Raw genomic sequence first — 280,319 nt, forward strand, 5'->3', positions numbered from 1 at the left:
CTTAATGGGGATTAAGACTGTGAGCCCATGTGGGCCAGGGACTGTGTCCAACCTGATTACCTTGTATCTACCTCGGTGCTTAGAAGGTTGCTTGGCAAAGAGCAAGTGCTTAACAAATACCATAACTATTATTACAAAAGTAGCAAGACCAAAGATCACATCCTGTCAGCTTCCCTCTCCTCTCAGGGTCCAATCGAGGATGACCCGAGATACCGACAGCCAGTTACCTGGCCATCATCAGGGAGCACGAGCTGGAGCTAGTCTGGGTGGGATAGCCGAGGTGAAGCATTCCCAAAGTCTCCCTCTTAGCCGGGACGGTCCCAATCAGGGATGGCTGGAATGGACCACGTCTGCAGTCCTGGATCTCCTGGGAGGTTCCGGGGGTTGGAAAGTGGCTGGTTCGACTTGAGAGATTTCTTCAGGTTTCAGATTCTGAGGATATCCTTTGGTGGAGCTCACCTGGCCTAGGTAGCAGTAAGCAGAGCTGCTGGGGCAGGTTGGCACAGGGCAGTCAGTACAGGGGGTGGGGGAAGGACTGGGATTGAAGCAGCCTTGCCGGGTCTCAGAAACCTAGCCGTGGTGGGGCAGGAGTGCCTCTACCCTGCACGGTTCCCTGCGGGCAACCATAAAGCACCTGCCTAGTGAAATCCCAGTTTTAGTCTGGGGCAGATCTAAGGCCCTTTCCTGCTCCCACACAGGACTAGGCCCTAGAATCCACCCCAACTTCCCCTTGCGGAATCCCCCTGCAATTTCACAGCCACACGTGAAGCCACACATGAAGCCACACTCGAGAAGCCCTATGGCTAAATGGAACGAGCACAGGAATGAAGGTCCAGAGTCCTGGGTTCTAGTCCCTGCTGGGTGACCTTGGGCAAGTCATTTCACTTCTCTGGGCCTCAGTTTCCTCTCTGCACAATGAGGATTAAATGCCTGTCTCCCTCCCTCTTAGACTATGGGAACAGGGACCGTGTTTGATGTGACTGTCTTGTATCAAGCCCAGTGGTTAGGACAGAGCTTGGCACACAAGCCCTTAAACACCAGTGCTTAGTACAGCGCCTGACACATAGTAAATACTCAACAAATATCATAATTATTATTATTATTATACAACTCCACCTCCATCCCCAGTCCTGATTTACTAACCAGACTCTGAAACGGAATGTCAAGTTTCCAGTTGGCTTAGTGGCCTGTTTCCATTTCATTTTTATTTTCAAACCAGGTAAGTACCTAGGTAACAAGGTCCAGTTGTAGTACAAGCACCTTTACCAACCTCCAACCCAGGTTCCTCTATAAAATACACTTTCCTGCAACTCCCCAGGGCCATAGGCTGGCAGGTTTGCAACACTTCTGTTGAATTGCTACTCCTCGCAACAGTCTAAAGAAGTGGGAGGTAGGCTCTCCTGCTATTGCCTTGACAGGCCAACTAAGTACAGAGGGACACCTCCCCCCACCCCACCCCCCCGACCAAGCTGCCACTCACCAAGCTCTCCATTATTTGTCCCAATTTTTAAAAAATAAATAAATAAAAATAAGAGCAGGTGAAAAGTCTGGAAACTGAAACACCCCCACCCAGGCCTGACCCCCACCTCTCTGCTTTTCATGGGTGGAAGAGTATCTTGAAAAATGTTGCTCTCTTCTCCGTGCCCAGCTGAAACAGGCACCGGGCCGGCCTCGCTTGTCTCCGCCAGCCCTGGGAAGTCCCGGGGCCGTGGTCAGGAGAATAAGGAAATCCTCATTTCGCCATCGGGCCCGAATCCTAGTCGCCACTCCAGCTTTTGGTCCTGGGAGCCCAGCCGGTGCCAGCCAGAAAACCGGGTCCGGAAGGAGAACTGCTCAGACTCCTGGGTCCCAACTTCTTCGGGTTCCAGCCAGCACCTCATGGGGAAATAGCGCTCGAGTAGAGCCGTCTGGAGGGAGGCCTCCTCCTCCAGCGCCGACGGCCGTACAGAGACGATGAGGCTGAAGCCCGAGGTGACCGCACCCTCCGAGTGGCCGGGCCCCAGCTTCTCCGAGAAGTAGGTGGCCGTGTCGACGAGCAGGGCTGTGAGATGGGTGGCCAGCGGTTGTTCGTTGCACTCAGTCAAGTATTCGTCCAGCCCATCCAAGAGGAGGAGGGAGGGGATGTGGCTGGGGGTTTCATGCATGGAGCTGACGAGCTGCAGCAGCTCCTGGGAGGAGTGGGGATACAGGAAGCGGATTTTCTGGAGGAAGGAGAGAAGTTGGGGGTAGGGGAGGGCGGGTGTCAGCAAGAAAGACAGTCTCAGTCTCCAAAGAGACAATTCAGGAAGCTCAAAGAGACAGCAGGATTCACAACTCTCTTGGGGCTGAAACTGGAATACTGGCTTCTGCTCAACCTAGTCCTGCAGGCCCTACCTGGTTTTGTTTTGTTTTTAAAATCATATTAAGCGCTTACAATGTGACAGGCACTATACTAAGCACTGGATACAAACTAATCAGGTTGGGGACCGTCCCTGTTCCACATGGGGCTCACAGTCTTCACCCCCATTTTACAGATGAGGCACAGAGAAGTGAATTGACTTGCTTAAGGTCACGCAACAGACAGACAAGCGGCAGAGCCGGGATTAGAACCCAGACCCTCTGACTCCCAAGCCCGTGCTCTAGGCCATGATGTTTTTCTTCTAGAGAAGCTGCGTGGCTCAGTGGAAAGAGCACGGGCTTTGGAGTCAGAGGTCATGGGTTCGAATCCCAGCTCCACCACTTGTCAGCTCTGTGACAGTGGGCAAGTCACTTAACTTCTCTGTGCCTCAGTTACCTCATCTGGAAAATAGGGATTAAGACTGTGAGCCCCACGTGGGACAACCTGATTCCCCTGTGTCTACCCCAGCACTTAGAATAGTGCTCAGCACATAGTAAGCGCTTAACAAATACCAACATTATTATTATTATTATTCTAGTTCTACTTCTCTACTTCTCTGGTTGCCCTCTCCTTCCTGCCGGTGGCCATGGCCTTGGAGAACAATTATCCATCTCCTGCCTTGTCACTGCACTCAATCAAGAGTATTTATTCTTGAGAGCAGGGATCAGGTCAACCAACTCTGTTACATTGTACTTTCCCAAGTGCTTAGTACAGAGTTCTGCTCGCTGTAAGTGCTCAATAAATACCACTGATTGATTGACTCAGCGCCTAAGTGCAGGGCACTGTAGTAAGTGCTTGGGAGAGTACCACAGAGTAGGTAGACACATTTCCCCCCCAACCTCCAGAAGCTTATAGGCTAGTAGTGGAGATGGACAGTGAAATAAATTACAGATAGGGAAGGAGGAAGAAAACATTAATATATACATGAGTAAAGGGTTCAAGTCAATATGCACAGAAGTGAACTGGGGAAAGCTTCCTGGAATGGGTGCGATATCAGCAGGGCTTGGAAGAGGAAGAGAGCTGAGGTCTGGCAGACTAGAAGAGGGAAGGAGTTCCAGACAGGAGGAAGGTTGTGTGTGAGGAGCTGGAGGTGGGAGAGGTGAAATCAAGGCACAATGAATAGGTTGGGTTGAAAGGAGTGAAATGAGAGAGCTGGGGAGTAGTGAGAAGAGAGAGTGGGTAAGTAGGAGGGAGAGAGCCTCAGTTTCCTCATCTGTAAAAGGGAGATTCAATATCTGTTCTCCCTCCTACTTCGATTGTGAGCCCCATGGGGGACAGGGACTGTCAGACCTGATTAACCTGCATCAACTTCAGTGCTTAATTCAGTGCTTGACTCATAGTAAGTGCTTAACAAATACTACCATTACTATTATTATTAGGAGGACACCGGTGACTTGGAGAGAATGGTCTCGCTGGAGTAAAGGGGAAAGAAATCAGACCGTAGAGAGTTAAAATGGGAGTTGGAAGAGTTGGCTCCCCCATGAGAGTGTAAGCACGTTGTGGACAGGGAATGTGGCATTATTTTGTACTTCCCAAGCACCTAGTACAGTATATCAAGCCAAGCAGGCGCTCAATAAAAGCTACGGCTAAGCGAGGAAGTAGAGCCGATGGATGTAGGCGTAGAACACATTCAAGGAGTTTGGCCGGGAACGGCAGTAGGGATGGTTAGAGGGGACACTGTGATCCAGAGAAAGTTCTTTTAGGATAAGCGAGACGTGAGCGTGTTTGAAGTCAATGGGGAAGTTGCCATCAGAGAGCGAGCAGTTGAAGACGGCAGTCAAGGAGGGAAGAAGAGGGGGCATAAGTGTCTTCAGGGGGTGACAAGGAATAGGATCAGAAGGAGACCAAGAAACGGCTGGGAAGGATGACAGAGTGGATGGAAGGGTGGGAGCGCCTTGGAGAAGAGGGGGAGAACTTTGGGAAGTTCATTCATTCAATCGTATTTATGGAGCGCTTACACTGTACTAAGCGCTTGGAAAGTACAATTCAGCAGCAAATAGAGACAATCCCTGCCCACAACGGGCTCACAGTCTAGAAGCGGGGAGAGAGACGACAAAACAAGTAAACAGGCATCAATAGCTGAGGATATCGATTTTGTCAGTAAAGTAGCTGTCAAGGTCATCATTTGTATCGTATTTTCCCAAGTACAGTGCTCTGCACATAGTAAGTCCTCAGTAAATACCACTGACTGATTGGAAAAGAGAAGGGAAGGGAGCTTCAGGTGGTAGTTAATGTGGTCTTCGGTAGCTGGCAAAAACCATGCTGTCTCCCCTAAATAGTGATAATTATGGTACGTAAGCGCTTACTGTGTGCCAAGCAGTGTTCTAAGCGCTGGGGTAGATAGAGACAAGCTAATCAGGTTGGACACAGTCCCTGTCCCACATGGGGCTCGCACTCTTAATCCCCACTTTCCAGATGAGGCCCAGAGAAGTTAAGTGATTTGCCTAAGGTCACAGAGCAGACATGTGGTGGGGCTGCCATTAGAACCCAGGTCCTTCTGACTTCCCAGTCTGTGCTCTATCCACTAAGCCATTTGTGACTTGCTGCCTGGGGCATATCCACTAACACCACTACAGACACACTGATGCATCTGAGATCTGCTTCTCCGAAAGGGGATGGGGGGGGGGGAGGAAGCTGAGAAGAAACAAGAACAGTCAAAACGTCAACTTCACTGACAGCCATGGACACCAGTTGGTTTCTGGGGAATCAGGGGTCCTCTGAACTCAAAACTGGGGGAGGCGGGAGGCAGGGAACAGGAGTAGGAAATAGGTGGACTTTGATCCCATCACTAGCACATAACGAAGGAGGGAGTGGGCAAAATCCTTAAAGACGGCCTCGAGGGCTGGGTCACAGGATTTGTGTTTGTGTGTGGGTGGGGGGGGGTCTCCCCTCCCTCCCCTCGACGACCCTGGCTGGGCGGAATGGCTCCCCACACCTTTCTCGACCGGTCCCTGGCCACTAGGCTTCCAAATGGAAAAGGGGGCAGAGCTCGTTCGAATGGGGGTGGGTGGGGAAGTGGAATGAGTTAGCTCGCTGTGGGCAGTGAACATGCCTAGCAGCTCCCAGGCGCTTACTACAGTGTTCCACGCACGGTAAACTCTCAATAAAATCCGATTGAGGGAATGGGGTAGGGGATAGAACACGGGCTCGAGAGTCAGAAGGTCATGGGTTCTAATCCCGGGCCTGCCCCTTGTCTGCTGTGTGGCTTTGGGCAAGTCACTTCACTCCTCTGGGCCTCAGTTACCTCATCTGTCAAATGGGGATTAAGACTGTGAGCCCCATGGGGGACGGGGACTGTGTTCGACCTGATTGGCTCGTACCCACCCTCAGTCCAGTGCCCGGCACACAGTAAGTCTTTAACAAACACCATCATCACTGTTGTCGTTATTATTATTAAAATGAGCGCCCTGCTCTCAAGGCCTTTTTTCCCCGCCTGGCAACTCCCGCCCCGCCCCTTCCTATCCCCAGGCTCTCCGCCCTCTAGCCGTAAACCGGTTGTGGGCCGGTGACCTGCCTCCGAACTCCGTCCTCTTCCAAGCGCTCAGCTCAGTGCTCCGCACGCAGCAGGCGCTCGATGATCGAGTGGTTTTACCTGCAGCCGGAGCGGGTCCCGGACGGCCCACCCTGGTACCCTCGGCAGGCTCTGCAGGGGGCTACGGGCCACAAAGACCACGGGCCCCCGCCCCTCCCCGGCCGCCTCCAGGGCCGCCGCAAAGAGCAGCGCCGTCTTCCCGGAGCCCGGCTCCCCGACTACGAGGAGGCTCGGGCCGGCGCCGCGCAACACCCCCACCGAGGCCTCCCCCATGGCCGCCGGGCCCCGCTTCCGGGCCCGGCCTTGCCCCGCCCCGCTGCCGCTCTTTGGCGGGAAGGCGGGGAGGGCCTGGACAAACTCCCCGTCGAGGGGCGGGCCTTCACTCTGCGCTCTCTTCACACTGCGCTCCCCTTCCCTGTGCGCTCTCCTTCCCTCTGCGCTCTCTTCACACTGCGCTCCCCTTCCCTCTGCGCTCCCTTCCCTTTGCGCTCTCCTTCCCTCTGCGCTCCCTTCCCTCTGCGCTCCCCTTCCCTCTGCGCTCCTCGCCGCTCGGGCCCGGCCAGGCAGAGTGGGCGGAGAGTCCGGCCCCGCGCAGCCTGGCTGTCGCCGCTCCGGCTTCTACCTTCTTTATTTTCTTTAATTATCATTTTTTTGGTGGCGTTGGTTATGCTCCTCAAGAGCCCTTCCCCAATTAAACCCTCTTTCCCCCCGCCCCCTCTCCTTCTGCGTCGTCTGTGCACCTTTGGACATTGGATATTCTCCCCAACCCCACAGCATTTTGGTGCACATCTTTAATTTATATATGAGAAGCAGTGTGGCTCAGTGGAAAGAGCACGGGCTTTGGAGTCATGAGTTCGAATCCCGGCTCCGCCACTTGTCAGCTGTGTGACTGTGGGCAAGTCACTTAACTTCTCTGTGCCTCAGTTACCTCATCTGTAAAATGGGGATTAAGACTGTGAGCCCCACGTGGGACAACCTGATTACCTTGTGTCTACCCCAGCGCTTAGAACAGTGCTCGGCACATAGTAAGCGCTTAATAAATATCAACATTATTATAAATTACTTATTTATTCAGATTGATGGCTGTCTCCCCCCCCCCCCAGATTATAAACTTGTTATGGGTAGGGAGCGTGGCAGCTAATTCTGTTCTAGTGCCCTGGCTTAGTAAACTCTCAGTAAATACCATTGAGTGATTGATTGATTGATTGTGCTCTTACTAAGGCACTGTACTAAGCGCTGGGGGAGAAACAAACCATTCAGGTTGGGCACAGTCCATATCCCACGTAGGGTCACAGATGTAATCCCCATTTTACGGATGAGGGAACTGAAGCACAGAAAAGTGAAGTGACTTGCCCAAGGTCCAACCACACACAAGTGGCAGAGCTGGGATTAGAACCAGGTCCTTCTGGCCCCCAGGCCTGTGCTCACTAGGCCACGCTGCTGCTCCTACCTCAGTGCGTATTGCCCTCCTGCCATACGTTGAACGCACAGCTTCTGCCGGATAGCCACTCGTACAGCCTAAAGACGCTTACACACACAGTTAGATACACAGGCCTAGAGATGATGTATCCAAAGGGAAACACCAACACAACCCATTATGGCACAGACAGAGAGGGAGACACACACGTGGACCCAGAAGCATGGACAGACATGCAGACCCACATCTGGAGAATGTAGTGGCATCAAACCTGATGAGGAAAAACCAAGACCCTACGTTTTACAGAGGAATGGACTCGAAGCATAGGTTCGGGTCCGTGGGACGTAGCCTCGGACACACACAACCCCGTGGGTCACAGGTGAGAAGGGGAAGAGACCGCGTGACTGAGATATTAGGTGAAGAAGTGGATTGATCTGTTTAGGGGAGAATTTGACTTTTGGGGAGGGTGGGGTGGGAGTGAGAGGTCATTCTCGCTCCCAGTTGCTGTCATATTCCCTCTGCTGCCACTCCCGGGACACTTCGGTTTAGTCCATCTGGGACTGAGAAGGCCCAAAGCAAGTTGGAAACGTTTGGGCATCTTCATGCCCCATAGGATCCCTCCCAACCTGTCCAGTTCTCTGACGGAGGTTCTGCCTCAACCTCTCCTGGACTGAGCCTCATGAGGACCCAGGATCTGTTCAAACTGTGTACCTGTCTATATAATGTGTGTGTAAGTGGATAAGTGTGAATCTGTGATTATAGGTATATGTTTCTGTATGGGCTTGTTCATGTACGTGGGTTTGTGTGTGGGAAATTGAATAACTGAATGCTTTATGTAAAAGCCTACAAATCAGAACTTAGTTCAGTCCCTTGTTCTAAAGGATAACTGCCATCTCCTCACAGACAGCACTTGTCAGTCAGTGGTATTTATTGAGCTCTTACTGTGAGCAGAGCACTATACTAAGCGCTTGGGAGAGTACAAAACAGCAGAGTGGGTAGACACGATCCCTGCCCACTTATGAACTTATTTACACGCTCTTTAGCACTTATGTATATATGTCTGCCTTATTTATTTATTTTTGACCTCTCTAGTTGTAAATATGTTTATGTTTGTGTCCCCCCCCCACCATTAGAGTGAAAGCTCCTTGTGGGCAGGGAATGTGTCACTTAGTTATCCTGTACTTCCCAAGCATCTAATATAGTGCACTGCACCAAGTAGACACTCAATAATTATTAAAACTGTTCCTGCTCCTGCTGCTGCTACTACTGCTATTACTGCTACTAGAGTCCCCTCCTCTCTCTGTGCCTTGGATTCCCCTTTTTGCCCTTAGTATAAGAGGGGCTGCTTTGGTCTCTTTATCCCTTGGAGATATTTCTCAGGGCAGAATGGAGAGAGGGAGAGAGAGAGAGAGAGTTGTGGGGTGAGGGGCAGAAGAGAGGACTTCCCCTAGGCCTGCTGCTCTCTGACCCCCAGGGTTAAGGCTGAACTGGGATCGTCGGTGGTAACTGTTCATTTTAAATGTAGAGACAAAAGAGGGCAGGGTTTTTAATGGAGGTGGGAAGCAAGTGAGTTGGGGGCTTTGGTGGGGCGGGCAGGTTTTGAAAAGCTAATGACTCCGAAAGACCCAGTGGGGGGGGGGGGGGGTGTCTTTTCATCTTGTTCAGGAACTCTCAGGTTTTTTTGGAGACCTAGGGTGAGCAAGGCCATGGATCCTGCCCAAACAGCTGTGCGGGCCAAAACAATGGCTTCACTCTTCAGCTGGATGCCAGCTCGGGTAGCAAGTTTAGCAAGATTATCAGGTCATTATCAGAAAGGGTAGGAGAGAGATGATCCATCTTCAACAAGCAAAAGAGACCAAAGCACAGACACAAAGATTGAGAGAGAGAAAAAACCAAAGATGGAGACATCAATTGGAACTGGAAAATAGAACCACCAGGGTGACGTCTGTTTCTGTTGGAGCTGCCCGTCACTTCACACATTCCATGGCAACTGTGTTGCCTGGCAACTGGGAATTTTGGTTACCAGATTTCTAGGCTAGGAGAGCTGTTGGGTTTGGATAGAGCTGGGGCTTTCTGTTTTTATTTTTCCTGTGGTCCCAGAACATCCTCCTCCACACTCACACTCGGCCCCCCCGCCTCCCAAGTACACGTGCACAGACCTACCTGCACAGCCAGAGATGCAGGTATGCCCACCCTAACTCACAGCCCCAGCCCCCAACCAAGATGCGCACACCTTCACACCATCACACAATCATACCCAAGGCCACACACTGAAACACCCCCAAACACAAGACTACATACTCAAACACATACCCGTAGACACAACCACAGTACACATAGGCACTAACTTCTCACAGTGTTTTGGGGGCACCATGGGGGGAGATGTTGTGAGGGGAGAAGCTCCAAACCCAGACGATGTTCCAGGGTACAGCTGTGGGGGTGAAAAACGTGGACCAGAGTTGGGGTTAAACTAGAGAAACTCTGAGAAGACTATTTGGACAGCAGGGGAGAGCAAGGAGGTGAAGGTAATCGTTTTGAGGCACTGTTTTGCGTGTAGGTGATGGGAAGGGGAGGGGAGGAGAGGGAGGGCAGGTATTTGTTATGGTATTTGTTTTATGGTATTTGTTAAGTACTTACCATGTGCCAGGCTCTGTACTAAGTGCTTGGGTAGATACAAGTCAACCATGTTGGGCACGGTCCGTGCCCCACGTGGGGCTCGCAGTCTTAATCCCCATTTTACAGATGAGGTGACTGAGGCACAGAGAAGTGAAGTGACTTGCCCCAGGTCACGCAGCAGAGAAGTGGCAGAGCAGGGATTAGGACCTTCTGACTCCCAGGCCCCTGCTCTATCTACTAGACCACACCGCTTTTCTTTACCAGGGGAAGGGGAGCCTGTGGGATAGGACTCGGGTGTGGCAGGCAGACTGAAGAAGGAATGAGTCTTTCCAGCCTCATTTGGAAACTCTTCCTTCTTCACAGCCTGCTTGGGAGTTCTCAGGCCTTGTCGGAGGCGTGGGATGAGGGGAGGCTGGAAGTCCAGGCCCACAACTCTGGAGGGTAAAAACACTGGCTTTGCCTGCACAGCTGGGAACCCGGTAGGACAACTGCTCCCCTTGCCCCCATGGTTTCGGCACCACTGCCTCCGTCCTCATCTCTTCCCAGGCTCTCCACTTCTTCCCAGTGGTTCAGGTCCAGCCCCTTCAACTCGCAGGCCCCAGTCCCTCAGATGTCCCTACCATCCCTTCCGAGACCTGCACCCGGCAAGCCTCCTATCCCAACTCCCCAAGCTGGGCCGTGTAACCCAGGCTCCCTGCCTCCCTTCCTTTGATCACGTTTCAACATGGACTCGAGGAGCCAGGAAAGCTCAGGCACATTCCAAGGCAGGGAAGGAGCGGGGAGCTGGTGAGGGACGGGGTGGGAAATGGCAGGTGGCAGGATTCTGGGCTCATGTTCCCTCTTTCTGTCCCGCTTCTGCAGGTTATTTGGGAATTCCAAAGCCCAACGCTTCTACTGTCCCAGCCTCTCCCTGATCTCTCTGGTTCGGGATTCGGGATTCAAGGAGAGAAGATCGAGCTCCAGGCCCCTGAGTGGGGAAACATCCCCCCCCCACCAACCGTCCCCTCCAACCCCCCGTCCCCATCCTATGGCCTCCGTAATTTTTCTCCCTCCCGTTCCCAGGCACTGGATAAGGGAAGGAAGAGAACCAAGTCTGGAGGTGGGAACAGTAGAACGGGGTGGGGAGGCAGAGTCGGAAGGAGAGAAGGAAGGGAGAGGATCTCTGGAGCGGTCGGGTGGCGGGGGGGAGGGGGCAGGACTCTGGGGCCCCGGGAGTGCCAGAAAAACCCAGGGGACCAGACGTCGGTGCCTCTCCCTCGACTACGCGTATTCTCAAGCAATAACAGCGCCATCCGTATTATGTACCCAAGAATACCCGTCATCGAAAGGGGCTGGGGGCTGCAGGGAGTGGATAGGGTGTCTTCGGGTCCCCCCCCCGGCCCGGGAGGGTTTGGCGGCTCCAGAACTCTGCCCAGCCTGTAGAAACAAAGCAAAGCGATTGGGGGACCCTAACTCAGCTCTCCCCGGCCCGCGCCGGGCTCGAGAGACCCCCCCCCAATTCTCTCTCTTCGGGTCCTCCGGGGGGGGGGGGGGGGCTCAGCCTAACCGGCCACCGGGGTTCCCGAGTTGCCGGTCACCGTGATGAGGCCGAATAAACCCTTTCTCCGTCCCACGCGGGGGGACGGGGTGCCAAGAGGAAGAGAAGACCTCCCCGGCCGTCCCACACCCCAGTCGGGGGCTCCTTGGGGGAGGGGCCTGAGGCGGAGCCGTGAGAGGAGGGCGGGTCCTTCCCATCCCCCTCAACCCTCCGCTTCCCTCTCCGACCGCTTCTCCCCTCCCTCTCTTGCCCACCCCCGCCCTAGCCCCCTCGCAGCCTAGTCCTCGCCCGGTCCCAGCCCAGCCCGGCCGCCGCCGCCGCCGCTCCGCGCTCAGCACCAGGGACAGCTCCGGGCCTCTGCCCTCCGGGGAGCCGGTTGGGCGCCGTCCGTCCCCCCGCCCCCGAAGGAGTAGCTCGCCCGCCGGGCCAGGGCCGGGGCCACCCGGTGGTCGCCCCTGTGCCCTGCCCGGGGCCGGAGGGGGCTTCTTTCTGTCCGGCCGGGCCCCGGAGGTCGGGGGTCCGGCCGGGGAACAGCGGCCCCTGGAGGTCCCGGGGGGGAAAACCCAAAAAGGTAGAGAGGGGCGGGGGGACAGCAAGGGAGGAGAACGAGAGGCGGCCGGGGAGAGAGAGGCGGCCGGGGGAGCCGAGCCGCCTCTCAGGCCGGGCGAGGTACGAGCGAGGAAAAGGGAGCTGGGAGCCGGAGCGGGGCGGGATCACCGGGCCGTGGAGCCAGCCAGCGGGGCGTGGGGCACGGCGGGGAAGCGGGGTTCGGAGAGGGGATTTTTATTCCCTTCTCCGGCGGAACGTGGGGTTGGCCGGACTCACCCTTTGTCTGTGGCTCCTCGGAGAATCCCGCACTGTTCCCGTTCTGGCCCCGGCCCCTGCTTCCCTCCCACCTCCAACCCGCCCCCGCCCCCGTCGCCCCCACCCTCCTCTATCCGGAAATCTCCAGGTTTCTGGAAAATCCGCCCCCCCTCACACACACACGGACACACACACACACACACACACACACCCCGTGCCCCCCGCCGTCAGGGGAGAGGAGCTGGGAAACTGGGGAGCAGGGCCGAGCCCCTGGCCGGCAGTTCCCGCCCCACCCCCATCCCCTCGCGGGGGTTTCCGCTCAATCCTCAATCCGATCCCTCCATGGCCCCGCTCGGCTCCCGGCGGGAGGCAAGACGAAGGGTCGTGGGGCGGAGAGGGGGGCGCGGCGCACCCCGACCCTGGAGCCGGCTGCAGGAACCCTCAGGCGCCGCCCGAAGCCCGTGGGAGGCTGCCCCCGCCCCGCCCCGCCCCGCCCGGCCTCCACCCTCCGCCCCCGTCCAATTCCCAGCCCCACCCCTCCGGCCCGGCCCTCCTGCCTGCCCCTCGCCCTCCCCTCGCCCTCCCCTCTACCACGCTTCCACTCCCATCCCACCGGCCCGCCTGGGCTCCGCTTCACCTCTGCCCTCTCTCTGCCGCTGCCCTTATCCCGTTCTCTGACTGCCCTCTGCTCGGCTCGGGTCACTTTCTCTATCAACACCCCCCCCCCACCCCCCCCGCCATCCCCAGCTCCAGCTGCCCTCCCCATTCCCTGTCCTCTGCCTCCCCCATTCCGGGCTCGCTGAGTCTGGCTTGGCCCTTTCCCCCTCTTTTCGCGACCCACCCACTCAACTCCTTTTCTGCCCTTCCGTTAGCTCTTACCCCTGCCTCCTGGGGGGGGGGGGGGGGGAGACTGATTTCTTACTCCAGCCATCAACCAGCTCTACCCCCAAGTGAAAACTCAAAAGAGTTGGGCAATGTTCATCAATCAGTCATTCGATTAATGGTACAGTCCTCTGGACTGTAAGCTCGTTGTGGGCAGGGAATGTGTCTGTGTCCTGTGGTATCGTACTCTCCCAAGCGCTTAGTACAGTGCTCTGCACACGGTAAGCGCTCAATGAATACAACGGAATAAATGAATTTATTGAGCACTTATTACGTGCAGAGCACCATACTAAGCACTTAGGAGAGGACACTACAATCGAGTTGGTAGACGTGACCCCTAAGCTTCCTGTTTTCTGGGCAGCAGGATCAGTTGTGTCTCTTGGACCCTATCCACGTCATCTCTCTGGCACCAGAGTCCTAGGAGCTCAGGCGTTTTGTTTCACTTAGATGTAAATTTGGTAGCTAGACTATCAGCTCCTTGAGGACAAAGATCATGTCTACCAACGCTGCTGTAGTGTACTCTCCCAAGTGTTCAGTACAGTGTTCTGCACCCAGTCAGCGCTCAATAAATACCATTGATTGATGGACTGATAAGCTGCAGAGGGAGCAGTGAGAAGATCTTGGGTAGGTGCAGATGGGAAGCAAGGGCACGTCTGGGAGTTAGGCAAGGGGCAGTGCTGACTGTCCTGGGCTGGAAGTGGGCAGACCGCTGCTGGCAGACCGTTTGAGACGGAGCTGAAAGTGGAATTTTTTTGGCTGGTACACCCAGGCATTTAAAATGGCCACCACGCCCACCACCGCCACCATCTATCCCTGGGCAGCACGGCCAGAGAGGGGATGTGCTTCCTTGCCCAATGCACAGCCCTCGCTCTGCCAGCAGTGACGCATGCGGGGCCTGGCATGAATGCTGCTACTGCTGCTCACCCCAGAGCCCATGGGGGTGATCGATCAATCAGTGGTATTTATTGAGTGCTGACTGTGTGCAGAGCACCGTACTAAGCACTCGGGAGAGGACGATACAACAGAGGTGGTAGGCCCGTTCCCTGCCCTCTAGGAGCTTGCAGTGATCTGACCTCTTCTACAGTGGCGAGCTTCTACATGGGAGCAGTGGCTACCTCTGCCCTCCGGCAATCCACCTGCCGGATGCTAGGAGCAGATGACGCTCAGACCCGGTGCCACCCCTGCCTGTGCCCAGCCCTGTGGGCCCCACCCTGCATCGGGCAGTGGGGAAATCGCACCAGCACCGCAGAGGTTTCTGTACCTGCACCTGCTCCAGAGCCTGCGTTCCCCTTCCGGGTCAGCGGGAAGCCTGGCGCAGCAGCCATGCAACCCGGCAGCAGGAGTTGCAGTTGAACGGCTCCGCGCTTCCAAGTAATTCATCCTGGAACAGCGTCCACACTCTTATTCTTTTGTCAGAACCACTTCCTGGACCATTCTGGCTTGTCCACATCTCTGTCTTGAGGTCAGCTCTTCATGGTTTTCAAGGTAACTGAAGTATCCCCCAGCATTGTTCCAGGGCAGAGATTGCTGGGCCAGAGAAGTCAAGCAGGGCAAAGCGAAGCAGGCAGAGGCAGCGAGGCAATAATTAAGTGACCTCCTCGGAGGTGGGTGCGGGAGCCACAAGAGGCTGAAGGTCTGTCTTGGTTGTGGCGGTGGGGTCGGGGGGCGGAATGGGCTCTATCTCCATCCACGGGAAGGAGGCAGCTTTAGGAGACATGACCGGGCCCTATGTGTCCTTTTCTCTCCCTCCTCTCCCACTTCCTGCACAGTTATCTTTGAGAACAGAAAGCAGAGGGAGGATGGTAGGGTTGAAATCCGGGGCTTTTTCCTCTTCCTTCCCACCCTCAAAGCTCACCCTCCACCTCCCCTCAGGCCAGATCCTCAATCTGGATCCAGAAGCTATAAAGCAATTTGCTTGCAAGGGACCAATGCCTATGTATGAAACAGGATCTGGAGACTTCTCCGGGGAAGAGAAGGGAGAGAAACGGTTCAGGGAAGTGGGTAAGGAACATGGGGGCCCGGGGGTGAGAAGCAGCGTGGCCGAGTGGAGAGAGCACGGGCCTGGGGGTCGGAAGACCTGGGTTCTAATCCCACATCTGCCACTTGTCTGCTGTGTGACCTTGGGCAAGTCACATCAGTTCTCCGGCTCTCAGTTCCCTCATTTGCACAATGGGGATTCAATACCTGTTTGACTTAGCCTGGGAGCCCCATGTGGGGCCCGATGAGCTTGTATCTACCCCAGTGCTTAGTACAGTTCTTGGCACACAGTAAGCACTTAACAAACAAATGCCACAATTATTATTATCTTTGGTTAGTCAGCTGGGGCTCTACACAACACCGTACCCAGTGGGTGTGTATATGGCAGTACACCCATGGCTTCAACCCAGCACATCTGGGAGGGAATGGATGACTGAGCGTGAGTGAGCATCCGTGCCTTGGAGTCTGAAAATCCAGGGATTGAGACTGGGTGAATGGAAATGTGGGACAAGCCCCCCGGGGGGTGGCTGAATGCCTAGGTGACCGTGAGGGTGACCAACTCTGGGTGAGCCATGAGGAAGTCCATTGGTGGGAGTGTCAGATCGTCACTCACAATCAATCATTCAGACTCGCAGTTGCCTATGTGATCGTGCAACTTTTTTTTTCATCATGGCATTTGTTAAGGGCTTACTATGTGTCAAACACTGTTCTAAGCCCTGGGGCGGGTACAAGTTAATCAGGTTGGACACAGTCCCTGTCCCACATGGGGCTCACAGTCTAAGTAGGAGGGAGGAGGATTTAATCCCTATTTTACAGTTGAAGAAACTGAGGCACAGAGAAGTGAAGTGAGTTGCCCAAGGTCACACAGCAAGCAATTGGCAGAGCCAGAATTAGAACCCAGGTCCTCTGACTCCAAGGCCATAGTCTTTCCACTAGGCCATGCTGCTTCAATAACTTCACAAACCACGACCGTATGACTCATGGCATTTGAGAAATGGTGGGGGAGTTTGGACAAGTAACTGTGATTCTGTGAGTGCGAGCAACTGGGTGTGACTATGAATATGAGGTCACTGGGCCTCAGTTTTCTTTGAGAGCAGCAGTAGGGCAGGGTCCCCACCACAACTTTCTCCCCCACCCCGGAAATCTGGGCAGCTCCAAGTCTTCCTTCCTCATTCCCAAATCTCCCTCCAGTTGGGGGGGAGGTATCCTTGTTATCTAATTTCAGAAGCGGGAAGCTGAGTCCCAGAAAGAGGCAGAAATTTGGCTCTGGCAATCGAGGGAGCTTGAAACGGAACCAGACAACCTGATTCCCAGACCTGTGCTATGTCAACTCAGACTTCTCACCACAACAGTTCCTCTGTCTCACTCAACTTTCCCAAATCTAATGCCTCACTCAGTTCAGGGGCCTCGGAAGTGCCAAAGCTAGCAGAATTTTCTTCTGCAACCTAAAAATGCAGCCGTTTCCCGAGTGGGTCGGAGCAGGGCTGCTGGGTAACAGGCCTCCTGGCCTGGAAGACAAATAGTAGTAATGTTTTTTCTTATTCTTATTATTATCATTGTATTTATTAAACACTTAGGTGCAAAGCACTGTACTAAGCACTAGGGTAGATAGAAGTTAAACAGACTGTCACAATCCCTGCCCCTCAAGGGGCTCACATTTTAAGAGGGAGAACCAACATTTTAGCCCCATTTTACAGATGAGCAAAATGAGGCCCAGAGAAGTGAAGTGAATTGCCCAGAGTCACACAGCAGGCCAGTGGCAGAACTGGGATTAGAACACAGGCTATTAAGCGCTATCTGTGTGCAGAGCCCTGTGCTAAATGTTGGGGAGAAATACACAGGTGAAAATCAGACACTGTCCCTGGCCCTCAAGGGGCTCTCAACCTGAGAATAAGGAACCAGGAGGTTGGGCCAGTTAGTAGGATCTCAGTCATCCCAGTTCAGCACTCCCAGTTATCGCTATTGTTCATCTAGTCAAAGCCCAGAGAATGGTTGCCTCTCACTTCCCCAGATCTGCTGCAGAAAGGGAGAAGTTTTGGGTTGTGGGGACAGAGAAGGAAAAGGCTAGAGCTTGGCCAACTGTAGAGTTGGGTGACTAAGAAGCCTGGAAAAGTGGCTGTTGATCTTTGACCATCCTCCCTGAGGTGTGTAAAGGACCTGCTGGATATGATTTTTTTTACTGTCCACTCATCCCCACTCCCACTTCGGCTACATGCAGACCCACAGGCATAAAGATTGCCCCACTGTCTGTCTCTGTCTCTATCACACACACACACACACACACACACACACACACACACACACACACACACACGAAGAGACTGAAAGACCAGCAGACTCTGTTCCAAATAGTTATTTATTAAAGGCCTTGAGAAATCGTAGGGAGAATCTGGGAGAGGATCTCCTTTGCCCCCTTCACCCCAACTCCACACCCCTTGCATTCTCCTTGCTTTGCCCAGCCCCCTCAATGTCCTGCACAGTCACGTCAGGAAGCAGACTGTGTGCCATCCTCTGCCCCATAAACGTGCAGGTTACATGATGCCTCTCGCACCCCTACTATCTTGCCCTGGCTTTGACCAAGAGGATGGCAAGGGAGAGTAGCAAGGCCGCCATCCTCACAGCTTCAGCCTCTCCTTCTTCTCCACCAGGATGGGACTGAATAGAACTCGATGATTCTGCTTAGGAAGAATCTGGTGGCTTTTCCTTCCCAGTGCCCCAGATACCCCAAATCCCCTCTCCCTGACACGACCCCCACCCCCAGCCTCAGCCCCTGCACCTGGGCCAGGGGAGGGAGGCGGAAGGATGGAAATGGAGTCTCATGGTGGCTCTGCCCAGCTCAAGATGGGGCCAGAGATGTGGTTTGGCCAGATTTTCACACCACCTACTTCCTCCTGTCCCAGTTCTGGAAAGGAGAGACTGGTTGGGACCAGCTCACTACACCCCTCTCCACCCCAACCTCACATGCGCACACACTTTACATCAACCCTAAGGGCTGCTGGCCATATCCGGGGCATTACCCTCCATAGCTCTCGGCCACCCCAAATGCCCTTTGGTGTGTGTGCTACAATATGGCTGGGGCAGATTCTCTGCCCAGGGACCCACAGCTCATGCCTCTTGATAGCTTGGGCTGGCCTCAGGGCACAGGACCGGGGAACAAGAAAAAAGTCCCTGCCCCATCCCATCTCTCCAGGTCTGCCATTCCCCGTTGGTGAGATGCCCTTAGGAATGTTGACAAGTGGCTGTAGAATGTGAGGGAGCACTCTAGACTCTGAGTCTCTAGGTGATGTCCCCTCTACCGCCAGGAGCAAAGGGCCAGGAAAAAGTAGGTTCGGCAAGCCTCTGGTTGAGTAGGAGAAGAGGGGACCCTGGAAAGGTGGGCTCGTGGCTTATAGGGGTGGTAGCACACGGGGGTCCTGAAATACTCCACCTTCAGACAGACATCCCATAGATGGTTTTCTCCAACCTCCCTTCCTGCTCCCTATCCCCAGGGTTGGGGGGGCTTAGGGAATGTCCCCAGATCACTGGGGGCTCCCATTGGCTGGAATCACCCCCTGAATACTTGGAAATTAGGGACCTCCATTGATTGGAAGAGCACCCCCACAGAACACTTGGGAATCAGGGCCCCCCTGCCCTTGGCTGGAGCCCCTCCCTCTACACGCCCCCCCACCCCGGGGTCCCCTTACTGCCCACGTCTTCTAGAGCAGGTAGGGAGATGGCCCAAGGCCAAGCTTTCTGCCTAGCCTCGTGATTGACTTCCGTCTGAAAGGAAAACGCCGTCGCCGGTCGCTCCTCTCGATCGGCTCTCCTCTCCTCGCCACCCCTTTCCTCCAATCTCCATGGCTGGTTCTCTTCCCAGCGTTTGGTTTCACGCACCTTACCCCTGAATTTAGGACTCATTTCCCTCCTAGTTACCCCCATCTCCCCGGGTCTGAAGGAGAGGTCACCCCATTCTTCCCTTGGCTGTTGGACAAGACAATTTGCTCCCCCTCCCCCCCGCCTCAATCCGGCCCTTGTGTGCTGAGAGACCTCCAGAGAAGGTGACACCTCCCCACCCCACCATGGGTCTCTGTTCCCATGTCTCTCACCCCTCCCTGTTGAGAAATTATCTCTCGGTGTAACTGTGCCCCTCCACACGCTTCTCCTCATGGTCTAATCTTAGTCCCAAGACCTCGCCAGCAGGCCCGGGGACCTTGGGAACGTTTTTTTGGAATCCCCCCCGCCCCCCTCCCCACCCCCACCCCGACCTCCAGTCTCCCCGCCCCTCCCGCCCCCGCCATCCCTTCCCTTGTGGGCCCAGCTGGGATACACACCGACACACACGCACACACGCACACACAGGCACACACAGGCACACAGACGCGCACGCACTCGTGGCCTAGAAACACAAAGAGGTCAGGGGATGTGTACTGGCAGGGAGCCAAGGAGGGAGCTGGGGCGCAGCCTCAGGCAGCGGAGGGGGAGGGTAGATCCCAGGCTGGGTCTCTTCCCCTCCTTCCCCCCAGCCCCCCAACCTGCCACCCAGCACCAGCCCCCCCCACCCCACCCCCACCCCGCACCCAGCCCAGGTCCCTACATGCTCACAGGAGGTGGTCACGGCTGGCAAACAGGTAGGGACTAAAGCTGTCCCGGTGGAAGGGGGAAGGGTAGAGTCCACTGAGGGTGTAAAAATCCCTCAGCAGAGGGGTGGGCAGCAGCATCTTGCGGCCACGCCCGCCCCCCCCAGCCCCCCCATGCCCTGGGGAGAGCAGCTGGGGCTGGGGCTGGGGCTGGGGCTGGGGCTGGGGCTGGGGCTGGGGTTGGGGCTGGGAGGACGACTGCGACGGTGGCGGCGGCTGCGACTGCGACGGCTCAGACTTCGCTCGTGAGCGAGCGCGAGGGGACGAGCACATCGGGGGGCCCCGGGAGGACACACAGCTGGGGATCAAGTGACCACTGCGGACACAGCTCTGAGATTCTGCGGGAGACAGAGAGCCAGACGGTGGGGGGGGGGGGGGGGGGGGACAGAGGGGAGCCGGGAGCCAAGTGACCCAGCCCAATCGATTCCCCTGCCCCCGTCACCCCCGCCCCCCAGTTGGACCCAGGGGGCACCGAGGGGAAGGGGAGTAGGGGCCGGGGCACCAGGGTAGAGGAGGAGGGGCTAAGGACCCTATGGAGAGAGGAGCAGGGGCTGACAGGAAACGTCTGAACGTTTTAACGTTAAAAAGAGATGCCAAAAACGTGGCCCGTTGAGATGCCAATAACGCCTCCCCTCCCTCCCCGCCCCCCGGCCCCCACCTCCCATGCTCTTCCTCGGTTGCCATTAGCTGAGGGGAGAGTCACTACTTGCAGCAATCTGTGCCTAGCGGGGTACCTTTCGGCGCCGCCCATCCTCCTCCTCGCCCCCTCACGCCCCCTCCCCCCAAACTCCCCCAATCCGCCCCTCTGCCCTCAGCTGGCACTCACTGGGAGGGGTGTGGCACACGGGCTGCAGCAGAGGCGTTGGCGAGCTGGGGTCCTGAGACAGACAGGCAGAGGGAGCGGGCTAGCCCCACATCCAGCCCCAGCCCCACGGGCATGGCCATGTCCATGTCCTGCTCCCCGGGTGGGGGCTCCTGGACCCGCTAACGGGTGGTCCCCCCCAGTCACGGCACCAGGGCAAGTGGGCAGCCCAGGTCGGGAGGAAGGGGGCAGGGCACATGGAAGAGAGATAGAGAGTTTCCAGCATTAAACTTCCCCTCCCCCCAGCCTCCCCAGCCCCAGCTCCAGGGGCTGCTGTCGTGGGGGACTCTCCCCCTCTTTCCGCCCTGACCTAGAGCAGGGGGCAAAGATTCCAAACGCCTGCCTGTGAAAGTGTGTGTTGGGGGTGGGGGTGGGGGGTGGGGGGGGTCGGGCCGACACAAACAGCCCTAGCAAGGTACTCTCTCCCAGGTATGGGAAGGTCCGGGGAACCCTCACTATCATCCACCCTCCCCTCATGGCCTCTTCTTCTCTGCCTTGTACCATCCCTCTCTCCCCCACCTCCCCCACCTTGCCAATCTGCCTGGTGCTTTGGAGAGGGGGATCACTAGACCAGTTGGTGGCGGGAGGAGCACCTCTCCAGCTCTACTCTCCCCGGTGATCCCCAGAGCCCCCCAAATACACGATGTTGTAGCCCAGCGGGAGCCACCATCTTGGTTCAGCTGGGATCTACCGGGTGAGGGGGGCGGGGGAGGCCAAAACCGGACCCTCCCCCAACCCTTGAAGAAATGCACCCTGGAATCACTGCTTCCCCATAAGGCACTCTGAGCCCAAGCCCCTCTGGTTACTTGTCTTACCAGGGAGAAAGCTGGGATGGCTGCCCTGTGGGGCGCCCAAAGTTCTGGCTCACCGGCTGGGTGAGCGAGTTGGGGAACGGGGGTTGGGAGTCAGGAGGCTGGCGGTGCCTGGGGAGCTGGGCAGCTGCCCCTTACCTGTGCCACACTTAACTTTTCAAGGGGGCTGTCGACGCATGGCAGGGCCATAGTGGGCTTGGTGCCCAGGCTCTCCGGCAGTGCCCCCCTCCTGCCCGCTGGCCTCTGGCTCTGGAACTTGTTCACTACGCAGGTGACCTGACAGAGTGGGGGGGGGGGGATGAGGGAGTGTGGTGAGGGGGGGTGACGCGGCGGGTGCCTGCGCCAACGGGCCCCCGCTTTCTTCATCCCCTCCCCGCCCCCTGAGGCAGAGAGAGCCAGAGAGAGGACACTGGCCCTCTTCACTGCATCAGGGACTGGACATAGAACTAGACCCTCCGTCTGGAGCAGAGCAGACCGGGGCCCACGGGGGCAGGGGAGTTGGAGAGGGGGGGATGGGATCAACTGGGCCCGTAAGGGGAGCCTGCTCGGAGAAGCTGCAGCCCCGGTACAAACAGCATCAGAGCTCCTGACTCCAAATGGGACGGAGTCAGTCAGCATCTCATCTGCATGTTGTCCATTCAATGTCCATTCAAATGCCCCTAATTCCCGCTCCTCTCCCCACAGGGCCTCTGGTGCCCACTCGTGGCCTTGCTCACTGCCCCTTCAGCTCCCGACACCCCCCAGTCTCTGCCCCTTTCTCTCCCTCCGGAGCTCTGGGCTCCTGCCCTTAGCCCAGGTGGGCTAGCCCTTCCCGGAACAACTTCTGGCTGGGCTCCTGCCTGTCTCGGTGAGCCCAGCCCCAGGGGGCCTCTCTGACTCACCAGGAAGGTGGCGATGGCCCCCCCAGTCAGGAAGCCGGCCAGCACATCTGACCAGTGGTTCCGGTACTCTGCCACGCGCACCACACCCACCAGGAATGCCGGGCACAGAAGTGCCAAGCACACCGAAGGCTTGGCCAGCCGGGAGCCCTTCAGTTTGAATACGAGGGTCACATACATCTGGGTGAGGGTGGGGGGGGAGGGGGAGGGAGAAAAGACAGTGGAGCAAGTGTCAGGACCTGCCTCCCTGGGCTCAGTAGCAGAAGAGGAAGTGAAGACAGGGCTTGGGAGCAGAACGGGTGGTACCGCTTCTCTCTGAACCCTCCTCCATGGCTCCCAAGCCCCAGGCTCCGGGCATCTTGGCCTCCCAGCCCCCGCTTCTAAGCCCTGGCGGGGCAGGGCCTCACCACGGTGTAGACGACGGCATAAGCGCAGAGGGCAGCGTCCTTGGAGGGAAAGGCCTTTCGGGCGGCGGTCACCAGCAGGGGGTTGCCGGCACAGGCCCCTAAGTCTGTGACGTAATGGGTGGTCGGTGGCTGACAGCCCAGGGCTGTGTAGTTGGGGCGGCAGACTGACAGGAAGTGGGGGGTGGGGTTGCCTGTCACCACCTGCCCCGCGTTGGCAAAGATGGTAGTGGTGAAGAGGCCGAAGGAGTAAACACCTGGGGGATGGAGGGAGACACAGGCCAAGGTGAGTGCCCCCATCCCTACCACTCCCCACTCTGGGATGGAACCCTGTCGAGGGCAAAGCCGGAGGATGGAGGGGTGGGGTCGGGGGGGGGGGCGCGGGTGGACAGAACCAGGGTGGTTCTGGGCCACAGAGAGGAGCAGGGTCGGGGCAGCTCTCGGTTCGGATAGCGGGGGTGGCCAGACAGCCTCTCTCACCCAGAAATCGGACAAGTCGGCGCAGTGCGGGGCTGAAGTAGCAGCAGTCTCCTGAGATGATGGTTTTCTCCTCTCGCCGGCCCGAGGGGAAGAAGGCAAAGGCCATTTCCCCCAGCAGGATCTGGGTGGTGGTGGGGGTGGGGGGGTGGGCGGGGGAGGGTGGGTTGGACGTGGACAGGAGGAAACACAGGTTCAGGCTGGGGGGGAGTCAAATGGGGAGCCATAGTAGGGAACCCCTGATTTGCGGGTATACCCCCCACAAGCTCCCTCCCCGTCAAGTGTCCTGGGATCTCGTGTCAGCTGGGGGACCCAGCGTGGGCTCTCCTATAGGTGCACGCCAGGGTGCGTGTCTGTGGCATATGTGGGGGAGCCCGTGTGCCTAGATGTCAAAAAACATGCATGGGCAAGAGAACTCAGGTACACCTACCTACCTACTCGTGTGCTTCCCCCGAGGCCTGGGCTGACTGAGCAGGGCTCTCCATGGCCTGCAGCTTGGAGGAGTCCTACTAGACTTCCCCACCCCCAAGTCCCCAGTAACCCCAACTCCCCCAGGCCAGAGGCAGCTGTTACCGTGAGTGTGGGCCCAGCAGTGACCAGCGAGTAGACGAGGACGGGGGGTGCCCGACTGGCCTCCTCGGGGCCGGGGTAGGGCTTGGCGTAGGTGCTGTCATAGCAGAAGAAGCCCTGCACATGCACAGGGAAGGTGTCCGTGTACTCCAGCTGATAGGCCAGCAGTACCACAGCCGCCAGGATCACCAACTGCGGGAAGAACACGGTCGGAGCTGTTTGGGGTAGGAAACAGAGACAGCCCCTCCTTCTTTCCCAGCCTCCTGCTCGGGTCCCCCCAGCTACTCCAACCGCCCCTTCTCCACCTGATTTGGGGGAGACCAGGGGAGAATGAAGCCGGGGTGGGAAGCCTGGGAGCCCACACCCTGATGTCCTTACCTCCACAAACACAAAACAGGGGATGATGGAGAAGCTTCTCTTCAGCTCAGGCTTCCTGCCTGCCATAGTGAGCACTCCAAACCCCGCGGGGTACCTGAGGGAGGGAGAGAGCCTAAAGGTGAGCGAATAAAGTGCTAGAACTCCTAGTACCTGCACATGGCTTGCATGGGCCTCGTTGTTGTAGAAAATTGTAGGGGATTGGCTGGTGGTGAGGAAAGGGAAGGAGAAGTGGGCTTGGTGGGAGGGGGCCTTGATTCCCCAGGACAATCCCCTCCTCCCTGCCACTGACGGCGACTATGAATATGAGATATTGTGTGTGTGCCTGAGTTTCTTTCGGGATGGCAGTGAGTATGCGTATCGATCGTGTAAATCTATCAGTGTCTATGAGTGGCAGTGTGTGCATGTTCCCCAGCCTTCCCTTTCTTCCAGATGTCTCTCCTTTCAGTCCAACTCTTCCTTCCTCCCCAACAGACCTGCCTTCCATCTCTCAGCTCTTCACCCTCTCAGCTAGGGCCCGAGTCACATTCCAGTCCCCCATCTGACACGAGGGTATACAGGGTCAGGGGTGGTGGTCCTGGTGTAGACCAAGCCCTCCAAAGGTCCATCCAACTCCCTCCCCTCATCACCACCTCTCTTGCCTCCATCCCACTCTCGTCCTTAGCCTCAGCAGAAAGTAGTCTTTCTACTGGGATTTCCTTTTTGTCTCCCCATTCCCTGACTCCCCCACCCCCAAGACCCAGGAATGATGTGGGAGTGTGGGGCGGGGGGTGGCAAGGGGACTAGAACTGAGAGGGGAAAGTCCAGGATCCCTAAGAGGACTCAAGTCCAACCCTCCCAGCTGAGAAGAAGGGAGCGAGACTGCCCACCCTCTGTTCTTCTGTGACCTCCTCCCCCAGCTCTCCATCCCAGCTCCTTTCCAGGAAATGCAGCTGCTGATGCCATGCTGGCAACTTTACAGGATACACTTGCTGCTTTTCGGGCTCCGGCTTCCACCTCTTCACCTCACCCCTAGTTCCCTAACACCTTACGCCAACCAAGTCAGGTGGTCTCCTAGACTGGATGAATATAAGGGGAACAGAGACACAGCAGCCAGAGCTGGACCTGCAGCTACCCTGTCTAAGGTGCCTCTCCCACCTCCTCCCACCCCCACAATTACCCCCACTCCTTCCACCCTCAACTGTTTTCTCTAAAGACTGCAACATTGACCCCCACCCCAACACCCAGTCTTCTCCCCACAGAGCTCTGTGTCTCAGTACTCAGACCTCCCCTTTCACCAGCTCTCTCAGACTTAGCCAAGGGAATTTCTACCTCTCCTAGTCTGTTCCTCCCGACTCCTTTCTCCTCAGCTCCGTCCCTCTCTCCATCCAGCCATCCCCTCTCCCACCCTAAAGCCATTCTAAAAGTGGGGAGGGGACTGGGATCTGGCCAAGGGATGGCGGGTGACTTATGGGCAGGTGGGAGGGGGAGAGAAGGGCCCTGGGCAAGCTCCTTGCTTTCCTCATCTTCAGCTGTAAATCAGAGCAGCAGCTCTTGCATTCCCACCAGCCTAGGTTAGAGATGTGTGTGTGTGTGTGTGTGTGTGTGAGCGCGCGCGCGCACGCGTGTATGTAGACACAGACCACAGTATGGACATAGACCACATACACACACATACACTGGTGGCTCTGATAGCAGTTTGGTCCAAAAGGCACCTGAGGGTCAACAGAGGAAACACACACACACACACACACACACACACATATGCACATGCACTCATGCATGCATGCATACCATCTCTTCTTGACTGCAGTCTCTGCAACCCTCCCCTCCATCCCCCAGCCCCAGGGCCTGCAGCTTGGCCCTTGAGAGGAAAGGGTCCAGAATGGGTCGGAACCAGCTGTCTCTCCTGTTCCTGGCACCCTTCCCCTTCCCCGAACTACCCCCCTCCCACAGCTTTGTTCTCCAGAGTGAAGGGTGGGGGATTAGGTCGTTGGGGGCAGGGTGGGCTCCTCTAGCTGCCTCCTCTGCCCGCACCAGGCCCTTTAACCCCTCAGTCCTGGGAACGGTAGAAAGACAGGGAGAGCAGCCTCAGCCCCAGCCTGAGCAGACAGTGCCAGCCCACTGCCCCCTTCCATTCCCCAAGCGGCAGCTGGGCAGGTGACCCGATTGAGCTCCTGCCTCCCCCACCCCCCCCAACCCCCTGCCACCCCCATACCCCCCTTCCTATTCCCTCAAGAGCCTCACCTGACTCACGGCAGCAACATGGCCTGGAAACCGAGAGGGAGAGGAGGGCAAGCGCAAAGAGGCAGAGACAGAGGAAGGGAAAAGGAGAGAGAAGGAGAGAGGCGGGGCGGAAGGGAGGAAGGGAGAGGGAGAGAGAGAGGGAGAGGAGGGAGAGAAGAGGAGGCAGAGTGGGCTTCTCAGGTTCCTTTGTTCTCTTGTCCCTGGTCCTATCTTGGGCTGCGGGGGGCTATGGCTCAGCGTGGCTGTGGCTCCGGCTTTGACCAGGCTCGGTGCCCCACCGAAGAGAGGCAGGCTGGCGTGCCAGTCGATTCTCCTCCTCTCTCAGCTGCTGTTCTCCCCTCCCCCACCCCCATCACCAGGCTCTCTGCTCTCTGCTCCAACACTGCTCCAGCACTGCTCCAAACCTGTCCTTCCCCCGGCTGGAGCCTCTGGGAAATGGGGAGAGGAAGAGGATGGGGCGGAGGGAAGGGAAGAGAGGGGAGGGCAGGGAGGGCTCCTCATCTTTGGCTCATTAGCATGCTGTAGTTGAAATCTCCCTTCACCGCTCCCTGAGGGGGGTGGAAGGGAGCAGAGCGCTTCCTGGGGGGTGGCATTTGTGCTTCCCCCTCCTCCTGGCTCAGCATTCAAGAGCTGCCTCCTCTGCCTATGTTGTACACGTGGGGCCCCCACTGTCTGTCCCTTCCTCCCCCCTTAAACTAACAAAATCCCTATGGGGCCTGAGGGCAGAGGGCTTCCTCCTCGCTCTTCCTACCAGTGCTCCCTGAAAGGGACAGAAACTCATCTCTCTTCCCCTGGAATTCTGCCCTTCTCAGAGGGGAAACTGAGACACCCTGCAGAAGGGCTGGGGCAGCAGGGTCCTGAGGAAAGGAGACCATGGGCAGTCCTCAGAATAGCATTCCTTTGCATGTTGGATATCAGGGGGTTCTCAGGATGAGCAGGGAGAGAACACATGCCTGTTTGGAGCTGGGAGGGTTTCTGTGTGAGAGTCTGCTGCGTGGGAGTGTGTGTGTGTGTGTGTGTGTGCGTGCGCACGTCTTTATCTCGGTGGGAATAGGGAGGAAGGGGGAGTGTAGGCGGGTATATGGGCAGGCCATATTAAAGCTTTGAGGGATGCAGGGCACATCAAAATGGTGGGGACCGGTCCTTGTGGGAAGAAGAGGAGAGCATGAATAGGGCAAAGGGGAAAAGGGGGACTGAGGAGAAGGAGAAAGAGAGACAGAAGGAAACTGGAAAGAGGGAGAAAGGGGAAGAAAGGCGGGAGGGGGTAAGAGAAGAAGGGAGAGGATAGGGAGAGGGCGCTCCCTCACTGCTGCTGCATCTCTGCGTTGCCACCTACACTGCTGCCACCAGCCCAGTACCAACATCTCTGGCCTCCACCCCAGGCCAGGCCAGCTCTAGCATCAGTGGAAGAGGCTAGAAGCCCTGGGTCTGGTGAGGTGTGTGGGCTGTAGCTCCCGATAGCTCCAGAGCCCAGACACCCTCTTCAGCCCTGGACTAAGTGATAGGCAGTCTGAGTGGGCTGGAAGTGAGCCAGCCCACCAGTTTGTTCCCATTGAACACCGAGGTCAGAGGCAAGAGGAGCCTTTGACAACCTGGCAGGGATGACAGAAACAACAGCCATGCCCGGGTAATAGGAATACCCAGTCCCCTTCTGGCTCCAAGGATCGGGACTGCTCCCTGAAGGTGCTCTGTGGGCAGGGCAGGAGGCCGGAGCTGACTCTCACTGAATCTCATATAGTGTGTGTGTGTGTGGGGGGTGCCCACGGCCTCACCTGTTTTCAACAGAGGCAGTGTCTTGGGTCCTCGAACTCTGCTGGCCACCCCCTCCCCCTGCCCCCGATTTCTTCAGGAGGTTGGAGCCTTGAGGAGAGGAAGTGGGGAGTCCCCAGAGCAAGTGTGAGCCAGTGTAAGGGAGACTGTGCTCACTCCAGGGAGGTGATTCTCCCCACAGTTTTCTGAGCTGGACACTCAGACTTGATCATTTCAGATCTCTGACAAGAGCTGAGAGTTGTCAATCAGGGAAATGATGGTTGTTTTGGCCTATTAGCTCTGGGATATCTGTCCCCTCTCCCTAAAATCCTTTCCCCCTTATCGCCCCCACACTCGCAATGAGAAGTTGGCAGTGATGCCACCCCCCCCAGTGTCCTTGAACCAGTCAGGAACCCCCCATGTGGAAGAGCCCAGGGGACCCACAGCAGATAGAGCTGGTTTGGGGGGCACAGGCAGACATTAGTTTATTCTTTTTGTCCAGCCTCTGGTGGAGCAGCTGAGACCTCGAAGGACTGTCCCTCCTCCTTTCCCTCTCCCCTTCAGTCCTGTTCCTTCCTGCCGGAGGCCACTTAGAAGAACAGGGACTAGAGTAGGTTAGGAGGCTCAGAGTAGAGGGGCAGTGTGGGAAGAAAAGGGGAGGTCCCAAAGTGAGAGGTCCAAAGTAGAGTGGGGACCCTCGGGTTGAAGGTCCGGAGTCAGAGAAGAGAGCAGAGGGACCACGGAGGGGATCCTGAGCTGAGAATCCCAGTGGGGTCCAGGTGGTGGTTACAGCTTTCTGAGCTGATCTCACCTTAGTTTGGGAGGAGTACATGATGCCTGACTCGGAGGCCCAAGCAGATGGAGGTGGGGAGAGGTCTCCTGGCATAAATCCATAGCTTCAAACTCTCCCTCTCTTCTAAACTCAACTCCTTTGCCCCACTATACCTGGGGCAGTCTGGCACTACCAACCCCCAGCAGTCCAGGCTCAGCTCCACAACACACTTCTTCTGCTCCTGCACTCATGGCACAGGGCAGCAATCTAGGCAATGGGTCAACTGCGGCCACTTCAAATTCATCCTTACTTGCCATAACTCTGCCCTCACCGTCACTCAACGATGGGAATAGTAATCATAATAACAGTGATGAAAAGGAGAATGCTATTTTTTAAGTGCTTACTATGTACCAAGTACTGGGCTAAGCTCTAGGGTAAGTATGGGATAATCAGATCACTCAATATCCATGTCCCATACAGGGCTCATTGATCCCCATGGCCACTGCTCCCACCAATTATTTCAGACTTTTATCTCCCTCCTGAAACCTCCAATGCTCCCCTTATCTCACCAGTGATGGCTTTGCCACCTACTTTGTTGACAAAATTGAAACCTTCAGGTGTGAGCTCCCTAAAATCTCCCTCTCACCTCTCCAAGTCCTTCCCACCCCACAGTCCACTCTCTCATCCTTCTCAACCTGTCTTTTAAAAGGAGATCTCCTGGCTGCTTTCAAAAATCATCCCCCTCCACCTGCACCTCCTACCCCATCCCTTCTCATCTTCTGAAAACACTTGTGCCCACTCTTCTTCCCTCCCTGGCTGCCATCTTCAACTCATTCTCTGATGGCTCCTTCCCTTCTGCCTTCAAACATGCCTAAGCCTCCCTATCTAAAAAACAAAACCCTTATCTGGATATCACAGATCCTCCAGCTACTACCCCATCTCCCTCCTCCCTCTCCTGTCCAAACTTCTCGAAGGGGTTGTTTACACCCACTGCTTCCACTTCCTCTCCTCCAACTCCCTTCTCGATCCTCTATGATCTGGTTTCTGCCCTCTTTACTCCACTGAGATGGTATCCTCCAATGTCACCAAATCTTGCCAAATCTAATGGACTCTATTTTATCATAATTCTCCTCACCATGTCAACTGTCTTCAGCACTGTGGACCACTCCCTTCTGGAAACACTATCTAACCTTGGGTTTTTTGACACAGTTTTCTCCTTGTCTTTTGCTTACCTTTCTGGCCTCTCCTTCTCTGTCTCTTTCACTGACTCTTCCCCAGCCTCCCACTTCCTAACTGAGGGTGTCCCTCAAGACTTTGGCGTGGAAGCACATGATCCATATTATATCCCCCAGATAGGGGCCTGTATGGGACATGCCTGTGGGGATGATGCATCATCCTCATCTTCACCCTCACCCTCAGTATTTATTGAGTGCCAACTGCCCACAGAGCACAGTGCTAGCCCTTGGTAATATACAGTAGATGTAAAAGACACAACCCCTGCCCTCGAGGAACTTACAATCTAATGGAGCAGACAGGCAGACATATTGTTTACATGCAGTGGGAAGACGAGTAAGAACACAGACAAATGACGAAAACCAAAGTAGGACATGAAATTAATACATACCTGAAAAAAATTGACCAATTCAGTGTACACATGAGAGCCAAGTGTGGCTAACTGGATGACACAATCTTATACATCAGGATTAGTTGGGGAACTGATTGATTGATTGATTGATTGATTGGAATACTTCCTGGAAGTGGTGGCTTCCCCAACAGTGTTTTAAGAAAATGATGTGGGCAGCTACTGAAGAAGGGAGAGGCTGGGGATAGGGAGACCGGCGAGGAGGCTGATGCAGCAATCCAGCCAGGAGATGGCAAAGGCTTGGACCTAGATGGTGGCCATAGGGTGAGGAGGAAAAGGTGGATTCAGGAAATATTGTGGAGGAAAATCTGACAGGATCTGGAGACAGATTGAATGTGGAAAGGGAAAGGCAGAAAGAAGTCAAAGAAGACTCCAAGGCTGTGAACTCTTGGGTCAAGAAAGATGGTGGCATTGTCAACGACGATAGGAAAGGGAGGAGGCTTTAGGAGGAAAGATGAGAAGTTCAGCTTTAACCATTTTAATTTAAGGTCCCATGGGTCATCTACACGGAGGCAGGAGGAAATGCAAGCTCATAAAGAACAAGATGTCAGGGCTAAAGATGTAGATTTGGGAATCATTGCCTAAAGGTGGTAGTTAACTGCCTCTATTGATGGATGAGCATCTCAAGAGAGCCACTTAGTGTAAAACACAAAGAGTGGAGGACTCAGAACAGAATCTTGTGGAATTCCCACAGTTAAAGGCTAAGGGAAGGACAAAGAGCCAGCAAAAGAGACTGAAAAAGAGCAGTCTATGAAACCAAGGCTGGGGAGAAAGTCTCAAAGAAGGGAATGGTCAACAGGGTCAAAGGTGGCTGAGAGGTCAAGGAGGATTAGGAGAGAGTAGAGCTCATTCAAATTGGCCATAGAATATCACTGGAAACCTTGGGAGAGTGCAGTTGCAGTAAAGGGGGTGAAAACCAGACTGCAGAGGGTTGAGAAGAGAGTTGGTGGAGAGGAAATGGAAGCAGCAGGTGAATACTACTTGTTCAAGGAGTTTGGACAGGAATGGGACCAGGGAGATGGGGTGATAGCTGGAGGATTCTGTGGAGTCAAGGAATAGCTTTTTTAGTATGGGGGAGACCTGGGCACGCTTGACGGAAGAGAGGGAAGAAACCGGAGGAGTGTGAGAAGGTGAAAATAGGAATAAGGAGAGGAGGAGGGTCCACAACACAGGTAGAAAAGTTTGATTTTAAGAGTTGGCGGGAGATCTTTTGGGAGACACCTGGAAAGGAGGAGAATGAGGAAGTGGGAATAGGAGAGTGTTGAGGAAGCAAGAGTGGCCCCTGGGGGAAATGATGGCCTCTATCTTCAACCAAGTAGCTAATGAGGTCAACAGGAGCAAGAGGGAAGAGGTGGGGCACCGAGACTTCAGGTGGGAGATAAAGGTGACTTCCCAGGTACCTGTCCCGAGGGGCACTAAGACACCCTGGGTCTCCAGTACACTCCTGGTGACTTTGAATCTGGTTCTCCTGCATTTTCTTGATGTTGGTGAGCTCCTGGGTGGTCTCTCCCTTTTGGGTGACTAGGATGAGGGAAGTTCAGGGAGCAAAGCAGAAGTTGCTGAGGAGGAGGCTGGCCCCAGAGCAGGATGGAGAGTCCCTCAGAAGGGTTCCCACTGCCCAGTCAGGCAATCATATTTATTGAGTACTTACTGGGTGCAGAGTACTGTACTAAGAGTTTGGGAGAGTACAATATTACAATATAGCAGACACATTCCCTGACCACAGTGATCTTACAGTCTAGAGGAGGAGATGGACATTAATATAAATAAAATTAATATAAATAAATAAAATTAAATTACAGATCTGCACATAAGTGCTGTAGGTTGGGAAGGAGGATGAATAAAGGGAGCAAGTCAGGGTGATGCAGAAGGGAGTGGGAGAAGAGGAAAGGAGGAGTTAGTCAGGGAAGGCCTCTCAGAGGGGATGTGACTTCAATAAGACTTTGAAGGATGGGAGGGTAATTGTCTGTTGGATATGAAGAGGGAGGATGTTCCAGGAGAGAGGCAGGATGTGAGAGAGAGGCAAGATGTGAGCTAGAGGTCAGTGGAGAGATGAGATGGAGGTACAGTGAGAAGGTTAGCATTAGAGATGTGAAGTGTGCAGCCTGGGTTGTAGTAGGACAGTAGTGAGGTGAGATGGGCGGGGGCAAGGTGATTGAGTGCTTTGAAGCTGATAGAAAGGAGTTTCTGTTTGATGCAGAGGTGGTTACTGGAGGTTCTTGAGGAGTGGGGAAACATGGCCTGAACGTTTTTGTTGTAAATGATCTGGGCAGCAGAGTGAAGTATAGACTGGAGTCAGGAGAGACAGGAGGCAAGGAGGTCAGCAAGGAGGCTGATTCAGTAATCCAAGTGGGATAGAATAAGTGCTTGGATTAACGTGCTAGCAGTTTGGATGGAGAAGAAAGGGTGGATTTTAGTGACATTGTGAAGGTAGGTCATTAAGGGGTTATTGTGAGCTGAGTTGCAGGACTAATAACTGACCCCCACACACACCTCCCAGTCCACCACCGGCCAGCAACTTACTCCATGGTGGACAGAAGGGAAGGGGATGGGATGGAGATTGAAGAGGGAGGGATTGGAGAGAGGCGAGATGTGACTGGGGAGGTCTGAGAGAGGGGAGAATGGAGTTCTGGGGGATGGCAAAGGAGAGTGAGGGGATGATAATAATTATTGTGGTATTTGTTAAGCGCTTACTATGTGCTATGCACTGTACTAAGAGCTGGGGTGAATACAAGCAAATTAGGTTAGATACAGTCTTTGTCCCATGTGGAGCTCACAGTGTCAATCCCCATTTTACAGATGAGGTAACTAAGACCCAGAGAAATTAAGTGACTTGCCCAAGGTCACACAGCAGACAAGTGACAGAGCCAGGATTAGAACCCATGACCTTCTGACTCCCAGGCCCGTGCTCTATCCGCTACACCATGCTGCTTCCTTTTGAGAAGGAGAACATACTGAGTTTCTTGGGGATCTGAGCCTCTTTGTCCATAACAGTTTCGAGCTCTTCCCAAAGGAATTCATTCATTCATTCAATAGTATTTATTGAGCGCTTACTATGTGCAGAGCACTGTACTAAGCGCTTGGGATGAACAAGTCGGCAACAGATAGAGACAGTCCCTGCCGTTTGACGGGCTTACAGTCTAATCGGGCGAGACGGACAGACAAGAACAATGGCAATAAATAGAGTCAAGAGGAAGAACATCTCGTAAAAACAATGGCAACTAAATAGAATCGAGGCGATGTACAATTCATTAACAAAATAAATAGGGTAATGAAAATATATACAGTTGAGTGGATGAGTACAGTGCTGTGGGGATGGGAAGGGAGAGGTGGAAGAGCAGAGGGAAAAGGGGAAAATGAGGGTTTAGCTGCGGAGAGGTAAAGGGGGGATGGCAGAGGGAGTAGAGGGAGAAGAGGAGCTCAGTCTGGGAACGCCTCTTGGAGGAGGTGAGTTTTAAGTAGGGTTTTGAAGAGGGAAAGAGAATCAGTTTGGCGGAGGTGAGGAGGGAGGGCGTTCCAGGACCGCGGGAGGACGTGACCCAGGGGTCGACGGCGGGATAGGCAAGACCGAGGGACGGTGAGGAGGTGGGTGGCAGAGGAGCGGAGCGTGCGGGGTGGGCGGTAGAAAGAGAGAAGGGAGGAGAGGTAGGAAGGGGCAAAGTGATGGAGAGCCTTGAAGCCTAGAGTGAGGAGTTTTTGTTTGGAGCGGAGGTTGATAGGCAACCACTGGAGTTGTTTAAGAAGGGGAGTGACATGCCCAGATCGTTTCTGTAGGAAGATGAGCCGGGCAGCGGAGTGAAGATGAGCCGGGAGCGGACCGGAGCGGGGCGAGAGAGGAGGAAGGGAGGTCAGAGAGAAGGCTGACACAGTAGTCTAGTCGGGATATAACGAGAGCCCGTAACAGTAAGGTAGCCGTTTGGGTGGAGAGGAAAGGGCGGATCTTGGCGATATTGTAGAGGTGAAACCGGCAGGTCTTGGTAACGGATAGGATGTGTGGGGTGAACGAGAGAGACGAGTCAAGGATGACACCAAGATTGCGGGCCCGAGAGACGGGAAGGATGGTCGTGCCATCCACGGTGATAGAGAAGTCTGGGAGAGGACCGGGTTTGGGAGGGAAGATGAGGAGCTCAGTCTTGCTCATGTTGAGTTTTAGGTGGCGGGGCCGACATCCAGGTGGAGACGTCCTGGAGGCAGGAGGAGATGCGAGCCTGAAGGGAGGGGGAGAGGATAGGGGCGGAGATGTAGATCTGCGTGTCATCTGCGTAGAGATGATAGTCAAAGCCATGAGAGCGAATGAGTTCACCGAGGGAGTGAGTGTAAATGGAGAACAGAAGAGGGCCAAGAACTGACCCTTGAGGAACTCCAACAGTTAAAGGATGGGAGGGGGAGGAGGCTCCAGCGAAGGAGACCGAGAATGACCGGCCAGAGAGGTAAGAGGAGAACCAGGAGAGGACAGAGTCCGTGAAGCCAAGGTGAGATAAGGTATGGAGGAGGAGGGGATGGTCGACAGTGTCAAAGGCAGCAGAGAGGTCAAGGAGGATTAGAATGGAGTAGGAGCCATTGGAACATCTTACTGCAGAGAAAAGGTGGGAACTGCAAGGAGCTTTAGGCTTCACAGTCCTATGAAGATGGGTGAGGAACTGTGATGGACTGCAGGGAGCTGGGAGCAGTTGCCAACCCCTCCTCACCAACTGGCCACATATATTCCTGCCAGGATCCTGATTCTCCCACCTCTGCCCCCTACCCTTCCAGATTCCCATTCCTCCCATCCCTCAAGCTCCCATTTCCCTATCCCCATCCCTCCCATATTCTCTCCTGCATTCTCAGATCTCCTGCCTCCATTCTGTCAGAGGTGTCTCGGGGGAGATTCCCATAAAGCTCCTGCAGCCTCTGCCCTAGTGCTCCCCTCCGGCTACCCACCCCCCCAGCACTGCTAACACCTCCTGTAGCCCCTGTTCCGGCCCTCACTCCAGGAACCTCCTGAGCTAAGCAGGACACCTGGCTCAAGGCATCTAGGGCAGGGAACCAAGACCAAGAGTGGAAGAAGAGAAACATGTCCAATCTGACTACCCCCCAGTGCGTGGAACATAGAAAATGTTTAATAAACACCATAGTTTTATTACTATTATTGTTGTCATTATCATCATTATTATTATGAGGAGGAGAAGGATCTGTGACACTGTGGGACTTGCCCAAGGTCACACAGCCGACAAGCGGCGGAGTTGGGATTAGAACCCATGACCTCTGACTCCCAAGCCCGGGCTCTTTCCACTGAGACACGAGTTGCAAACCCTGCCCATAAGGAGCTTATGGTCTACAGGGGAGGACAGATATTAAAATAAATTATAGATAGGGAAAATAGGAGAATATAAGAGTATGTACATAAGTGCTGTGGGACTGAAGGTGGAGCAACTATCAGATGCTTAAAGGATAGAGATCACAAGTGCAAAGGTGACGCAGAAGGGAGAGGGAATAGGGGAAACGAGGGCTTAGTCTGGGTAGGCATCTTGGAGGAGATGTAATTTTAGGAGGGTTTTGAAGGTGGGGAGAATGGTGGTCTGTTGCATTCATTCATTCATTCAATAGTATTTATTAAGCGCTTACTATGTGCAGAGCACTCTACTAAGCGTTTGGAATGTACACTTCGGCAACATATAGAGACAATCCCTGCCCAATAACGGGCTCACAGTCTAAACGTTATGGAGAGGGAGGGAGTTCCTGGCCAGAGGGAAGATGGGGGTAAGGGGTCAGTGGCAGGATAGAAGAGATCGAGATACCGAGAGCAGGTTGGCATCATCTAGCCCTGGAATCCCTTTTGGAACCTCCATAACATTTCCTTTCATTCATTCATTCAATGGTGTTTATTGAGCCTTTACTATGTGCAGAGCACTGTACTAAGCGCTTGGAATGTACAATTTGGCAACAGATAGAGACAATCCCTGCCCAATGATGGGTTTACAGTCTAATCATGGTGGGGGGGGCACATTTGTCTTAATCCCCATTTTACAGATGGGGTAACTGAGGTCCAGAGAAGTGAAATGACTTCCCCACAGTCACCCAGCTGACAAGTGGCAGAGCTGGAATTCGAACCCATGACCTCTGACTCCCAAGCCCGCGCTCTTGCCACTGAGCCACGCTGCTCTCCATAAGGATCCCAACTTGATTTGAGGGAGAACCAAAAATGGGGACAGAGGGAAAGGTGGAGGGGGGGTCTTTGGGGAGGGGCCGTGGTCAACAACTTCTCCCCGCCCCTTTGTGGCGTTCCGAAGGGCTGTTGGTTGCCCTCCGCGTCCGTATTCTTGGCACTCGTTGAGAAATTGGGCGGGACGAGAGTCTAACCCGCAACATCATTGGCCAGAAACCGAAGGAGGCGGGGAAATACCGGCCCGCGGTGGGGCGTGATTGGTGCAGAGCGCAGCAAGAAGGCGGGGTGACAGATGTAGTCAGGCGGGGCCTGGAAGGGGGCGGGAGTGGCTAATTGTTGGGGTCCCGGGAGGTGGGGGCAAGGTAGAGAAGAGCCGGCGATCCGGAGAGACGCAGGTACGAGGGCCAGTGTCGGGCTCCTCCTAGGCGTCCAGCCTCTTCGGGCCCATCCCCTTAGCCATGTCCCCCCCTCCGGCTGGCGGTCAGGCTCACCTCGTCTCCCTCCACCCCAGGGTGGCTCCTCCCCACGTTGCTTCCTGGTGGGAGGAGCCCTGAGACGCAGTTGGCCATCGGGCGGGGGTGTGGGGGGGGTGACTCAGCACCTCCACTTTAGGGGGTTGGGCTCCGCGGGAGGAGAAGCTTCTGGACCCCTGCCGGGGCAAATTCGGCCTGCGGGGCTCGGACGAGGAGGGTCTCGGGGTGGAGAGGGGGCCGGGGCGGAGGCCCTGGGGCTCTGGTCCTGAGAAGGGAGCCGCTAGACGTTTTCTCAGACTTTCCCCGATCTGACCCTGGTAATCGAGGAGCTGTTGGCTGGGTGGGGGTCACCCAGGGGGTCAGGGCGCTGCCTCGAGGGGATCTGAGCCCGCCGATGTACCCTAGAAACATCTGTGGTACGGCTTTGGAGGGGTGGTTCCCCACCTTCTGCAGAAAAGATCCCCTCGCCCTCCGCCTAGAATGGATGGAATGGATTCTGATGCCTCCCCGGATGGGGGTGTCTGATCATAAAACAGCAGAACCTTTGGGAAACACCAATCCCCGGTGTCACTGGGTCCAGCTAGAGCAACCCTCGATGCTGCCCTACCGTCAGGGTCTTCTGCACAGGCACGCCCTGCACCCCCACACGGATTCCAATCTTTAGCTCCAAAACACTCCTCCCACATCTGAGATCCGGCAAAATGGGCTGGATCAGAATAGAGAAATCCGTTCCACTAATGCTAACCTTTTCACTGTGTTTCTATCTCGCCTATCTCCTGCTTCTGTCCCGCCCATGTCCTGCCTCTGGCCTGGAACGCCACCCCTCCTCCAAACCGGCAGTTACTCTCCCCCCCACCCCCCCGCAAAGCCTTATTGAGGGCACACCTCCTCCGAGAGACCTTCCGAAACCCCTCCTTTCCTCTTCTCCCACTCCCTTCTGCGTCACCCTTTGTTCTCCCCCACCCCCAGCCCCACAGCACTAATGTACATGTCCAATTTATTTGTGTTGTCTCGTCTCCCCCATCTCCCCCCCCCCAGAATGTAAACTCATTGTGGGCAGGGAACCTGTCTGTTTATTGTTGTATTGTACTCTCCCAAGCGCTTAGTACAGTATTCTGTCCACAGTAAGCACTCAATAAATATGAATGAATGTCTGTAAGCCAAATGTTGGAGGTGGGTAGACCTGAGCACTTGATGATGACCAGGCTTATCAGATGTCAGCCTGTCTCTCCTCTGCCTGTGTTGCCAGCTTACCGGGGTTTCCTCTTTTAGGGCATCTCCTTGGGTCACCTGCCTTAGTTCACCTGACTGGGGAAGTAAACTCTCTCCTACAGGTAAGAGTAGAGCTTTCCTCCCATCCTGTCCCTGGGGCAGAGCTGCTGCTGTTCCCCCTGCAGCCCTTTGCTCTCTGCAGCCCCCCTGCCACCCTGCCCATTGTGGTAGAACCTATTTCACTCAGACAGGGAAGAGATCACTTCCCCAGTAGACTGGCCCAGGACCCCAGGTTGGTCTGGGAAGCCCAAACTGCCCTCCTGAAGTCCGGGCTCGGTGGGGGCCGAAAGAGCATCTGCCGCTGTATTGAGCCCTAGCAGCCTCCCAGGACTCTTGAATTGAGCAGCAGTGACCTGGCTCTGTTTCTATTTCTGCCAACACACTTGCTTGATGGGCTCACCCCATCAGGGAGTTGAGGAGGAAGGAAATGGGGTCGGTGCATGCCTTGGAGCCAGGAATGTCCCTCAGGGGATGTCAGCCCCACTGGACTGATTGCAGGCAGCCTGGGGTCCCACCCCCCTCAGTGAGCGGAACACTGTATAGTCGCTGCTGCAGGGGCATCAAAAGGGGCATGGTTGGCCAGGGAGCTGGTGACTTGGCTTCCTGACTACTCTGCTGCCCCATATGGTGGCAGAGGTCTGGAATCCCAATCGCTAGGGGTTTGGGGAGAACCCCTAAGCGACAGGTCTTGGGGCAAATGGCCCAACCCTAAGGATGGACCTGCTCAGTTCTGAAGCCAAGTCCCCCGCTCTCTCTTCAGCTCTCAGGTCAGCGCTCACTGCGGGACACTGATGGAAGGGGAGCCTGGGAGCATGGCCAAGGTGGCCCAGGTGCTGATCCTGTCTCTGACCTGGGGCACGCAGATCTGGGTCACTTTCATCTCAGGTAGGCTGGGAGGTGTGTGGGGGGGTGGGGGGCACCAGGTAGGGTGGAGGGAGGGCTCTGCTCCCCAGATCCTAAGATTCAACTGTCTACCACTGTGTCCACCAATTCTATTGTACTCTTGCAAATGCGTGGTACGGTGCTGTGCAGCACAGTAAGGGCTCAGTAAATACCATTGATTGATTGATGTCCAGATCCGGCTCACTGTCGCGTGACCACGTTCTTCATTCTGTGGAGTTCGGAGGTAGTATGGGTGAGAACCTTGGAGTTGTGGCTCCTGGCCTCCTTCTGTGAGGGTAGTACCCCCTGGGCTGGCAATCCTAGCTGGGTGAGTTGTGGTGGAATGGGCACACTGATTTTTTTTTTTCCCACCCCCTAACCCTTGCTTCCCCTCCAGGTTTTGTGCTGTACAGAGGTGTGGCCCGGCACACCTTTGGCCTGGTGCAGAGCAAACTCTTCCCCTTCTACTTCTACGTAACGCTGGCGTGTGCTTTCCTCAACCTCAGCATCTTTGTCATGTACCACCCACGAGAACAGCTTACCCAGGGGGAGGCCGGCCAGGTACCCAGGAGAGAAGGGGTTGTGGGACTGGGAAATGGGGAGGGCCTAAAATGACCAGCTTCTTTCTGCTTAGATTTTTGTGTGGAGGTCCAGCCGGCTGTTGCCCAAGAACAGCTGTCCCTTTAAAAGTCACAACCAAATGTAGCCAGTGCTTGGGCTCATGGCTGTGTGCCAGGAAGGGCTTGGCGTTCTAGACAACATAGTTCAGGCTGATTTCTGACTTTTTTCCCCCCTCCCCTATTCACTGCATATTGTCACCAAATCCCCATGAGTAGGGAGTTCCTGGTTGAAGAACCTGCCTAGCTGGGGATTTGGGTGCCCTGAGAAGAGCTCAGTCACTCTCCCCTGGGAGAGCAGAAGTCCCAGCCAAATACATTCTCTGTGCTCAGCAGGGTTGGACCTGTGTTGTGCATTGTCGTATATTCCCTTCAGCCCTTTGAATTTAATGCACTGGACTCTCTACAGTACTGCTTCTACTTACCCAGTACTACTGCCCCTGGGTGGTGGGAGGGATGTCTCCATAGTGCTTTTTTCCCCAGGTGAAAGAAATAACTAGGGATGGGTGACCCAGGATTTTGTGACACCAGGTTTGCTGGCAGACCAAGCAATCTCTCAGCCAGCTTTCATATTCAGTTTTTATTATTTTTCCCTATTTGCTTCTTGGATCTATGCCTGTTCGGACCTACTGTCACTGCCCTAGAGTCAACAGCAGAAATGTAGGCAGAAGGAAGGAGATGATGACAGTAATAATAATAATAATGGTGATAATATTTGTTAAGTGCTTACTATGTGCCTAGTACTGTTTTAAGCTCTGGGGTAGATGCAAGATAATTAGGCTGGACACACGTGGAGCTCACAGTCTAAGGGAGAGAGAGAACAGGTATTCCCTCATTTGACAGATGAGGAAACAGGCCCAGTGAAGAGATTTGCCCAAGGTCATACAGCAGGGAAGCGGCAGAGCTGGGATTAGAACCCAGGTCCTCTGATTCCGCAGCCTGGGCTCTTTCCACTGGGCCACCCTGCTCCTGGATACAGAGCCAGTAGTACATGGCCATGGAAGATGGTAGAGGGTCTGCAGAAACCCACTCCAGGTCACCGATTGGCTGAAAGCCAGGTTCCTCTGTCTTTAAAAGTGGCATAATTTGTTTGAAATCCTGAACGTATTTCTTTCCCCTCTCTCCTGCCTTCCCAGTTACCACTACTGGTTCCCCTGTGGTTTGTAGGTTGTGTTGAAACTGAGAGCTTCCCCTCTCAGTACCCTGGTATGGAAGCGTGTGGGTCTTGGCTGCCTTTTGAATTGTGACTGACCTTGAGTAACTGGGCGTGTCTCTCTCTGTCTCTCTTTCTCTCTCCTCAGCTCTCCCTCTTCTTTGTTTGCCTGGTGCTGTCAGCTCTGAATGCCCAGTGGCTCTCAGGCTCCACCACGGAGGCCATGTGGAAGATGCAGGCAGTGGAGAAGGAGCACGGGCTGGGGCAGGAAGTGGGCCTGAGCAGCAATCAGGGGGCCTACAAACAGCTGCGGGAGAAGGACCCCAAGTACCGGGCTCTGCGGCAGAAGTTCTTCCGCTACCATGGCCTCTCCTCCCTCTGCAATCTTGTCTGCCTGATCTGCAATGGGGTCTGCCTGGCCTGCCTGGCCCTGCGACTTGACAGCCTGTAGGCCGGAGGCTGGAGCTGGCAGGCAGCCTTTCACATAAGGCCACGTGAGCCCCAGCTCCTCTGTCCTTACTACGTACCCTGCTGCCCTCCTTGATGGGCAGAGAATGAATGAAACCAGAATCTTTATCCCTCAGCCTCAGTCCTGCCCGTCTATAGGACTGAGGTGTCTGAGACCCAACCTCTTCTTTCCAGGGCCGGACTTCGGCTTCTCTTCCTGACTTACTGGTGGTCGGGAAGGGTGGATGCCGGGGGTGCCACAGAATCGTGATTCTGGGCCCAGGGATGCTGCCTTCTCTTTCAGTTGGGGCCAATCTTCTGTCTTTTTGTAGGCACACCCTATTAAGCTCCCCCGCATTTCAGGCCTAATCTCCTGAACTGACTTTCCCTGCCCTATCTTGTTCATCTCCTTTGCATGGCTTTTAGACCACTGTGGGGTGGGAAGGAAGTGTCTACTTCCTGATCCTGCTGTGGGTAGGCTTTTAAAACAAGACCCTTTTTTGTACAGTCTGCCACTGCTCCCCCGAAATGATTAAAGTGATTTCTTAAGAGTGCCATCTGTGGTGGGGTTGCTGTGAATACTGTTTCTCGTCTCACCCCATAACCCTGTTTAGGTGTGGCCTTTAGAACCCCTGCTTCTTGTACAAACTCCCCTTAATCCTTGATCTGTATCTGCCCCGCTCACTCCTCGTGGCCATCACCAAGACCTGGCTCTTGCTTGATGATGCTGACTCTTCCCCCCATCCCAAAACAAACACACACACACACGCCCCTCCCACCCACTCTCTGGGAAGGGTTGGCATGGGGAAGAGTTGGCCTCCGCACCGTCGCATCCCCTTTGTTCCTCATCTTCTCTTTCTTCGAAGCCCATGTCCTCCACCTCTACCACCCACTACAACCATTAGTTACAACCTTTATTAAGAGTGCTGGGATAGATTCAAGATTATTAGATTGGACATAATTCACAGTGAGCCACATTCTATGGTCTCCCCATTTTACAAAGGAGGAAACAGGCTCAGAGAGGTAAAGATCACAAGATCACACAGCAGGTCAGTAGCACGGCTAGGACTAGATTGTGGAAATCCTGTGCCCGTCCCACTAGGTCCGCATCCCTTCCTGAAAACCTTTTTGAGTGTCCCCATTTCAAATTGGCTGCGGAACCCAGGGAAGGTGGAAGAGGAGAGGTGGACTGAGGTTTCACCTCCACTTTTCTGAGCAACTTCTCTCCTACACTATTTGTTGGGGACTTGACTAGCCACAAGGATGTTCCTGATGACCTGACATCTCCTCCACCCCCCAGCTGCCTACTTCCTCTCTTAAACTCTGGGACACTTGCTCCATTCCAGCTCATCCACCCACCAACCTGGACACCTAGGATCTCACCATCACTAGTCATTGTACTATTTCCAACCTCAGTAACTCTGAAATCTCACTCTGATCACAACCTTATAACCTGCCATCTCACCACCCCCCCACCACTCACTGCATACACACACAAAACTGTTCTCTCTCCCCTCAGATCTTTAGACCACCTGTAATTCCCAAGACATCATGACCCCCTTAGACTCCTTATCCAACCTCTGCTCTTATCACACAAATTCACTCTCTCAACTCTGCCCTCTCTACCAACCTCATCTCCCTTGCCCATCTACCTCTCAGCTGAGTTTACATCACCGACACAGTAAGCTTCCCGCTGAAGAGCTCTGTTGGTAAAAATCTAGGCATCAGAGTGACTGCTGTCACTTCAAATTCATCCTTGCTTGCTACACCTCTGCTCTCTTTTGCTCAGTAATATTACTTCTTCCTCATCAACTCCTATGACCACTCCAATTACTCTAGACCTTTACCTCCCAGTGCCCCAACCTCTCCCTTCACCCCTAATGTCTTTGACAACTACTGTGCTGACAAAATTGGAAATAATCAGAGGTGAGCTCCTCAAAGTCTCCGCCTCCCCAGTGCTTTCCCACCCCTACATCCACTCTTATCTTCCCAGCCATCTCTCAAGAGGAGAGCTCCCACTTGCTTTCAAAACCTAACCCATTCTAAAAATACTTCCTCCCACTCTTTGGCCTCCCTGACCACCACCTTCCTTCCCTTACTCTCTAGTTCCCTTTGCCTTTCAAACAAGCACAAGTACTAAAACAGTCTCTGGATTCTACTGAACCTTCCAGCTATCGCCCTATCTCCTCGCTCCCATTCCTGTTTAAACTATTCAAATGGATTTTCAATACTTGGTGTCTCCACTTCCTCCCCTCCAACTACCTTCCTGACCCACCACAACCAGGTTTCTTACCCCTTCATTCCCAGAGAAACCACTTGCCCCAAGGTCACCAATAACCTTCTTCTTGCCAAATGTAATCTACCTTGACCTCTTGGCTGGCTTTGACATTGGGGATCACTCCCTTCTCTTGGAAACGTTATCTAACCTCATGGGTTCTAATCCTGACTTTGCCACGTGTCTGCTGCGTGATCTTGGGCAAGTCACTTCACTTCTCTGGGCCTCAGCTCATCTGTAAAATGGGGATTTGAGACTGTGAACCCCACAGGAGACAGGGACTATGCACAACCTGATTTGCTTGTATACAGCCCAGTGCCTAGTACAGTGCCCGGCACATAGTAAAAGCTTAACAAAAACCATTATTATTATTAATCTTGGTTTTACTGCTAGTTCTTTTCTGGTTTTCCAACTACTTCCCGGGCCAATGCTCAGTTTAGTGGATAAAGCATGGGCCTGGGAGTCAGAGGATTTGGGTTCTAATCCCAGCTCTGCCAGTTGCTTACTGTGTGTCCTTGAGAAAGTCATTTAACTTCTCAGTGCCTCAGTTTCCTCATCTGAAAAATGGGGATTTACTACCTATTCTCCCTCCTACTTAGACTGTGAGCTCTGTGTGTGACGGGGACTCTGTTCAGCCTGATTCAGTTGTATCTATCCCAGCGCTTAGTACAGTAAAGTAACAGCATGGCAAAACGGATAGAGCATGGGCCTGGGAGGTAAGGAGGTCATGGGTTCTAATCCCAGCTCCGCCACTTGTCTGCTGTGTGACCTTGGGCAAGTCACTTCACTTCTCTGTGCCTCAGTTACCTCATCTGTAAAATGGGGATTGAGACTGGGAGCCCACATGGAACAGGGATTGTGTCCCACCCTATTTGTTTGTATCCACCCCAGTGCTTAGTACAGTCCCTGGCACATAGTAAGTGCTTAACAAAAACCATTACACCCCAGCTCACTTTCTTTGTTCCTCCCATCCTAACCTACCCACTGTTCTTTAATCTCATCTCCCCTGCTACTGACCTCTTGCTCGGGCCCTTCCCCTTGCCTAAAACTCCCTCCCCTTTCAAAACCACCAGTCCCCAGTGCTCCTGTCTTCACAAACTTTCTGCCATCCCACCTCCTCCAGAAGACCTTTCCTAATTCATTTTTATCCTTCCCAGATCATAGCCTCCCACTCTTGTACACTCAACTACCCGTAACACTTCTGTACATATCTTACTCTGAGAATTTATTCATCTGCATATTCATCTCTCTACCATATTTTCCATTTATTTTGTGTCTGCCTTCCCACTCCCCTTAGATTATAAGATCCTTGAGGGTAGGGATGGTCTTTTAATTACTGTACTCTTCCAAGAATTTAGCATAGTCCCCTGCGTACAGTAGGCGCTCAGTAAACATGATTGTGTTTCCTGTATGTGTGAGGCCTTTTGGGGGGCTGCTTCCCTCACATTCAAAATATGGCTGTTCTTTGAGGTGGGGAGTGGGGGAAGTTTGGGGGTGAAGGCTGTGCTATTGCTTAGTGGGATAGGAGAAAGTCGACTATCTTGGCAACGTCTAGGGCATGTGACCAGCAGATGGGGCCCATAGACACTCAGAGTAGTTTTCTCTTTCCTTTCTTCTCCAGCTGTTAGCAAGCCCAAGTAGCCCCAGGGTGGAATGTGGGAAGGAGGGAATAATAGAAGCAGATGGCAGAGGAAGGGTATCCTAGGGAAGTGGAGTCTCTGGTCTGAACCAGCTGGCTGTGGGCCTATCTTGGATTGCCAATTTGTACATTCCAAGCGCTTAGTACAGTGCTCTGCACATAGTAAGCGCTCAATAAATACTATTGAATGAATGAATTTAGGGGTCCTGAGACAGCCCAAGTGCAGAAGTGCTGTTAGGATAGTCTTAACTGTCTCTACCTCTGGAACAGGGGTTTAGAGCAGCTGCTGGCATACAGCTTGAACCCTGGACCAACATGGGTGAAACTACCCATCACTGGGGCAGTTTATCATGATCAATACTATTTATTGAGCACCTACCATATGCAGAGCACTGTACTAAGCCCTTGGTAAAGTGCACCAGAAGCAAAGTGCAGGATTCCTGTCCTCCAGAGGGTTTTACACTAATGGGGAGACAGGCAGACTTAAATATTTATGAACAATGGAATCAGGAGGAAGAACAAGGGTATAACAATAACATGAGTGCTAGGATGAGTTGAATAAATAATTGAATAATGCTGGGGATAGGAATAAGTGCTAAGCGTAGCTGTTGGAGTGTTGGGTGACCAACACCGGTTTCTCCAAGACCGTGAGCTTGGGAGAAACTTGAGGTGTTGGGAATTAATTTTAGGAAAGCTTCAATCAATCATATTTACTGACACCTACTGTTCTCAGAGCACTGCAGGAGAATAATTTGCGAGGGTTAGAAGACACAGACCATATCCTCAAGGAGTTTACGGTGTAGCAGGAGAGACAGACACCAAATAAATGGCAAATAAAATGAGAAAGTGCTTAAAAAGTAGACTGGGTAAGTCGATATGTAGAGAAGTGCTACAGGTGGTTGTGAGAGCAAAAATGCTGAGGTGATAGTTGAGAGGATCTGACCAGAGAAGAAACATTAATCAGGGGAATTCTGAAGGAAGTGGGATTTGAAGATAGACAGGGCTGTGGGTCCGGTGGATTTGAGGGGGACAGGAGTTCCAGATAGGTGGAATAGCATGACCAAGGGGGTCAAAGGTGAGAGGGTCTGAGTAAAGTACAGTTAGACCGTGAGCTTGGGAGAAACAGACAAAGAGAGCTGATAGGCAAGGTCGGGAGAGTCCGTCGAGAGCCTTGAAGTCAATGGTTAGGAGTTTCTGCTTGGCGTGAAAGGTAATGGAAGACTTGGTGTCCAGAACAGCATTTCAGATGGCAACGTGTAGTATAGCCTTAAGGGGGAGAGGTTGGAGGCTAGGAGTCTAGCGAAGAGGCCACTACAATATTCCCAGGGTAATCCAAGAACGTGAAAGCTGAAAAGCTGGAGTCAAGGATAACACCATGACTGCAGGCCTCTGAGCCAAGGGAGGAAAATGGTGGTAGAAAATGGACCATGGTGTTGTTCCTGGGAGCCTTAGGAGGGAGGGAAAGGTCTCTCAGGCTAGTACAGTGCTTTGCACACAGTAAGTACTCAATAAATATGCCTGAACAGGGTGTGTCCAAGTGGGCAGGAAGAATCTAAAATAACAACGTTAAATCAAATGAAACCTCCTCCCCAGGGTTCCTGCGTGTTTCCTAGTCGGTCCCGTGCTGGCCTCCATCTTCTGGGCCAGAAGGAGTGCGCTGGACTGGGAGTCAGGAGACCTGGGCTCTAATCCCATCTCTGCCATTTGGCTGCTGTGTGACCTCGGGCAAAACCCTTGACTTCTCTGTGCCTCCTCATCTGTAAAAGGGGGATCAAGTACCTGTTCTCCCTCCCCCGCAGGCTGTGAGCCCCGGGTGGAGCAGGGACTGGCCCGGGTGGGAAGCAGCGTGGCTCAGTGGAAAGAGCATGGGCTTTGGAGTCCGAGGTCAGGGGTTCAAATCCCAGCTCTGCCAATTGTCAGCTGTGTGACTGTGGGCAAGTCACTTAACTTCTCTGTGCCTCAGTTCCCTCATCTGTAAAATGGGGATTAAGACTGTGAGCCCCACGTGGGACAACGTGATTCCCCCGTGTCTACCCCAGCGCTTAGAACAGAGCTCTGCACATAGTAAGCGCTTAACAAATACCAACATTATTATTAACATTAGGGACTGTGCCAGCCCTTGGCACCTAATAAGCGGCGAACAAAGACCATAATCATTATTGTCGGAGCGGTGAAGTCCCTGGGGCACTTTTCCCCCGCCCCCCAACTTCTTCTTCCTTCAAAGGTGGAGAAAACGAGGTCCGATAGGGGCTGGCGGATCCTCTCCGTTGGGGGGAAGGGGGAAAGAGCGTTGCGTGCGGTTCAGTCGCCCGGTTCCGCCGTCCCTCCCAGCTGAGGTTGGGGGGCGGAGAACCTTGGGGGTGGGCGGACACTCCCTTCTTAGCCCTCCTTCCTCCTCCTCCTCCTCCTCTTTCCCTCCTCCTCCTCCTCCCAGGCTTGGGCGGAGCTGATGTGCACAGACCCCGGATCCCGGAGGTGAGCGTCGGAGCCGGAGCCGGACCGGGCAGCGAGTCCCGCGAACCCCGCCAGGACAGACGACCCCGGACAGCCCCGTAGCCCCTCTTGCGAGGTAAAGCGCCGCTTTCAGTGAAGGATCGCCAGCCTCGCTCAACTTTCCCGTCCCCTTTTGGAGGGAGCTGGTGCCGGCTGGGAAGCCTGGGTGCCGGGGAGGGGACAGGAGAAGTGCGGGAGAGGGAGCTTCTGGCTCGGGACGGGGGCATTCGCGGGTGGCGGGGGGGAAAGCTCCTAGACTCAGATACCCACTCCAGCCAGACGAAGATGTGCCTATCCGACCGCGTTGGCTGGCCAACCGGGGAGGGAGCGGGGCAGGAAGGAACGGCTGCTCCTTATTGAGTTTAAGGGCTCAAAACCCTGGGGGGAGGCCTGGGGGAGGGAGTGGGAGGCACTGGAACGAAGAAAGGGGCGAGGAGGGGGTCGGACAGACGGGTGTATGGGGGGAAGTCACTGGGTTCAAACCGTGCTGAGGTGGAGGGGTGGCCGAGAGACAGGAAGTTCTAACATATGGGAGGTGGCGTGGTGGATAGGGAGCGACTCTGCCCGATCTGCAGGGACCCCCCCCCCCCCCCCATCCCTCCAGCCGACCCGAAACCTACTTCCCCAACCCTGGTTCCCGAACCTGGAAGACCTGGCTGCCCTCTGGGCCAGAAGCAAGGTGGCGAAAAGCTGGCAGGGTGGATTTGGGTGGGGGCCGAGGGAGGTAGGAGCAGCAGTGAGCCCCCTCCCTCCATTCCCGTGGAGGGATGGACGTCCTTGGGGAACGGGGATGGGAGGGTTCTTGGGAATTCTCCCCTATTTCTACCCCAGTCGTCGTCCCTGGGTTTCCAGGTCCCCCTCCTTGGGACTAATTCCTCCTCTCCACCATATCCACCAGCGCCCTAATGGGGATGCCTAGGTTAGGCTAGGCCCAGGGCAGAGCTGACCCAGAATGGGAGGTGGAAGTGAAGGGGGATCGGAACTGTGGAACCCTCCTGGCCCCTGAAACGCTAGTGGTTCTAGGTAATAGCCAAGCTGCTTTTTGGGGGTAGTCCCTCCCCGTACTCTCTCTTCCCTTACCTCCCCCTCAGCTCCCTCCTTAGCTCCTTTAACTGCTGACTGTGGCCACAATCAGATCAGAAACTCAGCCAGAACCCGCAGCAGGGGAGGGTGAGGGGAAGCAGGGACGGAGACAAAAGGACATCTCCTTTGCTGGCCTGGGATCCCGGTGGTCTTTACCACCTGGCAAACACCCACAGCTCCTCACCACTTCACCACCCCAGACCTAAGGCGATCAAGGCTGGAGCCAGAAGCTTCCAGGGGGAAACTCAAGCCACTCTCTGCTTGGGCTGATGAACCTGCGTCAGGTTGGTCTACCCTGAGTGAGTAGGGCAACTTCAGATCCAGTGCCCTGGGTTGCTGAATGAGGAGCTGCCAAAGTCCCCGGTTTGTGGCAAGTGAGTCCAGGTCTTCTCTGACATGGCCAGTCTGCATTCCTGACAGGGTTACAGATCCCTCCAGCTCCTCATCCCACAAAGTATACTGCAGGGGACAAGACAAATAGATTGGAAACGTTCTAGTCTTCCCTTCCCCCCGAAAAAACTCGTTCTGCCGGATTGGAGCTGGGGCCAGAGAGCCAGGAGTTGTGAGGGTGGCAGGGCTCAGGATTGGTGTGAAAGAGGGCAGGGCAGCAGGCAGGAGGAACGGAAATGCCTGTCCCTTCCTTGAATTTAAAAAGAGAAAGTTTCCAAGAACGATTCCCAAATATTTTCACGGAGAGTGGAAGAGAGGAAGTGCCAGGGTTACCGTGACAGTCATGTGTGTAGGGAGGTGGGGTAATGGGGTGGGGGTGGGGGTAAAACTCCACTAATGGCTCAATTCAGTCTGTGGGTTTCAGTTTTTTTACTGGGGGGGAGGGGGGAATATCTGAAGTTTGGCTGCCTCCCAACCTTCCTTCCCTCAAGGTCTATTCCCTTCCCTTTCAAGCGAGGACAGCAGAAGGTTGAGGAAGCCAGCTTCTCATAAGCCTCACCAGCTTCCTTTGAGAGTCAGGAAAATGGGACCAATACAGTTTTTAAAGCCAATGGAGAAACTAAGGCACTGAGAGACAGAGGGGACAGCATATAACTTTTCATAGAGCCGAGGTAGAACTGAAAAGAGAGCCTGTGAGCCCTGACTCCTAAACTCCCCCATTCCTTCGCTTCTGAGAACAACATAGCTCATTCTCCTATTCTGTTCCCAGAATGGCAAGGTCACTGGGGGGAAACCTTAGAAACAAAATTGGAAGAAGCCTGGAAGTTAAATGTTTCCTCCTGCCCCAGCAAGGTTTTTCTGGAGTGAAGCACAGAAGCAGAATGTTGTTGTTCTTCCCTCTTCTGCCCACCCTCCCAACCAGCTCTCTTCAGTATGGACCCCTCCCCATCCGCAGGGCTACACCAAACTGATAATGGTGGAGACTCCTGGAGTCTCCCATCAAGGATGACGGATGAGCCTGGGCAGAGGAGTTGATTCTAGTCCTAGTGGCCTGTGCGGCTCCAACCGCACTATCCCATCCCTGCCAGTCCCGTTCCCACTGGGGCATGGAGTGTGATGAGAGAGTAGATGGGCAGGAGTGCAACACATAGTGAAGTGCATGTGCGCTCTCTGCCTAAGCGGAACTGGACTAGGATATCAGATCTGGTTTCCAGAGCATTGTTCTCTTTCCACTGAGCCAACAGCAGGGCTGCACCTCCCTTCTAGACTGTGAGCTCATCGTGGGCAGGGAATGTCAGGGAATGTACCCATTAGGATACCTGCAATATGAGAGGGTGGTCTTTCAAAATATGGCCCCTAGATCTTCTGCTCTAATCTATCCCAGGACTTTCCCGTTTTTTTTTTTTTTCTCCTCCCCTCTTTATCTATTTGTCCAGGATGAGCTTTCTGACCTTGTTGCCCAAGGGTGGAGAAGTAGGGGGCCAGCTAAGTGTTTGTCTCTTGACCCAAGGGGAGGGAGACAGGAAGAGGGGAGAGAGAGAAGTCCCTCTAATCAGGACACAGCCCTTTTAGCAAACAGAGGTGTCTACCCTTGAAGCCCTAGTCCTGGGGGGAGGGGCCTCTCTGGGTTTCCAGCAATTTATTCGGGAAGAGTTTTGGCTCCATCCTCTGCTCTTCTGCTGATGTCAGTGATCTGGAAGCCTCAGGTGGCTCAGGAGACCCAAATCCTGTGAACTGGCTTCCCACTGTCTTTTGTTTCAAGGTGGCCAAGCGTGGGGATTCCTCTCCCCTCATGGGGATCTCATTATGTTGCCTCTTCCTCTCCATTGCTCGCCTCCTTCCTCCTTCCCTTGACTTCAGTGGGACCAGCTGGGAAGTTGGGTTAAGAGCGGAGCAGGGATTCAGCATTGATTATTCCAGTGTGATATTGGCTTCTACTAGGAGCTGGGGAGATGGGTGGAGCAGCTGGATGCTTTCTTTTGAAGGTGTCCACCTCTTTCATCACCTGGGAGGTATGGCAGGCAGGTGGGCTTCCACCCAGGCTTGACTTTAGGGCTCCGGGGCCACCTTGACACCCCTCTTGATTTAACTGGCATTCTAGGGGGTTATTTGCCCTCATCCACTTCTCCAAACGGAAAGTCCATCAGATGTTTCCTGCTGTCTGTAGGAGCAGTTCAGCTGGAAGGCATTAGCAGATTCCCAGCTTTCCTTCAGTCACTTTCTCCCAATCAAAAACCACTGGTGGGCCTTTCCCGCAAAGCCACGGGAGCCCCTTTCTTGGAAGACTTTTGGGGTCAGTCACCCATTTCCCTCTTTTGGATCAGGGGAGAATGTTACAAGTCTGGGATGGTTTTAGTGTCATCCTGCTGGTAGGCAGGACTGGATGAAAGCGAACAAGCCCTGGGTTGAGAATTTCAGGATATTAGGCAGGGGTTTTGCTTGTTGTCCCCAGTGTCCCGGGGAGAGGATGGGGAGGGGGAAGAGGGAGTTAAATCTTGGAAGCATTTTCTTCTTTGGGAGGTTGCAGGAATCAGAGAATGGAGAGGGAAAAGGACTGGGAAGGCGCCCAGCCTGCAATGCAGCTGTGGGCAAGCACAAGCTGCCAAAGTCAATACCACAGGGTCCGGTGGCAAGCGCTGCCACTTTCCCACTTTCCTGTATGGCCTGGGCTGGCTGGAGGCAGAGATGACTCAGAGCAGCAGATGATGGTCCCTGCCATCCCTGACTCTCTTCCACCAAACCCTGCCTCCTCAGGCCTCCCCCTAGTCCCTGGATCTCTGGCTAATCCTTGACTGAGCTGCAGGCCCACCCCCACCCTCAGGGCCAGAGTTCTGCTTGCAGCACTTCCTAGCAGTTCTCCGAGAAAGACATTGGGGTGGGTTGGTCAGAGCAGAAGACGCTAGCAGAGGCGACCGGGGTTGCCAGGAGTCCTGCTAGGATGCAGTTACCATCCCACCCATGGAAAGCACTCTCCAAGATAGGCTTGGGAGTTGCGGCATGGGCCTGGAACATCCGCCCTTTCCTCTCCACCCATACTGCTACCATATTAATACAATCACTCATAATAATTTAATAATTTTGGTATTTTTTAAGTGCTTACTATGTGCCAAGCACTGTTCTAAGTGCTTGGAAGATACAAGGTAATCAGGTTGTCCCACGTGGGGCTCACAGTCTTAATCCCCATTTTCCAGATGAGGTAACTGAGGCACAGAGAAGTTAAGGGACTTGCCCAAGGTCACACAGCTGACAAGTGGCGGAGCCGGAATTAGAACTCACGACCTCTGACTCCCAAGCCCGGGCTCTTTCCACTGAGCCACGCTGCTACACATCCTATCTCTCCTGGATTACTGCATTAGCCTCCTTGTTGACCTCCCAGCCTCCTGTCTCTCCCCACTCCAGTCCATACTTCACTCTGCTGCCTGCATCATTTTTCTACAAAAACGTTCTGAACACGTCACCCCGCTCCTCAAAAACCTCCCGTGGTTGTCCGTCCACCTCCGTATCAAACAAAAACTCCTCTCTATTGACTTTAAAGCACAACATCACTTTGCCCCCTCCTACCTCACCTCGCTTCTCTCCTACAACCTAGCCTGCACACTTTGCCCCTCTAGAGCTAACCTTCTCACTGTGCCTCGATCTCGCCTATCTCGCCACCCAACCCCTAGCCCACGTCCTGCTTCTGGCCTGGAACATCCTCCCTCCTCTAATCAGACCGACAATTACTCTCCCCCTACCCCCACCCCCGCCTTCAAAGACTTACTGAAGGCACATCTCCTCCAAGAGGCCTTCCCAGACTAAGCCCCACTTTTCCTCATCTCCTACTCCCTTCTGCATCACCCTGACTTGTTCCCTTTGCTCTTCCCCCCCTCCCGCCCCCAAAGCACTCTTCTACATATCTGTAATTTTATTTATTTGTACCAATGTCTGTTTTCCCCCCTCTAGACTGTGAGCTCGTTGTGGGCAGGGAATGGTACTGTTTATTGTTGTACTGTACTTTCTCCAGTGCTTAGTACAGTGCTCTGTACATAGTAAGCTCAATAAATTCATTCATTCATTCAATCGTATTTATTGAGCACTTACTGTGCAATAAATACAATTGAATGAATGAATAAATAAATGGAGCAGGGGATCTTAGTACACAGTGAGTGCTCAATAAATACCCTTGATTGCTTGGGGCTGTGAGAGAAAGTGTATGCGGGTGTGTGCACGCCCATGTGCTCTCTGTAGTCTCAGTCCCTTAATGGACTGAAGAACCCCTGCCCCTTCCTCACCACAGATGGCCTCTGCCAACGATGCCCACCACCCCCAGAAAGATGCCGCGGATCAAAACTTTGACTACATGTTCAAGCTGCTCATCATTGGCAACAGCAGTGTGGGGAAGACGTCCTTCCTTTTCCGCTACGCAGATGACTCCTTCACCTCAGCCTTTGTCAGCACGGTGGGCATCGACTTCAAGGTCAAAACTGTCTACCGGAATGAGAAGCGGGTCAAGTTGCAGATCTGGGTGAGTTTGAGAGGTCCTCCAGCGGATAACCAAGGGGAGTAGTAAGGATATTGCTGTCTCCCCTCCACCTTTCCCTTCCTCCCCTGTCACACCAAGGCCAATCTCTGGGATTTGAGCACCATATCTGTGTGCATGTGTGTCTGTGTGTGTGTGTGTGAGAGAGAGAGATGTATGTTATCACATATATGGGTACAGGGGCAGCAGATCCTTAGAACATTCACCCCCAATTCCAGGCATGTTACATGTGGGAAGGATAGAAAATGCCAGCTTCGAAGCCGTGTTCCTTCTGGGGAATGAGGTTGCCATGGGAGGGCTGGAGAAGAAGAGGCTTTCCGATGATTTGAGCGCTGGGCTCATTGGAAGGGAGGAGCTGTTGAAATTCATCGGGGGATGTTAGTGTGACTAGCCAAAGCGACCTCTAGACTGCAAAACAGTCTCGTCCATCTGGGTTAGCATAGGTTGGATGAGAGGAGATTTGAAGAATTCTGGGGCCTGTACATCTTAGTTGGGATGAGCTTTTCACTCGAGCTGTAAAACAAGCTCTAGAATTGGCTTGCCATGGAGAAGCTTCAAGTGACACTTTTGGGTTTCAGTTCTGAAGAAATGGCCTCATTTGGACCTAATTGGTCATCTGGAGCTGAGTCAAGGTGGCAACTGTTGGGGGGAAGTAGAGCCCTAGGACAGGTGGGGACTTTAGAGAGATGGTGCTGTTGGAGGCTGGAGAGCTCAGGATGGGGGAGCCAGGCCGAGGCATCGGGGATGGGAAGGGAGCAGTGAGAGGAGGCTCAAAAGGAGAGCAAATGCTGGAATTATCCAGAAATTCTGCCAAGGGAGGCCTGTGCCTGCTGTAGTCTGGGGAATCCCCTCTGCCCAGGCGACTTTGTGGACCCTTTACCTCCTCCCGCTTCACTTCAGCTGACCTTGGTGGGGTTTGGTGACAGGGATTTTGCTTTGGCATGGTGCACCAAGAGCTCTGACCCCACTCAATCAATCAACAGCATTTGTTGAGCATCTACCGTGTGCCGAGAACTGTACTAGGTGCTTGGGGTAGAATGGAGTTGGTAGGCATGATCCCTACGAAGAGCTGACAGTCTATAGGGGGAGATATTGCCAACGATCTCACCTCACAGGCTGGCAGCTTCTCCCAAATGCCCCGTTCTGATGTGAGGTGGAATTACCCAGGGAGTCCATACCGGAGATTGGATCAGACCATTTCTGCCTCGGGTTGGTCCACAGCTCTGGGATTTGGGATCTAAGCCTGAGTCCGATCCACAGTTCATCCAGCCCAGAATACTGACTCTGATAGCATTCCTGGATGCTGGGGAAGAACAGTGTCAGAGTTATAGATGGACTACCTATCACGCCTCACCTTCCCTTCTACATCCCTAACTTTCCCTTTAGGAGCCCAGAATGGATTGCTTGCCCATGAACATTTCCACCCCCTTCTCAAACCTGTCCATCTTGTCTGCTTTCACAACTTCCTGTGGAAACAATTTCCATCTGCCGGGTGAAGAAGTAGGTCCTTCTGTTTGGTTTTAATGTTACTCTGTCAAGTTTCAGTCAGTGCTGTGGTGGGATTTGGGGAAAAAGAATAATGCCTAATCCATCTCTTTCAGGAGAAGCAGCATGGTCTAGTGGAAAGAGCACTGGCTTAGAGGTCAGAGGATTTGGGCTCTAATCCTGGCTCTGGTACTTGTCAGCTGTGTGACTTTGGGCAGGTCACTTAACTTCTCTGTGTCTGTTACCTCATCTGTAAAATGGGGATTAAGACTGTGAGCCCCACGTGAGCCAACTAATTACTTTGTATCTACCCCAGTGCTTAGAACAGTGCTTGGCACATAGTAAGCATTTAACAAGTACCATCATTATTATTATTATTATTGTATGCTGGGTGACCTTGGGTAAGTCTCTTAACTTCTCTAGGCCTCAATTGTATCATCTGTAAAATGGGCAATAAAAACCTGTGTCTGATCTGATTATTTTATATAAATAATGGTATTTGTTAAGTGCTTATTATGTGTCAAGCACTGTTCTAAGCGCTGGGGTGGATACAGTCTAATCAGGTTGGACACAGTCCCTAACCCCATTTTACAGATGAGGTAATTGAGGCCCAAGAAGTGAAGTGACTTGCCCTAGGTCACACAGCAGACAAGTGGCAGAGCCAAGATTAGAACTCAGGTCCCCATGGGTTCTCCCCCAGCACTTAGTACAGTGCGTGACACATAGTAAGTGCTTAAACACCACAATTATGCTGATGATGGTTTCGCAAACCTCAATCTTGTCTCCTTCATCCTGTGTCTTTCCAGAGTGAAATCTTGACCCTTTTGTTCTCTTCTCATCTGGAAGCTTCACCCTCTGATCATCTTGCTCTTTTCTGTACCTGGATTTGGAGTTGCCTACTGCAAGGGTGCTAAAGTCAGTCAGTGGTATTTGAGTGCTTCCAATGTGCACAGCACTGTACTAAGCACTGGGGAGAGTACTTAAGGCGGAAGGAACTCCCCTTTGCTAAACCCCTCAGAGCAATTCCCCAGGGGCAGGGGTGGGAGTGGGTGTTGTGAGGTTCTGATGATCTGTGATCTGTTGCAGCTGAGGCCAGGCTCTCCTTGGGGCTCAGCAAACAAGGCAATCAGGGTTCCTGGCCACCACAGCTGCTTCTTGGTGACAGCTGGCGTGGTCATTCAAGGTTTCCAGGTTCCATTCACCTCCTTAGAGCTCTGGGTCACCATGGTAACCAGATGGCTGAGCCAAGTGGTTCTGCTCAATGGCTCTTCCAGGGACACGGGAGGCCGGCTGTTGACGTCCGGGTGACTCACCAATCAGAAAATGTTTCGACACTGTTTCCACAGCTGGGAAGGCGGCCGGTGGGGCTCACAACCTCCCCCTCCTCCCCCCATAAAAATACTTTTTTTTTTTTCTTTCAGTGAGACCCTAGTTGCAAGCTGGGTGCCTGGCTTTCATCCCTACCCCTTTCCTCCACTGCTCTCTCTCCCTTTTCTCCCTTCCCCCTCCCAACCCACATTAGTCAAGCGAGTTGAACCTATCCTTGATTTTAATGGATAAATCAAGGAAGGCAAAAGACAAGGCCAGAACCTCTCTCCATCACCTGAATTTCATTCCTATTAGGACTTCACCCAGGGTCAAGTCTGTTACGATTTCAGAGATCTTTGTCCTAGTTAGGATCTCCGGGGCTAAGCTACTTTATAAACGTCCAGCTCTATGCCGACTGGATCTGACCCCACTGGTTTGGGCCTGCAGGCTATTACCCAGCCCATACAGGACTCTACTGCCCTTAACTACTTTCTCGCTGAGTCTATATGTGGTGGGGTTACTGAGTTATCTAGGGGCTTTTCGGTGGCAAGAGAGGGAGCATATTTGTAAGGCGAGGGGGCAAGGGCTTGGGAACAGGACAGGGAGCATGCTGGGTAGCGTAACTTGGTGGGGCAGAGGCAGGGAGCACCAATGATGCCATTAGCATTCGTTTGCCCACTTCCCCCCGGCCACCCGGCTCTGACCCCCCTCGTCCCCACAGCCCAAATTAGAAATCGGTGCCCATGGCACCTGCCCCCACTTCCAGGATCATTTTCTTAACTCCTAAGAAGACCCCTAGATGGCTTTCCTGGTTTTCACACATTCTGGAAGAGTCAGAGACCAAGTAATAGAGCCCTGTAAGGGCCAAGAATCTGGGGCTTAGGCAAGGCCTGGCCAAGCCTGTTCTGGCCTCACTTGTTCTGGTTGGGGGGTGGTGGCGTCACATGCCTGGTTTACTTTGAGTTCCTGGGTCTTCTGCCTATATTGGCGTGGCAGTATCAGAGCCATCATGCTTTCTGGGGGGCAGTTGGGGGACAGAGGGAAGGATGCAGGCCATAGGTGCTAGCTCCGTGGTGGAGCAAAGGCTTGGAAGCAAGAGGGTGAAGCTTTTTGGGCTCAGTGGGCAGTTATAGCTAGCCCCCTCCATCCCCACCTCACCCCTTGAAGCGGGAGGGGAACCAGTGGGGAAGCCAAGATGGCGACGCCACATCTGCCCCCTAGTGGCCAGGAGAAGGAAGAGAACGATGTCCCCACTTCTCAGGTCCTCACCCAGGGCTGGGCCCGGATGGCTTCCTCCGCCCCTGCCCCGGGGCCTCACGAGGAGGGGCCATCCGCCCACCGCACCTCTGTCCAAGCAGTTGGAGGGTTATAGTGGGGTTGCATCCCTTGGAGCCCCAGCAGGCCCACATGGGTACCTCCACCACCCCGGGCCAGGGTTTGTAGCAGCGACAGCTGGCCCACTCGGCCAGAAGGCTGCATGGCAAGGCAGCACGCATGCCACCCCCTGGGGAGCCTGCACTGCAACTGCCCCCGAGCACCGTCCCCACCTCGGACCAGGCAGAGGCCCGAGCAGCCTGGGAGGGCCAGGAGGACCAGGCGGGGGCAGGGGGAGCCACCCGCACCCGGCCCGGCGAAGAACCCCAAAGCAGCAGTGGAGGAGGAAGAGGAGGAGAAGCACCAGTGAGTACCTTTTCCTTCCTCTTCCTCCCCCTCCCTCCCTCCCCTTTCCTCCCTCCCCTTCTTTTTCCCTCCCCTGCTCTCTGACTCCTTTCCCACCCTCTTGGTCCCCAGAAGCGCTGCCCCAAGGGCACGCCACCCCTGGGCTCCAAATGGAAAGTTGGCAGGCTTGGTGGTTCATCCCCTTCTGCCTTTCCACAGCCGGAGAAGGGCTCTACTCTCTGGCGATGTTTTCTGCTTTTTCCATCATGCTCATGATCAAGTAGGCCATCTTGGGCGATATTCAAAGAAGTGAACGCAGGTGTTACCCTGTTATTCTGCCACCTTTCTTGACCTAGACCCGTTCCCAGCCTTTCTCCCCAAGCCCAGCAGAATGGGGGCTGGAATGGAGGTCTTGGTAGACTCTTGCCAATTTAATTCCTGAGACGGATCATTTTATGCTCTTTCCCACCCTTCTCTGAGATCTGGAATAATACATAATTTACTTATATCAATGCCTGTCTCCCCTTAAGACTGTAAGTTCATTGTGGGCAGGGAGGGGGTCCACCAACTCCATTATATTGTACTCTCCCAAGTGCTTAGTACAGTGCTCTGCACACAGGAAGCGCTCAATAAATTCCACTGATTGGTTAATTGATCTGGGGCTACTTCTCCTATTCTTACTGGAGAACATAAAGCCAAATTGGTCCTTAGTAATGTTTATGCAGTTACTATGTGCCAAGCACTGTTACTAGTGAGGTAGATGCGATGCAGTCAGATTAGACACAGTTCCCTATCCTCCATGGGGCTCCCAGTCTAAGGGGAAGTGAGAACGGGTCTTTAATTCCCATTTTACAGATGCACAGAGAAGTTAAATGTCTTGCCCAGGGTCACACAGCAGACAAGTGGTGGTGCTGGGATTAGAACCCAGGGCCTCTGACTCCCGGGCCTGTGCTTTTTCCACAAGACCATGCTGCTTCTCTAGCAGAGAATTCCTACTGGCCTCTCTCCAATGTCTCCTCTATGTGACTGAAAACCTAGGCCGGGCCCTTTATACAACGAGGGTGCCCTGTTCACCATGTCTAGTCTTGGTCGGGGCAAATTCTGGCCCAACAATGTGGTAGTTCAGGTCATGCCACGCCTCCATCTCCCTGCCCCTTCCTACACCTCACCATCCCATCTCCCTTGGATCACCTTGCACCTCTTGGAGGGGGCAGCAGGGGAGATCACTGTTGGAGCGGGGGAGATCACTGTTCGAGGGGGGGAGATCACTGTTTATCAAGGAAGGGGAGATGAGCCTGTGCACCTCTTCCCCACATCTTCCCTCCCTGTTTTCTGATTGGTGACAGTGTATTCCCATCGGCATCATCCATGCCATAACTAACTGCCGAACCTGGGAACGAAGCTCAAGTGAGTCAACAACTGCTGCTGGTTTCAGGCGTGTTCAGCTGGGATTCTCCAGTCCTGTCTTGCTGAGTTCAGCTGCAGAACCTGCCTGTGGGCCCAGAGCAGCCCTTCCCTAGGGTCACTCGGTGACCAAATGAACGATTTCAGGGTATATACCCTATTAAAATGACCTGTCACCAAAGAAGAAAGATGGAATTTTAGAATTGGGTTTGGTGACACATTCCCAGCATGCCTAACACAGCTGCCACCGAACCAGAAGAAACCCTTGTTAACAGCAGGTGGAAGGCAAGTGGAATTTGTCCCCACTAGAGGTTGGTAAACCTGCCTGCAGGTGAAGAGTGGCTCCCTCCCAAGATTGGCACCAGCTCCCTTGGGGGACGGAGGGGTCCTTGGCTCACTGGAGACAAAGCCGTTGGCTTCTCCATCCCAGGAGCTAAAAGTCATAATAATAACTGTAGTATTTCTTAAGCACTTACTATGTGTCAAGCACTGTTCTAAGCACTGGTGTGGATACAAGATCATCAGATCCCACATAATAATAATAATGTTGGTATTTGTTAAGCACTTACTATGTGCAGAGCACTGTTCTAAGCGCTGGGGTAGATACAGGGTAATCAGCTTGTCCCACATGTGGCTCACAGTTAATCCCCATTTTACAGATGAGGTAACTGAGGCACAGAGAAGTTAAGTGACTTGCCCACAGTCACACAGCTGATAAGTGGCAGAGCCGGGAGTCGAACTCGTGACCTCTGACTCCAAAGCCCAGGCTCTTTCCACTGAGCCACGCTGCTAAGTAGGAGGGAGAACAGATGTTGACTCCCCATTTTACAGATGAGGAAACTGAGACACAGAGAGGTGAAGTGACTTGCTCGAGGTTACACAGCAAGCAAGTGCCAGAGCTGGGATTAGAATCCAACTCCTCTGACTCCCAAGCCTGTGCTCTTTCCACTAGCCATGCTGTTTTGTTTTTTTTAATGGTATTTGTTAAGCACTTCAAACTAACTGCTGGCATAAATGCAAATTAATTAGATTGGACACGGTCCCTGTCCCATGTGGGGCTCACAGTCTCAGTAGGAGGGAGAACAGGTATTTAATCCCCATTTTACAGTTGAGGGAACTGAGGCACAGAGAAGTGAAGTGACTTGCCCAGGGTCACCCAAGCAAGCAATTGGCAGAGGCAGGATTGGAATCCAGTTCCTCTGACTCCCAGGCCTGTGCTCTTTCCACTAGATCACCCTGCTTCTCAACCTCTGGAAAGGGGCCACTGGAAAGTGGAGACTAGCTTTTGTGGGTAGATGCCACCTCTTAGGCAGGACACCATCATTGCCTCTTTTTTCCCCCTCCCTACACTTCCTGAGGGCCAGAGGCTCTTACCCCTGGGCCCCAGTGAGGGTGAGCCACCCACCCACCTCATCCTTGGTCCTCCCAGGCAACTGGGGGATCCTCCGAGGACGCTGTGGAGGTCAGAGCTCCAGCCGTGGAGCCCATGAGGCCTCAACTCCAGCGGCTTCCGGCTCCTTGCTGCTGGCCCGTGGCCCCCGCCGTTCAAGTAGCAGAAGGCTCCGGCTCTGGCTCCGATGTTGCTCACACGGTGGCAGCGGCGGGCCCTGGCCTTTAAACCAGAGCCACAGCCCCAGAGCTCTGCCCCCCGCCTCGTCCCCTAGGTCATTCAGTCGGTCGTATTTATTGAGCACTTACTGTGTGCAGAGCACTGTATTAAGCACTTGGGAGAGTACAATATAACAATAAACGAACACAGTCCCTATCCACAGTGAGCTTACAGTCTAGAGGGAGAGACAGGCTCTGGCTCTGGAGCCCCGTGAGTGGGGGAAAAAATTGGAACAGCAGCAGTGAGTCCCTTGTCCCCATCCATTCTCCCTTTTCTCCCTCCCACTCTAACTCCCTTTCTCTTTTTTTCTCCTTCTCTCCCTAATCAATCAACGGTATTTATTGAGCACTTACAGGGTGCAGAGCACTGTCCTAAACACTTGGAAGAGAACAATGCAATAGAGTTGATAGACATGTTCCCCGGCTTCGAGGAGTTTATACAATCTACTCGGGGAGGAGGGGAACTGATACTCTTTTCCTCCTTCGTCTTTCGATGCTCTGTATTCTTCTCGCCTCTCCCCACCCCGCCGTCCCCAGTTGCTGCTCTTTTCCAAGTTGGCATCCCTGTTCCCCATTGCCACTTGTTGGCAACTACAACCAATTTGGGGATGTTTACACTGTTGAATGACTTGTAATTGGAGAAGAGAGAGTGGCATCGCCCCTGCTCAGGGGTGCTCTGGATAAGAACTTGTCATATTCTCTGGCTGGCAGCTCCTCCCTTAAGCATGGCCAGGGAACAGGCCAGCGAGGGTCAGGAGCCACACGAGCTCAGCTAGAAGTCACAAGTGGGTTGCTACCCTGCCCTTGTCTTTCTCTTATGCCGTCTCCAGGCCTGCTAAGTGTAGACCAGAGATGGAGTGTGGAGCAGTTACCACGGCAACACAGAGCGCATCCAAGGCTTTTGACATAAGTCTGCTTTAATAGCAGGGCTGTGGGCGTCAAGCTGTTAAGAGGTTGCCTGATTTCTCTGGCTTCAGGAGTGAGAGAGAGAGAGAGAGAGAGTGTGTGTGTGTGTGTGTGTGTGTTTAAGCGTTTAAGTGCAGAAGAGGCCTTATTTCCCTGTAATAAAATTTTAAAACCCAGGAGTGGTAGACACACTAATGGCCCTTTGGAAATTTTCCCCTTCATTTTGTGACTGGAAAGCCATCCCATTGCTAGTGCCTGGCTCTCCTGAGGCAACCTTTCTGGACAGCTATTCCAACGTATCGACTGCACTTTCTGGTCCGGTTCCCCACCGCCTCAAATAAAAATCCGAGAAAGGAAAGCGGTGCTCCTCTGTCCACCTGGCCCAGTCCCTTTCTCCTTGGAAAAGCAAACTACAGAACTGAAATCCCATGAGGTCTGAAATGCCTCCCTGGTCGGTCTGGCAGAGGCTGGTTTCAGCCTGCTTAGTGCTCCCAAATTGGAAACCTCTAGGAATAGGCTGCTTGCCCTCGATGGCAAATGGGACACCTTATGGGCTGATTCTGGGGTGGATCATTTGGCCAGTCTGAAGCCTGGTAGACTGGTGGAGGGTTTCCCCTTAAGGTGGCATAGGACTAGATACCCATCTGGCTCATCTAACTTTTGGTGTCTGTGTTTCGAAGGATACCGCAGGACAGGAGCGTTACCGGACTATCACCACGGCGTACTACCGAGGGGCCATGGGCTTCTTGCTGATGTATGACATTTCCAACCAGGAATCTTTCAGTGCCGTCCAGGACTGGTGAGACTACTTTCCCACCATCTGTAGAATTGACTCCTGTCAGCTCAGCTCTACTTCCTGGGCCTGGTTATCCTGAGCCATGTCAGGTTCTCCAAACCCACTGGGGTCATCCTCCAGAATGGGGTAGGAAGATAAATAGGGGGAAGGGGCAGCTCGGATAAGGGGAGCTGAAGGGAGAGAGACGTGAGGTAATTCAGTTCTAGGCCTTCCTCGGGATCCCACGAGGCCAGTGACTTTATTTAGCGAGAGGCTGGGGCTCGATTCCCCTCACTGCAGGTCTTCTGCTCTCCGGCTTGAGAGTTCAGTGGTAATAGTGATGGTATTTATTGGGCAACCCCTGGGTGTGATGCACTATACTGAGTGCTTGGGAAAATGTACAGCAGAAAGAACTGACATGTACCCCTCTGACAGGGAGCTTACACTTTAATGAGGAAACAGACACAAAAACAATGTCAGAGTCATCAGAATAAATACATTGCATATTCAGTTGAATAACCATATGGACATACAAGTGCTGTGGATGAATATAAATAAATACATAAGTGCTAGCTGTGGTATTGGGTTACGTGACTCAGGGTGTCGGGAATTAACTGGGGAGGCTTGGAGGAGGTGAGATTTTAGGAGGGCTTAAAGTATAATAATAATTGTAATAATTGTGCTATTTGTTGAGCGCTTACTATGTGCCAAGCACTATACTAAGTGCTGAGGTAGATACAAAATCATCAGGTCCCACATGGGGCTCCCAGTCTAAGTAGGAGGGAGAACAGGAATTGAATCCTCATTTGCAGATGAGGGAGCTGAGGCACAGAGAAGTTAAGTGTCTTGCCCAAGGTAATACAGGAGGTATGTGGCAGAGCTGGTATTAGAACCCCGGTCCTCTGACTTCCAGGCCCAGGCTCTGTCCACTTGGGCATGCTGCAAATATGGGGATTCGGGGAATCTTTCAGAATTGGGGGAAGAGGTAGAGAGAATTCCAGGCTTGGGGAACAGCCTGGGCGAGGGATCAGAGGTGGAAGAGGCAAGAGTGAGGTCCAGTTAGAAGGTTGGCTTGGGAGGAGTGAAGGGGGCAAGCTGGAGAGTAGTGGGCAAAGAGAGCAGGTGGGTAAGATGAGGAGAGCCTTGAAGTTCAAGACCATAACTGTTGCTAATTTGAAGGGATCATCACAGTTCTAACTTTAAAACGTGCAAACCATTTTCTGTACATCCAGGGTGAAAAACTGGTCAGGATGGGTCCTGCCAGGGCACCGTGCCTTACCCAACCTGCCCCCTGGTGGCATAAGAGTATGCCCATTGCCCTCTTCAGTTCCTCCAGGCATTTAACTCCCTCCTCAAACCCCCAGTTCCCCCACCTCCCCCATCCCTGGCCCCTAATGACTTGGCCACCTACTTTATTGAGAAAATTGACACTATCGGGCATGATCTCCCTAAAATCTCCCCTGCCTCTCCCCAGTCCCTCCCCCAACCCCTTCAACAATCCCCTCTTTCCCAGCAGTATCTCTAGAGGAGATATCCTGCCTTTTCTCAAAATCCACCCCCTCCACCTGCACAACCGACCCCATTCCTTTGGGCTTTATCAAAACGCTTGCCTCCTCCCTTCTTCCCTCCCTAACTGCCCTGCCATCTTCACTGTTCACTCTCCAGTGGTTTCTTCCCCACTGCTTTCAAACATGCTCATGTCTTCGCTATCCTAAAAAAACCCTCCCTCGATCCCCCAGCTCCCTCCAGTTATCGCCCCATCTCTCTCCTACCATTCGTCTCCAAACTCTTCAAGCGAGTTGTTTACACCCACTGTTTCTATTTCCTCTCCTCCAATTCTCTTCTTGACCCCCTCCAATCTGGCTTCTGTCCCCTTCACTCCACAGAAACTGTCCTCTCAAAGGTCACCAATGATCTCCTGCTTGACAGATCCAACGGCCACTACTCCATCCTAATCCTCCCCGACCCCTCAGCTGCCCTCAATGCTGTCAGGCACCCCCTTTCCTGGAAACATTATCCAACCTCGGCTTCACTGACACTGTCCTCTCCTGGTTCTCCTCCTATCTCTCTGGCTGCTCATTCTCAGGCTCTTTCACAGGCTTCTCCTCTGCCTTCCATCCCCTAACTGTGGGTTTCTCTCAAGGTTCAGTTCTGGGTCTCCTTCTATTCTCCATCTCCACCCCTCCCTTGGAGAACTCATTCGCTCCTGTGGCTTCAACTACCACCTCTATGTGGGTGATATCCAAATCTACATCTCCAGCTATGATCTCTTTCCCCCTCTGCAGTCTCGCATTTCCTCTGGCCTTCAAGACATCTCTATTCGGATGTCCTCCCCTCACCTCAAACTTAATATGTCTAAAACAGAACTCCTTATCTTCCCATCCAAACCTTGTCCTCCCCCTGACTTTCCCATCACTGTAGTCAGCATCACAATCCTGCTGGTCTCACAAGTCCATAACCTCGGTGTTATCCTTGACTGCTCTCTTTCATTCAACGCACATATTAAACCCATCACTAAATCCTGTCAGTTCAACCTTCACAAAGTTACTAAATCCACCCTTTCCTCTCCATCCAAACCGCTACCATGTTAATCCAATCACTTATCCTATCCCGCCTTGATTAGTGTATCAGCCTCTTTGCTGACCTCCCTACCTCCTGTCTCTTCCCCACTCCAGTCCATACTACACTCTGCTGCCCTGATCATTTTTCTACAGAAATGTTCAGGCCATGTTTTCCCACTCTTCAGAAAACTCCAGTCATTGCCCATCCACCTCCTCAGCAAACAGAAACTCCTCACCATTAGCTTTAAAGCACTCAATCACCTTGCCTCCTCCTATCTCACCTCGCTACTCTCCTGTTACTAACCAGCCCACACACTTCACTCTTCTAATTCTAACCTCACTGTCTCCTGATCTCGTCTATCTCACCACTGACCTCTCGCCCACGTCCCGCCTCTGGCCTCAAACGTCCTTCCTCCTCATATCCATCAGACAATTACCCTCTCCCCCTCGAAAGCCTTACTGAAGGCACATCTCCTCCGTGAGGCCTTCCCTGACTAAGCCCTCCTTTCCTCGTCTCCTACTTCCTTCTACATCACCCTGACTTGCTCCCTTTATTCATCCCCCTTCCCAGCCCCGCAGCACTTAAGTACATATCTGTAATTTATTTATATTAATGTCTGTCTTCCCCTTTAGACTATAAGCTCATTATGGGCAGGGAATGTATCTGTTATATTGTTATATTGTAGCCTCCCAAGCACTTAATACAGTAAGTGCTCAATAAATACTATTGACGGATAGACTGATAAGAGTAAAACGGCAATAACTATGCACTGATTTCTGTGTTCTCTCCCTTAGGGCAACACAGATAAAGACTTACTCCTGGGATAACGCCCAGGTGATTCTCATTGGGAATAAGTGTGACCTGGAAGATGAGCGGGTGGTCCCCACTGAGGATGGAAAGCGACTTGCTGATGATCTGGGTGAGGGCTGTTCGGGTCCCCCAGTTACAGAAGTGATTGGGAGCAGTGCTCTTCCAGTCTTTGAATGACTTTCTCATTTGGGAATTTCACAGCTAAATACTGTCTTGGTTGCCTAAGCCAGATGGGTCACAGGCAACAGTGGAAATAATGTGGGTGGGGAGGATACAGAACACGTAACTCAGTCTTGACAAGAGTCAGCCCTCTCCATTCCCACCACTGGCTCTAGGATGGATAGTGCCTTACTATCCCATCCCAAGACGGGTGAAAATAGCAGGACCAGCCCATTGTGTATTTGAAGGTTTCTTCATTGGAGATCGCCACTTACTTACTTGCTGTGTGACCTTGGAAAGTCAATTCACTTCTCTGTACCTCTGTTTCTTCATCTGTAAAATAATTATGGTATTTAATAACTATGATATTAAGCACTTACTGTGGGCCAAGCGTTTTACTAAATACCGAGGTAGATGCAAGATAACCAGGTTGGACACGGTCCCTGTCCCATATGGGGCTCACTATCTAAGTAGGAGGGAGTAGGATTTAATCCTCATTTAACAAATGAAGAAACTGAGGCACAGAGAAGTGAAGCGACTTGCCCAAGGTCACAAGGCAGATAAGTGACTGAACGGGGATTAAATGGGAGTTAAAGACCTGTCTTTCCCACTTATATCCCTAAAACCAAATCTATGGACTAACTTTTCCTTTCTCTATCCCAGGTTTTGAATTTTTTGAAGCCAGTGCCAAGGATAATATCAATGTGAAGCAGGTTTTTGAGCGCCTGGTGGACATTATATGCGAGAAGATGAATGAGAGCCTGGATGCCAACTCCACGATCGTCAGCAACAACAAAAGCCCCTCCCTCAGCGAGACCCCACCTCCCCAGGCAAGCAGCTGTGCCTGCTAGATAACAACTTGAACTTTCAACCTCACCGCTTCACCCGTCGTGCTTTCTTGTCATACAGCAGGAACAGTGAAGGCCTAAAGAAAAAAAAAAATCTATCTTTTAGCCAGTAAAGATGTCTTGAATCCAAAATTCTCTTCCTGCCACTCTCTCCTCTTTGGGTGGGGTCAGGAAGGGTGATCCTCCATTTAGTTGCTTATGACAGTAGCACTGGATTTCCCTGCAGGCAACTCCTTGTGAAGTATTAGAACTAAGCACGAGGTCTCAGAGTTTCAGCATTCCTCAACAGCGTTTATCTTTTTCACTCCCTCTGGCATGATTCATTTTCACTTGTGGTCTTGCAACTGAGGTTTGGCAACTAGCTTGTTTAAAAACGGAGGCAATGGGAGAAGGGAAGAAACAGAGAGGCAGACAGAGACACATCTTGCAGTTACTTTAGTGTAATGAGATTCGCCTCCAACAAAGCATCTGCCCATGGAGGCTCCTCCTATTTCTGTTGTTAGGAAAGGGGCTTGGGACCCCTGGGAGAATTCAGGGCAATGCTCCCAAGCTGCACCCCCGGCCTATTTTCTCCCCCTCTGCCCCCCATCCCCACCACCTCTGGGGTCCCCTAAGCCACAGAGGCAAAAGTCCTAGTTGTTTCCCACCCAAGTATGAGTTTAGCCCCCAGATGAGATAGGAGGGAAGCTAGCACTGGAGGTCTCTGTTTCTGCCTTGGCGAGAGAGCGTTCCATTGACCATGGACTCTCTGTCCTTTAAATTGCAGCTAAAATATCACCCTCGTGGGCAGGGGCAGCCCAGATTTCTTATACTGTTATGCTAATCTACTGGATGAAAAAATTACATAGTTTTCTTGGAAGGGGAAGCTTATGGCAAGAGCAGAGCCATGCATCTGGCTTCAAACCAGGAAATCAATCTAGTTTATCTACAAACACTGGGAATTCAATCCTTCCACAAACAACAGGAGTTCAACCCTTCTCCATTTCCTGCTTCCACTCTTGTCAAAAGCCTTCCCTGATTCACTGACGTGAGTGTTCAGCAAACTTAGAATGAGTCCAGCCTGCTGAAATGGGATGTTTATTTCCTTCCACCTTTTTCCACTGTTGTAGAGCTATGAGTTCAGTGTGATCCTTTTGACTCTTCCTCCATCTTCAATGCTTGCCACTGCCCAAGAACGTTGCAATAAACCTTTTTCTAGAGCACATTTCGGGATTACTCTTCCTCCTGAATAGAAATGTGTATAAGATGCAGGCATCTGTGGTAAAATTGGCATTTTTATAGGGAAAAATGATTTCCCCAACTTGACCCCCAAAGTGCCTTTTAAGTGATCAGAAGGGCCGCCTGTTTGTTTTCTTGTCATATTACAGTTCTGTGCCTTTGCAAAGGAAAACAAAATGATGTCTTTTTACTTCATTTTTGTTCAACCCTTGTCTGTCAGCATTTCACGTGATTGGGGGAAAAGTTAAATGTTTTCTTTATTGATGTGATCTATTTTATTTTGGAATTTTGGAGCGGGGAGGAAGGGGAAAATACAAGACACTGTGTACCATATATAATTATTGAATTCTCTGTTTAACTTTTTGTTTAAAGCAAAATGGATCTTATTTAACTTGAAATGCGGAAAGTAATATTTTCAAATGCATTGTCTGTTTCTGTATACTGCTTTAAAAATCTCCTTGAGGACTTTTGGACAACAGACAGGTTGTTTTGGTCACCTTTGCATCCTCAAAAAGGAACTGTTCTGATAATGTGCCTTGCTCATTATGTATTTGCAATTCCAAGGGAATTTTTAAGTTAATGAAATTAGGTCTGATTAGAGAAAATTTCATTAATGATAGGCATGGTCCTGATCAATGTGAGGAACTTTGATTTATTTTGAAATTAAAATTTAAATACCTGCCCTGCCCTATATTTAGCTGGCATTTGGGAAAAGAGGGTCAGGAAGTTGGCAAAGGTTACAACCAAGAGATGGAGTTGGAGGGGGAAAATTAATCCTAAGGAAACTTTAGAAGTGGTTGACAAATGATGTAGAAGATGTTTTGTCATCTAGGGAGAAGGCAGACTGTTTTGGGTCCTGTCAGTTACTTTAGAATTCAGAAAGGAGCATTTTATTTATTTATTCATTTTCTAGGTGAGGCATACATACCTATATTGCAAAGTTCTGAAACATCAGGTACATTTGCATAGACCAAGGGAATGGAAACCTAGATAATATTACAAGAGACCTTGCACGGTGATTTCACCAAAACACTGGGCTGTTACATATGCCTTCTTTAGATGCCCCATCTGTTTGCAGAGACCCCCTCAGCTACATTTTGACAACCACTATTATGGCATATTTTAAACCCTGATAAATCGTTTCACCTTACACTTAACCAAGAATGAGAGATGTTTTTCACCAGTTTATGGAGTAAATCACCAGGCTTGCTGTTCTGCTGTTGGAATTGAATGGCATAATGCTAATATGGGCTGAGCTGTTGGGGGAGAGGAACAGTTAAGGTTTTCTAAGGTAAGGTTTAGCAGACCTTAATGACAAATTTTCAATTGTCAGGAATTGGTAGTGGTTTCCCTCTTTATACTGTGGTCTGTATTTTGACCTATTAAATCAGTAGAGCAATTGTCCCTCAGGGAAAGACATAATCTAACTGCAGAACAGAGATGCTTTTTCTGGAGGGATTTTTGAGCTAGTCTTATTTGTCATTGTGTTCATGTAGAAAACCGGGCTTTAAATGTCCCCCAGATCCACTATGCTGTTTGCAACAGTTTACCCATTTTGAGAAAAGTTTGAAGTTGTAGGAGAATTGTCTGATCATCAGATATCAGAACTCAACTGATTAGTTTTAAGTAGAAAAATAGATTAAAAAAAATATGATTTCCAAATAAAGAAATGCTTTCAAGCTCTGAACCAGATACCTCCCATAATACCACAAAAGAACTGGGCTCATCCATTTTACTTCTGAAAAATTCACATGAAATAGACTTGTAGGTGTTTGTATTTTTGGGGATTTTGAAAGATTGAAAGTACATGCAACTCAAGAGATTTTGCTGTGGTATGTGATACAGTCCTGGTGAACCTGTATTTGTCTTTGCCTTATTACTGTGGGCTGCCTGGATGCCCATAAATGCCTTTGGTAGGGATTTCTGACATTACTGAGGTTGTCCATTCTGCTGTTTTTTCCTGCCATTTCAACTCATTTCAGAGTTGCCATATCTGTGCTGTTCTAAAAATCAAATGTTGGCTAAATCACGCTTCTGAATGTTTATACTCCCAAGCGCTTAGTACAGGCACTCAATAAATACTATTGATTGATTGATCTGATAATTTTGCGAACCTCAAAGACACTACTGGATGCTACTTTGTCATGTAATTTATATTGTTATATGTAGTTCTTAAATGTAAAGAATACTGAGAGGAAAATTCCTTTGAAAATGTTAAAGTCAATATGCAGAAAAACCTTTGCTTTTGTCTTTTATTTCCATGACAAAAAATATACAGTAAAGTGGAATTGAATGTGAGTTTCCAAGGTCAAGCTCCAATTGAAGAACCATAAGTCTGAAAGGAAATGAAGGTGCCTCTGACTCCGGGGGCTGAGGGAAGTTGGGGCGAGGGGGCAGGAGGGAGGGAGGTTCTAGTGGTTAAAACACTAGCAGAAAGTCCAAACTCCTAGATTGTATTCTTAGCCTTGATACCAATGAGGTGTGTGCAAACTACAATGAATCACTCCCCCTTTTCTGCTATATGAAAAGTAAATTTGATCATCTGACCAGAGCAGATATCTGACCCTGAGCAGATATAGTTACAAAAATAGTCCAATGGCTGGGAGGAAAAAAATAATAGCAAAATATAATAACAGCCTTATTTAATACCAAATTACTCAATAGCTTAGAGATCTTTTTGGTGACAAAAGCGCTCCCCATCTTCAAAGCCCTTCTAAAAATCTCATCTCCTCTGGAATGCTTTCCTAGATTCATTTCTCATCTCCCTTGTTCAAATTCCCCAGCTGCCTCTTCTGCTCTGACTAAATCTCTCCTTAGTATTTCATCATCAACAATATGTATTGAGCACTTACTGTGTTCAGAGCACTGTACACTAAACACTTATGGGTAAGGAACATGTCTGCCAAGTTTGTTGCAGTCTCCTGAGCACTTAGTACAGTGCTCTGCATCTAGTAAATGCTTAATAAATACCACTGATATGTTCCATACCCTATCACTTAATCACTCATTCATATACATAGCCCCTTTATCTTTCTTCTACCTAATTTATTTTACCATCAGGCTCCCCAACTTGACTCTAAGCTCCTTGAGGGCATTGATCTTCTCTACTTTATGGTGCGCTACCAGGCAATTAGTACAGTGCTTTATACCCAGGAGACACTCTGTAAATATTATTGATTGATTGATTCTGCTTCTTTGAAATCCCAGGAGGTAGGGAGACTAATAATGGCCAGGGTGTGCCAGCATTAGGTTTTTCTATTTTCATTAGAAAAATTATATTTAAATGTGAATAAAAACATGAAATCTCCTAATGTTTTATTTTTGAATTTTTAAATACTGACCCTAAAAATGCACTCATTTTGAAATAAAGTTAGGAATTTGTGTGATTTCAGCTCTGCTCTAAGAGTGCAGCATCATAAGCAATACCAAATACAGCATTAGTAAATCATATCACAATGTTCAGACCTCTCTATGTGAGTGTTAATCTCAACAACTTCATTATTCAAATTTAGCCAACGGGAATAAGATGATAAACACTGCAGCTAGTGGCAAAGAAGGTACAACTTATTAACTGAATTACAGCATAAATAATTTCCATAAGTGACATAATGTGATAAATTAAAAAGTTATTTCTGCCTCCAGGAACATTTCTTTTTTTAAGTTGTTTGTCTGGGAAGTTTATTTGTCATTTGCAACTTCAATACTGAATTTTCCATATTACTTGTCATTTCTGCTCATCCAATGTGATAGTCCATTTTATTGACTTTGCACATGGGGACATTACTGGGTTCCGAGAGAATGGAGCTCTGCTCCTTTGTAATTGTGGGAAATCAATGGTGCTTTCAACTCCACGCCAGACAGTCAATAATGTTTATTGAGTGCTTACTGCGTGCAGAGCACTGTACTAAGAGCTTGGGAGAGAACAATATAACAGACACATTCCCTGCCCTCAACGAGCTTACGGTCAAAAGGGGGAGACAGACATTAATGTAAATAAATAAATTACAGATATATACATAAGTGCTATGAGATTGGGACTGGGATGAATAAAAGGTGCAAGTCAGGGCGATGTAGAAGGGAGTTGAAGAAAAGGAAAAGAGGGCTCAGGGAAGGCCTCTTGGAGGAGGTGTGCCTTCTATAACATTTTGAAGTGGGGGAGAGTAATTGTCCGTCAGATATGAGGAGGGAGAGCGTTCTAGGCCAGAGGCAGGATGGGGCGAGATACATGAGACTGAGGTACAGTGAGAAGGTTACCATTAGAGGAGTGAAGTGTGCGGGCTAGCTTGTAGTAGGAGAGGAGCAGGGTAAGGTAGGAGGGGGCAAGGTGATTGAGTGCTTTAAAGACAACGGTGAGGAGTTTCTGTTTCATGTGGAAGTCGATGGGCAACCACTGGAGGTTCCTGAGGAGGGGGAAAACAGGGCCTGTATGTTGCTGAAGAAAAATGATCCAGGCAGCAGAGTGAAGTATGGACTGAAATGGAGAGAGTCAGGAGGCTGGGAGATCAGTAAGGAGACTGGTACACTAATCAAGGTGGGATAGGATAAATGATTGGATTAAATTGTGATACAGTTTGGATGGGAGGAAAGGGCGGATTTTAGTGATGTTGTGAAGGTCGAACCGACAGGATTTAGTAATGGATTGAATATGTGAATTGAATGAGAGAGAGGAGTCAAGGAAAATGTCATGGTTACGGGGTGTATGAGACAGAAAGGATGGTGGTGCCATCTACAGTGATGGGAAAGGCAGGGGGAGGACAGGGTTTGGGTGGGAAGATAAAGACATGTTTTAGACATGTTGAGTTTGAAATGATGGGAGGACATCCAAATAGAGATGTCTTAAAGTCAGGAGGAAATGTGAGGCTGAAAAGAGGGAGAGAGATTAGGGCTGGAGGTTCAGATTTGGGTGTCTTCTGGTATCATTTGGGTGTCATTAGCATTCAGTAAATACCACTGGTTGATTGATTACCCCAGTCAACCAATCAATGATTTATTGAGTGCTTACTGTGTGCAGAGCACTGTACTAAGCATTTGTACCAAGGCAGCCACCTGAAGCTGGTACTGGTCCCACCCCAAGAATCATGACTTCAGGCTATCCACTCAATGAAAGATAACATTTTTCCAGTCTCCAACCCTGCCTTCCCACCTGCTGTCATCCCAGGGAAGATCTCAAGAAAGATCTTCCCAGTGCAAAGGGAGTAGGGGGTAGCTAGCCAGTGACGGACACCTGAGCTAAATGGGAGGGACAAAGGGGAATGCAAACACATGGTCATAGATTTATATCTGCTGGGACAGGTGAAAAAGTTTGACTTAATGAAGACAGCATAGGCCTGGGAGTCAGACAACCTGGTTTCTGATACTGGCTCCATTCCTTACCTGCTGTGTGAACTTGGGTAAGTCACTTCACTTCTTTATGCCTCAGGTTCCTCCCCCCTGTAGATTAATACCACAATTATTACTAATTTAGAGCCAATCCTATGCTAGGGTTGTTTCCTATTCTCCTTCTGGTTTGGTTGAAGAGAGAGCAGAATATTGAGCTGTTAACAAATGTGTGAGTTTGAGAAATAAACAATTAGCTCAGGAGCTCGATTTTCACTAGATCCTGCCATTTAGTCATGACCCTCCATGTGGCAAGCATCCACCTTGAAATTCAATCTATCATATTTATTGAGCATTTACTGTGTGCAGAGCAGTGTACTAAGTGCTTGGGAGAGTACAGTGTAATAGAGTTGGTAGACACGTTCCCTGCCCAGACTGAGTTTGTAGTCTAGACAGGGAGACAGACATTAATATAAATAAATTATGAATAAGTACATAAGTTCTGCTGGGCTGAGGGAGGGGTGAATAAAAGGTGCAAATCTAAGGGCGATGCAGGAGGGAGTGGGAGAAGAGGAAATGAGGGCTTAGTCAGGGAAGGCCTCTTGGAGGAAGAGATGTGCTTTTAATAAGGTTTGGAAGGTGAAAGAGTGATCATCTGTCAGTTATAAAGAGGGAGGGCGTTCCAGGTTAGAGGCAGGAAGTGGGGGAGAGGTCAGCGGTGAGATAGATGAGATTGAGCTACAATGAGTAGATTGGCATTAGAGAAGCAATATGCGTGGGCTGGGTTATAATAGGAAAGTAGTGAGGTAAGGTATGAGAGGGCAAGGTGATTGAGTGCTTTAAAGCTTATGGTAAGGCATTTCTGTTGGATGCAGAGGTGGATGGACAACCACCGGAGGTTTTTGGGGAGTAGGAAAACATGGATTGAATGGTTTTGTAGAAAAAGGATCTGGGCAGCAGAGTGAAGTATGGACTGGAGTGGGAAGACAGGAGGCAGGGAGACCAGCAAGGAGGCTGATGCAGTAATCAAGGCGGGATAGGATATGTACTTGGATTAACATGGCAGTAGTTTAGATGGAGTGGAAAGGATGGATTTCAGTGATGTTGTGAAGGTTGAACTGACAGGATTTGGTGACCGACTGAATATGTGAGTTGAATGAGAGAGATGAGTTGAAGATAATGCCAAGGTTATGGGCTTGTGAGACAGGGAGGATGGTGGTGCTGTCTACAGTGATGGGAAAATCAGGAGGAGAACCGATTGCTATCAGTCGGAGGTGCGGAGGAGCCTCTGCTCAACCGGCCAGTACATCACTCTGGGAGTCACTTCCTGGAGAGATTTGTTTCCAAGCTAAAATTTGTTTGGGTGGCAAGATAAGGAGTTCTGTTTTGGATGTGTTAAGTTTGAAGTGTTAGGGGGCATCCAAGTAGAGATTTCCTGAAGGCAGGAGGAAATGTGACACTCCAGAGGAGAGAGAGCAGGACTGGAGATGTAGATTTGAGAATCATCATGGTAGTTAAAACCATGGAAGTGAATGAGTTCTCCAAGGGAATTGGTGTAGATGGAGAATAGAAGAATATAATATAATTATTAATATTAATAATAATGACATTTGTTGCCTCTCCTAGCCCCACAGCAGTAATGTACCTACCTCTAATTTTATTTATTTGAATTGATGTCTGTCTGCCCAGCCCCTTCCCTGGACTGTAAGCTCATTGTGGGCAGAGAATGTCACTATTGCTGTATTGTACTTCCTGAAGCGCTTAGTACAGTGCTCTGCACACACTAAGCACTCAATAAATACGATTGAATGAATTTGTTAGTAATAGTAATGATGGTGATGATGATAACGATAATAATAATAGTCTCTTCTAGTTTGGCACTGCAGTGGATCTTTGCCCAAACAGGTGTTGCTGGAGACAATTTGAGCCTGGTCCAAGCCAACTGATAGAAAACAATCTGGGTTTCTCCACCCAGTCCTCCCCATCTCCTCCACTGCCACTTTGGGTGATCGTAGCTATCAATCATAAGGACGCCTGGGCCAATTAGGAGACACTCAGAAGGAAACACTCCCACAGTGTGAGTGCATCCTACTGTTTGCCAAGAGAACTGTACTGAACCGAAACTAAATGGGACGAAATAACACCAATCATTAGATTGACATGAGATTGCTAATATTTGCACTGCTAAGAAACAGATGGGACCTGTTTACTTTCTTTTTATTATTTGAAATTGCTGGGCAGTTTAATCCACGTAGACATGCTTAGTAAGTAACTATGTACCAGATAATGAAAAGTCACTGAATCCAATTACTGAGCTCCAACTCAGGGAATTAGATTGATTCTGATCATTATAATAATCTCCAATTTGCAAGGGTTTTGGTGAGATGCAGAGTGGTCTAGTGAAACGAGCAGGAGCTTGGGAGTCAGGGAAACTGGGTTCTCATCCCAGCTCTGCCATGTGCCTGCTAAGTGACCTTGGTCAAGTTATTTTCTATACCTGAGAAGCAGCGTGGCGCAGTGGAAAGAGCACGGGCTTTGGAGTCAGGGCTCATGAGTTTGAATCCCAGCTCTGCCACTTGTCAGCTGTGTGACTGTGGGCAAGTCACTTCACTTCTCCGGGCCTCAGTTCCCTCATCTGTAAAATGGGGATTAAGACTGTGAGCCCCACGTGGGACAACCTGATTCCCCTGTGTTTACCCCAGGGCTTAGAACAGTGCTCGGCACATAGTAAGCGCTTAACAAATACCAACATTATTATTATTATTACCTCAGTTTCCTCACCTGTAAAATGGGAATCAAATATCTGTTCTCCCTCCACTTTAGATAGTGAGGCCCATGTGAGACAGGGCCTGTATCCAATCTAGTGATAATAGCTTTTATTAAGCACTTACTGTGTACAGAACACTGAATTAAGTTCTGGAAGAGAATACACAGGTGGGAATTAGACTGGTGTCTGTCCCTTGCGGGCTCACAATCTGAGAGGTTAAATGGGGGAAAAGAGTTTGGAGACAGGCACACCAGGAGTGATGAAACATCAAAGCACAATAGAAATACACATCATTTCTACCCCAGTGCTTGGCAATATAGTAAAGTCTTAACAAATACCACAATAATTATTACTACATAAAATGTGGCTCAGTCATGTAACTGCCTCAAAAATATTTTCTCATAATAATTGTGGCTTCGTGAAGTGCTTACTACGTGTCAAGCACTGTACTAAGCACTGTGGTAGATACAAGATAATCACATCCCATATGGGGCTTAAAGTCTAAGTAGGAAGAAGAGGTGTTTCATCCCCATTTCCCAGATGAGGTAACTGAGGCACAGAGATGTTAAGTAATTTGCCCAAGGTCACACAGCAGACAAGTGGTGGAGCCAAGATTAGAACTCAGGTGCTCTGACTCCCAGGCCTGGTATCTCTCCACCAGGCCAAATGATAGAAAACCTCACTAATTCAAAGGATCCTACTTCAGAATTCATGACAATTCAGATTAAGATTTTACTACAAAGTGCTATGAAACCAGCATTTACTCCACAAATGCAGAGAAAATGGCTGCTGCAGGGAGGAGGATGCTCCAGAACCAAGGGATGGGATGAGGAAGGGGAGGGAGGTTGGAATGGAGAGCTTTGGAGAGAACTTCAGTTTAAGGCTGAGAGGAGGGGATAAGGAGTAGTCATAATCTAATTGGAGTTTTCCTATGTCAATCAACCCAAAATACCTTTTTTTTTTGAGGAAGGAGGAGATGTATGTGTGGGTGTTTATGCATGTGTCTAAGAAAACTTTGACATAAAGCAGAATCTGCATTTAAAAAAAAGAAAACATATTTCAGGTTTTTCACTATTTCAAACTGGTCTACCCAAACCAAAGCAACCTACCTAAGTGATTTTACTGCAGTTACCTGCTAGCTTCATTGATCTTGAGCATATTTTTCAACAGCATCATCATCATCAGTATTTATTGAGCACTTACTATGTGCAGAGCACTGTATTAAGTGCTTGGGAGAGTACAATATAACAGAGTTGGCAGACATGTTCCCTAAAATGGCATCATCATGTTAAAGCCATTTGAATATTTTGAAGCTCTAAGATACAATGAAAGCATGTGCCTTGGTTAAGAAATCTTATTTTTAAATAGAAACTTAGTGAATTTTGCATATCTTACATAACCAATTGCATACACCCTATATTTTAAAATATGAAAATGCTAGGATACTGCTATAATCATCCAATAAAATATCAGCAATGTTCATTATACCTCTGTATAAACCTCTGGAAGTAATACCTCATTGTTTTGACTTTACTAGTGACTAAATAATTTTTAAAGGTATTTGTTAAGAATTAACTATGTATCAGACACTTTACTCAGTACTGGGGTAGATACAAGCTAAACAGTTTGGATACCGTCCAAGTCCCACCTGAGACTTAATCCCCATTTTACAGATGAGGTGACTGAGGCCCAGAGAAGTGAAGTGACTTGCCCAAGGTCACACACAGCAGACAAGTGGTGGAGCCGGGTTTAGGACCTAGGTCCTTCTAACTCCCAGGCCCTTGCTCTGACCACTAGGCCGTGCTGCTTCTGCCCGTGAGATGGCGGCTATAGAAAAAGCATCCCAGAAGGGTGTAAGGAATGGAACCAGCATTAGAACAGGGTTTGACATATCGTGAATGCTTAAAAAATACCATTAAAAAAAAACAATACCCCAAAATACAGGCCACCAGTGCACAAAAATCTAGGCCCAAACCCTGCTCATGTGATGGGTGGCGGATTATTTCTTTGGAGAAACCCGGTCATTTCTACACCATGTGCCATTTAGTAAGATAAATAGAATACTCAAATGAGTAAAAGGGTGCTCTAACTGTGGAGAACAAAAAAAAATCCGCTTTTATAGTAATCGCTGTTGCAATCTCCATAATTAATGAGCCTAGATAGGAAGTATTGCAAAAAGTAAAATGGAAAAGATGTATTCACCGGAAATTACTTTCCTCATAACGTTTCCACCAAATGATTTTGATATTTTCTACATGTCCATTCTATGCCGGACACTGTTCAAAACAAGCAAGTAATGTCCCCTGACTTTTGGGAGCTTTCATTTCAAGGAATTAAGATAGGTGACTAGATGATTTCCTCTTTTATGGGTTTGCTTTTTATTTTTCTCTTTTGGAAGCTAAAAGCAGAGCCGGGGAAGATTGGGCAATTGTCTGGGGATTCAGCTCAACCACCTGGGATTGCCAACTTTGAGGGTCCGCCAACCTGGGGAAAACCTCACACAGTAACCCCAGAAGGGGTCTTGGTCAGAGAGATTTAAGGAGCTGTATCCCTCTCCTTAACTCCTGTGCCCCAAGTTGGGGTCCTAGAGAAAGTGATCTATCCAGGGTCTCTATTTGCCTAATACCAGTCCTGATAGGGAGGAGGAAGGATAGAGGATTGCCAGTCATGTTTGGAAATGGCTGACATTCCCTCACCCTATTTAGTCGGGGTACACTTTCTGGAGAAAGTGGACTGTGAGGTGAGCTCTGACTGAGGATAAGGAGGTCTGCAGATGGGAAGTGGGAGGCTGTTCCAGCTAGCATAAGGGACAGCATGAAAGAGGGTATGGAGGTGGGAGAAGGAAACAGAAATCCAGGGGGCCTTGAAGACTTACACTTGATTAGAACAAGATGGAAAGTAAGGGAGTGAGGATAGCTAAATGAGATGATGTTGACAAGGTCACCTGGTAAGCCTTGGAACAGCTCCAAGGGAAGCAGCATGGCCTGGTGGTAAGAGCCCGGGCCTGGGAGTCAGAGGCCCTGGGATCTAATCCTAGCTATGCCCTTGCCTATTGTGTGACCTTGAGCAAGTCATTTAGCTTCTCTGGACCTGAATTTCCTCATCTGTAAAATGGAGGTGAAATAACTGTCCTCTCTCATCCTTTGACTGTGAGCCATGAACTGTGTCTGATCTGAATACACAGCTCTTAATACAGTGCTTGGCACACAGTAAGTGCTGAACAAATATTATTATTCTGCATCAGCCAGGGGTAATCACTTCTTCTTGAAGAGATTGAAGTTCAGGTTTCTCCTTTTAACAAATTCACCAGAGAGGCAGCTCAGCTCCTTTCCAGCATTCCTAGCCTAGCCCTCCCTGTCCCCCATGGGTCCCTTTCTCATACCTTGGGCTGATCCCTACACCCCCAGTGTCCCCAGCCCCTTAACCATCTAAGTCTACTTTGGTAAACTAAGTAAACTTTGGTTTACTTTTGGAGGGAAGCAACATGGCCTAGTGGATGGAGCATGGACCTGGGAGTCAGAAGGACCTGGCTTCTAATCCTGACTCTGCTACTTGTCCACTCTGTGACCTGGGGCAAGTCACTTCATTTCTCTGTGCCTCAGTTACCTCATCTGTAAAATGGGGATTAAGACTGTGAGCCCCCTGTGGGACAGGGACTGTCTAACTCGATTGGCCTTTATCTTAGAACAGTGCTTGACACATAGAAAGCATTTATCAAATACCATTATTAATAATAATAACATTTATAACTTTTATTTTTTTGTGGTTCCAACATGGAACCTCAGCATGCCAAGTGGGGGGACTAAGGGGTCCGGGAAATGGGAGAGTGGGTGGCAGCAATATGGAGGAAGAAAAGGAGATGATAAAAAAAAAGGAAGGCTTGGAGGTGGGGCTAACTTTAAGTAACTCCACAGGAAAAGAGTTGAATTCCACTTCTGACAAGTACCTCCTGAAACCCTATATTATTATAATTTATTATCTAGGGCAATGAGGAACTAGTGAGGAGGTGGAGGTGTCTTGGTTAATAATAATGACTGTGGTATTTATTAAATGTTTACTATGTGCTAAGCTCTGGGGTAGATATAAAGATATTCAGGTTGGACACAATCCCTGTCCACCATGGGGTTCCCAATCTAAGGGGGAAGGAAACCAGGTAGTGAATCCTTATTTTACAGATGAGGAAAGTGAGGCGCAGAGAAGCAAAATAACTTGGCCAAGGCCACAAAGCAGGCAAGTGGCAGAGCCAGGATTCGAGCCCAGATCCTCTGACTCCAAGGCCTGTGCTCTTTCCACCAGACCACACTGTCTGGGACTCCTTGAAGCCCAGAGGGACAGCTGGAAGTGAGGCTGGGATTTGAGTCAGGATTATAAATATAATTGTGATTTTTGTTAAACACTTACTATGTGCCAAGCAGTGTACTAAGCACTGGGGTAGACACAAGATAATCAGGTGGGACCCAGTCCCGGTCCCACATGGGGTTCACAGCTCAAGGAGGAATTACAGATGAGGAAACAGAGGCATAGAGAAGTTACGTGACTTGCCCATGGTCTTACAGCAGGCAAGTGGTGGAGCTGGAATTAGAACCCAGGTATTCTGACCCCTGGGCCCCTGTTCTTTCCACTAGGTCAGGCTGCTTTGGTCTCATGTTTCTGAGACTCGATATGGATTGAACTCAGCTTTGGACCATGCTGGGATTTTGACCTGTACATGTTTCTTCAGTTGTCCAATAGGCAGCCTCCCAGGTCAGTTAGGAGCCTTGTATAAGGATGTGATCTCACAACAAACAAGAACAGGTCTACGAGAAAACGATTTAGTGCCAAAAGGTAATGCAGGTAGTCCTCAATCAGTCAATCAATGATATTTACTGGGCACTTAATAATAATGTTGGTATTTGTTAAGCACTTACTATATGCTGAGCACTGTTCTAAGCGCTGGGGTAGGTTCAGGGTAATCAGGTTGTCCCACGTGAGGTTCACAGTCTTAATCCCCATTTTACAGATGAGGTAACTGAGGAGAAGTCAAGTGACTTGCCCAAAGTCACACAGCTGACAGGTGGCGGAGCCGGGATTCAAACCAATGACGTCTGACTCCTAAGCCCGTGCTCTTTCCACTGATCCAGACAGAGCACTGTACTAAGTGCCAGGAAGACACAATCGCTGCCCACAAGGAACTTACAGACTAGAGGGGAAGACAGTCATTAAAATAAATTACAGATGGATAGGTACTCAAGTGCTCCTTGGATTAATGACACAATTGCTTACTGAAAACAGTTTCAAGTCAAAATGTTGTTCAAAGGAACCAATTTTCTCACTGGAACAATATTATAAATGAGGGATTGGTTTTGGAAACAAGGTTGCATCCTGTTTGTCCCAATTTTACCCAGAATGGCACACTCAATCAATTCTAGAGAATTAATATAGCTATAATGATGGACTTTAATTGAGACAGAGAAATTCCCCAGGAGGGTAGTCGACTTTTACTTCATTAAAGGTCAAATGGACATGGTGACCCTTTCTGGTGACTCCCCTCTAGAGGTCAGGTAACATCCCCCCCATTGCCCACTCCCCCCTCCCCTTCCATCATGACTTTGAAAATTGGTTCTCAATTTCTCTGTGGCTGCCGGGCCCGCTGATTCCCAGATGTTACGTCCAGTTCCTTGATAAGTTCCATCAGGATCCCTTCCATCCAACAGCAAATGGCAAGGTAGGATCCTACACAGTGAAGCCCTGGAACCAAGTCAGTCCCCCACGCTTTGAAGCAATGCTTACCTCAACATAGCCGAGCTGGATGGGACAGGTGAAGAAAATGGATGACTTCTGGGTACCCAGAAAGATTCTGAATGGGCAGCTGTAATTGGGCAAGCGAAGGCAAGGCGGGCAGAGGAATCAATCAATCCACCAATCATATTTACTGAGTGCTTATTGTGTGCGGAGCACTGTACTAAGCATCTGTGAGAGTACAATATAACAGAAATATTTTAAGGCTAGAGTAAAATACATCCTCAGACAATACTGAATCCCAGCTGAAAACAGGGAGTCATTTTTTTAAATGGTATTGCTAAGCGCTTACTATACGCCAGGCACTCTACTAAGTGCTGGGGTGATGCAAGCTAATCAGGTTAGACATAGTCCATGGTTCCTCATGGGGCTCACAGTCTTAATCCTCATTTTACAGGTGAGGTAACTGAGCCACAGAAAAGTTAAGTGACTTGCCCAAAGTCACACAGCAGACAAGTGGCAGAGCTGGGATTAGAACCCAGGTCCTTCTGGTTTGCAGGCCCGTGCTCTACCACTAGGCTATGCTGCTTCTCAATTGCTGCAATACATTAATCAATCAGTGGTGTCCTATGTGTGGAGCACTGATAAATTGGCAGACATATTCCCTGCCCATAATGAGCTTACAGTCTAGATGAAAGGAGAAGTTATTTTTAAAGAGAAACTTTGCAAGGATGATGGGACAAGGAGGCAAAAGCAAAAACAGTACTGTACAGTACAGCAAGAGATAGATTTGTGTGTGCAAAATGCAGTCGGGGACCCGGAGATTGCACCCACAAATCTATATATTATATATAGTTGTCCTTTGTAAGGTATTGTCGATATTTTATACACACATATATAAATATACATATATAGAGAGAAAGAATATTATAGACAAAACGTTACAGGAAAATTCAATTAGTCCATTCACTTTACATGGGACTTTAATTAGAATGGGTAAAGAAAAGGCTAGGTACTTTCAGTTGGAGGTCTGGGATCTTTTTGAGTACCACAATAGCATCAGTGTTCTGGAACACAAGCAGATAAGAGAAGTTAGCTTTCTTTAAAGTCTTCTTAGGCTCCGACGAAGTTTAGTGGAGCCTCCAAACAGCCAGCAACTAGGCAAAACTACAAAATGGATAAAGTCTGTTGGAGTTGATCTGGAAACCCAGGAGATGCAGGTGCCTCCAAATGGAAGCCACGCAAGCAGATCTGGAAGGACACAGACAGTAAGTTTTCAAATGAAATTCTAAATGCCTGATACTGCTTACATAGAACTGTGAGGACTAATAAGAGGCCCAGCCAAGTCCCTTGGAAAAGGTACAGCTTTTTTGTTTAATTTAGACCCCAAAGCTTGACTCTCAGTTACTTATTTACTCCGGTGAGTAAATTTGAACAGTGACTAAGGCTAAAGTCCAGATTTTTCACTTCCAATTTCACCTGCCATTCATCCTCTTCTATTTTATTCCTCCACTGTTAAATTTAGGTGCTAGAGAGTATCTTTATTTTTGATACAAAGTAAAATAACTAGTGTTATAGGAAGATTTTGTATGTATGTAATTTATATATTTATTTGTTTATTACTAGAGATTAGCATACCTATGAGTGCAGCTGTCCCTGATGATCTACAAACTTACAAATACATTGCTTTCTTCAAAGGATAATAATTGTGATATTTGCTAAGCACTTACTATGTGTCAAGCACTGTACTAAGTGCTGGGGTAGATACAAGATAATCAGGTCCCACATGGGGCTTTCAGTCTAAGTAGAAGGGAGAATAGGGATTGAATCCCCATTTTGCAGATGAGGGAACTGAGGCACAGAAAAATTATTATTAGTAATAATAATGGTACTTGTTAAGCGCTTACTATAGGCCAAGCACGCTTCTAAACAATGAGGCAAATACAAGTTAATCAGGTTGGGCACAGTCCCTGTCCCACATGGGGCTCACACTCTTAATCCCCATTTTACAGATGAGGTAACTGAGGCCCAGGGAAGTTAAGTGACTTGCCCAAGGTCACAGAGCAGACATGTGGTGGAGCCAGGATGAGAACCCAGGTTCTTCTGCTTTATGCACTAGGCCATGCAGCTTCTCCTGAATAGATTCTGTGCAGTTGAACCATCTTACGAAGTGAATCGGTTAATCTATAGTATTGATCGAGTGCTCGTGCTGTGCATAACATTGCACTAACTAGTTTGGTGAGTGCAGTAGAGGTAGAAATGATCTCTGCCCTCATGGAGTTTACAATCTAATGGGAGAGATGGCCACAACATAATTTAGATAGGAGCAAGAAGAGAATGGAGAGCTGGATATGTAGTTGAATAAGGGTTTAGTAAATGCTGAGATATGGAAAAAGCCCAGACCTGGGAGCCAAGGTACCTGGATTTTAATCCAGACTCTACCATTTGTCTGCTGTGTGACCTTGAGCAAGTCACTTCACTTCTCTATGCTTCAGTTTCCTCATCTGTAAAATGGGGATGAGAGACCTATTCTCCCACCCTCTTAGACTGCAAGCCCCATGTGGGACAGGGACTATGTCCAACCTGATTACCTTGTATCTATCTCAGCATCTAGAACAGTGCTTAACACATAGTAAGTGCTTAACAAATGCTATTATTATTGCATCATTATTATGGTTCTAATTAAAGTCTTGAGGTGGTAGCTAGGAGGATATGACTTGGAGAGTAGACAAATGAATTTGAGAAAGCCTCAAGAACCTCCAGTGGTTGCCCATCCACCTCTGCATCAAATAGAAAATCCTTACCATTGGCTTTAAAGCACCCGATCACCTTGCCCCCTCCTATCTCACCTTGCTGCTCTCCTACTACAACCCAGCCCACACACTTCGCTCCTCTAATGCCAGCCTACTCACTGTATCTCGATCTTGTCTATCTCGTTGCCGACCTCTCGTCCACATCCTGCCTCTGGCCTGGAATGCCCTCCCTCTTCACATCTGACAGATGATGACTCTCCCCCCCTTCAAAACCTTGTTGAAGGCACATTTCCTCCAATAGGTCTTCCTTGACTAAGCCCTCATTTCCTTTTCTCTCACTCCCTTCTGTGCCACCCTGACTGGCTCCCTTTATTTGCCCCCCCAAACCCCACAGAATTTACATATATATCTATAAGGTATTTACATTAATGTCTGTCTCCCCCTCTAGACTGTAAGCTCGTTGTGGGCAGGGAATGTGTCTTTTATATTGTGTTGTACTCTGCCAAGCGCTTAGTACAGTGCTCTGCATACAGTAAGCATTCAGTAAAGATGACTGACTGATTGATTGAAGAGAAGGGTTTTCAGAAGCCTTTGAGAATGGGGAGGGCTCTGGTCTGGGAGATTTCCAGGCAGCAGAGAGGGCATGAGCTAAATGCTGGAGATTGGACAGTCAAGAATGAGCTACAGTGAGGAGGTGAATGTGGGAGGAATGAAGAGAGCAAGCTGGAGTGTAGTGGGAGAACAAAGTGGATAAGTAAGAGGGAGAGAGTTGATGCAGATGCCTCCACATCGATGGCAGGAGTTTCTGCTTGACGCAGAGAGGAATGGGAAATCATCAAAGGTTTCTGAGGAGTGGGGAGATGTGGGCAGAAGGCATTTTGAGAAAGATGTTCTATGCAGGAGTTTGGATTATATACTGAGGAGACTGAATCTTGGGAGACCATAACAGTGTGGTATAGTGGAAAGACCTGTAGGTCTGGTCGTCACAGGATCCAAGTTCTTATCTGCCACCGGCCTGCTGTATAGTCTTGGTCAAGACACTTAACCCATTATTAGTGTTATATTGTAATCTCCTGAGTATTTAGTACAGTGCTCTGAACAGAGTAAGTGTTCAATAAGTACCGTTGATTAACTTCTCTATATCTCCATTTCCTCATCTGCAAAATGGGAATAACAACACCTGCCTTTCTTTATTTCATAGGGATATCTCATGGAACTCTTTGAAACACATGCTTTAGACACAATTTTCCTTAGAGCTTATTATTTTCTGTATTTTCCTTTCTCAGAGGAGAGACTAGCATAAAAACAGGATCTGTTACTTACCTGGTGGTTTCAGTCACCATTCTTTGGCTTCTGTAGGCTATGAAGCCTACTAAACAATGATAGATTTTTCAATGACTAGCCTTCGTAATGGAAAATAAACAATGTCTCTGTGAATCTGTTAGGAGCAGTGTCTATCTAAATTCAAGTTGCATAGTGTCCTTAAGGATCCAAAGAGGCTTTAAATTTTAAATATTTCTCTGGAAAGTGTACAGTTTAAAAAGGCATATGATAGAGAAGGGTGACATCTTTGGTTTTTTCTAAAGTGTCTATGATAACTGAAATATTTCAAATCCCTTCAAACAGTTCAGTTGAGGAGTAGCTTGGCCTAGCGGAAAGAGCACGGACCTGGGAGATGGAGGACCTGGGTTCTAATCCTGGGTCTGGCCACTTGCCTCCTATGTGACCTTGACAAGTCACTTTACATCTCTGTGCCTCAGTTTCCTCATTTGTAAAATGGAGGACTAAATACCTGTTCATCCTCCTCATTAGGCCTTGAGCTCCATGTGGGACAGGGAGTGTGTCCAACCTGATTGTCTTGTATCTACTACCGTGCTCAGTACAGTGCTTGGCACATAGGAAAGTACTTAACAAATACCACAATTATTATTATTGCTATTCAGCTAATCCTCACTTCATTCAAAGCCTTTTGCTAGGGTTTGTTTATTTGATTCCCAAATCTTTGCTCCACATTTTACCCCCACAAAGTCTACTGGGAGTAAACTCAAACAGAATCATATTCCTAATCTCCCACCATGAAATGCCCTAGAAAGCAAGAGCTGAGGCGAAGACTTTTCTGGGCCTTAACTCAAAAGGGAATCGAAAGCCAGATGGACTCTTGCAGTGCCTTCCACTTACTGCATTTGTTTCTTTCCTGTTCATTTAATGATAAATCTGGTTGCCAGCCAACGATTTCAGGCCCAACTCCAAACGGGGGCCCTTTTGAGGACCTTTCCCACTCAGGCATAATCCTCATATTCTTCCTCCTGCTCCTCTTTCTTCTCCTTTTGCTCCTCCTCCTTCACTTTCTCCTCCTCCTACTCCTTTTGCTCATCCTCCTTCTCTTTCTCCTCCTTTAGCTCCTCCTTCTTCCCTTCCTCCTCACCCCCCCCCCTTCCTCCCATCCTAAGGAGTCCGGAAATATTTTCTCCCCTGAAAACCTGGCTTTAAACTTCTCTTTAATCCATGTATAATGGCTTCAAAACCAACCAGGCCCAGCTCTTGCAACCTAGATGAGAAGAGGGAGGGACCCAATCAATCAGTGGTATTTAGTGATTGGCTACTGTGTTCAGAGCACCATACTAAGCTTTGGAAAAGTATGATAGCGATGGTAGCCACCTTCCCTACCCTCGAGGAGTTTACAGTCTAGCGAGAGAGAGGCACGAAATGAATATAGATAGGAGGAAGAGAATGAAAAGATGGGATTGGTGGAAGATGAATAAGTGCTTAAATAGTAGAGCATTTAAGTAGGTGCATTAAGTGCTACGAGTGGTTGTGAGTGCATAATTGCTGAGATGGTAGATGGAGGATAATGTGATCCGGGGAGAAAAAAAAAAACACGAATCAGCAGAGGACTGGAAGAGCTAATGGTGCCGTCCTCGATTCTATTGAGAGGCTCTAACTGCAGGTTTGCCAAACAAAAGAAAGGCCAAAATGTTTTTTTTTAAATTTTCCTTAATTAGGGTTTCAATACGGAGCACATGTCAGCAACCCACCCAAAATAGGAAGAGAATAGAAGCTGCTGGGGGGCGGGGGGCGGGAAGGGTAATCTTTATTAGTCTTGGAGTGCCACCTGGTGGCTACAAGAAAAGCTGCAGTCCATTCCGAAACCCATCATTTTGGGCCATTTAAATAACTGCTTATAAAGATTTCAATTTACCTCACGCTCGCCCTTCATTTCATGAAATAAATTAACGATCTTTGGGCAGAGCAGATGTTTAAGATTTATCCAGATTCTCTTGTATCCACTCCAGCGCGTAGCACAAGGTAAAGCCTTAACAAATACCTCGATTCTCTGTTAGCTCTATGGTGAGGAAGTGGTCAATTTGAAGATTAAGCTCCAGAGCCCTAAAATGGTGTTCCAAAATGGCCAAATTTCTGGAACAGGCAGACAGAGCTTCCCTTAACTAAGTCTGTTTTTTAAAAAATGAAAATAAAGAGTGCTTTATCATATTTCTGACCACTTGTGGCTTTTCTTGCAAGAAGCACATAGGTCAGGGGTGGTCACACTGCAGCTCTTGGCAAGGATGATTTACCCCTGTCCTCGTGGACGCTGGCTGGGAAGGGATGTGGTGCCCAGCTACACCCCCAGCCCCTGCCCTGGCTGTCTCTTGTCCACTCTCTGCCATCGCCACCACCACCACCACCGTCTCCCCAGGACACCAGCTCATAATATCGATAAGCATGGTATTTGTTAAGTGCTTATAATGTGTCAAGCACTGTTCTAAGCACTGGGGTAGATACAAGGTAATCAGGTTATCCCATGTGAGGTTCACACTCTCAATCCCCATTTTACAGATGGGGTAACTGAGGCCTGGAGAAGTGAAGCTACTTGCCTAAGGTCACACAGCAGACAAGCGGCGGAGCCGGGATTAGAACCCACATCCTCTGACTCCCAAGCCTGGGCTCTTGCCACTAAGCCACGCTGCTGCTCATCTCCGCTCACTGTCACTCTCTCCTACCTCCCGAACACCCGCAGGGTGTTCCAGTTAAAGACTTTTTTTTGGATCTGAGGCTCTTTGCTGCATTATGGTCTCAGTCTGTACGGTTTTCTCTTCAAGGGGCTTAGCCACCCCAAATGCCAGCATTGAGAGTGTAGGCTAGACTGCAAACTCCTTGAGGGCAGGGATCATGTCTATCAACTGTGTATTGTGTCATCCTCTCCCTAGCATTTAATGCAGTTCTCTGAAGCCAGTAAGTGCTCAATAAACACCACTGAATGATTGAGAGCATTTCTTTTCCATTCTCTCAAGTAATTTCTTAGAGACTATTTTTGAACAAGCGAAACAATTACTAGGATTCATAGGGCTGTATACTCTAGACTGTAAGCTCCTTGTGCAAAGGGAACATGTCTACCAACTCCATTATATTGTATTCTCCCAAGTACACAGTAAACACTCAATAAATCCAATTGATTGATTAGTAAGATTATTCCTCCTCTCCTTCCTGTCTCCAAAAACGGTTCAAGACCAAAACCCTTATCAAGCAGTTATTAAATAAATGGAAAATAATTTGTAGAGAAAGACTAGGTAGATTGTTATACAAATACATAGACTTGCAGAAAATATTCACTGATACTTGTTACAAAATGTCTAGCTTTCCAAAACATAAAATGCATGGCAATATTTTACAGTTATAGTGGACTTATGCTTCTCCTTTAGTTAATGTACATTTTCAAGCAGCCCGATTTCAGTTTAGTTATTTTTAATAGTAGTCTTAATTTTTCACATCACTGTGCAAAAAAGAGATACCTGATCAAAGGCCATTATCCAAATACAAATTTCAGTAACATAGAAAACATTTTTATTATTTTGCACTCATGGCTTCGTTACTCCAGTTCGAGTTCTTAGCATTGTTGATGAAAACAGAGTTAGGTTTACTATCCTGGAAATATCACTGAGTCAGGTTCTGTTATCAAAGATGAGGGGAAAGTCTGGCAAAACTCTCAGGCATAAAAAGTGTGAATTTGGCAATATAAAACCATGGAGACAACCATTGCTGCCACCTGGAAAGCAAGAACACAGACAATATCAACTTAATGTCTTTTCTGTTTTCTTTCAAAATTCTGAAATAAGGTTTTTTGGGAGGTTTTTACTTCAAATTAGCCCATAAAAGTATTGGTATAATTAACCAGGTCTACCCCGACACTTTATATGGTGCTTGGCACATAGTACATGCTTAACAATACAATAATCATAACAACTGAAGTTTCTCCTCCAAAACTCTAGTCCTGTGGAGCTATGTCTAGGTCTAAATAAATGTTTAAAGGGTTAATCAATTAATCAGTCAGTGGTATTTATTGAGTGCTTACTATGTATAGAGCACTGTACTAAGCACTTAGAAGAATTAGCAGGCACATTCCCTGCCCATAACAAGGTTACAGTCTAGAGCAGGAGACAGATATTAATATGAATCAATAATTTATAAAATATAATTTAAAGATATGTAAATGTTGTGTCTTTGCTAACTGTTGCTGGAAACACAATGTCAATCTCCCTGTTGCTTCCATCCATTGCCAGGAAAGACATTTGAAATGTCTTTTCTTTATACCCACCCCCCTCCTGCCCCCATCCCCATTTTTCCCATTCCGCTTTAACATGGCGATATTTGCCATGGGAAAAGTCATTGATGTTCTACAAGGAAAGGTGCCTTCAGATCAGCCTGTAACAACACTCCTGATGAATGTTTGCTGGGTTCGGTGGGAAGGAACGTACCTCAAGCACACAAATTCCTAAAGCCACCCCTCCAACAATCTTTCCATTGTGGCTCAGAAACTTCTGAAATTTGTGGAGACACCCCTGGAATAGAATCAAACCACTGAATTGTTAGGACATTATAGTTTATAGGGGGTGATTTAAGATTCATACCAGAATGAAACCTTAAATCCATTTTCTCCACCCAAAGATTAGAGGAATAATCCATCAAGCATCAGACTATGTCTGACCTCGTTATTTTGAATCTACCCCATTGTTCAGTGTTAGGCACATAGTAAATACTGAACAAATACCACAATTATTATGATTAATTATTAGAAGTAGCTGGGCCTAAAGTTTTGAAGTTTAATGCACTATTTCAGGCCCTGCTAAATAGAGCACTACTCTTTCGAGAGGGCTGGGGGGTTGGGGGCTATTTTGTTCTGGGGGCGGCGTGGGGGGCAGGGAAGGGGGTTAGGTGGCCAGACAGGCATTTTACCAGATTATCAGCATTTGGAAACTAACACCCTTTTCTGTGGGATTTCATCAGCAGTTTAGATCATCTCTCAGTGAAGATCATCTCAGATCTTCTGTTCAAACATATGCCTATGTTATTGGTAGTGTCTGTGAAACGTAGTGAAAGATCCAGATAGTGAATCAACAGTAAATCCTCAAAGACACCAAATTTGAAAGCCAGGTGGGGAAATCTCCTTTCTGACAAAATGTCACCTGAGGATCCAGAAGGAAAAACTAGGTATGAAGAAGTTTACTGTACCATCTTTGTGAGATCAATCTGATTGCTTTGGCAAGGAGCATTCCCAGAGCAGCAAGATACTGGATACTCTGACGTTTCCTTTTTCTCCTGGTATCTAGAGCCATTGAAATCGGTGTAGTTGTTAAATCCGCAACAATTCAGCTAGGAAGAAAGACAACTTTTTCATGATTCTGAAATCTGAAGTCTCCCCACAGACGCCACCTCCCTGAGTCTGCCCCTATCTTTCGATGCACACACGCATCAGAGAGAATGAGCATTATTTATTAATAATAATAATAATAATGGCATTTGTTTAGGTTCGATGTCAGGGAGTGGGGGACTTGCAAGCTTTCTCAGGGTGCCAAGTGGCATGAGTGGGGCTTACCCAGATCTGGGAGCAGCCTGTGCCCAGCTCCCGTGCCCTCTGGAGCAACAGTGGAGAAGGAGGTTTCTTCTTCTTTCTCTTTTCTCTCTCTCTCCTTCTCCCTCCTCCACCCTCTATTCCTTTCTAGTTCATCTCTAGACTGTAAGCTCACTGTGGATAGGGAACCTACTGTACTCTCCGAAGTGCTCAGTACAGTATTCTGCATACACTAAGTGCTCAATAAATACCATTGATCGATTGATTCTCCCCCCAAGTCCCCTTGAAACCTTGCCTTAATGCCCCACCCCTCAAAGCTCCACTCCCGCAAAGCCTCACCCCAAAGTTTGCCCCCCCCCACACCCAATACGGAAAGTTGACGCTCCTGAGATCTAGTGCTTTAGAACTGAACTAGCAAAATCCCCCTCCTTGTAAGGTATTTGCCTCACAAAAAGGTCGGCATGGTCCTGTTTATGAAATTCTTTCCCCTAGCCTGTGTTTAATTGGAATTTTAGAACATCAATTTTCTCTTCACTTACCTCCTTCATGGTGGTGTCCCAGACTGAAGTTATATCATCTTGTACGCCATAGTCCTCTCTTAATGTTTTGACAGCCCAGATCTTCATACGCTCAACAAATATATCTGTCTGGAATTGTTAGTGTACATAATTTGCTTTATTAATCAATCACTGATATTTATTGAGCACCTAGTGACTGCAGAGCACTGTGCTAAGCACTTGGGAGAATACAATATAAAGAGTTCGTAGACGTGTTCCCTGATCACAAGGAATTTACAATCTAGAGGGATTGTATTAGCTAACGAACCCCTTTACTCCCTCCTCAAATCCCCAGCAACCACACGTTCTCCTTCTCGAACCTCATATGACCTCACTGATTACCTCACCAATTATTGAGCACAGTAAGCACTCAATAAATGCTATGGAATAAATATGATTGAATGAATTACCTTATTGGCAAGATTGAGGCTACTGGAAGTGAGCTTCCACCCTCCCTTCCTCAACATTCTCTTTAGGAAAGCAGCGTGGCTTAGTGGAAAGAGCACAGGCTTGGGAGTCAGAGGACGTGGGTTTTAATCCTGGCTCCACCACTTGTCTACTGTGTGACCTTGGGCAAGCCATTTAACGTCTCTGTGCCTCAGTTACCTCATCTGTAAAATGGGGATTAAGATTGTGAGCCTCACGTGGGACAACCTGATTAGTTTGTATCTACCCCAGCGCTTAGAACAGTGCTTGGCACATAGTAAGCACTTAAATACCATAGGTATCATTATTATTATTATTCTGTCCACTCTGTCACCCTTCCCAGTTGTCTCTCCTATCTGCTCTCTAGATCCAACCCCTCTCCCTGTGCCCCTCATCCCATCCCCTCTCACCTCTTAAAAGCACTCCCTCTCGGACATCTTAACCTCTCATACTCCACTGGCTTCTTCCTTCCTTTCTAAATCTACCCTTCCTCCCAACTTTCCCATCACAATCTCCTCCAGGAGGCCTTCCCATTAAGCCATCTTTCCCCTCTGACTCTCTCTCCCTTCTGCGTCGCCTAAGCATTTAGATCTGTGCCCTTTAGGCACTTGGTATTCACCCCACCCTCAGTCCCACAGCACTTAGACATTCCCATAACTTATTTATTTATATTAATGTCTGTCTCCCTCTCTAGGTCATAAGCTTGCTGTGGGTAGAGAACACGTCTCTCAACTCTGTTGCATTGTACTCTCCCAGGTGCTTAGTACTGTGCTCTGCGCACTCAATAAATACCATTGATTGATTGATTGATTGATTGATTGTTCACAATCAACAATACCATCTCCCCTGTTCCAGAAGTTTGCAACATTGCTGTCATCTTTGGCTCCTCTCTATCTTTCACCTCCCTCAACCTGTTTCGAAATGCTGCCAGTTTTTCCTCCACAATATTTCCTCTCTACCCTTAAGGTCACCGCCCTGATCCAAGCCCTCATTACCCCTCTCCTTACTGGACTCCCTACAGCTAACCTTGCCTCTTTTCAGTCTTTCCTAAACTCTTCTGCCCAGGTCATTGTTCTAAAATGCCCATCCCACTAGACAGTACGTGGAAGAAGGCAATGGTAAACCACTTCCGTATTTTCTACCAAGAAAATTATGGACTACCTACCAGAATGACTACAGATAAAAATGGGATGTTATGGAGATGTGTCCATGGAGTCGCCGTGGGTCAGCAATGACTTGATGGCATTTGACAACAACAACAACTAGACAGTAAGCTCCCTCTAGATTGTAAGCTTCTTATGGGCAAGGAACCTGTCTACCAACTCTATTATATCATACTCTCCCAAGCGCTCAGTTTAGTGCTTTGCACACAGTAAGTACTCAATAAATACCACTGATTGATTGATTGATCAGAATTCATCATTCCCACCTAGAAAAAATACTAATTTCCCTCTGCATCAATCAGACAGTCAATCAGATCCGTCTTCAAGTGGGTCATTGTTGCATAGAAGCAGCGTCGCTCAGTGGAAAGAGCCCGGGCTTGGGAGTCAGAGGTCATGGGTTCTAATCCCGGCTCCACCACTTGTTAGCTGTGTGACTTTGGGCAAGTCACTTAACTTCTCTGGGCCTCAGTTACCTCATCTGTAAAATGGGGATGAAGACTGTGAGCCCCATGAGGGACAACCTGATCACCTTGTATCCCCCCAGCGCTTGGAACAGTGCTTTGCACATAGTAAGCGCTTAACAAATACCAAGATTATTATTCAAGGCTCTCCCCCAGCTGACTCCGGGGCGAGCTTCAGACATTCTACCAATCCATCAACCAAACAGTGGTATTTGTTGAGCACTTACTGTGTGCAGAGCACTGAACTAAGTATTTGGGAGAGTAAACTATAACAGACTATAACTATTAACACTATAACTTCAGGGGGAGGCAGCCTGGTCAAGGAGTCAGGAGACTTGGGTTCTAATCCAGGCCTGCCACCAGTTTGCTGTATGACCTTGGGTATGTACTTAACCTCTCTGTGTCTCAATTTCCACATCTGTTAAAATGGGGATAAAACCTACTCTCCCTACCTCTTAGATTGTAAATGCTATGTGGGACAGGGACTGTCTGATCTAATTATCTTGCATCTATACTGGCGCTCAACACAGTGCTTGATATATAGAGTAAGTGCTTAATAACACCAACTCCATAGACTGCTTATGAAATACAGATAGCAACACTTCACTTCATCTCAGATCATTCAATCAATCTCTAGGGTTGAATGGAGCTAGAGTTGAATAAGCAATTCACCTCAGAGCAAATTGAAGGCAGGAAATAAAAAATGTTGTAGTAAATTAGCAACTGCCATTCGACTATGAGGGAGGCAAAATGCACTGGAATACTGCCAGGGTACAGAAGCTAATGTTCTTAGTCTTTTGAAAAACCAAAGAACTCTTTTTTCCAGCAAAGAATAATGGTACCTCTGTTAATGAGAGAGGTGAAAAACACGCAGCAGGTTTTAATTCACATCAACTGTTACCAAGGAGAACAAACACAGCAGCAAGAAGGAAAAGATAAGTAATGAGAGAAAGGTTGTTCAAAGAGTTACTTTGCCCTGGCCTCCCTCGAACAACTATTTGGAGACTCATCAATCAATCAATCGCATTTATTGATCACTTACGATTGCAGAGCACTGTGCTAAGCACTTGGGAGAGTACAATATAACAAAGTTGGTAGACACACTCCCTGCTCACAACAAGCTTACAGTCTAGAAGGGGAGACAGACATTAATATAAAAAAATAAATTATGGATATGTACAAAAGTGCTGTGGGGATGAAGGAGGGGTGAATAAAGGGTCCAAATCCAAGCGCAAGAGTGATGCAGAAGGGAGTGGGAGAAGAGGAAATGAGGGCTTTGTCAGGGAAGGCTTCTTGGAGGAGATGCGCAGTGGCAATCCCTGCCCAACAACGGGCTCAGTCTAAAAGATGTATAATGGCAATAAGAGTAAATGTGTGGAATCAATTTTTTAAAAAGTACTTACTGAGCACTTACTGTGTGCAGAGCACTGTACTAAACACTTGGGGGTATACAGTGCAACAGAGATGGTAGACACATTCCATTCCAGGTGCTTAGTACAGTGCTCTGCACATAGTAAGCGCTCAATAAATCGTGGCTCACTGGAAAGAGCATGGACTTTGGAGTCAGAGGTCATGGGTTCGAACCCCAGCTCTGCCACTTGACAGCTGTGTGACTTTGGGCAAGTCACTTAACTTCTCGGTGCCTCAGTTCCCTCATCTGTAAAATGGGGATTAAGACTGTGAGCCCCACGTGGGACAACCTGATTCCCCTGTGTCTACCCCAGCGCTTAGAACAGTGCTCGGCACATAGTAAGCACTTAACAAATACCAACATTATTATTATTAATAAATACTATTGAATGAATGAAAGAATGAATGAATGAATAAATGAATGAATTCCCTGCCCACACGGGAATAAGCAGGGCTTAGTGGAAAGAGCACGGGCCTGGGAGTGAGAGGACCTGGGTTCTAATCCCAGCTCTGCCACTCATCTGCTGTGTGATCTTGGACAACTCACTCAAATTATCTGTGCCTCAGTTTCATCAACTGTAAAATGGGGATTAAAAACCTGTTATCCCTCCTACTTAGACTGTGAACCCATTGTGGGACAGAGACAATGTTCAATCTAATTAACTTGTATCTACCCCAGCACTTAGACCAGTATTTGGCACACAGTAAGCGCTTAACAAATGCCATTAAAAAAAAAAAAGAGTTTACAGTCTAGAGGGGGAGACAGACATTAATATAAATAAATAATTTTTGGATATGTATGAAAATGAGTGCTACCCAAAAAGGTAGGGGCAAAAGGAATAAACAAGTGGAATCAATAACTAAAGGGAGAAGCAGCGTGGCTTAGTGGAAAAGGCACAGGCTTGGGAGTCAGAGGTCGTGGGTTCTAATCCTGGCTCGGCCACTTGTCAGCTGTGTGACTTTGGGCAAGTCACTTCACTTCTCTGTGCCTCAGTTACCTCATCTGTAAAGTGGGGATGAAGCCCGTGAGCCCCACGTGGGACAACCTACCTTGCATCTTCCCCAGTGCTTAGAACAGTGCTTGGCACATAGTAAGCGCTTAACAAATACCATCACTATTATTATTATTATTATAAATAGCACAGCTACGACTGGTTTAATCCTAGCCCAGGCCACTTTCCCCTAGATCATATTGTCTCCCAAGACAACTTCCCACTTGGTTCTGATTTCAACTACAGAAATCATACATATAGACTATTTCAACAAATCCTCACAGTCACCCAGAAACTTACTAGTGAAGAAAATGCCAGTATTACCACCGCACATGTCATCTCTGCAATGAAGATTATCAATACGGCAATGAAGAACTAGGGAAAAAGAAACATGATCAATGGTAATGGCCACTAGCTTTTTAAATCTGAGGTGAGCCCTGCCATCGGGCTGGTGGAAAGGGCACCGGTCCAGTCAAATCAGATCCTGCCCGTAGCTGGCTATTGTGGATGAATTCACTACTTAATTGTGGTACTTGTGAAGCGCTTACTACGTGCCAGGCACTGTACTAAGCGCTGGTGTGGATACAAGCAAATCAGGTTGGACAAGGTCCCCATCCCACATGGGGCTTGCAGTCTCGCTCCCCATTTTACAGATGAGGTAACTGAGGCCAGAGAAGTAAAGTGACTTGCCCAAGGTCACACAGCAGACAACTTGGCAGTGCGCTGCAGCCCTGATCAGCTGTTTGCTTGTGGCACTCTGCACCGCAGTGGGACGAGACGGTGCGAGTGGCACTGCATGGGTTCTCGGGCTTGAAGTGTCAAGACTGAGGTCCATCTCTCGTGTCTGACGGGAGACTCCATGATAATGCCCACTTTTCCTTCCACCAAACTGCATCACAGAGAGCCTCATCACATGGAGAGTGCGGGCTTCCCCACCCAAGCTTCGATAAAAACTGCATCTGCCTGGTTATTCCCAGAGGGTCGGCAATAACAAGGACTGATGAGAGCCATTTCGGGGTTTTCCTACCTTGCGATACCTACCAGCAATAGCATGCTTTTGCTCTCCCTCACGGCTCCGCAACAGCCCAGGAATCCCATGAACAAGAGAAAGGAGCCTAACGCAATGCAGAGGTGGGCCATGTTGATCAGCTGAATCAGTTGGGGTGCAGAGGCTCCCAGAATCTTAACAAAGGAGCCTCCATCCACCTTCACCCACACACCAAGGCTCAGCAAAGCTAGTCCACCTAACTGTGAAGGAGAGAGAAGGATCCGTGTTTACATTCCAACACTTGGGAAAACAGAATGTCTCTAGTTTGCCCTAACTCTATCTTGGGCATATGCCACGGAGATGGACTTTTTATTCCTCTTGGTTAGACCCCCTGGGGGGGAAATAAAAAGAAAAGCTGGCAAAATGGGGGTCAGATGTGCAACTAGTTATTTGGCAGCTCTGGAGGAAAACAAAATGGACAGATGCAACCCCCCTTTTTATGGTATTTGTTAAGCGCTTACTATGTGTCAAGCACTGGTCTAAGCTCTGGGGTAGATACAAGTTAATCAGTCTGGATACAGTCCCTACCTCACATCGGGCTCACAGTCAAAGTAGGAGGGAGAACAGGTATTGAATCCCCATTTTGCAGTTAAGGAAACTGAGGCACAGAGAAGTTAAGTGAGTTGCCCGAGGTCACACAGCTGGCAAATGGCAGAGCCGGGATTAGAACCCAGGACCTCTGGCTTCTAGGCCTAGGCTCTTTCCACTACACCACACTTCTGAGCAGATCGATGTCTCTGGTACCGAAATCTAAGTTTTCCCACTGGGTTTGTTTCCCTATCAATCAATCACATTTACTGAGTGATTAATGTGTGCAGAGCACTGTACTAAGTTGTTGGGAGAGTACAATACAACAGAGTTGGTAGACACCTTCCCTGCCCACAAGGAGCTTACAGGTTACAAGACTGTCATTCTCTCTCTAAGAAATCTAATGGGGTTTTATTTACTTTGAACATTTCTACACTGTGGCTGGGGGTTGGATAAGATCATTTTTTCCTTTTTTCTTTAGCCAATCTCAAGAATCCCACAGGTTCCAAGTCTTGTGGCCAGACTGGGATAACACAAACTGGAATTAGCCCACTTTGTAGGCCAATTCCCCCTGCAGACTGTAAGCTCCTTGTGCACACAGGAAGCACTCAATAAATACATTGATTGATTATCCCAGAACGTACTGCCAGGAGGCTACTGAGAAGGGGGTAGGGGTGCCGTGAATGTAGCTGCACTTCTGAGAGTGAGGCCCTCTGGACTGTAAGCTCCTCATGGGCAGGGAATGTGTCTCCCAACTCTCTTGGATTGTACTCTCCCAAGAGCTTAGTACAGTGCTCTGCACACCATTAGCGCTCAATAAATACCATTGATTGATTCCAATTTAACCTCACCAATTGCTCCAGTTAATGTTGGTATTTGTTGGTATTTGTTAAGCACTTACTATGTGCCAAGCACTGTTCTAAGCGCTGGGGTAGATACAGGGTCATCAGGTTGTCCCATGCAGGACTCACAGTCTTAATCCCCATTTTCCAGATGAGGTAACTGAGGCACAGAGAAGTGAAGTGACTTGCCCGAAGTCACACAGCTGACAAGCGACGGAGCCGGGATTTGAACCTATGACCTCTGACTCCTAAGCCCGGGCTCTTTCCACTGAGCCACGCTGCTTCTCTGTCCCATTGCAGCTGTTACCAGGTCAGGCAAGGCAGATACTGGTGAGGGCCAATACTGGGCCAGAAAGACAGGGACTGCGGTGGATTTCTGACTCCTGCAAGTTTCTCTGTCATAGAATAATATTAATAATTGTGGTTTTGTTAAGCACTTACAATGTACCGGGCACTGTACTAAGCACTGGGGTGCATGCAAGCAAATGGGGTTGGACATCGTCCCTGTCCCACATGGGGCTCACAGTCTCAATCCCTATTTTACAGATGAGGTCACTGGGCACAGAGAAGTGAAGTGACTTGCCCGAGGTCACTCAGCAGACAAGTGGCAGAGGCAGGATTAGAACCTATGACCTTCTGACTTCCAAGCCTGGGCTCTATCCCCTACGCCATGCTGCTTTCCTATTAAAACCATTTCACAGCACATTAAAACCATTTCACAGGATCATTACACAGGGTCACTTGTAAGGCAGATTATGTTTGGGAGATTTGATAGAAGTGCTTTTTATTGGCTTTCAGCTTGATAGCACTCATGAATATTAGATTGAGCTACTGCAGGCTCACTAGCTAATGCCATGAGATTGTGCTCTTCTAAGTGCCTCCTGATTGGCCCAGAGCCTGATTGACAGCTGCTCCTCTAATATGCTGGTTGGCCTGTACTTGTGGCCTTTCCATCCTCCAATATCTCAGTATCAGAAAAGTCAGGCTAAAGTTAGCACATCTCTTCTATGCAAGAATGCCAATTGGCTAGAGATAACAGGATCAATCAATCAATCATATTTATTGAGTGCTGACTGTGTGCAGAGCACTGTACTAAGTGCTTGGGAGAGTACAGTATAACAAGATAATAATAACTGTTGTATTTGTTAAGCGCTTACTATGCGTCGGGCGCTGTACACATTCCCTGCCCACAGCAAGCTTACAGTCTAGATGGGGAGACAGACATTCATATAAATTTTTACAAATTACAGATATGTACATAGGTGCTGTGGGGCTGGGACAGGGGATGAATAAAGAGAGCAAGTCAGGGTGACACAGAAGGGAGTGGAAGGAAAGGAAAAGAGGACTTAGTCAGGGAAGGCCTCTTGGAGGAGTTGTACCTTCAGTAAGGCTTTGAAGGCTGAGAGAGTCATTGTCTGTTGGATATGAGGAGGGAGGGCAGTTCTCCTGAGGTCAGCTGGCTAGTCTCTCTTTATTGCTCTATTGTATTTTCCAAGCGCTTAGCACAGTGTTATGCACACAGTAAGTGCTCAATAAATACGATTGAATGAATGAGTGAATGAATGAATGGTTAGTCCCATGAAGATCCATGTGAATTTTATGAAATACATTCAAGGTATTTGCTTGGCCCAGTTCAGCCTGGCCAAATCACTCTCAGGCTCATGCCTAGTGGACGGTTTGCTTGGGAATTTCAGTAAAGGCACACGAGGCTGACCGATGCAGAGACAAAATCCTTCTCCATGGATGTCAGGCTGAGGAAAAAGTACCAAGGGAAAAGATTCATGAAGCGCTAGCTTGGTCTCCCAATATCACGCTGGGGGTAAAGAGAAGACTCTAGTTTCCGGAATTGTTTAGTCTAAAAATAAATCTATTCCAACAGTGAACGCTGAATACCAAATTTGCTACCCATATGAACATCCACCTTCTGTGCAGGTTCTTCAAGCTAGGAAACAGATTAATCATTATTTCAGACCATCAGTGCCAGATGGTAGACAGCCATACAGGAGCTTAAATGTAAACTAGATGTTTCTCTTCCTTAAAGATGCTTCTTTGGAAATGTTCCTTTTTACCCATATACTCCCTCAAGTCTCATACTCACAAATATGATGCCATTAAAGACAAACATCATCATTTTCAGAAACGAGAAGCACCCCATCTTCTCCTGCCTGCAAAATAGAGCGGAACCTATTAATGTGCAGCTTCAAAATGGCCTCCCGTTTCTAGGGCAACCTTAGAAGCTTGTCTATGCTAATACCACCCATCCACACACCCCCCCCCCCCAGCCACCTCTTCCACACCCTAGCTGGGCAGCAGTGAATAGAAGAAGGGGAGGAGAGGACAGAAAGGGATTCAAGAGATTTGCCTTGGGCAGAAAAATCTACACCAACATCAAGGGTCACAAGCATTATGGGATAGCCTCAGAGATATGGCAGGATAAGCCATCTTCTAAACACACTTTTATCCAGGTACAGAGAGCCGATTTTCAAAGTATCCTCTAAGGAGCTGATGTTTTGCTTTTCCAGCCACTCTTAAGGAGCTGAGGCAGTTGCCTAGCAGCCACGGAACTGCGGTTCCTTGCCAGAAATGGCTCTGCTTCTTCTTTATTGTATGCACATTGTTCATAAAATCAGAGTCTGCCTTATCCTTGGGCATCTACTAATGTTAATGAAGTTTAAGTACTACAATAGGATGCCTTCCAATTTGACTGTGGCTAAAAAAGAAATGGCACACACTGAGAAATGTTTCAGAGAGGAATTCTCTGTACAAGTATCAAGAACAAAATTGAAAAGCCTCCAAGATGAGAAATGCAAAAACCATCTCTGATCCACACTACTTCACTGTCCTTGCCCTAAGAATTTTGCTGTTAAAACTCTCCTTTATGGTAGGGAGTAAGGACCACAGAAATAAGAAATCACCCAAACACTCAGGTCAAAAGAATCAACAATTAGCAATTCTCGGAGAGTGTGAACTTTAGAAAACGTTAACCAAGTCTCTGTGGAAAGTCAGCTCTGGGGAAAGGTAAATGATCGCAATGTGTCAGAGATGAAAAGGCTGTTTGTTCATGCTATCGCTTCGCCTCATGGAAGGACTGGACACTCATGTATAAACACACCAGTTTAGCTTAAAGTTGAGCCCATATTTCCAAAAAGAATAAGGACCTGCAAGCCTTTGGTAGCCAACAGGATGAGAAACTAATAATAATAATAATAATAACTGTGGTATTTGTTAAGTGTTTATTATGTGCCAGCACTTTTCTAAGTGCTGGGGTAGATACAAGATAACCAGTTCCCACATGGGGCTCACAATCTAAGTAGGAGGGAGAACAGATATTGAGTCTCCATTTTGGAGATAAAGAAACTGAGGCCCAGAGAAGTGAAGTGAATTGCCCAATGTCATACAGCAGGTAGGGGAAGCAGCATGGTGTAATGGATAGAGCACGGGCCTGGGAGTCAGAAGGTCGTGGGTTCTAATCCGGATCCACCACTTGTCTGCTGTGTGACCTTGGGCAAGTCATTTCACTTCCTCTGTGCCTCAGTTTCCTCATCTGTAAAATGAGGATTAAGACTGTGAGCCACATGTGGGACAGGGGCTATGCCCAATCTGATTTGCTTGTATCCACTCCAGCGGTTAGTACAGTGCCTGGCACAGTGTAAGTGCTTAACAAACACCAGAATTGCTATTATTATTATTATTATTATCATTAGGACTCAGGTCCTCTGACTCCCCAGCCTGTGCTTTTTCCACTAGGACCACGCTACTTCCCTAAGCAAATATTAAGAAATCTAAGCATGTATTTCTTTAATGAATATTTGTTGATTCATTGGAAAATAAAGAAACACTTCTTCACCCAGGGGGTAGGAAGCAGAGAGAATTCATTTCCATGGGAAGTTGTGCCAGGCCCAAAATACCAAAGGTTCAAGAGGGGTTTGATTAAATTCATGGACCAGCTAGCCATAACCATGAGGGTGGCTATTGGTTATCCTAGATGGCAACCAGCATACCGTTTCTCCCGGTCTCCTGTTGTCACTGTCAGAGACCAGAGCCCTGAGCTAGATGGACCTGTAATGGTGGTATTCATGGTCTGACTTTGTGTTTTGGTGGGGGGGTTTTTCCTGCTTTCTATTAAATGTGTACTTGTCCTGACATGGACAAAAGAGACTGCTGATGTTGAATTGAAAGTTTGGAAACTAGTTTATTTAAAAATAATTCTCACTAATCGCTCTTATGGGTTATTTTCTCATTCCTCATCGGAAAGCAAAACACTCTTCCGATGATCATTATTTTGGGGCAAATGAATGTTTTGCTCTCTGGCACAGAGAGGTAGGGGAGAAAATGGAGGGAATGTCTCCCCCCTAAAAAAGAGTCCATTAGGAGAAAGATTTTTAAGGATAACTTTTCTGAAGGTCCCTACTTTGTTATTGGAGCTTTTGAAAAGCCAAGTAGGCCACTTCCATCAGTGTTAATGGCTGGAGCGCATTCGTGAGGGCAAAATGGACCTTTTAAGAGACCTTAAATTGGAATTGATGGGATTATGTTTGCAAAAGAACCAATTGGAGGATTTAAAAACACACCTTCAATTCAAGAAACATGCAAAATGAATTTAGCCTAGAAGAGTAGCTACTGAGATCAACTATAATGGGATCCTATTAACTGCCCCACTGTTATTTCTGGGTTTTAAAATGAATTATGAAGAAAATTGCTAAAGCAACTCGTCACCAGCAACGCCCAGTAATTATTAAAAAGTAGATCGGGCAATTACAAATCATTGTTGGGACTTCAGAGGTTAGTAAACAAAAATATAAATTGATTTGCAAATTTGACATGGAAGATAATTAGCCTGAAATGCAAAGAGCAAGCCTTGTTTACAGGATCCCGGACCAAGTAACTGTGAGTCAACCTCAGGGCTGGCTCTCCTTCTCGTCCCTCCTAAAATGATGGAATTTCCATTAGCAAACTCCCTGCAAACACCATTTGTCCTCCTGAATAGATCCTATCTACTAAGTGCTATTGTCCTCTCCCAAGTGCTTAGTACAGTGCTCTGCTTCCGGTAAGCACTCTGTAAACACCACTGTTAGATTGGTGGGTTGAACAGCCCCCCAGCTACTGCTTTGGTTTTGCTGAAATTGCTCGATACAACATTCCTCTTACCTTACTGGATGTTTCAACACTCAAGAAGTGATGGGGCAATTTCTGGCTTCCTTTCAGGTGTCTTTCCTCTGTTTTCTTCTTTCTTTCTGACACAGGGTATAGTTTGCCACCTACCACACATTAGGACCTAGTCTTAATGGTTTATTTTCTCTCCTAGCAACCTCCATTAGATGTTGCTAAATTGTAGTTCGGGGACCTTCTTAGTTCCCGGACTTCCTTAGTTCCCTCTTGATTTCTCTTGAACTGAGAACAGAGCGCAGAGAGAGAGAGAAAAAATGAAATGACATTTAGAATGGACTCCTTATTCTTCAAATACACATTAGAAGGCTTTCAGATCATCACGGAAGGAGAGGATGGGAAGAGGAGCTCAGCTGGACTGGCATATTCCAAAGAAGAACACAAATCCATGCCTCGTGTCTTTCTATCTGTTCATGAAGGGGTCCTCTCTCCGCCTGGCACCATTTGCTCTCATTGATGTTCATTCAGCACAGGCAGTTTCCCCAGGCCTGGACATAAAGGAAGGCACAGTAGCCGTGGGGTGCCAGCGCAGCCTCTGGAGAGAGCTAGAAACAGACAGTAGTGACTGAGTGTTAAGACGCCTTTATCACTAGTTGAAATTTCAGACGAACGACACAGTGATCATGGTTCTGTCTATAAAAGTAAGTACCAACTGAGGTGCTGAGGGACATTGGAAAATGAGTCACACAAGGTGAGAAAAGGCAGTCAGTCAATTGTATTTACTGGGCACTTAATGCATGCAGAGCACTGTACTAAACGCTTGGGGGGAGTACCAAATAACAATATAACAGACATACTCCCTACCCACTACAAGCTTGCAGCCTAGGGGAGCAAAATAATGAAAACAAAGCTGTGCTTCTAAACTCTGCAGTTTCACCTGGGCTAAGAAGGAGAATGGGTAAAGCTTGGGCACATCTCAGGAAACTGAGCCGAAGCAGACTGTGTTCTCAGACAGCCCGGTGGAAAGCCGTACGTAAAGTCAGCTTCGTTAACTGATTTTGGTTCTCAGTGGAGGCCGGTCCATAGGGGAAAGGTCAGAGATTGCCAACCTAGCTATCAGCCACTGGTGGAAGGTGGCTAAGACTGGAACGGCAGAGGAACTGCTGACAAAGCAACAGGCCTCTATTTGGAGGAGCCCAGCTAAGTATCACCTCTAAAATCAACAACTACAGGTGAAATTGCAGAAGCCAGAAAGACAGCACAACTGGTTCTTTCCTGGGCTGTTTGTGTCACTAGAGGGCTCCATGTCTCTACCTGTTGGACTGCTCTCTAGCCTTCGCGGGAGAAGAGCTGGGGGTGGAGAGGGAAAGAGCGGAAGCCCTGATCTTTCCAGCCGTCTCCACTCCCACGCAGGTCCAAGGCCCCTTCCTGGCTCCCAGCCTCCGACACATTGTGGACCTGACTCAGTCACTGTGGACTTACTCCTCAACCATCCCACTGTAAAACGTCAGGTGATCGTATGATGATGAAAGCAGGTATTGCCCTGTAAGAAGAATAGTATATAGCTCATGTACTGGCCAGGAATGGAGTCATTATCTCAGCACGATGAAAAATTAGACTTAGTTGGAGTGGGGAATAGGAAGCCGAGAGATTGGTGACAGCTAGGCACTGGGTGCACCTTCTTTTGGATTCAGAATGATGGCTATCAGGGATTGGTTGTGCATCATCAGTCAATCAATCAGTGACATTTACTGAGCAGGTACTGTGTGCACAGCGGTGTGCTAAAAACTTAGCAGAGTACAGTACTACAGAGTTAGTAGACATGTTCCCTGCCCACAGTGCTACTCTCCTACTACAACCCAGCCCGCAAACTTCGCTCCTCTAATGCTAACCTTCTGGCTGCACCTCGATCTCATCTATCTCATCTATCTCACGGCCGACCTCCCACCCACATCCTGCCTCTGGCCTGGAATGCCCTCCCTCCTCATATCCGACAGACTTCCGGACATATCTCCCAGCCTTCAAAGCCTTAAAGAAGGCACATCTTCTCCAAGAAGCCTTCCCTGACTAAGCCCTCCTTTCCTCTTCTCCTACTCCCATTGACATCACTCTGACTTGCTCCCTTTATTCATTCCCCCCAACCCAGCCCCACAGCATTTATGTACATTATCTGTAATTTATTTATTTATAGTAATGTCTGTCTCCCCACCCTCTAGACTGTAAGCTTGTTGTGGGCAGGGAATGTGTCTATTTATTGTTGTATTGTACTCTCCCAAGCCTTAGTACAGTGGTCTGCACACAGTAAGCGCTCAATAAATAAATAGGGAGCAGTGATGAGAGAGGGGAGACAAATGGGCACGAGGGTTTTCAGGAGGTAAGTGGGATAAGGTCAGAGTGGCGGCTGGACAGAGTAGATTTGTAAGGCAGGCAGGAGCTCTCCTCCTGAGAGAAGCAGCGTGACCTTAGTGGATAGGGCATGGGCCTGGGTGTCAACAGGACCCGGGTTCTAATCCTGACTCTGCCACTTGATTGCTGTGTGACCTGGGCAAGTCACTTCACTTTTCTAAACTTATTGTGGGAAGGGAACGTGACTATCAACTGTTAGATTGTACTCTCCCAAGCATATAGTGCAGTGCTCTGCACAAACTAAGTGCTCAATAAATACAATTGATTGATTGATTCTCTATGCCTCAGTTACCTCATCTGTAAAGTGGAGATTAATACTGCGGGACATGGACTGTGTCCAACCTGATTAGCTTGTATCTACCTCAGTGCTTAGTACAGTGCCTGGCACATAGCAAGCGCTTAACAAATACCATAAAAAAAGAGAAAGAGAAAGAACAGGGAAGGATGAGAAAGTGGTTGAGAGGGTAAGAGGAAACTTGAGAGGTGAGGGGGAAATTTGGGGCAACTCATGCCTGATGTTTTTGATTTTATCAATCAAGCAGTTGTTGCTAAGGTCATCAGGAGCAAGAGAGTTGGGAGGGAGGACCTTGGGGGTTGCAGGAGGGAGTTAAAGGTCTAGAATAGTTGGCGGAGGCAGTGGGCATGGGAGTCGATGAGGGAGGAGAAGAAGTGTTGCTGAGCAGAGGAGAGGGCAGAGTTGTAGGAGGTGAGGGTGAATTTGAAGTGGCTGAAGTTGGCCTGATGTCTGGATTTCCTCCAACGGCTCTCTGTAGCACTTGTGCTGGTGTGGAGGCAGAGTTCTGTGGAGGTGCTCCAGGGCACATGGGGGTTGGTGGTGCAAGATCAATGAAGGGAAAAAGTGGTGAAGGAGTTGAGGACAAGAATTTGTGCATTAAGAGAGATGGACTAGTGAGTCTAAATGGGTCATGACAGGTTGGGATAAGTGGAGGGGCAAGAGATCGGCACTCTCTGAAGAAGGAGAGGACCGTTTCGTGGGGATGGGGGTTAATGGAGAGGAGGCAGGCTTTGAAGGCGAGGAGAACAGTCATCTGTCGAATATGAAGAGGGAAAGAGTTCCAGGCCAGAGGTAGAATGTGAATGAGGTCTCTACCTGTTATCACGATACGGCTGGAGAGAGAGGATGATTCCAGCCTCTTCACCAACAAATAGGGACTCCTGAAGAGATGGCAAAAAACATTTTAATGCTCTCCTCAATATATCTTTCAACTATAGTTGGGAAGCAGCATGGTCTAGTGGAAGGAGCCCGAGCCTGGGAATCAGAGGACCTGGGTTCTTTCTAATCCTGACTCCGTCACTTAGCTGTGGTGTGACCTTGGGCTGGTCACTTAACTTCTCTTTGCCTCAGTTTCCTCATCTCTAAAATGAGGATCAATATCTGTTCTCCCTCCCTCTTAGATTGTGAGCCTCATGTGGGACAGGGACTTGTGTCTAACCTGATTATCTCGTATCTAACCCCAGCACTTAGTGTAGTGCTTGGCACTTAGTAAGCGCTTAACAAATACTATTACAGGTAAGACCTTGAAAAGCATTAGAAAACCTTTCCACGGGCAAAGTCATGGCCCTTATTCCATCTAGTGAGGAAGTCTCCTCAACAAACAGAGGCAGGAAAAACATAAAGCAACTGAAATGGACAACTTACCCGCTGAGGCTTTTGCTCAGCATATGGCATAATAATAATTATAATAATAATAGCGGTATTTAAGAGCTTACTATGTACAAAGCACTGTACTAAATGCTAGGGGGATACAAGGTGATCAGGTTGTCCCACATAAGGCTCACAGTCTTAATTCCCATTTTACAGATGAGGTAACTGAGGCACAAAGAAGTTAAGTCACTTGCCCAAAGTCACACAGCTGGCAAGCAGCAGAGATGGGATTCAAACCCATGACCTCTGACTCCCAAGCCCGGGCTCCTTCCACTGAGCCATGCTGCTTCTCAACAGATACCATCATCATCACAGTCTTCAAGAAGAAAGGGCATAAATCAGATTGTGTCAACACTTGAGACATCGCACCATTCTCTGTGGCTGGCAAGGTCCTAGCCAGAGTCCTCCTGGACCTGCCACTCAAGAATATCATTGTTCTCACACAACCAGAATCATAATGCGGCTTCTACCTACAGTATGGGTTGGCAGACAGGATCAGACGGGGAAGGAGTTCAGGGAACCGCACTCTATTATACCTCAGAGGGGCGGCGTGACCTAGTGGATAGAGCACGGACCAGGGAATCAGAAAGATCTGGGTTCTAATCCCGGCTCTGCCACTTGTCTGTTATGTGACCTTGGGCAAGTCATTTTAATAATAGTAATAATAACAATGGCATTTGTTAAGCACTTACTATGTGCCAAGCACTGTTCTAAGCGCTGGGGGCATTCAAGGTAATCAGGTTGTCCCGCATGGGGCTCACAGGCTTCATCCCTATTTTACAGATGAGGTAACTGAGGCACAGATAAATTAAGTGACTTGCCCAAAGTCACACAGCTGACCAGTGGCAGAGCCGGGATTAGAACCCATGACCTTTGACTCCCAAGCCCACGCTCTTTCCACTGAGCCACGCTGTTACTTCTCCATATCTCTCCATGCCTCAATTCCTTCACCTGTAAAATGGGGATTAAGACAGTGAGTCTCACATTGACAGGGACTGTATCCAACCTAGTTAGCTTGTATCTATACCAGCACTTAGTACAGTGCCTGGCACATGCATAGTAAGCACTTAACAAATACCATTAAAATAACTATAAAGTATACACACACACACACACACACACACACACACGTGACTTCCCAGTGTTCAATCTCCTGGATTGCAGGATTCAAAGAGGCAAACTAACCATTCATCTTACCAGTAATTCCCATGATCTTCCCTGTTAAGAGGCCCTAAACCACAACTGACTGAGTCCAGGACACAGCTAAAAGGTGGAAAGAACAGGCCTCACCTTGTTTCTGCCTGTAAACCTTCACTCTCACCCCTATTTCCTGTTACAGGACACTTGTTGGCTTTCTCCCCACTAGCTACCTGAGCTTCTTTCATTCCCATCATGTGCTGCACTGTTCCTGAGCAAGGTTCCCAAAGGAGAACACTCTTCTTTACGCAAGACTCAATGGGTGTGTCTACGCATCAAGGGCTGCTCAGCAATTAGAAAGAAATGTAAAATTGCGAGAAGCAGCGTGGCCTAGTGAAAAGAGCAAAGGCTTGGGAGTCAGGGGATCTGGGTTCTAATTCCAGCTCTGCCACTTACCTGCTGGGTGACCTTGGGCAAGTCACGCCACTTCTCTGTGCCTCCATTCCCTCATCTGAAAAATGAGGTGGGATCTGATTATCTTGTATCTACCCCAGAGCTTAGTACAGTGTTTGGCATATAGTAAGCACTTAACTAATACCACAATCATTTATTATAATTAATAATAATAATGGTGATGTTATTAATATTAATGACAATAATAATAAAGATACTACCTGAATTTTAAAGGTGTAGACCTCTGCAGCCTCATTGAAAAACTAATGCCAGAGGGCTTGGTAACTGTACTTTTGGTCACAGTTAGCCAGCTCTCCTGGCAAATGATATCCTCACCAAAAATAATAATGTGCTTACTGTGAGCCAAGCCCTATACTGAGCACTTAGGTAGAAATCAACAGATTGGAGACAGTCCCTGACCCATATGGGGCTCACAGTCTAAGAGGGAGGGAGAAAAGGTCTTTAATCCCCATTTTCCTGTGAGGAAACTGAGGCCCAGAGAAATTAAGTGATTTGCTCAAGGTCACACAGCAGACAAGTGGCAGAGCTGGGGTTAGAACCTAGGTCCTTCTAACTCCCAGGCCGGTGCTTTATCCTCTAGGCCATGCTTCAATTAATTCTGCTAATTTAGCATTTTGAAATCTTTGTCATTTTGACCTCTTCTTTGATCATAGTTTAAATTGATTGGCCTTTTCTCCAAGAAAGTCAAAGCACTTGATTGATTGATTGATATTGTTGAGGGAGGGAGTATGGGTTTTTGGAAAGAGCGTGGATCGGGGAGTCAGGAGATCTGGGTTCTTAAGTCCCACCTTTGCCATTTGCTTCCTGGACCTCAGTTTCCTCATCTGTAAAGTGGGAAAAATAATAACTGCCTCTCCCTCCTGGGAGAGGATAAATTGAGGATAAATTGAGGGAGAGATTTGAGGATAAATTGAATTAATTGACATGAAAGGGAACATGTATTGTGCTCTCCCAAGTGCTTAGTACAGTGTTCCACACACAGTAACTGCTCAATAAAGACCATCGATGACGATGAAAGGGCTTTGGAAAAATTAAAAAGCTACATAGACGCAAGGGGTTATGATTAGAGTGGAGAGCAGAGCTGGGGAGGAATGGCAAACGGAGGTTATGGGTGAACGATACAGAAGGATGCTATCATCTGGATCTCAAATAATCCAGTCAGAGTTAAGCCTCATATCAGACCCATCACACCATTTGTTTGTGAGGTGAGAGAGAAATGCTGCGACCTGCGATCAGATGGGCAACTGAAGTAGCCAATCGAGGCCTGAGAGCGGAAAGAAAACCGGATATTCAGACTCTCAAGGTTTTATTGTTGAGATAAACCTGTTCGACAGCGGCTGTCAAGTTTAATATTTCACTTGGAGTTGCTAGAATGGCTCTCGGGTGCCTGGCTCGTACTAATAGGGCTGCAATCACTTAGAGTTAATCTACCTGTGGGGCAGGAATGGAGCATGACTCCTCTGACTGGCTTTTGAAGGCTGCATCCAGGTGCATAGCCGACTGACTCATCCTAATGGGGCGTTGGAGTGGTGTGAGACTGAGGCGTGGTGGCTCAAGGGAAGCATGCTGCCTCTCTCTTTGCTATTCTCCCATTGAAACCTAGTCCAGGTTGCCTTGCCAAGTGGAGCATGAAAACAATTATGTGGGCCAGAGCCCCGCTTTCCTGTGTCATCTGGCCCCAGCCTGCAAGGAGCTGCCTGTATATACCACTGTTTATATACCTTGATCTCTCCCCCTCTTTCTACCCTTACATTTGGGCATAAAACACGCCATCAGCTCTCTCCATCTTACTTGTCAACTCTCCACCTAGTACAGCCCACCTGGCGGTCTTCATCCCTCCCAAGTTTTCCATCTCACTGTGCCTTGTTCTCAACGCTTCCGCCTCCAACCCACGGCTCACACCCTTCTTCCCGTCTGGAACCTCCTCCCCCTTCACAGCTGACAGACCTCAGCTTTTCCCATCTCCGAAGCCCTTCTACAATCCCATTTCCTCTAAGAGGCCTTCCGTAATCAAGTTTTCTTCTTCGGGTGCTTTTGTGCCACCCCGGCCCTTTGGCCCTCACCGTTTGAACCTCTCTTTCGATTTCTACCTACGTAATCTGAAAAACGTTTGTCCCCGTTTTACAAAAGCCAGGGCTGGCGGAAGGGAGCCCCGGGTGGGGAGTCGGGGGATCCGGGTTCTAATCACAGCCCTGCGGCCCGTCTGCCGGGAGACCTTGGGCGGCTCACTTCACTTCACTGTGCCTCAGTTCTCTCGTCTGTAAAATGAGGGTTAAGATCGTGAGTCCCACGTGCGACCCGATGGGCTTGTATCCACTCCGGCGCTCAGTACGGTGCCTGGCATGTGGTAAGCGCTGAGCAAATACTGTTATTATTATGCGGTACAAGGTACCGGGCCCAGCCTGATCATCCTCTATCAACCCTAGTGCTTAGTACGGTGCCCGTCGCATAGAACGATAATGGTATTCGTTAAGCGCTTCCTATGTGCCAAGCACTAAGTCCTTAACAAATACCATAAGGGAGGGTGGGCATCAAGCCGCGGCGGGGCCGTCCGGATGGAGGGGGGCCAAAGGAGAAGCTTTCCCCATTCCCCCTTGCCTCATCCTAGTCACCCGCACCTGTCCCAGCCCCTTTTCTCCCTGTTTTTATGAAAAGCGGGTTTCATCTTCCGCATCCTTAACTGGCTCCGGGCGGCGGCGACGACTCGGGAGGGGACGGACCCACCCTAAGGGACCGTGGCGGCGGCGCTGCAGAGGCTCCTCTGGTCAGCAGGTGGCGACGGAGAGCGAGCCAGTGGGACCCGGAAGGGTCAGGGCCCCGCCCCCTCGGCCGGCGGGTGCGGGACGAGCCGTTTGCCGTTGCCGCTGCCAGAGAGCGCCGAGCTGCTGGCTGGACGGGACGGGACCGGCCCGGCTCCCTCCCTCCCTCTCTCTCTCTCTGCCCCCCCATGGCTGCTGCTGCTTCGGCCTCTGAGCGCCGGGCCTTCGCCCACAAGATTAACAGGTAAAAAGCCTCTCCCGACGGGGCCGATGCCTGCTCCCTGCTCCCTCCTCCACCCCACCTTTAATTGGATCCGCCCAGTCGCTTTGGGGAGGGTGGGGTTGCCTATTGCGATTCTTCTCCACCCCCCCCCCCAACACACCCATCTTCCCCTTCTCCCTAACCCCCCCCACCCCCCATAGTCACCCTTTCGTGTCGGGCGGGCGTTGAAAAGCTTTTAGTAACGGCCAGCTGCAACTAGGGAGGATTCGCAGCTTCTGCAGCGTGGGCTAAAAAGTCAAATCGACATACTCCCTCCCCCCTTTTCCTCCCCCCTTTTCCTCTCCCCTTTTCCCTCCCCCTTTTTCCTTTCCCCTTCTCTCCCCTCCCACCCCCGGTTCGTTTCGAGCTCCAGAAAAGCAAGACACCCTCCCCCCCGCCCGCCCCTCTCGGCAGTCCCCCCGAGATCGGATTGTTTAATAGGAACAGAAGGAAATTGCGGACTTGTGCTGTTCCTGCTGGAACGGGAGCTCTTTGGCATTGTCCTGCCTCTCAGCATTTCCTGCTTTTTGTTCCCCTTTGAGCGCTCTGGAGAATGAGAAGTCCAGAGATATGGTTTAGAATATGGGGCCAGGCGGTAAACTGTTTGGAGCCGCCGCTTTTCATTGACCTCCCCACCCTCTCCGTGGCTGTTTAGCCCCTACTTGGGGCACATTGGAATTTTGGAAGATTAATACCTTGTTGTTGTTGTCCGCTTTGGTGAAAAAGCTGCTCCAATTCCTGCACATAAAGGGTTGAGAAGGTTGGGGAGGGAGAGAGAGATGCTTTCCAGATTTCAAAGCAGCCCTGTGATATCAGAAATGGTAGAAAGTGGGGAGAGCAGGTGTATGTGAATAATTTAAGGGTGACCCTGGGCTTCCTCTCCCCAGTGGGCTCTTCCCTCTGCCTGCATAGTAGTCTGTATGGTCAGATTCCTCTTTCTGTCTCAGTCACTAGACCCAAGAGGAAACTTCAAATTAAGAGAACAAAGTAGAATCAGTTTGGTCTGGGTTCTGAGTTCCGACCCTACCACTTGGCTCCTGTTGGGGTTTCAGTGAGGTCCTGGAATCCTAGAACCAGAGAGGGCACCTTAAGATTATCGGGTTGGCCTTCTGTCTTCAGACAGCCTTGCTGTCTCCTCAAACAGTATCCTGGAAGGTACATCATTGAAGAATGTCATTTGGCTGTCAGAACTTCGGGTTCTTTAGGCAGAAAAAGATCCGGTGGTCCTAGGGGGCAGCAGGCCGGTCATGAGCCTGAAGTCAACCTTTTAGTCAGCCCTTCTAGAGTACTGAGTCCAGCGAAGTGTGTCCGTAATTAAAGAGAAATATAGGGAACTTGGAGGGAGTTCAGAGGGAGCCACAACCATGATTAAAGGGTTGCAAATGAGATCTAAGAGGAAAAGCTAAAGGAACTGGGATTATTCCATTTGAAGAAGAGAAAGCTGAGGGGCACGTTAAGAGTAGCCCTAAAATGCTATGAAAGATCCTTCCAGTTGGAATGGTGACCAACTCAGTCTCCACCAAGGACAGGACCAGAGGAGGAACTGGGATGTAATTGCAGTGAAATGAGATTTCGATTATAGGAAGATTCCCTGACCGTGACTGTTGTTAAACTCAGGAGTGGCTTACCGAGGCACATAATGAAACCTCCTCTTCTAGGTCCATAAAAATGGTATTCCTATCTGTATGGATGAGGTAAGTGTGTGCTGAAAGATGGGGGGCAGGGGGAACGGGTTCGTTGATCTTTCAAGGTTCCGGGACTGTGATTGTGGGGTGGTTTGCTCCAGTTATGGAAACAGTAGTGCTTTCATGTGAATGGAAATCCAGTGGTTGGGGACTGAGGAAGGAGGAAGGGACTGAGTTTTCCTGCCGTCCATTCAATACAGGGACCCTTTCTCTCTCCTTTTCCCTTGCGCCTGACAAGAAAATATACCAACTTGGAAGAACAAAGACCAGGTGGGAATCCCTGTGGCAGCCTTCCGGTTTTAGGATGCTCTTATCTTGATGACTGGCCTGTGTCAGTGGGAAAAGGCATGGCTCTTTTCCCATCCTAGACTGAGGCATGATGGAGCCTGCCATTGCAAATAGCGAGTGCATCGATGAAAGATGTTCTTTGTGTGCACTCTGTGGAAGGTTCTGTTGGGTGCCTATTGGGTTTTTTCAACCCCACTCATACATCTGGCCATCAATTACTGCCCTGTTAGATTGTAAACTCGTTAGCTGTATGGTATTCTTCCAAGTGCTCTGCACACAGAAGGTGCTCAATAACTACCATTAATTGATCGTTCCTCAAACATGAGCCTCAGAGTCAGCCTCGACTCCTCAGTGATCTTCAATTCTCACATCGTCTAATGCCGAATCCTGCCAGTTCTTCCTTCATGACAACTTTCAGATCTGCCCCATTCTCCCTATCAAAACATCTACCTCCTCAACAACCTCCTATGGCTGCCCATCCACCTCCGCATCAAACAGAAACCCCTTACCCTCGGCTTTAAAGCACTCAGACAGCTTGCCCCATCCTACCTCCCTTCACTGATCTACTACAGCCCAGCCCCCACAATCCGCTCCTGTAGCTCCAGCTTACTCAGTGTGCCCCAATCTCATCTATTTCACCGCAGACCCCTTTCCCACATCCTCCCCCTGGCCTGGAACTCCCTCCCCCTCCACATACACCAGAACACCACTCTCTCCACCTTCAAAACATTATTAAGGTCACATCTCCTCTGAAAGGCCTTCCCTGATTAAGCCCTCTTTTCCTTGGCTCGCTCTCCCTTCTACATCATATATGCACTTTGTTCTGTGACCTTTGGACACTTGATATTCTCCCCAACCCCGCAGCACTTACGTACCTATCTTTAAATTCTATATATCATTTACTTATATTGATGTCTGTCTCCCCCACTAGACTGTAAGCTCATCATGGGCAGGGAACGTGTCAGCTAATTCTGTTGAATTGTACTCTCCCAAGTGCTTAGTACAATTCTCTGCACTTAGTAAGCACTCAATAAATATCATTGATTACAAGCTCTGGTTACATTATGGCTAGACTATTATAGCAGACTTCTTGCTCATGTCCCTGCCTCCAGGCTCGCGACCCCCACCCCCCAACCGCATACCACAGTAAGCACATAAACTGTTGATGGATTGTCTTGAAGCATTACTTGACTTGCATCTCGTCAGTCCTGAAAACCCTCCTGGCTCCTCACAACCAATCTCAAGACTCTCCACCAACTCACCCAATTTACACCCCCACCCCACTATGCTCTCTTGGTTCTTCTCAGACTCACTTTCTAACTGTAACTCAGTCTTGACTCTCCCACCTTCATCCCCTTGCTCATGTTGAAATCCACCCTCCCCAAATTACAACAGAACCCAACTGTCCCCATAATCCCACCTCCTTAATGAATTCCTTTCTCTGGTGTATGTAGCCATCAGCCATTTCTAGCACTTTTGTACTTATTTGCTCCCGTCCTCAACCATTTTGTCTATTTCCACATTCATTTATTTTGTTTACTATAATTGTAAATAGTTTTATGTCTGTCTCCCCCATTGCAGTGTAAGCTTCTTGTGAGCAGGGATTATGTCACTTCGTTATGCAGGTCCCAAACACTTAACACTGCATCCACTGAGTGCTCAATAAAAACCATTACTATCTCTTTATGAAGATCAAACACATATATAGTTATTTCTGTCCTACGAATACTACTTGTAATATTTTGCACAGTGGGTTTTTTGAGCCCAAACATCTGGTTTTTCAAAGCATCTACCTCCCAGCTGTGCTGAGAAGGTCATCTCTATATCAGTGACTCACAGGTAATCTTGAGCACCATATCACAAAAAAGCACTGTACTTTAAAGGAAGAGCATTCAACAATAATGTTCAAAATACTGTTCTTTAAATAGTAATGTCCCGGCTTTTCTTAAGAGAAGTATAAAGCATCATCACTAAGAACCTGTTGCCCAACATTATGAGAAAGCCTACTCACTGTACCTCATTCTCATCACACCCTCCCTCCTGCCTGGACTCCCTCCCCATTGTGTCCTCTGCAGCCCATTGCTCTCCCCATCCTTAAAGCCCTTCTTCTTCTTTATAAAAAAAAAAAAGGTTTCGTTTAGCACTTACTATGTGCCAGTCACTGTACTAAGGGCTGGGGTAAGTACAAGTTAATCGTGTTGGATGCATTTCCCAAGTGGGGCTCACAGTCTTAGCCCCCATTTTACGGATGTGGTAACTGAGACCCAATTAGGTCAAGTGACTTGCCTAAGGTAACAGCAGACAAATCACATCTCCTCCAAGAGACCTTCTCTGATTAATCTCTCATCTCTCCACCCTGTTTCTGCCCCCAACTGCCTCTTCAACACTTCCTTATCACCTGTGCATTTGAGTCCTTATCCCCTAAGCACTTAGGTACCTTCTATTCTCTACACATCTTGAAACTCTGTTGTTTCTCCCTACCTGAACCTGTCTCCCATGATAGATTGTAAGGAATTGTCAACTAACTCTATTGTACTCTTTCAAGTCCATATACTATGCTCTGCACAGAGTAAGTGCTCAATAAATGCTATTGATTGACTGTACCGCTAGTCTCCCTCACTTTTCCCCCTAAACTGGCATGTTAAATTTGTGTTCCATAATAATTAATAATTGCCATATCTGTTAAGCACTTACTATGTGCCAAGCACTGTACTAAGCTTTGGAGTAGGTACAGGATATTCAGGCCCCACATGGGGCTCATAGTATAAGTGGGAGGGAGAACAGGGATTGGATCCCCATTTTGCAGTTGAGGAAACTGAGGCACAGAGAAGTTAAGTGGTCTGCCTTAAGTGACACATTGGTAAAGCAGAAATTAGAACCCAGGTCCTCTGACTCCCAGGCTTGTGAACTTTCCACTAGACCATGCTGCTGCTCCTGAAAAACCCCTCTAGACTGTAAGCTCATTATGGGCAGGGAACATGTTTACCAACTCTGTCATATTGTACTCTCCTAAATGCTTAATACAGTGCTCTGCATACAGTAAGCACTCAGATACCATTGATTGAACCCTCAGTTTCTTTTCAACCAATTTTTTAATGATATTTGTTAAGCATTTGTTATGTGCCAGGCACTGTACTAAGCGCTGGGGTAGATAGAAGATAATCGGGTTGGACACAGTCCCTGTTGCACACGGGGCTCACGGTCTTAATCCCTATTTTACAGATGAGGGAATTGAGGGCCTGAGAAGTGAAGCGACTTGCCTAAGGTCACGCAGCAAAGTAATGGAGCTGACCCGGGTCCTTCTGACTCCCGGGCATGGGCTCTATCCACTAGGTCATGCCGCTTCATGTCCTCACATCCTCTCTGGGGCGGGACCCCCAGTGGCCCCATGACCAGTGCCTAGGATGGAGTAAACTTGACGTTATGCTTGGTCAATTTACCTGGGAGACTTTTTAGGTTGAAGAAAGTGACACGAGCTCCCTTTCTGAACCACCCTGAGAGAGATGAGTTATGCGGGAGAGCAAAGGACTCGAGGCCCAAGTTGAAGTGAACAGAGGGTAGGAACTGTCCCAACTTGAAGGTTCAGCAAACTCTCTTGTATGACTGCGCTCAGTTGTTTCCAGTTAGATTCCATAGCCTGGCTAAGAGCACTTATTTAACCAAATTGTCGTGTTTTGGAACTGTAACCCTCTCCGGGAGAGGGCAGAGGAACTTGCTAGTTACTTTTTGTGCCGATAGTACTGAGGGGTGGGGTAAGTTTAAAGTTCATCTCTTCGGGTGCTATCAAAGGTAAGGTAGAGTTCCAGTAATTCCAAAATGACTCGGGTGGGTGGGGGAGGATAGGATTAAGGCTCAGTGAAAGCAGCTGTTGTAATGAAAGCTCTGTGGGGGAGTTGAGCCATGATGGCCTCCATAAATGTGTTCTGTGGGGCCTTTCTGTTGAACATTTAGGGACTTGGTGCCGTCAGAGGAACAGGTGGAGAAGAAACATCATCATGCCTGCCATTCTGTTTTGGAGCCCTGTTCTTGGCTGGAGAGGAGGCAGATGAAGGGTGGAAGTTGATTTTTCCCTATATTTGGAAAACAGTTGTGACTGTTTAGACTGAGGATGGTCCTGCTTGGAGCGATGAGGAACTTGAGGTCCATTCCCTCCTAACAGATTTACTCCCTCTCTGTCTCCTGTTTATATTGAATTTACTCTGTCATTCTTACTCATCTTGAGCATTTGTTCCTCCACTATAGATTGGGAGTAGACTTTGGGCCAGGGACCTGGTTGAATCAATGTCCATGTCAATTTTCCCAGGGCTGGGTTTGGTGTCCTGTATATAGTAAGCTCTCAATGTCTAAGCAGGCCAGGGGATAGAAGAGAGCATTGAAGCAGTGTGGCCTAGTGGAAAGTGCCAAGGCCTGAGAGTTAGAGGTACTTGGTTCTGATCCCGGTTCTGCCAATTGCTTGCTTTATGACCTTGGGCAAGTCACTTCACTTAGTACCTCAGTTTCCTCATCTGTAAAATGAGGATTAAATCCTCCTCTCTCCAATTTAGACTGGGAGCCCCATGTGGAACAAGACCTGTGTCCAACGTGATAAATGTGTATCTGGAACAATGCTTGACCTTCATTCATCCAGTCATATCTATTGAGCACTTACTGTGTGCAGAGCACTGTCCTAAGTGCTTTGGAGAGTACAGTATAACAATAAACAGACACGTTCCCTGCCCACAACAAGATTACAGTCTAGAGCCACATAGTGAGCACTTAATAAGTACCATTAAAAAAGAGAGATGAGGAATTTGCCTAGAATCGGGCCTTCTAATCCCATTGCTTTTAAGTGCTCCTCTCTCTCCTGCATGTCCTCACCAGCAGTGGCTACCACTCAAGATAAAATGGCCATCCAAGATGGCTGCCATTTCGGCCCTTATGCAGTAATGGGGTATTTATTTGCTATTGTTTTAATGAGATGTTCATCTCCTTGATTCTATTTATTGCTATTCTTGTCTGTCCGTCTCCCCTGATTAGACTGTAAGCCTGTCAAAGGGCAGGGACTGTATCTGTTACCGATTTGTACATTCCAAGCGCTTAGTACAGTGCTCTGCACATAGTAAACGCTCAATAAATACTATTGAATGAATGACACATTCAAACCTCCTCTCTCCTGTTCCGTTTCAACTCTGAAAACCATACAGCTCCCTCGAACTTGGGGATCTTTCCACCAGCCCATTGCCACTCCCCTGCCCCCAAGGCTCAGCTGTTGAACAGCTGCAGGCAGCACTCCAAAACCTGTTTGGGACTGGAATCAATTGGAAAAAAAAAAAGTCCCATTCCCAGCTGGAAGCCCTGGGATAAACTGAGGAAAATCAGACAGCCTGGTCTGGGGCATTAATCTGTTAGCTGAGTTTTTTTGTCTTTTCGTTTTAGCGTTTTTCATAGCATCTTTTTTTGTTTTTTCAAATGGCATTTGTTAAACACTTACGATGTACCAAGCACTTATTTCTAAGCACTGAGGTAGATTCAAGTTAATCCTTCCCTTCTCTCCTTTGATGTGCCTGGATCAGTCACTTCCCTGTTTTCCAGAGGGGTAACTGAGGCCCTGAGTGGCCCAGAGCTAGGATTTAAACCTCCCTCCCAGCTCCCAGGGTGCTTGTGTTGGATGCAGGAGTTCCCTGAAACCGAAGAGGCCTCTGTATTCAGATCGGTTGGGGGATGGGCAGAGAATTTGCATGATCCTGGGTATTAGATGCCTGAGGTAGCTCACACGTTGAATAGAATTAATAAACTGTGGTTTTGGGGCTGTATTTCAACAGATTGAAGTCTTGAGACACTCATCTTAGTGCAAAGCAAGATTAACTCTCCACAGCACAAACGTTTGGATTCCAATCCCTTCTCTCCATTGCCCACTGAGAAATACCAGCTGTTCTTTACAAAGAGCATGAATCTGGAAGTCAGGATACTCTACTGGGCCTGCTTCATCTCTTGGTGCCTCAGTTACCTCATCAGCAAAAAAAAAAATGGGAATAAGATACCTGCTCTCCCTCCCTCAGACTGTGAAGAGGGCAAGGTGAGGAGTAGCAGGTGAAGTGAGGCGAGCTGGAGAAGAGGAAGCCCTGTCTGATGATCTTGCATCGATTCTAGTGCATAGCCCATGGTAAACAAATAAGGGGTGAGAAGCACCATGGCCTAGTGGAAAGAGCATGGACCTGAGAGTCAGAGGACCTGGGTTGGAGTCAGTTCTGCCAGTTGTCTGCTCTGTGACCTTGGGCAAATCACTTAGCTTCTCTGAGCCTCAGTTTCCTCAGTTATAAAGTGGGGATTAAATAAATACCTGTTCTCCCTCTTACGTAGACTGAGAGTCCCATTTGGGACAGGGACTGTGTCCAACTTGATTAACTTGTATCTCCCCAGTGCTTAGAACAGTGCTTGACACATAGTGCTTAACCAATACTATAAAAATAATAATTTTAAAAAATACCTTATAAAACATAAAACCCTCCCTGCCAGGTCTCGGGGCAACCAAGTATGTTGCCAGAGGAGTTTGCAGTGAGAGAAAGGACAATTTGGCTACACAGGATTCTTGGAGACTGCCTCGGGGAGGGCATACCCTCCCCCAGTTCCTAACTGCCCCAACCTCCACCCTTCCCCTCCACTTTCTGCCCATGCAGTGGGAAGGAACTGGGAAGGTGGAGAATTGTAATGTAGGATGTTAACTGCAAGACTGGCATTCACATGTTTTAACTACCCTACAGTCCTCTACACTGTAAGCTTGTTGTGGCCAGGGAATGTGTCTACCAACTCTGTTATATTGTACACTCCCAAGTGCTTAGTACAGAGCTCTGCACATAGTATAGGCAATCCGATTGATTGAGCAAGGATCAGCTAAGGGAGTGGGATGATTGGGCAGCTCAGCTAGGAATGTCTTAGCTAGTTCTAGGACAGTGAATGAATTTGCCCTTTGAGAATGTTAAGAAGTTGTGAGGTGCTACTGACTCCCCACTCCCACATCATCGCTTCATTGCCCCCTCACCCCCTTTCTCCCCCTTATGTTAAAGAGAAAAAAAAATCGGAATTCATGTTGTCATTTTTGGCTTTTATGAGGCAGTCACACAGAACTGCATGGAGATTGCCAGCTAGGATCAGGGCGGGGTTTGAGGGGAGCAGTTATTCACACTCAGGGCAAAAAGGAACTGATGAAGCTGAACTCCTCATCTTCCCTCCCAAATCCCGTCCTCCACCCAACTTTCCCATTACGTTGCCAGCACCACCAACACCCCCTACCCCTTCACCTCTTAAGCCTGCAGTTAATGGCATTATTCTCGACCCCCACCTTCTCCTTCAACTCTTGTCAGTCACGTTTCCAGAATCTGCCCTTTCTTCTCTATCTGAATAGCCACAACGTTGATCCGGGTTAGATTGTCATATCCTGGCTCAACTATTCCATCAGCCTCCTTGCTGATCTCCCTGCCTCAAGTGTCTCTCTGTTGCTGGATCACTTTTCTAAAGTGCCATTCTGTGCACAGGTGCCCATCTCTCGAACACCTCCAGAGGTTTCCCTATTCCTCTCTGCATCAAGCAGAAACGCCTGATCATTGGCTTTGAGGCACTCAATCAGCTTTCTCCCTCCTATTTATTCACTCTCTTCTCCTTCCACACCTCAGCTTGCATTTACCATGCCTTGTTCACGGCTCTCCTGCAGTCAACTTCTTGCCTGGAACTCTCTTTCCCTTCACAACCAATGGGTCACTTATCTCCCCAACTTCAAAGCACTTCTGAAGTCACATCTCCTCGAGGAAGCCTTCCTTGATTGATGTCCAATCTCCTCATCTTATATCCCCCTGACCACCCTTCACAGCCACCTAAGCACTTAAGTTACTGGAACCCCGGAGCACTTATGTGCATCTCTACCTTCCTCCTACCAGTAATTTATTTTAGTGTCTGCCTCCCCCTCTAGAATGTAAGTACTGCAGGGCAGGAATCATGTGTACAAAATCTATTGGTCTCTCCCAAGGCCTTAGCACAGTGCCCTGCACACAGGGGCTGCTCAGTGAATACTATTGATTGGTTGGTTTGGTAGGTGAGAGTGAGAGAGTCCCTGTGAAGTGACTGTGCTGAGCTGCAGGCCTGAAGGAGACCGAGTTAATTTGATTACTCATCCCTTTGTGGGCAGAGTTGTTAGAGAGCTCTCCACTCTTTTCTACAGCCGGGTTGGCTCTGGGCCCAAGGGGCAATTAACCTAATTTCAAACAAACACACACAGAAGAGCAGTGATTGCCTGTACAGATTTGCTCTTGCAGAAGTGAAGAGAAATCGCTTTATCTTCCGAGTTCACCAACCTAAAAGCCTGCTGGTGGCTGGGCTTTGACCTCATCTTAGCTGAGTGCTGAACTCTTAAGGCAAAGACCTTTTAGGGGTGAAGATACAGACCCTGTGATTTCCCACTTACAAGGGGGGAAAAAAAGGCAGCTTGGCTCTTTTTTGTAGCTCATCCTGAGCTCTAGGGCTGTGATGAGTGAGTGGGCTTATTGAACTATTTGAACATTTGTGTTCACACTTTCCCAAGCATTTAATACATTGTACTGTAACCAGTAGATGCTTAATAAATACTGTTACTACTATTGAACCTTAAAGGGGGTGGGACGCTGGGGGGACCGGTGGGGGGAGACCTATAAACTCATTTAGGTCACCTCCCCTGCTGTGGATTGATCCCTTCCAGACCTCAGGCTATTAATGATTCTGGAGGCTTGGTTTCTCCCTGTTCACTTAGTAGCTATCTCCTCCAAGGTAAAAGACAGATCAGTCTTAAATTGGCTGCAGGATGTGTTTCTGTCTGTCTCTCTGTCTCTGTGTATCTGTCTTTCTAGAGGAGAGGGGTGGAAGGAGGGTGGAGAGGGAAGAAAACTTGGGGGAAGCATTTGGTATGGGTGAGGTATCTGGGTAAAACTGAAACATCTTGCCCTGTCTTCCCTCTTGTTCCTCTCCCTCCTGCTGGCCCCATTTTCTGGCATAGATTGGATAATAATGGTTTAGGTTTAGTGTGGTTGCATAGATGATCTGATAAAATGTCTTTCTGAACTAAAAGGAAATGAATGGGTGGAGGCTCAGAGGAGCTTTCCTGGAGAAAATCCAGCTGGCCCAGGACACCCATAAATCAGGCAGCTGGTTCCTGTGTTTCCTATCAGACAGGATTTGGTTGTCTTAGGAAGTGCCGGTTCCACCAGTGTTTACTTATGTTCTTGTTCACCCCTTCCACTCCCCCACCCCTTCCTCACCTCCTTTCTCTCCTCAAAGACCCTCGATTCCCCCCTCATCTCCCCACTCCCATCCCCTTGAGGATTGAGACCCAAGGTTGGAACATGGCAGATCCAGCCATTAGCTCCAGTCTGATACTCCAAGGCAGGGGATCTGAAAGGCTGGTGGCAAATACCAAAGGCAGATCTGTCTCCTCAGGCTACACAGCTGCTGCCTGCAAAGCTCCCCAAAGGCTCAGAGCTCAGAGAAACACTCAAAAGAAGCTGTGCAGGACGGAGCCCCCCTTGGGCCCTGTCCATCCTAGATAGCAATCCTCAGGATGTTAGCTCCCCCCACCCCACCTCCCCTGGTTCCCCATCTTCTCTGATTTCCTGACTCCCCTGGTTCCCCGAATCCATTTTCCAATAGTGTCCTGTAGGAGCACAGGGTGGGGGCAGGCACGCTATGGAGGGAGGGCGCAGGTGTTGCACTAAACAGCTTGTTTGATCTTTCCTCTTTCCTTCCATTAGTCCTGGAGGCCCCCATCAGCAGGAGCTTGGTGATTAAAGCCCATCATTTTGCTGCTAATGCCTTCTGACAGAGTCTCCATTTCAGGCTCTTAAAAGATTTCCCTCCCTCTTCTTTGCCTTTGGTGTTCTGGAATTGGCCGGTGGGGCCCAAACAGATGGGATTCTGTATGTCTGTGACCCCTTTTGACCCCAGTGGGGCGGGCAAAGGACTCAGGAGAGTCAGGGGGAGTGGGGAGGCTGGACCTCGAACGCCACTCTCCCTCCAGCTCCCAGTGGCGATCTCGGTTGACCTTTCTTGGCTCCAAGGGGTACGGGAAGCTTGTTCTTCTCTCAGATTTCCTCCTGTCCTTCCTCAGCCCTGTTGCTGAGATCCAGATGGTGGACTGCCTCACCTGGGATGGATGCGATTCCCAGCTAGCCAGTCGGGGGCTGTCATCTTAGGAATGGCTGCTATGTGTTATTAGCAGTGAGTCTGGCTTTATGGGGCTTTATGGCTCAGGATGATGAGGCACTGGGGGAGACTGGAAACCACTTCAGTGCTGGAGATTGAGTAAAAAAACTGGCTTGGGTGGAGTGTTTTCTATCTGGCTGACCAGTGGCCTGAGAGCCAAAACCAAGGGTCCACCAATGAATGCTGTGCGACCCTAGGCTAATCTCCAGCTCTCTCTGGGGGCTGTTTCCTCAGATTATTCTATAGCATCAGTGAAGTTGGAAGTGCTTGGGAGATCCAGGATGAGGGTGAGATCCCATCAATCCATCAGTGGTGTTTACTGAGTGCTTACTATGTGCAGAGCACTGCCTTGAACACTTGGGAGAGTATAATACCACTGAGTTGGTAGACCTGAGCCCTGGTGTCATTCTTTTCAGGGAGGCAGACACTCAAATAAATTGCAGGTAGGAGGAAGCAACAGAGTCAACGAAGGCATTTGGGAAGATGTGAAGCAGAAAGGCACTGGGTTTTATTTTGAGTTTTTCCTTTTTCACCCTAAACTTGGCACTACATAACTGCAGACTTTGTTCTGAAAATCTGGCAAGGAGGGCAAGAGAAGCAGGGTGGCCTAATGGATAGAGCATGGGCCTGGAGTCAGAAGGACCTGGGTTCTAATCCCCACTCCACTACTCATCTGCTCTGTGACCTTGAGCAAATCACTTGACTTTTCTGTGCCTCACTTACCTCATCTGTAAAATGGGAATTAAGGCTGTGAGCCCCATGTGGAACATGAACTGTGTCCAACCTGATTATCTTACATTTATCCCACTACTTAGTACAGTGCCTGGCACATAGTAAGCACTTAACAAGTACCATTAAAAAAAAGATCTCATCCTCGGGTTTATAATTTGGGGATCTGCCTCTTTTGCGTACTTTGGCACATTGGCTCTCAGCCATATGTTCTCTTTTCCTTTTCTCCTCCCTGCTCTCCCAAGGGGCTGAGGAAGTTGCCACCAGGAGGGAGGATGTGATTGGAAGGGCCCAAGAAAATCAAGTTCTCGCCCCATTCATTTCCGAATCTGCCAAGGTGATGAAGGGGTCGTGTCACAGGAGGCAGCATGGAGACATCTGAGCCTAGGCCAGTGTGGGTCTAGATTTGAACTCAAGTTTGGCTGCTGGGAGCAGTCAATCAATCAGTCCATGGTATTGAGCACTTGCTGGAGGGGAGCAAGAGTACAGTTGTCTTGGTAAACATGATCTCAGTCCTGTCTGTTCTGAGACTCGCTGTCCTGTTCAGGTTTATTGATAAGCTAACACTTTGGAAGCTGCATTTAGTTCAGACCTTGGGACTCCCCTTTTAAAAATGAAAATAGTGAGTGGAAGAGAAGTGGGTGTCAGGAAACTGGGCTGAATCCCAGTTCTGGGGCAGCAGTACCGTTTCAAAGAGCTTCTTGCTAATCAACCAGTCAGTGGTATTTATTGAGCACTACTGTGTGCAGAGGACTGTACTAAGTGCTTGGAAGTGTACAATATGACAGAAGTTGGTAGATATGTTCCCTGCCCATAATGAGCTAACAGTCTAGAGGGGGAGACAGAAATTAACAAAAATAAATTATGGATATGTACGTAAGTGCTGTGGGGTGGTGAAGTGCCTTGCCCAAGACAAGTGGCGGAGTTGGACTTAGAACCCAGGTCCTCTAACTACCAGGCCCGGCTCTTTCCGCTAGTCCATGCTGCTTCCCTGAGCTCTGGGGGCAGGGCAGAGAGAAGAAATTGAAAGTCAGCCTGCCAGGCTGTGGAACAGCCCTAAGTCTGGAATCTGGTCAGGTTGAAGCAAAGGGTGAGGAGATGAGAGCTTAGTCAGCGAAGGCTTTCTGGAGGAGATAGGATTTTAGAGAAATCAGAGAGGAGTCTGAAAAGGCTTTCCCCTTCTGCTCTTTCCCCGGTCAATCAATCAGTGTGATTTATTGAGTGCTTACTGTGTGCAGAGCACTGGAAAGAACAATGCAATAGAGTTGGTGGACATGATCCCCGCCCTCAGGGAGCTTGCAGTTTAGTGGGGGAGAGAGGTATTAAATTACAGATGGGGAAATGGCAGAGTACAAAAATATGGACATCCGTGCAGGGGGTATCAAAGTGCTTAGGGAATACAGACCCAGGTGCATAGATGACTCACAAGGGAGGGTGAATATGGTGGGGAGAAGAGGTTAGTCAGGGAAGGCTTCCTGGAGGAGATATGATTTTAGTAGATTCATTCAATCATATTTTATTAAGCACTGCAGAACACTATACTAAGTGCTTGGGAAAGTACAGTACAGCAATAAAGAGTGACAGTCCTTGCCCACAATGAGCTCACAGTCTAGATGGGGGGGAGACAGACATCAATACAAATAAACAGACATCAATATAAATAAAACATTTATTTTATTTATGGGGAGAGTGGTGGTCTGTCGGAAATGTAGTCTGTCCCCTTTCCAGTTCTCCCTTGCTAAGCTCCCTGGCCAAGATTCAGGTTGTTTTTGCTGCTTTGGGAGCCTCTGCAGAGCGTGAGATTCTGTGCAGAAATCCCTCTGGAATAACATCTGTGTCACCAAGAGGCAGAGTGAGGGGAGGAGCCATCGTGGTTATTGTCCAAGCGCAGTGTGTGATTCAGCTGATGGAAATGTGGGTGGTGTGGGGGGATGCTGGAATGTTTCTCAGCTTGGGGGGATGCTGGAATGTTTCTCAGCTTGTTTGGAGGTTTGGCGGTGGCTTTTCCCCTCAGCCCCTGCTTGTAATCGGTCTTCTGGCCGGTCTTCTGAAGGTTCCTTTCCTCTGTCTCATATGGGCTCATTCATGAGTTAGGTGCCCCTTTGGGGCAGGGAGGAGAGAATTCTGGGAGAGTCTGAGAAAGAGCCAGGGACTCTTGTTGGGAGCATTTTAGAACTCCTGTCCTCCAATTGATCAATAAATGGCATTTATTGATTGCTTACTGTGTGCAGAGCACTTGAGAGTGCAGTACAACAGAGTTGGTAGACATGGTCCCTGCCCACAAGGAGCTTACGGACTACACGAGAGACAGGCAATAAAATTGATTACATATAAGGGAAGGAGCGAAGTATAAAGAAATGGAAATAAGCGCTCTGGGAGTGGGGTGAGTATCAAAGTTCTTTGGGTTTATGGACCCAAGTTCATAGGCAGTGCAGAAGGGAGGAAGCAAAGGGTGAGGAGATGAGAGCTTAGGGAAGGCTTTCTGGAGGAGATAGGAATTTAGGAGGACTCTGAATATGGGGAGAGTGGCAGTCTATCAGATATGAAGGGGAATGAAGCACCAGGCCCAGGGAGAATGAAGGTGAGGGGTCAATGGTGAGACAGATGCGATAGAATTGCAGAGAGTTGGTTGGCAAAGTGAACAGGCTGGGTTGCAGGAGAAGCAGCATGGCCTAGTGGAAAGATCCTAGGCCTGGGAGTCATAGGACCTGGCTTCTAATTCTGGCTCCATCACTTATCTGCTGTGTGACCTCGGGCAAGTCACATCACTTTTCTGTGCCTATTACCTCATCTGTAAAATGGGAATTAAGACCGTGAACTCCACATGGGACATGGATTGCGTCCACCCTGATTAACTTGTATCTACCCCAGCACTTAATACAGTGCCTGGCACGCAGTGAGCACTGAACAAATACCATTAAAAAAAAATCGGTGAGATAGGAGGGGGAGAGCCGATTGAGTGAATTGTGTTGCGCTTTTCTAAGTGCTTAGTACAATGCACTGCACCCATTGGGTGCTAAGAAAAGACTATTACTAGTTCTCAGCATAGAGCAAGGGCCAAATAGTAGAACCCCAGCTGATTCCTGTTTGCCTTTGAGGAACTGTAATATAAAATTACAGGATGGGAGTGGTGATTTACCTAAGTTATCTCAGAGTGTTGTAGCGGAAAATCTCCCTCAAGAATGTGGAAGACTGGGGACCTCAAGATTATATTAACCTCCACCAGCTTGGGTAAGAGGAGCATCCTGGCTTATGTCAGGAAGTAGACTGTCCTTTTGGGGGGTTTCTGCCAAGGGATCCCGGGGATATAAACCTAACTTGCCACTGGGTTATAATAGAACAAGAAACTCCTAAGGGAAGTATGATTCCAGCTGCTGCACATCCATAACCTTACCCTCTGCTGGGGGAAGTAGCAGAGCAGCTCCAGAGTTTTGGCCCCTCCTATGAGAAATGGCGTTTCCAACTCTACATGTTGTATTTGGGGTTCTGAGCTCTGTCCCTAAGGGAACCCCATCCCATGCCGAAGGCAGTGTGGGGTGGACAGGGAGGGACTTGGATGCAGGGTGAACAGCAGCAACTGGTCCCAGATTTCACCGTGGGCTTTGGGAAACTTCTCTGCTGAGATAGTCTGCAGATTTCGACCAATCTCACAGCATGCGACCAGACCAAAAAGGAGAAAATTTCCTTTCCATATGACAGTTTCCTTTCGGGCCTGCAGTTTCCCCTCCCCTCTGACAAAGGGATCAGCCTGCTGGTGTCCAGCCCCCTCTTCCTGTTGTGGCAGATCCTCCTTGGGATTTGGGAACTTGCGGTGCCTAGCACAGTGCTCTCTCGAGGTAGGAGCAAGAGTTGTGACTCCAATGGCCTCTGTGCTCCCAGCTTGCTCTGAGCAGCTGAAACAGCTGATTCTGCCAGGAAACTCCTGGGATTTGTGTCGCCTGGCTGTACTAGGGGGCCAGATAAGAACCTCTCCCTTGTTTTCCTTTCTCCTTTCATTTGCTGTGAGCTGGAGACTAATGCTCTGCAGCTGGTGTGGGGTCTATTTCCCTGGGGGAGGGAGAGCCATCAGGGGGATGGGGTTGGGGTGGGGGGTGGAGGGAATGGAATCCAAGGCTGACATGATGTGCTTTCTGAACAGGGACCCGTGGGGGTGGGGGGGAAGAGAAAGAGAGAGAGAGAGAGAGAGTGTGTGTGTGTGTGTGTGTGTGTGTACACAGTTTCAGTTTCTGGGAAATGAGGCCCGGAATTTTAGATGAGAAGAATTGAGTCTCACTTCCAGGGGTGAGGAGGAGTGAGAAACCTCTTTCTCTCCCTTCCCAAAGCCTCATCAGGCTGGGGATTTGAATGACAGCCATTACCCCCAATCCCAAAACACCTTCTTACGGGGGGGGGGGGGGGGGGTGTTTGAGCTGAGACCTCTGGCAGAGTGTCAGTGCTGTGCCTGTGACTCACCCTTCAAGCATGATCCAAAGCTGGTCCTCTGCTGCCTGAGCTTTTCCCATTGGGGTTGAATGCCCCGTTCTCAATTGCAGCATCCTCTCCCTGCCAATTGACATCGCAGGGCCCGCTGCCCTGGGGTGGGAGGGTAGAAGATAGCCCAACTGGTGGCCCCTGCCCACATGACCTCTGTCTCAGAAGCTGCAGGCACCAGGGTGATGCATGGCAGACAACCCTGACAAAAGTTTGAGCATCAGACGCTTCCCACCTGGCACCTGCCAGGCTCCACAACCAGCCCCAAAGTCTCAGTCAATCCCCTTTCCCCTCTCCATCCACCTTGCCCCAAGTTGGGGTCATGCTCAGTTTTAAGGCACTGCTGGGGCCTGCCTGTGGCCTGAATTGAATGAAGCCAGGAGCCAGACAGGAAGGAGGTGGCCTGAACTGGGGTGAAGGGGGAGGAGGACAGGACAGGCCTGGATCCTGCTGTTGTTGATTCCCGGCCGGCTTTTTAATTTCATCACCCCTTGTTTGGATTGAGAATGTTTTCAGCCTCTCCTTTTCCTCTGCCAGAGAAGGAGAGCCCCATAGCTCCTTGGTGAAGGGAGACAGGCGGAGCTGAGGCCCCTTTCATGAGGAAGCAGAAGGGTGGTGGGAGAAGGCTTACCCCTGATTTTAAGTAAACTGCCTTTGCCTGAATGCCGTGTGGGCTGTAATAGACTTCCCCACTGTCTGGTCCGGCGCCCAGCAGCTCCTGGGGCTTTGCAGACATGATCTCATTCATCCTTCTCACCACAGCCCAATGAGGGGGCAGGGATTACCCTCCCTGTGGGGAAACTGAGGCGCAGAGAGGGGAGGGACTAGTCTAAGGGCAGGCAGTACTCAGAACTGGAGACCTTTCTCCGAGACCTGAAACCCACATCTCTTTTGGTCTTTCCATCAAGGGGGTCTGGCCAGCCCGGCAGACAGGTGGGGGCCACCGGACTGTCAAATTAGCATGGGTCCCCCACTACCACGCCCCCCTTCCCCATTTTACCTATCCTAGAAAAGCAGCATGGCCTAGTGGTTAGAGCATGGGCCTGGAAGTCAGAAGGACCTGGGCTCTAATCCTGGCTTGGTGACTTGTCTGCTGTGTGACCTTGGGCAAGTCACTTCACTTCTCTGTGCCTCAGTTACCTCATCTGTAAAATGGGGGTTAAGACTGAACCCCATGTGGGACAGGGACTGTGTCCAACCCGATTTGCTTGCATCTCCCCCAGCCCTTAGTACAATGCTTGGCATATAGTAAGGGCTTAACAAATACTACAATTTTTATTATTATTACCATTTCCTCTACCCACCTGGGCCCTGGATTCAGTGAATGTCAGCATTGTTCTGCAGCAGACTTCCCAGGTTCAAATACGGGCAGTCAGGGATGCCCCTGACTCTTCATTTAGCTTCCTGCCCTAGAGCCTGGCATGGGTGCGGGCTGGGGCCGGGTGGTCCGTGACCCTCTTTGCCTCACCCCTCAGGCCTCCTGGGCCCAGGAGAGTCCAGGGCCCCGAAGAAGCACGGGAGCTGCATGCGAGTCGTGGGACCAGCTCCTGGTAGTCCCACTCTCCCAGTGCTGAATGGAATTTTGGTTGCCACGAAGTTGTGGGGGAATCGATCCCTCAGAGCCGGGGGACGGGTTTCGAATCCAGCTTTCTTTATTTCTCTCCTTTCCAGGACAGTGGCAGCTGAAGTGAGGAAGCAGGTGTCCCGGGAGTATGGCGGCTCCCCACAGCTCTCCAAGAAGCGCAGTGGTTCCCAGCAGTCGGTCAGTATCCCGGGCAGCTGGGCGGTCAAAAGATTAGGCTAGTGTGGGCTGTATGGGAGCATTGCCCTGATTTCTCCCAGGGGGCCCAGAAATAGGAGGACCCTCCACATCCAGATGCTTCATTGGAGGCAGTTTCACTTACACTAAAGTGGCTGCAGAATGTGTCTCTCTGTCTCTCTCTCTGTCTATCTCTCCATTTCTTTCTCTGTCTATGTCTCTCTTTATCTCCCTCTCTGTCTATCTCTGTGTCTGTCAATCAGTGGTATTTTTTGAGCACTTTTTGTGTGCAGAGCACTGCTCTAAGTGCTTGGGAGAGTAAAATTCAACAGAGTTGGTAGGCATGTTCCCTGCTCACAACGAGCTTACCGTGTCTGAGTCTCTCTCTGTGTCTGTCACTCTGTGTTTCTGTCTCTGTCTTTCTCTCTCTCTCTCTCTGTCTCCCTCTGTGACTTTCTCTCTGCCTCATACTGCCCTTCTCCCTGTCGTTATGGCCTTTGGGCTCCAGCTGTCTTACTTTTTTTGTCCTCCCTTGTTAGTGTTTCACTGTAGTGGTAGAGATGGATGTGTAGGTGGGGACACCCATGCAAAGTTTATAGCAACCACAGTTATTACGAACTAACCATATAATGAATAGGGTGGCCATTATTTTCATTAACCACAGTTCATTGCATTTCTTTGAGGAGGTTCAAAGTACTTTCCGTACATTATCTCCCTCATTCTTGCCTCTGGGGAGTGCTCTTCCCACTTTACAGTGAGACACTGAGGTAGCAAGACATGAGAAGTGTCCTTTTCACCCACTCAGGCAGAAGCTGAGACAGGACTTAAATCCAGGACTTAACCTGCAACCCAGGGCTCTCTTCCCCAGCTAAACAGTGCTCCTGAACTACGTGCTTCGGCTAGTTTAGGGGGAAGAGAGGCCTGAAGTTCTGGATGCCTTTTAGTTAGGATGAGTTTTGAAAACCAAGCTGGAAACTGAAACCTGGTGGAAGTTTGGGGGTGGCTTGGAGGCTCTCCCCACCTTCCCCAGTTGTGTCAATGTCAACTGCCCAAGGAAACTGGGTGGCAGTACACTGTGCTTGACAAACAATAGGGGGACCCACACTTTGAAGGAATGGAAGGGGCTTGTCTCCTGCTGTTTCTTTGCTTACAGGAAGGGAAAATTGTGTTTATTCTCCTCTATGTTGCAGAGACAGGGTCAGGGCCAAGAGTTGGCAGGGAGAGGGGCCTGCATTTTTGACATATTTGCTAGTAGTTGCTTCAGAAGCTGCACATTTTTACTATTTTTTTTGTTTAGTTTGCCCTAGTCCTTTTCCCAGCCTGAGATGTCTACTTCCTTCTCTCCCTTCTTCTCCCCTCCTTTTCTCCTTGGAATAATCTCACCTACGACCCTTAAACTTCCCTGACCTCACCATGACCCCTCAATCCCCACCTTCCAATCAGCCCATCCCTGACCTCCCTTCCCAGCACCCTCCTCCTCCCCCTCCATCCAACCCTTCCCCACCTCTTATGCTGCCCCTTATCCCCCTCCCCCTGCTCTAGCCCCTGTCAGCTCACTCCCATCCAACCCCTCCCTGCTCCTCAGGCCATCTCCTCCCCAAGCACCTCCCCAACAGCCTCAGCCAAGGGCAGCCTGTGGAACCGTGCTCCATTAGGAAAAACTTCTCTTTGTCCTTGACCTGTTCCTGACTAGTCACTGCTCCTCCTCACCATCACTGAAATCTGGCTCTCTTTAGCTGTGACACAGTCTACCCTGCTGCTCTCTCTAGAAGGGGCTTCATTTTCTTCCACTCTCCCAGATTCACTGGGAAAGGGGGAGGAGTGGGCTTCCTTCTCATTCCCCAGTGCCACTTTTGTACCATCCCACCTCCATCATCCCTCTCTTTCCTTCCTTTGAAGCCCATATCCATCTCTACCACCCACTCCAGATACTAGTCACAGTCATCTACCACTCCCCAGAGCCCACCTTCTAACTTTTTGAACCATTTTGATCCTTTTCTCACATTCCTTCTCTCTTTCTCCGTGCCTGCATTTATCCCTAGGGACTTCCATATCCATACAGATCTTCCTGATGACTCTTCCTCTGCCGGCTTTCTATCATTCCTCAACTCCACTGACCTCTTGCTCCAACCCAACTCACACACTCACCAACTTGGACATACACTTGCTCTCATCATCTCCAGTCACTACACTATCTCTACCAACTCTGACCACAATCTCTTTACCTGCCTTCTGTACCACACATCTCCTCCCCACAAATCTGTTCTGTTCCCCCATTGAGACCTCCAATCTTTTGACCCCATCCAATTTTCTCAAGTCATCATGCCCCATTTAGCCTTCATACCCAAACTACCTTCCCTTGATGACCAAATTGATGCCCTCAACACCACCCTCTGCATTGAATTCAACTCTCTCACTCCCCTATCCCTTTGTCGATCTCACACCAGTAACCCACAGCCCTGGATCACCAACACAGACTGCTTTTTCAACTCCTGTGCATGAGCCACAGAGCACTGCTGGCAGAAATCTAAATAGCAGGCCAACCTCTTCTACCTCAAGTTCATCCTTGAATGCTTTAACTCTGCCCTCTCCTCTGCCTGGCAAAATTATTTCTCCATCCTCACTGACACCCATGCCCATTGACCTCACCAGTTATTCCAGTTGTTTAACTTCTCCTCAAACCCCCTGTCCCCCCGCCTCCCTCATCTCTTGCCTCTAATGACCTGGCTACCTACTTTATTGAGAAAATTGAAACTTTCAGACATCATCTCTCTAAAATCTCCCCTGCTCCTCTCCAGTCCCTCCCTCCTCCTGCCCCTCCTTCAACTCTTCCATCTTTCCCAGCAGTATCTCAGGAGTAGATCTCCTGCCTTCTCTCAAAATCCACCCTCTCCACCTTCGCATTCGACCCCATCCCTTCACACTTTATCAGAGGACTTGCCCCTGTCTTCTTCCTTCCCTGACCACCATCTTCAACTCTTTGCCCTCCAATGACTTCTTCCCCACTTCTTTCAAACATACACAAGTCTCCCCTATCCTTAAAAAAAACTTCCCCTGACCCCACAGCTCCTTCCAGTTATCGCCCTATCTCCCTCCTACCATTCCTCTCCAAAATCCTTGAGTGAGTTTTCTACACCCACTGTCTCAAGTTCCCCTCCTCCAGTTTTCTCCTTGACCCTCTCTAATCTGGCTTCCATCCCCTTCTCTCCACAGAGACTGCCCTTTCAGAGGTCATAAATTATCTCCTTCTTGTCTCCTTCTCCTTCCATCCTAATCCTCCTCAACCTCTCAGCTGTCTTTGACACTCCTGAACACCCCCTTTGCCTGGAAACATTATCCAACCTCGGCTTCACTGACACTGTCCTCTCCTGGTTCTCCTCCCGTCTCTCTGGCCGCCCATTCTCAGTCTCTTTCATGGGCTCCTCCTCTGCCTCCCACCCCCTAACTCGGGGGGGGGGGTCCCTCAAGTTTCAGTTCTGGGTCCCCTTCTATTCTCCATCTACACCCACTCCCTTGGAGAACTCATTCACTCCGGTGGCTTCAACTACCACCTCTATGCAGATGATTCCAAATCTACGTCTCCAGCCCTGATCTCTCTCCCTCTCAGCAATTTCACATTTCCACCTGCCTTCAAGACAACTCTAGTTGGATGTCCTGCCATCACCTCAAACTTAACATGTCTGAACAGAATTCCTTATCTTCCCACCCAAACCCTGTCTTCCCCCTGACTTTCCCATCACTGTAGACGGCACCACCATCCTTCCTGTCTCAAAAGCCCATGACTTTGGCATTATCCTTGACTCCTCTCTCTCTCATTTAACCCACAGATTCAATTCATCACTAAATCCTGTCAGTTCAACCTTTATAGCATCACTAGAATCTCCCCTTTCCTCTCCACTCAAACTGCTTACCACATTAACCTGAGCACTATCCTATCCCGCCTTGATTACTCTACCAGCCTCCTTGCTCACTTCCCTGCCTCCTGTCTCTCCCCTCTCCAATCCATACTTCACTGTGCTGCCCAGATAATTTTTTTTCAAAAATGTTCAGACCATTTCCCCTCTCCTCAAGAATCTCCAGTGGTTTCTCATACGCCTCCACAATACCTAGAAACTCCTTACCATTGGCTTTAAAGCAATCAATCACCTTGCTGCCTACCTCACCTTGCTGCTCTCCAACTACAACCTAGCCCCTCACTCTTGCTCCTTTAGTGCCAACCTACTCACTGTTCCTCAGTCTCATCTATCTTGCCACCGACCTCTCGCCCACATCCTGCCTCTGGCCTGGAACGCCCTCCCTCTTCATATCTGACAATTTCTCTCTCCATCTTCAAAGTCTTATTGAAGGCACATCTCCTCATCCAAAAGGCCTTCCCTGTCTAAACCTGCTTTTTCTTTTCTTCTGCTCCTTTCTGCGTCTCCCTTGCGCTTGGATTTGTACCCTTAATTCACCCTCTCTTAATCCTGCAGCACTTATGTACATATTCGTAATTTATTCCTATTAATGTCTGTCTCTCCCTCTAGACTGTAAGCTTGTTGTGGACAGGGAATGTGTCTGATATATTGTACTTTCCCAAGTGCCTAATACAATGCTCTGCACACAGTAAGCCCTCAGTAAATATGATTAATTTTCCCCTCTTTCTCTTCCTCACCCCTCCTTGCCCTCTCATCTCCCTCTTGCCACTCCCCCCTCCTCCCCTCCCTTTTTTATCTCCCCTCCTTTCTCAACCCTCCTCATCCCTATCCTTTCCCTTCTCTCCTGCCTCCTCTCCCCTCCTCTTTCCTTCCCCCTCCTCCTTGCTCCATTGCACAAGTAGCTATCTAACACTGTAATGAGTGTATGTGGCTCTGCAGCTGCTCTTCTCCTTTGGCTGGATATGTGACACACTCTTCAAGTTGGGTAGGAGTGAGGGGGGTGGGGGAAACCATCAGCTGTGGCTTTTTCTAAAATCAGAGGGATTTTTCATCAGCATGAAGCCCAACAGGAAAAGGCCAGTGAATCTTGAAAACCCAGCGGGTCGAGAAGTCTTTAAATGTCATCAAACCAGAGCTAGGGAGGAGAGAATCGGGAGGAGCTTGGGAGGCAGGCCCTGGACAAGCTGCTGGGGCATGAGGAGAGATGGGTCCGTCCCCCCCCACCCAACCAGCAGCCCCTCAAACTCTCCACATGGAGCCCAGGGAGGGAAAATTCTCAGGCATCAGTGGAGGAGGGAGGGAGGGAGGAAGAGAGTAAGTGAATGAGTGAGTGGCGGCAGCTTGTCCCACTGACAGTGTGGTTTCTCCCACTTCCTCTGAGTGGTTTTGGGTGTCTGCCCCACACTTCCTGTTGGTTGCTCCTCTGTAGAATGGTTCACAACCAGGGCTAAAATCACATGGGATTCACAGTGCCGTAGCCTTTTTGTTGTTGTTTTCACATGTCTATGGCTTTCCTTTCCAGGACGGGGCTGAGATCTGAGCCCTTGGCCAGAGTGGGAGAAATGGGAGGAGTGTCCTTTTCTATTCCATCAATCACCTCCTTTCCCCCATGATGATTTTGGTATTTGTTAAGCACTTATTATATGTCAAGCATCCTTCTAAGCACTGGAGTAGATGCAAGTAAATCAGGTGGGACACAGTCCCTGTCCTTCAGTCTAAGTAGGAGAAAGAACAGGTACCGAATCCCTTTTACAGCTAATGAAACAGAGACCCAGAGGAGTTAAGTGACCTGCCTAAGGTAACAGCAGGCAAATGGCAGAACCGGTACTAGAACCCAGGTCTGTGCTCTTTACACTAGGCCATGCTGCTTCCCATCTCTGTCTTTCTGAAAGGTGAGCAGAGTGATTTCTCAATCCTCCCACAACCCCTCTGTTACTTCCTGACGCGAGCTTCTGTATCTCCCTTCCCCCTTCAGTTCTGAAGTCTGCTACAAATGAATTAGTTTATCCTCTCCCGATTAGTCCTTCTGCCTCTCTCCCTGAGCAGGGGAGACCTCGGGAGGGTAGTTGAATTGCCGGTCTGCCCCACTTTGGTGTCTGGGGCCACTGAAGCATGGGGAGAGACAGAGAGGGGTCCCCTCAACGTAAAGGCCCTCCCCATCACCTCTTAAGTACCCAGTTGACATATTTCCCTCACAGCAGCATCCATCCACAGTGTTTGATCTCGCCCTGTCAAATCCTGTCAAAGTATGCAGAGTTCAGACTGTAAGCTCCTTATGGGCTGGGATGGTGTCTACCCACTCTTACCTTTCAAGTAAGGTTCGGGGCTATGCCTGGAAGGGAAAGGCCGGGGGGGTTAAAACTGGAACGAGAAGGATTCGGGGCCAAGCCTTTAAGGCAAAGGTCGGGGGCCCAAAACTGGAACAAGAAGGGTTTGGGGCCAGTCCAGGAGGCAGCATCGTCCTCTCCCAAGCGCTCAATGCAGTGCTCTGCACACAGTAAGTGCTCAATAGATACCATCGATGATACCAGGGTCTGGCCACCCTCCCTCTGAGGATGGAGGGCGAGGGGGGGTAACAAAGTTTTAGGGCCCAGGAGGAGTTTGGGGAACCAATTTGAGACGTAAACTCAGAAACAGCTTTCGCAGCACCCCAGCACCACACCGATTGATTCCAAACTTCCTAACCAGGAGCCAACACCGCCCTCTGCTGTTTAGTGCCGAGATTACATACTGTACCGGCGTTGTCCCGCATCTCGAGATTTTCCTACAGGTGTGAGTGCGGCCGAAAAAGGCCAATACGGGACCCCCCATTCCCCACCACACTGTGGAGGCACACCGAGGCTGTCCCTCTGTGTCAGCTCTCGGTGCCACCTGGCACTGTTTTCGCTCTGAACTATCCCACGCTCCCCCTGGGTTGAGATTGCAGTGTGGCCGGGGGCACCGCCGGAGCCCCCGAGAGCTCAGCCTCTCGGCCTTCCCCTCTCCCCCCAGGTCCCCCTGACAGAGGTGGTGGAGCCTGTGGACTTCGAGGACTTCCTGCTGACCCACCTCCCCGAATCTGAGTCCGACTCGTTCAGGGAGCTCGTGGAGTTTCCGGCCGATGATATAGAGCTGGTCCTGGAACCGCGGGAGTGCCGCACGACGGAGCCCCGAGTCCCCGAGGGAGGGTGAGTGTGTCCTCTGTGCCCACGGGGCCCGGTCTCCTCCCCCGTCCCATGGCTGACTCTCCATCCGTCTGTTTCTCCACAGGAAGCTGGATGCCCGGGCGGGCGACGCGGTGCAGATTTACACTGAAGACTGGGTCATCGTGCAGAGAAAGTAGGATTGCTAGAAGAGATCCGGGGTGGGGACAGGCTGAAGGGCAGTAGTAGCGGTAGCATTTATTAGACACCCTCTTGGTGCAATGCACCTTACTAAACGCTGGAGAAGTACAAAGCAAAGAAGTGACTCGTTCCCCGCTTATGCTCCAGTGGGGGAGAGAGACGTAAAAGCAGGCACTAATTGAATCGTCGAGGTAATCGAAAGTACAGTTGAATAAACTTATAGACAAAATACTGCATTCATATGTGCTAGAGGTGGATGATGGGCTTATACGATTTAGGCTGCTGGGAATTACTCGGGGGAGGCTTGGAGGAGGAGGAGGAGGAGGTGAGATTTCAGGGGGATTTTGAACGTGGGGAGAGCTGTGATCTGGTGGGTTTGGGGAATGAGGGAGTTCCAAGCTGGGGAACAGTCCGAGTGAGGGGAAAGAATCGGGAGAGCTGAGAGTGATGTAATAATAATTATTATTGTGGTATTTATGAAGCGCTTGCTATGTGCCAAGGACTTTCTAGGGGCTGGGGCAGATACAGAATCAGGTGGGACACAGCCCCTGTCCCACGCAGGGCTCAGAGGGGAACAGGAACGTCATCTCCCCTTTCTACAGATGGGGAAACTGAGGCCCAGAGATGTGAAGTGACCTGTTCAAAGTCACATGGCAAGCAAGTGGTAGAGCTAGGATTAGAACTCAGGTCTCCTGCCCCTCAGGTTCATGCTTTTTCCACCAAGTCACACAATTAGAAGGTTGGCTGAGAAGAAACGAAGAGAATGGGCTGGGTGATAGTGGGGTGAGAAAACAGAAAGGTAACGTTGGGGTTGTTGGTGGAAAGGTTTGAAGCCGACAGCGAGGAGTTTCTGTGTAATGTGGAGGGACACAGGAAGCCAGTGGAGGATTTTGAGGTGAAGAGAGGTACGGGCCAAGCGATGCTTCAGGGAGATGATCTGTGAAGCCACAGAAAGTATAGGTTGGAGACTGGGAGAACGGTGAGGAGATGGCTCAATAGCCTAGAGCCTGTACTGGTGGGGGAGGGTTGCAGTGTGGGCGGAGAGGAGGGGGTGGATCCAGGGGATGTGTAAGGCAACTCCAGCAGGGTTTGGCACTAGGCTGAATGGGAGAGTTGGAAGAAAGTGAGGTGTCGAGGATATATTGTGATCATTTTTATTGGCAGTTGATATTGGCTGCCAGACTCAGAATGCCAGTTTCCGCTTTAGGGCCGAGTGGGACGGTAATGCTGAGATGCCGTTTCTGCCAGCCTAGTTCCTGAAATGCTCTCGGATTGGGCTCTCCTGGCATGAGTGGGTTGGGCTGGTGGCTTTTGGGATGCGGTGGGACGAGTTCTCTTGCTAGAAGAGACTACTACTAATAATAATTGTGGTATCTGTTAAGCGCTTACTATGTACCAAGCACTGTACCAAACTCTGGGGTAGATACAAGGTAATCAGATCCCTCATGGGGCTCAAAGTCTAAGTAGTAGGGAGAGCAGGTATTGAATCCCCATTTTGCAGATGAGGGAACTGAGGCACAGAGAAGTGAAGTGACTTGCCCAAGGTCACACAGCAGGCAAATGTCAGAGCCCAGAATTAGAACCCAGGTCCTCTGGCTCTCAGGCCCATGCTCTTTCCACTAGGACTCTGTGCTTCTCACACTGCCAGTTGAGCACAACCCCCTTAGCATTTTCTTTGCACAGGTATCAACATCTGAGCACGGCATATAACCCCAGCACTGCCGAGAAACAGAGGGAGCGGCAGAAGGGGCTGGTTCGGCAGGTCTTCGAGTTGGATGAGGCCGGGGATGACCGGAGCAGCCAGGAGGACTCGGTGAGACCCGGGATTATTGATTCATTTATTTAGGTAGGATATTTGTTAAGCACTTAACTTTGTGTCAGGCACTGTTCTGAGAGCTGGGGTAGATAGAGAAGCAGCATGGCCTAGTGGTAAAAGCCTGGGTCTGGGAGTCAGGGGCCCAGGTTCTAATCCTGGCTCCGTCACATGCTTGCTGTGTGACCTTGGGCAAGTCACTTCTCTGTACCTCTTTTACCCCATCTGTAAAATGGGGATCAAGACTGGGAGCCCTGTGAGGGACAGAGACTACGTTCAACCCAATTATTTTGCATCTACCCCAGTACTAAGTACAGTGCCTGATACATAGTGAAAACTTAACAAATACTACTAAAAAAAAAAGGCAGTCAGGTCAGACAAAGTTCCTGCCCCATCTGGAGCTCCTGGCTATTCCCTGTGCAGGGTGGACACGCTGTCTCTTTCCTCTCTCCTTTCAGATTTTCTGATTAGGGTGGGGAATTTTTCCAGACGGGCTGTTGATGCTTTGCCACTCTCCCCGCTACCCGACAACCTCCCCCGAAGCCCCAGGGTCACCTCCACCCCTTGGTCTCCCTCCAGGATGATCTGAAACGCTGTTCGGCTTCCTTGGATGACACCCCCCGGGGTAGTTGGGCCTCCAACATCTTCGACCTGAAGAACTCGGCTGCCGACTCCCTGCTGCCCTCCCTGCTGGAACGCACGGCAGTGGAGGAGATCGACCGGCGCAACGAGGAGCTGCGCAAACAGAACCGGCACCGGGACCTTCTGGCCCTTTATCCTGCTCCCGACGATGTGAGCCAAGTCCGGGCAGTTCGTTGTCGTCATCCTCATAGTAGTCATAATAATGACATTATTATAATAATGGGCGATTTGGGAAGCGCTGACCACGTGCCAAGCACGGGATTAAGCGCCGGGGTCAGCTCGGCGAGATCAGTAGCTCGGACACCATCCCCGTCCCACGTGGGGCACACCGCCGAAGTAGGGGGGAGGGCAGATATGAATCCCCATTTTACATGGGTGGAAACTGAAGAGGCTTAGAGAAGTGAAGTGACTGGCTCAAGGTCATGCAGCAGGCGAGTGGCAGAGCCAGGATTAGAACCCAGGCCCTTGAACTCCCAGGCCCGGACTCTTTCCACTGGGCCACCCTGATTGAGGCAGGTTGCAAGGAGTGTGCGGAGTGGAAGAGAAGCAGAAAAGAGAGGGTTGGGGGTGGGAATCGTTGGGTGCAGTTGGGGATGGGTTCAGGGGATAGACTGCCTGAGCACTCCAGTAGCCCAGAGGTTGGGCCATGCTCAGGAGCCCCAGATTGCCAGGTTCATGCCTCTCTTGAGTCAGGACAAGTTCCCACCAAACCAAGCCCCTCTCCTCTATGTCTTGAGGGGAAAAGCCATACCTTGGCACCCAGTGGCTCTGCTCAGCTCTACCAACTTGGGGCGCAGGGCCCAGATCGCTAGGCTCCGTGGTGTGAGTGCCACCTTTCTGGGCCATTGGCAGGACGAGGCTGTGGAGCGCTGCAGCATGCCTGATCTTCCCAAGGAGCACTTTGGGCAGAGGATCCTGGTCAAGTGCCTGTCCCTCAAGTAAGTGTGATGTTCTCTCCCCACACCCACATTTTCCCTCTCCCCCCCACCCCCCGACAACCTTTGCCTTTGGGGGCAGAAGTTCCAAAATGCTTGGGCCACCCAGGGATCGAAACCCAATGTGTGCCAGAGCTTGACCAGCCCTTTGGTCGGTCTGTCCCCCACCAACCCTGGCTTTCCACCCATCAGGGACCTAGGTCCTACGACTTGCCCCGGCCCTCTCCCCCAGGGTCTGATTCCTGCCACTGGGCTGGTTTCTCTTGGCTTCTCCCCAATGAAGGCAGCAGGAAGACCAGTCTCAGGAAGCCATGGAGCCAGGCACCTCCAAATCTGGCTGGGAGAGGGAGGGTCAGTAAGAGGGGAAGCCAAACAGAGGGAAGAGTTGAGGGACCCACTGGTTTTTCCATCTGCCCCTTGCCCAGATTTGAGATTGAAATTGAGCCCGTCTTCGGGATCCTCGCCCTGTACGACATCAAAGAGAAGAAGAAGGTGGGTGCCCCTCTTGGCAGCCTGGAGCAGGCGGATCTGGTGGCCAAGAGGCTGTAAATGCTGCCTGAGGAATGCCCCACTGGGCAGTGGGCAATGCCAACCCTACCACTGTCCCCGCTCCGGGGATCTGGGGCCATGGATCTGGGATGGCCTCGAGGCAACTCTAGCCCCTCGCACGATTCCTCCTGCCCCGTAGATCTCAGAGAATTTCTACTTTGACCTGAACTCAGACTGCATGAAGGGGCTGCTCCGGACCCATATTGCTCACCCTGCCATCTCCACGTTGGCCCGCTCCGCCATCTTCTCCATCACTTATCCCTCCCCGGACATCTTCTTGGTCATCAAGGTGAGCCAGGCATCTGGCACCCTGCCACCCCAGAGCTGACAGCCGGAACAGTGGAGCCTGGCCCCAGCAGCAGGGCAACCTGCCAGTCCCTCTGCGTTCTAGATCGTGCCAGGCCAAAGCCCAAGTTTTGAGCAGGGTTCGGCCTGCACCTGCCTTTGCTGGCCAGAGAGCTATACATGTACAGTTGTTTTAGGGGGCAGCTGAAACGACCCAACCAAGCGGGCAAGCTCCAGGAAAGCATGGCCCCCACCCAGCCCACCCTTCTGGTTTGGGCTAGAACTGGCACGAGGCCAGGTGGACCAGTCCATCAATTTTCCACCAGCCCTTACTGGGCTGGGACCAGAGTACCTGGTCATGTGATTCCAGAAGAACTCTGCTGGGCCATAAGAAAGACTCCAGTTGTCAGAAACGTAGGTTGGGGTAGGGGGTTCATCCTTTGTGTAGTCTTAACCCATAGCTGAGGGACGGGAGGAAATTAGCCCTGATTTGGAAGGACTTGGATGCCGGCCCAGTGAGCTTCTCTAAATCTCCATCTGTCTGAAATTGTTTCGGTGAAGACCACACTCAGAGGAGTGGAGTCATTGACCTCCTGAGGTCCCTTCCAGCCCTCCCCTTGGGTTTGGGGATGGAGAGCTAACCTGGGAAGAAACCTGGGGAAGTCACCCCTTTTCCCTCTCTGCTCTCAGCTCGAAAAGGTCCTGCAGCAGGGTGATATTGGGGAGTGCTGTGAGCCCTACATGGTCATGAAGGAGACGGATGCTGCCAAGGTAGGTGCCAGGCTGGGGAAGAGAGAACCGTATCCTAGTGCTCACACTGTTTGTCTGCCCAAGAGCTGGGTCCTGTGTATGCTATCGCTACTCTGAGTCCAACCACAGCCCGGGGAAGTCCAGGGCACCCACAGGCCCCCGACTGCTCTTCAGAGAGGACCTGCTGTTTGGGATGGGGGTCCATTAGCAGAAAGCCGAAAACTAATTTTGACAGAAGTTTCTCTTGAACCAGGCCGGTTTTAGTCGGTAAGCGAGGTAAGGGGCCGTCTGACTTTGTTAAGATGGCGGCCGCTCTGGAGCAATATCAGAGGGGGTGGGGGCAGTGCCGAAGCTGACGAGCAGTCACGGGGTGCCTGGCCCCTCTGGCACTGCACCTGCTTGACCGCCATCTTGGGGAGATTTCTCAGTCCCAAATTGAGAAATGCCCCTCAAATGCAATGCCAGAGGGGAGAATGGGAGCATCGTGGGTGTGGCATTGGAGGTGACGGGGTGGGGGGGATGGCAAGATGTCTGAAGGGCAGGGGCGGCAGCGGCATGGCCTGCTGACAGAGGGGGACAAGGGCAGAGAGAACGCTTCCCCGCTTGCCCTAGCCAGGTCCAGAGGGATCTACCAGCCTGGCAGAGAGGACAGTCCCTGGACTGTGGCCCCAGGCTCCCTTTCTGGAGAGGAGAATGGCCTCCCAGGCCCCCAGGTTCCAGACATGAGAAAGGGGATACTCTATCCCATTCCCACCCCAGTGATGCCACGATCTCCCAGGTGATGTCATCGCTCCCATGCAGGGCTTCCCAGGAGGCCTAGGTTGGTTTCTAGCATGGGCCAAGATTGGGAGTGGGGAAGGGACAGGCCCCTGGGGGGTGGCACTCTAGCTCCTCTTCCCTCCTGCTGATTCAAGGCCAGATGGTCCTGGTTTTCTGCCCTGGAGCTGTTTGGGCCCGCAGAAATAATCTGTGCAGAAGTCAAGTCCCCACAGTCCTGTCCTGACAGAGGGGGTGATGCTCTGAGTTTCTGCCTCCCTCTGATTTGGGCTGAATCAGCCCCACGTGAAATGGGAGCAAAAGAAACCCCAATCACCCTGGCCCCGTTCGGTAGTCTGGGCCAATTCTGGACAGGGGTGGCCTCTGTCAGCTCAGGATTCAACTGGAAGCGGCACTTTTCCACAGACTGGGGCATTTCTTGCACGGGTGATGCGATGTAATGGTGTCATGCAGAACATGGGGATTGGCGAATTAGCACCCCTTGTTTCGGGCAGCCAAAATCCGGAAGCTGGCCCCGCCCCCGAGGGAATCATGGAGCTGGAGGAGGCTGGGGAGGGGAACATGCGTATTTGTGTGAGGTTATTAAATCTTGCTGCGATTGGCTGAATTCAGAGGTGGAAGGAGCATTCCTTTACAAGTGGATTTGGGGGTTTTGGGGGCAGAACAAGGAGAAGTTGGAGAAGCTGCGGAACACCGCGGAGCAGTTTTGTAGCCGTCTGGGTCGGTACCGAATGCCTTTTGCCTGGACGGCCATCCACCTGGTGAACATCGTCAGCAGTGCCAGCTCCCTAGAGAGGGACTCCTCTGACTCAGAGAGCGGTGCGTGCCCCTCGTCACGGGGGGTGGGAAGGGCAGCCAGACAGGCATCCTGAGGGGGTGGGGGAACTGAGACAGCCCCAAGCAGCCCGTCAGTTGGCTGGCGTGCCATCGGTCAACTTGTCTCCTCTGCCTGCCTCCCTCCCTGGTCCAGAGCGCAAGGGTACTTGGAATGAGCGGAAAAGGAAGACATTTGACCGGGTGAGCGTCGGGGAGGACTCATGCAGCTTCTCCAGCTTCCGCCCAGCCACTTTGACTGTCACCAATTTCTTCAAACAGGTATCGGCCACAACCCGGCAGCCAGGTCCAGGACCAAAATCCCTTCCCTGATGTGTAGGGGTGGGAGGGGAGTAAAACCACTTCTAGGAGAAGCAGTGTGACCTAGTGGAAAGAACAAAGGCCTGAGACTAATGGGACCTGGGTTTTAATCCCGGCTCTGCTACTTGTCTGCTGTGTGACCTAGGACAAGTCACTCATTTTCCTGTGCCTCAGTTATCTCATGTGTAAAATTAGGAATTATGACTGAGAGCCTAGCTGAAGATTTATTATAAATTATTTATTCACATTAATGTCTGTTTCCCCCTCCAGACTGTGAGCTTATTATGGGCAGGGAACATGTCTGCTAATTATAATAATAATGACGATGAGGGCATTTGTTAAGCGCTTACTATGTGCCAAGCACTGTTCTCAGCACTGAGGTAGATACAAGGTGATGAGGTAATGAGACTGTGGGGCTCACAGTCTTAATCCCCATTTTACAGATGAGGTAACTGAGACACAAAGAAGTGAAGTGACTTACCTAAAGTCACACAGCTGATAAGTGGCAGATCCGGGATTAGAACCCATGACCTCTGACTCCCAAGCCCGTGCTCTAGCTACTAAGTCACGCTCCTTCTCTAATTCTGTTGTATTCTCCCATCTGCTCAAAACAGTGCTCTGTGCATAGTAAGCACTTAATAAATACCATTGATCATAATTGACAGGGACTGTGCCCTAGCTGATTATCTTGTATCCAGCACTTAACAAATGCCATTTAAACAAAAGGAGGGAGTCCAAGGAGAAGCTGCCGGTGACTTTGTTTTCCTTTCTCTCTCTCTCCTCCTTGTTCGCTAGCTCTCTCTCTCGCTCTCTCTGTGGCTCTGGCTTCGCCTGGGCCCTGGGTTGGGCCTTTTAGCAGAGGAAAGAGTGCTGCCCGCATTTCAGAGGAGGTACCCCAAGCTCAGAGAAGTGAAGAGACTGGTTTGGCATCAGTCAGGCAGGAGAAGGGAGCCCAATTCAAGGGGGCCACCTCAGAACCTCCCATCCGTTCCCTGCCCCCCCCCCTTCCCTCCATCCTCTTGGCTCCCTGCATGGTGCTGGGCAGACAGAGTCTCATGCTTTTATGCGTTTGATTCCTCGTTGCAGGAAGGGGACCGGCTGAGTGATGAAGACCTGTACAAGTTCCTGGTGGACATGCGGAGGCCCTCCTCAGTTCTCCGGAGGCTGAGGCCTGTCACGGGTAACTCCAACTACTCATCCCTGCCTCCTCAGGCGCCTTCAGGAAGGGGCAGATTCCCCGTTGCCCCAGTGGACTCCTTGTGGACAGGGAATGTGTCTACCAACCTTTTTCTAGTGTACTCTCCCAAGTGCTTAGTGTAGTGCTCTGCACACAGTAAGTGCTCAATAAATACCATTGAGTGATTAGACTGGGGCTCTTGTCCAACCCCAGAGGACCCAGAGTTAGGCCTGAGCTGTTGAGACCCCTGGGCCCTGGAGTTCGAGAGGGTCCACTCTGGGCCCCTCCTGTAGGCCCTCTGTGTGAGAGTCTCCACTCATAGTGTGTTCTCTTTCCAGCCCAGCTGAAGATTGACATCTCGCCAGCCCCAGAGAGCCCCCACTTCTGCCTCTCCCCCGAGCTCCACCACGTGAAGCCCTATCCTGACCCCCGGGTCCGCCCCACTAAGGAAATCCTGGAGTTCCCTGCCAGAGAGGTCTACGTCCCTCACACCACCTACCGGTAGGCATCAAATACCAGCCTGATTCCCAGTGGCAGGCTGGAGCAGGTCCCAGTGGCCCCCTTTGTTCTGGGCTGTATTGATCCCCGTCATCCCCAAATCAGTCGTGAAAGCGGGTCCCCCAGGTCTGAATCCAGAATTGGGCCTTCCTCACCAAGGTCGCTGGGCTCCCATCCCTGAGGCTCTGGATCTTGGGCTGAGAACTTGTGAACAGACAGGCGCATCCTGCTCTGAGAAGCGGGAAGGGTGTTGACCACCTCCCTGATTGATTGATTGATTGATTGATTGATGGGTCAATTAGTCGCTCTGTGCAGATAGAAAGCCCCGGCCACGGGATTCAAAACAAAAACCCACAGGTGACAAAGTGATGTAAAATCATTTAATGGCAGAACCCATGAAGATGGCAGCAACAGTGTCCCAGCCAAGGTAGATCAAACCGGCAGTCTGTCTGACCAGCCCCTTGCCCTGCCATCCCAGCTGTTCAGACAAGGAGCCCTATGACTGTGTCTTCGGGAAAGCTTGCTATTACTTGCCACAGAAGCTGTTGTTTATGGTGACAGGCTTTCTGGGACAACCTCTTATCCAGGCCGGGACCGCTCCAGTGGCTGAGTCTCATGCTGGGCTTGAAGGGTTCCCAGCTCCTTGTTAATGCTGAGGGCTCCCTTATGCCCACACTTCATCCGGCCTCGTCATCTCGCTGTTCCACTCAGACGCTTCAGCCCCCCTCCCCGGAGAAAGAGGATGGGAGTTGGGCCACGGTCTCCTGCTACCAGAGAACATCCCTACCCCGGGCACCAGCCCTCCTTTCCCTAATAGCCGAGGAGCTGGCATCAGCCCCACCATCTTTGCCTAGAGGGCAGCAGGTCTGCCAAAGCGGGAGGAAATAGGAGGCAGCCACTGCCTCGGTTGAATTCTGGTCTCTGGGAGCCCCAGTGAACTGCCACGTGATGGCTAGGCTTCCATCGAGGTTATGCTTGCCCTCTGCTGGTGCTGCCTTGTTCCTCCTGTTCTTGTCTGGGATCACAGGCCTCAGTGGCCTCAACTCTGTGATCTCACGATGGGAGTCCCAAGGTTTGTAGCCTGCAAATGAAAGGGATTAGAGAATGGTTAGGACAAGCCACAGACAAACCCAGAAGTTCAAGAAGCCAAGGATTTCTCCAAGTCTGAGGAGCGTACCAGATCATACAGTGTGGGCCAGAGAACCAGATCCGGTGTGCTCCCGATCCCCGGGGACCTGTGATTGCTGGGGCCTGGTCTGCATTTCTCCAAGGGGATGTAGGGCCCGAGATCATGGCCTGCTGGGCTACATATCTTTGGGGAACCATAATATCTCAGGTGCGTAGGTGCGTAGCATGTTTCCAGGCAGCAGATATGCCAGCCTACCAAGATGCCCAAGGTGGGCAGGTGGGCACTGAGAGCACATCTTCTTGGGTTGGGCAAAGCCAGACTTTGCACTGGGCAGGAGCTGAAGCTCCTGACAGCAGCTGCTAATAATAATAATAATTGGGGTATTTGTTAAGCACTTACTATGTGCCAAGCACTGTACTAAGTGCTGGAGTAGATACATGATAATCAGGTCCCATGAGGGACTCAGAGTCTAAGTAGGTGGGAGAACAGGTATTGAATCTCCATTTTGAAGGAACTGAGGCACCGAGGAGTTAAATGACTCGTCCTAGGTCATACCACAGATGAGTAGCAGAGATGGGATTAGAACCCAGATCCTCTGACTCCCAGGCCTGGGCTCTTTCCACTAGGCCATGCTGATATGCCCTTTTTGTACAGAGCCTGATTTTTGGAAATGCATTTTGATCCTGGTTTCTCGGGTATGGAAAGGAGTGAGAAGCAACATGGTCTAGTAGAAAGAGCATGGATTTGGGAGTCAGAGGACCTGGGTTTAATCCTGGCTCTGCAACTTGTCTGTTGTGTGACTTTGTCACTTAATAATAATAATAATGATGGTATTTAAGCGCTTACTATGTGCCAAGCACTTTTCTAAGTCCTGGGATAGATCCAAGGGTATCAGGTTGTCCCACGTGGGGCTCACAACCTTAGTCCCCGTTTTACAGATGAGGTAACTGAGGCACAGAGAAGTGAAGTGACTTTCCCAAAGTCACACAGCCGACAAGTGGCAGAGCTGGCATTAGAACCCACAACCTCTGGCTCCCAAGCCTGTGCTCTTTCCACTAAGCCACGCTGCTTCTTAACGTCTCTGTGTCTCAGTTACCTCATCTGTAAAATGGGGATTCAATCCTACTCCCTCCTGTTTAGAGTGTGAGCCCCATGTGGGACAGGGACTGTGTCCAATTTGGTCATCTTGTTTCTATCCCAGCACTTAGTACAGTGCTTTGTGCATAGTAAATGCTTAGCAAGTACCATAAAACAAACAAACACCAAAAAGCTTGGACTCAGTGAGCAGAGGTGCTGCTGAGGTGCTGACCCTAACTTTCATCCTAGTTCCTGCCCTTCTTTCCTCAGAGGGGACTAGGAAAGCCAGAGGAGAAAGCCTGAGGCCTTTGCAGAACGATGGGACCCTGCTTCTTGCTCTCTTAGACACCTTCTCCCCCCCCCCCCACCTCCCACATCACCGTCCCTTTGAGTGACCAGATATCTTCCCCGGTCCTCATCAAGGCTCAGACCTCGGGCCCCCGGAACCCTAAGGCCTGGTCTTTCCCACCTGCCCCCCACCCCCCATCAGCCTCATCACTTGCCTGCCATGGATCCGGGACAATCGCTGCCTCTGCTGAGCCATTTGTTGCTGTTGCAGTTGGACCACGCCCATCAGAGACCAGACAATTCGGCTTTGCTCATCGACACGTTCCTGCAGGGGAGCAGGGGGAATGGGTCTCATCTCTGGTCCCCGACCCATCCCTCTGCCCGACTCATCCATCTCTCTCCCTCTCTCTGAATCTGTAGACTGTCTTATGGGGCACTCTGCTCAGAACCGATTTGGGCTCCTTCATACTCTTCATGGCGGCTGAGAGATTGTTTCCCACCCCGCTACTTTTTAGAAGGTTGATTGGCCGCTCTTGGGAAGGGGAGAGAGTTGCCCAAGCCCCACTGGTGGCCGGCAACATCCAGGGGAGGGTCAGTGATGGCTGGATGGAGGGAGATGTTATGGGCTGAAGTCCTCACTGCTTCTCTCCGCCGTGCCCCACCCCCACCCCCCAAAGAGTTTTGGGGCCATTTACCTTCAGAGCTTCCAGGTCCTCTCTGGGTCTCCCCGTCCCAGGTCTGGCCAGGGTCTCCTCTAGCTGCTTCACTCGACTTTGCAAGGCCTGCTGCCCTTCGAGCATCTCTCGGATGGAGGCCACGATCCCCACAGACTGTAGCTGCAGTTCCTCCTCGTCTGCCTGGCAAGGTGGAAGCAAAGCGGGGTTGAGAGGTTGGGAAGGCCAAGAGGTGGCCCATACCCGCTGACAGCTCTTCAAATCTCTGCTGCTGCTGCTGCTGCTAAATGCTGATGAAGAGTTGGAGTGGGGGGCCCGGTGGGCCGCTTGGGAACTGGTCAATAGTGACTTTAGATTGGAAACCCCCTGGCCCTTCCCCTCTCCAGACTCCTTCTCCCTAGCAAGGATGTGGCAGCTTTGAGCAGCGGTTGGGTTGCTGGGGCGTGGCCCGCTCGATTCCTCCCTGCTGCCGACAGAGGCAGAAAGTAAGTTTCTGGAATCTGAGAGGACTGGGGTGGGACGAGAAGGGCAGTGTGGAGCCTGGGGGTGGGGTGCGCACCCTTGCCCCCCGGGTGCTGCATTTTCCAGATGCCGATCGAAGGCGCCGCGAATAAGAGGGAAGGAGAAAAAGCAGAGCCCCGCCCTTCCCCTCTCACTTGCCCTCCCCCCTAAGTCTCTGAGAGACTGTCCCCCTACCTGGATCCCTTCCAGGGCTTGCTCTAGCTTCTGCTTCTGCTCCTTGACCTGCTGGGTGTCCTGCTCCAGGAGAGCCAGGGTCTGCTCGTAGAGGTTCAGGCTCCGGCCCACTTCTTCCATCTGCGTGTCGGTGCTCTTGTAGATGCTGCTGAGCGCCTGGCTAAACTGCAGGACCCCGTGGAGCAGGATGCTAACCTCATCCTCCAGAGCCAGCTCCCGAGGCTCCTGCCCTGGCTTCCAGGGGGGCAAGGGCAGGGCCAAGCCAGGTGCCACCAGGAGGCAGAGAAGGAGCGAGAGCATCTCTCTAGTGGGCAGGAGGGAAAGGAGGCCCAGTGCGGTGGAGCTGGCTTATATAAAGGGCAGCTGAGCTGGCTCGGGCAGCGGGGAGGAGAGCACTGGGCTTTGGGCGATCACTGGCAAGAGTTCTGGCCTTTTATGTCTCTAGGGGCATGGCCCCACCCTCATCACACACAGCTGTTTCTTGCCCTTTTTCTTTTCCCTTGCCTGCTGGGCCCAGCTCCAGCCTCCTGGCCCACCTCCCCACCCCCCACCCCCACCCCAGGTCAATCTTTAACCCAGGCATCCAAAAAAGGAGAGCAGCTGGCCAACCCTGGATTGGGCAGTGCCGACCTTGCCCCTGCACCTCTCCGCAACCTTGCGTTGTGCAAGCCGGACGTGGGGTGAGGGGAATTGCAACAGAAAGCTGGCAAGGGAGTTGCTCCCGGACAAGGGACTTTGTGCCCCCTCTCCTCTGGGAGGGGAGGAGGCAGGGCTCCCCAAGGGCCTGTGGGTGGCAGGCGCGGGGCCTCTTGCAACCAGCTGACTCGACATCATGCTGTACTGAAGTCACCCTGCTGGTGCTGCTGACACTCACGGCAGGCTAGAGGCATGCCAGCCAGAGCAGAACCCCCTCTCTGCCTACACATCCCCAGCCCTCATCTTGCTCTTTCAATTCTTGGGCCTCTCCCGAGTCCTGTTGTGCCCTGGGCTAAGGTGAACCGAGGAGCAAGAGCTCCGAGAACCCAGGCCTCCTAGGGACCATCCCTTGATTCTGCCCTATGAGGGAGATGGTGTGGAACGTCACCTTTAACATGGCAGTGTGAATCCCCAACCCTGCCACCACCGTCTGATAGCCTCCAAGGCAGCTGCAAAAGGAACAGAATGTCCTGGTGCTTGCTGGGCACCCTCCAGTCTCCACAAGTTGTCCAGAAAATTCGGTGAAGGGCCGAGTTGTTTGTTACTGTTTGACTTCTCCCTCTCTCTCTACCTCCTTTACTTCTCCCTCTTTCCCTTCTACCTCTTTTGGCTTCTCCCACCATTCCTTCGGCCTTCCTTCCCTCCATCTTCATCCCTCTCCTCCCTGTGGTGGCAGCCACTGGATCCATTCGGTTTGAAACTTGGCTCATGAGGCGCCTAGAAGACTGAGGCCATCTCCCTCCCTCCCTCCTTCCCCACTCCCCCCCAACCTCCCCTCCTTTCCATTCTCATTCCCAAACGTTCATCCCCTGCTACTCCGCAAGTCACTTTACTTCTCTGTGCCTCAGTTACCTCATCTGTAAAATGGTGACTGAGACTGAGCCTCACGTGGGACAGGGACTGTGTCCAACCTGATTTGCTTGTATCTACCCCAGCGCTTAGTACAGTGCCTGGAACGGAGTAAGTGGTTATTATTATTACCCAGTGGGACCAGGATGATGGTCTCTTCCTCTATTCCCAGCCTCCACTCCTCAGCTTAGCCAATGCCGATTTTGTGCTTAGCCTGGGTAGGTCTGGAAAAGAAGCCTTCCTCCTCTTGATGCCCACCTCTGACCCCAACTGAATCTTTCCCTGTTTTACCCCTTGGCTTCCCCGCCCCATCACCCCTCCCCCAGCTGCAGGAATGGAAAGTTGCAGCAGTGTCTAGATAGAAAGCAAACATGTCGGGGTGAGGCACAGAGAAGCAGGTTCATTAGAGGTGAACAGGAGGGAGACTGAGGGGCTGTCAGTCACGATTCCTGGGCTCTCCCTTCACCTCTAGACCCATGTATGTCCTCAAGGTGGCCCTTCCATTCTCTCAGGCTCTGTTTGCCCTGCCCTCCATCTCCGGGGTATCCCAAAGTTGGAAAGGTTGGGGGGCTGGGGGGAGAGGGAGGAGTAGTCCCCCCACTCAGTACTGCCTTCCCTTTCTCCTTTTGCCCTGCAGAAATCTACTCTACGTTTACCCTCATAGCCTGAACTTCAATAGCCGCCAGGGGTCCGTGAGAAACATCACTGTCAAAGTACAGTTTATGGCTGGGGAGGACTCGAGTCAGGCCATGCCTGTGAGTGTTACCAATTCTCTATCCTCCCCTCTCCTGCTGCTAGGGGGTTCCCTCCAGCCTGGGGTATGGTGATATGCAGAGTGAAGGAACCACCCCACCCCCCAAAAAAACACCCCCACACACACATCCCTTATCGATGGAGTGATTGCCCCCAGCCAGCCTTCTCAGTGCAAGAATGAAAGGCTACGGTAGCATCTAGGCAAAGTGATCTGCAGAGCAGAGGAATTAGTGGGGGGAAAGCAGCATGACCTAGTGGAAAGAGCACAGGCCTGGGAGTCAGAAGACCTGGGTTCTAATCACACCGCTGCCACTTGTCTGCTGTGTGACCTTGGGTGTGCCTCAGGGACCTCATCTGCAAAATGGGGATTAAGACTATGTCCCAAGTGGGACAGGCAGTGTCCAACCTGATTATCTTGTCTGTACCCTAGGACTTAATACAATGCCTGGCTCATAGTAAGCACTTAAATACCATTCAAACACACACACCCCAACAACCCAAACCACCCCACCCCCCCGCCCTTCCCCCCACAACAATGGAGTAATTGCCCCCAGCCAGGCTGGTGCAAGAATGGAAAGCTACACTAGTACCTAGGCAGACAGCCCAGCTCCAGAGGGCAGATTCCTTGGGTGACGGGGCAGACACCTCCATGTGTTCTCACCGGAACCACAAGTGTACAGGGAAATGCCAGTTCATTCATATTTATTGAGCGCTTACTGTGTGCAGAGCACTGTACTAAGTGCTTGGAAGAGTTCAATACAACAATGAACAGTCACATTCCCTACCCACAATGAGCCAATCACCAGGCTTTGTTTCCTCCTTCCCTTTCTACCTTGGCCTCTAGGCTGCTCCCATGGGAAATGGGAGAGCTTCTGGCTGGGTCCTTTAGTCTTCCATCCCAGGAGCTGAGGTTTTAGCTCAAAAGAGAAACCAGTGCTGTTGAGGATTTGGAAGCTTGACCGGTCCCTGTTTTTGGGATAGGGAGGTCTGCTCATGTGGTTTGTGCCTTTAGGCCTTAAACCTATAACAGTACACCCCTAGTACAGGGCTTTACATGGGGCTGACCCTCAGTGAGGGCTCTTGATGATGAGAATGGTGTCTTTCGGGTTCCTAGTTGGAGTCTCCTTAGAGTCTACTCTCCCACCCGGAACGTGGGGTGGAGGTGGACGTGCCCAAGGGAGAGGTAGAGCTTGGCTTCAACCCCTTTGCTATTTAGAAGCAGTGCTCTGGCAGGGGTTCCTTGTCTCCTGAGATCAAATGGGCCCTGCAATGTACCTGCAAGAAGAGGAGGAAAGGTGAGAGGGAATTTGTTTCCCACAGGATTGTCCTGGGCTACACAGGGGGAAGGGAAGGCCTTTTCCAGAATGCCCTGGGCTGGGAACCTTCTCAGAGCATTGGCTCTACCTCTTCTCCTCACAGCCCTGTGCTATGGGTGAGCAGAGGTGATCGTCAAGGCTTCTGGCTGGAAGGGAATTTGAAAGGTCACCTAGTCCTTCCCTCTGCCTGCCTCCAGACAGGGCTTCAACATCCCAGACAGATATCACTAAATACGATTGAATGAATGAATATCACTGTCTTGACATTTCTTAAAACTCTCCAGAGAAAAGGGCTCCCTAGCCTCCCTTTTGGTTTTATCCCCCAGAGGGCTGAGGGAACGCCTGTATCTGCTGTGAACCCTGTGCCTGCTTTTTCCCCCCCCCGGCAGGTTATATTTGGCAAGTCGAGTTGCAGCGAGTTCACTAAAGAGGCCTACACAGCTGTGGTCTATCACAACAAGTATGCAGACTGGTGAAGGGGGAGAGTGGGGAGGAAAGGGCAGGGGGCAGGGTGGGGAGGAGAGGGGAGGGAGAGGCTTCCTGGCTCGCCTGTACCAGCCTATCACAGCAATGCAGTAAGCGTGGAGCCAACAGCGTGACTCCTGGCCTAGTTGTAACTGCTAGTGATGAACCTCCTTATGAGGAGCAGTGGCAGGGGCGGTGGGAAACAGGGGGGCTGCTGTGGGAGAGAGGATGGAACTGAAGGAGCCTGAGACACTGCTGGAAAGAGTTCATCCCCTGGGGTTGCCCCTTTGGGGCACAGGGCCCCACTGATCCAGTTTGGGGACCTGCCTAACTGAGATTCCTTCCTCGTTTCTCCCCCACTACCTGCTGGCCTTCCATCCCCACAGGTCTCCAGAGTTTTATGAGGAATTCAAGATGAAGATCCCAGCCAACCTGACTGACAACCACCATCTGCTCTTCACCTTCTACCATGTCAGCTGCCAACAGAAGCAGAACACGCCACTGGAGACTCCCATTGGCTACACGGTGAGGCCCTGCCTTGCTCTCCCTTTCCTCCTTCATCCTTCCTGGCCTCTCCTGCCCTTGGGCTGTTCTTGATCAGGGTGCCCTGGTTGGAAACAGCCCGTAGTGGTGGGGGCCCTAGATACATCCCTGGCAGCAAGGACTGGCCCAAGGCAGTGGGGGATGCTGCCCTTCACCCAGCTGGCCTGATTGTTTTCTCTCTCTCTCCTCCTCCCAGTGGGTTCCCCTGATGCAACATGGCCGCCTGAGGACCGGCCCCTTCTGCCTGCCCGTGTCGGTGGACAAACCACCACCCAGCTACTCAGTGCTCACTCCAGATGTAAGTCCCTGGGGCTACTGAACCCCCATAGTGCCCCTTTACATCATGACCCTGGATTTTTCTGCCTTCAGGCTTGCTTCTTGAACCCCAGATTCCAACAGGGTGGGGACTCAAGAAGAGGAAGCGATGAGACCCTTCCCTCTCTCACCCCTGCCAGTGCTTTAGGGCCTTTTAACCTGTATTGCCCCATGGTGGGGAGGTTAGGGCTGAGGTGGCATTTGGGGAGGAGGGAGGGTGGAGTAGAGGCCAAGGCTCTCCCCAGTGGTGGCTGCTCTCCAGCTCCTAGACTGGAGGAACCTGAGCCAGCATGTTTTGCAACCCTAGGGGTGGCCACAGCGTGATCAGGGGCAGCAAGAGAGTGGTTCTGGGGTGAACAGGCAGAGTTACCTGCTAGATCTGGCCAGCCCAGCTCTGCCAAGAATGAGCCCAGCCCGAACCTACACGGTGTAATAGGCCCGTGCGCTGGGTTGAGCCAGGCCTTGGTTTGGCCGAGCTCAGGTGCCAGCCTATGTACTCCACCTCTCTTCCTCCACCCCCACCTTTCACTCCCAATCCTCCCCTGGCATCTAGAACTGGGTTCGGCCCAACAAGGAGCCATAGCAGGACAACTAAAGTCCTGCTGTGTGTGGCTGGGGGATAGGCTATCGTGGCTTCAGCAGCCCAAGGGGAGACCACTACAAAAGCTGTGGACCCAGGCCAAAGTTAAAAGGTGGGATGTCGGGCCCCCCTAGGGGACAAGTTGGCGTTGTGCAGAAGGTTCCGAGAAGCGGGCTGGTTAGCGACCCCAGGGCACTAAGCTCTGAGTAAGGAGCACTCTGGGCCCACTGTGCCTGTGAGAGATTCGGGGGACAGAGAGGGAGGGTCTCCACCACATACAGAGTGACTCCATCTGGGGACTCAGTCATGCCATCTTTGGGGGTCTGCCCCTGACAGGTTCAGCTTCCAGGAATGAAGTGGGTGGACAACCACAAGGGCGTCTTCAACGTGGAGGTGCTGGCGGCTTCCTCGGTGCACCCACAGGTACTGGGGCAGACGAGAGGAGGCAGCGACGCTTTCCTCACTGGTGGAGAGAGGCGTGGGGCTGAGGGGAACCCTGCTGGGAGGGGTTCCAAGCATCTTGAACCATCTCCCCAGAGCAGATGAGGATCCTGGAGAGTAGGGCATGGCCTAGTGGAAAGAACAGGGGCTGGGGAGTCAGAGGACCTGGCTTCTCATCCTGGCTCTGCCACTTGTCTGCTATGTGACCTTGGGCAAGTCACTTCACTTCTCTGAGCCTCAGTTTCCTCATCTGTAAAATAACTGTGGTATTTAAGTGCTTTCTATGTGCCAAGCACTATACTAAGCGCTGGGATGGATACACGCAAATCAAATTGGACACAGTCCCTGTCCGCTTGGGACTCACAGTCTTAATCTCCATTTGACAGATGAGGTAACTGAGGCACAGAGAAGTTAAATGACTTGTCCAAGGCCATACAATAGACACGTGGTAGAGCTGGGATTAGAGACCATGACCTTTTGACTCCCAGGCCCGTGCTTTATCCACCACGCCATGATGCTCCTGTAAAATGGGGATTCAGTGCCTGTTCTCCCTCCTACTTAGACAGAGAGGGAGCCCCCTGTGGGACAGGGACTGTGTCTGACCTGATTAACTTGTATCTAGCCCAGTGTTTGATACATAGTAAGTGCTTAACAAATATTATTGTAATTACAATAATAATAATATAGGTCCCTTCCATCCAGGACCCCACTTTCTACTTCCCCTTCCCCAAGTCAGAACTTTCCAGGAGGCCAGGCCTTAGCCCATGGCTTCTGGCCCCAGGCCTCTCCCTCTCACGTGGTTCTCAGAACGCTGTGCCTGCTTGCACGGCCACACCCTCCCCCTTAACTTTCCCCACCTCCCCAGCCTTCTGCCAGGGCAGCCGGAGGCTTCCCTGCCTCCACGGTTGAGCAACAGGCCTCCTATCGGCCTGGCTGAGCTCCCGAGATCTGGATCTGTGGGCGGGTGGGATGAGGAGAGGGCTGTGTGGGTGGACCATGGGGTCAGTTACCCTTGGTGCTATTCTTGACTCGGGTTACCTGGGAACCACCTGGAAAAGCACCCGGCATGGAGATTATACAGCGTTCCCAACAGGGAGAGGGTGGGGGAGTGCCCAGTGTTGGGGGGAGATGGAAGAGACTAGTGGAGATGCCTGAGTTCCTATTTCCAACCCAACACCTCCTTCGCTGTGAGCATTAACACAACTGCCAGCTTTTCCTCTCTCCGTGCCTCAGTTTTCCCATCAATGTAGGGAGCTTCCCTCCCCTTTCTTCCTCTCCCTGGGAAACCTTGAGAACAAAGGATCTGGTGTGTGAGGGGGCCCTACAGGGTGGAACCTTGAGGCATAGAGCTGGGGAGGTTCTGGACTCCACGGACTGAGCGGAGTCTGGACCTCCCCTCCCACCAGGACCCCCACCTGGATAAGTTCTTCACACTGGTGCACGTGCTGGATGACTCGACCTTCCCCTTCCGGCTGAAGGACGTGATCCTGACCGAGAACAATGTGGAGACGGAGCTCAAGTCGAGCATTGGGAGCCTGCGCTTGGCCAGCATGGAGCCGCTGGTGGCCTTCTCCCATCACGTGCTCAACAAGCTCATCCTGCTCATCGTCCACCCACCCGTCATTGGAGGCCAGATAGGTAAGTCCAGATAGGTGAGCCGGGTTGGTTGAGGGTATTCTGGGCTGGGAAGCTCCCTACCCTGGAGGTCAGTTAAGCTGGAGTGCTAGGCCGGCCTTTGCTCTGGCTTGCTGTGAGATCTTGGGTGGGTCACTTTCCCTCTCTGGGCCTCAGTATCCCCAGTTGCAGAGAAGCAGTGTGGTCTAGTGGATATATCAAGGGCCTGGGAGTCAGAAAGACATGGGTTCTAATCCCGGCTTTGCCTCTTGTCTGCTGTGTGCCCTTGGGCAAGACACTCCCTCATCTGCAAAATGGGGATTAAGACTGTGAGCCCTATGTGGGAGAAGGGACCGTGTCCAACCCGATTATCTCGTATCTACCCCAGCATTTAGAATGGTGCCTGGCACATAGTAAGTGTTTAACAAATGCTATTATTATTTTTATTATTATTATTCACAAAGGGAAGGGGAGAGGGATTGGGACTACTCAGTCTGGAATGACGCAGGTTGAGTGAGAGCACAGACAGGATCAAAGACTATAGAACCATTAAAGGTGTGGACCAGACGGTCACAGAATCATTTGTCGAATCCCACCATCCCGGTAGTGGGACACCCCTCTGAAAATTCAAGTTAAACAAAGGGGAATACTGCTTCACCCAGTGTGGGGAGGAGGGGAGAGTTAGCATCTGGAATTTGTTCCCACAGGAAACTGAGACAACAAAAAAATCTTAACATGCTCGATCCATAGACAGAGTAGACCACTAAGGTTAGAGGGGTGGGGACTGGAGGGAGAGTTAAAGGTGTTAAGTGGTTCATTCCCTAATCATGAAGTGTTTGGGGAGCTAATGTAGGAGACAAAATTCTGGCCTGGGTGATCCAAGGGTCTGACCCAGTAACGGCACTGCTTACTTGAGAAGCAGCGTGGCCTAGTGGAAAGAGCCCAGGCCTGGGAGTCAGAATAACCTGGGTTCTAATCCTGGCTCCACCATTTGTCTGCTGTGTGACCTTGGGCCAGGCACTTCACTGCTCTGAGCCTCAGTTACCTCATCAGAAAAATGGGGATTAAGACTGTGAGCCCCACATGGGACAGAGACGGCATCCAACCCAATTAACTTGTTATCTACCCCAGCGCTTAATACAATGCCTGACACGTAGTAAGCACTTAACAAGTACCACATTCATTTTATATATGGTCATGGGTTCTCCCGGAACTGTTGAAAAGAACAATGAGGACTATGAAGGACCATTCCAGATATGAGCGGGGAGGGTTGACCTCAAGTGAATGAAGTCTGGGGGAGAGAGTGTAGGACCCCAAGGCAGAAAGTGGGTCTCCCTCCTTCCGGCTTCCACCCAAAAAGGAGTCCTGGGAGAGCCAGGTTGGGGTTAAACCCAGGTCAGCCCTGAGAGCTACTGAGGTTCCTGGATAGCGGGGACTGAAGCCAGTCTAATTCCAGCAGGGGGGAGGGAGGGCAAAGGGCAGAGGGCACCGCGGTGATGTTCTCTCCCCTCCTCCAGTGAACTTGGGTCGTGGTGCCTTCGAAGCTATCGCCCTGATGGTCAGTCACATCCACAAGAGCCTGGAAGGGAGCCAGGACCCTCAGGGCCGCAACCACCTGCTGGCCTCCTACATCCACTATGCCTTCCACCTGCCTAGCATTGAGCCAGGCCCCCTGGGGAGCGGTGAGTCTCCCCCTCCCTCTTTCTTCTCCCCAAGCACTGGGAAGGTAGGGGGTTGTTGGGGCTATGGGGAGGGTTCTGAGGCAGCTCTGAGAGGAGATTGGGGGTTTCCTCTTGGGTTTCCCATGGCTGGCCTAGCTCTCTCACCCTCCCCAGGCACCCGATCCCAGTGTCTTGGATGCCTGGCTCCACCCTGGCTGGGGGTTAGGATGTCTGTTTTTCTCTGGCTGGGATCTCCTCCCTGCCCCACCAAGGTTTGAGGCCTGATGATGGCCCTTCATCGCGCCCCCCCCCCCCCCACATCTCTCCCCCAAACCCGGGGTTCCTTAGAGATCCCGTTGAGAGAGAGGGACCACTGGATTACTGGCTGTCAGGCTAGAGGTGGGTGAAGGCCAAGGTCTGCGAGCGTCCGGCTGATCCTGGTGTCAGCACCAACCAGACTAACTGATCTCCCCTTCCCCATTTCTCACGCCTCTTTCCCTCCTGGCTTACCTCCTGTGCCTTGCCTCCCACCCAGCAGATGACCCGTCGCCCCAGGGGGGCCTGATCCAGTATGCCACGCTGTCTCGGGCTACCGGGCGGCCCACCAGCCTCAACCTGTCCCGCTCCAAGAGTATTAGCAACAGCAACCCGGATCTGGCCACCACGCCAGCCTCCCCCGATGAGGAAGTGCAGAAGATCCTGGGCAGCAAGGTGAGAGGCGGAGTCAGTTGGGGGCGGACTCAGAGATATGGGGTAGCAGCCTGAACCCCAGGGAGCAACTGTCCCAACACACTGATCCAAGAAGCAACATGGTCTGGTGGTAAGAGGACGGGCCTGAGAGCAAGAGGACTTGGGTTCTCATCCCGGTCCTGCCACTTGCCACCTCAGACGAATCACTTCACTTCTCTGAGCCTCAGTTTTCTCACCTGGAAAATGAGGGTATGATATCTATTCATCCTCCTATACTTAGACTGTGAGCCCCTTGTGGGAAAGGGACTCTGTCTGACCTGATTATTTGGTCTCTACCTCAGTGCTTAGTACAATGATTGGCACATAGTGAGCACTTAACAAATACCACCATTATTATTATCATTGCTATTAGTATTATTGTTAAGAGTAACAGACATTTAAATCCTGCCCTGTAGCTAGCTGACTTTTTTCCAGATCCAGGAGTGACCCATGGCTAGGTGCTGAGGCCTGCAGGCTGGGGGAAAGTGGGCTCCTTATAAGTCTTTCTAGGCTGAATCCTACATCTGCTGAACTGGAAGCTGGGGCCCCACAGTACTGTGTGGAATAGAGTTAGTTGGCCTCCCCCAGTTGCCCTGGCCAAGTGGACAAAAGCCTGCCATTTCCTCCCCCCACCAGCCTCGGCTCAGGTCGGTCCTCCCCATGACCCCAGGTCTTCTGAGCAAAGAGCCCTTTTGGTAACTCTTCTTGAAAAGCTTCGGTCTTTTTCCTCGGGATGGTTAGGCTTCTCATTCCCAAAGATCACTGGTCCCCTGGCAGGATCCGTACTCTTTTCTCTCCTGATCCACTTTCAGTGGTTGCTCGCTCCCTACAGAGCGGGTTTCTTCAGCTCCGACAGGATCTCGGCTGTGGGCAGAAGATTCCTGGGAGTTTGGTCCGGGAAGGCCCTCAGACCTTGTCCTCACTGCAGGGTGGCCCTGAAGCGACAAACACACTACCCCTGCACTCGGTGGGGTTCCCCATCTCCCAAGGAGGAGAGAGCCGGTGCCCCTGGCATCTGGGCCAGGTTGCCAGATGGGCAGGATGGAGCTGTGGACTAAGCCACCCGCCTCAGAACACATCGGCAGCAGCCTGGTCCTCTAGCCATTCTTACCGATTCAGAACCTTCTGGCTTGGGGAGCTCTGATGTTCCCTGCTGCCTTTGAGCTGCCCAGAGACAGTGGTATATGTTTGCATGTACTCGGGCGGGCGTGTGTGTAGGTGCACATGGATATTAACAACCAGGACTCAGCTCAGTCTACTGAAGGGTCAGGAAAATCTGTAGTTTTTTTCATTTTGATTTTTATTTTCTCTTGTGGTTTATGTCCCCCAATCCCTTCCCCTTTCCCTCTTTTCTCCCTTCCCGGGTACCGGGGCACCCTCCCCTCTCCTCTCTTCTCCTCCTACCCCAACTTCCCCTCCTGGATGTGCTCGCTGCTGCAGGGGATCGATCGCTCGCATTCCTGGGTGAACTCTGCTTACGCTCCGGGTGGCACCAAGGCCGTCCTGAGGCGGAATCACCCTAACTCCAACGCTGATCTCAAACAGGTGCCACCCCCGCCATTTCCCCTACACCTGGATCCCTGTAGGGTCACTGGATAACGGCTGCCGCTTTCCCCAAATCACAAGCTTGATCTTTCTGCTCTGAGACTCCTCTTGCATGTGCCTGCCCCCGCTCCAGTATGAACGTGGCCCTGCTCAAAGTCATCCCACGAGGAAGCGAGCAGCCGCTGTTAACCGTGCGGTTTCCATCACGGGGGAGCCGTGATACCTCCTCGGACTACCCGGCCTAAAGGAAACAGAAACCCAAGTACAGAATCAGAGGGGACTGGGCCTCTCTGACTCATTCGCAGGAGTCAGTGTGGCTCTTTTGGGTCTTGGTTGGGCCCGCCATTCAGGGGTCCGCCTCTCCGGGTTCCAGGCGACTCACCTAGAGTCTGGTCTGGCAGCTGAAAAGGATAAGTTTGGGAGGGCAGCTGCCATTCTCTTCAACCGAGAGTTATTTCACGGACTTAGGTGTCCCCATGCTAGAATGGCGTTCCCCTGGGCCAGGACCTCAAATGTGAGAAACTGTGCCCCTTAGTGGCAATTCTTAGTCCTACATTGTCCTGGGCAACGTCCTCATAGCCGGGAGAGTTGGAAACTTCCATTCTGGCATGCGGTGTCCCCAAGCATGGTGATCTCATCTCCCTGAACTCACCCAGGCTCTGGGCTGCTCACTGAGGGCAGCGCGACACTCTGATGGTAGTAGTGATGGTTCAGCAGAGCTGCGTTTTGAGTCCAGGATGATGCTGGGGCACCGCTCCAGGAGGCTCAGGAGAGAAGATGTCGTAGGACATTGTTCTCCAAAGAGAAACGAATCCCATCTGGCTTTTTCCTCCCAGACAGCAGGGCCACAAGAGCTGGGGCAGCTGGTAGCTTGCTTGTTTGGTTGCATGTGGGAAATGGGCGATGTCAACGGGAACCCAGCATGAACTACACTCCCCCTCCTTGGCTACCCATGGTCACGGCACTTCCTGCGGAGCTGGGAGGTTGGTGTGCCCGGGGCTCCCCCAAACTGGTCCTCAGGAGGGCAGCGGGCCCAACTCGACCGCCTCTCCCCCTGGACCCAGGCAGGTAGGTAGAGGAAGCCGTGGTGGGGGGAAGCCCCCAGAGCCAGAGGTAAGACATCTTCTCTGGAGCTGTTCCATTTCCCTCCCTCTGGACCATCCCATTGCTTCTCCTCACTTGGCCCATCCACATTAATGCCTCTCTCCGCCATCTTCTCCTCTCCTCTCTCTTCCCTGTCCCATCCCTCATTTCACAGGCCACCGAGCGAGGTCCTAACCGCATCTCTTCCTATCTCGAGAGCTCCTCTTTCGTGCCGTCTGGCCAGCTGAGATCTACAGCTAAAAAGGTAGCGGGGCAGCGATGGGTTCCGGGGAGGGAAAGGCCAGCAGCTGAGTGGAAGGGGCTCGGATGGTCTTTCCCAGACCCCTCTGGCCGGGCCTGCAAAAGGACCTGGCTCCCCGACCCCTGCACCTGGTCCCAACAGCGCAGTGGAGAGGAGAGCATTCTGGAGCCCAGGACCATGGGGGTTCAGAAGAAGCCAATTTTACTTGCTGCCCTAGGGTGAGGGTTGGGAGATGGGGTGGCCCGGAGCTGCCTTTGCCCTCATAGATGTCAAAGGTGGGATTCAGCTGTTAGGCCCTCCTAACAGCTCGGGAGTTTGCTTTAGCTTAGCTTTCCAAGTCCTGGGCTGCTGTAGGTGGATGAGCCGCTCCCAAGCCAGTAGATAGAGCATGGCTCTGGGAATCAGAAGGACCTGGCTTCTAATCCCAGCTCCACCACTTGTTTGCAGTGTGACCTTGGGCAAGTCGCTTCACTTTTCTGGGCCTCAGTTACCTCATCTGTAAAATGGTGATTAAGACTGTGAGCCCCATGGGGGACATGGACTGTGTCCAGTATGATGATCTTATATCTGCCCCAGTGCTTAATACAGTACCTGGCACATAGTAAGTGCTTAACAAATACCATAAAAAAACCTGGACCTCACCAGATCCTTTAAAGTGTAAGAGGGGGACCCTTCCCTCCCACCGCCAGTCAGGAAATCTCCACAGCCCTGGGAGAGGAACAAGTTTTAAAACCAGAGCGGAGCGAGGTTCTCCTGCCTCAGATTTCAACTAGCTTTTCTCCCTACTTCTCCTATAAGAAATGTTTCTCTGTGTGTGCGCGTGTGTGTGCGTGCATGTGCACACACATGCACCTGTGGCTCACCCATCTGCTCCCTGCCATCCGTGTGTCCCCTCCTCTGCACTAATACTGATCACACCGTGCCACTCTCCCTCCCTCTCCTCTTGGGGAAGCCATAGATGTCGCTCCTCCTGGCTCCGGAGGCCGCCATGGCCAGTCACACGGATGGGTTACAACAGCTTCCCCAGTGCCTCTGAACTTGCTCTAAAGCAGGAAGAATTAGGGGAGCTGACCGGTTCTGACGGGCGGAGCGTTGACAGCGGGGTTCGGGATTGGGAAGTGGAGGAATCCAGAGTGAGACGGTGAAAGTTGCTGTTGTCCTGAGGTCCCAAATATCTGGCCTGTTGTTCCATCCCTTGGGAGAAAGAAGAGCCCCTGAGGGCCAGTGCAGTGGGGACAGAATCTGGTACTCCGAGCTTGAGCTGCTGTTTGCTATTTCTCCCTCGTGTTTCCCTCTGGCCGCTTCAGTGGGGTGGGAGGGGGAGGAGGGAAGGAATCCCTCTGCCTTTGGTAACACTGGCACCTCTCTGTGGACTGCAGCTGCTGCATGAGGAGTTGGCCTTGCAGTGGGTGGTGAGTAGCAGCAACGTCCGTGAGGCCACGCTGCACCAGGCCTGGTTCTTCTTCCAGCTCATGGTGAGTTGTGCTTTCCCGCTGCCATGGGTGGCCCAATCTTCTCCCATCTTCTCTGGCTCTGAGTTGCTGGCCACATCCTCTACCCCCACCCCCAAAGTTGGGGGCGGCGGGGGTGGGAAGGCACTGCATCAGGGGATGCCCGGTGATGCCCAACGCCATGACATGAGGTGCCCTTCTCTCCCTTGCTCCCTAATGAATGGTTGGTAGGAAGGATTCCAGCCCACAGGGTTTGGAGGAGCCCAAGGCCCTCCCCTCCCGTCCAGGGAAACCTCCGCATATCCAGTCTTGGTCACCCCCCTTGCCCTGCCTCTCGGGACGGACCCAGTTCTACCCATAGCCAGAGCCCAGCCTCTCAGATGCCTCTTCCCCCACCCTTAGCCCACGCTGCTGGGCCACTTCCTCCACCCCCAGCTGCAGCTGCTCTCTGCTACTGGGTAACTGAGGCCAGGGCTTCTACTTGGTCAGGTGAAGAGCATGGCACATCACCTGCACTTATGTGAGCGCCTGGACACCCCCCGCAAGGTACGGTTTCCTGGCCGCTTCATGGATGACATCGCCTCTCTGGTCAGCACCATCGGTCTGGAGGTCACCAGCCGCTACCAGAAGGTCAGGACCCTAGGCTGTTGCGGGGAAGGTCTTACTGCTCTCCCACACCCACCCTCCCCTGGTCCATCTTCTCCGCCTTGGGGCCAGCTTTATCTAGCGGCTACTCGTTCACTCTGGCTCTAACCCTGTGACCCACATGCCGTCCTGGCTACCTCTCTGAGAGGGGCTGGGTGTGGCCGCAACCAGGAACCCCCTGAACCTGGGTAGCAGTAGGCCAGCCTGTCCTCTTGTCAGGGCTGGTCACATCAACCTTGGGGGAGGATTGGGGAGCCCACCTGGTCCTTCCACCCCCAACCTCCACCCCTCAGCGATGGACCTTGATGAGCTGCTGGTTTCTCTTAGGATGCCGAGCTGGCAGAACGACTTAACACCAGCTTGGCTTTCTTCCTCAATGACCTGCTCTCCCTGGTGGACCGTGGATTCGTATTCAACCTCATCCGGGCCTACTACAAGCAGGTAAGGGAAGAGGAGAGGGGCAGTCTGGGGGGTGAGGCGCTGGACTCTTCACCCCTGAGAGCTTCTCTGGGACCGTAAGTTCCTTGAGGACAGGGATCATGTCTCCCAACTCTTTTGTCCTCTCCCAGGTGCTTGTACAGTGCTCGTCCACATAAAGTGCTCAGTAAACACCGTTGACTGACTGATCAATAGGTCCAACTCTCACTTTCAGCAAGGTGAGAAATCCCAGCAGTCCAGGGATATCCTCCATGTACAGGACTCCAGAGAGCAATAGGGGAGCGAAAGTGGTGTCTGCATACACTGGTCTCCTTCCTTGCTCAGTTTGGAATGGAGAGGAGCCAGGCTTCACACAGACTATGTCTCCCCTTTTCCCTTCTCCTCTCCCCCACTGAAAGAAGGCCAGTTGGTGCCTGGGGCCATCTTATAACCAGAATGTTATAGAATGAGCATTGTAACAGGGGAGGGCTCTGCCCAAATGGCTGCTCCAGGGCCAGGGATTCCATAGAGTGGGACTGGCTCCCACCAGGGCCTGATAACTTTAGGCCAGATGGGAAGACTGGTCAGTATATCATATTAATCAAGCACTGAGAGAAGTAGCGTGGCCTAGTGGAAAGAGCATGGGCCTGGGAGTCAGAGGACCCGGGTTCTACTCCCACCTCTGCCACTTATTTTCTGTGTGACCTTGGGTAAGTCACTTAACTTCTCTGTGCTTCAGCTGCCTCATCTGTAAAAGGGAGATTAAATTCATTCATTCATTCAATTGTATTTATTGAGCACTGTGTGCAGAGCACTGTACTAAGCACTTGGTAGAGTACAATACACAATAAACAGACACATTTCCTGCCCACAACGAGCTTAAATCCTCCTCCCTCTGACTTACTCTGTGACTTCCATGTGGGACAGGGACTGAGGCCAACCTGATTATCTTGTATCTACCCTAGCGCTTAGAACAGTAAGTAAGAACACACAGTAAGCGTTCAACAAATGCCATTAAAAACGAAAGAAAAAAGCACTTATTGCATTCAGAGCACTGTACAATATAATAGACTTGGTAGATAGGTTCTCTGCCCACAAGGAGCTTACTGTCTAGAGGGGAAGACAGACATTAAAATAAATTATGGATATGTACGTAAATGCTGGGGGCTGAGGATAGGTTGAATAAAGGGTACAAATCCAGGTGCAAGGGTGACACAGAAGAGAGAGGGGATGGAGGAAATGAGGGCTTAGTTGGGGAGGGCCTCTTGGAGGAGATGTGCCTTCAGTAAGGCTTTGAAGGTGAGGAGAGTAATTGTCAGATATAAATGGGGACAACGTTCCAGGCCAGAGGCAGGATGAGGGCAAGGGGTCAGCAGTGAGATAGGTGAAATTGAGGTCCAGTGCTTGGGTTGGTGCTAGAAGAGTGATGTGTGAGGTCTGGGTTGTAGTAGGAAATCAGTGAAGAGAGATGAGAGGGGGTCCCCCGAGGGAGGCGCCAGACCCTACCCCCACCCCCACCTCTGTCCGACACCATCTCTGACAGGTGAACAATAGACTCCAGTCATCCCAGAACCCCAACAGCCTAGTGGCTCTACGCATGGACTTCATCCGCATCATCTGCAGCCATGAACACTATGTCACCCTGAACCTGCCCTGCAGCCCCCTCTCCCCACCCGCCTCCCCCTCGCCCTCGGTCTCCTCTGCCACCTCCCAGGTAAGTGGCTATCGCTTCCCCCAGCTCATCTCCACACCCTCTCCTCTCCAAATGGAGACCAGAGACCAGCCAGCCCCAGCAGTAGGAACTGTCTGCTTCCAGCTGTGACTGGCACCTTGGATGAACCTCTGAGCACTCCAGTAGAGAGGAAACCTGGTCTGGAGCCCCAGGGCTCATCTTAGATTTAGACCCACACTCCCAGGGGTCAGGGTGGGATCTGCCTGGTGCTAAAGGTATCCTTCCTGAGGGTCAGGGGAAGAGTCTGATGCAGTGGGGCACCCCAAAACCACTGGCTGGCTTTGAGCATGCTTTCTGACGGAGGCCAGGTAGGGGAAGCAGGAAATTCCCTTAAGCCCCCTCATCCCCCCCTCACCTCTGCAGAGCTCGGCTTTCTCCAGCCACGTGCAAGACCAGAAGATTGCCAACATGTTTGAGTTGTCCGTACCCTTCCGCCAGCAGCACTTCCTGGCTGGGCTGCTGCTGATGGAGCTGGCTCTCATTCTGGAGCCTGAGGCAGAAGGGTGAGTCCTGAACTGGGGACAAGGACAGGTGTGTTTTTGGAAGCCATTCTAGGACTGTTTTTTTCTGAACCTGGGCCACCCAACACCAGGGAAGAAGGAGCAGGGACTGGGAACGAGAGACGAGTAAGGGCTGGGGTCACTAGGGAGGTAATCGCAGAGGGTGTCGACTATTTCTCTGGCATTTAACAGTAAATGGTTAGTGCTAAATGATCATTAGAATAATAATGATAGTTGTGGTACTTAAGTGCTTCCTGTGTGCTCCTCACTTTACTAAGCACTGAGGTAGGTGTACGATATGAGCAGAATGGTCTCATGTCTGAGGAGGAGGGAGAACAGGTATTGAATCCCCATTTTACAGATGAGGAAACCGAGGCCCAGAGAAAGTGAAATGACTCTCCCAAGGTCACCCAGCAGGCATGTGGCAGAACTGGGATTAGAACCCAGGTCCTCTGACTCCTAGGTCTATGGTTTTTTCCACTAGGCTATGCTGCTTCTTTACAAACTACAAATGAATAGGAATTCATTTAGAGTCCATACTTGTAGCGTCTTGTGTATTAGGACTGCATCCCTGGTGGGGAAAGGCAGTGAGGATAGGAGGGCTGGGGAGCCCCTTCACCCCTCTCCTTCCTTCTCCCCACAGGGTGTTCTTCCTGCACAAAAAGGCCATCAGTGCTGTGCATAACCTGCTGTGCAGCCATGACGCTGATGCCCGCTACCTGGAGCCCGTGGTGAAAGCACATGTAGCCCAGCTGTACCTGCCACTCATCGGCATTGTCATGGACACCCTGCCCCAGCTATATGACTTCACAGGTCAGCAGGGGGTGTGTATGAGGATGAGGGAGAATTCCTGACACAGCTCCTGCTTGGTGAGGCTGGAGCAGGGAAAAGTTTGGGGCCAGAGGGGACTCTGGGAATCAGGAAATTGGTGGAGGTGGAGTGTGGGAGAGCCAGTCCCCCTCCCTCTTTGGAGCACTGACGTTTTTCCCCTCTCGCCCCCACCTCAGAGAATCCCAGTCAGCGGGGCCGGCTGGTGTCGGTGCTAAGCGAGGACGGGGATGTGGATACTGGCAGCACCATCAGCCAGTCGGTGGCCATGGCTATTGCAGGCTCACCCCTGTCCCACGGACACCGCCCCAGCACCTTCCAGATGCCTGCAGCCGTGAGTATCCCCCTGCCTCCCCGCTCTCAGGAGAGCTTCACCCAGGCAGCTTTCTACCCCGAGCCCAGCCTGGAGTTTTTCCAGTCTGGACCATCCTGAGTTGACTCAGCCGGAGTTGGGTCCAGTACGGGGAGTGAGGGGAGCAGGGGTTGGTGGGATGCGAAGCGAAGAACCCACCCTTAAGCTCCAAAACGGTGCACGGCGGCAGGTTTAATTACGGACTTCAGAGTCCAGGGAGCGGCCTAGGATGGGGGTCGGAGTGAGGTCTGGAGGAGGGAAGAGGTCGGGGGGGGTGGGTGTCCCTGTCTGCCCCTACTCAGAGCCCGGCCTGGGTCTCCTGTCAGCAGCCGGTCCGCCAGGGCAGTCCGCTGTCAGCTGAGGCAAGTAAGAACCTGCTGGTGTGTGTGCTGTGGGTGCTGAAGAACATGGACCTGAACGTCCTGCAGCGTTGGTGCGCAGACCTGTCCACGCTGCAGCTCAGCCGCCTACTCGACCTGCTGTACCTCTGCGTCTCCTGCTTTGAGTATAAGGTGAGCGGCTGTGGGGCCCGAAGGGGCAGAAGTTTGGGGAGGGGCAGGGGCAGGTAGGAACAATGGTGGGGGGAGGTGCAGGGTCCCAAGTGCTTGTGCCCCTTTCCCCAGGGCAAGAAGACATTCGAGCGCATCAACAGTCTGACTTTCAAGAAGTCTCTGGACATGAAGGCACGGCTGGAGGAGGCCATTCTGGGTACCATCGGGGCCCGGCAAGAGATGGTGCGGCGCAGCAGGGGTAAGGTGGTGGGGAGTTGGGGTGGGGGTGGTGTTTAGCGGAGCGGGGTTATTCTCGCCCACCCTGGCACCATCTCATCATCTCCCTTGGGTTGGGGAGGAAGGGGAGGAGATGCAACGGGGAGTGAGATATGTATGTGTGTGGGCCTGACCGTCTCTCCGTTCCAGAGAGGAGCCCCTACGGAAACCAGGAGAATGTGCGCTGGAGAAAGAACATCACCCATTGGCGGCAGAACTCCGATAAAGTGGACAAGTGGGTTGGGGCCTGGGAGGGAGGGGAGAGGGCGAGGGAGGAAATGGAAACTGGACCAAGCTTCAGACACTTACCCCCACACACACATTTCCTCAATCAGTGGTATTTATTGAGTGCTTACTGTGTGCAGTAGTACAGTGCTAAGCACTTAGTACAGTGCTCTGCACACAGTAAGTGCTTAATAAATACGATTGACTGCCGAGCATAAGAGACCTTACTCTGACATGCCTAGACGCTCACTTCACCTACCGTCCTCACCCCGGTCCCCACCCTGCCCTTTGCTCACACATTCCTGATGTCAAGCTGCAGATCCTACTGTTTGGGTTCCAGGCTCAGCACAACTCCCCTTTCTTCCCCCTCCCCACAACCGCCCCCCCGCCTGGCCTCCCCTTTCCCGTCCAACTCCCTGCTGACCACAGCAGGGAAGTAGTGATGGGGGCCCAGCCTGGCAGCTGGTAGGAAACAGGACCTGTGCCTCTCTCCCCTCATGGGCTTCTCCTGGCCTCCACACACAGGTCCAAGGACGAGATGGAGCACGAGGCGCTGGTGGATGGGAACCTGGCAACTGAGGCCAACCTGGTGGTGCTGGACACCCTTGAGGTCATCGTGCAGGTGGGTTGGGTGGGAGTTTCCCCGGGGTCTGCCCAACATAAGCAACTCCTGACCCTTACCCCAGATTGCCTTGCCCTGCCTCACCTTCCCGCCCCCCTTCCCCCTCAACTCTTCAGCAGAGATCCACTTCCTTCCTGTAGACCTCCAGGTTCCTAGGCGCCCTCCACCCCCAGAGCTGGCAGGACTAGGGCTTCTCGCATACCCCACTCCCTCCCAGGTGTTGGCTCAGTCCAGGACCGCCTCCCTCTCACCCCTTGCGCCCACCTCTCTTTTTCCATGTCCTCTTCTCTCTCCACGTTGGCTGGCTTCCCTGCAGACGGTCATCCTGACAGAAGCCAAAGAGAGCGTACTGAGCGGAGTCCTGAAGGTGCTGCTGCACAGCCTGGGCTGCACTCAGAGCGCCCTCTTCCTACAGCACTGCTTTGCCACCCAGCGGGCCCTGGTGTGCAAGGTAAGGGCCAGAGAGTGGGCACTGCAGACACTCACCCTCCATCCTTAAGGGGTACGCATCAGGGGTGCCCAAGCTTCCTCCATCGGGGCCGGTGCCTGCCCTCGGCTCCCAAGGGAAAGCCTCTGGGCAGCTGTCAGGCCGGCTTCCCTTCTCCCCCCCTCCCCAACACGAGTGGTTTCAGTTTGTCAAAGATATGGACCCCAGGCTCAGGGGTCGAGCCCGGTCCCTCTCCAGGGGCCAGATCTGGAAGCTGAAGGGAACTGAGCGAGGGGGGATTTAGAGGGAATGGAAATGGCTTCCAGGTTGCCGGGGGGTAATCTGACCCAGGGACCCTCCTTCCACGCTTCCCCTGGCAGTTCCCTGAGCTGCTGTTTGAGGAGGACACCGAATTGTGTGCTGACCTGTGCCTGCGCCTGCTCCGCCACTGCAGCAGCTGTGTGGGCACCATCCGCACCCACGCCAGCGCCTCACTCTACCTTCTTATGCGGCAGAACTTCGAGATCGGGAACGTGAGTTGGGGGTTGGGGAGCCGGGGATGGCAGAGCCGGGGGAGATGCCAGCCCCCACAGTCAGTGGCCTCTCTAGATTGTATGCTAGTTGTGGGCAGGGAATGTTCATACCAACTCTGTTAGACTGTCCTCTCCAGAGCGCTTAGTACAGTGCTGTACACGTAGTAAGCCCTCAGTAAAGAAGCAGCATGGCGTATTTGATAGAGAACGGGCTCAGGAGTCAGGACCTGAGTTCTTATCCCTCCCGGCACCGCCACATACCTGCCGTGAGACTTTGGGCAAATCACTTCACTTCTATGGGCCTCAGTTACCTCATCTGTAAAACGGGGATTAAGAGTGTGAGCCCCATGGGAGACAGGAACTCTGCCTAACCTGATTAACTTGTATCTACCCCTGCGCTTAGAACAGTGTTGACGCACACTAAACACTTAACAAGTACCATTATTATTATTTATTGATTGGTGGGTGAGAAGAGGCCACAGCTTTCTGCAGCCCCCACCCCCAGCTTGCCAGGCTTCGCTCACCTCCCGCTTTCTTCCGTCCCCCAGAACTTTGCCAGGGTGAAGATGCAGGTGACCATGTCGCTGTCGTCACTGGTGGGGACAACCCAGAACTTCAACGAGGAGCACTTGCGCCGCTCGCTCAAGACCATCCTGACCTATGCCGAGGAGGATCTGGAGCTGCGGGACAGCACCTTCGCAGAGCAGGTGCTGGCCCTCCCCTTGCCCACTCTGCCCTGACCCTGCTCCTTTCTCCAGCCTTCCTCCTCTCCCCACCCCTGGATCTCACGCCGGGCCTCCCCCTTCCCACCCCATGACAGGTTCAAGACCTCATGTTCAATCTGCACATGATTCTGACGGACACAGTAAAGATGAAGGAACATCAGGAGGACCCAGAAATGCTTATCGACCTCATGTACAGGTGAAGGCCGGTGGGAGAGGGGCCGGTGGAAGTGGGGGAGCTAGACTGGAGCAGAATGTCCAAGGAGGCTCGGCATCCTGCCGAGCTTCCCCCCGTGCATACATCCCGTGTCCCTGGCTAGGATTGCCCGTGGCTACCAGAGTTCTCCAGACCTGCGGCTGACGTGGCTGCAGAACATGGCGGGCAAGCACTCGGAGCGGGGAAATCACGCGGAGGCCGCCCAGTGCCTGGTCCACTCGGCGGCCCTTGTAGCGGAATATCTGACCATGCTGGAGGACTGCCGCTACCTTCCTGTTGGCTGTGTCACCTTCCAGGTGAGCTGTGGCGCTTGGGGCTCAGGCCAGGGTTGCCTGGAGCGGGCAGTGACGGTGCCAAATTGGGCTTGGCTCTTCCCTTCCCACTTAGCCCTTTCCTAGACAAGGTGGAGGGAAGTGGGGAGCACTTAGTAGTAGTACTGTAGCAGCATTTGCTGAGCACCCTCTTGGGGAGGTGCACCATAGAGAAGCAGCGTGGCTCAGTGGAAAGAGCGTGGGTTTGGGAGTCAGAGGTCACGGGTTCTAATTCCGGCTCCGCTGCTAGGCAGCTGTGTGACCTTGGGCAAGTCACTTCACGTCTCTGTGCCTCAGTTACCTCATCTGTCAAAGGGGGATTAAAACTGTGAGCCCCACGTGGGACAACCTGATCACCTTGTATCCCCCAGCGCTTAGAACAGTGCTTTGCACATAGTAAGCGCTTAACAAATACCACAAATGCCACAATTTATACTAGGCACTTGGCAGCAGCCACATCAAGAAAACAAAAAGCTTCAAATAAAACAAAACTGAAAGCTTTCCCGACAGAGGGTACAGTATCGTATGGTGAATGGGGCATGCTGCCTTGGGCAGTGAGCTCCCCGAGGCGAGGGGTGGTGGCGTGAGTTGGGCCCTGGATTTGTACGGGCCTCGAGGGCAGTGGGTGTTTGGGTGCAGCATCGTGGTGAATGCCTTCTGCGCCTTCCTTTCCCCCCGTCCCCATCTCAGAACATCTCATCCAACGTCCTGGAGGAGTCGGCCATCTCAGACGATATCCTGTCCCCAGACGAGGAGGGCATCTGCTCGGGAAAATACTTCACAGAGCTGGGGTTGGTGGGGCTCCTGGAGCAGGCAGCGACCTCCTTCACTATGGTGAGCCGCGAGGACCAAGATGGTGCCATCTCGATCTCCCCCCGTCCCTGCAGGTGGCTGCTTAACCTCATTTTACCCCGGGGCCTTGGACGGCGGTGGTCACCTCTTGAGCCAGAACTAGCCTGTACCTTATTTGTCCTCGGTTGCCAGGTTGGGGGTAGGGGTGGGGCTGTGCTCTTAGGGGTCTCCTTCCACCCTATGCCCACAATCCAGGGTGGCCTGTACGAAGCTGTGAACGAAGTCTACAAGATCCTCATCCCGATCCATGAGGCCAACCGAGACTTCAAGAAACTGGCCACGGTGCACGGGAAGCTGCAGGATGCCTTCAACAAGATCACCAACCAGGTAAGGGCGTTGGAGAAGAGAATGGGGACACGGGGAAGGGTGGGGGTGGGGGGAGAAAGTGGGGCTCAAGACTCAGTCTCCTCTCATCCCCCCTTCCTTCCCCTTCCCACCTCAGCTCTCCCTCAGGAGGCCCAAGGGGAGGTTTGGGATGGGGTGGGTGGAGAGGGATTTACTGGGTTGCGGGGGCGGGGCCAAGGGCAAAGCCATCAGATTGAGACCCATTGGTCTATTAGGGTATTGGACTTTGCCCTCTTTGGAGGTTCTGGGAGTGGCTGGGCTGGGTGCCCAATCTACTAACGTTCTCTCCCCTTCCTTTCTCCTCCCATTCTCCTCTCTCTCCTCCCCTCCCCCCTCTTTCCCTCTCTTCATCTCTCAATCAGAGCTCTGGCTGGGAGGTAGGCACCTCAGCGTTCCTCCGTGGTTCTGGCCGTCTGTGGGCATGTCCGCTCCCCTGGCCCCGCAGGGCTGTGTGTTATCTGTGGTGGCTGTGATTCCCCTTCCTCATGCGTGTCCTGCACTGAAAACCCAGCTATCCCTTCTAACCCCGCCGTGTAACTCCCGGTGGCTTTTGAACCTCAACCCTCGCCTCCTCCGGCAGCCCCCTCCCCGTGGGGATAATTAGGGGCTGCTGGATGATGTGGGGGTGGGACACTGAGGAAGGGAGGTCGCTTTGGAGGACCAGGGGGACCCACTGGGAGCACACTTTGTGCAGTTTTTAGTCATTGTGGACCCCGGGGCGAGGGTGGCTGCTTTATGGGCTAATGGGGTAGAAGGGAGCCCCGGAACCATTCAAAGGGGATGGAGAGAAGCTATGAATACTGGAAAATGGAGGAGATGGGAACTCCAGGGTTTAGGAAAGGCCTCTCCCTTGGATTGCTCTTGCTTTGGGAGTCTGTACAGCTGTCTAACACATAACCCTTTCTGTAGGAACACTCTTCTTCTTTGTGGCACCTCTCTTATTCACTGTGTGAGACCCGGCTTGTCACCCTCTCCCTGGGATCAGACCCTGCTTTCTGAGGGGTAGCCTCTGGCTGGCTGGCTGGCTGGGGTTCGGGATCCCCTGGGGCTTCTTTCATCATAATTGAGCGCTATGTGCAGGGCACTGTTCTAAGCGTTTGAGAGAGTACAGTACAACAGAATTAGCAGACTTGTCCCCTGTCCATAATGAGCTTACAGTCTTGAGGGGGAGACAGATATTAATATGAATAGGTAAAATCCCTCTTCTCAAGGGATTGGTGCAGGGGGCCAGGGCCATGGGCTTAGAGCACCGGGCTCAGAAACTTGAGCTCCCCATCTTGTGGGGAGGGACTGGGGACAGGGCATGCCAGGGTGGTGGAGAGTCTGTACTCCCTGGTTCCCACTGGAACCAGGAGTCTTCTGCTGTTAGGGAAGCCCTGGGTGACTCCTTGAGCCTCTTCGGGCCCGGGTTTTGGATAAGTCTTGGCATCGACATGGCACTTATCTAGTAGGCCTGGGCACAGGCTGGGGAGAAAGAGGCCAGGCGTGGCTTGAGGTGGGGCGGGCCTCATCTTATCCATTTTGGGCCTCCCCAGCCCCAGCTAACATGATGGCAGATTTGAGGATACGGGGCTTTAGCAATCCCCACCCTCCTGCAGGGACTCAGGCAGGATTGCTTTAGCTGTTGAGCAAGCACCTAGAGCCCACCGCTTTCAGGGCACGTTCCTCTCCCCGTCCTCAACAGATCTGAAAGGAGCTGCCCACCCACCAACCTCATGCCCCTGCTTCCACTTTCCTGAGGTAAAACGGAAAGAGATATAGATCGGGAGCGGTTTTCTTGCATCCAGTAGAGCTGGGCCCTGGAGATCGCCCAGACGTCTCCACTCTGCCATCCTTGAATGCCATAGCGATCAGGCATCAGTGGGGGGAGCCCGAGGAGCACAGGCCTGACAGTGGTGGGGAGGAGGGTCCCCCCTCCTCCCGGCAGCAGGTTCCCTTGGGGCCCCAAGCCAGCTGCTGCCTAGGCTGCAGCAGTTAACCCTTCCCCCACCATGTGCTCCCTTCATTTCCATCTCTCCTTTTTCCAGACTCGCTTCTGCCCCCTCTTCCTTCACCTTCTTCCCATTTAGCCCTCCCCTTCAGGTCTCCATCAGGAGGTGATTCAGGGGACTGGCACAGGTGCTGGGTAGGTGATGCCCTGGTTCTGCCAGTGTGGTACAGCCCCATCTCCCTTCCCCAGGGCAAAAATCTCCACAAGAGGACCCTAGCCCTTTGCCCTCCTTTCTCCTCCCTCCCCGGACCCCCATTTCCCTCATTAAATTGAGAGTTAATTTTCCCTCATTTCACCCATCCCTTTTCTCTCCTTTCTTTGCAGAGGGCTCTCAACCTGAGCCCTCTATTGCCAGCTCCCCTCCCCTCTTTCCTCCTCCTTCCTCTCTCTTCCCTAAGGGCCCAATTTCAATCTGGCAGATATCACGCATCCCATGGCTGTCCCTCAGCCTAGCTCACTCTTAAGGGCCAAGACCCTTGACCTTGGCTGAGACCTTGATCGCTGCCCAGACTCCTCACGCCCCCCCTCCCCCCCCAACGTTGGAAAATTTTCTGGGAGTGGGAAATGGCTCCTCCTACCCCTTGGGGCAAGGGAAGTAGGATTTTATATAATGTCTCTAGGTTTAGGGAAGGTTTGGGGCAGATTCAGTGTCAGCGACCTCACAGAAACCACTGGCCAAGTTGGGGAGACCATGTTGGACCCAGCATATGGTGCTTTAGGGCAGTTGAAAGAGCGCAGGGCAGGAGTCAAAGGCAGCTGATGTACCCCACTCTATGGCCTGATTTCTACCCCCACCCTCAACCCCGAAGGAGGTGTGGGCTGAACTGGAATCAAGTCATTGGGGATGGCTGGAAAAGCATTTGGACTCTCTAGACTGTAAACTCCATTAGAGCAGGGATTGGGTCTACCTCTCTAATCAGTCAGTGGTATTGAGTGCTTACTATGTGCAGAGCACTATACTAAACACTTGGGAGAGTACAGTGCAACAGAATTAGTGGACCCGTTCCCTGCCCGTAACGAGTTTATGGTCTAGAGGAGGAGACAGACATTATTATAAATAACTTATTATTTTAATAATTTAAAATATTAAAATAACATATCATTTAAAGATATATACCTAAGTGTTGTGGGGTTGAGGGTGGGATGAATATCAAGTGTCCATGTTTTAATGTATGATACTCTCCCAAGCACTTAGAGTGCTCTGCACACAGTAAACATTCAATAAATACCATTGATTGATGGGGAGCAGACTCCCCTTTTTTTGGAGAAGGGAAGGAGGAGAGAAGGGGGAAGACAACGCTGTTTCACCTCTGCAGTCCCTAACCTCAGGAACACCCTCAGGAGGCTTTGCCCAGAAACACTTCCCAAACCCTGCCATGGATTCCCTGCTTTCCAGCCTCCCCCGGCTGGGTCAGGAATCTGGCTGGTCGCATTCTGCCTTACGGAGAACAGCCTGTCCTCCAACTGGCAAGAAGGCTTGGAAAGCAACGCTGGGGCCATTAACTGAGCAATCCTAACAAAGCCCACCTTGATCCCATTAAAGATCCAATTAAAGGCCGGGTAATCCAAGCACATGTCCACCAGCCACTGCAGGCTCCAGCCCTCAGGACATCAGATTGAGGCAGGCTGCTACACAGTGGGGGGAGGGGCAGGGAGAGGGAGCAGGGAGATGAAGAGGTTAGTGCTTTTGTGGTATCTCTCCTCCTTCTCTCAGCTAAACCTGGCCCTGGAGCCATTGACTCAAAAGTAACTCATCCTCCTTTGCATGTGGTTTAACAAAGTGCTCAGATATTTCCTCTTGCCATCTTGCAGGCCCACAGGCTCTTTGTCCTGCCTCAGCCTGGACAGCCTCCCTTCACCACCCACAGTGCTCCCCGCCCAGTCCTCAACCCTGCTAGGAGCTGAAAAGAGAGGTTCAGTCTCAAAATTCACATATGGAGAGCAAGGCTCCCCCACACCCCTGAAGGGCACCTTCATTCATTCAATCATATTTATTGAGCGCTTATGTGCAAAGCACTGTACTAAGCGCTTAGCACTGTACCTTCCACCTTGCTCCCTACTCCCCTCCCACCTTGACCCTGAGTATTTCTTCGAAATACTATTGCTCTTCTCATACCCTCTTGCTTCTCCCTAGTCATTCTCTGGGTTTCTTTGTCTTTTTCTCTGCCTCTGGCAAACAAAACCCAGTCCCCTAGCCCTTTCCCCTCTTGTTGGATCTCCCCTCCTTGCAGGCAGGCCTAGGATGGGGCTATTTTTAGGTGACTTGGAGCTGTGGGAAGCTTAAGGCCAAAGACGGGCATGAGCTAGAGTGTGTCAGGGAGGGGAGAAAGCCTGGGGCTCGACTAGGGGGTGGGGCTCAGAAGCCCCCTCCGTCCCCCATTTACTCAGTGTGAGTCAGTCTTTCCGCCTGGGACTGTGGTGAGGGAGAGTTGAATACCAAATAGCATCGTTATCACCACCATCATCACTGGGGTCCCTGGAATTTGGGGAGCGTCCGTCTTCAGCATCCCTAGAATAGAGCTGCTGGAAAAGTGCCAAGTATCAGAGTTGGGAAGGGAGAAAGTGTCCTAGTGTCCCAGTTCTAGAGGGTCCTTTGGGCCCTTCTAAACTCACCTTCTGTCTCCTGGGACCTTTGCTGTCTGGGGTGGGGAGACAAGGCAAGGGGAGTGTCCAGACTGCTCTTACTGCCCCTTCAGGGCCCTGCCCAGCAACCACTGATCAAAACAGCTTTTCTAAGGCTGAGCATGCCAACAGCAAAATCCCAACGGCCAGCAGTATATGCCAACACCCCAGGAGATGCCTGCTTCCTCCCCATTGGTCAGTATCAGCTCCAGGTGCACCCCTGCCCCCAACATTAGGCTGCTAGCTGCCCCCCATGTTCCCCTCCACATACGCACACCCCTCCTGTGCTGACACCTGTGTTTTCTCTCCTGTCTGTCTCCTTCCTGTCCGGCTGGCTCGGAGACATCATCTTTCCCATGTGACCTTGACCCTCTGGTGAGTAGCCAGATCTCTGCTTGGGTGGGAGGGATTAAATAATGCATTGGAGTCAGGTTAGGGTTGGGCTGGGCAGTTCAGACCAGGTGGGTCAGATGGATCAAGGTGACGATCCTCTGAGACCCCAGGGTGGAGAAGACAGAGGGCATCCCGCAGTATCTGATCGATTCTGGTGGAGAATGGGGAGGGAGTGGTGTTCCCTGGATCTGAGCGGCCCCACTCCCTCCACCCTGGAATGTGTTTATGGAAAAAGAGAGAGAGGCGCGTGTGCACACACACATACACACATACACACCCTCCCCCAAGTTCCTGGAGGCTAGGAATGGGAATTCAATGGGGCGGGAGAGAGGAGGGGAAGTTGGGGGGCGGGGGGCTCTGCCTGGGCACCAGATATATTTAGCAGCTGCACGTGAGCTGAAAAGGCCAGATTAAAAACTCAGTGTGTTTAGCAAAGGGAGAGAGAGGGAGAGAGTGTGTATGTGTGTGTGTGCGTGCGTGTAGAGCAATGTGGGGAGGGGGGGCTAGGCAGAAGCAACATCTGGGAGAGGAGAGGGTGGAGTGAGGGGAGGGGGAGGGATGCTTTAACCTGCCCCTCCATGCAAGGTCAGGGGAGGAAGATTGAGGGGCTCTTAATTGTGCCAACTAATAAATCCTAATGGATTGTAATCCCAACCCAGAAGATGTGCTTGTGCCTATGTGTGTGTGTATGCGTGTGTGTTTCCCAGACCCAGTAGCCGCATCTGCTTGGGACAGGCTTGTTTTTTGAAGAGAATTTTCCTCGGGAAAGTTCCATTTGTGGGCCACATCTGCCTGGAGCAAATTTAGCAGTGGGTGCCAAGCACACTTTAGTGGGGAATGCAGACAGAATCCTGAGGACAGCAGAGCCCTGCTGATCTACCTGATTGATAGCTTTTCTACCCCACCCCATTCTGCCTCTCCAATCACCCTAAAGGTGGTCTCGGGATGGCCATCAGAGAACCAGGCTGGCTGGCTGGCGGAACGGGGAGGGAGTCACCAGCACCCTCCGTGGGCTTGCAGACCTCTCAGGGGCCACCCACAAGGAAAAATACCAAATGCCCAACCTCAACCTAAAAAAAGCATTAATCATTAAGACTAAAGTGAAGAGCAGCATGGCCTAGTCGAACTACATGGGCCTGAGACTCAGACCTGGGTTCTAATCCCAGCTCTGCTACTTGCCTTCTGTGTGACCTTCACTTCTCTGTGCCTCTGTTTCCTGATGTGTAAATTGGGGAGGAAATTCCTCTTCACCCACTGCCTTAGACTGTCAACCCCCCTCCCAGCCCCACGGCACTTATGTACACATCTGTAATTTATTTATATTAATGGCCATCTCCCCCTCTAGACTGTAAGGTCATTATGGACAGGGATTGTATTCTCCCAAGTGTTTAGTACAGTGCTCTGCACACAGTAAGCGCTCAGTAAGTACAACGGATTGATTGATCGATGGGATAGAAACTGGGGCTTAGCTGCCCCGGTGCTTAGTGGTTTTTGCCACATATTAAGCATTTAACAAAAGACCACATTTATTATTACTATGACAAGCATTAGGAGCAAATCCCCCTAAGGAGTAGTTAGGCATTGCATCTTAGGCCCTTGAAATGCAAATGGTTTCCTTTGCATTTTTTCAACTGGCTCTTAGGTTTGGGGAGGGGCGGTGTCAGGTGACATCTACTAAATCAGGTCCATGATCATTCAGTCCACTCCCTCCCATTGGATCTGGAGGGCATTTCCACTCCCTATTCTCAGCATCTGGTATTGGGAAGGAAACTTGAAAAGCAGGGAGCAGTCAGTCGTTTAAAATCGATCGTATTTCGTGAGCTTGTACTGTGTGCAGAGAACTGTAGTAAGCGCTGGGGAGAGTACAGTACAACAATAAGCAGACACATACCCTGCACACAATGAGCTTACAGTCTAGAGGGGGAGACAGATATTAATATAAATAAATTAGATATGTACATAAGTGCTGCGGGGCTGGGATGGGGGATGAATAAAGGGGAGCCCAAGACAGGCTTTGGCTTCCCGACCTCCATCCCAAAGGGCCTTGCAGCACCCTGACTCCCCACCCCCAGACAAATACACACACACATTTCTCTCACCTTGTCTCTCTCTGCTCCTGGCCGGCCCTAGGCGCTCAGCGGATGTTTGGGACATACTTCCGTGTGGGATTCTACGGTTGTAAGTTTGGGGATCTGGATGAGCAGGAGTTCGTTTACAAGGAACCGTCAATCACCAAGCTGGCAGAGATTTCCCACCGCTTAGAGGTGAGGGGGTGCATGGGGCAGGAGATGGGTGAGGGAGGGCAACCTAGAGATATAGGGCCCCCCGCCCCCCTATCTGCCTGGCATCAGGAGAGTGGATGGGATCAGCACACATCAGCGTGGCCAGGTGGATAGAGCACGGATCTGGGAGTCAGAAGAACCTGGGTTCATTCAATAAGTCGTATTTATTGAGCACTTTATACTGAGCACAGTACTAAGTGCTTGGGAGAGTACAGTGCAACAATAAACAGGCATTCCCTACCCTCTCGAGTCAGGGAGACAGACATTAATGGGTTCTAATCCTGGCTCCGCCACTTGTCTGCTGGGTAATCTCAGTCAAGTCACTTTACTTCTCTGTGCCTCAGTCACCTCACTGTAAAATGGAAATTGACTGAGCCCCACGTGGGACAGGGACTGTGTCCAACCCGATTTGCTTGTATCCACCCCAACACTTGGTACAGTGCCTGGCACATAGTAAATGCTTGACAAATACCGCTATTATTATTATTATTATTATTATCTCATCCCTTCTCCCTGTTGCCCTTCTGCCTCAGGCCCACAGCCTGCCTGGTTTCCTGACAGCTTTAAATGGGCAGGGAATGTGTCTGTTTATTGTTGTACTCTACCAAGCGCTTAGTACAGTGCTCTGCACACAGTAAGTGCTCAATAAATACGATCGAATTTGCCGACGGACCCCCCTACCCTTCCTTTTTCTCCCCTCCCTCTTCCTCCAGCCCACAGGCCCAGCCTCATTAGCCCTGCCACCTGCTTAATAAAGTGATGGGGACAGGATCCAGAGTGCCCTGTGACTGGGAAGTCCAAGCCACTGGCCAGATGGCAAAAGCGTCAGAGTAGCTCCCGCCCCCTCATCCCAGCAATCCCCACTCAGCCCCCACACTGCCCTGGCCCTTGGATTCTTGTCTCTTCAGAGCTCCACCCTCTCTGTGACTGCCTTTCTCCCACCACCCACCTTGGCCCAGAGGATAGCAGGGCACCTCTTGTGTCGGCTGGGTGGGGTCAGGCCCCTGGCATTTGCTGGCGCCCTGGAACGCATTGGGCACGAGGCTGATGGGGGGGAGGGGGCCAGGCAGGCCCCTCCCCTTGCCAGCTCATGGGGGGTGGGGAAGGGTGGGCGGGAATGAAGCCGGGGACATTTGCTCTCAATTTAGTGGTGGATTCCAGGCTGCTCTGCACATGGCAGCATCGCAGAGTCCAGAGCTGAGAACCGCAGTGACTCAGAGGGGCCGGTGGAGGCGGGGGAGGGAAGGGGGTTTGTGGGCTGCGGCCGGGCTGGCCGGAGCCGGGCTCCTTAACCAGCCTGACCCAGGATTTGGGACAGGGAGGGGTGGCAAGCTGGGCCAGAGCTGACCCAGAGATCCCCCTCCCCAGATCCCCACCTCAGGCTTGTGCTGCCCCCCCCGCCCGGGGCAGGGTAAGGGAAGGGATTTGAACTGCAGTGCAGTTGGTCAGGGGTCGGGAGGGAGGGAGAGGAGGCCTGCCCTTAGGTTGGTATCGCCAACTAGCCAAGCCCCGGAGCCTACCCTAGCTTGCGCAGTAACGGTCAGTTCTGTTGACGTGGATTATAGTGTGAGTCTAATGATGCAAACAAGCAGACCCTTTGCCAGGGGAACGGAGGCCAAGAAGGCTTTGTCACAGTCTGCCTCACCCGCAATTCCAAGACGAAGGTTCCTTCTGGTTACCTCCTACTGAAGAGCTGACCCATAACAAACCTTCCCAATGAGAGAGGGGCCTTCTACAATGTAGAAGTCTATTCAAGGCCTGCTGAACACACCTTGTGGGTGGTCGGGGGAGCAGATCCATCAAACAATCAGTTGTATTTATGGAGCACCCACTTTGAGCCGTACTAAGCACTTGGGGAAGTACAGTGTAACAGAAGCAGCGTGGCTCAGTGGAAAGAGCCTGGGCTTCGGAGTCAGAGGTCATGGGTTCGACTCTTGGCTCTGCCACTTGTCAGCTGTGTGACTGTGGGCAAGTCACTTAACTTCTCTGTGCCTCAGTTACCTCATCTGTAAAATGGGGATTAACTGTGAGCCTCATGTGGCACAACCTGATTACCCTGTCTCTCCCCCAGTGCTTAGAACAGTGCTCTGCACATAGTAAGCGCTTAACAAATACCAACATTATTATTATTATTAGAGTTGGTAGATATGTGCCCTGCCCACAAGGAGTTTATAGTCTTAACTTGTGGCAGATAGCTTGTGTCCATCTTCCTGAGTGGCAGCCTGTACCACGAGGCCACCTGACCGCTCACGCTGCTGCCTCTACCCACTCTGCCTCTTCCCCAAGTCCTGTAGGCACAGTGTCTTGCCCCCTGTGAGGGCCTCCCCTTTTCTCCAAGAGTGGTCCCCTTGGTTCACCCTACTGCTGACTTCTACCTATCCCCTCTCACTCTCCTCCTAAATGCCGCAGGAGTTTTACGCCGAGCGCTTTGGGGATGAGCTGGTGGAGATCATCAAGGACTCGAACCCGGTGGACAAGGCCAAGCTGGAGCCTCACAAGGTAAATAAAGGGGGCACCCGAGGAGGTACCCTCCGCTCCCCACTGCCATGCTTCCTACCCAGCCTTCCCCAGGGGCTGTGGCCAAGCAAAGTCCCAGCTGCTATCCTTTGTCCGAGCCCTGCCCAGGCTGGATTTTTCTCAAATTGAATCCTGGACCCCCAACATTTGAGTCGGGCCTGGATCCAGCTGGGCCAGAAAGGAGGTCTGAGCTGCAGTTCCAGAGGGCACTGCCGCACATGTGTAGTATATTTGTCATTCCATAGTCCCACAGAGACCACCAAGAGCCCTCGGCAACCACCACACACAAGGAAATAGACTGCACATGCGTGTCGACACTCCTGCGTCGAGTCCAGCCCTTAGTGGGGTGAGGGAAGGAATGTACCAGGACGACCTGAGCCAGATGGGTGAAGGCTGCGACCACCCCCCCGCCCCCACCTCAGCCTGGAGCTGGTTCTCTCCCCTACCCCACTCGCTTCTACCTCTACCTCCAGGCCTACATCCAGATCACCTATGTGGAGCCGTACTTTGACACCTATGAGCTCAAGGACCGTGTGACGTACTTTGACAAGAACTACAACCTGCGTACTTTCCTATTCTGCACGCCCTTCACGCTGGACGGCCGCGCCCACGGAGACCTGCACGAGCAGTACAAGCGCAAGACCATCCTCACCACCTCCCATGCCTTCCCCTACATCAAGACACGCATCAATGTCAGCCACAAGGAAGAGGTTTGGAAGGGTCCGCGTGGTGGGAAGAATGGTGGGCATGGGCCTAGGGGCCAGGTTAGTGTGATTGGTGGGGTTCAATCAATCAGTGGTATTTACTGAGAGTTTAACGTGTGCAGAGCACTGTACTAAGTGCTTGGGAGAGGACAATAAAAGAGTTGGTAGGACCCTTTCCCTGCCCACAACGAGCTTATGGTCTAGAGGAGGAGGGGGGCATACTTAGAAAAATAGAATTTATAGATAGGTACACATGGTTCACAAAGTCCAAACTCCGGCTGTGGACTCCAGGCAATGGATGTGAAAATGTTTTTTATTTGCACCGGCTGCGTAGAATTTCCCCTTGTTCCTTTCCCCACAGTGTTCCCAGCTCCTCCTGGGTCAGGTTGACCTGGTCCACCCTAGAAGAAATTCTGACTGGGCTTTGTTGCAAAACTAGGCCTCACAGGCAAACTCATCCCTCGGGTAGGGCCAGTCAGATGTCGTCCTGCAGGGCAGCGGGAAGAGAGCAGCAACATTCGGGCAGACCGAGCCCGGTCACAGATACCTCAGCCAACCACGCCCACCCCCCAGGTGGCGGGGTTGGGGTTCAGGGTTGGCTGGAGACTTGCCCGGAGCCAGCAGAGAGATGTTGGTCTGGGGCTGGTGGGTAGATAGTGTCTACCAACTCTATTGTATTGGACTTCCCCTAGTGCTTAGCATAGTGCTCTGTACACAGTAAGCACTCAATAAATAGCACTGATGGATTGGAACTTCTGTTTGAAAACCCCTCTCCCAGACCAACAGGGCTCCTCCCCCATTGGGTTATGGGGCATGCCTACCTGCAGTTACTGGGGTGCCTGGGCCCCCAAACCCAGGAGACTGCACCTTTTTAGAGGAGCAACATAGCAAGGTGGATAGAGTATGGGCCTGGGAGTCAGAAGGTCATGGGTTCTAATCCCGGCTCTGCCACTCATCCGCTGTGTGACCTGGGGCAAGTCACTTCTCTGAGCCTCAATTACCTCCTCTGCAAAATGGGGATTAAGACTGTGAGCCCCATGCGGGACAGGGACTGTGTCCTACCCGATTTACGTGTGTCCACCCCAGCGCTCAGTACAGTGCCTGGCGCTTAACAAATACCACAACTATTATTATTTTCCCCTAAGGGTCTCTGCTTCAAGAGGAGATGGGACCATGAAAGTGGGGCTGAAATGGGGTGAGAGGAGGCTCCAGAACTCAGTCCCTCAACCCCCTGTTTCCGGACAGATCATCTTGATCCCCATTGAGGTGGCCATTGAGGACATGCAGAAGAAGACACGGGAGCTGGCGTTCGCCACTCACCAGGACCCGCCCGATGCCAAGATGCTGCAGATGGTGCTGCAGGGTTCTGTGGGCACCACGGTCAACCAGGTCAGGGGTTTTAAGGATTGCCAAGGGAGGAGCGAGGGCTGAGGGGCCAGGTCAGCAAAGGTGGGCCCACCCAGCCTGTGGCTCTTGGATTGTGCCCAGTTGTCCCTCTTCTCCTTCCCCTCCTCTCCTCACCCTGTGCTTGTGGCTGCTGCCCACCCATCTGGTCCTCCCCAGCTATTGGCATTTGCCTCGCCCCCAGCCCTCAGTGTCCAGCGCTGTCCCCACAGGGTCCCCTGGAGGTGGCTCAGGTGTTCCTAGCTGAGATCCCCGATGACCCCAAGCTCTTCCGGCACCACAACAAGCTGCGTCTGTGCTTCAAGGACTTCACAAAGAGGTAGCAGCCATAGGGTAGACAATCCTCTATTCCTGACCCACCTTCCCCTTTCTCTTCTTTTCTCTCCCACCCTAAGTCACAGAAAAGCATAACCACTTTCCTGTCCTGCCTTGTCCCCTACCCCGGTCACCTCTTTTGGCATCAGAGGGGACATAGTGGGAACCCAGTTATTATTATTATTATTATTATTATTGTATCAAGCACTTACTATGTGTCAGGCACTGTTCTAGCTACAGGTCAATCAGGTTGGACGAAGTCCTTGTCCCACTTGGGCCTTACAGTCTGAATAGAAGGGAGAACAGGTTTAATCCCCATTTTACAGTTGAGGGAACTGAGGCACAGAGAAGTTAAGTGACTCACCCAAGGTCAAAGCAATTGGCAGAGCTGGGATTAGCACTCAGGTCCTCTGACTCCCAGACCCATTCTCTTTCCACAAGGCCATGCTGGATCTTTCTTTCCGGCCTCAGATTTTCCTCTTACCGCCCCACTTACCCTTTTGTCCCTTTAAACCACAGGTCCCTACTCTGGTAGTCTCAGCCCTTTCTTCACTTTCTTCAGCCCCCAGTGGTAACTCCTCTGCCCTATAGGCCTTCTTTACCCTCTTTTTTTTCCACCATGCTTCCTCCACCTCCCCTACGCCCCCCCTCCCAACCCCATTTCCTCTCTGCCCACTCCACCCTCCACCCTTCACCCCCAGGTGTGAAGACGCCCTGCGGAAGAATAAGGCCCTCATTGGGCCGGATCAGAAAGAGTACCAGAGGGAGCTGGAGCGCAACTACAGCCGGCTGAAGGAAGCACTGCATCCCCTCCTCAACCAGAGAATCCCCCAGCTCTATGCCCCGCTGATTCCCCACACCAGCCACAGGTAATGGCAGGTCTGAAGACACCACTGATTCCGGACAGAACCCTGGAAATTAGGCCAAGGGGGAGAGCATTTCCTGTCCTTAGGCTTCTAGGGCTCCAGTCTCCCGGGCAAAGCGGGTGACAGTTTTCTGAGGAGAGTGGTTTGGGGAGGGGGCAGGAGAATGACAATTCTCAAAGAACCACTTCAGTATTGATTTTTTTTGTTTGTTCTCCCAACTTCCTCCCTTCCCCACCCATCTCCTTCCATACCAGGAACTCCCTGAACAGATCGAGTCTTCGCAAAATCGATGCCTAACGGGGAAGGAAGCAGGAACTTCTAAATGCTGAACCAAAGCAGCCTTTGTGTGGGGGAACCAGACTTGGGATGGGGGCCCTGATCCAGCCTGAAACATTCCACTCCCCACCCCTGGCCAGGGAATGATTCTGTTGCCCAATTCCTTCAGTGCCTTCTGGTCTGTTGGAAGCACTGGACTGGGCAAGGACCGTTCCAGTCCCAATGGCAGGAATCCGAGCCTCAGGAAATGTGGCGGGGGGGCAAGGGCCAAGGGAAGCCTTCTGGTGTGAGCAGCTATATGTGCACATCTGTCCTAGCCGCTGACTGTATCAGTGTTTTCATTTTTTGCTTTTTTATTTAAATAAAAAAAGTTTCTTTTTAAGTGGCCAGCATGTGGTTAATTGTTGTCTCTGAGGGGCCAAGAGGGAAAGTGGTCCAGAGCAGGGAAGGGGCCGTTTGGTATCATCTTCACCTGTGGGTGCCTCACCCCTGCCCTTCACTGCCCATCCCAGCTCCTGAGTTGCATCAGATGGGGGCCTTTTTGGGTACCAGCTCAAGGCAGGATAGAGAGGGAATTGGGGTCTGAGAGCCTGGGAGATGGAAAGCAGTTGGTTCTCCTTTGTAGGACCTTTGGGTAATGGACAGCAGGGCAGCTGCTTGGTATCCTGCCTTCTGTGGAGCTGAAGTGTGGGCACAGCAATTTTTCTCTCGAAACTAGCTGTTCCCTTCCGTCTGTTGGGGAAAGCTGGTCAGGGGGGTTGTGGGGGGGAGAGGTCAGCTGCTGCAGGAACATGGGGTGACTAAGAAGTTGGGAGTGTCTCCCTGGCTGCCTGCCCAAGGGGTCTCTTCTTTACCATTTCGAGGGTTCAGAAGATGAATGGACTGAGATCGGGACTACGTTCGACTGACGCCCCTCTGACAGCTCTATAGATTTTGGGGTCGAGGCTCGAGTCGAAAGCTGTGGTGCTGGGGAAAGGGGGAAGATGGGCCTAGCTCAGGGAATTTAGGATGTGGCCTGGAAAGTCTGAATCATGTGAGCTGTCCTACCCCTCTCTCCCCTCTGTTTTGACCGTCTCCCTGTCCCGTGCCCCCACACCCCCACTGAGGGCCAGCACTCCCCCCCCTCCCCCCCCCCCCCCCCCCCCCCGTTATGCTGTGTATGTGAATGTTTTCGTTGATTCATGACATTTAGTTCCCGGTGGCCGCCCTCTCCCCTGGGGCCACAGCTGGCGGGTGGGTGATAAAAAGCGGCGAAGGGCCCCACCCCAGGTGAGTTGCAGCCAAAGGGAGATGTCTGACCCCAAAAGAACTTCAAGGGTTTATGAGCAAGAGGGGAAGAACCTTGACAGAAATCTAGGCTGAGGGTGAAGAGCCTAATGCCTAACCCTATCCGACTCCCCCACCCACCCGAGACACCCAGAACCAAGAATGCACGACCGCAGGAAAGGGAGAATTGGAGCCATTGATTGATAGCTGGAGGAGTCCGAAGATTGCCTCAGGTGTCCTCTCTGTCTCTGGAAATCTGGCCTCGGGATGATAGCCTCAGGTGTCCTCTCTGTCTCTGGAAATCTGGCCTCGGGGCAAGGCGCCCGTCAGAAGCCGAGGTCGAGAGACGGTGTCAGGGCCGGGGCTGAGGGCCTGGCGCTCCTGCATCCCCCCACCGTTAGCATCCGAACGACCACCACCAGCCCTGACTTTCGCCCCGCTCTCCTCCTCTTTCAGTCAGTCAATAAAGTCGTATATATTGAGCGCTTACTGGGGGCAGGACACTGTACTAAGCGCTCGGGAGAGTACGCTATAGCAGACACATCCCCTGCCCGTAAGGACCTTATAGTCTACAGGAGGAGAGGGACGTTAATATAAATCAATTACGGAGAGGTATAGAAGTGCTGTGCTTTCCTGGGACTAGTGGGGGTTGGGGGGCGGGGGGGGGTGGTCTGTTTCGGGTAAAGCAGTCGTCTGGGGGTGGGGCGGAGGGATCGCTGGCCGTGGCTCCGGAAACTCCTGCCCTTTCCGCTTCTTTCCCCTCAATTTCCACCGCCCGCTGGCCCCCAGGCTGGAGTCTGCCTCTCTCCCTCCCCGTGGTTCTCCCGGCTCCGCCCAGCGGCACCTGTTCGGGAGGTGAGCTCGCACCTGCTCCGCTGGCGGAGGAGCCCGGGCGGGCCCAGCAGGAGGGTGCTGGCTGCCTCTGCCGAGCTCATTCCGCCCCCCGGCCAGAGGAGCCACAGCAGCCAGTGGGAAACTGAGGCTGGGGGAGAGGGACGGGGACGGACCGTCTGGGCTCTCGGCCCCAGGCGGGAAGCCGACTGGCCGCCCGGCAAGGCGGGCCCGGAGGCGGGAGGGGGTCCGGGCGGCGAGGCGGACCCCCGCCGCTGCTCCGAGAGGAGACGCCGCGCCGGGGAGGGGCCGGCCGGCCTTCGCACCGCCCCTAGGAGCGGCTAGGGGAGGGTCCCGGGGGCGAAGTGGCCGCGGCGAGCGACTGAGAGTCTCTGCGGGAGCGGAGCTGCCGGGGCGGGGACGGGGGCTGCGAGTCGGAGAGCCGGACCGGGGGCCGGAGCCAGGTACGGAGGCAAGGGACCCGAGGGGGATCGGGACCCCCCGGTGGCCAGATCTCCCCCTGTTTTTCAGTTTGGGCTGCTCTTTCCCAAGAGCAGAGAAAGAGAGAGAGGTGTGCCTGTGGGGCTTTGCCCGTCACTGGGGGGTTCTGCCCTGCGAAGGTGGCTCCGGGGCTAGGTTTGCCCGGCTCCCTCTCCCCCGGAGCCAGGGAGGGATCGAGAGAGGGAAAAGGATCCGCTGTGGCCAGAGGGTCCCGGAGCCCTTCATCCATCCCACCGGAGCGATCCTTTTGCCCCCGGCTGGAGGCAAGCGGGAAACCGAGGCCGGAGGAGCGGCTGGGGCCGCGAACGGGGGCGCCGAGCGGAGGGGGCGGGGCGGGGCGGGGCGAGGCGAGAGCTGCAGATGTTTGTCATTAGTTCGGTCCCGCTGCTCTGCAGCCTCCGGCGCCTTCCCGCCCGTTTCTCGCGGCCAGGCCTGGGGGCTTCGGGGCTGAGGTCACTGTGGTCCGTCTCGTCCCAGGCCCAGGGAGACGCTCAGGTATGAGTTCTCGTCCCACTCGGGGTTTGGGGTGGCGTTGGGGGGGACGGGAGGAGAGGGGGCTAGAGAAGCAACGTGCCTTAGTGGAAAGAGCCCGGGCTTGGGAGCCAGAGGTCGTGGGTTCTAATCCCGACTGCGCCGCTTGCCAGCTGTGTGACTTTGGGCAAGTCACTTAACTTCTCTGTGCCTCAGTTCCCTCATCTGTAAAATGGGGATGAAAACTGTGAGCCCTACGTGGGACAACCTGATCACCTTGTATCCCCTAGCGCTTAGAACAGTGCTTTGCATTTAGTAAGCGCTTAACAAATACCACCACTTATTTATTTTTTACTTCTCCACCCGCCGAGCCCCTTTTCCTCTCCCTTCTTCCGGGGAGCCCCCCGCTCGCCCCAAGGAGAGACAGTTCCCAAGGTGGGGGGGCTTCTGGTACTGGGGGGACCTGATCTTTTCAGGCACGCCTCCTGCGTCCTCCTGCCCCCATCTTCCCGCCATCCCAAGTGTAATTTCTCCAGCGGAGAAAACCTACCGAGAAGGAGGGGTAGGGGCGCGCCCCGGGAATCCGGGTACCGAACTCGTTCTGATCCCCACCCTCGCCCTTCCCTGCTCAACTGGAGGAATTCACAGGAGATGCTGTTGTCTCCTTTCTTGAAGGTCTCCCCCTTCCCCCCCATCCATCTGGAATGGCTTGAGTGCAGTCTAGTCCTAGGGACGAGGTGGGGTGAGCGATCGATTTAGGAAGAGTAACAGGGTTTCTCTGGGCCTTCTGGCATGGCTCTAGCCAGCCTGGTGTGGTGGTGTGACCTTGGACAAGTCGCTTCACTTCTCTGTGCCTCAATTCCCTCATCTGTAAAATGGGGATTGAGACTGTGAGCCCCACGTACCCAACCCGATTTGCTTGTATCCACCCCGGCGCTTAGTACAGTGCCTGGCACATAGTAGGTGTTTAAATACCAACATTTTTATTATTAATAAAGAGCATGGAACTGGGAGTCGGGAGATCTGGGTTCTAGTCCTGGCTCTGCTGTTTGCTTTCTGTGACACTGGAAAAATTTTTAACTGCCCTGGCTCTCACATTTCCTCATCTATAAAATGGGGATTAAATGCCCGTTCTCCCTCTTTTAGAGTCCCACGTGGGACAGGGACTGTGTCCAATTTGAATGCCCCGCATAAAGCGGGTATTCAGTACATACTAATACTAATGTCCACCCCAGTGCTTGGGACATAGTAAGTGCTTATTTTACTATTATTACTATCACCATCACCGTGACGTGGAGGGTGAGAGTCATACAGACACTCAGGATAGGACAGGCCAAGCTCAGAAGAAGAGGGATTTAGACTGAGCCCCCTGAGGCAAAGGGGGTTCCAGGCACTGGCCCCCCCCATTTTATGGCTCATTTTCCAGAGGGTGTAGGCCTGTACTTCTGAGACAGAAGAGCTGAGGATGAGAGGGTGAGCTGGGGTGGGAGGAGATAGAGGGAGAGAAACTGATCACAAGCAGATTAAATACTGAGTCTGGGAAAGGGGTGGCTTTGAATCTCTATCTCCTGGCCCAGTGACCAGACTGCACTGCAGCCTTCAAGGTCACCTAGTTCCCCAGGGGTCATGGAGCAAGTAAGTGTCTGGCCCTCCCTTCCCCCTGATACTGGGCTACACCTCTCCTGTCTCCTTTCCCACCTATCCCTTGCTGTCTGGGCACGGGGGTGAGGGCAGGAAGGGCTGATTAGAGGAGGCTTTTTCATTTCTCTAGCAGAAGCCCAAATGGCACCTTGTGTCACCCCACCCCACCTAGCCCCATGCTGACCTAGGAGGAGCGATTCAGGGTGCTCAGCAGCATGGCGTGGTGGAGAGAACACAGGCCTGGGAGTCGGAAGGTCATGGGTTCTAATCCCGGCTCTGCCACTTGTCTGCTGTGTGACCCCGGGCAAGTCACTTCACTTCTCTGTGCCTCAGTTACCTCATCTGTAAAATGGGGATTGAGACTGAGAGCCCCATGTGGGATGGGGACTGTGCCCAAAATAATTATCTTGTATCCACCCCAGCGCTTAGCACAGTGCCTTGGCACATAGTAAGCGCTTAACAAATACTATTATTATTTTTAGGGCTCAATCTGTCCCTGGGGAGGGGGAAGATGCCGCACCTTGGGCTGGGCATCGGGTTTGCGGGGCCTGAATGCCCTCATTGTGAGGACCGCAGAGCTGGCAGGGGTGGACAATCAACACTTTCAGACTAAAGTCGACTGGAGATTTCCTCTGTCACTTCCCCTCCCTCTCCCTGCCTCTCTCCCCGGTTGTGCTCTGTTTATTTCTCATTTCTCTTGACTCTCTGTATCTCAGCCTTTGATTCTGGGGGAGCAAGTCCCCGGGGCTTCCCAAGTGTTGCACCCTGTGTCCGGACCCCATTCAGTTCCCTGGGCTCTGGCTCTGCTTTGTTCCCCGTCTATTTCTTCTCTGCTGCCCAGGATGGGAAAAGAAACTGCAGCCTTAGAGCAGGAGGCAGCAGAGAGGAGCTGAGTCCAGGCTGCCCGAGCCCTGGGCCCTGCCCACCTCTCCCCCTCCTCCCACCCGCCTTTACCGCTCCCCCTCCTCCCACCCGCCTTTACCGCTCCCCCTCCCACCATCCCCCTCTCCCCCCAGTCTCCAGTCCTAGAATCTCACTCACCACCCCTCCCTCCAGCCCTGAACTTTCCACCCTCCACTCCCTCCAGCTCCCCAAGCCTGAGGGGAGAGAGCAGGCTCTCTGCCAGCTCAGCCCTGGGGGATTCCTCCCCCGACCCCCTTACCCCTCCCACATCTGGTTTCTGGTTTCTGTTCCGGCTGCACAGCTAGGCCCCTCTGAGTCATCAGTCACAGGGAGAGGGGAGATTCTGGGGGGTAGGAGGCTCTGGAGAGAGGGGTCAGCAGGAGAGGTGAGAAAGACTTCAGATTCCTCAAGTCTCATTCCTGGCACTTTCCCTGCTTTGCTGTGTTTCACAAGGTAAGGTCCGGTGCCTCTCTGGACCTTCATTCTCTGCTGTGAAATGAGGGGGCAACCCCCTTCCCCCACAGGGAGCAGAGCTGGGCTGAGACGGAGCCCCAGAATTAGATTCTCCTCCCTCCCTGACCCATCAAAGCAGATCGTGAGGCTCTCATCTGTCTGGAGAAATTTCTAGGGCAGGAGAGACCCTGACCCTGGCCCCATCTCTCCCCTATTCCTGGGTGGGCTGAGGGAGGAGACAGAACACATAGCTATTTCCTGGTTTGGAGAAGACCTCACTCAGAGTCCTGCAAAGTGGGGGAGGGGTGGGGGAGGACGCAGTCTCGGCCCATACCTCTTGAAAGAAGCGAAGGCAGATTCTGCCGAGCACCTAAAGCCCCACTCCACCCTTCTCGTCCATCCCCTCAGGTGTCCCCCGGCTGGGGAAGTGGTCCGGGGTTCTTCTCCTGCTTAGGCTCAGATTTCTCCATCTTCCCACCGCTGTCCCCCTCCTGTCTTCCATGGCAAGCTCCCTGCATCTACTGCTCATGGGAAGTAGAGGACTGGTTGGGCTGGGGGGTGGGGAGGAGCAGGAAGAATAGCGGGGGTTTCCTCTGTGACCTTGGGCTGTGGGATTTGTGGTGGGTGGGAAAGAACCAGTGAAGGGTGCTCCAGGCTCCTTCCATTTATACCCCTGGGAAAAAAACATTGAAAAGAAAGGAATAAAACCAAAAGCTCTAACCCCCTCTCTCCTCCCTCTCCAGGCTCCCAGAGGGATCAGGATCAAGTGTTTGGCAAAGTGCTCAAGTGGAGAGATAGAGAGAGGGAAAGGGGTGGGGTAGAGGCCTGAAGAAGGCAGAGGAAGAAGAGGAACATTCAACTCCCAGGCAGTCACAGATGAGCTGGGGAGAGTTTCATCTATCTCTGGTAAGGGCAGAGAAGTAGCATGGCTCAGTGGAAAGAGCACGGGCTTTGGGGTCAGAGATCATGAGTTCAAATCCCAGCTCTGCCACTTGTCAGCTGTGTGACTGTGGGCAAGTCACTTAACTTCTCTGTGCCTCACTTACCTCATCTGTAAAATGGGGATTAAGACTGTGAGCCCCACGTGGGACAACCTTATTCCCCTGTGTCTACCCCAGCGCTTAGAACAGTGCTCTGCACATAGTAAGCGCTTAACAAATACCAACATTATTATTATTATTATTTAATCAATCAGTCGTGGGAAGGAGCATGGCCTAGTGCAAAGAGCAGGAGCCTGAGAGTCAGAGAACCTGGCTTCTCATCTCAGCCGCTTGTCTTTGTCACCTTGGGCAGGTCACTTCACTTCTCTGGGTCTCAGTTACCTCATCTGTAAAATGGGGATTAAGACTGTGAGCCCCATGTGGAACATGGACTGTGTCCAACCTCATTGTACTGTATCTACCCCAGCATTTAATACAGTACCTGGCACGTAGTAAATGCTTAACACATACCATAAAAAATTTTTGAGCGCTTACTCTGGGCAAAGCACGGCAATAAACATTTGGGAGAGTGTGATAGTGTTAGTAGACATGATCCCTGTCTTCAAGAAGCTAACGATCTAGCAAGGGAGACAGAATCTAAAATGAGTTACAACTAGGGGGAAGCAACAGAGTGTAAAGATAAATTACACGTATTGTAAAGATAAGTACTTAAGTGGCTGGAGGAGAGGGGATGGGGTATTTAAATGCTTAGTGGGTGAGGACTCTGGTACATAGGTGTTGCAGGATGTGTACCCCTTAAGCATTTTAGTATTTACTCCAGCCCCAAAGCACTTATGTACATAGCCGGGTACTCCACTATTTCCCTTATCCCTAATCCACTTTAATGTCTGCCTCCCCTTGTGGATTGTGGCTTCCTGTGGGCAGGGAATGTACCAACTCTCCCAAGTGCTTAGTACTTAGTAGTTAGTGCTCTGCATACCGGAAGTACTCAGTAAATGCCACTGATTGATTGGCGTGATGAAAGATTAGTCAGGGAAGGCCTCTTGGAGGAGATTTGATTTTAATATGGCTTTGAAGGTGGAGAGAGTGTCCGTTTGTCGGATATAAAAGGGGAGGGAATTCCAGGCGGGGGGAGGAGCAAGGATAGGTAGGGGGAAAGAGCTGATTGAAAGCCTTAGAGCTGATGGTGAGGAGTTTCTGCTTGATGTGGCAAAGTCTGGGCAATCATTAGAAGTTTTGAAGAGTGGGGAGAGATCCATAGAATGGTATTTTAGAAAAATGATCCAGACAGCAAGTGTGAACTGGAGAGGGGAGAGGCTGGAGGCAAGGAGATCACTGAAGAGGCTGACCCAATAGTCGAGACAGGATATGACAAGTACTTGGACAAGCATAGTGGCAGTTTGGCTGGAAAGGAAGGGGTGAATTCTGGAGGTGATGTGAATATAGAGCTGAAGGGATTTGGTGGCTGCCTGAATATGGGGGTTGAAAGAGAGATGAATCAAGGATTGCATGTTTGTGAGACAGGGAGGATGGTGGTAGTGTTGACAGTGATGGGAAAGTTAGGGGAAGGAGAAAGTTTGGAAGGGTTCAGTCAATTTTAGACATGTTGATCTCGAAGTGTCAGCAGGACATCCATGGGGAGATGTTCTAGAGACAGGAGGAAATGAAGACTGCAGAGGTGCCATCAGGGCAGGTGGTGTAGATTTAGGGGTCATCCACATACAGATGGGGGTTGACGTGGCGGGAAAAGTAGCATAAAGAACTGCGATAGAAGTAGCGGAAAGAGCTGCTAGTGGAAAGAGCACAGGCCTGGGTGTCAGAGGACTTGGGTTCTAATTCTAGCTCCTCCACTTGCCTGCTGTGGGACCTCAGTTTCCCTATCTGTAAAATGGAGATTAAATATCTGTAAAATGGGGATTAAATACCTGTTCTCTCTCTCCCCCTTAGATTATGGGACAGGGAATATGTCCCATCTCCTTATATGTATCAACCCCAGCACTTAATACGGTGCGTGGCACTTAGTAGCACTTAACAAATACCATTATTATCACAATTATGATGATAGTGATGAACTCCCCAGAGGAGTGGGTGTAGATGGAGAATAGAAGGAGACCTATAACTGAGCCTTGAGGGACCCCCACAGTTAGGGGGTGGGAGGCAGAGGAGGAGCTGGTGAAAGAGACTGAGAAGGAACAGCCAGAGAGAAAAAAGAGAAGCAGGAGAGGACAGTGTCAGGCAAACCAAGGTTAGACAGTGTTTCCAGAAGAGGGTGGTCCGCTGCTTGAGAAGCAGCGTGGCGCAGTGGAAAGAGCATGGGCTTTGGAGTCAGGGCTCATGAGTTCAAATCCCAGCTCTGCCACTTGTCGGCTGTGTGACTGTGGGCAAGTCACTTAACTTCTCTGTGCCTCAGTTCCCTCATCTGTAAAATGGGGATTAAGTGTGAGCCCCACGTGGGACAACCTGATTCCCCTGTGTTTACCCCAGCGCTTAGAACAGTGCTCGGCACATAGTAAGCGCTTAACAAATACCAACATTATTATTATTACAATGTCAGAGGCAGCCGAGAGGTCAAGGATGAATAGGACACAGTAGAATCCGTTAGATTTGTCAAGGAGGAGGTCCTTGGTGACTTTCGAGAGGGCAGTTTCAGTGAAGTGGAGGGGGCGGAAGCCAGATTGCAGAGGGTTGAGGAGGGAATTGGAGGAGAGGAAGTGGAGGCAGTGGGAGAAAACAGCTCAGTTCAAGGAGTTTGGACAGGAATGGGAGGAGAGAGATGAGGTGATAACTGGAGGGCATTGTGGGGCCTTGTTCTCTATGCTGCACTGGGTGGGCCAGGGTCAGCAAGGAGGAAGAGGAAAAGACGGTGGGCAGCTCTCCCAATCCCTAAGTGACAGGAACTGGATCCAGGGGAGTGAGGGACCTGAGATCCAGGGTGGCCATATAGAGGATAGTAAGCATTTCCTCTGATGACAGGGCAAGAGGAAGCAGGCTGAAACTGCAGCCAGAAGAATTTAGGTTAAATATAAGACATGACTTCCAGAATGAATTGTGTGAGATAGTAAGTGCCTACTATGTAATAATACTAATCGTGGTATTTGTTAAGTGCTTAATATGTGCCAGGCACTGTACTAAGCGCTAAGTTGGATACAAGCAAATTGGGTTGGACACAGTCCTTGTCCCATGTGGGGGTCACAGTCTCAATCCCCATTTTACAGAGGAGGAAACTGAGGTACAGAGAAGTGAAGTGATTTGCCCAAGATCACACAGCAGACAAGTGGTAGAGCTGGGATTAGAACCCATGATTTTCTGACTCCCGGACCCAGGCTCTATCCACTACGCCATGCTGCTTCTTTGCGCTAAGTGGTGCGGTCTAAACAAGATCATCAGATAAGACACCGGTACCCGAATAGGTGAGAAGACAAGGCTCCTTCAGAATAGAAAAGGGCTGGGTTTTCTGGGCAAGCGGAGGTGCAGTCCTGATTTGGGGGTAGAGGTGGAGCAGAGGGAGAGACTGGATGACTTCTGCCCTCCCCTCCCAGTAAACAGGTCTTTGGACAGCAGTGGGAGGGGAGGACAGGGCCAGTCATGTGGCCAAACTACCCTTATCCTGGCCACCTGGACCCCTTCCCCCCACTGTGTCATTTGGTGGGAGCTCTCCAGAGTCAATCAATCAGTGGTATTTGAGTGCCTGCTGCGTGCAGGGAGAGTACACTGGGATTAGTAGACATGGTCCCTGCAGTAGTCTTATGAGGGAGACAGACATTAAATTAAACTACTGACAGGAGGAAGTACTAGAGTATATATTTTGTATATAAGCATTTTGGGGTTGTGGTAACTTAAGTGCTTAGGTGGTGTGGGAGAGCTGAAGTATCAGTTGGGGGACATAAAGAGGGGAGATGAGAGATTAATCGGGTAAGGCCTGGAGGAGGTGTGATTTCAGAAGGATTCTTGAAGATGGAGAGTAATGGTCTGCAGGCTGTAAAGCAGGAGGGGATGGGCAAGAGGTCAGTGATGGGAGAGAATGAGGTTGGCTTGAGAGGAAGGAACAAAAAGTGCAAGCTGGGGTGTAGTGGGAAAAGAGTAGATAAGTAAGAGGGAGAATGCTGATTGGGTGCCTTAAGGCCACTGGTTGGGAGTCTCTTCTTGATGTGAAGAGGAATAGGTAGCCATTAGAGGTTTTTGAGGCTTGGGAAGACATGTACAGAATGAAGTTTGAGGGGAAAAAAAGTGAAGTATGGACTGAAGTATGGACCTTGCTCCCTCCTACTTCAACACTCTGTTCTCATACTACAACCCAGCTCCTATAACTTAGCTCCTCTAATGCCAGCCTACTCACTGTGCCTAGATCTCATCTATCTCACCAGCGACCTCTCACCCACGTCCTGCCTCAGGCCTGGAACGCCCTTCCTTCTCATCCGACAGTGACTGCCCGCGGCCCCCCCGCGCTCCCCCCTTCAAAGGCTTATCGAAGGCACATCTCCAAGGGGCCTTCCCTGACTAAGCCCTTATTTCCTCTTCTCCCACTCCCTTCTGTGGCACCCTGATTTGCTCCCTTTATTCACGCACACATACCCCTCAGTCTCACAGCACTTAGGTACATATCCATAATTTATTTATTTATATTAATGTCTGTTTCCCCCTCTAGACTATAAGCTTCTTGTGGGCAGGGAAAGTGTCTGTTGTATTCTCCCAAGTGCTTAGTATAGTGCTTTGCACACAGTAAGCACTCAAATAGGATTGATTGATTGATTGGACAGGGCCAGGAAGCTAATGGAGTAGTCAGGCCATGATATGACCAATACTGTATCTGTGGACCAGGTGCTAGCTATTTGATTGGAGAGGATGGAGTGGATCCTGGAAATGTTGTGGAGGAAAAATAGACGGGATTTGGTGACCTACTAAATATAGGGGGGAAAAGCGAGAGAGGAGTTAGGGATAATGCCAAGGTTATGGGCTTGAGAGACAGAGAGGATGGTGGTGTTGTCAACTGTAATGGGCAAGTTAGGTGAAGAAGAGGATTTGAGAGAGATGAGGATATATCAGTTTGGGACAATTTGAGTTTGAGGGGCTGATGGGACATCCATGTTGAGATGTACTAGAGGTAGCAGGAGATGCGAGATTGCAGAACAGGAGAGCGGTCAGGACTAATGACAATAATAATTATAATAATACTGATGGTATTTGTTAAGTGCTTACTATGTGCCAAGCACTGTTCTAAGCGCTGGGGTAGATACAAGGTAATCAGGTTGTCCCACATGGGACTCACAGTCTTAATCCCCATGTTACAGATGAGGTAATTGAGGCACAGAGAAGCTAAGTGACTTGCCCAAGGTCATGCAGCAGACAAGTGGCGGAGGTGGGTTGGTATTTGTTAAGCACTTACCATGGGCCAAACACTTTAAGTGTTGGGGTGACAAGATAAGCAGGTCAGACTCAGCTCCTGTCCCATGTGGGGCTCACAATTGAAGTAGGAGGGAGAACAGGTATTTCATTCCCATTTTACAGATGAGAGACAGAGAAGTTTTAGGAGTCATCTGCACAGAGGTGGTAGTTGCAACCATGAGGGAGGATGACCTCCCCAAGTGGGTGTAGATTGAGAAGAAAAAGGAGACCTCCCTGTCTCCTGCCTCTCCCCAGTCCAGTCCAGTCCATACTACACTCTGCTGCACAGATCGATTTTCTAAAAAGTCATTCAGTCCACCTCCCCCCAACTCCTCAAGAACCTCCAGCGGTTGTCCATCCACCTCCGTATCACAAAGAAAATCCTTAACATCGGCTTTAAAACACTGTCAGCTCTCCCTGCCCTACCTCACCGTGTTCATCTCCTATAACCAAGCCTGCACACTTTGCTCCACTAACGCCAACTTACTCATTGTACCTCGAACTCATCTATCCCTCCACCGACCCTTCACCCTCATCCTCCCTTGGGCCTGGAACTCCCTCCCCTTCATATCTGACAGACCATCGCTCTCCCCACCTTCAAAGTCCCCCTCTAGACTGTAAGCTCCTTGAGGGCAGGGATCATGTTTCCTAACCCTGTTATATTGTACTTTCCCAAGATCTTAGTGCAGGGAAGTGCTTACAGTAAGCTCTCGGTAGATACCGTCGATCGATCGATTGACAGAAGGGACCCCTGAACCAGAGGGTCCCACTCATGAAGAGGAGTGGGGCCTTGGGCTACCCTGAGGTCCTCTGGGAGGGACTGCAAAGCCGCTGTTGGGTATCCACGGGCAGTGGAGGGGGGAGACAGAAGGACAGAATCTTGTCTTCCCTTCTCTGCCCCTGAAACGGAGGCCCAAGGAATGCTTCTGCTTGTGCTCTGCACACAGTAAGTACTCAATAAATACCATTGATTGATTGCTCCTGTGGGGTTTTCATCTTTGGCATGAGTCGGGGATATGTAGGCCCCAAAAAGGGATGGAAGAGGGGCTGCTGATGAACACAGGCTGAGAGAGGAGACTTCTAATTGAGCCAGAGCTTGCCAGAGGAATCTGCCTCTCTGGGGCTCTCTCCCATCCAGGGGCTTGTTGGCACTTAACCAAGAAGTCAAGGATAGGAGGTCACCGCTTCAAGGTCGCAATTGAATGGGAGGAACCACCCCCTACTGTCCCCAGCCGCTCAATCCCCCCCTCCCCGGCCCCCACAACCCTCACATGTCTGGCCAACACAGGCAGGATGCTGATTTTGGCCTTTTCCAAAGAATCTTCTCTCTTCCCCTTGCTTTTCTTCTTCCTTCACAGTGGCCACTCCCTGCCCCAGGCTAGGCAAGGGAGATTGGAAGGGGGGTTGGGTTTTCTTTCTTTCCTCCACTGGAACCACAGCCCTTTGCTCAGGCTCTACCCCCGGGGGTGGGTGTGTCTTAAAAGGAGCCAAGATTTTTTCTATCCACAGCAGGAAGTTCTCATGTAGCAGCAGCAGTGAAACTGTTTATTTTTAGAGAAAATTGTTTCCATATAGGGGAAAGGGCCTGGGCCTTGGTCTCCCTCTCCCTCTTTCTCCTTCCAATTCCCTTATTTTCTGTCTCCTCCTGTGTCTGACTTTCTCCCTGTGGCCTTGGTATCTTTTTCTGAGTCTCAGTTTTAAGTCACTGTATCTCTGTTGCTGTTTCTCGTTATGTCTCTTTCTGCTTCTTTGTCTCAGTGTCATCTTCCCCTCACCCCCAGGTATGTTTTGGGGGCTGGAATTTGGGGGGGGGCAACCACCCTGTCCTGCTTCCCCGAGTTACTCTGATTCCCAGCTTCCCACCTCCTCGGGCTCTGTGGTATGTCACCCCTGTTGGCCATCCTCAATCCCCTTGCCTAGGGTGTTGCAGAAAGTCACACAGACATAGAGATCAGAGAGGTTAAGTTTGGAGGAGCCAAGCCTTGGGGAAGGGAGGGGGAACGGTTGCTCCCTCTGTCTCCAGCCCAGTTCCTGGGACCTCCCCAGGGTAGGGAGAGTCCAGACTAAGTTTTTTTTAGCTGTTCAGGAAATGCCCCAGATCAGACAGCATCCCACCCTTCCTTTCACCAGGATCAGTCTCCAGAAGGCTGGGAGAGGGGGGTGGGGGGTGCGGAAGAGAGATGCAATAGCAAGTGGGTGGGCGGATTGGGGCACAGAATAAGAATTCCTGGGTCCCACAGGGACGTTTTCCACTGCCTGCCCTTTAAGTGGAAACAGAGGCAGGAAGAGGTTGTTCCCAAATCTGAGCAGCAAAGATTCTCACACTTGCAGTGAGGAAAGCATAAGAAGAGATGGAGAGGAAGCCGAACCAGCAGAAAGCCAGGGTGGAGGGCTGTGGGAACAGCTGGAATGTGTCCACGGAGGGTTGTCCAAGCCAAGAAGACTCTGAACCCAATCCAAGAAGGACAGTTGTGCATTTGCAGGCTGGGGGAGGAGGATGGAAGACTATAAAATTTGGGGGGTTTTGTTTTGGTGGGATTACCCTGCACCCTCCTTGGGGGGGAAAGCACTTAAGAGGGAACCCCCTTCCCATATTTCCATGAGCCAGAGTGTGTGTGTGTGTGTGTCTTTGTGTGCACACACATGCACACACATGTCAGATCTGCCCACACTCTAGCCGGTTACCTCACAGGGAGCCTCTCCTTCTTTGGAACCAGACATCAAGACAGTTGCTATCCTGAAACCACCCCCCTCCACCCTTACGACCCAGCTTCTGACCCCGGCCAGGGTAGGGGGGTACCCCTGAGTTAATCTGGGTAGGGCCTGGTCGTGGGTGGGGGGCAGCTGCTCGTCCTTGTCTGCAGGGCTGGGTTAGAATGAGCCCGGCTGGACATGGCTCCTGATGCAGTGCTGGCGCCCCCTGCTGGTCACAAGGAGAGCTGGCCCCCTCCTGCCACTGGAGAGGAGCCAGAGGGAGCCAGATACCCCCCTCAGTTTACCCCTGGAGTATGGGAAGTGAGTTGAAATTTGCCTAAAATATGAGTCTTGGTGCCATAGTACCTGAGAGTTTGGGATTAAAAACTGAGCTTTCCTGGGGGCATTGGGAGCTTCCACAAGTAGCTGATCAGCCTGCCCCTCTGCACCAGGGAAATGAAGTGACCTTCCTCTCCTCCTCAGCCATCCCTCCCACCCCAAGACTGGAAGCTCTTGGTTTGCTGCCGGTTCCCTTGTCTTTAGGGGTTGTTAACCTAGGTCCATCACAGGAGCTGGGGTGAGGTTGGCCCAAGAAGGAGGGTGGTGTCCCCACCTGCCTGTTCCCTCTTCAGGTCCCAGGACCGGTGTCGAGGGGCGTCTGAAGGGCCTCCCCCCTTTCCCCCACCAGGAATAGAGGAGACGCAGAAGGTGAGAGAGGAGGAGTAAAGATGGCACAGGTTCTGCACATGGACTCTGGCTTTCCAGGTAAGGGATGTCGGGAGGGGGAGAGGTAGCCCTGTCTTGCAAAGGAAATTGCACTGGCTCTGGGGTAGGGGAATGATGGTGGGGGGGGCTGAGGGGGGCCTTGGGGCCTGGCAGAGTGAGATGCAGGGGGAGGGTGACAAGCCTGTATGGGAGAAGAGCTAAAGGTGGGGCGCGTGGCTACTCTCCTGCGACCCCCATAGCCCACACACCCATATCTTGTTCCACTCCAGGGAAGCCCAGCCCCACGACCCCCACAGCTTTCCGGGGGAAGGATCCAGAGCCACCGTACTCGGTGGAGACGCCCTACGGCTACCGGCTGGACCTGGACTTCCTCAAGTATGTGGACGACATCGAGAAAGGTCACACCATCAAACGGGTAGCTGTACACCGGCGGCCGCGCCTGGGCTCCCTGCCCCGGGGGCCCGGGTACACAGGCTCCTGGTGGACCTCCACGGAGTCCCTCTGTTCCAACACCAGCGCCGACAGCCGCCACTCTGCCTACTCCTACTGCGGCCGGGGCTTCTACCCGCAGTATGGTGCTCTGGAGACCCGGGCCGGCTTCAACCCCCGCGTGGAGAGGACTCTGCTGGATGCCCGCAAGAAGCTGGAGGACCAGGCGGACTCTGGGGAGGGGAGCCAGCCACGAGTGGCAGGCCTGGGCAGTCTGACCCCCAGTGTCTCAGGCTCCACCAGCTCCCTGGTTGGGGCTGGGCTGCCTCCACCCCCACTGGGACGCCTGCAGTCCCATAATGGCACACCCTACACCCCGCTGAGCTCGGGGCTGTCCACGCCCGTGTCCCCTACCCCGGGCCACCTGCAGCATGTGCGGGAGCAGATGGCCGGAGCTTTGCAGAAGCTGCGGCAGCTGGAGGAGCAGGTGAAGCTCATCCCAGTGCTGCAGGTCAAGATCTCGGTGCTGCAGGAGGAGAAGCGCCAGCTCAGCGTCCAGCTCAAAAGTCAGAAGTTCCTGGGGCACGCTGGGGGAAGCGGTGGAGGCCGAGGCTGGGGTCGCGGGGAGCTTTTTCTCGATCTGCCCGAAGAGGGTGTCCCTGCTGGTCCAGAGCCCCTCCCTTTGGGACAGGCAGATGTGGGGAAGAAGAGGGAGACCCGGGCAGTGGGCGTGGGGCCAGAGGAGGGCGATGGCAGCCGCCCGGGGCCCACCCAGAGGAGCGTGAGCACCTGGGTGCGGGAGCAGGACCTGGGAAGGCCCTGCCCGGCCGAAGACCAGGGAGCTCTGACAGCTAAGATTGCCACCTTGGAGTCACAGCTGAAGAAGGCCCTTCAGGAGCTGAGGGTGGCCCAGCTGCAGCTCGGAGGGCAGGCCCCGGGCCCAGCCGACAGGGCCCCAGCACCCTCGGGCCAGTGGCCGGACAATTTGGCTGGAGGAGGCAGTAGCCAGGAGAGCCCCGGGCTCCCTGCAGCGGCCTCCAGCCAGCGCCACCCATGCGACCCACGGGAGGCCCAGGGCTATTCGCCAGAGCAGCCGGTGGGTGGGGGCTGGCAACCCCCAGAAGGGCCCATCAAGGTGGACACGGTTAAGGTGATCCAAGTGCCACGGGAGTTGGAAATCGCAGCCAGCACGACTACGGGGGTGGCTCGCCAGCCCCAGCGGGCTCAGAGCCTGGAGCCCTATGGCAGGGGTCTCAAGGCACTGACGGCCCGGGGGCCTGAAGAAGGCGGCTCCCTGCCCATCCAGAATTCCGCCGGCAGCGGCCCAGCCTTGGAGGCACCACCCTCTGCCCCCACTCACCGGACCAATGAGGTGATAGAGACCACCTTTCCCATCCCCAACAGCCCCCTCCCCAGCACCTTCCATGCTGTGAAGAAGATCAGCATCACTGCCGAGCCCTACCGGGATGAGGACCCCCCACTCGCCACCCCAGGATTGGACTGCAATGGGGTGGCAGGTGAGCCCTGCGGAGGGATGGGAGACGGGAGGGGGTCTCCGGGCTGCAGGATCTAGCACAAAGCTGGGCCCGAACTGCAGCCTCTAAAATGCCACTGTCCAGGTGGCACGTCTGACAAATAGATGCATGTTGATCATTCACTATCGAATTGCCCATCACCCTGGATGGGCCTGGGGGGCTAGCTTCACAGCCTCCCCTGACCTGGAGTGCTGGGTGGCAGGACGAACGCCCCAGAGGGCGGAGCTGAGGTTTTGGGGGTCCAAGGGGCTGCAGCCTGCTTCCGGCCTCTCGGGGCGGCCAGCCGAGGGTGAGGCCCCGGGCCTCAGGAGCAGCTCTCGGGAGAGCTGCGGATTGGCTTCTGCTCCCGTCCAGGGCCCCGAGCCGGCATTGGAAGGTGATCAGGGTGAGCGAACAGACCCTGCGGCGGGGGAGGGTGTGGGGAGGGTGTGGGGGTGGGGAGGAGAGATTTCGAATTTTGGGCCGAAATGTGGAGTGACTCAGATTTCACCAGGCCTCACCGGAAGGCAGAGTGGATCAAGAGGAGGCCACAGCTGTGTTTGTATATCTTCCTTCTTAGAGAGGAGGGATGTGTGTCTTTCCCCCAACCTTCCCCCATACCCCCACCCATCGCCCCATTCAAAAATATTTTTCCTGGAAGGTTTTTAGCACAGCAGGACCTCTGTGTTCTCTGTCCACCCCAAACAAAGCTGCCAGACCGAACAGGATGGCATCTCGAATTATGCTGCCCTGCTGGGCCGGACTCTTATTGACCACTGGGGCTGGGAGCGCCCCCAGAACCTCCACGCTAAAGGCTCTACCCGAACTTTAATCCCAACTCCCAGTGGGTTTTTCAGTACCCTATTCGTGGGTGTCAGCAGGCTGAGGGTGGGATCACTGCACAGTGAGTTTATTCAGCTCTGCAAGCAAGAGACGACATGGCTCGACAGGAGAGGAAAGAAGGGACTCAGAATTACAGAATCCGCATGGTGGAAGGGCTCTCTGGAGGGCATGTCATCCTTCCCTCGCCTCTCGCAGGACCGATGGTGGGCTAGGGAGGAGTAGGGATGTCTTCCGTGGTTTAACAATCCCCCCTGCCCCTTGCCATTGGGAAGAGGTTCATTCTTTATCCAAACTTAATCCCTCCTGCTACAAATTTCAGCCCATTTCCTTTGGTTTTGTCCTCGGCGATGATGACCAGCTGGTAATGGCCCTTCTTAAGGTCTGAGTCAGTCACAAATGCTATTCCTTACCCTGAGTAATCCCAATTTCTTTAGATTGCCTCTCTTCATAGGTCCTAGCTTTCCAACCCTTTCATCCTTTGAGTTACGATTCCTGATTTCCTCTTCTAGTGTTTCCAGACCCACTCAGGGCTTCTCTGTCTTCCTCGTTCTGGATATGGAAGAGAAAGGGAGACGGAGAGCTGAGGGCAGAGTCCACAAGAGGGTCAGGGTGTGAGAGCTGGGGCCCCTGGTGATGCCAGAGAAGGCTTTGCACTGTTCGCCGAAGGAGGAAAAGAGCCTTTTCGTCTTGCCTGGCTGGGGTCAGGAATGCCTCCTGAGTCAGTACTGAAGTCCCTCCTAGATCTCTCGGGCAGCAGTGCTCCACCCTCATCTCCCCTCTCTTCTCCCCTCTCTTCTCCCCTAAGCCACACATGACTAGTGGGACATCTTTCTCGAAAACATGTGCTCCCTGCTTCTGCCTTGAAGCAGGATTCAGAATGCTTTCAAAAGAGAGGGACCTGAAAATTGTCCTGCAGATTTCCGGAGGAAGGGAGAGCATCAGGGGCAGCATTCTGGAAAGGCTCAGAGGAAGAGGGGTTGGGGTGGCTCAGGAACCATCTGAATAGGAAGAAGAGTCCCTTCCTCACAAGATTTGCAGTCCCAGCAAACATCGTACAGTGCCTGGTGCGTGATAAATGCTTAAATATTAAAAAAAAAAATGAAAGCAGAATACCCTGGGGGCTAGACTGATGCAATGCCAAGCAGAGGCTACCCCTCCCTACCGACCCCAACCAAAGCCCTTGATAGAGAGGGGGATCCCCTCTCCGGGATGATGGAGGAGCCGGAGCTTCTAGAGGCTGACCGGGCTCCAGGGATTGGGACTAGGACTGATTCTTCAGCCTCCCAAAAAAGTCTCGGGAAATCCTTTGATGCCCAAGGCAGTGCCAAGGCCTGCCCAAACCTCAGCTGTGCTCCCGCTGCCACCCACTGCTCTTAAGGCCAGGACGGCATTTAACATCCACCCTCTCTCTCTGACTCGGAGCATCTTCAGGTCTCCCCAGGAGCCTTCAGAGGCCTTCAGAGGGCCCTCTGGGGCCAGTGTCAGCCCCTCCCAGCACCATTCAAGCACCCACTGGGGAAGGGTCTGTTCAGCAAGCTGGGGGTCCAGTCCCAGCAGCCAAAAGTGACATCACTTCAAGAGAGCAGAGCAGGACAGCAGGGCTCGGTGAAGAAAAAGAAGAAGATGCTGAAGACCCAGGTAAGGAAATAGGAGAGAGAAGGGAGACAGGGAGTTAGGAAAGGCGATGGTTTATTCACAATCCAGAACCCGCCTGGGCCAAAATCCTAAACTCAGCTTTCTGGTGGCCCAGTTTCTGCTTGGGAAAGTGGTAAGGAGATAACAGTTCTACCTGTGACTTGGGAAGGAGGCTCCTATGGGCCATTACGGCCTTCACAGGGAGGCTCAAAATGTCTAAGCCTCAAAAACGTACCCCAGTCCTATCCAAACTGACTGATCCATCTCTTGGTTTTCCTCACTTCCTCTCACGGCTCCCCAGATCAGGAGACTTTGGAGTCTGCCTGTGGCCAAATGCACTTGGAGTTCACTCATATGTCCCCATTGCAACCCAATACAAAGGGTTGAGCAAGGAGAGGCAGAGGCAGAGCATATTAAATGCATTTTAGGCCCCGGGCATGGGCTTATGTTATCGGCTGCTCTGGAGGATTTTTTGCAGTCCTCAGAGGCTGGCCCTAGTTTAAGTACAACGTAAGGGTGGTGGCCAGTGATGGAATGAGGGCAGGGTGAGGGAGCAAACTCAGAGCAGGACACGCCCGCTCCCCCATGAGCCCTGCTTCTCGGTGCTTTCGAAAGGAGGCCCAGAGAGGAATGCGGGTGCAGAGCCAAGGACGCATTTCCAGAGGCAGGGGGCTTACCTTGGTTGATGGAACTTGCTCCAGGTGCAAGGTTAGTCTTGCCCCTGGTGGTAGTCTTGTCTGTGGTCCCTTTTTCTGCCTCCTAGCCTCATTGCCAGCTGGGATAAAGTCCATCATGAAGAGAAAAGATGACAGCACAGACCCTCTGTCCAACAAGAAAAGCCTCCAGTTTGTAGGAGTCAATGGCGGGTAAGAGGAACCTGCTCGGTAGTAGCAGGTAGCCAGGGCAGCTGGTCAAGATGGACTGTCTCCCCCCTGAGTCCCCTTGCCCATTTGTTTCCGGCCCCCCTGAGCTTCCCAGCCTGCTTCTTAGGGCCTTTTCAGTGAGGAACAGCCTGATCCACTAGAATCCCTTCCCATTTCAAGAAGAACTGCCAAAGCTTTGGGCCCCAGAACCACACGAGACTCTGCAGGCAGCAGTCCCAGTGTCCCCCTCCTTCCCCTACAGATATGAGTCCACGTCCTCGGAGGACTCCAGCACGGCTGAGAACTTCTCTGACAATGAGAGCACTGAGAGTGAGTACCACGAGGCCAGCGAAGGGCTTCCTGCGATCCCGGAAGGGGCCCGGCAGAAACACCTGGGGGCAGGAGCTGGGCCTGGCAAGGGAGTCGGCAGCACGGCGAAGGAGAAGCCAGTGGCAGCCACAGGGGCAACTGCAGCAGCAGCAGAAGCGGTCCCCAGTAGGAAGGAACAAGATGAGATCCGGTAACTCCTGCAACTGGGGGGTGGGGACCTCAAATTCCCAGCGAGGGCATCACAGGGTGAAACGCATGCCTGACTGGGTGGCTGTAGGAACCACTGGAGTCAGAATGGGCTAGTTCCAGGCTGTCTCCAGTCCCGATGCCGTGACTTGAATCTCTGCCTTCTGTTTTATCTAGCTCTCTGTTGGTGTCTTTTTCTGATTCTCTTTTTCTCTCCTCTCCTGTCCCTCCTGGCAGATTGGAACTCAGCACGGACCTGATCTCCGCCTGCTTGTCTTTGCAGAAATCCCTGGAGAGTCCAGGCACCCTGACAGACAAAGAGATGGTATGGAAACACCCGATGGGGCCCAGTAGCCCCAGAGATGTACACATAAATAACATCGAAGATCATCTACAAGCTAGAGTTTAGCAGTGCATTCTGTTTGGGTGCATTATCCTGGCCTCCCATCCACCCCAGCTCCTTGGGGAAGAGAGTTTTTTCAGAGCCTGCCCCTAGGGTTTACTGAGGCACCACCCCCTCACCCCCTCACCTAAACCCCCCTGGAGGCTCCAAACGATTGCCATTTAGTCATGCAAAGCTGGATTTGGGGGCGTCATCCCATCTCCTACCACTCCTCCCTCTGTACCACCCTCTTTGCTCACCCTCAGCCTGCTGCCCAATCCTGGGACACTTTTACCAATTCCCCCCTTTCTAATTATCTCTTCCCCAGAGTACTGTCTCCGTAATCCCCAACATAATTGCAGTATATGTTGAATGCTTAATATAAGCCAAGCACTGTCCTGAATGATGGGGAGTTGGATTCACTCCATGTCCCACATAGGGCACCCACAGAATTTAAGTGATTTACGCAAGGTCACCCAGCTGGAAAGCGGTAGAGCTGGGATTAGAACTCAAGTCGTCAGACTTGGGCCCGGGCCTCTTGCCACCAGGTCATGCTGCTTCTCAGCCCCTATTCACCTCTCCGATGGTTCCCCAGGTCGCTGAAAGATTCTCACGTTCCCCCTTCTACTCTCCTTTTAGCCCACAGACCTGCTGTTCCTTAACTGACAGTTCTCCAAGACCCCTGAATCACTAACTGCCTTCCGACCCCCCACCTCCTGAAGGCCTCAACATCCTTTGAAACCTTCTATTGACTCTTTCTACAGATTTCCTGGTTTCTGGCCCTCAACCCTATTAATATGCTTCCCCTTGCCTGACACTTATGTCTCCTCACCACCCCACGAGCCCCCAAAGGTTGTCTCCACTCCTCTGCTGCTTACCTTGACTTGCATTCCCCCAATACCTCCTCCCTTTCCTTGTCTGTTTGAGAAACAGTGTGGCCTAGTGAAAAGAACATGGGTCTGGGAGTCCAGAGGACCTGTGTTCTAATCCTGACTCCACCACTTGACTGATGCGTGACCGCAGGAAAGTCACTTAACTTCTCTGGGCTTCAGTTTTCTCATCTGTAAAATGGGGATTAAGACTGTGAGCCCCAAGTGGGACGGGAACTGTTCAACATAATTACCTTGTATCTACCCCAGTGCATAGCACATAGCAAGCACTTAAATACCACAATTATTATTATTATGAGCCCTTTTCCTATTGACCAGAGGTGTCTGGGTATGCCTGAACCCTTGGTTGAAGTGCCTTTCTTAGCCCTCTCCTGTCTCCCCCATCCCCCCGTGTCCAGATCATAGCTAGTTCCCTGAGAATCAAGTACTACCTGTTGAAAACAGAGCATGTCAGAGGTAGAGGGGGGAGGTTGTGAGGCAGGCAGTTGTGTCGATCAGCCTATGACCAGAAACTAGGTAACAGTTAATGAAATCATCTTTATAAAATGGAATTTGAAAAGGAGCTGATGGGAAATGCCACCTGCTTCTCTTCCTCTCTCTCTCTCTCTCTCTTTCAGAAGAACTTGGATTCTAATCCGGGCTCTGCCCCATGTCTGCTGTGTGACCATGGGCAAGTCACTTAACTTCTCTGTGCCTCAGTTACCTCATCTGTAAAATGGGGATAAAAGTGTGAGCCCCATGTGGGACGGGGACTGTGTCCAACCTGATTAGTTTGTATCAATCCCAGTGCTTAGAACAGTGCTTGGTACATAATAAGCACCTAAGAAGTACCATAATAATTATTTTAATACTTATTAAATGCTTACTATGTGCCAGGCACTGTACTAAGCACCGGGATAGATATAAGGTTGGACACAGGCCCTGCCCCACTTAATTCCCATTCTTAATCCTATTCTTAATCCTCATTTCACAGATAAGGTAACTGAGAGCCAGAGAAGTGAAGTGACTTGCCCAAGGTCACGCCACAGACAAGTGGTAGGGCTGGGATTAGAACCCAGGTTCTCTGACTCTCAGGCTCATGCTCCTTCCACGAGGCCACGCTGCTTCTGTTCCTCCCACCCCACAGCTCATCTCCTTTCTCTCCTCTCCTCCCCCACCCCGCAGAAAGCAGCCTACACCACGGTGCTCCAGGAGTGGCTGCGGCTCTCGTGCCACAAGGACGCCCACCCGGAGGTGGTCCGCCGACACATGGTCACTTTCCGGGCTATGTCGCCACAGCTGCTCCAGTTCATCGTCAACATGGCAGACAGCAATGGCAACACGGCTCTGCACTATACAGTCTCCCATTCCAATTTCCCTGTGGTCAGACAGCTCCTGGATACCGGTAAGGCTCCAGACCCATCGGAAAAGGAGATGCGGTCCTCTTGTGAAGGGACCTGTGGAAATGAGCGCAGACTTGCCCCTCCCCGCCTGGGAAAGCAAGCCTGGGGCGGGGCACGTGGGCTGTGTGTGTCTGCAAAATCCCCTGCTCTTCTGCTGCCCAGGGCTTTGCAATGTGGACAAGCAGAACAAAGCCGGATACACGGCCATCATGCTTACGGCCCTGGCGGCTTTCCGGGCCGAAGGGGACATGGACACTATTGTGCAGCTGCTAAAGCTCGGCAACGTCAACTCCAGAGCCAGCCAGGTGCGTGGGATTTGCCGCCGGAGTTTGGGGGAAGGATGGGGAGTAGTAGTGGTAGTCACTGGATCAACTAGTAAGCGCTTACCAATCAACGATAAGTTCACCACGTTGTCTTCTCCAGACTTTAAGCTCGTTGTGGGCAGGGAATGTGTCTCTTTATTGTTATTGTAGAGTACACAGTGAGCACTCAAACATGAATGAATGAATAAATGAGTTGTGCTGTGGCTAGAGATGGGGTCGAGAGCTCGGGGTGGGCAGGGAACATGTCTAGTAACCCAGCTTTATCCTCTCCCGAGCACTTAGTACAGTGTTCTGCAAACAGGGAGGACTCAGTAAATACCAGTTATTCATTCATACATTCAATCATATTTATTAAGTGCTTAGTCTGTGCAGAGCACTGTACTAAGTGCTTGGGAAAGCACAATACAACAATAAACAGTGCCATCCCCTGCCCACAATGAACTCACAGTCTAGAAGGTGGGGAGACAGACATCGATACAAATAAATAAAATTACAGATATATACATAAGTACTGTGGAGCTGGCAGGGGGTTGGGGGTAGGGAGCAAGTCAGGGCAATTCAGAAGGGAGTGGGAGTTGAGGGAAACTGGGAAGGCTTCTTGGAGGAGATGTTCCTTCAATAAGGCTTTAAAGTGCGGGGAGAGTAACTATCTGTCAGATATAAGGAAGGAGGGCGTTCCAGGCCAGAGTCAGGACGTGGGCCAGGGGTCCGTGGCGAGACGGGTGAGATGGAGGCACAGTGAGAAGGTTAGCACTAGAGGAGCCAAGTGTGCAGGCTGGGTTGTAGAAGGAGAGAAGAAAGGTGAGGTAGGAGGGGGCAAGGTGATGGAGAGCTTTAAAGCCAATTGGACGAGTTTGTTTGATATGGAGGTGGATAGGCAGCCACTGGAGATTTTGGAGGAGGGGGGTGACATGTCCTGAACAACTGATGGACCGATGGATGGGGGGCAGGGCCGCTATGATGCTAATCTCCCACTTTTGATGAGCAGCACCGGGCTAACTTAGTACATACGAGATGTATACACGGCACTGGCTTATTCTCTCCTCTGTCCAGCGCTCTTAACCCCAGCCTCTCCACCTGCCAGAGTACCCATGCCGTGATACTGCCCCAAACCACTCACCCCTCTTCCGTCCTCCTTGTCCTCCTGCAGGCAGGGCAGACGGCACTGATGCTAGCAGTCAGCCACGGGCGAATTGACATGGTCAAGGCTCTGCTGGATTGTGCCGCCGATGTCAACCTGCAGGATGACGATGGGTCCACAGCACTGATGTGTGCTTGTGAGCACGGCCATGTGGAGATCATCCGCCTGCTCCTGGCCGTACCCAACTGTGACGTCACGCTCACTGACCACGTGAGTTGGGGCAATGATGGGGGTGGGGTTGGGATGGGGGCGAGCCTCAAGACTTAGGAGGGGCAAGAAGATGGATGGGTTGGCAAAGAGTTGGACAGGGCAAAGAACTCACTGCTGCTGAACCGTCTGGCCTGAGATTCTCCAGCCCTGCCAACCTCGGCTGACAAGAGCCTTCCCTACTTCTCCAACCAGTTGCCTTGCTTTGTAGGATGGAAGTTCAGCCCTATCCATTGCCCTGGAAGCTGGACAGAATGACATTGCGGTGATGCTCTATGCCCACATGAATTTTGCCAAGTCCTCGGTAAGCCCTGTCTGTTGACTATGTAACACTGTAGATTGTATCCTCTACATCGTAAGCTCATTGTTTGCAGGGAGTGTGTCTGTTTACTGTTGAATGAACTCTCCCAAGCGCTTAATACAGTGTTCTGCACACAGTAAGTGCTCGATAAATACGACTGATTGTCTAACCGTGCAAGCCAATGGCACGACTGTTTCTGCACTCGGCTGACCCCTCCCCCTCCGCTTTCTCTGATACCTCTCTGTTTAGCTCAAAGATTTCTGATGAAATGAGTGGGGGGAAAAGACCCTCCCCACTCAAAGAACTTGTTTCTTATACCAGGGTGCCCCAAAGTCGGTGAAACCTGAGGGTACAACAGCTTCTTCCACTGACCCTCAGTAGAAGCAGCGCAAACAGCGAGTGTTTCCTCCACCTCCTCCTGGCATGAAGCGGGTGACATCGTCCCTACAACTGCATGGGAGCCTCTTCGGTGCCGATTCTATCAGAGAGGAAGAAAGAAAGAGGAGGGAACCTGCCTGAGGACACTCATCTATCCTTACAGAGAGGAGTGAGCAAACACAACAATTGAATCGAGCACGTCACCCCCCACCCCACCCTTTGTGCTCCTGCTTCTCTGTGATACCCTCAGTAAGGACCAAATGCAAAAAGCAAAATGAATTCTTGGCAAGTTGTCCAGGCTATGAGGCACAAAAGGATGTCTGTCTCTAAGCGTTTGAGCTGCGACATTCCTGCTTTTAGGGACGCCTGTAGACTGAAGCTGGGCTCTTCTCCTGCCTCATGGAACTCTTGGTGCCTTTAGACGGCATGCAGAGCTTTGAGCATGTGGGAAGCAATGAAGGAAATGTGATCAAGGAGAATAAGCTGACAGTGAAGCATTTGAAAAGGGTGAGAGATTTACGTAAGCACTAAGAGTTATTTGAATTCAAAAATAGCCTGAATTTTATATTAGCGAATAAGCAGCCATTCTATTTTGTGAGGTCATGTATAGTTTTGAATGAGCCTCTCTAGCACTGCAGGCACTCTGCCTGCCCACCTGTGGCGTGTACAGTGTTATAAAGGTCACTCTTCAGAGAGACATTTTTGTGGAATTATTTTTATAGCCTTGCCTTTTTATGGGCAAGAGGCAGCAGCAGTCAGTCTAAGATTGGTATGAAAACTCAATCTGATTTTTTTCTTCCCGGTCCCCCACCCCATTCTTTCTTTTCTCCGTCCCTATTGCATCCAGGATCTCGTAAGCCCAACTGAGGGCAGTGCAGACAGCAGCAACAGAGCAGTGGCAAACATAAATAAATCAGAGAAGCAGCAAGGCCTAGTGGATAGAGCACAGGCCTGGGAGTCAGAAAGACCTGGGTTCTAATCCTGGCTCTGCCACTTGTCTGCTGTGTTACCTTGGGCAAGTCACTTCACTTCTCTGTGCCTCAGTTCCCTTATCTGTAAAATGGAGATTAAGACCATGAGCCCCATGTGAGACAGGGACTGTGTCCAACTTGATTAGCTAGTATCTACTCCAGCGCTTAGTACAGTGCCTGGCACATAGTAAGCGCTTAACAAATAACCATTAAAAAAAGCCTACCCCCGTGCCTTATAGTGCCCCCGTGGGTACTCAGCAAATATTAATTAGTGATGATCCTGACTACATCTTCCATGAAACATTTAAGACTGTTGGATTCAGGGGTTAGGAAAAGAGATGCAATTTGATTTACTAATTTATCAGTAGTATTTATTGAACATTTACTTTGTGCTGAGCACCGTACTAAGTGCTTGGGAGAGTCCAATAGAGCTAGCAAACGTGATCCCTACCCTCAAGGACCTTACCGTCTACAGGGGGGACACAGGCATTAAACATATATTTCAGATACGGAAGCGGCAGAGTATAAGGATATGGACATAAGTGCTATGGGGATGGGGTGAGTATCAAAGTGCTTAGGGGGTATGGATGCAAGTGTATTGGTGAAGCGGAAAAGAGGGAGAGTAGGGTGGAGAAATGAGAGGTTAATTAGGGAAGGCTTTCTGGAGGAGATAGTTTGTCAGGAAAGGCTTCCTGGAGGGAGATATTTACTATCTGTCCTGTGCCCTGAACCATAGACTGTTCTACAAAGGAGCTATTAAAAATGCATTTATCACCTATGAATGCTCCTTGTGTTAAGCAATATACAACTAAGATCATGGGAATGTCACTGAAGAGATCAAGGATTTGTTCTAAAACTTGACATATATTGCAATTTTGCTACACAATGGGAACTCTAGGGCACAAACCTCAGCATTTAAAAAGGTGCATTTAAAAAAAAATTGAGTGAAGTAAACAAGATATCCAAAAAGGCTGGTAGCTCTCCCAAGATTATTGGTATCTCTGCTTAATTTAACCTGGGATTTTTTATTTAAAAGTTGCCCTTTCCAGACAGTATCTTAGCACAAATTTCTCTCTGCCTAGTATAAGATGCTAAGAAAGCTAAAAGGCATTTTGTTTTAAAATTACATTTTTTTAAAAAAAGAAAGACAAAAGTTGATTCTGGCTCACTGCTCTTGTCCTTATTTTGATGTCTGAATGCAGAGGAACCCAGGATCCGCTTGAGAAGTGGTACGAGTGAGAGAGAGAGAGAGAGTGTGTGTGTGTCTTTTAAGCCCCTTGAGGCAGCAGCCAATTGCTCTGCAGTGGGTTACTGCCTCACAATGTGCTTATTTATCCATATTTGTACATTTATACAGTCTTGTGCAACTGGGTTGGAATGGTGTGCTAAGTATTTTCAGTTTTTGTTTTGTTCCTGCACTCAGTTATATTTGCGAGTTTTATTCTCACTTTCTCATACAGTGATATTTCCCTAACAGTATTACATTTACATGAAGTATACATTTTATAATCTAAAAAAAATCCTGAATTAATAAAGCTATCTAAAATGACAGAGCTCCTGGGTCTTCTTTTGTATGTTAAATGGTGGTGTAATTTTGTACTGCAGTGAAACCTCCCTGCCCAAAACTAATTAAGAGAAACTGCTTATATAGAAAGTGTTTTGAGCTTGTCAAATTGCTGTGCCACCCCCACATTCTTATCCCAGAGAACTCCAGGCTTCAGTCCTATTGAAGATTTTCAATATTTTCAGTTCCTGCCCCCACTTCTTTCCAAATTCCTTGCTACTGGACACAATCAAATCTGGCTCTGAGGACAACTGATAAATCCCTCTCTTGCCCTGCTGCACAGGATCAAATATTAAATAATGATGACCTCCACAGCTGATGTTCTTCCCAACCGAGGAGTAATACAAGCCTGGATTCTGGGCCTCCAGGCTTATATATAAAAACAACAAAAAAACAGACCTCAGTTTGGGCAGATCTTGTGTCTGGACAAATGCCTGCTATGATGGCTCTTGGTTCAGATTTCTTAGGCTTTTAGCTGAGAGGGTGAAGGGAGAGACTATCAGCCTTCCGAAACTCCTCTAACACCAGTCACTGTACCTCCAACCGCTATCGGAGAAGCAGCGTGGCTCAGTGGAAAGAGCACGGACTTTGGAGTCAGGGCTCATGAGTTCGAATCCCAGCTCTGCCACTTGTCGGCTGTGTGACTGTGGGCAAGTCACTTAACTTCTCTGTGCCTCAGTTCCCTCATCTGTAAAATCGGGATTAAGACTGTGAGCCCCACGTGGGACAACCTGATTCCCCTATGTCTACCCCAGCGCTTAGAACAGTGCTCGGCACATAGTAAGCGCTTAACAAATACCAACATTATTATTATTATTATTATTAATATAACTTGAACTCATCTATCTTGCTGTCGACGCTCTGCCCACATCCTGCCTCTGACCTGTAACTCCCTCCCTCGTCATATCTGACAATCCACCATTCATTCATTCAATATACTTATTGAGCACTTACTATGTGCAGAGCACTGTACTAAGCGCTTGGCATGTACAAATCGGTAACCGATAGAGACGGTCCCTGCCCTTTGACGGGCTTACAGTCTAATGGGGGGAGACACAGACAAGAACAATGGCAATAAATAAAATCAAGGGGAAGAACATCTCATTATAGCAATAGCAAATAAGTAGAATCAAGGTGATGTACATCTCATTAACAAAATAAATAGGGTAATGAAGATATATACAGCTAAGCAGACCTGTACAGTGCTGATGGGATGGGGGGGAGAAGAGGGTTTAGCTGCGGAGAGGTTGGGGGGTAGAGGGAGCAGAGGGAAAAGGGGGGCTCAGTCTGGGAAGGCCTCTTGGAGGAGGTGAGCTTTAAGTAGGGTTTTGAAGAGGGGAAGAGAATTAGTTTGGCGGAGATGAGGAGGGAGGGCGTTCCAGGACCGCGAGAGGACGTGGCCCGGGGGTCGATGGCGGGATAGGTGAGACGGGATAGGTGAGAACGGGGGACGGTGAGGAGGTGGGTGGCAGAGGAGCGAAGCATGCGGGGTGGGCAGTTGAAAGAGAGAAGGGAGGAGAGGTAGGAAGGGGCAAGGTGATGGAGAGCCTTGAAGCCTAGAGTGAAGTTTTGTTTTGTGCGGAGGTTGATAGGCAACCACTGGAGGTTTTTAAGAAGGGGAGTGATGTGCCCAGAGCGTTTCTGCAGGAAGATGAGCCAGGCAGCGGAGTGAAGAATAGACTGGAGTGGGGAGCGAGAGGAGGGAGATCAGAGAGAAGGCTGACACAGTAATCTAGCTGGGATATTACAAGAGCCTGTAGCAGTAAGATAGCCGTTTGGATGGAGAGGAAAGGGCGGATCTTGGCGATAACCACCACTCTCCTCACCTTCACATCTCCTCCGAAGAAGTCTTCCTCGACTTCCCATTTCCCCACCCACCCTCCCTTGTCACCTATGCACACAGATCTGTACCCCTTAAGCACTCGATATTCACCCCAACCTCAGCCCCACAGCACTTGTGTACATATCCTCACACTCTGCCATTTCTCCTATCTGTAATTTATTTTATCCTCTGTCCTCCTGTGGACTCTAAGCTCTCTGTGGGCAGGATTTGTATCTACCAAGGTTGTTGTGTTGCAGTAATAATAATAATGATGGTCTTTGTTAAGCACTTACTATGTGCCAGGCATTGTACTAAGCACTGGAGTGGATACAAGCAAATCGAGTTGGACACAGTCCCTGTTCCACATGGGGCTCACAGTCTCAAGCCCCATTTCACAGATGAGGTACTGAGGCACAGGGAAGTGAGTGACTTGCCCAAAGTCATACAGCAGACAAGTGGTGGAGCCGGGATACTCTCCCAAATGCTTAGCTCAGTGCTCTGCACACAGTAAACTCACTAAATACCACTGATCAACTGATTACTACTATTGGGCTCTAAGGGTTAACCGCTCATCAACTGCAATTACCACTGTATAAAATAGAAGCAACATATTAACCCTTTCCGCCCTTTCCTCTCCACCCAAACGGCTACCTTACTGCTACGGGCTCTCGTTATATCCCGGCTAGACTACTGTGTCAGCCTTCTCTCTGATCTCCCTTCCTCCTCTCTCGCCCCGCTCGTCTCTTCACTCCGCTGCCCGGCTCATCTTCCTGCAGAAACGATCTGGGCCTGTCACTCCCCTTCTTAAACACCTCCAGTGGTTGCCTATCAACCTCCGCTCCAAACAAAAACTCCTCACTCTAGGCTTCAAGGCTCTCCATCACCTTGCCCCTTCCTACCTCTCCTCCCTTCTCTCTTTCTACCGCCCACCCCGCACGCTCCGCTCCTCTGCCACCCACCTCCTCGCCATCCCTCGGCCTCGCCTATCCCGCCATCGACCCCTGGGCCACGTCCTCCCTCCTCACCTCCGCCAAATTCTCTTCCCCTCTTCAAAACCCTACTTAAAACTCACCTCCTCCAAGAGGCCTTCCCAGACTGAGCTCCCCTTCTCCCTCTACCACCCCCCCTTCACCTCTCCGCAGCTTAACCCTCTTTTCCTCCCATCTCCCTCTGCTCCTCCCCCCTCCCTTCCCATCCCCTCAGCACTGTACTCGTCTGCTCGACTATATATTTTCTTTACCCTATTTATTTTGTAAATGAATTGTACATCGCCTTGATTCTATTTAGTTGCCATTGTTTTTACGAGATGTTCTTCCCCTTGACTCTATTTATTGCCATTGTTCTCGTCTGTCTGTCTCCCGGATTAGACCGTCAGCCCGTCAAACGGCAGGGACTGTCTCTATCTGTTGCCGACTTGTTCATTCCAAGCGCTTAGTACAGTGCTCTGCACATAGTAAGCGCTCAATAAATACTATTGAATGAATGAATATTAACAATTCCACCATCAGCTACCTTCCTCTTTCTTTTACCAGCACACCATAGTTGAAGCCCTAGGTTTATCTTTTTGAGATTCCCGTGAACCTGACCCCTGTAGGTTATTAGTAGAATGAGCCACTTCCCTTTATTTACCATTCAGTTCTGACAGACCTTTAATAAATAATCCAATAAGATCCATTAGTTGTATGAGATTGAGATGTTTGTAAAACACTAAGAGGCTCTTTGGTGACAAAGAGCAGAGTATTAGAAATATTATTTTAATATTGAAAAATAGGAAGTAACAGGTAAAACATTTGAAGTAACTCCATAGCAACTTCTTTAAATACAAAAGTTCACATGTACCCACTGAATATACATGCTTTATATATAATTTACTGCATATAACATTCCTTATGAACTACAGATTGACTAAGATTTTGAAGCTGGGAAGCATAGTTTTGGCCAGTCTGACCTCATAAAAGAGCAGTGCTATATTAGGTGACACCAGGTGACAAGCCCCTTAGTAAACCAATCAATCGATCAATCAATACTATTTACTGAGCATCTATTCGATGCTGGTACCAAGCATTTGGGAGAACATTCTTGAATAAGGAACATGAACCTTCAAGCAGCGTGGCTCAGTGGAAAGAGCCTGGGCTTCAGAGTCAGAGGTCATGGGTTTGACTTCTGGCTCTGTCACTTGTCAGCTGTGTGACCGTGGGCTAGTCACTTAACTTCTCTATGCCTCAGTTACCTCATCTGTAAAATGGGGATTAACTGTGAGCCTCACGTGGGACAACCTGATGACCCTGTATCTACCCCAGCGCTTAGAACAGTGCTCTGCACATAGTAAGCGCTTAACAAATACCAACATTATTATTATTATTCAAGGAGCTCTTAATCTAACAATGGGGACACAAACCATTTGCAAGCTACTCTGAGCAAAAGTTTAGAAGGATAGATAAATAAGTGTAAATTCACCTAAGTTGAGACTCTTAATGCATCATTCAATAAAATGTATTGAGCACCTGCTGTTTGCAAAGCACTTTGTTAAAACTGGTAAAAAAAAAAAAAAAAAAGACAAGGATGAGACTTATTCATGACCTCTGGCCCCTAAAGGGCTCATGACCCGTGAATAAGGGTGGAGGGAGGGGCTGGTGACCCACACAATGGACTTTGAAATAAAAACAGAAAAACAACATAAAAAGACAAGGACAACAATAAAGTAAGAACTGTGGAACATTGCCGCTGAAGGAGCGGAGTTTCAGACTTCACGCTGCTCTAGCAGGGACTGTTCAGAGACCAACATTCACAACAGCCTCCCAACATTCTGAAAGTTGAAAAGGTATAGCTCAGCCTTTTCCTTTCCATGCTGGTGCAAGACAAGTGTGGGAACCCAGGGGAGTGGGTGGCTGTGGCATGACTCCCTGACAGAAGGGCATGGTGCTCATGCCCGCTACTGAGAATATGCATAAGTGCTAGGGTGTATAAAACACAGGTGCTAAAGATTCAAGTTAGTTAATGATAATGGTGGTGTTTGTTACATGCATAATCTGGGTCAAGCACCGTACTAAGCACTGGAGTAAGTGCAAGATAATTAGGTCAGACACAGTCCCTGCCCCTCAACGGGCTCACGCTCTAAGGAGGCAGGAGAACAGGTTTTTAAGCCTTATTTTACAGATGAGGAAACTGAGGCCCAGGGAAGTTAAGTGCCCCGCCCGAGGTCACACAACAGGTAAGCGGCAGAGCCGGAATCAGAACCCAGGTCCTCTGCTTTCCCGGCCCGGGCTCTTTCCACTAGGCCATACTGCTTCCCTGTTGATTAGAAATAACTTGAGAAGGTGGAGCTTAATCAGAGAAAGGCTCTGTGAGGAAGTGGGTTTTCAAACTGGGGAGATCCGAGGCCTGATGGATTTAAAAGAGGAGGGAGTTCCAGTCAGGAGGAAGCAGGAAGGTGGGTGCAGAACAATTTTTTTTGAGAAAAATGATCCGTGCAGCGGAGTGAAGTATGGATGTGTGGGGAGACTAATGCTGTAGTCAAGATAGGATATAAGTGGTTGAACTAGTGGTCAGTTTGGAAGGAAAGGAAGGAGCAAATTTTGGAGATGCCGTGGAGATAGAATCGATAAGATTTAGCGACTGGCTGAATATATGGCTTGTTTTAGTTCTTTGTACCATTTGCCCCATCCTACCAGGGGGTCAAATACCACATGAGTAGTGCTTTCAAAGGTTGGAAAGCACTGTTTTAGGGATTGAAGCGAGTCCTGAATATCCTTCCCAACTGCCAGCCAAAATTGACATTTCTCAGCTACTTCTCCTTCAACCAACTAAAGAAAGGAATTGACTTTTAGATCCTGAAACGGCCAACCAAATTTAAATCCTGAGTCACTACTTCCCTCACAAATAAACCCAGAGGGCCCAAGAGTTGGCATACTAGGCAAATGACTATGCAGTGAAGCCGAGTAGCCTAATGGAAAGAGCATAGGCTTGGGAGTCAAAGAATCTGGGTTCTAATCCATTTGTCTGCTGCGTGACCTTGGATGGATCACTTAATTTCTCTGTGCCTAAATTTCCTCATCTGTAAAAAGGGGATTAGGTACCTGTTCTCCCACATAACTTGGACTATAAGCCCCATGTGGAACAGAGACTGTGCTTGACCTGATTATCTGGTATCCACCTCTTACTTGCTGGCAATTTGTAAGAAGTACACTATCCATCATGATTTACCTGAAATTTGGAGGAAAGGAGCTAGATAAACTTGGAGAGTAATACATTCATGGGCTCATTCACCCAGAAACCCCAGGCTTCCTTGCAGGCCGCCACCCCACCATCCCCACTAACTCATGTCCATTTCCTGATTTTCAATCTCTTATGCGAGTGTGTGGGAATGGAGCAACTTCTATAGATGAACGGGGACTTATATGCTTACTAAAAGGTATTTGGATTCTGAAAAATTTAAGCACTGAATTTCAAGAACCATAAACTCATCTTCTATACTGAAAGCTCACTATGGGCAGGGAACATCTCTACCAACTCTATTTGTAATTGCTGTTTTTTGTAACGGTATTTAAGCGCTCACTATATGCGAGGCACTGGTGTAAAAAGCAGGGGTAGATACAAGCTAATCAGGTTGGACACAGTCCCTATCCCATATGGGGCTCACAGTCCCCATTTTACAGAGGAAGTAACTGACAAGTGAAGTGACTTGACCAGAGTCACACAGCAGACAAGTGGCGGAGCCGGATACTCTCCCAATCCCAATAGAGCACTGTACTACACGAAGTAAATGCTCAATGAATACCCTCTAGACTGTAAACTCACTGTGGGCATGGAACTTGCCTGCTAATTCTGTAGAGAAGCAGCGTGGCTCAGTGCAAAGAGCACGGGCTTGGGAGTTAGAGATCATGGGTTCGAATCCCAGCTCTGCCACTTGTTAGCTGTGTGACTGTGGGCAAGTCACTCAACTTCTCTGTGCCTCAGTTACCTCATCTGTAAAATGGGGATTAAGACTGTGAGCCTCACATGGGACAACCTGATTACCCTGTATCTACCCCAGCACTTAGAACAGTGCTCTGCACATAGTAAGTGCTTAACAAATACCAACATTATTATTATTACTATTTTAGCGAACTCTCCCAAACGTTCAGTACAGGGCTCTGCCCGTAATAAGCGTTCAGTAAGTACCATTGATTTATTTTTCCTTCGTAAGCTCCCCCGCCCTAGGCACAGTGAGCTCTCAACTGACTCGGCAAACTTAGCTGCCTGCCGAACCCAGGTTTCCTAGTCGGTAAACCCACCTCTGCCACTTGTCAGCTGTGTGACTGTGAGCAAGTCACTCAACTTCTCTGTGCCTCAGTTACCTCATCTGTAAAATGGGGATGAAGACTGTGAGCCTCACGTGGGACAACCTGATGACCCTGGATCTACCCCAGCGCTTAGAACAGTGCTCTGCACATAGTAATAATAATGTTGATATTTGTTAAGCGCTTACTATGTGCAGAGCACTGTTCTAAGCGCTGGAGGAGATACAGGGTTATCAGGTTGTCCCACGTGGGGCTCACAGTCTTCATCCCCATTTTACAGGTGAGGTCACTGAGGCCCAGAGAAGTTATGTGACTTGCCCACAGTCACACAGCTGACAAGTGGCAGAGCCTGGATTCGAACTCGAGACTTCCGACTCCCAAGCCCGTGCTCTTTCCACTGAGCCACGCTGCTTCCCTGTAAGCGCTTAACAAACACCAATTATTAAACCGAGAGATAAGACAGCCTAAGCGCTCAGCACAGTGCTCTGCACACAGTAAGCGCTCAAGAAATACGACTGAACGAAGTCTAGCGGAAAATACCAGCGTAGAGCTCGACCCGCGAAGCTCCCCGCCTCCGAATCCAACTCCCCGGCGACGACTGGCAACACAACGCATGCGCCTTGGAAAGGGCGCGATTGGACAGAAAAATCTCTCTCGGACCTGATTGGCCAGTGTGGATCCAGCGAGCCAATGGAGTCGCAGAGGTGGGCGGGATTTGGTGGCCTTTGAGTTTTAGCGGGCTCGAGGTGGGGGGTTGGGGGAAGGGGGAAGTTCGGCGTTTCAACGGCCCATGTTTGGCGCTCTGCCGGACGCCCTCGCTTTCCCGCGATCATGGCAGCGTTCTCTGATCTCGAGAAGGTGAACCAGGAGCTGCTCAAGTTCCTCCATGCCAACCGGTCCGGGACCCTGCTGCGCCGCCTCTTGGAACGGCAAGAACAGCTAGGGGACCGACTGCTGGAGACCCAAGACGACGCTAGCCGGAAACTCAAAGGTGGGGCTGTGTCACTTGGGGCAAATCACTTCACTTCTCGGTGCCTCAGTTCCCTCATCTGGAGAATGGGGATTAAAAAATGTGAGCCCCACGTGGGACAGTCTGATCACCCTTTCATTCATTCATTCAATAGTATTTATTGAGCGCTTACTATGTGCAGAGCACTGTACTAAGCGCTTGTATCTACCCTACAGGGTAGAACCCTGTATCTACCCCAGCGCTTAGCACAGTGCTCGGCACAAAGTAAGGGCTTAACAAGTGCCAACATCATCATTATTATTAGTGGTAGTAATAGTAATAATAATAAAAATAGCATCGACTGAGCGTCCGCGGGGTGCAGTCCACGACTGGACCCAGCGATTGGAGGGTGCGAAACAAAGAAGTGACCTATTTCCCAGCCCGCAAGGCATCTTCACTACCGGGGGGAGGAGGGAGAGAAGGGATGACAGGCATAAAAAGATTTACAACCAATAATCTAAATCACTGAAGGTAGGGAAGCAGTGTGGCCTGGTGGATAGAGATCAGGCCTGGGAGTAAGGAGGATCCGGGTTCTAACCCCGGCTTTGCCACTTCATTCAATTGTATTTACTGAGTGCTTACTGTGTGCAGAGAACTGTAAGCGAGAGACAATCCCTAACCACATCGGGCCTACAGTCTAGAAAGGGGGAGACAGACATCAAAACAAGTAAACAGGCATCAATATAAATACATAGACATCAAAACAAGTATACCATTAAAAAAAGTGCCAAGGATGGGGTGGGGGGAGAGAAGTAATAAAATAATAATTATGGTATTTCTTAAGCACTTACTATGTGCCAGGCACTGTACTAAGAACTGGGGTGGACACGGGCAAGTCAAGTTGGACACAGTGTCAGCCCCACGTGGGGCTCACGGTCTCAATTTTAGAGATGAAATAACTGAGGCACAGAGAAGTGAAGTTACTTGCCCAGGGTCACACAGCGAGCAAGTGCTCTATTCACTATGCCGTGCTGCTTCTCTAAGTATATACATAAGTGCTAAAGGAGGGTGTTGGGGTGATGTGACTCGGGTGTTAGGTTCTAATCCCGGCTTTGCCAGTTGTCTACTGTGACCTTGGGCAAGCCACTTCACTTTTCCTTGTCTGTTTCCTCAATTAGGAGGGGAACAGCTTCACATAACCACCACCGCAGTCAATGTTCGACATGTTTGACATTGTCATTATTAGACATTATTAGACAAGGGTGACTTGTAAAGTGTGTAAAGACCCAGGCTACTGTGGGAACTGGATTGAAGTTTACAGACTCATGAAGGGTGTGGAAAAGTTGAACACTGCATTGTTTCCCAGATCCCACACCACCAGGATAGGGGTCACCCATTGACGCTTGGAGATTCAAAACAAACTACAGGTAACACACATGGTCGGGGGGAGAAGGCATATGAAATTGATGCCTATCCTCAAGGTGAATGATAGTGGTATTCAATTGCTGGGGCTTAATTGGATCAGATTTGGTCCCTCTCCCATTTGGGGGTCTCAGTCTAAAGGGGAGGAAGAACAGGTGTTTAATCCCCATTTTACAGGTAAGGAAACTGAGGTCCAGAGAAATCGTGACTTCCCAAGGTCTTGTAGCAAGCGAGTGGAAGACCTGTGATTGGAGCCCACTGTTTTCAGCTCTCAGGCCTGTGCTCTTTCCTCTTGGGCCATCAATCACACCAACCCTACAATATTCTGTCTCCAGCAGCGGCAACAGAACATGAGCCAGGATGATCCATTTAGTTTGGCTCCAGAAGAGCATTATTTATGTTCTTATTTTCACACTATCAAATAACTATGATTATGTAGACTGTAAGTTCATTGTGGGCAGGGAACATGTCTCCTAATTCTGATGTATTGTACTCTCCCAAGTGCTCAGTGTACAATGCTCTGCACAAAGTAAACACTCAATAAATATGATTGATTTCACTGCACTTCCTCTTTCTTGCCCCCCTCCAAAAGCCCTCAGTGACCTGTTTTGAGGTGGGCCCCAGTGTTTCTCTGAATGCTTTTCCTCTAAGGAGTGGAGATCATCTGGGGCCTTTAAATTCAGGGAAATAGTGTCCACTGCCTTTTGGGGCCGGGGTGTGTGTGTGGAGAAACACATTTGTTCTAGGGCCCACTTACTGGATAGGCTGCCTAGTACACTGCCAATAAAGAAGGAAACAAAAGCAATTTGATTTTCTTTCTCTCTCTTTCATTTTCATAATGTGAATCTCTCTCTCTCTCTGATTTTCATAAGTGTCCTTTTGTCTGCAGATGCGTTAGCTTTGGAGGAAGGGGTGGCCAGGAAATTTCTTGATAAAAGAGAAGAGATGCAATGTACTGTCTCCATGATGGAGCAAGTTGAAAAGGAGTTGCAGGAAGCAACTGAGAAGAATGCCAGTCTGAAAGCCGAGCTCAAATATCCTTTACTACAAGAGTTTAGATGGAGCAGCCACAGCTAAAGACCTACAGCTTGAGATACGCTTATATGTCAAAACCTATGTATAACAAAACAGGGGAGACCTAATTTGATCACCTGGGTTCTTTTAGACAAAGCAGAGGCAGTTTTTGTGTGTAATAGATGTGTGTATGTATGGTAGACAAATTTGGGGGTATTTTTTTGTATGGTATCCAATTCCTCAGTCTTTCCTCATGACAACTCCTTCTGGCTTTTCACACTGTCAGTTCTATTGAAATTTCCTCCTCTCGTGGACAGTGTTCATATGCAGAATGTGCAGGTGGAACAGCGGTAAAGCCAAATGGGTACAGAGCTTCCCATCTCTCAGAAAGTTATCAGAGTAGGAATTGGAGTCTTGTTAGCCCTCTGGGTAGAGACTGTGTAGCCTCTATCCTGTTCATTCTGTCACCAAATCCTGTTGTTACAAATAAATCAGTCAGTCGTATTTGAGTGATGTGTGCAGAGCACTGTACTAAGCACTCGGAAGAGTTCAATACCACAGAGTTGGTAGACACATTCCCTGCCCACAAGAAGTTTATAATCTGGAGGGGGAGACAGACATTAAAAAATTATGGATATGTACATAAGGGGCTGAGGTTAGGGTGAATAAAGGGCACAAATCCAAGTGTATGATCAACTCAGAAGAGAGAGGGAGTCGGGGAAATGAGGACTTAATTGGGGAAGAACTCTCAGAGGAGATGTGATTTTTAATAAGGTTTTAAAGGTGGGGAGAGTGATGGTGTGTTGGATATGAAGGGGGAGGGAGTTCCAGGCTAGAGGCAGGATGTGGTCAAGGGGTCGGTGTGCGAGACAGAGGAATCAAATGTGCTGGTTTGTAGTTGGAAATCAGCAATGTAAGATGGGGGCGAGGTGATTTGAGTGCTTTCAAGTCAGTGGTAAGGAGTTTCTGTTTGTGGAGATGGATGGGCAATTACTGGAGGTTCTTGTGGAGGGGGGCAAAATGGACTGAACGTTGTTTTAGAAAAATGATCTGGTTCGCAGAGCAAAATATGGACTGGAGTGGGGAGAGACAGGAGGCAGGAAGGTCAGCAAGGAGGCTGATGCAGTAATCAAGGTGGGATAAGATAAATGCTTGGATCAACATGGTGGAATTTTGGATGGAGAGAAAAGGGTGCATTTTAGTGGTGTTATGAAGGTTGAATTGGCAAGATTTGAATGTGTGGGTTGAGTGAGAGATGAGTTGAGGGTAACGCCAAGGTTATGGGCTTGTGGGACAGGGAGGATGGTGGTGCTGTCTACAGTGATGGGCAAATCACACAGGGAGGACAGGAATTGGGTAGGCATTTTAGGAGTTCTGTTTTGGACATGTAAAGTTTGAGGTTTATTCATTCATTCAATAGTATTTATTGAGTGCTTACTATGTGCAGAGCACTTTACTGAGCACTTGGAATGTACAATTCGGCAACAGATAGAGACAATCCCTGCCCAATGACGGGGTTACAGTCTAATCACGGGCTTACAGTCTTGTAAGTGCTTACAACGTGCCAGTGTAGATAGAGGTGTCGGTGGGACATCCAAATCAAGATGTCCTGAAGGCAGGAGGAAAAAAAGAGACTGCAGGGGAGGAGAGCGATCAGGGCTGGAGATATAGTTGTTGGTTCTACCTTCCCAACAACTCTAGAATCCACCTTTTTCTCTCCATCGTAACCTGTACTACATTGATCTAAACATGTATCATTTTCTGTTCAACTACTGCATCAGCTTTCATGCTGACCACCTTGCCTCCTGCTTCTCCCCTCTCCAGTCCATACTTCACTCTGTCGTTCAAATCATTCTTCTAAAAAAAGCATTCACTCTGAATCTCCCCAGTCCTCCTACCTTACCTCTCAACTACTACAACCCAATTTGTGTACTTTGCTCTTCTAACACCAACCTATTCACTCTATCTCACTGCCAACCCCTTTGCCCACGACTTTCTTCTAGTCTGGAATTCCCTCTTCCTTCATAATATGACAGATCATCATTCTCCCCCACTTTGAACTGCCCCCCGGCCCCCCCAAACGATATAAACTCCAAGAGGCCTTCCCTGTCTAAACCCTCATTTCCCCTACTTGCCCTCCCTTCTGTGTCACCTGTACACTTGGATCTGTACTCCTTGAGCACTTGATATTCACCCCACTCTCAGCCCTACCACATTTATGTCCATATCCTAACACTCAGCCATTTCCCTAATCTGTAACCTTTAATGTCTATCTTCCCCCTCTGGACTATAAACCTGCGGGCAGGGATTGTGTACACCAACCCTATAGTATTGCACTTTTCCAAGTGCTTAGTACAGTGCTTTGCACAGAGTAAGCGCTCAGTAGATACCATTAATTGTACCCTAGCGGAAAGAGCATGGGTTCAGGAGTTAGAGGACCTGGATTCTAATCCCAGTTTTGTCTCTTGTCTGCCGTGAGATCTTTGGGCGAGTCGCCTGATTTTGCTGTGTCTCCATTTCCTCATCCTGTAAAATGGGAATTAAATCCCAGTTCTCCCTCTCCTTTAGACTGGTCTGGGCATCAGGTAATGAGGCTTGAGAGCATTAATAATGTTGGTATTTGTTAAGCGCTTACTATGTGCAGAGCACTGTTCTAAGTGCTGGGGTAGACACAGGGGAATCAGGTTGTCCCACGTGGGGCTCACAGTCTTAATCCCCATTTTCCAGATGAGGTAACTGAGGCACAGAGAAGTTAAGTGACTTGCCCACAGTCACACAGCTAACAAGTGGCAGAGCCGGGATTCAAACTCATGACCTCTGACTCCATGATCTTTCCACTGAGCCAGGCTGCTTCTCTAGCAGAGCATTCCCTGCTAAGAGCCAGATCCCGGTATCCAAACTCCATTACTTCATTTGGCTTTTAAAGGGAATGAAGAGGGAAACATTCCCCCCATGCCCTCATTTTGAATCTCCTTCCTCACCAGCACACCAACTGGTATTCAGCACTTTACTATGCTTGTTTTCTCAGCCCCGAGGGTTCATGCTTTGCAGACAGGAAAATCAAAGGGTAAAGAGCACTTTAGAAATCTTTCTTAAGAATTCAACAGCAAAAACAATCAGATTACCTTCCTCCTCAACCTCTACTTCCACTCTCTAGAAACTGGAAGTTTCTAGAGGAAAGGGTGGTGTTGTGGAGGTTCTCGGGGGGGGGGGGGGGGGGGGGGGGGGGGGAGTGTAAGAAGAAGAGTTGGAAAGGAGAGCTGCAATTTTTAGGGGAAAAAGCAGCAGAGTTTCCTTCAGCAGAATTTGATCTCTCTGTCTGGAAGTGACAATGAATGTCTGTAAGAGCTAAACCAGTGAAAGGGCTGTCTCAGTAGGTTTGAAATTATCAAGTGGGAAGGGGCCCTTTATTGGAGAGGTTCAGCTGTACTAAAATTATGATGAAAGGGAATAGTCACATCTCTCTTTAATGTTAAAAGTTTTGAATGTACCCAGTTCATTTCAGGGTCGAAGGGGAAAAGCTGTATGGAATTTCTTACGAAGGCGTTCTGCAGGAGAGGTTTTAGTATTTGGGGAAAATATTTTCTAGGTGGGTCTTGTTTCTAGAAATCACCAAACAAGGAATAAGACCTTGCTTGAGCTGGGTGGGGGATTTACACAGGCCTGGCAAACATTGTGTCATTGTGGAGTCTTAGTCCTTGACTTCTGATGTACTATGTTAAGTAATGAGCTGAAAGAGCTCAAGGACATAGAGGTGGAGATCCAAAGACTAGAAGAAGAAGTAGGTGAAGATACTGCTGTGATTCCTTCAACAGTGTAAGTTCCACAGGGTGTACTTTGCTCTGGAGTCTCCAGTGAACATCAGTAGCCCCTCCAAATGCCTACAGATGTGTTTGTAAGAGAGCTTGTTTATTCATATTAGCATTTGCAAACTATTGTTTTCGTGGTTAAGAGGATGTGTTCATGCTTTGTATAGTATTGCTTTTAAATCAATTATCGAGGGCTTACTATATGCAGAGCCCTGTATTAAGCCCTTGGAAGAGTACAATACAATAGAGTTAGCAGACATGTTCCCTGCCCACAATGAGGTTACAGTCTAGAGAGGGAGACAGACATTAATATAAATTATTTAAAGGTGGTGTATTCCAGGCAAGCTTTTGTAATTTTGAATACTCCATACTTACTGGTAAGCTCCTTTTTCACCCACATAAATCATGTTATCTTTCCTAAGTGTTAGAAGCAATCAGAAACTATTTCTCATACAAATTGATCTTTGTGTTTCTGCAAATCCCTATGAAATCCTCCCCTCCCCAAAAAAAGAAATCAGTGTCTGCCATTGTTTCAGTGGGAAATGAGGGGGTCATGGGAAAGATGTCCATAAACAATTTAAACAGTACATGGCTTCTATCACATTGGGTGAAATTCAAAAAGGTTGTGAAAAGGAAATGCATTTTCTGCATTATGTCACCTTATCTGAAGTTCATTGGTAGCATACAGTTAAACAACCAATCTGCAACTGCTTAAGGTTCACTTTTCTAGCAAATAATGGAGGCAACTTTAAACCGGGGGAAATCGGTTCCCTGTCCAGTGCTAATGAATTACAAATCTTGTTGCTCAGTGATACAGTGATTTGATGAAGCAAGCACTCTCATGTAGAGCAGTGTCACTTTATGGCAACTGAGTTTCCCCTATTCTTTTGTCACATGCTGTCCAAATCACTTTCCAAAACATATTCTGGCAGGAATGCCTATGATAGTTCCGCTAAGTAAGCTGAAGTACGTTATTATTATTGTTGTTGTTTAAGTGCTTACTCTGTGTCAAGCACCGTTCCAAGTGCTGGGGTACAAATTAATCAGGTCAGACCCAGTCCCTGTCCCTCATGGGGTTCACAGTCTACATGGGGCTCACTCAGTATTGTATCTTTTTGAGCACCTATTGCGTGCAGAGGGTGGATTTTTAACTTTGTGTATCCTACTGCACAACTGGAAAGGATAGCATCTCAAGGAGCGCCCGCGGGTCCCAGCCCCGGGCGAGGCCATCCAGCCTGACGGAGGATGGCTTGTGGAAATGGGACACAGAGGCGCCCGGTCTCAGGCAGCTCTTTCCCCATTGGAGGATGGGATGATTTTGCCACCAGAGGTAGATGTGTAGTGACACCATACTACATGCATCTGTACCCCACTCTCATTCTTTTTCCATAGAGTCTTTTTCCCAATTTTCCACCCCTGATGCATTGCGCATCCCCTTCCCTCTGCATGGAACTCCTACTTAGAATGTGAGCCCCATGCAGGAGAGGATCTGTGTCCGACCTGATTGACCTGTACCTACCCCAGCGCTTAGAACAGGTTTTGACACGTAGTACGAGCTTAACAAAAAAAAAACAAAAAAAACCCTTCCCTCCTCTCTCTCAAATCAGCCAAACTATGTATTTCCCCACCTTCAGGGCTCTCTTGAGAACATCTCAATCAATAGTATTTGAATGCTTACTGTCCGCAGAGCACCATACTATGTACTTTCTCGCAAAAAAACTGATGTTAGGCAAAAAATAGGAATAAATAAGTGGAATAAACCAATGGGAATTTAAGGGTTAAGGGGGTGACCTGACAAAAGGTGGAGATTAACTGGGGCTTGCCTCCTGAAGGTGGGTTTTTAGGAGGGCCTTGAAGATGGGGAGGGGTACGGTTTGGCAGATTTGAGAGGAAATGGAATTCCATGCAGGGGAAGGGGAGGGTAGAGTAATAATTGTGGTATATAAGTGTACTATGTACTAAGCACTGGGGTACATACAAGGTATTCAGGTCTGACACAGTCCCTCCCCCAACCAGAGTTCCCATTCTAAGTAGGAAGGACAACAGGCATTGAAATCGCCAATTTACAGGTGAGGAAACTGGGGAACACAAGTGAAGCGACTTGCCCAGGGTCACACAGCAGGCAAGTGGCAGAGCCAGAATTAGAATCCAGATCCTCTGACTCCCAGGCCTGTGCTCTTTCCGATCTTGAAGGTGGGAGTTCAGAGGAAGGCACAGATAGGAGTGAAGAGTGCAAGCTGGGGTGTAATGGAAGAAGAGTAAGGGTAAGGAGCAAACACCTGGTGGAGAGCTTTGAATCCAGTAGTTTTAATATGTATGGCTGCAATATCATAATTCTTTGAAATTGTTATTTTGACTTATTTATGTTTGAATCCTCAGGATTTTAATTTTGTGTTTTTCCCTTTTTGATGAAAAATTACTTATTCAGAGACCAGTTTTTTTGAGAGGCTATTAACTGAATCAATGCCTTACCATGGCAGGAGAGTTTGCATACGCTAATGAAGCTTAGAGCTATGCCTTTGAGAGAGACTCAGGGTTACCCAGAATGGAAAGGTCTAAGCCGAAGCATCAGACAAAGTTGATTCACCTGTGCTGGGCAGCAACAGCATGGGAAAGAGTCAAAGGTGGATGATCAAGTGATCAAAATGTTGATCAGAGACAACGGCAGAGACTTTGTTTTACTTCGCAGAAGAAGGCAATAGTAAACCCCTTCTGTATTTTTACCAAGAAAACTCTATGGAAAAACAACCATAGAGTCGCTATGACTTGGAAACGACTCGACAGCATCTACGAAGAAGAACGTGGGTTTTGAGGGGATACATGATTAGGATAAATAAGAGGTTGGATTACATTTTCATCCCTTAACCTGTTGTCTTTTATATTACAGATACATGACTCAGCTTTACCACCGAATCAGTAAAATCGAGTGGGATTTTGAATGTGAACCAACTCTAATCAAAGGAAGTATCCTTTTCCGAAGACTTTTCCCTGGGATGGGAAAGGGAGGGAAGGACGGAGAGGGGCCTCTGAGTGAGAGGAGTGATAAATGGAAGTATTTTCATTAACTATGTCTACAGTTCATCATGGTCCTGAAATTGCCCATCCCATCCACATTGACAGCGCGCAGCATTCGAAAAAGTTTGTCAGTGACTACCTGTGGAGTTTGATAAACACTCAGTGGTAACTTGCCTCAGGAACTGGTGATGAATAAAGGATTTCACTGCTTAACAAAGTAATTGGCTCAGGATGTGACTGGAGGGCAGTGTGATCTACTGGCCTGCTTTATGACCTTGGCCAAGACAATAATAATGGTATTTGATAAGCCTTTGCTATATGTCAAGCACTGTACTAAGTGAGGGGGGTAGATATAAGATATTAAGTTGGACACAGTCCACAGTGTAAGGGGGAGGGAGGAAATTGAAGCCCAGAGAAGTGACTTGCCCAGGATCACCTAGCAGGCAAATGGTGGTGGGGGGGGGGGGGGTTGTCAATCAGTGGTATTTATTAAGTGCTTATTTTGTGCAGAGCACTGTATTAAGCGCTTGAGAGAGTACAGTGCAACAGTGCAGTGAGAGTTCCCTGTTCACAAGGAGCTTATAGAGGGAACATTTAAAATAAATTATGGATCTGTACTTAAGTCCTGTGGGGCTGAGGGTGCAGTGAATATCAAGTCCTTGAAGGGTACAGATACAAGTGCGTAGGTGATGCAGAAGGGAGAGGGAGTAGGGGAAATGAAGGCTTAGAACCCAGGCTCCTTTTCTTTCCAAAAGGTCATGCTGCTTCTTAACTTCCCTGGACCACAGTTTCCTCATCTGTATAATGCGAATAATACTCACTTCTCCCTACCTCACAGGGATGTTGTGAAGACAAAATATCATTGACGTAAAAGCAAAAAGTAAGGTACTATTAGCTATCTTGTTAATCCCTAAATATGTTTGCTTCTTGAATCTTCTACTCTGGCCCCAAACCTGGAAAAGACATACAACACAAACCCACTGCTTTGAGGTATGGGATGAAGTGGGAGCCCTTAAAGGAGACAATTTGAACCACATTTTACGGTCCAAAGGAGACAATTTGGACCAAATAGGAAGCTAGATATCTACGTGCTCAGAGTAAATGGCTCTTGTTCTCGGCCATTTCTCCTAATAGGATGCTCATCCACTGAGTCACTAATTCACAAACTGCCCTTTTTACCCATAGCCTGTACTCTCTTCATTAATATTTCGCTCACTTCATGAGAAGCAGGATGGCCCAGTGGATAGTGTACAGGCCTGGGAGTCAGAAGGACCTGGGTTCTAATTCCGGCCCTGTCACGTCTCTGCTGTGTGACCTTGGGCAAGTCATTTAACTTCAGCGTGGCTCAGTGGAAAGAGCACGGGCTTTGGAGTCAGAGGTCATGAGTTCGAATCCCAGCTCTGCCACTTGTCAGCTGTGTGACTGTGGGCAAGTCACTTAACTTCTCTGTGCCTCAGTTCCCTCATCTGTAAAATGGGGATTAAGACTGAGCCCCACGTGGGACAACCTGATTCCCTTGTGTCTACCCCAGCGCTTAGAACAGTGCTCTGCACATAGTAAGCACTTAATAAATACCAACATTATTTAACTTCTGTGCCTCAGTGACTTCATCTATAAAATGGGGATTAATACCATTAGCCCCATGTGGGACATGGACTTTGTTCAACTTGATTAGCTTATCAAGCTAATTGATTACCCGGTGCTTTGTACAGTGCTTGACACATAATAATTATGGTACTTGTTAAGCGCTTACTACTTGCCAAGCACTGTTCTAAGTACTGGAGTAGATATAAGTTAATCAGGTTGGACACAGTCCCTGGCCCCCACGGGTCTCACATTCTTAATCCCCATTTTACAGATGAGGCCCATAGAAGTGAAGTGACTTGCTCAAGGTCACACAGCAGACAAGTGGTGGAGCTGGGATTAGAACCCAAGTCCTGCTGACTCCCAGGGCTGTGTTCTATCCACTAAGCTATGCTACTTCGCCTTAATAAGTGCTTAACAAATACCATTTACAAAAAAAAAAAGCCTTATAGAAATGGAAAACCTTCCCTTGTTTTGTGGTATTTAAGTGCTTACTGTGTCAAGCACTATTCTAAGCTCTGGGGTAGGTACAAGACAATTAGGTTGGACACAGTCCCTGTCCCACATAGGACTCACAGTCTTAATCCCCATTTTACAGATGAGGGAACTGCGCACAGAGAAGTTAAGTGACTTGCCCGAGGTCACACAACAGACAAGTGGCGGAGCTGGGAGACATGTTCATTGAAACTGGTCTGTTTGTAAAAAGGTGGGGCTGGCCCATTTTGGGGGAGGGGGAAGAAAAAGGCGGAAATGAGCTAAAGGGAAATGGGGGGAGGGAAAGCCAAAACCTAAAAGCTGTGGTGGAGGTGGAGGTGGTGGAGGAGGAGGTGGAGGTGTGGGGAGGCCTCTAGTGGGTGATGCCCCCTCGAGCCTCTAAAGTCGTTATGGGCAGGGAACGTGTCTGCTAATTCTCCTTCCCAGGAGCTTAGTACAGTGCTCTGCGCATAGTAGGCGCTCAATAAATAGGGGGGATTGATTGGAGGCGATGCGACTTTTACTTTCGCAACATTATCGGGAACCTCCGTGATTCCTCCGTTTTGTGGCTTGTACTGTTCACTAGCTGCCAGCAGATGGCGCCCAACACCAAGACATTCTGTAAAACGCGGCCACCATGGGCCGAGGCAAGAAAATCATCCTTGACTCCGACTAATAATAATAAAATGGCATTTATTAAGCGCTTACTATGTGCAAAGCACTGTTCTAAGCGCTGGGGGAGGCTACAAGGTGATGAGGTTGTCCCACGTGGGGCTCACATTCTTAATCCCCATTTTACAGATGAGGTAACCGAGGCCCAGAGAAGTGAAGTGACTTGCCCAAAGTCACACAGCTGGCAAGCGGCGGAGTCAGGATTAGAACCCATGACCTCTGACTCCCCAGCCCCTGCTCTTTCCACTGAGCCATGCGACGTAGCTACCCTTAATGTTTGCTATTCGGTTTTGGCCCCTGTAATATGCATGGGCTATGGATTTTTAGGATTTTACCAAAAAAAAAAGACTTCATTTAGTTTGCCTTTTACTATCGTTATTGACAGTAAAAATACGAAATTGATTTACCAATCCACCCCAATTCTACCAGTCAATCATTTATTGAGCGCTCACTGTGTGCCGAGCACAGTACTAAGTGCTTGGGAGAGTACAGTGTAACAGACCCATTCTCTGCCCACAGTGAGCTTACAGTCTAGAGGGGGAGACAGACGTTAATATAAAATAAATTACAGATCTGTACATGAGTGCTATAGGGCTGGGAGGGGGGATAAATAAAGGGAGCACGTGAGGGTGATGCAGAAGGGAGTAGAAGAAAAGGAAAAGAGGGCCTAGGGAAGGCTGCTTGGAAGAGATGTGCCTTCAATAGGGCTTTGAAGGAGGGGAGAGTAATTCAATTTAGTGTGTTTGTGTAATAATTTGTCAGTATCTCCTCTCTGATTCAGTTGGCCCATTAAGCTTGAAGATTTGACCCTTTTAAAAGTCTTTTTTTTTTTCTGGGTGATTTTCCTTCTCCCCTCTCTGAAAAGTATCTGGAGATTTAATAGCTTTTGCTGATCTCATTTGAGTGCCCTCATACTGGTTCCAGTATAGAACTGTCACCTCAAAACCAAGATTTGGATGTTAAATTTAGTACTGACATGAGTCAGATGACCTACCTAAATCTAGGTTGCCTTAATTTCACAAGCAATCAATATTGTTTAAGGGTCTACTGTGTGGAGAGCAACTGTACTCCATCCTTGGGAGAGTATAATAATTTAGTAGACATGATCCCTTTCATTTATTGAGTGCTTACTATGTGCAAAGCACTGTACAAAGCCGCTGGGAGAGTACAATATAACAAAAACATTCCCTGCCCACAATGAGTTTATAGTCTAGAGGGGGAGACTGATAATATGTGCGCTCAAGGAATTTACAATGCAGTGGGGGAGAAAGATACTTTCATAACTTAAAGATGGGAGGGAGTAATAAAGTATATAAATAGATATCTAAGTGCTATGGCGGTCTCCGGTTTGGGGGAAAAAAACAATTTTGAAGGGAGGGCATGTGTGAGAGAGAAGGCAATTTAGGAGGTTGTGGTTGGAGAGTAGGATTTCAGAGTTGGGGAGGTTAGAGATGGAACAGTGACTAGTGATGATAAGAACTAGTGTATATGTCCAAGTTGGTGAGGTGGGGTGGAGCAGTTGATCTGCAGAATTGAGGAGTGAGAGGAAGCAGGTGGCTTGGTGAGAGGGAGGAGGAATCATCACATGGATTTTGAAGCCCCCAAGGATCAGTGAGAGGGAGGAGTGAAGGAAGGTGTTGAAATTGCTCAGAAAATTGGAGGTGAATTCAGGGGGCTGGAGATGGTGGCCACTAGTAATTGTAGTGGGTGGAAGAGTGAGATAACTTGGGCTTCAAAAAGAGAATCAGTCAATCGATGGTATTTAGTGAGCAAGCACTGTACCAAACACTTGGAAAAATACAATTCAATAGAGTTACATTGTAACTCTGTAACAGAAAAGGTGAAGGTCAGAGCCAAGGGATAGTGAGGAACCAGGAGCAGGCTGACTCTTCCCCTGCCCTGGAAGTTTGGGGGAGTGGAAGAAGGTGAGGCCCCTTTGGGAGGAATTGCTGTGTATGTCAACAAGTAGTTGTGATGCTGAGCATATATAAGCCATTTGCAAATGCCAGGAAGAAACACTTGCCAGGCAGGTATGTAAAAGCTAAAAATAACTCCAAATTTAAAAAATTTAAACCTCATTTTTATCCCAACTGATAATTACCCCAAAATTGTTTTTTGCCTGAAAATGCTATACCGTAAATTTACCATTTTGAGGAACTTTGGTTTTCTGTGATTGTCCATCAGCCTACCATCTGCCCTTTCAAACCACCTCACCCTTAAGCTTACCTTTTGCTTCTTATCTTCAAGAATAAGTATCAGATCTTTTTTTTCCCCAATGTCTTGATTTTTTTTTCCATTCTTGACCTAAACATGACCTCTAAGGAAAAAGCTGGTGTGCCAATTCAAGGTAAGTAAAGATTATTTCTACACATTATGTTCCTTTAGTCCTATTTAATTTGGGTTTAGGATGTTTATTTTTGACTGCCAAAGGCTTTCTTGAACTTTACCCAGCTTGCCTGAAGCTGCAAAGTCCCTAACTCCATTTGTTTCGTAAGCCTTTAGTGTTTGCAATCACAGTAACTTTCAGAAGCCTCACCCCTGTAGTTGGCAAGAGAAACCTGAAACTCAAGTCCTCAGTTCCGAGGTGGGACAATAGGTCTTGGGAGTTCATAAAAATGACTTCCTGGCTTCTAGGAATTCCAGGTAGGAGGGAGGGTGAGAGCAGGGCAGTGAGTAGTTTAACTTGAGAGGAATGAAAGCTGGGGTATGGTGGGAGAAGAGAATGGGTAAAGAGAGAGAGCTGATGGAGTGCCTTCAAGCTGATGGTCAGGAGTTTCTGCTCGATGCAGAGAGGAATGGGCAACCACTGGAGGTTTTTGGGGGTGTGGGGAGATGTGTGCAGCACCACACTGTAGAAAAATGATCTGGGCAGCGGTGTGAAGTATGGATTGGAGAGGGTGGAGACAGGGAGGTAAGTGAAGAGGCTGATGCAGTAATCAGATCAGGATATGACAAGTGCCTGGACCAGCTTAGTGGTCATTTGGCTGAAGAGAAAGGGATGGAGTCTAGAAATGTTGAGGATTTGGCAACAGGCTGAATATGGGGGTTGAGAGGGGGGGAGTCAAGAGTAGTAATAGTATTTAGTAATAGTAATAGTATTTGTTAAACACCTAAGCAGCATGGCCTAGTGGATAGAGCATGGGCCTTGGAGTCAGTTGGACCTGGGTTCTAATCCTGATCTCTCTGCTGTGTGACCTTGGTGGAGTCACTTCACTTTTCAGTGTCTGTTACCTCATCTGTAAAATGGGGATTGGGATTGTGAGCCCCTTATGGGACATGGACTGTGTCCAATCAGATTAATTTGTATCTATCTCAGCACTTAGTACAGTACCTGGCACATAATAAGTGCTTAACAAATACCATTTTAAAAAAACTGAAGCACTTTAGTAAGCACTGGGAAAAACACAGATTTGAGAATTAGGCACTATCCCTTGCTCCTCGAGGGCTCACAATCTAAGAATAATGAGGGGAGGGGATATTAATAATAATAATAATAATGTTGGCATTTGTTGAGTGCTTACTATGTGCCAAACACGGTTCTAAGTGCTGTGATAGATACAAAGTAATCAGATTGTCCCACGTAGGGCTCATGGTCTTCATCCCCATTTTACAGATGAGGCACAGAGAAGTTAAGTGATTTGCCCAAAGTCACACAGCTGACAAGTGGCAGAACTGATATTAGAACCCATGACCTCTGACTCCCAAGCCCTGGCTCTTTCCACTAAGCCACGCTGCTGATATATTAGGTAAGTTGCAACAATTAAAATACAAAAACAGAATACAAGCAAAAATACAAAAAAAAAGCCTTATAATCATTCCTTATCACTCTCTTGGTTTCAGCTGCACAAAGCCTGCAGCAGTCAAGCTTATCATCTGATAGGGTGCAGCTTCATGAGGAAAAGAGAGATTCTTAGCTCTGAACTCTTTCCTCCAGGCGAAGAAGTCCCCTGAAGGGTTAAGCCTGCCCAGAAATATATTACACATGAGTCATAGCTCATCCCCAGTACTTCCGGCCACTCCTTTCTCAAGCTCTTCCCTCACAGGATGACAACGCTATCCAGATATTTCCCCGACCCCTCCATTTGCAGGTTCACCCACCTCATTAGCTTTCATAGAAGGCCAATTCACAGTGCCACTCCTGAAGGGCTCCCCAGGCTCTGACTAAGCAGCTTGTCTCCCCAGTCAATCAGTGGTATTTACAGAGTACTTACCCTGTGCAGAGCACTGGGCTAAGCACTTGGGAGAGATTGATACAATAGAATAGGTAGACATGATCCCTGCCCACGTGGAATTTACAATCTCATGCCGGAGACAGACATTAAAAGAAATTACAGATAGGGGAACGTGTCTGCCGACTCGGTTGTAGTGTACTCTCCCAAGTGCTTAGTATGGTGCTCTGCACATAGTAAGCGATCAGTAAATACCTTTGCTGATGATGATGAAGGCAGGGGAGCAGTTACTTAACTTCTCTATGCTTCAGTTACCTCATCTGTGCCGACCCCTGACCTGGCCTGCCTCTGGCCTGGAACACCGGCCCTCCTCAAATCTGACAGACAATTACTCTCCTCTGGCTTCAAAGCCTTATTGAAGGCACATCTCCTCCAAGAGGCCTTCCTAGACTAGGCTCCCCCTTTCCTCTTCTCCCACTTCCTTCTGGGTCACCCTGTCTTGCTCCCTTTGTTCTCCCCCCCCAGTCCCACAGTACTCATTCAATAGTATTTATTGAGCGCTTACTATGTGCAGAGCACTGTACTAAGCGCTTGGAATGAACAAGTCGGCAACAGATAGAGACAGCCCCTGCCGTTTGACGGGCTTACGGTCTAATCGGGGGAGACGGACAGACGAGAACAATGGCAATAAATAGAGTCAAGGGGAAGAACATCTCGTAAAAACAATGGCAATAATAATGTTGGTATTTGTTAAGCGCTTACTATGTGCCGAGCACTGTTCTAAGCGCTGGGGTAGACATAGGGGAATCAGGTCGTCCCACGTGGGGCTCACAGTCTTCATCCCCATTTTACAGATGAGGGAACTGAGGCACCGAGAAGTCAAGCGACTTGCCCACAGTCACACAGCCGACAAGTGGCAGAGCTGGGATTCGAACTCACGAGCCCTGACTCCAAAGCCCACGCTCTTTCCACTGAGCCACGCTGCTTCTCCAACTAAATAGAATCTCCAACTAAATAGAATCGAGGCAATGTACAATTCATTAACAAAATAAATAGGGTAATGGAAATATATACAGTTGAGCGGACGAGTACAGTGCTGAGGGGATGGGAAGGGAGAGGGGGAGGAGCAGAGGGAAAGGGGGAAAAGAGGATTTAGCTGCGGAGAGGTGAAGGGGGGTGGTAGAGGGAGTAGAGGGAGAAGAGGAGCTCAGTCTGGGAAGGCCTCTTGGAGGAGGTGAGTTTTAAGTAGGGTTTTGAAGAGGGGAAGAGAATCAGTTTGGCGGAGGTGAGGAGGGAGGGCGTTCCAGGACCGCGGGAGGACGTGGCCCGTGGGTCGACGGCGGGATGGGCGAGACCGAGGGACGGCGAGGAGGTGGGCGGCGGAGGGGCGGAGCGTGCGGGGTGGGCGGTAGAAAGAGAGAAGGGAGGAGAGGTAGGAAGGGGCAAGGTGATGTAGAGCCTTGAAGCCTAGAATGAGGAGTTTTTGTTTGGAGCGGAGGTTGATAGGCAACCACTGGAGTTAAGAAGGGGAGTGACATGCCCAGATCGTTTCTGCAGGAAGATGAGCCGGGCAGCGGAGTGAAGAATAGACCGGAGCGGGGCGAGAGAGGAGGAAGGGAGGTCAGAGAGAAGGCTGACACAGTAGCCTAGCCGGGATAAGTACTTATATACATATCTGTAATTTATTTGTATTGATCTCTGTCTCCCCCCCTAGATTCTAAACTCATTGTGGACAGGGAATGTGTATGTTTATTGTTGCATTGTACTTTCCCCAGCGCTTAGCACACAGCAAGTGCTCAATAAATACGATTGAATGAATCTGAAAAAGGGGGATTAAGATGGTGAGCCTCATGTGAGACATGGACTGTGTCCAACCGGACCAGCTGGTTTCTACCCCGAGTGCTTATCCCAAGCGCTTAGTACAGTGCTCTGCACATAGTAAGCGCTCAATAAATACTATTGAATGAATGAATGAATACCTGGTGCATACTAAGCGCTTAACAGATACCATTTAAAAAAAAAGAGAGTGAGAGAAGCAGTAATTTGTTGGAGGATTTCCACCCTGTGCCCAGGCCCTTGTCCACTCTTTTAACTACAAGGTGTCAGCTGGAGAAAAACATAGCCTGAAAGGGCCCCTCTGCCTAATTTAGAAAGCAGCCAGTTTGAGCAGTTCGTGCCCCACTTTGAACTCTTTGATGAAAGCATCATGATTACTAACTCCATTTGACTGTCTCAGGCGCTTGGTACTTTGTGCGGCAAGCAGCGCGTGCCCCATAAATATTATTGATTGATTTTGACTGCTGACAACAGCGTTTATAGTATCTCGGGGCCCACACATGCGATTAGCAGTGGCCCCGCCCCTCCAGGCGGTGGTGTGATGTTATGGCTCCTCCCATCACGCCCCTCAGTCTGGAACAGGGAGAGGCTGTCTGGAAGGGGTGGGGAAGAACATGGGATCAGCAGGGAGGGGCAGGATGTGACACTGACCACTGACATAGCGCCCCCCCCTCCCCCCCCCCCCCCCCCGCGTAGCAGAACTTACTTCCTCATTTTGGTGAGGCAGCTGCCTAGTAAAGGCTGAAAATACATCAAATCGTCTATTCTCCCTCTACACCTTCTCCCTTGGAGAACTCATTCGCTCTCACGGCTTAAGCCTCTCTCTCTACGTGGATGATTCCCAAATCTATCTCTCGAGCCCCGACCTCCTCTGTAGTCTTGCATTTTCTCCTGCCTTCAGCACATCTCTACTTGGATTGATGTGCCGCCAACATCTCATGTCCAAAACGCTTACCGTGTCCCAAACTGAATTCCTATTCTTTCCATCCAAATCTTGTCCTCTCCCTGTCTTTCTCATCACCGTAGGAAACACCACCATCCTCCCTGCTTCCCAAGCCGGTAAGCTTGGCATTTTCCTCTAGACTCTAGATAGACATCGATACAAATAAAATAACAGAAATGTACATAAGTGCTGTGGGGCTGGGAGGCGGGGGGAGAGCAAAGGGAGCATGTCAGGGTCATGCAGAAATGGAGTTGAAAAAAAGGAAAAGAGGGCTTAGGGAAGGCCTCTTGGAGGAGATGTGCCTTCAATAAGGAGTTAAAGTAGGGGAGAGTAATTGTCAGACTTGAGGAGGGAGGGTGTTTCAGGCTAGAGGCAGGATGTGGGCTAGGGGTAGGTGGTAAGACAGGCAAGATCGAGGCAGAGTGAGAAGGTTAGCACTAGAGGAGCAAAGTGTGTAGGTTGGGTGTAGAAGGAAAGAAGTGAGGTGAGGTAGGAGGGGGCAAGGTGATGGAGTGCTTTAAAACCAATGGTGAAGAGTTTTTGTTTGATATGGAGGTGGATGGGCCACTACTGGAGTTTTTTGAGGAGGGGGTTGACATGTCCTGAACATTTTTGTAGAAAAATGATCTGGGCAGCCAAATGAAGTATGGCCTGGAGTGGGGAGAGACAGGAGGCTTGGGAGGCGAGCAAGGAGGTTGATGCAGTAATCCAGGCAGGATAGGATGAATGATTGTATTAACATGGTAGCAGTTTGGATGGAGAGGAAAGGGTGGATTTTAGCGATGTTGTAAAGGTGGGACCGACAGGATTTGGTGATGGATTGAATATGTGGGTTGAAAGAGAGGAGTAAAGGATAAAGCCAAGGTTACGAGTTTGTGAGACAGGTAAGATGGTGGTGCCGTATACAGTGATGGGTAAGTCAGAGGGAGGACAGGCTTACTGACCTCCCACTGCTTGGATTCTGTTTATACACTGAAGTTGAGTGAGACGTGACCTCTAGGGATTTGATAATGGAGGTGCCAGGTGCAGTCAGTGTAACTACCACTTCAATGTGGATGATTCCCCAATCTACCTCACCGTTACTGACATCGCACTTGCCTTATGATCTTACATTTTCCTCTACCTTCAGAACATCTTCATCTGGAGATGTGGACACCCTAAACTTAATAGGTCTAAAACCCATAAACATTTTCTCTCTTACATCTTCTCCTTTTTGTAATTTTCCTTACCCTCTCACCCACCCCATCCTCCTCCTTTCCATTACCTTCTAGAGGTCCTCCTCGACCTCTCAGCAGCCTTTGACCCAATTGACGCTAGCTCCTTCTCAAAACACTATCAGTACTTCCTACTGGAACCACCACTCTCACCACTCCTTCTCAGTTTTATTTTCTGGTTCTTCTTCTGCCTCCCATTCTCCTGCAGTCAGCATTCTAAAAATTTCCAAACTTTTCTCACTCTACATTCACTCTCTCTTGAGGGGAACTCAGCTGATCACATGACTTCAGCTACCATCTCTTTGCTGTTGGTTCCTTAATCCACCTCTCTAAACCTCACTCCTGCATCTCCTCTTGCCTCTAGGAAGTCTCACAAAACTACTACCACAACAAAACTGCTCATCTTTCCCCTTAAATCCATTCCTCCTCTTGTCTTTTCCATCTCTGTCAGTAATAATAATTATGATATTTGTTAAGCGCTACATACCAAGCACGCTAGTAGACCCAACATAATCAGGCTGGGCACAGTCCCTGTCCACATGGGGCTCACCGTCTGACTAGGCGGGTATAAGATTTAGTCCCCATTTTAGAGATGAGAAAACTGAGGCACAGAAAAGTTGCCCAACCTCACACAGCAGTTAAGTGGTGGACCTGGGATTAGAACCTAGGTCCTCTGACTCCTAGGTCTGGGTGCTTTCCAGTAGGCCACACTGCTTCTCTACCACCATCCTCCTTGTCTCAGAAGCCTGTAACTTCAATATTGTCTTCGAATCATCCTTGTCTTTTATCGCTCACGTTCAATCTACTGGCTGCTGGGTGACCTTGAGCAAGTCACTTAACTTCCCTGGGCCTCAGTTTCTTCATCCATAAAATGGGGATTCAATATCTAGACTTTGAACCCTGTTTGGGATGGGGACTGTGCTGGATCTGGTTATCTTTGTATCTACCCCAGTGTACACAGTAAGAGCTTAATAAATTCCACAATTATTATTTAATCATTGGAAAAGCCCAGTGTGCTGAAGCAGCAGAGACAATGAGGATAACTCTTTGAAGCCTGTAATCACTCCTCCTCTGCCAACATAATCAGCTTCCTCAGCTTTCCTGAGGGCAGACAGCTGGTCAAGGCTAAGAATGTAGAGATGGTCTCTGAGCAGGGAGGACAGAGTGCCTATGGTATTAGATTATTTGCTGAAGGATGTGCCAGCCTGACTCTTCTTTCCTTGTGTATCCCCCACACACACATCCCAACCCTCATTAAGTGACAGTGACAAAGGGAGAAAAGCCCAGGGGATTGCAGGGGACGTGCTGGACCCTATTTATAGGTTGCCCTGGAGTCGTGATCTTGCGATCTTGGAAGGGACTCTGGATTTGGCCAGGGTGGGGACAGGGGAGTGTGATATATGGAGGCATGATCACATCTTCGGTAGCTGTAAAACCAACTGTCCTTCTGGACCTCCCCTTACATAGGAACGGTGTAGAGAAAGCCCTGCCCCAAAAGGACTCTCTCTGCTTTTGGGGGGTTTTTTTTTGCATCTTGCTTCTTGTCAGTTTTTCACCTGGCTGAGGGATGCACCTGTTGCTCGAAAAGAATTGGGTGTGACTATTGCCAGGCATTTCAACTGACTCCTCAAGCTCAGAGTCAAGATTAACCCCTTTTAAAGGTCATCATACCCAACTAACAACTCAGCTTTCCATATATAGTAATGCTTTTCAGGAGGGATTCCAATAAATCTCACTATAATAGCAGGTGTTGATGAAAGCAATCTGATTGCTATTTAGCTGCCAAGATTTCTCAGTTTGGGTTCTTGGTTTCAATCCAAAGAATGGCGTGGGGAGGGGGCAGGGGCAGGATTGACTACCAGAGTTTGACACTGACACTCAATCCAGTTTGCTTTGAGCATGCCAGTTAGGCAGAGACAAGGTCTCTGAACCTGAGCCCTGCAGATAAGGGATGATAGCAGGCAGGGGCCAAAGAGAAGAGAGGTGCAAAAAGCCGAGATACTCTTTGCCCATCAGCTTGAGTGGTGACCCAAAGTTTCTGGAGTTGGTAGTTGTAAGCTCATTGTGGGCAGGGAATGAGTCTACCAACTCTGTTATGTTGTACTTTCCCAAGTGCTTAGTACAGTGCTCTGATTGATTAAATACAAAGCCCAAACAGAGTACTCAAGGGAAGCAGCATGGCCTAATGGACAGAGCATGGAAGCCAGAAGGACCTGAGTTCTAATCCAAGTTCTGCCACTTGTCTGCTTTGTGACCTTGAGCAACTCAGTTCACTTTTCTCTGCCTCAGTTACCTCATCTGTAAAATGGGGATTAAGATTGTGAGCCACATGTGGGACATGGACTGTGCCGAATTTGATTAGCTTATATCTACCCCAGAGCTTAGCACAGTGCCTGGCACATAGCGCATAAACACCATTTTTTTTAAAGGGGCCCAATTTGGCCTATATGGACTCAGAAGAAGACCTTTCTGCTGAAAATTTTAGTCAAATAAATGATTTCTCTGGTTTATTTTCACAAAAGCCTTGAGTATGAGAGAAGACAAAGTATGGCTCCTAAGTAAGTCACCTGCATGCTTTTTTTTTTTTAATGGTATTTAAGCATCCTGGCTCTGCCACTTGTCAGTTGTGTAACTGTGGGCAAGTCACTTAACTTCTCTGTGCCTCAGTTCCCTCATCTGTAAAATGGGGATTAACTGTGAGCCTCACGTGAGACAACCTGATTAACCTGTATCTACCCCAGCGCATAGAACAGTGCTCTGCACATAGTAAGTGCTTAACAAATACCAACATTATTATTATTAAGTGCAATATGCCAAGCACAAACTAATTAGGTTGGACAGAGTCCCTGTCCCACATGGGGTTCATGGTCTTAATTCCCATTTTACAGTTGAGGTAACTGAGGCACAGAGAAGTTAAGTGTCTTGCCCAAGGTCACACGAGAGACAAATGGCAGAGGCAGAATTAGAACCCAAGTCCTTCTGATTCCCAGGCCCATGCTTTCCACCCACAGCACTTACGTACTTATTTCTATACTTGGTTGCTTTCCTTACCTATAATTTCTTAAATATCTGTCTCTCCCCTCTAGACAATAAATTTCCCTGATGGCAGGGATTGCATCTGCGAACTCTACTGTACTCTCCCAAGGGCTTAATACAGTGCTCCACATGTAGTAAGTGCTCAATCAATCAATGGTATTGAATGTATCAATACTTCAATTGTATTTATTGGGTGCTTACTATGTGCAGAGCACTGTATTAAGCAATTAGGAGAGTACAATAGAATTATGAATTTACAGTTTAGAAGGGGAGGCAGACATTAACATAAATAAATCATTTATAATATGTCATTTAAAGATATGTACATAAGTACTGTGGGGCTGAGGGTGGGGAGAATATCAAATGCCTAAAGTTCACTAATCCTAGAGCATAAATCACAGAAGGGAAAGCGAGCTGGGGATAGGACAGCTTAATCAGGGAAGGCCTCTTGGAGATGTGAAGCAGCGTGGCTTAGTAGAAAGAGCATGGGCTTGGGTCAAAGGTTATGGGTTCTAATCCCAGCTCTGCCACTTAGCTGTGTGACTTTGGGCAAGTCACTTAACTTCTCTGTGCCTCAGTTACCTTATCTGGAAAATGGGGATTAAGACTGTGAGCCCCACGTGGGACAACCTGATTACCTTATATCAACCCCAGCGCTTAGAACAGTGCTTGACACAGAGTAAGCGCTTAACAAATGCCATCATTATTATTATGTGACCTTAATAATGCTTTAAAGGAGGGGAGAGTGGTGGACTGATGTATATGGAGGGGGAGGGAGTACCAGGTTAGGGGGAGGACGTGAGAAGGGGGTGGGTGGCAAGATAGATGAGATTGGGGCACAGCGAGCAAGCTGGTGCTACAGAAGCAGAGTGGGCAGGCTGGGCTGTAGTAGGAGGTCACTGAGGTGAGGTAGGATGGGGCAAGCTGACTGAGTGCTTTAAAACCTAAGGTAAGGAGTATGTTTGACATGGAGGTGGATGGGCAGCCATTGGAAGTTCTTGAGGAATGGAGAGACATGAACTGAATGTTTTTGTTGGAAAAATGATCTGTGCAGCATGGAGTTGGAAGACAGGAGTCCGGGAGGTCAGTGAGGAGGCAGATGCAGTAGTAACGAAGGGACAAGGATAAGTGCTTGGATCGGCAAGATAGCAGTTTGGGTGGGAAGGGTGGATTTTAGCAATTTGTGTAGAATTGACAGGATTTGGTGACTGATTGATACAGGGGTGGAATGAGAGAGATGGTTATGGGGCCAGTGATGGGAAAGAGAGGGGGAGGTCAGGGTTTGGGTGGAAAGATTTTGGACATGGTTAATTTGAAGTGTCAGCAGGACATCCAGGTAGGAGAGGGGCTGTAGTTTGATAGAGGTATTTCAGAATTGGTGAGTGTAGATCCTAGTTACAAGAGATAAAATCAAGTGTGTGCCCAAATTGGTGAGTGTGTGAGGTGGGGTGGAAGAGGGCATGGGAGTAGAGGAGAGAGAGGACTGTACTACGCTTGGGAGCATACAGTAAAGTTAAAAAGTTGGTGGATTTGCTGATTGTTTGATCCATCAGAGGATGAAACTAAAAGCACAGAGGGGGGGAGTGCTTGCCCCTGAGCCACACAGTATGCAGAAGGAAAGCTGAAATTAGAACTCAAGGCCTCCAGCCACCCTATTCACTGGTCCTGGTATTTTTTTTTTTTTTTTTAACTTTCCCCTGGAGGGCTTGAACGTGACTACAAAAAAATCCCTCAGAACATCAGCTAAGACAAGGAAAAACTGCTGAGTGCATTTTACGATGCATTTAATCAATCTAATTTGAAACAAATTTAACACAGAATTTCAATCAGGTACAGAATAAGAAAGGTAATAAACCACAAAACACAGTTCAGAAAATGTCCTCATGCTGGCCCTCAGAATCCTTCCTGAAGCAATGGCTACTCTTTTCCCTCAGTGACTTCATGAAGTCACATCTGAAGAAGGCAGGACTTGCATAAATTTCTAGCCTATTCAATGTTGTCTTCCAACTTGGCGAACATAAATATAATACGGTAGAATTAGTTTTAAGGATTTTGTGCTTTCACTAAAAGACATTTTTATGTAGGTTTTTAAGAATCATAGAGTGATGGTAACATGCTCTTGAAATTTTCAGGAAAATAGGTTTTTTCTAGAAGGACCCTTCAGTAGAGAAGCTAGTTATATGAAAAAGAGGTAGAAGAGGTTTTTTCCCTTCCAAAATTTGATTTACAATAGGGAAGGAAAAAAATGCTGACCTAAAATTATGATTAAATCATGTTCACTCACATTTAGACTGTGAGCCCCCTGTGGGACAGGGACTATGTCTGACCTGATGAATTTGTATCTACCCCAGTGCTTAGAACAGTGTTTGACACATATAATAAGCACTTAAATACCAAAATAAATAAAAGACTGCAGAAATAGAAGGGGAAAAGAAGAAATTAGCACATATGTTTCCATGGTGCCTTTCTTACTGCAAACTGAAGCACAAGGTGGGCAAGAGTATTTTCTTTTTGGTATTAGCTCCTGAATGAGTCACAGTTAGGGTGAACGCCAATCATCCTACCTGAATGAGACTTTAGAGTGGGGTTGTTGGCTACTGTTACTAACACTTGCAAGGGAGTTTCAACAAACAAAACCCTTCACAAGTAAATTTGTATAGAAACCTTGTCCTGCAGAGTTAAAAAACATTCAAGCCTACAGTTCCCCAACTAAAGCTGCTGAGGCTCACCCTGTCATTTGTAATAGCACTAACAAATATAATAAAAATAAAATAATGAATGGTAGTCTCATTGGCTGGCATTTTTTTTTCTTCAGCCAAAGTCTCCTGCATGGAGAATAATTTGACCCTTCCCAAAATAGGCCAGGGAAGTGTCTACCTGATGTTTTACCTAAGTATTTACTTTGTCCATCATAGAGAACATTCACTCTGAATCCTGACCAAATATTAGAACTAAAAAACATATTTTCAAATGTCCCAGAGTAGATCTACAGGGCACTTTTCTCTAGCTAACAAATTTGAATGAGGCCCCCTTCATACTATAAGGCTTTGGTATGATTATCGTTAGAGAATTATCACTGGACTTCAAGCCCAATCTTCAACAATTGATATGAGCTCCACAACATATCACACTTTTGGTTACAATTCACAATCATGTTATATGGAGACCATAATAGGCAACAGCCTATGAATGCTACCTCCCACCTTTTAGATAAAAAGCTAAATTGTGTTTTTACAATGATGTGTTCTTTACATTAAGCATTAAAGCATTGTGCATATTTGGAGGTGACATGCAAAGCCTTTAATATCCTTAAGTCTAGTGTAAAAAAATAAACTCACAAGTGAAACAGCATCTGTGTCCACAATCAGGGATAGCAACTGAGTACAACAGTTCTCACTAGTTGAGACATTAATATTTGCTGAGCAAAACTAAAAGGAGTAAGATTATAGTGCATGGAGATTGGGAGTCCTTTTAATAATTTAGCTAAGTAGATAAAGTCTTTAGCCAAAAAGGCAAGTATCAAAGTCACTTTTAGAAAAAAATCAATAGTGTTCTACAGGTCAAGAAGGAGAATACAATAGCTTTACAGAGGACACAGTTCACAGCCGATGCCTATGCTGACAGTTACTCAAGAGAAATGTATGTGAAGCACATACTGGCAGGTTATAGAATGACAATCCCTTTGTGACAGCCAGAAAATTAACAGTGGGTTTGCCCTCTTCACAGGTTAAGGGTGACGTCCCTGAACAAAATACCAGACACTTGTACAATAACAACTCAATGATTTTAACTGCATCTATCACTATATCTATATCCTTTATTTCTTCAAATAGGGGAAACTTTTTTTTCTGGGTTTAATTTACTAAGATAAAATAGAACTGGCCATAAATATTTCAAGACTTCAAACGAAGGGAACACAGGGAGAGGAAAGAGCAATGTGTGTTTTATGTTAATCATATGATTTTAGAAATTTAATTGATGACAGGAAGACATTGGGTTTCAAAAAACATTTCATACAGTCTGTTAAAGATCTGACATCCATTCCAAAGACAAGCTCTACATTTAATATAACACTATTGTTTTCAAAAGGCAGTGACCCTGCCACACAGGTGCAGACAACAAGATCAGAATAAAATTACCTCAACGACAGAAAGCCAAAGAAGATGAGTAACTTAAAAAGGCAGCAACATGATTTTGAAAAAATAAATAAATCCTTTTTTTCTTTTTCTTTTTTTTACAAATTATATTCCACTGAATATTCCAAAGAATACACAAAAAGGCTTTTTTGGTGCAAAGAAACATTTAACTGTACATTTTTAATTTATACCCTTCAAAAGAAGAAAATCTTTCACAGCTTCAGGCAAAGGGGTTTCTAGTGCTTTTTGTCTTTCCGTAGTGTACATATGCAACTCCTTCCAAACCACCAACGGGGAGGAGGGACCATCTGTAACCAGGAACGTTAAGTTTGCCATCCTCAAAAGCTTCGGGTCTACTACCTGCTGCCACTTTTTGAATTTTTTCCCCCTTGTCACATCATTTGCACACATCTTTTAATGGATCAGAAAAGAAAAATTAACCCTCTCCTTTTAATCAATATGAACTTTTTTGAAAGCGCAGACATAATGGCATATAGACTTGAAGCAAATAGACAATGGCAATAAGAACTTTTTTTAAAAAAATATAAATCATTATGGTTTGTCTCCTGGACATCATGCTGGTTCTCTAATCCCAGTGTCTCTCTGTGGTCTATAAAACATTAGCACAAAGCAAATACAATGATACCCTTGTTGTTAATGGGGAATTTTTCTTTCCTTTTAGCCCTCATTATCTGTAAAAAAATATATATACAAGGGGTGGGGAGAGAGCAAACAGTGCAAAAGTAAAAAAAATATAAACTTTACAAATATACAACCCTGAACTGAAAAAAAGTGCAAGGGAAGGAAGGGGAAAACACATGAGTAGAAATATAAAATTCACACCCAGAAAGGGAGTAAAAAAGGAGACATCTTTGGGTGGGGAACAAATGTGTAAATTGGCAGAAGTTGGTCCCTATGTCTCTCCTACGTTCTGTATGGTACCTGGCATATCATGGGTGCCAAATAAATATTAAGGGATCGTGATGACAACTGTCTTGCCAGGAGCCATTTTAAATTGGGCATTATCTGCTGCTGTTAAAATCATTTTGTCCTGGTTGAAGGTAACTACAAACTAGATTCTGGGCAACCTATTAGCTCGAGGAGAGCAGGGACCATCTAAGAATTGACTGGATTTGTAATTTGGGGGAGACTAGCAGAACCAAGGCTAATCCCTATCATCTACCCCAGAGTTCATTCATTTAATCGTATTTATTGGCGCTTACTGTGTGCAGAGCACTGTACTAAGTGCCAGAGTTCTAAGGCAAAAGTAAACACTTGCACTCCTGAGAGGGGCAGGGGAGTGGGTGTGTGTGTGTGTGTATGTGTTGTGCGTAAGCATAGTAACTGACCACAAAAGTAGCACCTGGTTTTGTTTTTAAAGTCACTGCTGCAGATCAGTCCACAGATCATCTTCTGCTGCAGTTCCTTGTCTGTTAGTCCTTTGGTTAGGAAAACACCTCCCTTAAATTTGGGAAGGGAAAAAAGTCCCATTTGAAGAAGACTGGGATGACTGGCCTTACATCCAGAGAATCATTTCACCGCTTTTTTTCCCCTCTCCTCTTTCTCCTTCATTTGTAAGAAAAACTCCCCCAATAAGAAAAATAGAAGTCCGCTGCCAGAAGATTGACTGCATTGCCTACAAAAATAAATATATAAAACAAAAATCCAAGCAGACAGTCAAACTTCACACAGCCTACTCCAAGCATTCATTCTTCTGCGATTTCTCTTTTCTTTCCTTCCAAAATATGGAGACCCCAATTACCCAGGAAACATCGTGCGGTGAGTTAGTTTTTTTTAAATTGGGGAAAGAAAATATATTCTATTCCCATAAATGAGCAGCAGCATTCGGGCAGAGGCACTTTGTGGGTCGCTTTCATGCAGCATCATCTTCCAGGCTTACAATCTGTCTCTGTCAATAAAAATGGTAAATGTTTACTTTTCCACCAGTCTTGAAAAAAGCAAACAATAAAAAACACAACAAACCAACCCTGCATAATCCCAGAAAAGATACCACTGGCTATCACAGGCCCTGAGTAGGTATTGAACTCTTGTGATCAGATTCAAATTATTTCTGGACTACACTGAACTTGACCAATCAGATCAAAGGCTGGAGAGTTAAGATGACAGATTCAGTAGCGGCTAGGGCACAACTCAGAATTAGGGAAACAGCACGTGTAGAAACATATATTACCGAAGGATAAGTGTAGCCATCCTGACTCTTACAGATATGAATCTCATCCTCAGTGGTTTTCTGATAGACAGGATTGTCAAAGTTTATGCTGTTGATGTTCTTGAGCCGCCAGTTCTTCCACACAAGGAAGGCACCAAAACAAATTAAAATGAATAGGACTGCAGAAAGATGAGAAGAAGAAACATTAATTGTACTGTTTTTACTGGTGAAAGATGGAATTTTTTAAAAATGCACACTAAATTTGCAAACTACAAAAGGATTTCAACTTTTCTATTATGGCACTGCCCCCAGACAGGATGGCTGGTAATTCGAGAAGATGGAGATAAATTAACCAAGCCCTCCAAGCCCAGAGCCTGCAAAGGCAGCTAGCTCAAAGGCCTGAGAATATTGCAAAATCACAAACCAGCAAGTGGGTGAATGGCTCACTGACATTTCATCAGATGCCCAGAAGAATTTGGGAACCACTCTTCCTAATTCAGCAACCGAAATTATGGATTTGGTGTTAAAAAATCAGTAGAGGACAAAGTGGATCGACAGATAAAACTGCAAATCCATGGATGTCACATGGGGCCCTGGAGTCCACGAAACAGTTCGTTTCATTCTTCAAAGGGCATTCAATGTACTGGCTCTACCTTACCTAGTGGCAGGACAATAGACAGGGCTGTAGGACCGCCTTGCTTCTCCTGATTTGTTTCCGCAGCAATATCACTTTGCGCTGCTGGAGAGAAAATTGAACATCAGGCACAACCAATTGACAGTAATCTAGTTTTACCTAACTCCAAATAGGAAGTAATAATGTTGGTATTTGTTAAGCGCTTACTATGTGCAGAGCACTGTTCTAAGCGCTGGGGTAGACACAGGGGAATCAGGTTGTCCCACGTGGGGCTCACAGTCTTAATCCCCATTTTACAGATGAGGCGCAGAGAAGTTAAGTGACTCGCCCACAGTCACACAGCTGACAAGTGGCAGAGTTGGGATTCAAACCCATGACCTCTGACTCCAAAGCCCGTGCTCTTTCCACTGAGCCACACTGCTTCTCAGGAAGTGGAATAGCCTAGGTGGAAACAGCAGAAGACTAAGAATCAGGATCCTGGGATTCTCATTCCAGTTCTGCCACTGGTCTGCTCTGTAACTTTGGGCAAGGCTCTTAGGGTCTCTGTACTTCAGTTTCCTCAGCTGTAAAATAGGGATAAAATTCCCATTCTCCTTCCCTCTCAGATGATAAGCCCTGGGTTGGATAAGGAGTGTGTCTGATCTGATGGTCTCATAGCTACCCCAGGGCTTTAGCCTAGAGCAAATGCTTAATAAACACTGCTATTATTAAAATGGTAAACAGAATGCTATCAACCCTAAGGACATATAGTGCACCCAAGAAGTCCCAGCCCAGCAGAGGGTCCATGAAAGGAGAGCATACCTAAAAAAGTCTCTCTCCTCATTCCCAACTTGTGTGCTCCCCTCACCCCTATGGCCCTGCATTCCCTCACTCTGCACGTCTTCTCCCTTTCACGGAGAAGCAGCGTGGCTCAGTGGAAAGCGCACGGGCTTGGGAGTCAGAGGGCATGGGTTTGAATCCCAGCTCTGCCACTTGTCAGCTGTGTGACTGTGGGCAAGTCACAACTTCTCTGTGCCTCAGTTACCTCTTCTGTAAAATGGGGATGAAGACTGTGAGCCTCACGTGGGACAACCTGATTACCCTGTATCTACCCCAGCACTTGGTGCTCTGCACATAGTACGCGCTTAACAAATACCAACATTATTATTTTTTGTATTTATATTAATGCCTTTCTCCTTCTCTAGACTGTAAGCTAATTTTGGGCAAGGAATATGTCTCCCAACTCAGTTATACTCTACTCTCCCAAGCGCTTAGAACAGTGCTCTGCACACAGTAAGCCCTCAATAAGTACGACTGATTGCTGCTCAGCTCGATTATGATGTACTGTGAGTAGGACAATTGTTATAAGTACCCTATCACCTACACACTAGTGGCCAGGGTGGGGGGGGAAGGGGGCCCTACCCTTTCTTTAGGTTTCCTTTGGGGCTCCAGATTTCAGGCTTATGCCAATGAGTCCAACCATGGAATTGTTTACTAGATTTTTAATAACTCAGTGGATGAATACAACTAAATGAACACCTAAGATTTTACCTTGTTGAGACATTGTGACCATCTCTGGTGTAGTAAGATCAGGGAAACCCTTTGGGTGCTTGATCAATAATTCGGTAGTGGAAGGCTGGAGTCTGGTTTTCTGCTCCGGGGATGTAACGGTAGTTACCAATCGAGCAAGGGTGGTAATCTGCTGTGTTGTGCTTCTCGTGGTAGAAACATGAGGTGATACAGCACCTAAAGGAAGTACAATGGCTTTGTCTATTATTATAGTGTATGTGGTTATTAGTCCTTTCTTATATATTCTCTACAGTTCCTAGACTATTGTCAGAAAGTGCATTAGGGCACCACTGTCGTGATTTACTACTTGTGGAGAAGGGCCATGGCAGTAAGCCAAATCCATAAGTTAATACTCAAGAACCTGCTTACTGTACCTCAATCTTACATCTCCCTCATTGCCAACCTCTCGTTCTCTTTCTACGCCTGGCCTGGAACGCCCTCCCTCTTCATACCTGACAGATAATTACTCTCCCCACCTTCGAAGCCTTACTGAAGGCACATCTCCTCCTAGAGGCCTTCCCTAAGCCCTCATTTCCTCTTCTCCCACTCCCGCCTATGTCACCCTTGCACTTGAATTTACTCCCTTTTTTCACCCCTCCCTCAGCCCCACAGCACTTATGTACATATCTGTAATGTATTTTTATTTATGCCTGTTCCCGCTCTAGACTGTAAGCTTGTTGTGGGCAGGGATCGTGTCTCCCAACTCTGTTACACTGTACTCTCCCAAGCGCTTAATACAGTGCTCTGCACATATGAAACACTCAAATACGATTGATTACTCAACCCCCTTCCCTCCTCCCACATAAATACTTGTGACAGGGCAAAATGAACATGCCCCCGCCAAAAGGGCAGTCTTTAACCAAGCTGACGGCCAGAGTTTTAAAGCTTTCACAATAAAATTGGCAATGCTGAATTCCTCCAGGCCTATACCTTTAGTACATTTTCTCATATCTTCTGCTAGTTGCATTCCATCAGGACAGACACAGGTATACTTAGGTGAGTGTTGGTTGATTTGTGGAGCAGGGAGGCACAAAAACTGGCAACCTCCATTAGGAATATGATTCTTCTCACACCAGTTTTCACCTGTGAGGAAGAAGAGAAAGTGAGCCCACAATGGCTATGAGCACAAAAAGTCCAACCACATTCCCAGAGAAAACTGAAAGGATGATCCACCCACATACAGATCAGTCGCCAAGTAAAGCCAGGTCATTCAAGGAGAGAAGGAAAGTAGAAAGAAAAGTTTCAAATCAACTTGCAAAATTCTGTACATTCAAGCCAGCCATTACCTGTAGGCTGTCTCAGGTTGTGATATAGGATGATACCCTCGGGAGATATTAAATTTTCAGCCACCACATTAATATCAGATCCAGTGAAGCGGTTTGCACTGAAAATAGCTTCATTCATGATATCTGTCCAAAATACTTTATCCTAAAGGATGATTTAAAAAGTGTGTGCCATTAACCAACAGCCTTCCACGCCCACAGGACAAAAAAAAAATTCATATCATGCCTGGTAAAATGAATTAGCTTTTCCACCCCCACCTCAGATAGGAAAGTAGACACATGTACACAAATCACTCAGTTAAGCGGGATAGGATCCTCTTGTTTAAGGCAAATGAGGCCATTGAACTTTGTACCATGTAAGGTACAAACAATCCAAATGACTTAATATTAACAATATTAGTTAATATAGTGATATCATTAATATCACTCACCCCATTTCCTCGCTAACATATCTGAGTTATTTCAAAGTCCCTTTTCATACTGTAAGCCTCATCTGGGACAGGGACTATGTCCAACCTAATTAACTTGTATCTACCCCTTAGAACAGTGTTTGACACATAGTAAGCACTTAAATGCCATAAAAAATGAAAAATTGCTCAGGGGGCAGGATGGTTAGCTTATCTAAAACTTCCCTCTCCCCAAACTATTTATAAATGGACACTTTCATGGGGATCGGGGTGATGAAAGGTCAATAGAAAACTTGAGAAAATGTTTATTTTCCCAAACCAAACCTGTCCCTCACTCCTCATCCTTAGTGTTACATATTCCAACAGGAACTTTTCGCCATCAGTGGCACTATCTTTGAGAATGAAGGACAATGACAACTGCTGCTCTTTCATATAATTTTGCAAAATTGAGTACCTGTATTCATTCTGCTTTCCCTGTTAGATTGTAAGCTCCTTAGACCTTCCTCCCTTCCTAAACTAAACTGGAAACAGTCCTGCCACAGGGGCAGTCCTGATTTTGATGGATCTGTTTGGGGTCACCAAATGTATCACACCACCTCTGTGTGATGCCTAGAAAAGTGCTTTGTATTATGCATTCAATAAATACCGCTGTTTGATCGTGAATCCCATGTGGAAAAGAGACTGTGTCTGAGCTGGTTATCGTCTATCTATCCCAATGCTTAGTACAGTGCTTGGCATGGAATGAGGGCTTAACAAGTACAATTATTATTTGACTGATTAAATTAAGGCATAGTATGGATCATACAAAAAGGGAGCTAGTTTGGGGGCCCCTGTGGGAAGGAGGTTGAGTCTTGCACGGGCCCTGGCTAGCCTAAGGGGTTAAACCAAGCAACTGAAAGGAGAGGTGGCTCATGCCTCACATGGCTTCTACTAAGCACAGAAGTCCATGTATAACTATTTGGGAGTAAAGCTCCATAGTACACAGTAACACCCATGTTACTTCCTGCTAAGCCAAGTCAGGTTCACCCAAAAGGAAAAAGAGAGTCCACTTACTGGTCTTAAAATCACCATCCTCAATTCAAGTTTGGGTCAACCCCCAAATTTTGACCCATGCAGCACCCAAAACTTGTTTGGATTATTGGTTGGGGGTGGGGGAGGAGGAGAAGAGAGGGGGAGAGAGACCTGTGACTATGGAGCTTAGAGCCACTGTGCAAACTAGATACCATTGCACAGGAAAAGGTCCAAGGGTAGGCAAGCTTGTACCAGGGAGAGATCAAAGTTTGCCACAAATCCACAAAATAGATAATCCACTTGCAAATAATTGAGAGTTGACCTGTAGGAACTTTTAAATGACAGACTCACCTCAAAGACTGCCAGGGAAAATGGGTGAGCTAGTTTATTTTGATTCTCAAGCACTGTCTTCCTATTTCCACCGTTGACATCAACACTTGAGATCGAGTGGAGCTTCGAGTCTACCCAGTATAGACGTCCATTTGAAAGATCTAACACCAACACAAGAGTACAGAGTGAGGACAAGATTCAAATATCTATAGATGTTCCGTTAGGTGAGTTATGGGGAGATAATGAATTCCCTCTTCTAGGTGTTTTGCTGCCTTGGAAAATTTCTGAGTTAATATTGTGTATCTCTTTTTAAACATGCTTTACTACATCTTATTACTACCGGCGATCTCTCCAAGACAGAAAGCAGTTTTAAAAGTGCATATGGTTCAACATTTTCTGATTGAAAAGTTTCCCTCTGAGGAAGACTACTGATACAGTTGAAGAATCTTTAAAATTGTTAAATTTAATTTTTGGACTTTGCTAAATATAACAAAATTGTAGCATCCAGCTCCTGGTTCTCATATACCCAAACATCTATTTAATTGGAATAATCCTATATTGGGATCTTAAACTATTACCCACAGATAAGAGGAAAAAAAAAAGGTATGCTCTTTCCTCCATGTGCCCATGTACTTTTACAGTTTATAACATACCTAGAGTAAGTCCATTAGGCCATTGGATTTCTTCAGTCACCAGTGGGAAACTGTCAACTCCATTCAGACCCCCTTTTTCAATCTTAGCAGGAGTTCCCCAGTCAGTCCAGTACATGAAACTAGGAGGAAAAACAGGGGATGTAAATACCTAAGCCGTACAAACACTGAAATGAACAACTTCCACCTAAACAACTTAATACATTAGAGCTAGAGTTTTTTTTTAAAAAAAAGGGGAACTCTTTTTTTTGGTAAAACAGACACCACAGGTGGCCAAGCTTCATAAACAGAGAAGCCATGAACTAAAAACGTAAATAATAATGTTGGTATTTGTTAAGCGCTTACTATGTGCAGAGCACTGTTCTAAGTGCTGGGGTAGATACAGGGTAATCAGGTTGTCCCACGTGAGGCTCACAGTTAATCCCCATTTTACAGATGAGGGAACTGAGGCCCAGAGAAGTGAAGTGACTTGCCCACAGTCACACAGCTGACAAGTGGCAGAGCAGGGATTCGAACTCATGACCTCTGACTCCCAAGCCCATTCTCTTTCCACTGAGCCACGCTGGCTAAATATAGCCAAGAGTCAGAGTAACCAAGGTGGGAGGGGTGGAGAGCCAGACGGCTAGGGCAGAGGACAGGGCCAACACTGGAAGGGCTAACTCAGTGGCCCACTGCAGCCTACCACCTCTGCACTTATTAAATAAGAAATATTACAAACCATACAGCAAGTGAAGAATTACATGCAGTTCTCAAACTTCAGTTTGGCCACCCGGATATACACCAGAATGAAATACTACAATGTAAATTAAAAAGGCACCTGCCTCAAACGGCTTTTGGTGTAGACAAGTATATTAACGCCAAGAATGCCAACTCCACGGGGGCAACTGTCCCCAGTGCTTTCTCACATGACCTAAGGTCTTCACTGAAAACATGAGAAAGACTAAAAAATGGTGGCTTCTTGGCCTGTTAGCTCTTTGAAGCCTGTACCCACCCAGTCCCCATTCCCCCTAACATCCCTGCCTGCAAAATGAAAAGCTGACACCTATGTATCAATGTACCCTCTTTGTACTCACGGACACAACTACCACCAGTAAACCTCTTCTACTTCCCCCTCGAAACTGATATATCTTTAGAAATACATACCCTTGCATAGGATCCACTACAATAGCTCGGGGTTTAGCCAATTCCTGCTTGAACAGAGTTTTTCTCTTTGAGCCTTTAGTATCAGCCACAGAAATGGTGCCAGGAACTGAGTCTGTCCAGTAGATGTTGCCGTGAATCCAGTCAACCGCAATGCCATCCGGGGCTTGAATATCCTCACCGATCACAGTGTCGTGGGTGAGGTTGTGAGCCTTGTCAATTTCAGTGCTACAAAGAGAGACAGAGGCCATTGACTTATGAGCAAGTGCTCTTTGAACAACCTGTTTTTCCATCCCTCAGTCCCTTGGACTTCCCTTGGAAATAGCTATGTGTTTGGAATGAACTGCACATAGCCTGCCTGAGGGGTTAAACCAAGCAACTGAAAGGAGAGGTGGCTCATGCCTCACATGGCTTCTACTAAGCACAGAAGTCCATGTACAACCATTTGGGAGTAAAGCTCCAGAGTACACAGTAACACCCATGTTACTTCCTGCTAAACCAAGTCAGGTTCGCCCAAAAGGAAAAACAGAGTCCACTTACTGGTCTTAAAATCACTGCCCTCAATTCAAGTTTGGGTCAACCCCCAAATTTTGACCCATGCAGCACCCAAAACCTGTTTGGATTATTGGTTGGGGGTGGGGGGTGGGGGAGGAGGAGAAGAGAGGGGGAGAGAGACCTGTGATAATGGAGCTTAGAGCTTAGGTAAGCAGACTGGGCCAGTACAGGAATCTGGAAGTGAAACCAAGCCTATTTTACCTGTAGATCTTATTTTGTGCTAGGTCAGACCAGTAGATTTTGTTGCTGGCAATCTCTACGTCTAGGGCCACCACATTCTTTAGATTTGTAATGAGACTAGTGTACTCGCTCCGATCCAGAGTCATTTTCCTCACTTCGTGGCGATTGGTGAAAAAGAGGTATGCAATAGTGCCTGGAGGGTGGAAGGAGAAGCAGTTTAGAATGGCGGCATAGATCGTATCTAGGATCTAAAGAAATGAGTGACTCCAGAAGGCCACATAACGTGACTGTGAGAAAGAGGTATTCTTCCCATTGCACCAGTCTCAGAGGGCAGAAGCGTCTGCCCTGAATGAGAAGTGTTTTATACAACAAAGCAGAAATCAAAACATTTTGCACATTTGGGGAAAAAGAAAAACATGGATTCATTTTAAGGTAAAGAGACAGCAACAATGCTACAACCTCCCTGAGGCTAATAATAACAGGGCAGCTTTTAAAAAACAAAACAAAAAACCCCCCACAGCGCATGTTATTGTTCCTCACTGTCAAACCCAAGTTCAATAAAGTTTCTTTGATCCGGTTGTTCATTAACTGTCTAACTTTGAGAGTAAATATTCCATTCTTTGGATTAAGTGTAGGTCCTTTTACTTTGGTTTTCTATAGCAAAGGTCAAGTGATGAAATAAAATGTGGGGTAGGCTGTCCAGGAGCAGTGTGGCTTAGTGGAAAGTGGAAAGGCTTGGGAGTCAGAGGACATGGGTTCTAATCCTGGATTAGATGCCTCCACCACTTGTCTGCTGTGTGACCCTGGGCAAGCCAATTAACTTCTCTGTGCCTCACTTACCTCACCTACAAAATGGGGATTTAGACTGTGAGCCCCACGTGGGACATCCTGCTTACCTTATATCTACACCAGTGCTTAGAACAGTGCTTGGCACATAGTAAGCACTTAAATACCATAATTATTAATATTTGGGGTTTATTTTATCGATATCTGTCTCCTCCCCTCTAGACTGTGAACTCGTTGTGGGCAGGGAATGTCACTGATTGTTGTCACATTGTACTTTCCCAAGCTTTTAGTACAGTGCTGTGCACACAGTAAGCACTTAATAAATACAACTGAATGAATATTTTCCTCTCCCTTTTATCCTACTTTTTTCTTTTATTCACTTTGCTTCTCTTAAATATGGGGACGTATTAATGAAACACATCAGAACTTGCAGGCTTACCAATTGCTTTACAGGTTTTGGTGATTGGGTCAATCTCGTATCCTTCATTACATTCACACTTGTAACTTCCTTCAAGATTCCTGCAGATCTGGCTACAGGTCTCTGGGATCTGGCATTCATCAATATCTATGAGTCAGAGACAATCAATCGATCAATCAACTGTATTTACTGAACATCTACTCTTTAGAGCGCTATACTAAATGCTTAGGAGAGTGCAACAGACTTAGCAGACCTTCAAGGAGCTTACAATCTAGCAGGGAAGGTAGCCATTAAAAATAAATTAAAGGTAGAGGGAAGCAATAGAGCATAAAGGTATATAGATAAGAGCAATGGGAGCTTAAGAGTACTAGCTCTTAGGTGACTCACATGTTCTCAAATGACAGTAATTACAATAATTTGGGGAAGGGGGGGGGGATTGGGAGAAGGGAAGGCCTCTGGAGGAGATGTGATTTCAGAAAGGACTTGAAGATGGAGAGAGGCAGTGGTCTGCCAGATGTGAGAGGGGAGGAAGTTCCAGGCAGGAGGGAGGGCAAGAACAAGAACAGAAGGAAAAGAGAATGCAGCATGGGGAGTAGATTGGCTTGAGATACTGCCATCTTAAACTGCTCTCTATCACAAATACTACTAAGGGAAAAATATTCCATAGGAAACATGAACATAAACACCCTATACTTGGATCTGCACCCTTCATTTACCTCTCCTTCCACTCCACAACACTTATGCACCTAGCCAAAATTTATTTATATTAATGTCTACCTTCCCCTTTAGACTGAGGTCATTGTGGGGAGGGAACATGTCTGCCAACTCTGTTATACCTGTACTCTCCCAAGCCCACTGCACACAGTAAGTGCTCAATAAATGATTGATGAAAATTTAATATCCTGGGCCTTTCACACAGCTGAGTTGAATACCATATTCACTCACATAATCCCCCACCTCAAACACACACTCATTTTTGAGGCGGGAACATAAGATTGTTTTGTAAACAGAGTTGAAAGAGGGATAGGGTCAGAATGCTGCAGGTATGAACTCCAAAGTGAGCAGGGCTATTGAGTACCTAGTGTATGCAGCTTGCAGTAAAAGAATTACATTAATTCCCCACTTAATTGCCCCTCTCCTGTTTCAGAGTTGAGAAAATTGTGTCCAAAAAGTGGGGGCAATTTTGTAAGTAAATACAGTATATTATGTGCTCTGAGAAGGGACAATTATTGTGTGGAGGGTTGTCCACTGAGAAATGGATGTCAGAAAAAGCTTAAGAGTAACATTAACCACAGAAAATGAAAGGAAAACTGAAGAGGATATGAGTTATTAGTAATAACAATTTCACGGTAAAACTCCAAAGTAAAAGTAATGGAAAGGAAGGCAATAAATTGCTCAGGAATTTACCTTCACATCTTTTCTGATCAACTAATTGGAAACCATCTGGGCAGAGGCACTCATAGCCAATCTTGAGGTCATTACATATATGGGAGCACCCTCCTTTGTTATCTAGGCACTCATTTGTACCTGCCAGAAGGAACACAGAAAAAAACCTCATGAACCAGATATTTTGCTTTAGATCAAACTTCAGTAGAATTTTCATCCTGGAACATTTCCTCTCCTACACACATTTCTCGAAGTGGAGCTGTTTTAATCATCGACCTCCAGAACCATTCTGTTTTCCCAACTCATCACCAAGGTCAAGAACCAAGTATATTCGGGTCTTCCATCACGTGTGCTTTTACTACTCACTTTGGTCAGAAAACCGTAAATGGAATTAGAGAACGTTCTTCTGATAACGTGCGCCTAATTAGATAAAACACAGTTACAGTGGGGCACGAAACAGTTGTGCAAATGCACACGGTGCAAACCAAGGAATGTGTACTATGGCGTGAGTTTCTGAAAATGCAGTTCATCAGGAAACCCCCAAGTTATAGGAGAATCAAGTGTATGAGAAAAAATTCGGTTCTGTTTCTCAATTCTATATTTAGTGTCTTCTCACCCCAAAATGCAGTCGATTGCATTCCCAAAAGCTCTAGCTATATAGTCAAGGCACTTCTGCCTCTGGAGTCCAGTCCCCTATCACACACACATACAAAATGGTGTCATTTATTTCCCAAACTGTACCTACCACACTCCTTGAGAGGTTCGTCAGACCAGTCTCTGCAGTCTCTGTGGGCATTGCAAACTTTGTCCTGAGTGATGCATTCTCCACTGTGGCATTTAAACTTGTTAGGACCATCACACAATGTTACTGTTATGAACAGAACAACAAAGATGTGCCATTAATTGTCACCACCATTGCTTATCCTCATCAAGTCTTCGTTCGTAGATAACTAGCTAAACTCTTAGAGGCAGCAGAGTCCTCCAGTGCTTTCTTTCTTTTGTCATTCCCAAGTTGCCCCTGGAAAAAAATTCACATTTTAGGAATAAGCAGGACTTGCTGCATAGCTTACCGTTGGCACAGCCAATCTCATCACTCATGTCTTTGCAGTCATACTCCTTGTCACATTGCCGACTGCCATGTACACACGTCCCATCGTTGCACTGAAATTCATCTGGGCGGCAGGTTGCTTTTACTAAAAAGGTGAAAGGCCAGAGATGGGCAAAGGATATTCCTTTTTCTAAATTCGTTGCCTCGGTGCAGTAATCAGGTGTGGCGAAAAAGTGAGTTCTCAGTTTCTTTTAATTTCTTTTTCAAGGGCATCACAATTGATGATGTTTTCAAATTGTTCGAAACAGTGAAGGGTAACAAAGCAATCTAAACAAGTCATACCCCTGGCTTGGGCACTACACAAAGCCATAGGATTATTTGAAATAATAGCAATAATAGTAGAATTATTTGAAATCAAATCAATGCTATTTACAGAGCGTTTCCTGGGAGCAGAACACTATACTAAGCCCAAGGAGAGGACAAAACAACAGAGTTGGTAGACATAATAATAATAATAATGTTGGTATTTGTTAAGCACTTACTATGTGCTGAGCACTGTTCTAAGCGCTGGGGTAGACACAGGGGAATCAGGTTGTCCCACGTGGGGCTCACAGTCTTTATCCCCATTTTACAGATGAGGTAACTGAGGCACAGAGAAGTTAAGTGACTTGCCCAAAGTCACACAGCTGATTAGTGGCTGAGCCGGGATTCGAACCCATGACCTCTGACTCCGAAGCCCGTGCTCTTTCCACTGAGCCACGTTGCTTCTCATAAGACATGTTCCCTGCCCATAAGGAGTTTACAGTCTAGAGGGGTAAACAGTTAACACAGAATGTTAAATTGGACCCACGGTAGTAAAGGATCATACCGTTCTAAGAAATCTTTTAGTACTCTCCCCCATCCCCCTGGCCCCCAAAATCAGTCTACTCTGGACATACCACAATTCTGCTCATCTGATTTGTCCTTGCAGTCAAAATCCCCATCACACTGCCAATTCATGTGGATGCATTCCCGGCTCCCACAGTGGAACTCCAGGAGAGAGCACGGTTTAGTTTCTTTGACTTTATCATGCCCATGACAATTCTGAGGCCATTCATCCGAGCCATCATCACAGTCATGGTCACCGTCACAGATCCACAGCTTGGGAATGCATGCAGAGTTGTTGCACTGGAACATGGCAGGGCTACAGGTAGGGACAGGGCAGGACTCTTCATCACTCCCATCCTCACAGTCATTGTCCTTGTCACAGACAAACTCTTGAGAAATGCACTTTCCATTGCGGCACCGGAACTTATCGCTGGCACAGGTTTTAGGAGCTAGGAAAGGACAAAAATCTGCTCAATTTAGCCACACCCTAACCTTTCTGAAAATCTCCACTTTAAACCGTCAAATAGTGTAGGAATCAAAGTCCCCAAACACCACCCCTGAAAAGCATGAAAAACAAAGTCACTCATCTCAGAGAAAACGTGACTGGCCAACATCGTTGTCCATTTTCAATTTGGAGTGAGGTGTTAGGAGTTGACCTATTCAGGAATACTTATGGGATAGTCTGGCTCTGAAAAATCTTCCTGGGAAAATCCCCTGCCTGAAGGCTTGGGAGCAGAAGCTTCTTTAACTTTTTGACTGTTTGCTCTCCAGCTCCAAGTAGCTCTCAAAGAGCCACTGGGAACCAGATGTGGCCCCAAAAGGTTCCCACAGGCACTGGTGTTTCCCCGCTATCCTGATGGGTCAGTCAAGCCAGATATACCAGGGTTATCATCTCTCACTCAGAATAAATTAGCCCAAACGTGAGAATACTTACGGCAGTACTTCTCATCTGAGCCGTTTTCACAGTCCGTCTGGGAGTCACATTTCCAGGATAAGGAGATGCAACGATTGATTCGGCCGCCACAGCTGAATTCTTCTGGCTTGCAGGTTACAGACACTATAAAAAAGAGAGAGTAAGACACATTTTCTTCAGACAGCTCGGGAGCAAGAGCCTCTTCCAGGCTTTCTTTTATTTTCCTTTAGGAAAGAACAACACAACAAAGAACTATTCTATGGGGATGGAATTAACTATGTTCAAAAGAGAAGCTGCGTGGCCTAGTGGATAGAGCACAGGCCTGAGAGTCAGAAAGACATGGGTTCTAATCCCGGCTCCGCCACTTGTCTGCTGTGTGACCTTGGATAAATCGCTTCACTTCTCTGTCCCCCATTACCTCATCTGTAAAACGGGGATTAAGTCTGTGAGTCCCACGTGGGACATATGGGCTGTGTCCAATGTGATTAGCTTATATCTCCTCCCGAGTTTAATACAGTGCCTGGCACACAGTAACTGCTTAACAAATACTATTTTTAAAAACCAGCAACACTTCTAGAGAATCATCCATTAAAAACTCACCACAATTACATTGCAAATGCAACTATTTTAAACTGAATCATACGACTCTACTGTCATACTTTCCCAAGCAGTGAGTACAGTGCTCTGCACAGAGTAAGCATTTAATAAATCCCATCGACTGATGGATTTTCCTCTGAAATACACCTCTATCTCAAAAACATCCAATCAAGCTTACGTTAGACATTAAATTCCTTAATTTGGTTAAATGGGTTCACTTATCATGGTCTAGAAGTAGTTTCAATTATGTACAAATATGTCAAGAGTGACTCACAGCAAGTATCTGGTGATTCGTCAGATTCATCCAGGCACTCGGCAGTGCCATCACATATCCACTTGTAAGAGATACAACGCCCATCTCTGCACTGGAATTCATTTCTCTCACACTTGTTCACTGCTGTAGAATTAGGAAGCACATGAAACAGAAGGAAAGAGGGTCACCACATTAAAATACATGATCCAGAAGCAGACTAGATAAAATGAGATCATTATTCTAGTACAGTCAAAGAGAGAGAGCTAAGTAGCACATACTACCTGGAAGTGAATAGCCAAATGAGTATCAATCTTAGCTATGTAATGCAATTAAAATGCGTGAAGTACTAGCCAGATTTATAGATTGGGATTTAACAGTTCACACTGTGCTGCACCCCTGCCCGCCTACTCTGTGCCCTAGTGGGTATGTGACTGGCAAGGAAGAGAGGGTGAGTGGCACTGTGCAAACCACTAGCCTTATCCTCAACTCATTTCCGAGGGTTTTCGGTCCTGCGGGACCGATGCTGATCTGTCGTTCGACAGGAGACTCCATCACTAATATTGTAATCTCCTCTCTCACCCTTAAATAACCTGCAAAGTAGTTATCAAAAATGGTGACTCTTATTAATCATCCCAGAAAGAGAAAAATGCCTAGCCCAAGATTAGGGGAGCTATTACAGCCAGTGGGTTTAACTGTAATATTTATTAAGTGCTCACTTATGTGTCATGCATTGTTCAAAGTGCTAGGGGCAGATACAAAATAATCAGGTCAGGCACAGTCCCTGTCCCATATAGGGCTCACAGTCAAAGTTGGAGGGAGAACAGGGATTGAGTCCCCATTTTACAGATGAAGAAACTGAGGCACAGAGAAGGAAAGTGACTTGCCCAAGGTCACACATCAGGCAAATGGTGGGGCTGCAATTAGAACCCAGGTCCTCTGACTCCCAGGCCCTAGCCCTTTCCACTAAGCCATGCTGACTTTCCATTTTTTGTTGAATTTAGAAAATCATCCCTACCTACTGAGGGCCTCACTGAAGTAATAGGCCATTTTAAATAATTTTTCACTAAGACTCTTACTGTCAACAACTTTCCCTCATAGACCTTACATCAAAAAGTATGCATATACTTAAATGTGTTTCCACCAAAAAAGCCTTTTCACCAGAGAGAGAGGACAAAGTCTACTAACATTTTACTACTTGTCTTGGGCAAAAATCACAACTTCTCAGTCCATCATTTTCCTTATCTGTGAAATTGGGATTAAATATCTGTTCTCCCTCCTACTTAGACTGTGAGCCCCATGTGGGACAGGGACTGTGTGTGACCTGTACTTTCTTGTATCTACCCCAGTGCTTAGTAGAGTGCTTAGCATATAAGTAAATGCTTAACAAATAGCAATTATTATTATTACAAATAAAAAGTACTAGAGACCAAACCAGAAAAAGAGAGTCTGACAAAAGAGAAATACAATTAAGCAATGAAAATTAAGGCATTAATCCCAAATACACAAATGACAAATTATGAATTTTAAATTATAAAATATACAGGGGAAAATATTGCTAAATTGTTTCCTTAGAAACTGTTTTCCATCATTCCCTTTTTTTGAGAATGGCTGTGCAATGACTCAGATGCATCCTATAATTCTCATGTTATCTTTTAAATATTGTCATTCATATTTCTGACAAAACTTAAATGAAAAAAGAATAGAGTTGAGATTCACACAAACAAAAGGATCCGTTCTGGCAGAAATGGAAAATTCCAGCAACTAACTGTAATTGATAATGACATGCAAACAATATAACAGTACCATAAATTGGATCTACAGGATCAAAGAGAAATGAAAGGCTACCTAAGTATGCCTCCTTTGAGGCAGTCAATTAATGTAGACCTAAAAATTCTGCATTGGTTATCTATGTGGCCCCAAATCACCAAACTATAATCCCTCCTCTGCTTCAGTTAGGTACCCAAATTTGCAAACGTGGGCAACAACACTTTTTAGGTGTTCTTTGTCACATCTTTTCTTGATTTAAGAGGTGTATATTCTCTTTACTCAGGTTTAACACTGCTTGCATTTAGAACTTCACCAGACAAGGTAGATGAAATAATAAGTTGGAAAATCTATTTTTAGTACTATAAAGAGGTTAGGTGTCCAGAAAGGTTTTTCAATGGTATGTTTTTTTACTATAATGTACACTCCAATCACTGTAAAAAAAGTGAGATTTTTCTATAGACACATTTTTGACCACACCATCATCTTAAATAGTATTTTAGAATCTAGTAAAATTAAAGCAGCTAAAAAGGGCCATCTGGTTATGAAAGGTAACAAGAATGTTAGGTCATTATTTATTGAAAATTTCAGAAATTAATAAATGTCTCATTTGAGAAAAAGACTAGCAAAACACAGCAGACAGGTCCAGAAATTTAGGTCATTTAATTTTTCTAAAGCAGTGATTCTCAAATGTCTTCCTCTGGTGACACAAATACCTTTTGGCAAGTGACACCGTTGTCTATTCAGAGGTGGCACTAAAAAGGGGGCTAGGTGGTGCTGTGAAGTAACCCTTTAAGCCCCTTTTGCAGATGGGCAGGCTCAGGGAGAAGACAAGGACACTAGAAGATTGTCAGCCCCTCCAGGGACAGGGTTTGTATCTAATTCTCCCTGGTGTACTCTTTCCCAAGTGCTTAGTTAAGTGCTCTGCACACAATAAGTGCTTAATAAGTATGATTACTACCACTTAGGGCAGCCTCAGCCATTTGAAGGGGCTACTCCTCAGACTGCTCAGAGGAGCAGCCTCTTCACAAATCCCACTGCCAGAAGGGTAATCAGTATAAATGGAGATCCAGGATTGGGGACCCTTCATTTGGGCACCATTGAAATAGGCCACTTCTCTAGTTTGAGTGGTTATATTCTGTATACATAGCCCCCAAAGCAGCAAGAATCAGTATGCAATTTTTATGCTAAATGGTGCAGGGTCTTTAGGCTACACGGATTAAGGTTAGGTGAGTCAAAAAAAAACTATTCCTAAAAGGAAAAGGATTAGCTCCTTTTGGGGGCATCCATTTTCTTGCAATTAAAAGCTGGTCATCCAACTACCCATTGACCTGACTTGACATTCAATTATCCCTCCTCACAAAAGTCAAAAAGAAACACTATGTGCTTAAGTCCCAATTTGATTCACATCGATTTAGTCGTTTCCTTGAACTTTTGCCATCTCTTGTATAAAGAAGCAGTTGTCAAGAGCATGAAATTCTCGCTCAGTTAAGGACCGTCCCAAAAAAAATAAATGTTGCTGACAAATCTGTCCTTGTCATCTGGCTTCTAGTGACAACTAGTACTTCTAGTGAGAAGCTGCATGGCCTATTGGAAAGAGTACAGGCCTGGAAATCCGAGGATCTGGGTTCTAATCCCAGCTCCCCTGCTTACCTGCTGTTTCACCTTTGGCAAATCACTTAAACTTATCTGTGACTCAGTTCCCTCATCTGCAAAATGAGGATTCAATACCTGTCTCCCACAGCTACATGCCAGTTTAGATTGCTTGACATTTAACATAAAAATGTGGACTGTTACTGACTACTGTACTAATTTTCAACCTAAGATTCCCCAACCTATTTTCACTCCCTTCAGTATCACCTATGCACTTGAACCTTTAACTCCTAAATACAAAGGGACACACGACACATGTATATATCCTTACACTCAGTTGCTTCCCCCACCTGCAATTTATTTCAATATGTCTCCCCCACTAGAACGTAAATCCCTTGTGGGCAGAGATCTTGTCTATTCTACTGAACTGTAATAAGGACTTAGTTTCGGGGTCTGCACACAGTAAGCACTCAATACATACCACTGACTGACAGTTATTATGAGATTACAGAAATGTGGAAACTATCCCCTAGGCAGGGGAAAGTTGTTTTTCCAGACTGGGTCATGGCTTTGCCATGTGCTGAGGAAAAGGCAAATAAAATGCTGAATGTTATGAAGGTTGTTGAGAAAAGTCACTTTGATAGCAAGAGATACAGTGAACTTCATCAGAAAATTATCACTAAATTTAAAAGGGTTTTTGAAATTAAATTTTACCATCTTTTGCTCTTTTTTACAGAACAAAATTTAGAGTACAGTTATTTTTACCAACTGCAAACTTCTCTACTAGACTGTAAAGTTGTGGGCTGGGATCATGTCTACAAACGCTACTATACTGTAATCTCCCATGAGCTTAATACAATGCTCTGCACACAGTAGCACTCAATAAATATCACTGATTAATTAAACATACAGTTGGAGCCATACAATATGATGGGAAATTTTCAGAATTTAGTAGAATGTTTGGAACCGTTAAGAAACTGTCTACTTACAAAGGGTATTCTACTCAGGCAGCTGTCATCCACTTGATGGTTGCTTTTAGGATTAATGTTATTAAACAATCTAGATTTTGCACCAATCTAAAAACAAGTATCTCATCAGAAGCAATTAGGATGGTTATATTTTGGTAAGAGTTGTACAAGGAAAAGAATGCACATATAATTAGAAAAGGTTGGAAAGCACAGATAATAGTGAAGTTTTGGAAAGTGGTCTGCTCAACCTAGCTATTAGAAAACTGACATAGCTGGTGGTTTCCTTGAGGACATCAGCAGGGTCTATTGGTTTTAGGCAAATGAGAGCTCTTGGTGCTTACAATCAAGGGAAATAAAGCAGTTTCACAGGAAGTTAAGAAATAATTTAGGCAATGAGGGCTGTACTTCTTTAGAAATGGCTATAGCAATATGAGAAGCAGCCTCACCTGGGCCAAGGACTTTGTCCAACCTGATTACGTTGTATCTACCCCATCACTTAGAACAGTGCTTGGCACAGAGTAAGCACTTAACAAATGCCATCATTATCATCTCTATACATATTCATGAAATGAAATCATGAAGGTAATTACACATAGTAGTTCTTCTTGATTTCCTGCAACTTATAATCCTCAACATCTGAGGAAGAACCAAAAGTACATTCCTTCTCCCACTAAGCTAAAAGTTTCCATGAAAAATATAATATACAAAAAGTTTTTTACTGGTTTACAGATAAAGTTTGTGGCATCCCTTGCCTTGTAATAATGTGTATTTATTAAACACTATGTGCCAAGCACTGGAGTAGATAAGAGACAATCAGATCAGACAGTCTGAAGGGGAAGAACAACAGATATTTAATCCTTATTTTACAGATGAGGAAAATGAGGCCCAAAGGTTGTGACAGGTAACTTGCAGGGAAGTGGCAAAACTGGAGTCTCCTGTTCCCAATCCTGTGCTCTTTCCACTAAGGCATGATGTATGCGCAGAGCAGTGTTTTATGGTATCTTAAAATGTCCTGAGGCAGCATTCTCTTACAGAGTTAGCAATGAACAGATCAGTGATTTCAGGACAAGAATATCTCGGAAAAAATCCATTATATTAACAGCAATAACATCGCCAATATATGAGTGTTAATTTCCAAATATCTTCAAAACACTCTCTAGAAACTATTATAAGAAATGATACTTTTTCGACCAGCCCCAAATACTACATCTTAAAACCATGATCAAATATTGAGTTTCCGCAGCTCCCACTCCCTTCCACATCACCACCACTCGTTTCATTTGCTCTTCCCTCCCCGCCCCAAAGCACTTGTGTGTACACATATACACACACATATACGTATATTTCTATTTATTTATATTGATGCCTCCTTACTTGTACTGATGTCTGTTTCCCCACCACCCCAGACGGTGAGTCCGTTGTTGAGTAGGGATTGTCTCTATTTGTTGTCGAATTGCACTTTCCAAGCGTTTAGTACAGTGCACAGCACAGAGTAAGCGCTCAACAAAGACGACTGAATAAAAATAATTCTGTTTGTAAACTAAGTTTCCACGTCCTCAAACAAGTATTCTGTTTATATGATTGACCATAAATATTCAAACTGTCTCCTCTTCAGAATCCTTTAAGAACGATCACCAAATTTTAGCAAACCCCTCCAAGAACAAGGCTAAAAACCCACTATTTTATCCTGTACGGACACAAGCCGAGCATCCTTTACTAGGCTCAAATCTGAACTGGGCGAAAGGTCTCTCACTCGGTAGTTGTTCAACTAGGGTGAGATATTCTCACTTGGGCCTCTTTTAAAAAAAAAAAAGTTTGAAGACTCGAACGTTTTTTTAAAAAATAAACAGACACAAAAAATGAGTTTAGCGCTGGGCTGACTGCATTTTATTAGGGCCTTAAACTTCGAATCTCTGATCCCTGCAAGGAAACTATTCCATTCAAGGCTCAGTTTAGAGGAACGAAAGCGAAGAAGGCGGTTAGAGAGCGCGTCAGAGGCCATGACAGAACCAAAGGGCGGGGGGGGGGGGGGGAATACCTCCTTCCCTCGTGCCCCCCGGCCCCGCCCCCTGGCTCGCGCGCTTCGTCAGCTTCCCTTCGTATTGGACAAGAGGAGCGGCCTGAGGATCGCCTGTTCGAGCAGCGACCAATGAAAGAGCAGAGCCGCCCGCGAGCGTCACTCCCTTTCCCCCTTCCCATCGGCGGGTGGGTCTGAGGGGAAGGCGGATGTTGGAGGCTAGGAAGAGTTGGGCGTCCTGCTGCCTTCCCTCTTTTGAATTTTCCCTCAGTCTTCCGCCCGGTTTCTTCGTCAGAAAAGGGAGAGGGAATTCCGTTTAAGTCAGCCGCTTAACGTTTCTTCATTAAGACGTCCTACTTCAAAGGCTGAGCCGCACACACAAAGCTATGTTAACACCCCCTCCCCCCTCAACAGCTGAGGGAGCGGCGGAAAGGGGATTTAATGCCGCCATATTGCGTAGGAAGGACGTCGCCTCCAAAATAGGCTCTCGGCCAAAGTCTTAAGTATTCGGATACCATTTCAGCAGGTAGAGAAATGGTTGTCCCCACCCTGCGGGTGACAGGTGGGAAGAGCTACGGGCGCAAGCGGCACCGGAAACGGTTAATTCCGTTCGGGCAGTAGGAGCATCTGCGGAGGGTGGTCCTGAAGTTAACCCGAGGAGATCATCAAATGGGGGAGATCCCCTGTCTCCCTCGCAGAGAGTTGGACACATTATCATTAAGCGCCCTTGGACGGTCGCTTAATTCAGTGAATTGTACTTGCCAAGCGCTTAGTACAGTGCTCTGCACACAGTAAGTGCTCAATACGATCGAAAGAATGAATGGAGAGCAGATGAGAGACCCGCTGCCTGATGAAGGAAACAATCACGCCAGGAGGAAGAAGAGCAAGTGAAAAAGAGCCTAATTCTCCTCTTCCACTGAAGAAGTGAACACTGGATCACTCTTTCAATGAATAAGGTGTTTTCAGCCTGAAGTACGATTTTTTCCCCCCTCCCCTCTTGAGAGAATGAATGACAAAAAGAATGAATGGAAGGAGGTGGCTCTTGAGGAGAATTAACTCTTGAAGGGGGTGATCGGCCCCTCAGACCACTTAAAATCGTCTATCGCATCAAAGCAACTTATTTCGGTATATTTGTCTCTTGTCCTCCTCGTTCCTCTTCCCTCCACCTTCCCTGACCCGCCACCAAAATGCTCTTTTAAAAGCCAGTCGTAGTTACCGTTTCCTATCATCTCAACTACATTCGAGTTTTTGTCCGTTAAGTCTCAATTTGAAGCTTCCCAAACGTTCACTAAAAACGGATAACCGAACTCTTTAATTCTTGCCAACTTAATGAAATTTATAAAGGTTCAACTGCAGTTGCTGTGAGGACGAACTTAAAATTGGGCGGTCGATAGGACCTAAAGTTTTTATTAGAACACTTTAACACTTCCCACATTCATAATACAGTCTTAAGACACTTTTGATAAGTAAGCCTTACCTGCATATCTCGCAGCAGTTTGATCCGGGATGAAAATTAATATCAAGCTCACCAGGGTTGCTATATATTTCACTTGTCTCATTCTTTCTTTTCCGGCTTTCTTTTCACTCGTTTATTTAGCAGTTAGTACAAATGCCGTCTGTCCTTAATGGGGTTTTAAATTTTCAGAGAAAACCTTACCAAAACTGAACACGTTCTGATTGCAAATGCATGTAAGGATGGAGTTATTTGCAGAATTTCAATATATGTAATTGAGGGGGGAGGAGTCTAAAGTGGGGTGATTTTCAAACCTCTCACCTCACAGCAGGAGGAGGAGTTTTAAACGCATGATGTGACATAGGCACTTAACCCGTAAATCTCCCGCCCAGGTTCATATCAAGAGACATGCTAACTGGCCGGCAAGCAACAAGGATTTTTTTTTCCCCCCTGAATTTGGTCTTTATTTTAAAATATGAACATTTTCCCATTTGGGGGATTACTGGGTTATTTCTAAAATCTAGTTAAAAAGATTATCAAGTATTTTATGCTCTGTACACAGTATGTGCTCAATAAATACCATTGATTGATTCTCTAAGTTAACTACCAAAAACCTTTTAATGCTAAATTGGCATTGGTGTCTTTCCCTTCTTCTAAATCCTTATTTCTTTCTAGTGATTTTATTTTTCCTGTAGATGTTCAAAATATTTTTAAATGAGTAAAAGATGTAAACAAAACAGAGCAGATAAAATACACTTAATGCATACATATTAAAATAAGCTGCAGTACATATGCTCCTCTAAAACCAATTAATATAATGACCCAGAACAGGTTTTGAACTATTATCTTCTCCTTTCAGGTGAAGAAGGTGAAGCAAAATTGGGTAGTTTCCCTGCCCAGACTTGAAATCAAACAAAACCTCAATGGAAAAAGGAAGGTTCCTGGCACATTGCTTTCAGTGACAAGCTTCAAGGACTTCGGTGCTAATTAACAAGAACTAAAGAGCCTGTAAGAAACAAAAGATTCTCTTCTTTTATTAATCTTGCTACAAAAGACTCTGTTAATTGGGCCCATGCCATATAACTTTTCTGAAGTATGCCAGAGTTTTACAAAACTGCTACTTATTTGGGGCTTTCCCAGAGAATGAAATATATTGTAAGGTTGAGGAAACCAACTGTTGTACAGTGGAGTTACTTTTTCAGCAAAGATGGGGAAGGAAAAATCTAGGAGGGTGGGAAAGCGGGAAAGTACATGGCAAGTTTCAATATATTTTTTTTCTTAGGCTGAGGTGGAATGACCCTATTGAGATGAACTGGTTTATAACCCTCTGAAGGTGAAAAACATTGTTTCTCAGCTTCTCCGATGAGTCATTTTTATGTGCACCTTATCCATTTCCAGCCTAGAGAGAGCGTTTTGCTGTTTAATTTTTATAAATGGGGAAACTGGGATGTCAGAATTTCCCAGACTCTTCAGCGTAATTGTTTAAACTTGAATTAGAATTCAGATCTGCCTGCTTGCAGATGCATTTATAAAAGAAAAAGGACCCACTAGCTATGTAATGATAAGTCATCAGCTTATAAAAACAGCTGTAATAGCACATTATAACTGGCCAGGTAAAGGAAGTCAATATTGCAGCATTAAGGGGGACTAGACTTACCAGGCTCAGGACAGCTCACAGATATAGGTACGAGTTAGATACCCGAAGTAGCAGTGTGCCCTAGTGGAAAGAGCGTGGGCCTGGAGGTCAGGGGAGTTGGGTTCTAATCCTAGCTCTACCACTTGCCTCCTGTGTGACCTTTGACAAGTCATCTCACTTCTCTGTGCCTTAATAATAATAATGTTGGTATTTGTTAAGCGCTTACTATGTGCCGAGCACTGTTCTAAGTGCTGGGGTAGATACAGGGTAATGAGGTTGTTCCACGTGAGGCTCACAGTTAATCCCCATTTTACAGATGAGGTAACTGAGGCACAGAGCAGTTAAGTGATTTGCCCATAGTCACACAGCTGACAAGTGGCAGAGCTGGGATTCGAACTCATGACCTCTGACTCCCAAGCCCGTGCTCTTTCCACTGAGCCACGCTGCTTCTCTGCCTTAGTTTTGTCATCTGCAAAATGGGGATGAAATGAGCACTTCTCCTGTCCCCTTAGACTGTGAGTCCCACGTGGATCAGGGACTGTGTTTGACCTGATTATTTTATAACTACCCCAGTGCTTGGTACAGTGCCTGGCCCAAAGTGAGTATTTAAAAAATACTACAATTATTATTAGATGCATCTTCTTTTGGAGCAGAATGATGACTGTCAGGGTCCTCAGATTTGCAATTAGACAAGCACTGATATCTGACTTTCCAAATCAGCTTAGAGGTATAAGTGATTGTCAGGTGAGCACTTGGGGGCCACATCTGAGCTCCAAGAGCACGGTCCTGTATGGGCTCCCCAGCCCACTCCTCCTTTACAAAGCAGCGACTGGTCACTGCTCATATGTAGAGTTAAAGGGTCGGGGTGGGGAGGAGAAGGCTCAGGTCTAGGAAATTCAGGCCAATGCCTCTCCCTTCCTCTCTGTCACTGACCAGAT

The 280,319-nt window shown here is 49.7% G+C and overlaps 10 protein-coding genes, 2 long non-coding RNA genes and 1 other non-coding gene across 37 annotated transcripts; 6 read left to right on the forward strand and 7 right to left on the reverse strand.

The window, feature by feature from the left end:
- Window positions 1–1,162: 1,162 nt before the first annotated feature.
- On the reverse strand, window positions 1,163–6,183 carry SWSAP1 (SWIM-type zinc finger 7 associated protein 1). The gene is made up of 2 exons (XM_029053353.2): window positions 5,970–6,183; window positions 1,163–2,201 (listed from the first exon to the last, which is right to left on the reverse strand). The coding sequence occupies exons 1-2, from the start codon at window positions 6,180–6,182 to the stop codon at window positions 1,713–1,715; spliced, it is 702 nt and encodes a 233-aa protein (XP_028909186.1). The 5' UTR covers window position 6,183; the 3' UTR covers window positions 1,163–1,712.
- Window positions 6,184–9,392: 3,209 nt separating this feature from the next.
- Window positions 9,393–11,118, forward strand: LOC114807308. Its single transcript, XR_003755354.1, has 3 exons — window positions 9,393–9,509; window positions 9,751–9,851; window positions 10,804–11,118. It is a non-coding gene; the product is annotated as an uncharacterized LOC114807308 (long non-coding RNA).
- Window positions 11,119–11,177: 59 nt separating this feature from the next.
- MIR137B (microRNA mir-137b) lies at window positions 11,178–11,277 on the reverse strand. Its single transcript, NR_034669.1, has one exon. It is a non-coding gene; the product is annotated as a microRNA mir-137b (primary transcript).
- An 8,403-nt stretch (window positions 11,278–19,680) lies between these two features.
- PLPPR2 (phospholipid phosphatase related 2) lies at window positions 19,681–26,839 on the reverse strand. Of its 2 annotated transcripts, XM_029053523.2 has the most exons (9): window positions 26,363–26,838; window positions 24,140–24,233; window positions 23,765–23,953; window positions 23,195–23,315; window positions 22,718–22,971; window positions 22,314–22,490; window positions 21,571–21,708; window positions 20,585–20,636; window positions 19,681–20,096 (listed from the first exon to the last, which is right to left on the reverse strand). In XM_029053523.2, the coding sequence occupies exons 2-9, from the start codon at window positions 24,203–24,205 to the stop codon at window positions 19,720–19,722; spliced, it is 1,374 nt and encodes a 457-aa protein (XP_028909356.1). In that variant the 5' UTR covers window positions 24,206–24,233; window positions 26,363–26,838; the 3' UTR covers window positions 19,681–19,719. The 2 variants fall into 2 exon arrangements, with proteins under 2 accessions (XP_028909356.1, XP_028909357.1); XM_029053524.2 differs by lacking the exon at window positions 22,314–22,490 and having other exon boundaries at window positions 26,363–26,839.
- Window positions 26,840–36,985: 10,146 nt separating this feature from the next.
- Window positions 36,986–42,071, forward strand: TMEM205 (transmembrane protein 205). 2 transcript variants are annotated; one of them, XM_001516691.4, is made up of 5 exons: window positions 36,986–37,065; window positions 38,416–38,477; window positions 39,176–39,300; window positions 39,695–39,858; window positions 41,216–42,071. In XM_001516691.4, exons 3-5 carry the CDS (start codon window positions 39,207–39,209, stop codon window positions 41,516–41,518), a joined length of 561 nt encoding a protein of 186 aa, XP_001516741.3. In that variant the 5' UTR covers window positions 36,986–37,065; window positions 38,416–38,477; window positions 39,176–39,206; the 3' UTR covers window positions 41,519–42,071. The 2 variants fall into 2 exon arrangements, with proteins under 2 accessions (XP_001516741.3, XP_028909358.1); XM_029053525.2 differs by lacking the exon at window positions 36,986–37,065 and adding an exon at window positions 37,440–37,460.
- Window positions 42,072–47,851: 5,780 nt separating this feature from the next.
- Window positions 47,852–70,891, forward strand: RAB3D (RAB3D, member RAS oncogene family). Of its 2 annotated transcripts, none has more exons than XM_029053051.2 (5): window positions 47,852–47,997; window positions 53,671–53,898; window positions 62,964–63,082; window positions 66,415–66,539; window positions 67,253–70,891. In XM_029053051.2, the coding sequence occupies exons 2-5, from the start codon at window positions 53,671–53,673 to the stop codon at window positions 67,438–67,440; spliced, it is 660 nt and encodes a 219-aa protein (XP_028908884.1). In that variant the 5' UTR covers window positions 47,852–47,997; the 3' UTR covers window positions 67,441–70,891. The 2 variants fall into 2 exon arrangements, with proteins under 2 accessions (XP_028908884.1, XP_028908885.1); XM_029053052.1 differs by lacking the exon at window positions 47,852–47,997 and adding an exon at window positions 56,820–58,386 and having other exon boundaries at window positions 53,829–53,898.
- A 19,044-nt stretch (window positions 70,892–89,935) lies between these two features.
- On the reverse strand, window positions 89,936–108,171 carry TSPAN16 (tetraspanin 16). Of its 3 annotated transcripts, XM_029052584.1 has the most exons (9): window positions 108,107–108,171; window positions 104,632–104,874; window positions 101,582–101,648; window positions 98,107–98,313; window positions 97,366–97,440; window positions 92,596–92,703; window positions 91,717–91,857; window positions 90,963–91,046; window positions 89,936–90,253 (listed from the first exon to the last, which is right to left on the reverse strand). In XM_029052584.1, exons 3-9 carry the CDS (start codon window positions 101,636–101,638, stop codon window positions 90,194–90,196), a joined length of 732 nt encoding a protein of 243 aa, XP_028908417.1. In that variant the 5' UTR covers window positions 101,639–101,648; window positions 104,632–104,874; window positions 108,107–108,171; the 3' UTR covers window positions 89,936–90,193. The 3 variants fall into 3 exon arrangements, with proteins under 3 accessions (XP_028908417.1, XP_028908420.1, XP_028908419.1); XM_029052587.2 differs by lacking the exons at window positions 90,963–91,046; window positions 108,107–108,171 and having other exon boundaries at window positions 104,632–105,017; XM_029052586.2 differs by lacking the exons at window positions 97,366–97,440; window positions 108,107–108,171 and having other exon boundaries at window positions 104,632–105,015.
- Window positions 108,172–113,125: 4,954 nt separating this feature from the next.
- DOCK6 (dedicator of cytokinesis 6) lies at window positions 113,126–189,641 on the forward strand. Of its 14 annotated transcripts, none has more exons than XM_029052570.2 (50): window positions 113,129–113,275; window positions 132,337–132,427; window positions 139,330–139,505; window positions 139,588–139,656; window positions 141,345–141,474; window positions 142,054–142,266; window positions 142,969–143,054; window positions 143,477–143,543; window positions 143,740–143,889; window positions 144,576–144,656; window positions 146,075–146,231; window positions 146,383–146,507; window positions 147,633–147,726; window positions 148,062–148,224; window positions 154,268–154,385; window positions 156,089–156,159; window positions 156,551–156,689; window positions 156,904–157,005; window positions 157,939–158,025; window positions 159,450–159,681; window positions 161,175–161,339; window positions 161,854–162,029; window positions 163,488–163,592; window positions 164,851–164,940; window positions 166,317–166,412; window positions 166,878–167,018; window positions 167,361–167,474; window positions 168,994–169,164; window positions 169,546–169,685; window positions 170,326–170,495; window positions 170,690–170,844; window positions 171,189–171,374; window positions 171,486–171,612; window positions 171,780–171,864; window positions 172,380–172,476; window positions 172,793–172,927; window positions 173,284–173,436; window positions 173,985–174,143; window positions 174,257–174,357; window positions 174,479–174,671; window positions 175,377–175,520; window positions 175,734–175,865; window positions 176,246–176,260; window positions 183,027–183,152; window positions 185,580–185,669; window positions 186,161–186,397; window positions 187,637–187,780; window positions 188,008–188,114; window positions 188,812–188,979; window positions 189,231–189,641. In XM_029052570.2, the coding sequence occupies exons 1-50, from the start codon at window positions 113,220–113,222 to the stop codon at window positions 189,271–189,273; spliced, it is 6,372 nt and encodes a 2,123-aa protein (XP_028908403.1). In that variant the 5' UTR covers window positions 113,129–113,219; the 3' UTR covers window positions 189,274–189,641. The 14 variants fall into 14 exon arrangements, 13 of the variants coding, with proteins under 13 accessions (XP_028908416.1, XP_028908414.1, XP_028908403.1 ...); XM_029052571.2 differs by having other exon boundaries at window positions 171,192–171,374; XM_029052572.2 differs by having other exon boundaries at window positions 161,857–162,029.
- On the reverse strand, window positions 148,580–152,471 carry ANGPTL8 (angiopoietin like 8). The gene is made up of 4 exons (XM_007669826.3): window positions 152,086–152,471; window positions 151,411–151,572; window positions 150,931–151,040; window positions 148,580–149,302 (listed from the first exon to the last, which is right to left on the reverse strand). The coding sequence occupies exons 1-4, from the start codon at window positions 152,383–152,385 to the stop codon at window positions 149,275–149,277; spliced, it is 600 nt and encodes a 199-aa protein (XP_007668016.1). The 5' UTR covers window positions 152,386–152,471; the 3' UTR covers window positions 148,580–149,274.
- Window positions 189,642–191,339: 1,698 nt separating the features above from the next.
- Window positions 191,340–218,389, forward strand: KANK2 (KN motif and ankyrin repeat domains 2). 6 transcript variants are annotated; one of them, XM_029052904.2, is made up of 12 exons: window positions 191,340–191,373; window positions 204,968–205,100; window positions 205,331–207,007; window positions 209,270–209,485; window positions 210,246–210,348; window positions 210,608–210,865; window positions 211,099–211,186; window positions 213,298–213,517; window positions 213,678–213,820; window positions 214,989–215,189; window positions 215,398–215,490; window positions 215,809–218,389. In XM_029052904.2, exons 2-12 carry the CDS (start codon window positions 205,064–205,066, stop codon window positions 215,866–215,868), a joined length of 3,096 nt encoding a protein of 1,031 aa, XP_028908737.1. In that variant the 5' UTR covers window positions 191,340–191,373; window positions 204,968–205,063; the 3' UTR covers window positions 215,869–218,389. The 6 variants fall into 6 exon arrangements, with proteins under 6 accessions (XP_028908737.1, XP_028908736.1, XP_028908735.1 ...); XM_029052903.2 differs by lacking the exon at window positions 191,340–191,373 and adding an exon at window positions 191,747–191,813; XM_029052902.2 differs by lacking the exon at window positions 191,340–191,373 and adding an exon at window positions 192,239–192,345.
- On the reverse strand, window positions 207,900–215,138 carry LOC114807373. The gene is made up of 3 exons (XR_003755456.1): window positions 214,959–215,138; window positions 210,160–210,304; window positions 207,900–208,396 (listed from the first exon to the last, which is right to left on the reverse strand). It is a non-coding gene; the product is annotated as an uncharacterized LOC114807373 (long non-coding RNA).
- A 7,854-nt stretch (window positions 218,390–226,243) lies between the features above and the next one.
- Window positions 226,244–235,931, forward strand: SPC24 (SPC24 component of NDC80 kinetochore complex). Its single transcript, XM_029053121.2, has 5 exons — window positions 226,244–226,492; window positions 228,762–228,906; window positions 232,601–232,702; window positions 235,583–235,659; window positions 235,773–235,931. Exons 1-5 carry the CDS (start codon window positions 226,333–226,335, stop codon window positions 235,877–235,879), a joined length of 591 nt encoding a protein of 196 aa, XP_028908954.1. The 5' UTR covers window positions 226,244–226,332; the 3' UTR covers window positions 235,880–235,931.
- A 15,474-nt stretch (window positions 235,932–251,405) lies between these two features.
- Window positions 251,406–277,996, reverse strand: LDLR (low density lipoprotein receptor). Of its 2 annotated transcripts, none has more exons than XM_007669824.3 (18): window positions 277,770–277,996; window positions 269,972–270,094; window positions 269,122–269,244; window positions 268,259–268,636; window positions 267,343–267,465; window positions 267,018–267,140; window positions 266,294–266,413; window positions 264,908–265,033; window positions 263,704–263,875; window positions 262,951–263,175; window positions 261,811–261,929; window positions 261,179–261,318; window positions 259,413–259,554; window positions 259,057–259,209; window positions 258,109–258,303; window positions 256,603–256,680; window positions 255,966–256,123; window positions 251,406–255,683 (listed from the first exon to the last, which is right to left on the reverse strand). In XM_007669824.3, exons 1-18 carry the CDS (start codon window positions 277,849–277,851, stop codon window positions 255,648–255,650), a joined length of 2,616 nt encoding a protein of 871 aa, XP_007668014.1. In that variant the 5' UTR covers window positions 277,852–277,996; the 3' UTR covers window positions 251,406–255,647. The 2 variants fall into 2 exon arrangements, with proteins under 2 accessions (XP_007668014.1, XP_001510419.2); XM_001510369.5 differs by having other exon boundaries at window positions 256,603–256,683.
- Between the last annotated feature and the right edge of the window lie 2,323 nt (window positions 277,997–280,319).

The sequence above is a fragment of the Ornithorhynchus anatinus genome, chromosome X2 (genome assembly GCF_004115215.2).
Source record: "Ornithorhynchus anatinus isolate Pmale09 chromosome X2, mOrnAna1.pri.v4, whole genome shotgun sequence".
Lineage (NCBI taxonomy): Eukaryota > Metazoa > Chordata > Mammalia > Monotremata > Ornithorhynchidae > Ornithorhynchus > Ornithorhynchus anatinus.

Bases quoted from the DNA above. Each gene is read 5' to 3' on its own strand.
- SWSAP1 (XM_029053353.2), bottom strand. From the start codon at position 6,182: ATGGGGGAGGCCTCGGTGGGGGTGTTGCGCGGCGCCGGCCCGAGCCTC. The intron at 2,202-5,969 runs GTAAAACCACTC...TCCTTCCTCCAG, and splicing joins GGGACCCGCTCCGGCTGCAG to AAAATCCGCTTCCTGTATCC.
- PLPPR2 (XM_029053523.2), bottom strand. From the start codon at position 24,205: ATGGCAGGCAGGAAGCCTGAGCTGAAGAGAAGCTTCTCCATCATCCCC. The intron at 23,316-23,764 runs GTAACAGCTGCC...ACCACCACCCAG, and splicing joins CTGCTGGGCCCACACTCACG to ATCCTGCTGGGGGAAATGGC. The intron at 22,491-22,717 runs GTGAGGCCCTGC...ACCCTCACCCAG, and splicing joins ATGCCGTCGTCTACACCGTG to ATGTATGTGACCCTCGTATT.
- TMEM205 (XM_001516691.4), top strand. From the start codon at position 39,207: ATGGAAGGGGAGCCTGGGAGCATGGCCAAGGTGGCCCAGGTGCTGATC. The intron at 39,301-39,694 runs GTAGGCTGGGAG...CTTCCCCTCCAG, and splicing joins CTGGGTCACTTTCATCTCAG to GTTTTGTGCTGTACAGAGGT. The intron at 39,859-41,215 runs GTACCCAGGAGA...CTCTCTCCTCAG, and splicing joins CCCAGGGGGAGGCCGGCCAG to CTCTCCCTCTTCTTTGTTTG.
- RAB3D (XM_029053051.2), top strand. From the start codon at position 53,671: ATGGCCTCTGCCAACGATGCCCACCACCCCCAGAAAGATGCCGCGGAT. The intron at 53,899-62,963 runs GTGAGTTTGAGA...TGTGTTTCGAAG, and splicing joins GGGTCAAGTTGCAGATCTGG to GATACCGCAGGACAGGAGCG. The intron at 66,540-67,252 runs GTGAGGGCTGTT...TCTCTATCCCAG, and splicing joins GCGACTTGCTGATGATCTGG to GTTTTGAATTTTTTGAAGCC.
- TSPAN16 (XM_029052584.1), bottom strand. From the start codon at position 101,638: ATGGGGTGCTTCTCGTTTCTGAAAATGATGATGTTTGTCTTTAATGGC. The intron at 92,704-97,365 runs GTAAGTTTCTGG...TAACAATTCCAG, and splicing joins TACTGGCATTTTCTTCACTA to ACAGATATATTTGTTGAGCG. The intron at 91,858-92,595 runs GTAAGTGAAGAG...CTTTCTTCCTAG, and splicing joins GGGACACCACCATGAAGGAG to CTGAATTGTTGCGGATTTAA.
- DOCK6 (XM_029052570.2), top strand. From the start codon at position 113,220: ATGGCTGCTGCTGCTTCGGCCTCTGAGCGCCGGGCCTTCGCCCACAAG. The intron at 139,657-141,344 runs GTAGGATTGCTA...TTCTTTGCACAG, and splicing joins TGGGTCATCGTGCAGAGAAA to GTATCAACATCTGAGCACGG. The intron at 167,475-168,993 runs GTAAGGGAAGAG...CATCTCTGACAG, and splicing joins TCCGGGCCTACTACAAGCAG to GTGAACAATAGACTCCAGTC.
- ANGPTL8 (XM_007669826.3), bottom strand. From the start codon at position 152,385: ATGCTCTCGCTCCTTCTCTGCCTCCTGGTGGCACCTGGCTTGGCCCTG. The intron at 151,573-152,085 runs GTAGGGGGACAG...CCACCTTGCCAG, and splicing joins AAGCCCTGGAAGGGATCCAG to GCAGACGAGGAGGAACTGCA. The intron at 149,303-150,930 runs GCAAGTGATGAG...TTTCATTTGCAG, and splicing joins TTGTCCCGGATCCATGGCAG to GCTACAAACCTTGGGACTCC.
- KANK2 (XM_029052904.2), top strand. From the start codon at position 205,064: ATGGCACAGGTTCTGCACATGGACTCTGGCTTTCCAG. The intron at 211,187-213,297 runs GTATGGAAACAC...CCCACCCCGCAG, and splicing joins CCCTGACAGACAAAGAGATG to AAAGCAGCCTACACCACGGT. The intron at 213,518-213,677 runs GTAAGGCTCCAG...TCTGCTGCCCAG, and splicing joins CAGACAGCTCCTGGATACCG to GGCTTTGCAATGTGGACAAG.
- SPC24 (XM_029053121.2), top strand. From the start codon at position 226,333: ATGGCAGCGTTCTCTGATCTCGAGAAGGTGAACCAGGAGCTGCTCAAG. The intron at 226,493-228,761 runs GTGGGGCTGTGT...TTTTGTCTGCAG, and splicing joins CGCTAGCCGGAAACTCAAAG to ATGCGTTAGCTTTGGAGGAA. The intron at 232,703-235,582 runs GTAAGTTCCACA...TTTATATTACAG, and splicing joins GCTGTGATTCCTTCAACAGT to ATACATGACTCAGCTTTACC.
- LDLR (XM_001510369.5), bottom strand. From the start codon at position 277,851: ATGAGACAAGTGAAATATATAGCAACCCTGGTGAGCTTGATATTAATT. The intron at 259,555-261,178 runs GTGAGTCTGTCA...ATCATCCTTTAG, and splicing joins TTTCCCTGGCAGTCTTTGAG to GATAAAGTATTTTGGACAGA. The intron at 258,304-259,056 runs GTATAGGCCTGG...TACTTCCTTTAG, and splicing joins TATGAGAAAATGTACTAAAG to GTGCTGTATCACCTCATGTT.